The 243,185-nt window shown below is 47.5% G+C and overlaps 2 protein-coding genes across 3 annotated transcripts; both read left to right on the top strand.

Annotated features, from left to right (window-relative positions):
- The first annotated feature begins 43,322 nt into the window (after nt 1-43,322).
- LOC144102437 (uncharacterized) lies at nt 43,323-85,419 on the top strand. Of its 2 annotated transcripts, XR_013308208.1 has the most exons (6): nt 43,323-43,599; nt 46,078-46,186; nt 59,689-59,829; nt 62,150-62,258; nt 82,889-83,029; nt 85,344-85,419. XR_013308208.1 is itself a non-coding variant. In XM_077635712.1 (3 exons), exons 1-3 carry the CDS (start codon nt 43,444-43,446, stop codon nt 46,970-46,972), a joined length of 276 nt encoding a protein of 91 aa, XP_077491838.1. In that variant the 5' UTR covers nt 43,323-43,443; the 3' UTR covers nt 46,973-47,214. The 2 variants fall into 2 exon arrangements, 1 of the variants encoding a protein (XP_077491838.1); XM_077635712.1 differs by lacking the exons at nt 59,689-59,829; nt 62,150-62,258; nt 82,889-83,029; nt 85,344-85,419 and adding an exon at nt 46,962-47,214.
- LOC144123944 (uncharacterized) lies at nt 70,716-200,043 on the top strand. The gene is made up of 6 exons (XM_077656653.1): nt 70,716-70,775; nt 82,889-83,029; nt 112,040-112,180; nt 114,504-114,612; nt 163,724-163,866; nt 199,771-200,043. Exons 1-6 carry the CDS (start codon nt 70,716-70,718, stop codon nt 199,903-199,905), a joined length of 729 nt encoding a protein of 242 aa, XP_077512779.1. The 3' UTR covers nt 199,906-200,043.
- Nucleotides 200,044-243,185: the final 43,142 nt, after the last annotated feature.

The following is a 243,185-nucleotide window of genomic DNA, read 5'->3' as shown; positions in this document are numbered from 1 at the left end:
GCGGTTGGTCTCTCTAGATCGAGCTCGGTAGAACGGAGTCTTCTCCAGGCGTCAGTGTTGGGGCTTATATAGCCCCCAGAAACGGTCGTCACTCAAACGGACCAATAAAAAGCCAGCACTTGACAGCCGTCCGTGAGGTCCAAGCAGCAACCACGCTGGCCACCCGCTTCAAGTCTGCCACGCGCGGTGACTCCCAGGGGGAAAGGGGAACCGGCGCCTGGCTGTCTAGCAATTCGCTGCACGTTTGAACATGTCACTCACCGATGCTTCTTCATAGTGCGCCGCTGCCAGGCGGCGCAGCATCTGAGCTTGTCAAGGGAGCGTTAGGGCGCGGTTACCTCGCGGCGCAGCACCGGGCTTGTCCAAGGGCGTTCACCGGAGAAATTTTGCATCCTGTAGATTTGGAATCCGGACTGGTTGTCCGAGCACAACAGCATCCCCACCATCAGATAAGGCGCTGGGAAGACCAGCTGCTTCCACGTGGCTCGGATGCCAGGCGCGCACGTTCGTCAGTCTCCTCCAAGTTCACGTCCAGTGTCCGAACGCCAGGTAGCTTCACGTGCCCAGGTCCCACTCGCCAGGCCAGGATCGCTGCTCACCGCGTTGTCGCCAAGGCACCCGACCAGATTCGCTCAGGTCGTTCCGATGCCCTTGCTTCTCGCCACTGGTCATGGTTGGTCGTTCTGCAACTTGCAAAAACCGACTGGCAGAAGGCAACACCCAACACGAGCAAGTGCCTTCTGTCTCCCGACAAACACCAGACAAGGCCATAATCCAAATCAACCTAACTAAATTGCTATCCCCGTTTTTGCTCCCGCTGCAACAAGAGGCAGGTTGGCGATCTGGTACACAAGGTTCAAACAACCATTTTTCAAATTAACAATGCGCCAAAATATCAGGAACCATTGCAAGCAGCAATAATAACGAAAATAGAATTGTCCCCTTGAGATTACTTGGACCGAAAACACACTACTGAGGAAGCAAATGAGGTCATTCATATTTGCCCCAAGGTACTTCCTTTTCGCAACTAGCACAGCTGGCCATGTGTTCTTCTTTTTTGTTCTGCGTGGCAGCAGATACTACTACAGCGGTTGTAATGAGCCAATCTTGCACCACAAAACAGTGCCGAGGCAGGAGCATACTCCAAAACTTAATGCAGGTAAAAAGGTAGCATCTCTAGGAACTTACGCCAGCTACCTAAGCTACAATGCCCAACAGAGGTTTCGCCCACGTTTCAATGTCTGCGGATAGTAGCACCTAACAAATACGGCAAGTAAGTTCACTTGCAGAAACACACGTAACAAAGCTCACATAAATAACCCAAAGTATACACGAGGCTTCCATGCAAGTGACTACGCCACAATTGCCCATGAGATCCTTAGCTATACTTCCGCGCGTCAGCGCATGCCCTCAAAATGAGCAGCTCAGCTAAACGTATCCACAAGTGCATGCTGGAATACAACTTGCATTGAACCTCAAGATAAGCGATGCGATGAACAGAACAAAACATCAGAAGATAATCGCGTGTGTGAGATAACCGCTCTGAACGAACTGATTTCAGCTACAGTGCTCGTTTGCACTCTGAACTGTGCAGCACTTTAGGTTACATGAGCAGACGTTTTTAGGCTATATCATTAGGGCAAGAAAACACAAAAAGTACAGAACGCGCTCAGGTAAAAGGCTCAAAACCTGGTTAACTTTCGCCTTTCTGCCACTGGGAGAAAAAACGAAAATCAAATGAATACAGGGAGCATTTATTCCTGGAATCCTCCATTCTTTATTCGCGCCCTGCGCGGTTGCAATATGAAGGCCACGCTACCAGCCTACCCTTCGCAAAAGTTGAGAGGCTGACTAGTTCTGCCTCTCCAGGACATGTTCCCGAAGCCAGGGAGCGCTTCTTAAGCTTAAGCCAAAAGGGGCGCTTCCTCCTCTCATGGTTCTCTGCAGGTGTCCCAAAGGGGTGGTTGCGTGTCCCCCTCCTACACGTACGCGTTCTGTGGCGCCCTTTTTGTCCGGTGGCCGCGCGCCCTTCTCTGCAGCCCACTCTGCTCGTCACCTTTCCCAGAACTAGTCCTACGGTGCTGCAACAGTGATGGAAGTGGCTTCCGCACTGCAAAGGGATGCCTTGTCAAATTGGCCTTCATGCGACGCCTCCAAATTTTTGAGTGCCGCGGTAACAGTTTCGGGCAGTTACGTGGTTGGCTGGCCCGTAAACGTACAAGCGTCTTGATCCGCACCCTTTTCTTCTTAGCGCGACTGCCCAAATTAGTTTTCTTTGAGCGCCGTCGCCTTTTCGAAGCAGCCCTAGCGGATTTCTTCCGCGCGCCCGCACCTCCAGTAATCGCGGTGCCGTCAAGTGCGAAGCTGTTGGCGCTAGCCGCAACATCAAAACTTAACCCATTAGTTCGGAAAGGCTTGTTGCGTTCGCGATTTTCCTTGTGTTGCAAATCACCTTGAGCCCTGCTGTTAGTGCCAGGTAGCAGCTGTTCGGAAATTTCGGACACCTCTGCGATATTGTCTGGGCTCGGTTCCTTACTGTTTGGCGATCTGTCGTGGGCCGCTGCGAATCTGCCGTCATCTATCCTCAACTAACAGTTCTCGGGTGTCTCACCAGCTTCGTTCTGATGAGATTTTTCCGCAGCCTTCCTGAAGCACGACATTCCGTTTCAAAGTGGCATGGATCTGGGGGCTTGAAATTGCCCGCTGAAACATTTCTTTATTGCCAGCATGCCCAACCAAACCATCGCTGATCCCCTTGTTACGATTGCCGGGGCCGCAACCTTTTTCCTCTGCTTTTGTATCGCTTTGAGGTCGAGGTTCCTTTAACTCCTCTCCAGTCTTAACTCCTCTCCAGTCTCAGTGAGCGGGACAGCTGTAACTGCAGCGTCGTCCGATGCCGTGGCTACCTTATCCGAAGGTAGAGAGGTTTCCTCCGTTTGCGAATGCGGCCTCTTCATTATATTGCGGGGGGTTTTTTCTCTTGTCAGCTTCTTGTGATGCCACAGGTGTTTGTGGTGATTTGATTAGTCATGTGTTCAAAGTGGTGGAAGTCATATCACTTTATTTATTGACGGTCTCTTTTTCTCTTTGTTTCTATATAGTAATTTAGTGAAGTGACTGTTGATGGTTTCTGTGTATAATGTTTTTTGCTCATCAAGTGAGATGCTTGTAGTGATTTTGTTCTGCAAGAGAGGTACTTAGCTTGGGAATCAGTTTAAGTTCATTTTAGTTGTGAACAACAAGAGCCAACCAGAGAAGCAAAAGCAAGTAAAATATTTTTTGCTTAGACAGCATCTTGCATGGTGAAGAGGGACCAGATTGCAGTAGACATCTTTTTGGAATCGAACGACCTTAAATTTTGCAGGCCTACTAAACTGTTTGAAAGGTGCTTATGAGGCCTGTACAATAGTAGCAGCAAGCCTCTTTTCCTGCTCGCATCTACAGAGAACTCAGTGTCAGGCTGTACTTCAGCACAATGTAAAGGTTCAGGTTGATGTGCTCTTTGTAACTTACTGTGCAATTAGCACGTAACCAGCTTTGACCAATTGTTCAGTGAACTTGCATAAAGATAACCTCTTTGCTCGTGGTAATGCAGTAGAGTGAAGCATTTAAAAACTGCTCTGGAATGTATTTAGCAAAGCAGAATTGTGGGCAAGTTGATGAAACATGGAAGAAACAATTGCACCAAGCAAGGGTTGAAAACAGAATGTTTATTGCAAGCGTCGTTCTCAGAAAATGACTGCACATGCTTACAAGCTGCAATAGCAGTAGGAATGTGATAGAACTGGTACTTGCTAATTGCACAGCACATTTCCTAGTAAAAAACAGAACCTACCAAAGGGTAAAAATAGTCAAAGAAGGCTTGGAAGTAATAGTGTACCCAGCTTGCAAACAAGCAGCATGAAGCAATATACGTTACCAGCTAGAAACATTCTTTTAACATGAGAGCGTTAAATAAATGACATGAGAAACAATTTATCTTAGAGGACAGCTCAGGTGATTTTTTGAGCATTTTGAGGTGGTAGTCGCATCACATTTTATAGTCCCCTCGCTTTGGTACAAAAAGCCACTTTTCAAAATACCAAATAGAAATATTTCAAAAGAACAAAAACCTAGGAAACCTAAATTGTGTTTCAACCACATGACTACCTGACAGACTGTCCTATGACATCATGGATATTGTCACAAAGTCTATTTTGTGCACATTGGTTGTCTAAGCTGGTGGCCGTAAGCGAGAGCTTGGGTTATTGTTTGTCTGATATGACCAGAAACCAGCTAAACTTTCTTCGTTCAGCAGAGCGAATATCGACAGCCGTGCATCCATTGGCATCACACACGCATTATTGCCGTCTGCCTGATATTGCCACGAAGTGGGAAATTTTAAACTTCTTTGCACTGCAACAAAACACTAGCGTGCTGCGAAACTTGGCACAAAGAACCATCTAACTGTGGAGAATGTTTGTGAAAGTTTCAGTATAATCAGACCAGGTAGAAAAGAGCGCCAGCACTGCCCTTAAAAAGTGGATTTTTAACATTGAATTTCCTGGGAAACCAGCCAAATGGTCTTGCTTTCTTCGTCTTATCCGAGAATTCGTCATAACTGAATTTGTATTAGTGGGAGTCTACTGTAGTTACTGCAATGCTGTGCGAAGGGAGCACACTGTATTGCCCAGTTCGAGCCATGGTACACATGCGCCAACATACTGCAAAGCATACTGTTGCTGTCTGCAGGTCTGAAAAGCTAGAGTCCTTGAGATTAACTCTGGGAGCTGTAATTTCGAGAGTCGTGTATTGTGGTGAAGCATTTGCTCCAAGTTTTCCTCCCAATCCTGATTATTTCTTCCAAGTTTGGTAGCCTGTGCGAAAATGCATTCCTTTGCATATCTGTTTTGATTTTGCCGTTTTCATGGCCTCAGTTCCAGTGACTTCTGTGAGCACAATACATTTGCAACATCACAAGCATTAACCGCGCGTTACTACCCACTCGCTACATCAAGAACCAATTTTCAGACTTCTATAAGGTTGTCTTAACGCCGTTTCACATGATGCGATTGTTGCCGCAGCGCAGTGCGATTTCTGCCGCTGTGCGACAGAAATGCGCGTCGTTCTCGCCGCAGGGCCACTGCGACAGACTTTCAACAAGTTGGTCGCACTGTCGCAGCGTCGGTGCGGTCGCAGCGATGGCCACAGTAGTCAGCCAATAGGAGTTCAGCGACATGACAGGAAAATCTCGAAAACGTCTTATTGAACTTAATAATACATCACGGCTCAATATTATTACTCATGATTACGAAATCAACGCCTGCCACGATGTTTGACATTTATTGCAGCCGAAGAATTTTCAAAGTCCACTGAAAGGCCGCACCGACGCTAGGGTGCCGACGGCACCGGCAGAAATCGTTGGCATGTGAAACGGCGGCTGCGATTACCGTTGCAACGGCAGTGTGACCGGGCCATAATTTTTCGTTCCCGTCGCACCATGTGAAACAGGCTTAAGGCATTTTATGAATGGGGTCATTGACAGTCGTAATTTCAGCCATTCAGTGCACATACGAGCGTTTTGTGAATACAGTCGCCGACCGATTTTTCGGACATGAAGGGACCCGAAAAATGGTCAGAATAATCGAACAGTCCGGAAAATTTGTGAACTACAAACGATCACTTTATTGAGATGAAATCGGCTTAAAAATGTAACTGATTTTACCTCGCGGAAAAGTTTCTCTTGCTGGCGACAATTTGCACCTGTATTTGCGCCAAAGTTGTGATTTCACTGTACACGCTTGACAGCAAGGTCACCGCATTTAGTTGGAATACTTCCCACGCTTCTTTGAGGGACCCGGCGGGGCCATGTTGTCCACAACCCAAGTGTACACCACACCGCTCGTCAAACACACGCAGAGATAAGGCACTTTTCGGTCAAAGCGGTGGAACTGTCGGACGCAATCACAAAACGGCGAACGGACGTAAATTCGTGAAGACTGAGCGCCACTCGGTCGATGTGGTCAGAGAAACCCAAGTGACGAAATGGCGAATGGCGAGACTGTATGAGACCCGCCGCGGTGGCTCAGTGGTTAGGGCGCTCGGATACTTATCCGGAGTAGCCAGGTTGGAATCCGACCGCGGCGGCCGTGTTTCGGTGGAGACGAAACGCAAAGGCGCCCGTGTGCTGTGAGATGTCAGTGCACGTTGAAGATGCCCAGGTGGTCGAAATTATTCCGGAGCCCTCCATTACGGCACCTCTTTCTTCCCTTCTTCTCTCAGTCCCTCCTTTATCCTTTCCCGCTGAGATGTGAGATAGCTCGTGCACAATTTCCTTCCCCCACCAACCAATTTTCAACGTATAGGACAAGCGACAACTGCCCGCAACAACGTCGGCGACAAAAGCAAGTTGACGGCGGTGACAATCCGGCTGCCACCTCGAAGTGTCAGAGATCGCAGGGATCTCTACTGGCAGCAATGAGGTACCGAATTTATGTCAAGCCAATCCAACTGCAGCGTAAATCCACCTCAATCCAAGATGGCGCCTTTTGCACCGGCAAAACAAGCGATTGCGGGTCGGTAGGCTGGAAACGCTGATTGGCCCAAAAAAAGTGATGTCACGCCTGTAACGTCATGATCACGTGATTTTTAATGACGTCATGTCCGGATGGGGACAGACACATTTCCCCTAGAGTTTTCTCAGAATTCCCCACGTTTGTGACAGCGTGCGCGTGATAAAGAAGCGCATCTTTACCTCCACCCCACCCAGTTCGACCACTTTGCCGAGTGGGGTGCAGTTGAAGAACCCTTGCCTAAATGCTCCCGCCATTCACGTGTTTATCCCCCCCCCCCCCCCCCCACTACTCTTTCCCGAACTCGGATGTTTTGTCGCCTTTTTTATTTTTATTTTGTGTGTTTGTGTTTGCATGCACAGTGCACGTGTCTCTACTTAAGCTAACTGCGCCTCTGATTCTGCATTGACTATTCCTGCCGAAGAGGCTCCAGGGAAGTGTCCTGCCATGTCTGCGCTTTATTCTGTTTTTTTTTACTCGTTTTGGCCAGGGCCACGCGAGTACACGCATCTCCGCGAATCCGCCACCGTCTGTTTCTGTACTCGCCGCCGCTCTGCCTTGAGGGGCGACCATTCTCCCCTCCCGCTCCTCGTTTTCCTTTTTTTCTTTCTCTTTTTTTTTTTGCACGCTCCCAGCGGCTTTTCGGTGGACAGGGTGTGACAGCGCGTTTTCTTTTTCTATTTATTACTCTTTCTCCCTTTTCTAATATTTTTCTTTTCTGTCCATCTTCTTTCCAGCACCCGATTGCTTGTTGCTTTTTTCATGTGGCGGACATGAGTGCCAATTACAACTCCTCAAGAACGGGAGGAAGATCGCTGTAAGTTCAGTCTTGAGAAAGGACAGGCTCTGTCCGAAACGTCGACTCAAAATAAATCTGTCTAAATGAAGTGTCTCTCAACTTTGCATATATATATTTAGTTACACTTGATGTAGTGTCTCTGTACACAAACATACTGCATGATGATGCCATCCGAGCTCTGGTCGCATCCTATGGAAAACACAAAAACGCTGATGCTCCTAGCCAAAGTATCATCGCTGCACTTACTGATCTGGTCCTCAAGCTCCACTTTTTTTAATTCAACAACTCCTTTTACCTACAAATGAGTGGTACCGCTATGGGAACGAAAATGGCGCCATACTATGCCAACATATATATGCATAGCATTGAATCGGAGTTTATCCGCTCATACCCAACAAAAACGGCTTTTTACAAACGCTTCCTAGACAACATATTCATGGTATGGACGAAAACAAAGGACCAATTCATCCAGTTTATTTCAGCATTTAACAACGTACATCCAAACATCTGTTTCACACACCCTTACTCCACCAGTGAAATTAATTTCTTGGACCTCTCAATTCGAATGGAGAAGGGTACCTTAATCACCAGTGTCTATAGAAAGCCCACGGATAGGCAACAGTACCCTCATTAGAAGAGCTGCCACCCACGCCACTGCAAAACTTCAATTCCATATTCCCAAGCCATCAGATTCAAACGGATCTGCTCACGACCAGAAGACTTCGAAGAAAATTCTAGCCGTATGCGGGAGGTTCTGAGGGACCAATGCTATCCGGCCTCCATTATTGATGATGCCGTTACGAAAACGGAAGCAACAGATCGTAATGAAATGTTTGGGGATCCCCCATCAGCAACCGCAAATGAACACCGCTCTAATCTCGTCTTAACCTTCGCAAACAACCTTCCTAATGTTAACAAAACTCTAAAAAAAAACATTTCAACATAATCGAACAAAACGATCGACTGTCAAAAATTTTTCCAAGAGTTCTACAGGTTACCTACAGACTACCAAAAAACATGCAGAATTATGTAGTCCACTCTACTGTCAATAAGTAAAAGCCTGTGGTTTGCCTACCTTGCAGGAAGAATCGCTGTCAAGTTTGCCAGCACATTTGGACAACAACACTAGCTCAGAGCACACACTCTTTAACTTTAAACACTCCATCCGTGAAAACTTGAACTTTGACAGTAGTAACGTAGTATGCATGCTCGAGTGTGGCGATTGTCAGATGCAATACATTGGCCAAACAGAGAATTCCTTCCGAATTAGATTCAACAACCACCGCGCGCACCATATCTCTTTCTCTCCTCCCCCTGTCGAAACATCTTTCCCAGGAAGGTCACGAGTTTCACAAACTAAATGTTACGCTGCTACAGAGCGGTATCCGAAATACCCGTGAGCGTGAACAACGAGAGTCATACTTTAATATCAGTTTAATACTGTGCAGGCTGGTATAAATGAAAACCCTGGTACTCTCTCCACACTTCAGAGATCATAGTCCTAGCCCTACTGAAATTCACAGCACCCCGACTGCATCGCCTGAGGTCATGCCAATTTGCGTGCTTGCTTCCACATGCCGCCCTTCTCCTCCCCCTGCCATTCTTTCTTGCTCATGACCAGAGAAAACAGTTCTGAGAGCAAAGCATATTGCCTATTCCCCCCCTCAACTTTTTGTATTTTTTATATATTTTATTTATTTCCTTTTTCCTGCTTTGCAGATAATAGAGCGTGATGCTCCATATAGGGCAGTAACCCATTGCAATAACGCACACTTGGTCGATTTCGCGCCTTCGTTCCCCATTTTCTTTCTGTTACTCCCCCCTCTCTCAGTTTTTAGGAAGGAGCCCTCTTTTTGTCTCCGCGACGGAAGGCGGGCGGAGGCACCTTCGACGCATCTTCGCGTTTTGTAACTTCACTTAATTGAGGTCTCCTTCGTTTTAAAATTGCACTCGTGGCGGGAGGCGTTCCGGAACGACGCTGACCTCCGACACCGCGCGAATGCAGAAGCATCTATAGCTTTGTGCCGGGATGCAGGAAACTCAGGCGCCAGACACCTCTAAGTGGTATTGGTTCCATGGTATTGGTGGCTGATCCGGGGTTTTCAGGAATGTACGAGGGGGCGTAAGATCCCGTGAAACTCATAGTAAAGGTTTACCTCGTCGGCATGTTGTTGTATTGTAGATGCAAGATCGAACGACACACCGGAGCGAGCGATGTCATGCTGACACCAAGTTTCCTCCGACCCCCCCCCCTACTTTTCCTGCGTCACGTATACGCGGTGTCAAGCAACATGCATGTGACTGAAACTGAATCTCTGAAGAAGAGAAACTGAATGTAAGAGAATTGAATTTGAAAATAAGAGAAGAGAAACTGAAACTGCCGCACAGTTCATTACCTGATGGACACAACAGTATCACGTATTACTTAACGTCTTCATAAAACCACTGTTTGTTCGTCTATAACATTAGCAGCATTAGCATATGTTTGCTATTAATGACACCCAGGTAATGAACATGATTTACCAACTTAAATAGTGTTGGTTCTGGTGTAACGCACGAATAATTTATAGACATGCCTTTGTGTATACGCCAGAAATTAAATTGTGAAGCAAGCCTCTAAACTGCCTACCTGATGGACACAACAGTATCACGTATTACTTAATGTCTTCATAAAACCGCTGTTTTTCTATAACATTAGTAGCATTAGCATATGTTTGCTATTAATGACACCCAGGTAATGAACATGATTTACCAACTTAAGTAGTGTTGGTTCTGGTGTAACGCACGAATAATTTATAGACATGCCTTTGCGTATACGCCAGAAATTAAATTGTGAAGCATGCCTTGAAACTGCCTGTGCATTTCTCATAAAAAAAGGAAAAAAATTATCTTGCTTTCATAGCATGCGTGTCATCTATATCAGATGTGATTGTAATCTTGAGCTATAACATGAAATGACCCATGCTGGCTGCCATGAAAAATCACTTTTTTAATTGTTCAACAAACCTCATAACTCATTTATGTCACGAAAGGAATGAAATGCTTCACTTATGTCTCATTGCTTTGGTACAGTCATGGTTCATTATGCAATGTAAAATCTGATTTAGGAATGGTTTGTTCCTGAAATTCAGCACATCCGCCAGTGTTGCGTTCCCGCGTGGTTTTCTTTTTTGTTAATTGAGTACAGATGAATAGCCACCGGATTCTTCGCCGATCGCCCAGTGTGGGTATGTGCGATCTTTTGATAGGCTAACAACAACAGCAACATTGGCCAGGCTATCAGCTTCCGCAAGTTAGGTACACGCAAGATCCGCTTCAGGTTGATCTGATCTCCTTGCAACGAGTTGCTGATACGCAGGCTGACCCCGTCTTCTATTACGACCATATTTACCCGTTCCATGCGAAAAATATGCCCGCAAATATCCTAAATGGTCTTATTTCTGAACACCTACACAATTTTCTTCATCTTACTGTTCTCTCCACTGATGCCTCCGGCAGCTGTGAGAAGGTGACGATTGGGATATATTCGCAGGATCTGGCTTGGAGCTATTCCGTTCGTATCCCTGATTATACTTCTAAATTCTTCATAGAGTTTTTGGCTATTGGTTTGGTTCTTCTCAAAATTCCCAGACATGTAGCACGGGTTCTTGCAGACTGCCTTTCAGTTTTAGGCTCTCTCCAAAACTCCGGAAAATCTTTATTGAATCGGCCGCTTAGGTTTTTTTGTTCCGTGCACAGTGCGTGAGATCCGCTTTGTCCGGGTACCTGCAGGCATTCGGGTGTCTATTTTAACGAGGTGGCTCATTTATTGGCAAGGTCAGCTCTAAGCGCTCCTGTAATCTTAATCTATCCCGTCCCTCACCTCATTCTGTTGGAAACTTCACGTTTCCAGTGGTTCCAACATATTTAGGCCAGCTTGAGTGATCCGTTGCTCAATACCGTGGATTTTCACCACTTAAAGTACCCATGGGATGTCCGGTGGTGTAAATCAAGGCGTTTTGAGGTGTCAATGACGCTTCTGCGATGCAGAATCCCTCACTTAAATTTGTACTTACGCAGATACGGGTTCCCTGCGACAAACCTTTGTGTCTCATGTGGGCAAGTTGAAACATTAGACCATTTTCTCCTCTCTTGCCGGCGGTTGTTCAAGGAAATCAGTATTTGGAGGTCCCTCTTCCAGTCTCTTCCAGTTCTTCTTTCGTTCGGTGCGAGCGCCAAGGAATTCCCGTTAAGCAGTGTTTGTGGCTACCTTCATGATTACATAAGTGCAACTGATTGGTTACCTTGTTAGCTGTATACAAAATTCTGTCTCATGTCCGAAATGCTTGGTTCTATTCCTGGTAATTCATATTTCTTAAATTTAATTGAATTTTTCTATCTTTATCTTGATTCAGTCTTCTACGCCGCCGCCTCACGTCTTTTTTCCCGTGCAAATACTTCATTGGCAAATCTCCACTGTACCTTGCCCAATCCCCCCGCGTGGGTATGTGCCATATTTACTGAGGTGAAGAAGAAGAGTGTGGACTACAAACACTATCTGTACTTGTGCTTTATGTGTTTTTTTTGTCTGTTTGCAATGTAAGCCATTACTAGGTGGAAAGGCATGCACGTAATGGACATACCCTGTGCACATGAATGCAGAAAGCTGGCCATGGTTGTCCAAGCATTGCCAACAAAGCAACGGGACCTTCAAGAAACAGGATAGAGTTGTGACCACTCACATGCAATGATTTTCATACAATTTGAAAATGTGGCAATTTACAGCAGTCCCGTGGTTATATTGCTGCAAAACAAGCCAGCTCATTTAGGCGGAAACATTTTTAGAGGCTGCCAAAAAGGAACATGTCAAAAAGTTACACATAGCATCCTGTTTCATTGATGATGTTTATATGTGTGGTAAACGATATGAACAAGCATCTCTTTGCTGGCTAACTGCTCTGCAATCCACGCACTGTCATGCAGTAAATACACAATCACAGTCCAGTGACTGCAGAGCGGTCTGCAACCAGTAACTTGCAACTATACTATGCAGCAAGCTTCTTTGCACGGTATTTGTTATATTTATCGAACGAGGAGATGGAATTGGTATGGCTATTTCTACACAGTGCATTTCCTAAAGACTCCCTTCTGCCATACTGTACTTTTTACCCAAAAAGCTTCCTACAGAGTCATTTAAATTGCTACGTATAAAGATGTTTGTAGCAGGTGTGTGAGCCCGAACAAAAAAAAATTTTTAATTTTCCTTAATTCTTCAGTATTCCTGATTATCACGACATGGGCATCTATATGTTGGTACAACTTTTTTCAGGCATCACAGCTGATGCACCGATGTGTTTGGTACTAATCCATCTTCAGACCTTTCATGTCTGTTGGGTAAAAAAAAAATACGAAATAATAGTTGGCTGCATTAGTTTTCACTGAGATAACTACCATCACACAGCATGCTCTTGAAATTCCTCTAGCTGTCTGTAATTGGCTTCATTGTATAGCTTCATACTTGTTTAATTTAAACTCTGCACACTGCTCTTTTCACCGCACATGGCGACATGGCACGCGGAGCCCCGTGGGATTTTGCGAGGAGGATTCAGAGGTCGGCTGCTACTTCCCTGGAATCCAAACACAGCTATAGGCACCGTGCAGGAGTAATTCCGGCGCGATGCGCGCGCCCCTCGCGGCGGAAAGGGCAAACCGGGTGGGAGAAGCGCGCCGCTCAGATGCAGGAAATCTGCCCGGGAGCGCGTCGTATTCTTCCTTCGCTCGTTGCTTTGGGGATATTCTGTGGTCACAGATCAATTACTGAGCAGCAGTTTACAATAGCACATACTTGAACTCCCCAGGGGCAATGTTTTTCACGCCCCCAAACAAGTTCTACGATCCGAAGCGACGGGAACAGTGAATGGCTCTCGTCCCGACGGGCAGTGAGGCGGCAATCATGTCAGGATTCGCTGCATGACGTCGTTCCCAAAGGGGAAAAAGAATGCACTCACAAACTCCTGCATTTTTCTCACCATCTGAAAAAAAAATCGAGGTATTCGGCAATGTGGCCCTTGTATTTTGTGTTCCCATTTAGCCTACCCGACAGAACGAAAGGGCGTGCCCTAGGAACCACAAAACGTGTGTGGTGGCGCGCGCCGACGCAGGTAGTTTTTACATAACGCTCAATTAACGTGTGGTTTGATCACGATGTCAGCAAGTGTTTGTCAGTGCTTTTGTTCCCTTTTGTTGATTGTAACTATTTTTTCCGGGAAGGGCCCCACAAACACTCGGCTCCGACACAGTCTAAAGAAAATGTGTCCATTTTGTAATAATAATACAGTCTTTAAATAAAACGATACGAAATTTTATAGTTGCAATGACTTCCTCAACCATCATACAGATGCGAAAACAGAACTTTTAAAGAAAGGCATATCTTGAAGGCAAATAAAAAATTTAAATTCGTATATTCCAATCAGAAAATTTGTAACTAAAGGGTCAACCTAGTATACTGGATCAGCCACTTCCTGTGCGCATACAAGTGCAGTGTGGCGAGAATGATCAAAGGGCGTCATATTGAGATTCGCTGCGGAGACCACCGCTACATGCTGTATGTCCTTTAAAAACTATTCTGTCATCAGGAGTGGAATCCGACCCACCGGAGAGATAATTGAAGCCTTCGAAAAAAATTCTGCCAATCTACTACGTCAGTTATCTCAATTATTCTCACAGGCAGGGAGATGTCGCTTTCTATGAGCCCAGCTGGCCGACGTACGCGAATTTACAGGCCTTTCGTCAGCTTCTGGTATTTTTTCTCCGTTTCAGCTCCCCTCCGTTCATTCCTCTTTTCCTTCCGTACCCTTTCCTTCCTTCTCCACCGCCACTTCCTTCGCAGTGTTGTCTTTCTTTTCATTCTCGCAGCTTTTTCCAAAGTGCGTCCTCACCTCTCAACAATCCAACCGTCCCGCTTGATCGACTTGCTCGTGGCTGGCTTTGTGTCGCGTTGTACCACATGTGGGGGGTGCCACAAATCTTATTATGTATTTTTCTACTTCTTTCTTCACCGTATTTTTTATCCCCTCCCTTCAATCCGTTGCTGTGTGTTGCTTCTTGCCCTTGGGCACCCTTCTCCTTGTGTCGTCTGCTCTGTTTCTCGTGCTTTGCTACTTGGAAACACACGCCCAGCATAAAGCCAGGGCTCATCCATGTCTCTCTGTGTGGTGTCTTCATGTCCCCGCACTGTTTATTTATCGCTGTGTCACTCCAACTAGGCCAAATCGCCACCACTTCGCTGCAACAATCTCGAAAACCTGCCGACGGCCGCCACAAACTGGGCGCGCGCCCGACCCAGGCGGCCGCGACTCTCCGAACGCATCTGCTCCGGCGGCCACCGGTGGCGCTGCCTGTTCGCCGAGAGTGCTGCCCCCTGGTTTCCTGCACGGTGCAAGTGACGGTTAATTTCGGAAAGGCAGCTTTCCCCGCTTCCTTTCGTCGTCTTGTCCGTCGTGCGTCGCGTGTCGCGGCGAAACCGACAAAGGGGAGGCCATCAATCCCCCTCCCCCTCCCCTCCTGAAGCAGAGGAAAGATCCCCCAAACAGTTTCCTAGAGAGGTCCTTTTTTTTTCGTGCGGTCAACGAGGGGTCAAACGACAGGCCCAAGCAGTGTGAGGCAACGTTCTCTGTTCATTCTAGAGACGCAAGCTTACACTGCAAAATAAAACCTTGTCTTTCTCTTCCAAATGCAATTTCATTTCATTTTTACAAAATGCAAGTTACATACTACAGAGATGCAAGGGCTAAAAGCTGCTAAAAAGCAGCTTGACTGGGCCCAAGCGCCTCTGAAATGGCAGTACACGACAAACGCACTTCAAGCAAAAAAAAAAATGTTTACATATACGTATAAAAAAGCATTAAAAAATGTTTACATGCTTTTAACGCAGCGCTGTCCACGTTCTTTTATTGATGATGCCATAAGTAGAGCTTCAAATCTGAACTGTAGTCAAATACTCCAGGGGCACCGAAGAGATAACCGAAATGATTACACTACAAACCTTATTCTCACATTTAACAGTAACGCACCGAACATAAACAGAATTCTTAATAAGCACTTTAATATTCTCCAGCAAAGTCAACGACTATCGAAAATATTTACATGCGCACCCCGCGTGATTTACAGGCGTGCCAAAAACATTCAGAACCATCTAGTCCACTCCAAGGAACACAAAACCCCAAAATATGGATGCCAGCCCTGTGGTAAAGGTCGCTGCAAAGTTTGCAAGCACATGAAGACTACGTGTTCCGCAACTAGTACGAGGTCAGTTTTCCAGCATTCAATCAACGGCAAGTTTGACTGCGACTCATCAAACATTATTTACCTTCTTGAATGCACTGTGTGTAACCAGCAATACATAGGAGAGACAAACACTGCATTCCGCATTCGATTTAACAACCACCGAGCACACACCAAGTCTCTCCCCAATCTTCCCCTATCCAAGCATGTAAACTCAGAAGGACACACATTTGACCAACTAAAAGTAACAATTATTCAAGGGGGCTTCAAAAACAGGCGAAAACGTGAACAACGTGAATTCTATTTTATCTACAAGTTTAATACTATTCACGAATGTCTTAACGGAAAGCCTGGTATCCTTTCTTTTATTCACGACCTCCAAACAAAATAATACTGCACCTCTCGTTAATTGGCTAACTCAGATATACCCTTTATAACTCCTAGTGTATATCCCAGGCAATCATACCCCTCCTTACTTACACTATCCTGCCTCGTGCAGTATTGATAAGCTTTGACGTTCTTTCCTTACTTTTTTCCGACAATTTGAAATCTTTGTACACAGCTAGCCCAGCCCTCCTCCACTACAACCATGTATTCCCGACGAAGTCGGTTCAACGACCCGCCCAGGGAGAGGGGTGCACCGTTCAGTGAAACCCAGACCCCCTGAGTAAGTTCTTACACATGTGCTCGTTAACGTAGCCCACTCCTTCCTTAACGTTCTAGCCCTCGGCTCACCGGAAATTAGTGAGACCCCCCAAAAGGCGCCTGGTTTGGCCTGTTCGTCGCTGCCAGTGTCATTTGCGCAGCGGCGCCTCTTTGGCCACGCATCTGCAGCGGCGCCCATCTTTGTGTTTGTGCATTTTGTTTGTGTCTTGTTTGCACGTTTTGCTTTCGTACGCCTGTGGTTGCCGCGCTGCCCATGTCCCCCGCACAGTCTTCCTCTCCCTTTCTCTCGTTTCGCCATCTCCTTTTTTTACCCCCCTCCTTCCTTACTATAATAGTCCCCCCCTTTTTTCTTTTCTTTCTATTTTTTGCTTCCTCCCCCAATCTTGTCCCTGTCTGCTCCCCGCACCCCTATCTTTATTTTTTTACTTTTTGTTCAATTTTTTGAACTGTTGTTGCTATTTGCTTGTTACACTCCTTTTGCCCTCCTCTGCAGCTCACAAACTTAAAACGTCCATTTGACGCGAGACCACTACAGTCCTGAAGAAGACCGCACCGCGGTCGAAACGTTGATAAATAAATGTGTCGCTGTAGAAGTGCCCACTTCTCTTAAATCTCTCTCTCTCTCTCTATATATATATATATATATATATATATATATATATATATATATATGAAGGGAGCCAACAGTCACCGAAACCAAGGTGCATAGGGGAACGTTAATTTTTTTTTTAATGCGTTATGCTTATGAGTAGGGTAATAATTCTTAGACTAATAAATCGCTTAAAGAAAATTACTTATAAAGCAGCAGAAAAAACAACCATGCCGCCGGTGGGATCCGAACCCACGACCTCCGAATATCGCGTCCGGTGCTCTTACCAACTGAGCTACGGCGACGGCTGTCCAATCTGCTGCTCTCGTGGGTATTTATGTTTACTGGGTGTAAGCGAGCCTTGAGAGTGTTCACCAGCGCCACCCTCGACCATAGCGGCGGACGTAGGACGTCCTGTAATACCGCGAGCGTGACGTAGAACGTCATCTAACGGCGAGGGCGGAAACTGTGCGAGAGCCCTCTTATACTACCTTTGGCATTAAGACTGCCAGAACCGAGACCATCGTTAAGCTATCAGCAGACAAGTTAAAGGAAATGAGGGGCCCGTTTGACAAATTTATGAAGGGAGCCAACAGTCACCGAAACCAAGGTGCATAGGGGAACGTTAATTTTTTTTTTTAATGCGTTATGCTTATGAGTAGGGTAATAATTCTTAGACTAATAAATCGCTTAAAGAAAATTACTTATAAAGCAGCAGAAAAAACAACCATGCCGCCGGTGGGATCCGAACCCACGACCTCCGAATATCGCGTCCGGTGCTCTTACCAACTGAGCTACGGCGACGGCTGTCCAATCTGCTGCTCTCGTGGGTATTTATGTTTACTGGGTGTAAGCGAGCCTTGAGAGTGTTCACCAGCGCCACCCTCGACCATAGCGGCGGACGTAGGACGTCCTGTAATACCGCGAGCGTGACGTAGAACGTCATCTAACGGCGAGGGCGGAAACTGTGCGAGAGCCCTCTTATACTACCTTTGGCATTAAGACTGCCAGAACCGAGACCATCGTTAAGCTATCAGCAGACAAGTTAAAGGAAATGAGGGGCCCGTTTGACAAATTTATGAAGGGAGCCAACAGTCACCGAAACCAAGGTTCTGGCAGTCTTAATGCCAAAGGTAGTATAAGAGGGCTCTCGCACAGTTCCCGCCCTCGCCGTTAGATGACGTTCTACGTCACGCTCGCGGTATTACAGGACGTCCTACGTCCGCCGCTATGGTCGAGGGTGGCGCTGGTGAACACTCTCAAGGCTCGCTTACACCCAGTAAGCATAAATACCCACGAGAGCAGCAGATTGGACAGCCGTCGCCGTAGCTCAGTTGGTAAGAGCACCGGACGCGATATTCGGAGGTCGTGGGTTCGGATCCCACCGGCGGCATGGTTGTTTTTTCTGCTGCTTTATAAGTAATTTTCTTTAAGCGATTTATTAGTCTAAGAATTATTACCCTACTCATAAGCATAACGCATTAAAAAAAAATTAACGTTCCCCTATGCACCTTGGTTTCGGTGACTGTTGGCTCCCTTCATAAATTTGTCAAACGGGCCCCTCATTTCCTTTAACTTGTCTGCTGATAGCTTAACGATGGTCTCGGTTCTGGCAGTCTTAATGCCAAAGGTAGTATAAGAGGGCTCTCGCACAGTTTCCGCCCTCGCCGTTAGATGACGTTCTACGTCACGCTCGCGGTATTACAGGACGTCCTACGTCCGCCGCTACGGTCGAGGGTGGCGCTGGTGAACACTCTCAAGGCTCGCTTACACCCAGTAAACATAAATACCCACGAGAGCAGCAGATTGGACAGCCGTCGCCGTAGCTCAGTTGGTAAGAGCACCGGACGCGATATTCGGAGGTCGTGGGTTCGGATCCCACCGGCGGCATGGTTGTTTTTTCTGCTGCTTTATAAGTAATTTTCTTTAAGCGATTTATTAGTCTAAGAATTATTACCCTACTCATAAGCATAACGCATTAAAAAAAAAATTAACGTTCCCCTATGCACCTTGGTTTCGGTGACTGTTGGCTCCCTTCATAAATTTGTCAAACGGGCCCCTCATTTCCTTTAACTTGTCTGCTGATATATATATATATATATATATATATATATATATATATATATATATATATATATATATATATATATATATATTAGAACAAACACAAAAACAACGAAGCAAGTGACATATAGATTAAATGCAATGAAAACAATGAGCATGTATGTTCACTAACAATAGTTTACAGACGCATGAAAACAAATAGAATACCCGAGAAAAATAAAGAGAAAAGAAACACTCAACAGGCATACATGGCACCGGCAGACAACAAAGGAACATTAAATGCAACCTGGCTATATATTAACAAAATAAATTTTTAACTCGCTTGGTTTAACACTAGCCAAAACTTTGTACTTATTAAGAGTGGTCGGTAAATTGTGTTCAAGGGTTTGTAGTTTATAATTCTAAAATATGAAATATACCAGAGATCGGTGTTTCAGGTGTAGAGTCGATTCGAAGCGGTCCTTAAATGTGTAGTACGTATTAAGAAATCTCTATAAGCAGGAGAAGAATGGTAAAAGAACCTCAAAATGCGAAAAACATATGTTCAAAACGAATTGTTATAATTTCTGAAAGCAGTTTGCGTTGGAGAGACAGATAAGGAAGGTTTGCAGTGTATAGCGGATCATTTTCTTCTGCAGAACCTGTATTTTTATCACATTTGTTTTTGTGGTGGTTGCCCAAACAGAGTTACGGAACCGAAAAGAGCATGATAAATTTGAATTTTCACGTGAGTTGGAAGGAGCCATCGACATCGTGTTAGAACAGCTGCTACTCAAGAGAGCTTTTTGCATATATTTTCCACATTTCGATCCCACCTGAGATGTGACGAGAAAGTAACTTCAAGGATTTTGTGGCTGTCAACAATTTGAATTTCTTGACCTGCCTATTTAGGAGCGCGTTGTAGTTCGACTGGATTGTTCCTTGCACGGAAAATTATTACCTTAGTCTTTGTAGGATTTATTTGGAGACAACTGAGAAGAGGACCAGTTCTCTGGTTTCGTAAGGATTACGTTGCATTCTTCAATTAACTTGTTTATGTCGTGACCAGAGATTAGTATACTGCTATCATCGGCGTATATAATAAATTTCGCTTTGTCATAAATATGCACAATGTCATTTATATAGATGTTAAAAAGCATCGGGCCCAGAATGCTGCCTTGAGGCACACCATTTCTTACCGCCAGAAAAGAAGACTGATGGTTGTGGATATAGACAGATTGTTTTCGATTTTGCAGGTATGATTTCGTTCGGTCTAATGGTGTTCCACAAACTCCGTTTTGAGAAAGTTTTTGAGTTGAAATTTGATGGTTTAGGGAATCGAAAGCCTTACTAAAATGAATGAAGAGTCCGATAGTGAGAATACCTGCTTCAATGTTTTGCAGGATACATTCCTTAAGTGATAACAAAGCTGTTTCCGTCGACTTGCCCCTTCGGAAGCCAAATTGAGCCTCAGACAGGATTTGTTTTGCTTTAAAAAAGTTCACTGCACGGGAAAAGATTACTTTTTCCAAGCCCTTTGAAAACATTGGAATCACAGATATTGGTCTATAATTGGACACTACATCTTTATCTCCCCCTTTGAACACAACTGTCACTCTTGCTTTCTTCATTTCTTCCGGGTAAACTCCCGTTTCAATTAACAAATTGAAGATGTATGCAAGCACAGGTGCAATATATGATAGTACATATTTGACTGGTTTTATCTGAATATTGTCAACATCTAAGGCTTTGCTATTATTTAAATTCATAAAGGTTGTACATACTTCTGTCTCACTGGTGGGCTCAAGGAAAAGGCTTTCGAAAGGGCTACAAGATGAAGGAACTTCAGGTCGATGCATCATAGATAAATGGGTAGTTAAAAATTGCTGTTGAAAGGGTCAGCAAGAGCCTGACCGGATAATTGAGAGCCATTATAGATTATTCGTTGAGTTGGCGCATTTTTCGTATTGCGACGTAACAAGTTATTTACAACTTTCCAGACAGTCTGAATATTTCATTCTAACATCAGATAACAGTTTTTGGTGATACACACCCTTAGCACGCCTAAGCTCAGCATTTAGAATATTTCTTGTTTTTTAAAAAAAATAAGAGAGATTCTAGAGAGCGATTATTTAAAAAGGCATGGTACAACTTGTTTTTGCGCTTTATCATTCTTTTGAACTCTGGCGTGATCCATGGTTTTCTTATTCGTTTAGACTGCTTAATGTTCTTGAAGGGAAAGGGCTTAGAGTATATTTCTACAAAAGCCTTGATAAACTCTGAATATGCATTATTTGAGTCTTTTATATCGAATAACTAGGAGTCCTGTCCAAAACCATTTCAGCTTGTTATCTGGGTACCGCCAACATTTTTTTGTTTGCGTGTAACTCCAGCCCTGCTTCACCTTTGCCATTGTGGCCGCTATTGTTTCTCAAGTACCATGCACCATCTTGATACTAGCAGTTCCTAATTTGACCCTTCTGCAGGGTTTGAAGGACCTATTTAATTGGAAATGTGGAGAACACGTGCACAGGGTGCAAAGCGCGTGATCTGCCAGGAAACACTGAGGCGGCCCCGAGAAGGGCCTTTATTAAGGTTGACAGCCGTTTTGTGCCTCTTCACTTGGCAGCGGCGACACAGCGTGTGCGGTCCTTATGGTTTTGCCCTAGCTGTCCAAGCAATCCTCGGACACGACCATGACCTTCGACATCTGATGTTTTTATTTAAAAAACACGGGGACCAAAGTCATGCTGTATGCAGTGCAATCGCCATGTGGTTCCATTGACGGCGAATAATCATACACCTAGCCCGGCTCTTTGGACAGATTCAGGAAACGACTGAAAAGATCAAAAGTAACGAGCAAACAAAGGTGTGCTGCAAACAAGTTTGAACGCAAAGAAACGAAGGCGCGCTGCGCTGGGCTAATGCTGTAGCGAGGTCTAATATGTAAACTTTCACGGCTGGCGTCGATTTCTACAAAGCGCGAGTAGTCGCTACGGAAATAAACAAAGGCGCACTGGAGCTGGGTAAGTCTGTAGCTACAAGCACGAGTTTTTTGTCTCTACCGCCGATTTCCACACCGCGCGATCGTCACAACGTTTCTTGGACTTGCTGTTGACGCTGACAGCGATCATAAAAATTAAGGCCGCCGAATGTAGTGGCAGAGGCTTGCCATTGAAAGGAACAAAGCCATGCACTTTGTCAACCCAGCAACGAGGCCTAGCGCGAGTTTTAGAGCCGACTTGGACAAAGCGCGAGACGGCGCGCGCTTCTAACGCTTGCCAACGCAAAGAAACAAAGGCGCGCTGCGCTGGGATAATGCTGTAGCGAGGTCTAATATGTAAATTTTCATGGCTGCCGTCGATTTCGACAAAGCGCGAGAAGTCTCTAGGCACTCTAGGGACAGGCCGAGAGAGGCGCGGCGACCCCACATCCGGTTGAGAACGAGGGCGAAGCGAAAAAAACGTCACGCAGACACGCATCCCACCGACCAATCGGCGTTTCCAGCCTACCGACCCGCAAACGCTTTTGGAAGAACAAGCCCAAAAGCAAGTCATCGGTCAAGCCCAGGCCGCCGCCGGAAGTCAACTGATTCCGGCCGACGTCTAGGGGGGGGGGGGGGGGGGGAGGGTAGACGGTGAAACGGGGAGGCTGCGTCTCACCCGATGTGTAAACCTCTGACGGGTGCAAATGAAGTGCTCTCTCTCTCTCTCTCTCTCTCTCTCTCTCTCTCTCTCTCTCTCTCTAGCCAGATCACGTCGACGGCGTCACGAAACGCCGGAGGCTTAAATCAGGCTATCCGAGAGTGCCTTTCGGCAGCACAGACCCTCAGTCCATCGGCTGTCACCTCCATGCTTGCGAGGAACGCAGTTGGCTTGCGTCGGGGATCCATGGGAGGTCCACGGCAGCGCGGACCCAACGTCCGACGGCTGCCACCTCCTCGCTTGAAAGACCCGATCTCCGCTGCGCTGTCTTCCTTTACGCCTTTACACACCATTCGCACGCGCACACGCGCAACGCTGGGCTGGCACGCGCAGCTCCCCGCTGTCCGACGCACGACTGTCGACGCACCGCGTTCAAAAATCCCCTGAGGATTAGTTGTGCACCTCGCGATAATACATTTGAAAAGGAAAGCGAAGTGTGCAATGAAAAAACGTACAGCGTCATTTGATTTTACCAATATTCGCCTTGCCCTTTTAGACGCCAGTAAGTCAGCCAAACATTTTTATATTAACACTGGCCTACGTAATTTTATTAAATCAGGTCCTCAAAAATTCAGGAAGTTTCTATCTTAGCCAAAATAAGAAACCTATTCATCGAATTAGGTTATCTTCATGCAAAACAACAGATCCTGAGACTACTGCATTGCATTTAAATCGCATTTCAGCAGTGCCATTTCTACTTCTAAACCAGTCTTAAATGCACCTTGAGATATTTCTGACGCTAACATTATTTCCTATGAGGGCATTGTTATAACGTGCTGTTGAGGTTGGAAGTTAAATCGTCCTGAGGATCGGATAATATTTCGAATGCATTTCTTCGACGCTACGCAGATCAATCAGCAACGTGCATCTTGTGGATCTTTCAATTTTCAATCACATCTTCCTCCTTACCCGGTGACTGGAGATTAGCGAGAGCAGTGCCTGCGTTTAAAAAAGGGAACCCCTGTGTTTATTAAGTTACCGTTCGTTTATTTGATGTCATCGACCTGTAAAATCCTCTCGTGAACACTCACATCACCGACTTCTTAAATCAGCGCAACATCTTATCTCCGTACCAGCATGGCTTCAGGAAGGGGCTGTCGACCACTGCACAATTAACAAGAGTTGTTCACGTTTTCGCATCTTTACAGGATAGAGCTGGACAAATTGGTGCTATATTTTTATTCTACAGCAAACATATATCGATCGTATTCCACATGACAAATTGATCTTGAAATTAAAGCAGCTCGAACTTCCCAGTTTCCTGAGCAGTCACCTTTCCCAATTACGGTCGCACCGATTCGGTATCCGAACTAATGGCAGCTAATGGTATTCACACTCTCCAGAGAAGACGAAAATTCCTGCAACTAAAATTATTATCCCACTTGACCCCTGCCCTTACATGCGCCCTCTTAGTACCAGACAGACTTGCCACTCCCATGCACTCTCCTTGGCTCCTTACTTTGCAAAAAGTAAATTCACAAATTCTTTCTTCCCAACACAATTAAAGGGACACTGAGGAGAACCCTATCAAATTTTTTTTGTTAGCAAAATCTGATAGTTCGGCATTTCATGGCTTTGTTGCCGCCTGTCCGGGAGCGAAAGATGCATTTATTTCAAAGAAATTTGGATTCGAAGTTGAAAAAGTTTTTCCCGCCGCTCCGATTCAAACTCGAGAACTCTTATGTCGACACGGAGAACTCTTATGACGCCACAGAACGGAGTGACGTGAAACGTGACGTAAACGGAGACTCCGTGATTTCTGGCGGCTAGCGATGCGGTCTAGCAGCTGCCGAAATGAAAGGTACCGCCGCCGCACGTTGAAGGCATCTATCGGGGGTCGCTACCGTCGCTTCGTTTACGTTTGCACCGGCGTCTTGCCAGCGTTACGATGGATCCCGTTCCCGAACCCGACGACGTAGTTTCGCAAAGACTACTGCCTGCATTTCAGCGACCTCCGCCCCACAGAGCGTGCGATGGTTTTGAGGGAGCACGGTTAGGTTAGGCGCCGGCGGGTGGTTTCCCCCTTCCTCAGTGAGCAGCCGTTGCAGACTAAATGTCATAACCCCAGTGCGGGGAGTCGCGAGGGGCCAGGACAAGGTTGGCGCCTTGCGCCCATCGGAGGCTGGCCGGGGCTTTGGGGCCAACGGATTGTGATTCCTTGAACGGTGCGGTTGCACGGCGCAGCAGGTGGCGTCGAGGTCTCCCACGGTTGCAAGAGCCAAGTTATTTATTTTTTTTCCACAAAAAACGGATGGGTGCTCAAGGGCGGTCGGGTTTAAAGTTGGCGGCTTGAAACTTAAGCCGGCGCACGACGCTTCAACGGCTTCCGCTAGATCCAACGGGTCCACTGGATCGGGCTCTCTCGCCCACTTGCATGTACCTTCAGATATGTACTGTGAATGGATTAAAATAGCCGAGCTCGAAAAGAACAGCTCCGCCCAACTGCCGCAGCTATTGAATATAACGCGCACCTCGCCGCGGAGCCAAATCAGTCTGGCCGGGCCGGCGGCGGCTGGCGCACTCGGCGCGAAATAGATACATGCTCCAATCTCCCCGCCAGTGCGGTCAGAGTGCGCCGAAGCCGCCGAACGCGTCGGCAGTCAAGCGCAATTGGAGTATAGAGGGTCTCGCTTTAACCGACGTGACTTCGCCGTGCAGCGCGCGCCAGCATAAACGCGCCTTAACATTGCCTGCGCTTAAACGCTGACCAACGTATTCGGCGGCGGCATTTATGGGAGCCACTGAAACCCCCCGCCCACTCACTGAATGAAAAGAACTCCTGTACCGAGGTTCGGAATCGAACCAGGGCCTTCGGCGTTTGAGGCGGAAGCGCTACCGCTTCGCCACGACGGCTCAAGTTACAGTCGTCAATGAAGGCGCATCTAGTGAATGCACTCTTCTGATGCAGAAATCTCCGCGCTTTCGCTAGGTATATTCTGGCCTAACAGAGCTAGGCCATCACCAATTTTTCGGAACTGCCTTGTACCTTGTCTCCCGTCCCTAATAAACGATTTCCGTTAGGTAGTTTGAAGTTGACTGGCACAGCCGGGAATGTTTCGCCGGGCAAGCGTGCGAATACACAAGTGCTGCCTTGTACGATCACCGACCATCGTGCCATCATAGCTTTTCATCGACCGTGGCGATCATCTGACAAGCCTTAACAGGCTCCTTCAAAGGTTAACTAGCACTTGAAGCGGCACTTGGAGTTCCTCTGCTGTTCGGCGCTTGTAAATCGAAGCGCGTCAAAAACAAAACCACGGGGCACGCAAAGCTCAGACGCGAAGCGCCATAAAAAATCGAAACTCTCCTGGCCGCCTGTGGCGCCGCCAAGCATCTGTTTTCTTTGCTTCCAACATTCAGGTTGTCTTTTGCCTACCTTCCTTGTGTGATAAAAGTGCACTTTTGGTTTTAAAACAAAACTTACTTCATTATTGATCTGCGCAACCTACCTTTGTCAGCCTCAGAGATTCGCGCAACATGTAGGAAGGAAATTTCCTCCAAGGTGGCGTCTCTTGTCCTATGGCGTCACCACGCTTGTACTTGCGAGATTGGCCTGTGGCGGCGATACCTGTATTTTGGTTCTTGCTATTTTCTACCTTACAAGAGCTTTGTTTTCAGTAAGAGCGGCGTTTTTGTGATCAGGAGCTGGTATTCTAACGATACAAGCCAATTTCAATTTCTCCTCAGTGTCCCTTTAAAGATTGCCTGCTTGTTCTCTCCTTTCATTTAGAGTTGCTGGAATGGAGCATATAGAAAATAGAACATTAGTATCTCATGTGTGCGCGTGTCTGTTTGGTTTTTGTTTCTTTTTTGTGAGTGCGTTTTTTTTTTTATTCGAGAAGTGTGCCATGAGGCATAAGTTGAAAAAGGAAGGTGGGGGAAGGAATGCACGGGATTGAAAGTTAAGATTGAGTGAAGATCCGTTGCGCTGAGGTAGTCGCACAGGTTGCTAATGAAACGGTTGTCCATAGTCCACTTCACGTAGTCACTTTCGCGGTTCCACCGCAGGCCCACCTCCCTGAGGAGCCGTTTTCTGATAGCAGCCGTCGCTGGGCACGTCCATAACAAGTGCAGCGCATCACAAATGTCCGGTGCAGCGCTACAGTGAGGGCACCTGTCAGGTGCTGGCAGATCTTTGGCACGCCACCGATGACGGACAGATGGTGTCAGAGCCGCCCCTGCCCGAATCCGGCGCACGGATGCCTCCTCCTGCGGCGAAGAGGGTGCGAACACGGAGGAATTAGAGCGCGTGTTCGCTGGCGCAGAACTTCGGAATCGGAAACATGGGACAGGAACGGATCTAGGGGAAGAGGGGAAGGTGGCGGATCGTCTAATGTATGAAGATGAGTCATAGCATCCGCTTGAATGTTATGTAGATCCTGGGCATGGCCGCGAATCCAGTGTATGCGTACAGGACATGGATACTTTGCGCAGAGCATGATGAATTGATTGTGAAATCTGGAACGTTCGTCGAACAGCCTTAAGCTGTTTAAGGGCGGCGCGGGAGTCGGTGTAGATATGAACTGTATTGAATGTTGGAACGAGAGGAAGGGAAGCAATGGCATTATAAATGGCTTGAAGTTCCAATGCCAGGGGAGTGCACGTATCCGCAGTATACGTCGCGCGAGAGTTGAGATGCGGATGAGATGGACTATACACAGCAGTAACTCCCCTCTCTGCAGAATGTGATGCATCCGTGTATAATATGCACCCTTCAGGCAGATACGCTGCTGATACCGACGGGGAAACAGCGGGGCGATTGTCAGTGAGCTGGCAATAGGACCACGGTGGAAGTGTCTTTAAACGATGAAGTTTGAGCGACTGTTTTCGAGCTCTATTTTCCACCCGTTGGTCGATGATTTCACTGAGTGTATTAAGTTGTGCGAACTCCTGTAGCACAGGTATGGGTGCTAAACGAGGCAGATATGTTATGACGCGCATAGCCTCACGATTGATAGCTTCAAGGGAGTCCCACTGTCTGCGGGTGAGACGTTGAAATTGTGCCTGATATACTATCCGTGGCTGAAGGATAGAGCGCACAAGCTGGCGGGCCGTATGAGCACGTGCGCCACCAGAGCGCATAGCTATGCGACGAATCAGACCTAGAGTAGCGTGAGCCGATTTACAGGTGGCTGTCAGCCACGGGGTGCCAGTCCCAGATGTATGGAGGAGAAGACCAAGAATACGAACAGTTTCTACCTGAGGAATCAGAGAATTATATACCGTAAAATTTAAAGGGGGAGCTTTCCGTAAGCCGGCTTTATTTCCAATTCGAATGAACATGATTTAGTAGGAGAGAGTGTTAGACCCAGAGGTGGGAGGCGAGATGTCAATACATCCAGCGCGTGTTGAAGGACCGACTGATGAATAGACGCATCTGGATGACAGCACCACAAGGTTATATCATCGGCATACGCAAGCACGCGGATAGAAGGAATGGACTCTAGGGCTCGAACAAGAGGAATTAAAGCCACATTAAATAATGTGGGGGCGAGAACGGAGCCCTGCGGCACTCCTCTGTTGGAAGTGAAGTTACCAAAGGGCTTTCCGTGGGCACGCACGCTGAAGGTTCGATTTGCTAAAAAGGCGTGAATAGAGAGGAGGAACCGGTGAGGGAGATCAAGAGTTTGAAGGGAGGCAAGAATGGCAGAGTGAAGGATGTTATCATATGCCTTTGTTATGTCTGTAGCGATTACGGTTCGTACATGGTGACTCTGCGGAGAGTGGTCAAGCACGTCAGCAGCCAAAGTAGCAAGGCCGTCCTCCGTTCCAATTTGTGGGCGGAAACAAATTTGGGAATCTGGGTAACAATCATGGGATTCCAGCCACCACGACAAGCGTGCGGCTAGAATGTTTTCATAAACCTTGCAGATGGTAGGCGTAAGGGAAATTGGACGAAGGGCCGAGAGAGATACTGGAGGCTGACCTGACTTGGGTATTGTAACCACAATAGAATGCTTCCAGTCTCCCGGCATGACGCCAGAAAGCCACACTTCGTTAAAAAGTATCAAGTAGGGTTTGCAAAGCCCTCCCTTCCATGTTACGGAATAAGGAGTTAGGTATGCCGTCGTGCCCGGGAGTAGTAGTAGTTTTTAAACGTTCAATGGAGGCCAGCAGCTCTGCCATGGTGAGGTCAGAAATAATCCCATCGGAGGGCTCTGTAACCGATAAGTCAGGTGGAGACGTAGCGGTGCAGTCATAGTTTGGAAAAAATTGACGGGCCGCTTGTTGTGCAAATGTGTCCTCATCCACATTTAGCGCGAGGCGAATGCTCTCTGTGTAATCTGCAACCTGAGAAGGGCGCTCCATGGCGTGAAACACTCTCCAAAGATGTCGATTGCCCTGCGTAGAGGACAGGCGGGCACACCATGTAGCCCAGCGTTGCCTGCCTAGCCGCTTTGCATAGCGCCTCGCCCGTGCGGTAGCGCGGTGAAGAGTAGGAAGAGCCGATGGGTCATCGGGGGGACGAGTAGCGTAAAGATCCGCCTGGCGACGAAGAGCCCACAGATTCAAGAGATGTATGTCCGGGTTTGGGTCGTCCTCATTTACAGTAGTGGTAATAGTGTGAGTAGCGAGAACAGCAGAGAGAGTAGGCAGTGCTGAAGAGGGCTTGAATGTAGATAAATGATTGTCTGCGCGTACAGAGTCCCATGACGTTATTCGTACAGTGCGGCGTATTTTCCGTAGACGCGTGGGCGTGAGGGAGATAAAAATAGGGCTGTGATCGCTACCCCAAGTATCAGAATCAACAGCCCAACGAGGGTTACCGGGGCCTAACCACCAAGTCAAATCAGGTGAATACGGGCCACCTCGTGGGCGGGTAGAAGTATTCGGGTGGTTTAAAAGTGGAAAGGAATGATCCGAAAAGCTCCCTTGGATGTGTGCACCCCTTGAGGAATCCGATGGGTAACCCCACGCAGTGTGTGCGCCGTTGAAGTCACCACCAACTAGAATAGGGATACCCGAGTTGGTAGAACGTATAAAACGAACCCATCCCAGATTGGGAGATGCGGAGCCAGGACGACTATAAAAAGAAACTAGGGCAAGGGGTGTGCGTGCAGGTTTTACGAGAAGGGCGACAACCTCTTGACGTGTGTTGCACCACCGTGAAATGTCGAGTGGTGTGTGCGGAACTGAACTGTGAATATAAATTGCAGATTTACCTGGGCTGAGGGAGGAGGCGGTGCAACGGTGATCAGGGATAGAGGGTGAATGGTAGGCGCAGAAACCTGAAAGGCGTGGGAGTGCACTATGCTCTTGCAGTAGGAACGCCCATGCCCTCAGCTTTCCGTCGCGAAGGCGGATGTTCACTTCAGAGGCCTTATTAGCGAATCCTCGACAGTTCCACTGCACCACCACCGATGATGATGCGCTATCCATGACGAGGTCGAAGAGCTTCCACGATGAGGGATGTCACCTGCTTCATCAGCGCTAATATCTTATCCACTGTCGGGGTAGTCACAGCTAACTTGTGGTCGGCACCTGATTGTGGGCCAGTGCTTACCCTAGGTGATTACTCTGATGATTGCTCCCGAGTTATTAGAATTCTTCGAGAGGATTGAGAACGACGTTGTTCCCGGCGCTGGGTGAGTTCGTCTAGTCGGCGGCGAGCCTCCGCGATTGCATTGTCTAAAGCTGTGTCTTCATCTGTGGTATCCACATGTAATGGATGCACTGGACGTTTTGGCGTACCATTTGATCCGGGAAGGTGAGCCGCTTGTCCATATGTACGCTGCTGAGGAGACGTATGGTGAGCAGGGGGCTCAGATAAAGGAAGTTCAGGGAAGTCGTTGTCACATGCGAGAGCTGCAAAGCGATTACTTGTAGGAACATCCATTTTTGGAGGCGACTTGTGAAACTTCTTCGCTTGCTTCTTATTTGGACAAGCGGGAGAGCGAATGTCATGGTCCGGCGATTTGCACAGGGCACAAAGAACTGTTGGTTCATTCATGTCGGCCACAGCTGCTGGATTAGGGCAGGTATTTTGCATATGTCCTTCTTTGTGGCAGTGATAAAAAATACGACGAGGTCGGAAGGGCTGTGGTTTGACGATCGCACCGTAGTAGGTAAGGTACTTCGGGAGAGTCAACGGGCCTTGCAGGATGAGCAGGTATGAGCCCCGGCGACCCATAGGCCGTGTTTGCAGTACAACGTGAGTTGAGCAGCGAATATTTGCGCGCACCTCCTCGGGAGGGCTCGTGCTGTCGACATGATAAACCATGCAGCGGAGTGTGTCAGGACCAGATGCAAAATATATTTGCACCGGGACATGCTTGCTGTCATCCAGGGGGATCCGTTTAACTGCGCAATGTTTCTGGGCGTCCATCTAGGATGACAAGTTTACCGTGATGGTGTTCGATGGGCGATGGACGACAAACCCGCAGTAGTTCGAAGAGCCAAGAGCGTGGTCAATTGTGGCTTGAACATTCCGGGCAGGGATGGCAGTCATATCAAGGCGCAATGCAGGCTTGATGGTAACGCGGAACGAGTTCGCAGCAGGCGGAAGAGAGCCTTGACTCACGGAAGGCATCTGTGGAGGAGGCTCAGACGCTGGTGACGGCCCTTGGTGGGAATACTGAACTGGCACGACGGGCACAGTTTCTTGAGGGAGTGCCACGGGCACGGAGGCGGTGGAGCAGTCCATGTCACAGGCCAAAGTCGTAGCATCGGAAGACGGTGCAGGCTGGAGGCCCAGAGGCGCTGACGATTGCGTGGACGTGGAGGCTGCGTCAGGTGGCAACACAGCGGGCATCCGCGTAGCTGTCGTCGACAACGCGGAATCCATGCAGACGCGTAGCGCGGCCTCGCTCGGCAGCGCCGAGCTAAGCCTAGCTTGCCCCTGAGGGTTCCGGTTGGGTTTTCTCACTTGAGAATGCGCCCACCTTGCCGGTAATTTCTCCGCAGGGGCGTCGTTAGCATTCGGTCTCACGGAGGGCACTGTCCGACCCACGCCACACGCGAGAAGACAGCGAAAAGCGAAAACACAGACCTAGAAGCAGACACGTAGCCACCCACTAGGCCTTCGTCTGCTTCCGAGTGCGTTTATTGAGTGATGGTTTCATTCATTCGCGTGTCACTGAGATGTGACAAGTTTACTTCTGCTGTTGCATATGGGTAGGCGTGTTTTGTACCCTTGTATTTTTCATGCTTAGTGTACCACACACACACGCACACGCACACGCGCGCACGCACGCACGCGCACGCGCACCCGCGCGCACACGCACCCGCGCACGCACGCGCGCGCACACGCGCACACGCAGGTTGAGGCGGGGTTGAGGTTGAGGCGGGGAAATTTTTGAGTCTTCACGATAAAAACGCGCAATACTGTATAGTCTTCCTCCGTGGGCCGCAGTTAGGCCTCGAATAAAATATATTAGCAGTTTCCTTCTATATTAGAGCACTTATAATTGTCTCCTAGCTATTAATTCCCAACGTTTGCCTTGAAAATCGAGATCTGCAGTGTTGAAAAACAAGTTTGCTGTTTTGTTGAAGCAATGCCTCCTGAAGAACATGCCTGAAGCAATGGGCCCCGAGATTGCCTCGGTGTTGCGCAGACTGGCCGCGAGGAACCGCTAAAAGATGACCCTCAATTTTGGTTTCAATGGCCGGGAGACTGTGACGTACGGCTGCCGATCATGCTGTTTCATCCTTTTTTCGGGCTTTGAGCAACAACTTTTAGTTTTTAATGACAAAAAACATGTTCTTGGATGTCTGAGTGCAGCAAATGCTTAAAAAATCTAAGCTGACTTCAACATAATATTCAAAGCGGATCATCAGTTTCGATTTCGAAATCCAAAAGCGTGCTGTGCACGCCATTCTACAATGCTGTTAAGACCTTTTGTCTGCTGCATAACCAGTAACTGTTGGACGGTTTACAACAAAATGAACATGTTCGAAACATCCATATTGCAACGAGGGCTTGAAGTGGCTAGAAATGCCGCAAAATAAGTATTTACACTGCATGATGCATGGTTGTATATTGTACTGCGGCCGACGGCAAGAAATCAACTACTTCGATCGGACACGCAAAAAGAGAAAATAATCCATGAGATGGAATAAGGACAGGAGGAAGTCCGGAATTACCCGAGCGCTCAACTGTAGCCAGGTGACCCGTGGCAAAGGAGGACTGCACGGCGCTCAATGGATGGAAGCCGGAGACGTCGCGGTAACCTTCATGGGGAGTCGTTCGCCCGCAGGGGACACATCCCTCATATCTAATGTTCTTAGAACTTTGCGAAGCGCGCCTGTTACAATCTTGCTGCGGAGCATTACGAGTGATGTTTCGATCAGGTGAAGCAGATCTTGCAAGGCCCAGCCTGCGCTGTTTCTGGTCATCTTTCCGACGAGCTTTCGCCGAACGGTACCTCCCTGAATAACGTTGACAAATTTCAAATAAACCCATGCCCCTCTTCTCTATTCTTTTCGCAAGAAGCACAGCTCACTATACGTTCCCTGTGTGATGCACACGTAAACAGTGACTTTGGGAGTAACACAGCAGGCCTGACTGACCGGATTTCTCCAAATGACCAGCAAGTGCGTTGATGAAATGACAACTAGAACAAGGGGATCGAGCATCAGACATGGCGAGCGACGTGTGAATGTTTAAAAAAACTGTGCTGGAAGGCATAGGCACGTGCGCACTTACAAGAAAAAATGGCATGCGTCGGTGTGATGTAGGCGGCGGAAGTCGTTTCTTACTGCAGTTTCAAGAATTTTCTGGAAAGAGGTTTCTTGTTGTACATCTTCGCAACTGCGTTAATTCTTAATTGAATGTCTGTTATGTCAAGTGCATGGTTTCCTAGCAGCGGTTTGATGAACTTCTTGCATATAATATGCAGTAGTGCTTCCCTGTGGCCGCTATCCTTGTGCTCACAGGTCAGGGCAGGCAAACCCGCGATTTTATTCATACAAGGTGTTGAGCAAGCATGCATGTCCAGTGGCCTTTGAAGTTGCGTTCGGTCTTTGAGCATGATATCGACGAACTGCTTGAGGCCCTGTAACACTCTTAGGAGTGCTGACGTCGGGTAAGAGAGTTTACCCCAGTCTTGATGGGCAGTCCAACTGTCGACAGTAGCATATCCTTGGCTGGAAATGCAAGCTACAAAGTGCAGAATAAATTGATGTTGTGTTTGGCTGCCAGTTTTTTTTTTTTTCAAATTACCTTGAGCCGTCTTTCCCGGAGTTGTAAGTCGGCAGGAATTTCATGGAACGAAACGCTGGGTTTCTTGTTTCGCTGACTGAACATGCAAAACGGAACGCAACAACAATGCATTTTCGCTCGCTACTCCCTCCAGCAACTGCAGTCATCGATGCGTCACGTGTCAAACGGTAACACTAAATAGACCACACAAATAATATACGATGCAGCGCACCAGAAGGCATACTTTTTGCTGCAACGGCAGTCACAAGAAAATTCTGTGCTGCCTGCGTGTCGTCTGCTAGAGGGTCATCTGACAGCCTAGAATATACTGGCTAGTGTGCCGACCGTGGCCTTCCTGGTGGCACCGCGAGCGATGAATGCCGACGGCCGCCGCATGGAGCGCTGCAAGTCGGGAGGGTGCCGCCGAGCCGCAACGCTCTCGCAACATCGGCAAGAGGACTAGTGCATTTTTGCTTTCGTTCAGCTGTAATCGAGCAAAGCTGTCATTGAGGCAGCTGACTATAGGTTTCAGGGTTTGTTTTGAGTCTCTGTCGAGGAGCTGCACATTTAGCACTTGTCGCTTGCGCGAAAGCTGCTGTGAAATTCAGCACAACTTCGTGTTTCGAAACACGAAACTTGTGCTGTACATAGATATCTTTTATATATATATATATATATATATATATATATATATATATATATATATATATATATATATATATATATATATATATATATATATATATATATATATATATATATATAGGAAGTACTTTTTCGGTAACATTTTCTCTAATAAAGTAGGCGAAACGCTTCGGTTAATTTTATTGGATTATATTTAGGTGTTCTCGCTGTGTACGTACTACATTTGCGAACGAGTAAACACATGCAATGTGAATAACGCAGGAAACACAGTCGTGCAACACTCGTTTTTATTCGCGTGCAATATAAATCGCGGACATGTTACAGAAGTACAGCAAGCAGGGCCCATATGTGCACATGAGAAGCATTTATTGGCAGCGACGCAGTTTTAGAAACTTATGCCGCTGCCTTTGCGCTTCCCTCTCTTTGTTGAGGCCCTTGACAAAAAAACGAAACCTTAAGAGAACATAAAACTTTACAACGGTAGATAAAACTGCGCAGCCAAGTTGAGGAAAAGACAGTGTCTGTAGCTGACTCGAAAATTCAACTAAACTCATTTCATGGAGCTTGTTTTTACTAAAAACACAGTAAAGGCATCTTCCATGGCCTTTACAGCAGTTGACAAGCTCTGGCTGGGGTACACTAGGCCCCCATTGTCAAAATGGCTAGTAAAGTACGAAGCGGCGTCGGCACTTGCTTCAGCTTTGCTTACACATGGGCAGCCAGCACACTGTGAACAACAGTTCTTAGCAATGATCTTTCTTGCCACGTAGCCTGTAGTGTAGTAAATCAAAGCACTGTGGCTCTTCTTCTCTATGCACGATGCATGGTCACTGCTAGACACGACAGCTTGAACTACATCTTCAGCTTCACTGACGTTTCTGTGGTCAAGAAGGTCATCTATTTTGTCTGAAAGGAACTTACTCGTAGTTTCACACACCTCCTTTGGGCTCAGCAGTGCTTTGATTTCGTCTGGGGTGCAGTTCACTCCTCTAGGTGGCTTTGCCAGGTTGTAGAATGCGAGTAAATTCAGTCATCAGAAACTGTGACACTGTCGTATGGTCGTTACAGCCAGACGACTGTCTAATTGTACCAAAAAAGGTTTTCAAGCTTATCCTGGTTTAATCTGGATGTTAAAATATACTTGAAACCCAGAGTCGACGTCAGGTAGGACAACAAGCCAAGTGTACTCTTGATGGTAACCCTTAGCCCAGCAGACGTGCTTTCTGTAAGAAAACCACCACCAGCTGGTTTTGCAGTTTGCTCCCATTCCTGCAGATACTCTAGGAAGCCTTTCAGAAATTGCACATTTGGACTGTCAGGCTTGAGTGCCTTCTCGCTTGTTCGCGATGTCATAACACGAATCAGGCGATTCATTTCTTTTACGAAATCTACTGTCGGCTGCACAGTCCTATGTGAGGCTTCAATGTGTTCTCTATAAATGAAAAGTCCTTTGATGACCTGGTCGCTGAAGAGCTGAAATGCGATGTCCACTTTCATTTTTTCAAAGCAGTTTGGCTTAAGGTGTGCATTTGTCAGGCTTGGCATAACTTTCAGTGTAACATTTTCTCGATCCGTTTCGAAGGCTGCTAGTACAATACGAATGTGAACATGCCCAGCTGGTGTCAGGTATCCTTTTCCAACAAATCCATTTCTCACATTCTTCAAAAGGTGTGGAAAATCTGACAAAAAATAGAGCTGCCTTTTAGGATCCACTGGGTGTTTGGTGCTGCTCCGAACGTGGCTTGGAGAACCTTTGAAAAAAACAAAACAACTTGCGATCAGTTTCTTCATCACAATATTTAAACATTAGAAACATGAAATCTGCACTAGCACCCTGCACACTCTAAGCAATCTTGCATTTTGCGTGAAATTACAGCCTTACCCTGTATTACAAACAGCCGCCACATGCTCCTATTCCAGCTGGCGCCGTCGCATGTTATGCAATCCACGAACAGACCAGCCTTTTCCGCAAGGACTGTGGTTTCCAAAATGATTTTCGCCACTGTTGGGGCCTTCACATTGCCCTTTGAGGCAAAAACACCGAGGATTTGCGTCCATTTTCCTGCGGAAAGGTAATCTCTCACAAATGTACGTGCGTTTTACGTATAAAGTTGCGAACTGTAACCAAGAGAAAAAAAAAGTTTACCAGTAAATGGCTGAAACAGCACAATCATCCCATGGTCTGCCAGCACATTCTTCTGGTCAGCAGGTGTACGACCTCCAAGGTCAACAAAGCCTTCAATATCACCTGAATTGTAAAAAAAAAAGCACAGGGAAAACACCTTGTTTTATGCGCAGACATCTCTCAACACAGATCAGAATATGGCAAAGGTGCTAAACCAGCATAAAAAGAAACACGCGCTAAAATACTTGACGATCGAATATTACCAGAGCACTGCACGGCTCGAGCAATATTGTAGTGCTTAGCAGAACATCGTATTTTTCTCATACTGTAAAAGCTCGCTGATTCGTGCTTCAATGGACCGGGAAAAATGTTCGCATAGTCTGAAATTAAGTTCGAACTATCGAATGACCGCGAAAAAAAAAACTGACAAGAACCGCTTGCATCGCGGTAAATTTATTTGGTGAAAGACTTGGCAGTAGTTGCTTGTTATTTTAGATGAGAACGGCGCAACAATCACTATTTTTAGCGGTGGAGATCTGCCGCTAGTGCATTGCATGCCGCAAGCGCGGAAGATTCACGGGCGATGAATACGGCATTACTCAGCAGCTCCGAAGCGGCAAGAAAAAAATGTGGATAGGGAAGATTAGCGAAACAGCCAACCAACGCTATAAACGGCGCGTAGCTGGGTTTGGCTGGCTGGCTAGTGCGGTTGGGCGTACGTTTCAGAAAAGCAAAATCGAAACTATCAGTGTGCCCGCTCTTGTAGATGAGGCCGTCCGTCCGCCATCACGACTGCCGTTCAGCGCAAGTCAGAGGTGCGCGAGTTATTCTGCAGCACAGAATTCAGCTTTGAGGGGGGCTATTTGGACGACCGCTTGCCGAACCGATACCTGTATGTACACAATCTCCTTTGGGAGCCCGTTCGAATTAACCGGTGCGAGACCCGTAGCTTCCGAAACAGCGAGCGTGCAACGCCATAGACTTGCATAGCGTTGGCCGGGACCGCGCCGGCAGTTCGAATTATGCGGATTTTCGCATTGCGGGGTTTGAATCAGAGCTTTTACCGTATACACAGAACGGTCCAAGAATTCATTGCAGCTATACTCACCAGCTGATTTAACATTTAGGTGCTCCGAAAGCTCTATTTCGTCAATGACGAGGCCACCGTGACGACTCTAAGCATCCATGGTCTTTGTTTTTTCATTTAGGGCATCGAAGACCTTTGTACTGAGGCCAAAGCCACCTTTGAAGCGCTGTAGGTACTTTTTCAGGCAAGTTCGCCCTGGCAGAACCATAATAGACTGTCTGCGGAGATATTCATACAACTTCGGGCTTCGCATCCTCATCAGCATACATTCTAAAATCCACTCATCATCGTATCGCATTCCCTTGTGTGATTTTCGCCTTGCAGCAAGGAAACAACCCTTTACAACCAGCTGCTGCTTTGAGGGAAGAGATTTAATTTTGCTGTTAAATGTCTCTTCACTAAGAGCCTCATTTCGCTCTTTCATGTGAGCCACCTGTATCCTTGCATTTGCCAATAGTTTCTTGGTTCTTGACAGGCTTCGAGAAATGTTCCTGCACTGTTTCTTTTCATCAGATTTTCTGGCAATTTCACTTGTGCTTTGCTTTTTTCTGCACGCTTGGTTTTGAGCCAGAATCCTTTGGTACTTGCAGAAAGCGCAGGATTCACCTTCAGACCTCACAGATAATGAACACTTCTCAGAAAAAATCATGCCTTTGTAGGAGGTGTGCTTTCCTGAGGCCGGCTTTATGCTGCATCCATCACAAAGATTTGTCAAGGCAACTTCCTTGATCAAAGTTTCGGCCTCTTCGCAAGTTGTGACGATGTGTTTTGACTTTTCCCTTCCCCTGAGGTAAACCGTGGCTACCACTGATTGTCCATCAAGTAAGGGCTTTGCAAATGCTACCATCTTTTCAATGAAGAGGTTAGCGAAGTTATTTTTTTTTTCAGCCTCACAATAGGCGTACGCTAATGAATCGACTGTCACGAATGGCACTTTCATCCATGTCACTGGAATAGCGACGTTGGAGAATGGATGGAGACGATCGTTGGTTGTTCGTGGTCGTTCGTCACCAGCATTTTGCGCTTCGCCAGCGCTTCCTTCTGCAGAAACACAGCGTAGGGTGGAGCACTTTTCAGTTACTGCAGCTCCGCTGTTGGTGTCAGATGCTTCCATGCTCACCGATTCAGCATTATCAATGCCTGAGCACAACTCGGAGGCTTCCGACGCAGCACGCCTGTGACGCTTTGCTGGAGGCTCTTGCTGGCACAGATTTCTAGTTTTTCTTTTAGCTGACACTTTAGGCAGAATGTGTTCTGGGTAATGCGTGAATATCGAAGGCACGGCGTCGGGTTTCAGGCGCGGTTTATCGCGGGGAAGCTCGCTGGTAACACCATTTACGCTGACACTGAATGTGCGCTCGATACAACTGCTCTCAAAATGTTTCTCGCAAACCACAGCAGCTGGCGTCAGCCTTCTGTCCTCTCTTTTGATGTTTCTTCCCCATTCTGCACGCCGCATAGCATCAGATGGTGCAGTAAACATGGAAACACGTTCCTTGTTCGAGCGGTAACCGGTTTTACACATTGGCACAAAGCAAGTCTTCTCTTTGCACTGTCGCTTTGGCTTTGACATCTTTTTTGTGCAGTCACATGTAGCTCGTTTAGTGGTGGACACGGGAAAAAAAACAATCGAGAGCTCAGTGCATGATTTGACTACACGGTGAAAGCACGCAGAACGGATACACGCACGCACAGAACGCGCGCACAAAACCGACGAAATCACCACAGAACTGCTCGGAGGAGCGGATGCGTCGACTTTCATGTGCAAGGAGCCACAAAGGACAACATACACTGCACCTCAGTCAACAAAATTTTGTGCACAAGCAGGTTAATCGCGCGCGCACAAGGCCAGGTCGCTGCCTTCCGAAGCGAAAAAACCGCGTCGTCTGCTGCGGCAGCACCCTCCCGACAAGCAGCGCCCTCTGCCGCCATCGGTGGGCTTTCATTGCAAACGGTGCCACCTGCTCCCATTGCGCAACGCTGGCGCTCGGCACACTAGCCAGTATATTCTAGGCACTATAGCCTTGGCAACCGAAACGGCGCTAGTTTCTTTCCAGGCCGCCAGGCGCCGCCAGCATGATAGTGGCGCCGCGGGCTTGTGACCTATTCTGGTCGCCGCAGACAGCGGGGTTTATACTCCTAGTATTGTGCGTTTTTATCGTGAAGACTTTCAAAAGCTTCCCCGCCTGAACCGCTGGCACATTTGCGATTAAACTGCACACAGAGCTTGCGTATTATGATAACTTTTGTATTGTAGCAAGTTTGACAACAGTACTTACTGAGTTGAGCCGTGCATGATGCGAAAACGTAATCGTCTACGTAGAGATCGGCGAACCAAAACCCAAAGACGGCTTTTTTTTTTGCTGAATACTGGCAGTAGCGCCATCTGTTTTCGGCAGTGGAAAGCGTCCCGACAAGGCCGCCGAGGCGAGCGTTGCAAGAAGCGCGGGCCCTTTGAATATGCTGTTCCGGCCGTTTCGTCTGCTTCAACTGAAGCGCTTTCAACATTTTCGGCTAATTGAGCGGGAAAAATATCAGAACAACTTATTTAACGAGGCTTTACCTTTCAAAGAATATTGTTTGCAACGCTCGTATCGGCTGTTGTGACGCTTTCCACTGCCAAAAACAGATGGCGTCACTGCCGCCCTTCAGCGAAAAAAAACGTCGTCTGTGGGTTTTGGTTCGCCGATCTCTACGCAGACTATTACGTTTTCGCATCATGCACGGCTCAACTCAGTAAATACTGTTGTCAAACTTGTTACAATACAAAAGTTACCATAATACGCAAGCTCTGTGTGCAGTTTCATAGCAAATGAGCCCGCGGTTGAGGCAGGGAAATTTTTGAGTCCAAGATAAAAACGCACAATACTGTATAGTCTTCCTCCGTGGACTGCAGTTAGGCCTCGAATAAAATACATTAGCAGTATCCTTCTATATTAGAGCGCTTATAATTGTCTGCTACCTATTAATTCCCAACGTTCACCTTGAAAATCGTGATCTGCAGTATTGAAAAACAAGTTTGCTGTTTTGTTGAAGCAATGCCTCCTGAAGAACATGCCTGAAGCGTCTCCTCGATTTCAATGGGCCCCCAGATTGCCACTGTGTTGCGCAGACTGGTCGCGAGGAGCCGCTGAAAGATGACGCTCAATTTTGATTTCAATGGCTGGGAGACTGAGATGCGCGGCTCCCGATAATGCTGTTTCCATGACCTACGGAACTAGAGACCTGCACACTTCGCACTGCTCCAGCGCGCACCTTCTAGTTCATGCCTTTTGCCGCTAGGGGAGGGCAACTACGGGTGGCGTGGCGCTACAATTAACCTATTGAGGAAGGTGGCGCCGATTATATTACTTCAAGGACGTAATAGTTTTGTCATTTGTCTACATTTTGAGTATGCATCATTAATCCATTGTCTTAGCAAAGATGTGAGAAAGTATCACGCATGCATGCGCGCAAACAGAATATTCACCGCTAGGATTTAAAGAAATATCATATTTGCATCGTTCATTACTACGTTTCAAAATTATAAGACAGGACAAAGTCACAGGGAGACAGTGAGAGGAGAGAAATCATTTGTAAAAAAGCAGACGATGATGATGACAAACAAAGAGTTAACTGAGCGTCCTCAACGGCCAAAAAGTTAACGAAAGTTGGCGCACGCAGTCCCATAGGACCCCGCCAAATGTGCAGGTCTCTAGTTCAGTAGGTCACGGCTGCTTCATCCTTTGTTCGGGTTTCGGGCTTTGAGCAACAACTTTTATTTTGTTAATGACAAAAAACATGTTCTTGGATGTCTGAGAGTGCAGCAAATGCTTAAAAAATCTAAGCTGACTGCCACATAATATTGAAAGCGGATCATCAGTTTCGATTTCAAAATCTAAAAGCGTGCTGTGCACACCTTTCTATCATGCTGTTAAGACCTTTTGTCTGCTGCATAAGCAGTAACTTTTGGACGGTTTACAACAAAATGAACATGCTCGAAACATACATATTGCAACAAGTGCTTGAAGTTGCTAGAAATGCCGCAAAATTAGTATTTACACTGCATGATGCATGGTTGTATATTGTACTGCTGCCAATGGCAAGAAATCAACTACTTCGATCGGACACGCAAAAAGAGAAAATAATCCATGAGATAGAATAAGGACAGGAGGAAGTCCGGAATTACCCGAGTTCTCAACTGTAGCCAGGTGACCCGTGGCAAAGGAGGACTGCACGGCGCTCAATGGATGGAAGCCGGAGACGTCGCGGTAACCTTCATGGGGAGTCGTTGGCCCGCAGGGGGCACATCCCTCATATCTAATGTTCTTAGAACTTTGCGAAGCGCGCCTGTTACAATCTTGCTGCGGAGCATTGCGAGAAATGTTTCAATCAGGTGAAGCAGATCTTGCAACGCCCAGCCTGCGCTGTTTCTGGTCATCTTTCCGACGAGCTTTCGCCGAACGGTACCTCCCTGAATAACGTTGACAAATTTCAAATAAACCCATGCCCCTCTTCTCTATTCTTTTCGCAAGAAGCACAGCTCACTATAGGTTCCCTGTGTGATGCACACGTAAACAGTGACTTTGGGAGTAACACAGCAGGCCTGACTGACCGGATTTCTCCAAATGACCAGCAAGTGCGTTGATGAAATCACAACTGGAACAAGGGTATCGAGCATCAGACATGGCGAGCGACGTGTGAATATTTAGAAAAACTGTGCTGGAAGGCACAGACACGTGCGCACTTACAAGGAAAAATGGCATGCGTCGGTGCGATGTAGGCGGCGGAAATCGTTTCTTACTGCAGTTTCAAGAATTTTCGGGAAAGAGGTTTCTTGTTGTACATCTTCGCAACTGCGTTAATTCTTAATTGCGTGTCTGTTATGTAGAGTGCATGGTTTGTTAGCAGCGTTTTGATGAACTACTTGCATATAATATGCAGTAGTGCTTCCCTGTGGCCGCTATCCTTGTTCTCACAGGTCGGGACAGGCAAACCCGCGATTTTATTCACACTAGGTGTTGAGCAAGCATGCGTCCAGTGGCCTTTGAAGATGCGTGTGGTCTTTGAGCATGATATCGACGAACTTCTTGAGGTCCTGTAACACTCTTAGGAGCGTTGACTTCGGGTAAAAGAGGCCACCCCAGTCTTGATGGGCAGTCAAACTGTCGACAGTAGCATTTCCTTGGCTGGAAATGCAAGCTAGAAACTGCACAATAAATTGATGTTGTGTTTGGCTGCCCGTTTTTTTTTTCAAATTACCTTGAGCCGTTTTTCCCGGAGTTGTAAGTCGGCAGAAATTTCATGGAACGAAACGCTGGGTTTCTTGTTTCGCTGGCTGAACATGCAAAACGGAACGCAACAGCAATGCATTTTCGCGCGCTACTCCCTCCAGCAACTGCAGTCATCGATGCGTCACCTGTCAAACGGTAACACTAAACAGACCCCACAAATAACATAAGAAACAGCACACCAGAAAGCATACTTTTTGCTGCAACGGCAGTCACAAGAAATTTCTGTGCTGCCTGCGTGTCGTCTGCTAGATGGACAACTGACAGCACCGCCATACGGCGGACGCGCGCTCTACGGCGGGCAGAAAAACCCCTGACGCTTCAGGCATGTTCTTCAGGGTGCATTGGTTGAAGCCGATGCTACGACCCTCCATGGCTACTACGCTCCGACTTTCAGCCAATCAGGCCTGGCTTCTATCTTTTATTTCTTGTGGATGGTTGTCGACTTTTGCGGCGGGTATTTGCCGTTGCATGTTCAGCTCTCCAGCTGTTGTGGCGTTTGGCGTGTTCGAAGGAGACATTCACGTTGTAAAGTTGACTAACGTTTTTGCAAGCTGACTCCATGGAGCGAAAGAGGCACTTGGGCACACGAACGCAGCCGCAGCGTGCAGCGCCGATGCAAGCTATCGCTGCTACCGCCTCGTCTGCGCGCAGTGACCCGGAAGCTGGTTCGCCTGAAGGAACCTTGGGCGCCTTGGGCCAACCCTGCAATTGCTCGGTGAGAGTCTTCTGTCGCTGAGGGACACGCCGAAGGAGTCGTGCTTCGGAGATCGTTCGGGACTCGCAAAATCGAGCATCAACCGCATACGGAGGGATGGTTTCGTTTTCCCGTGTCCCAGTGCGTATTCCCAAAAAGGAAATGGCACCGCAAAGACTTGTTTGCTTTAGGCGCGCGCAAAAGTTCGAGTGGAGAACGCGTGTGATGTATTCGGCGATCACTTCGACATGGGCCTGTTTCGCTGGCGTTGGCTGGTTTTCCTGACTGCGCGCGCAGCATATTTGCGAGCTGATTCCTCCAGGGTGTCACTGGGAGACTTTGGCGTCATTGCTCTGGACCACTTGATTTGCAGAGCTAAGCAGTGTGTTCGTCACTGGTTTATTATTTGACAGCGAATTAAGCAAGTTTATTTAGAGCGGCCCTGTAACAAAATAATCCAGCTGGAAAGCTATAGTATATTGCCTGCGAGTTTGCTGACTGGACGAGCGTTCAGTTTGCCCTAGCTCTTGGGTTCGATCCCTGCCGCGGCTGTTGCTTTTCTTCACATTGCAGTGCAGAAACGCCGCGGATTGAGATTTCGGGGAAAGAACACCGGGTGTAAGGGATCAGTCACCCTGCAGTTGAGCTAGAGTAGGATACACTGACCAAAAGAAAACGACAGCTGGTAACAGCGGGCGTCCTCTATTTCTCCACTGGCCAATCACAGCAGTGAGCAATATCAGCTTTTCAATGGTTAACTATCAAATAAGTCAGAGGCAACCATTATTGAGCTTTTAATTTTGTCTAGTGATTAATTTCCTGTTTAGGTCCCAAGAATCATGGAGGACTTTTGTTCAGCGGTCCCGAATGTGGGCGGAGCATCATGCAGAGCTGTATCCGACCATAGTAGATTTTCACTAAAAGTCGTGTTGTTTAGCGCATGCTGACGCTTGCCAAGAGGACGATTAATTAAATCTGTAAACGATATAGTTGAGATCCGGAATTAATTTAGGGATCAACAACTTATCTCCTAGCTGCAATTGTTCGAGCGAAATAAAGTTTAATTCCATCAACTGGTCTCCATCTGGCCCTGTGGGAAGTTTGAGTACATCTTATTTCCCTTCCTTTTTTTGAAAATGTGAAGGGCACCCAGAGTGCAGATTGCCCTTCTGGAGTGTGCAAGGCTAGGAATCTTAAATTAGGCGCCGGCCAGTAAACCTCAGTGCGTGCTGCATTTATGATTTAAATGGTGTATCAAAGCAAAAATGCATACACTTGCAGTCTTGTTAAGTGTGATTATAAATATTGATAGGGCTATTGCCCGTGAGCATGGTCGGGAAGGCTGAAAATACGGCAGCATGTGGCCATTCTGCGACTGCTGCTTTTTGACCAAAATGGCTATGTAACCTCTGCCACTCGCATTTTCACACCTTTGAGCCGCGGGAGCTGCTCAACCGTTTATGTTGAGAAGCAAAAGTCTCCACGGCAGTTGCATTTTGCCCAATTTTCCATCCTTCTGACCCCGGTTTGCTGTGAGCCACTGAACGAATGAGTGTGCTTATTAAAAGGGAATATCCTGTTTCGATAACAGACCAATGTTGACTTCACACATGGTTTCAGTCTTCCTTTTAGGCGTTTTGGCAAGGTATTTACCGCAGATGGATGACATTTCTAAATTACTGCACCCTTGTACTCTCCGTATGTTTAACTTGGGGTGACTGCTGCTACCAATTGCACGGAATATGATGCAGAGGGCACTGGAAAATTGAGACAAAGACACACAGCAAATATCAGCGAAAGCTTCAATTCTCTGGTTTAGCACACGGGGTTTTGTGCACGGCTGTGGTTTCGGAGTGCCGGAGACACTGCGATGTGCCTTATTCGTTGTATCTTGGCACTGGTCGTGTCGTCCACTGCTCAACAGCAAAGCCTAACGTAGCAAGCTACTGAAGCCTTCAAAATCAGTAGCTACAAGCAACAGTCAGGTACACATCTCGGAGGTCACGCAGCCAGTTGCCGCTGCCATGCTGCCGCTAACATGAGCTAGAGCCTCCTTCCTCTCCGGTCCGGTCATCCTGCCGTTTTTACCCTCTCCACATAACCTCCTTAGAGGCAGTGGAGCCTCCCGTTTGCACAGGCTGCCTAGGCATGGTGGCACATAGTTCGAGCCCGCCACCGAGCCCGCCACGTGGTTTACATAGACTCTAATAGTGTGTGGGCAGACCATGTCGCACTTTTCGAATGGTATAGAAGTTCAGATTAATGAAATCTGAATTCACGTGCTTTCACTGTACATATATGATGAAAGGTGCTGGTGAAGTGCCTAACATGTTTTCAGCATCTTAGCGGAGACACTAGTGATGGATATGTGTGAATGTTGCTTGGATAAAAAGTCACTTTGCAAACCGGATGGGCTGGCTGGTCATTTAGTTGGCCTGTTGCCACGTGCAGTGCTTCTAGTAGTAATAATGTGTGGCTCCCACACTGGTTTCTCTGCAGGAGATAGCGGCAACGTCATGTACGTCTCCATGCGCTGATCCAATGGCCTGGGCCCAGGCCACTTTCCTGGCCCACAACGCGGCCATGGCGGCACATACAGCAGGACCAGGTGATGCTCATTTGCAGTAGCCATGGTGGTTGGGTGCACTGCAGGTTTAATGTATGCGTGCGCTGTCTGTTTGCTTTACATGTGGTCTCCGCATGTGGTTGATATAGACTCAGTGACACAAAATCGCGTAGTCAGTTTCACTTGCAGCGAGTGCTTCCCTCACCAAAAACGGTTCCTTTGGGGCTTGTGTTTCATGGTGGGGTGCCACGGAATGTGTTGAATGCAGAAAACAATACTGTGTAGAAAAACAGATTGGAGGTTGTGCAGTTCTAGCTCAATTGATATGATCTGCACACCGATTTCATACACACATGTGTTGCCGTTTCAATCCGATGGTCGAAGTAACCAGAAAGCCTGGCTGCTAACTGTTTCCCTGTCTCACCATCCTGAGCTCGAGCCCTCCGAAATTTGCCATTGTAACCCTGAGCAGTGAATCTAAATCGCTGCTGGAGCGCATTCTTTATTTTTTGATAATCTGCCGACTCAGTGGCAGTCATTCGACCGATCACAGTTCACGGCTCGCCTGTGAGGCACATGCTTACGGCCAAAGCCCATTTATCTTGAGGCCAGTCCTGTCCCATTGCTGCAGGCTCAAAACGCTGAACGTATGCATGCAAATCATCGTGCCGCTGACCGAACAACTGTAACAGTTTTTGTGGGTTGAGAGAAATGTCATGATTTGATGCTGGAAAGGTTTCGACATGATCATTCTCATTACTGCAAGTTTCTTCTTGGAATCTGAGTTTCAATTCCAGAATCTCTTTCTCTCTCGCAGTGGCTGCCTGACTTTCCTCTCTTTCTGCAGCCTGCTCTGCCCTCTGCGCTACACGTTCATTGTCTACCCACTCCCTCAGCTCAGCACCCGAGAAATCCAGTTGCGCGCCCTACGTGGCTAAATGCTCTAGGTCCATCGTCGCTCAAGCTTAGCGCTTTGCGTGAATATGGGGCTGTTACTCGGCCCTCTCGCTGACGAATCCTGGCAGGCTCACCATATTGTGATGTAGTTAAGGGTCCAGGTCCGTTCAGGAGCTCTGGGCAATAAACAGGTCGCATTCAGCATAGAAGCACTGTTTTTCTTCAGCAACGAGGACAAAATTTGGCATATCTAGCCCACTAGCACGCTAACACACACACACACACCTACACTACGAGGCACTTAAAGCAGCCTTGCGGGGTTCGACAAGAGGAACACCAATGTCCTACTGTGGGTTCCGGTGCGTGCTGCTCCGTTGTGCTGCCACCATGTGCTGCAGGTGGATGACTGTCGACATTGGTTGTTGGCGACGACTGATCACCGGGGAAGGTATCCACAGGCAATCTGCTCGCGGTAACGTCCTGGATACCAGGAGGCCGGTATCAGCAGTTAGCCAGGTGGCAGAAACAGCCTGGCCAACGGCAGACCTGCATCAGCAGGGAGGAGTGCGTCTGTGGGCCGCCTGGCTGCCGGTAAGCTGGCATCAGCAGGCAGGTGCTTGTTGGTAGGCTGCCTGGCCATGGAAAAGCAGGCATGAGTCTGCAGCAGGGTACTGTGGTGCTGTGCGGGCAGCCAGACCCTGAACCTCGGTACCCGACCGGTGCAGGCTAGCTGGCCTTGGGGAGAATGCCGAGCTCCAAAAAGAACATCCTGCCACTCAGCGACATGCTGCCACGACTATCTCGAAGACTAGATCTGACATTCGATCCTGCGTGTACACCGGCTTGCAGCGCACGCGGCCACCCTTTTTTTTGTCCTCCTGGAACCACACAGTGGCATAATCCACATCATCACAGTGATGTCACGTGATATGTGATGTCTCGCTTGTTCAGTCATTGCAAGTCATTTCACGTCTCAGGTATGCTTGCCATGACAGACGTAACATGAGATGGCGACACCTCCAGACGACCCGACGAGCTCCTCATTCTCTCATGGAAAAGAGAAAAACAAGCTGCATCCACGGGGTGAGGTGTGCACTTGGCTGGCGGTGCTTGCACACCGGAGCATGCCCCACATCACTTTATTGCAGTGATTGCATACTTGATTATACTGCTCAGACACAGTTAGGTTATCGTTGCCACGAGTATGGTCAGTTGTGACTGAACATTCTAATAGAGCAGAAATTCGAGCCTGTTGGTAGGTCATCATGATGTGTTGGTAGTGCGAAGGCACAAGGACACAGCAGAGAAGTGTATGGGACGAGTGCAAACTTTCGAAACATTTATTGAAGTACGCAGTACCGTACAGGAGCCGTCACGCATGCGCAAAGCCTCATTCGTAAGAATGGTCAAAATAAACTTAAAGGGCAAGAGTTGTGGGAAGGGTGGAGACAATGAATAGATAACAGATTGTTAAGAAATCAGAAAACGCTGCTCTTTCTGGGTCGCAAGTACTGAGGGCGTGCTGAGAGATCTGCCACTCTGAGCGATTTTTACCACTTGAAACAGCTCACGTTCGAGCCTTCCTTCGTGCCGACCGATTATCGAAGTGTTTGTCAGCAGAGGGTGGCATTTGCAGTCCTTACAATGAGGCGATAGATTCGAGCCGTAACCGTTACCTAGGGAATCATCATGCTCCCTTAATCGGTCGTTTAGACAGCGGCCCGTCTGACCGATGTAGACTTGACCACAGCTCAGAGGGATACTATAAACAACACCTTCTTCCTTTTTTTTTTCTCTTTAATTTAACCTCTCCCGCAATGCTTACCGTCAGTATTTATCTCCCACATTCTCATCGCCACGCAGAGTAGCATGCCAGCGAGGCTAAATTCTATGCCTTCCAATAAAGAGCTCCCTCTCTCTCTCACCTTCGTTGCACAGAACAAAACTTTCTGCATGATTTTTACAGCACCCATATTTCTTCTGGCCCTTGCCTGTCACCATGCGACAAAGCATCGATATTCTGCACGGCGCGTTAATAACGACATCGACTTCGAATTTTGCTCCAATTCTCTTGAGACCATGGGACACATGAGGCATGTACGGCGTGACAATGACGCTTCTTTTCTTTTCCTCTTCTGTGCGCCTTTGCGAAAGTCTTTTTTTCTTTTTTGTCAACGTTTCTGCCACGGCGACAATCACGTCAAGAGGGTATCCAGAATTTTCTAGACGCTTGACTTGGGTGCTGAAGCTTTCGTTTGTCTTGTGATGACACGATTTCAAGAGTGCTGCATGAAGGCGTGACATGGCTATCCCTCTTTTTACTAGCTTTGAATGGGCTGAGACAAAAGGAAGCAAAGACATCTTGGTACGCAGCGCATACGTCCAGCATACATGCCCAGGGTCATTGAAATAAAAACGAATATCTAAAAACTGCAGTGACCCAAGCTGAGGTAGTTCAAGGGTAAAATTAAAGCTCGCAGAACAACAATTAAAAACATCTAAAATCGAGGTTGCCAGGACGTGTAAACAGTATCCCGGGCCCCTCAGGGGGGTGTCTGCAGCTTGCAGGCATTGGTGAGTGGTGACACCACGGGTTCCCGAGCATCCGCAAGCAAGGACATCCCAGCAGGGGGATGATGGTGAACAGTGCATCACCACGGAGCCGAGCACCCGCGCTTCGCCGTGCGTGGCATTGCAGTGTTCGGGGAAAAGGGGATCTTGGTGGTTGAGCCGATGCCGAGCGTTTGGACCTTTAAGGCCCCTCGGCGGAGGCAACGCACCACTTTGGCCCCAGCTTCCTGTAGACGGCACCTCCGGCCTGACCCGACCGGGGGAAATCGGCAGTTGCCTTTTCCTATCCTCCCCTCTATCTTTCACTTTCCTACCCCTTTCTCACAAGTCTCCTGGCTCCTACTCACTTCTAGTTTCTTCCTTTTTTTCTGGCGGCGAGGGATAACCTTGTGTGGCCAACCACCCTGAGTTGCGTCATATTGGGTTATAGTTGGGGTGTACAGCTGGCGTGGGCAGGACTTGCTTGCAAGTTCCTGTCCCGTCCCCAATTTGGGCTCCATGGTGGGTGGCTGGCACCGTATCCAAAAAACACATTTATTCTATGGCTAACGTTCTCTCAGCAACTGATCGCCCTAACAAGAGAGGGAGTACCGATGTAACTCAGAATTTCATTAAAAAAAAGAAACAAAGTTTCCCTAAGTTTGAGGTGATTCATAGTGAGGAAACTGATAAATCTCCTAGAATAATCCCCCTATTCATTGTAGAAAAATGTTTGACGGGTGCCTTGGGCTTTGGCTATAAGTTTACAAAAATGGCTAGTGGAGACCTCTTACTGGAACTCCAAGAAAGCGTCCAACAGTCAAAACTTTCCAACATTGTGTCTATAGGTGACATCCCTGTATCGATATCTGCCCACCGATCCCTCAGTACGGTCCGTGGTGTAATTTCAGAGAATGATTTTCTCCACCTCACTGAAGAAGAAATCAAAGAAGGGCTTGCTGAACAAAACGTCGTTGATGTCCACGGGATAAGAATAAGAAAAGAGGGCAAAGAAATCTCAGCAAAGCACATAGTCTTGACATTTGCACATAGTATTCTCCCAGACTCAAATGAAGTGGGTTATCTAAAAATAAATGTGAGAACCTGCATTCCTAACCCTCGACGATGCTTTAACTGCCAAAGGTTCGGCCACGGTTCAGTGAGTTCCCACGGTCGTAAAAGTTATGCAAAATGTGCTTCAAAAGATCGCTCTTCTGATGACTGCGTCGGTGCCCGACGCTGTGCAAAACTGTAGGGGAGACCATGCTGCATACTCCAGGGCGTGTCCGTACTGGAAGAAAGAAAAAGCAATAATCACACTCAAAACTACTGAAACATTTCGTTCAAAGAAGCAAGAAGGTGATGCACACAAACAAGCTCATACTCCTTCACAGCAAAAACAAACTTCGGCGATGTGGTGCGTGGGCGCGGCGCACCACAACTGGCTTCGGCACCTGCCCAGGCCACTCGCAGTGAACCTGTAGCGAGGCCATCTGGGCCCCCAGGTGGAGTAGGTAACACTACCCCGCCAAGCCAAAAAGAGGCCTCGCAGACCCCCGTGTCCGTGGCCCCCAAGACCTCCTCCCACAGGTCAAAGCCCAACTCTAATGTCCACGTGCCCTCTGCACGGTCGTCGAGCGCCTCTGCAGAGGCAATGGACACGACCCACGGTAGGCCCCGTGCCATCCACGTCGGGTGGTCGGCGGAGCTGTCTGGATCGGTCAAAAACAGACAGGCCGCGAATCAAGGGGCCATAAATAACTTGATCTAGTTTTAACTACATAGGAAAACAAAATTAAGATGGCTTTCATGATGCAATGGAACTATAGAGGACTTATGAATAACTACAGTGACATAAAAGATATCCTAGGAGCACACGCTCCTGTTGCGTTATGTCTACAAGAGCCAAATTTAGGGCCTCAAAACTAATTTTCTTAAGAATTATACTGTTTTCTGCCGCCACCGAGAGCAGGCGAGCAGGATGTCAGGAGGTGGGGCAATTATAGTGAAAAATGATGTCCTGGCTAGTGAGCTTAAACTATAAACAAGACTTGAGGCTGTAGCAGCCACTCTGCTTGCACATAAAACCATTACGGTGTGCTCTGTATATATCGAGCCACAGCTGAAAATAACACTGCTTGGCTTAGAGGGTCTTTGAAAGCAGCTACCAGAGCCATACCTGGTAGTTGGCGACTTTAATGCACATTCTCGTTTTTGGGGAAGCGAGAAAACTGACGCTAGAGGGCAGCTCATCGAGGATTTTTTTCTATCCACTAATGTCTGTTTGCTGAACTTGTGTAAACCCACATACTGTTCCCCATCCTCGGGGAGAATGAGCGTATTAGATTTGTCTTTTAGTTTACCGCCTGTTTTTAGCGATTTGAACTGGAGTGTTTTAGACAATCCATATGGAAGCGATCATCTTCCTGTTATAATAGTTCTGTCATCCTCGCCAACAGTTATTTCTACAAAACCGCGACGTTAGAAACTACATTTAGCTGATTGGGCATTGTTTTAAAAAAAAGGCCAGTTTACAGGATATAATTTTAGAAAACCACAGCATAGATGAGATAAATGAAATGTTCACAACATGCATTCTTTCTGCTGCACATGTATCAATTGCAAAATCCACAGGAGTGGTGTGCCAGAACCACAAAATTTGGTACACACGGGATTGTAAGGAGGCAAAAAAACTGCAGAATAATGCTTGGGGAGTGTTTCTCAGATACCCAACTCATGAGAACCTTATTTTTTTCAAAAAGGCAAGAGCACATGCGAGGGGTATCTGGTGCAAGGCAGAGAAAACATCATGGCAAATTTGTGTCTCTTCTATAAACAGCTCAACCACATCAAAAAAAAATGTGGGAGCAAGTTCGAAAATTAAATGGCCGCTACTCACCTTTCACAATTCCTCTTTTCACTACACCTGGTACACAAACGAGTTTAGGGGACCAGGCAGACATATCGGGGGAGCACTTCGCTGTAGTTTCCGGTTCATCACACTACAGTCGAACGTCGTTTTAACGAAGTAGCATCGGGACCGTAAATGAGTTTGTTATACTCGATATTCGTTTTAACAGTGTGCGTAAATATCGGCTCTGACAAATCCGCAATTTGGCTCTCGCAAATACTCTAAATACTAAAATGCATTATTCCGGGCTTCGAACCCACTATAAACTAGGTAATGCTTACCTGTCTCCTTATGGTTTGTGGCATTTAAAACAAAATAGAGCGTAGTATGGGAAAGTCAAATTACAAAAGAACAAGGTTCGACAAAACAGGTCTGCATTCGTTTATTTGAAGAAGGATGTGATATTCGTCTGGTGGCTTTTCACAGCACTGAACAGAGTAAAGTTTTCCACAGTGTCCATGCACACGAGGGCCTTTTCTACCTCAGCAGTTTGGTCGTCGGCAGTTTTTCTAAATAGCCTTTCAGCCTCCTGGCCATGTCTGCGGCGTCCGCACTGCTTATTGGTGGTTCATTACGTTCGCTGTCACCTTGCGCTATCGCTGCTGCTGTTATCCTCGGGGACCTCGACGCGATCCACAATTTCTTGATCCATCATCTCAGGCGCCACGGCCAAGTTCTCATCGGCTGAAACGAAATCATCAATTGCGATGCCTGGGAGTGCCAGTCGATCTCAAGTATTGTCCAGCTCTACCAGGCTTTCATCAGGCTGAACTTCGTCTTCGACGGCAGGCAAAACAAAACCGCATTCTGCAATACAGTTCCTTATTGTTGACTGCCTCACCTCATTCCAAGATCCATACAACATTTCAAGCGTCGTCTTGATGTTGATGGTTGTTGATCTGCGTCGATCGATATCGAAACCCAGTTGCATCACCAAATGCTTCCGGTAATTGCACTTGAGCAATGCAAGAGGATAATGCCCTTGTCCAATGGTTGCAAAGCAGAAGTTGCGTTTGGTGGCAGAAACACCAAACAAACTGCCTTCAGCACGATCGAGACTTTGTGCGCCGAATAGTTGTCCAAGAGCAACAGGGCCTTCCTGTGCTGCCTCTCCATGTCCTGGTCGAAATCTTTGAGCCAGTCTTCGAAAAGCTTGGACGTCATCCAGGCCTTTTTGTTAGACAAGTACGCAACCTGCAAATTACGGACTCCTATCAGGCACCTGGGACGTGCAGACTTGCCGATTACGGTGAGTCGTCTTTTGTGTGAGCCATCCATGTTCACGGCAACGACAACCGTCACCCGGTCTTTGTTCTTTTTTCCTCCATGGCAGGTTTCATTCTTTACTGCCAGTTACTGCTCTGGCAACAACTTGAAAAACACGCCGGTTTCGTCAACGTTGTGCACGTTGCGCTCGTCGTATTCCTGGAGCAGAGGCCGAAAGTTCTCTAGCCACTTTTCACATGTCTCCACGTCGACAGCAGCCCCTTCGCCAGACAATGTGTGGCACGCGATCTCGTGTCTGTCTTGAAAACGTGGCAGCCAACCGCTGCTCGCACGGAAATCTTCATGCCCTAGTGCACAGGCCAGGCTGATGGCCTTCGTTTGAAGAAGTGCTCCCGATACTGGCAAGTTTCGTGCCCTCACCTCGTTAAACCATGAAAGCGAACCCGCTTCCACGTCCGGGTGATGGCAAAGCCTAACTCGCTTACGGTCAGCTTTTATAGCGTCCTCGGTGTTGCCCTCAATCTTCTTTCTTGCGGCTAAAATGGTGGATAATGTACTTGGGGGAACGCTGAACTCCGCTGGAACATCTTTTTCTTGCGGCCACTGTCCACAGCTCTCAATATCTGCAGTTTTGTCTCGAGCGAGACCGCCTTCCGCTTCGTTGCCATGTCGACCTGGCGCTGCACTGAGGTGATGTCGAGGGTGCCGCAAAGCAGGCTCTCTACGCAATGCCGGCTCGCCACCGCCGCCTCGCTGTTGCCAGTGTTGCCGCGCTTGTCTTCACCGCTGGACAAGTGGTGCCGCCCTTCGGATCTTTGTCGTCATATGAGCTTTCAGAGTTTTTGCACTCTGTTCGTAGGTGGCGCGACCAGTCAAACGCGCAATTGATGTGCCTGGCCGCGGAACTTTCTGCAACCTTTTCAAACGATAAAAAAAAAGTGTGCTTGTGAATTGGCTTCCAATATTTATTTTGCTCTTTTTATGCTACCTTTAGCGTTTTGAGCCTCGTGTAAACCTAATATTTCTTCATTACTGCCGATATCGGGGTGGATCTCGCATTTTCGGTTTCGTTATAAAAGAATAAATGTCGTAAAACTGAAGCATGACCAACCAAAGTTCGAATTTAGTTCGCTATAACCGATAATTCGCTATGTCAGTGTTCGTTATAACGAGGTTCAACTGTATATGCAGTCATTTCTAAAATACAGAAGTATAGCCGAAAAACAAAGGCTCCCAACAAGTGGAGGTGCTAATGAAAAATATGATGGTCTTATTGCACTCCAGGAAATCAACACTGTACTGTCTGCTGGTAAGAAAACTGCTCCAGAACCCGACCAAATACACCATGAAATGCTTGCCCATCTTTCCAAGCCTGCTGTAGAGGCACTTTTAAGATTTTTTTACAAAGTATGGGTTTCGGGGAAAATACCTCAAGCCTGGAAAAAAGCTCTTATTGTACCGTTCCTTAAACCTGAAAAACCCCCAACCTCTCCTAGCAGTTACAAACCCATCGCCCTGACTAGTTGCCTCGCAAAATCCTTTGAAAGTGCCCTTAATATAAGATTAACGTTTGTCTTTCGATCCTCTGAACTTCTTGATGCCCATGAGTGTGGTTTTAAAAAGATTTTAAACAGATCACCTAGTCTGTCTTGATAATACTGTTTGAGAAGCTTTCGTTCATAAGCAACACTGTTTCGCTGTATTTTTCGATTTAGAAAGGGCATACGATACGGCCTGGCGGTTCGGAATTCTTCAAGACCTTGCCGAGCTTGGCATCCGAGGAAGAATGTTGAACTGCCTAAAAGACTTCTTATCTAACCGTTATTCATTTCATGTCCGCCTGGGTACAATCCTTTCGAGGAGTTTCATTCAGGAAAACGGAGTACCTCAGGGGTGTATTTTAGGCACAACTCTCTTTGTTGGAAAAATGAACTCTCTTACGAAAATAATCCCAAGCTCCGTTATGTACTCAGTCTATGTGGACGACCTTCAAATAGCTTCTACTTCCTCCAATGTATCAACGTGTGAAATACAAATACAAATAACAATATATAAACTGGCAACATGGGCGGAGAGAAATGGTTTCCGGTTTTGCCCACAGAAATCGGTGGCAATTCTGTTCTCACTCAGACGAGGCATACATACAGATCCCACACTACGCCTGAACGAATTAGAGTTACCAGTGAAAAATGAGCATAAATTTCTTGGTATAACATTTGACAGAAAGGTCACTTTCTTACCTCACATAAATGCATTGTAAAAGAAGGCTTCTCGATCCCTAAACTTACTCAAAGTGCTGTCGAGAAAACACTGTTGAGCAGATAGGACATGCCTCTTACAAATTTATCGCTCTGTAGTCCGCTCCACACTGGATTACGGATGTATAGTGTATGGGTCAGCGAGGCCATCGTACCTTAAACGGCCAGATCCAGTACATAATTTAGGCTTGCGTCTTTCCACTGGCGCATACAGGACGTCGCCCATAGACAGTCTGTATGTAGAAACGAACGAACCATCACTTACAGACAGAGTAACGATGCTCACGTGTTCCTACATTCTAAAAATCCATTCGCTACCCAAACACATCTGTCACCAAATAGTCACAAAGTGCCCATCCAGAATACTGTTTAACAACAAACCGCTCTTGCGTTTTGAAGAGATGTGCCAAAATCTCGGCGTACTGGACACATTGCCTGGCATTGCTGGAAGACTAGATTCACTGCCGCTATGGTACAATTTCCCGGAAATCTATGATCTCACTCTTGCACATTTCAGCAAAAAACAAGCTCCACCACAGCATATAATACAAGAATTTTTTGCACTCCAGGAAAAATACAGTACTTGCACAGCTTTTTATACAGATGGCTCAAAAACCGATCTTTACGTTGGAAGTGCAGTCGCACAAGGTAATTGCAATCATACAGTGAGGCTACCACAGTGTGCATCAATCTTCACTGCCGAATGTTACGCCGTGTCTGTAGCCATTGAAAAAATAGTAAAAGAGAACCTCTCAAACAGCATTATTTACACAGACTCCCTATGTTTACTTACAGCTGTCCACTCTAGAAATGCAATCATTGCTATGCTTGGTGATATCATACACAACATAGTAATAGCCGCAGCGAAAGGACAAAGCCTAAAACTCTGCTGGGTACCGAGTCATATCGGATTTAGAGGCAACGAGAGAGAAGACTTTTGTGCTGCTCAAGCACGTGACAAGCAAATCAGGAAAGTAAATATTTCATTAAAAGATTGCATGAATTTAATACATCGTAGCATAAGACAGTCAGAACGGTGGTAAATTATTGCATAGGAAAAAAATCAGGGATCCAGTGTCCTGTGTTGTGAACACTCTACAAGTGAGTGAAACAGTAAAAGGCACTTGCGGACTCGTCGTTTAAGCGCTATCCTATTTCGTTTGGAAGATATTCCACCTGACCTTCTTGAAAAAAAAAAAGTAATGAAACAAAACCCCGGAAAAATCAAGATTGGCAGTTGCCTTTTTTCAAATAGAAGAAATTTGCAGCCAAAAGTTGTAGGTTATGGTTTTACCATTCCAAAGGCTGCCCTGGATATCGTACGGGGATGGCGTACGTCGAAGGGGGAGTTAATTTTCGGGCATTGTTCCTCTTCAAGACAAAATAAAAAGAACAAATTGCGGCATGAGACAGTGATATATTGGTTTCACATAACACAACGCAAAGATTAAGCTGCTTAGGTGCTTGTGAGCAAACAAAATCAATTCTTCCAGTGACAGAAAGGAGCGCCAGGAAAATTGTCGAGGTAGCGGCCGCCATCCCTCGCCTCCCGTTGGTGCCGTCACTGAAACACAGCCACTGATTTCTCTTTGAAAGGTTAAATGTAATTGTCCATTGGTTTCTTGCATCTTCATTGGCAGCCAAGCGGTGTTGCATTAAAAAACTGTCTGCGACTGTCCTGTCGGCCCCTCTTAGCCGCGCAGCGTGCGTACTGACGATGCGCTGTTGCTGCTCCAGGAGCCTACGCCAGCGCCGCGGCGCGGCAACCTCTTCTAAAGCCTCACGGGGAGAGTGCTGGTTTTGCCGCTACACAACCTTCTAGAACACTGTACCACCACCCTTACTCCACTTTCTCACCCCTCTTCCACCCTCCCGAATTGCCGTCCACCACCCACCCACCCATCTCCGTCGGCCCCACCCTTCAGAAAAAATCTGTTACACGTGTGAAGCCTCATCTTTGTGCAAAGCATTCATTAGCCCTTTCAGACTTGCATTATGTTCTGCTATCGAAGAAAATCTGAAAATTTGTTTGTATGCAGGCAAACCTTGATATCACGAACATGGATATTACGATTTATTGGCTATATCAAACTCTTCGTGATTATTCTCAATAGACACATGTAATTTTCACTTGATATATCAAACACGGTTGGCCCTAAAACGGATATATCTAACCCCCCAGCAATAAGCGGCACCCACTCGGACGGCAGGTGGCACACTTCGCCACTCTACACAAGTGACTGGAGGTGGTGCGGCTGGAGTTCGTGTCAAGGTTCACGCTGCTTTGATCTCATGCTAGTGTTGAAATCTTGCACTCGCCAGCTGCGCCAGAGAAGATAGAGCGGTATGGAAGGTTGGTAGCTAGGAGGTCAGCACGTGTTGAACCTCTCGCGTTTGTCGACACTACCCCGGAAGCAGTGGAGTAGACAGCTGCGCCATTGCAGTAACTGTCCTGCACTCATCTCGGCCGTCACAGGAGTGATGAAAATTCCTTTAGCTTTTGCTTTGACGCACCATTTTTCATGCAACACAGTTGTGAAGCGGGGAAGCCACTATTGCTGGCTCTTGACCAGCAGCTGGTAGAGCTGTTTGGGGATACCACTCTAGCTGGTTTTTGACCAACTGGCATTGTTATGGGGGGAAGACATCCTAACTGGCGCTCAGTTCTTTTTTGCTTGTGGAATCGCCATGAATGCCTTCAGAAACTCCACTAAAACTTGCGAAAATGTCTCCCAGTTTCTTTAGCAAGATCACCTGTGTTGTGATGCCTTGACCAACTGAACTGCTCTGCTGTTGTGCGTGTTTTTGACGAAATTTCATATTATGAACTTTGGCTATATCAAACTATAGCAGTTTTTTTTGTGTTTGCTATAATGAGATAACAGAAGCGCCTCAAAAATTTTTTAAATTCATGTACACCACGCACGTCCATGTTCATGCGATTCCAGGCCTATCCTAAAGAAAAAACATTTATGCCCAGTTAATTTTTTTTTATCAGCAGCTACAGCAACAAAAAATCAACTACAATGTTTTTAACAAAGTAAAACATTCCACTGCGCAAGAGAAGAAAAAAGTTACAGCACCAGACGGCACTTGCTAGGCGCACCATAGAACTTTGTGATGTCAGTCTTTATTTCTTGTTGTTGAAAAGTGATTCTTTTTTTCTAGGCACGAAATGGCCCTACCATTCTGTCGAGCAGGGATTCCAAATGTTTCTGACATCGTGAAAATAGCTCTAGATGCTTCGAATAAAGTTCCAAAAGTGGGGTGCACAATCGTAGATGCTGAGTCACAGAGAGGGTGGGTAAAACCGTCAAAGTAATCAGTGGGGATAAATTCAGCTGCTTTGCAGAATTGTCACTTCAGATGTATGATCTTCCCATAATTTTTTTTTGTACTGCCTGTTTCCTGGCACTGTTTTCTTTCGATTTTTATTGCATTCATACCATTTTGATATGACTCAGTGGGTATGCTTAAAGGTTGGTCAGAGAACGCACATAAATGCATGAAACAAAATGCACTTGAAAGCTGAGAGCCATCCTTGTGTGTTTGTCTTTTCCTGATCCCAACCTTTTTGTACTGCCAGGATGGCAAGTCACCAATCAATCAGCCCAGGGGAAAGGTTTATCTTCGATACAGTGGAACTGACACAGCATGCCTGCAGTATTCAGAGGCCCCTCGTGAGCAATCTTTGCATGCAGGTGGGTGCCCTGGTGTGGGACCGGCTGGGCTCTGCACGCCGCTGGCTAGCTGTGGTTGTCACGGCATCCATTTGTGGCCAGAGACCAGCTGCACCTGGCCGCCTGTGGGTCTGCTGGCTGGCTGAGTACAGAATCTCCCAGGTGGGTGTCTTGGGGCCACTGGTTTCGTGGGACTGCTCTCTGCCTGAATATATGCTTGGTAAGCAGTGTGATAGTTGCTGGCAGAGTTCCTGAGTGCCAATATAATGTGTGTTGCAAAAGACTGCAGGTAGGGCACGCTACGAAATCTGCCTTAATTTTGCATTCGCAGCTGTGCATCTTGTTATTTGCTTTTGCGTAATACTGCATGCAGTCAGGTGCAGTTATGTGCTGCGAGAATCCAAAGCACCATGGTGTGCCTCAGCATTGACAGGCTGTGTAATGGCACCGTGTGTTTTTTTGTTAATGTTAAAAGGCATTAACGGATACACAGTATTTGTCTTCTTTGATAGTAAGTTTAAACTGGGGTTGGTTGTCATTGATTATGGACAGTGCGATTTGTATCGTTTATGCAGAGTTTTAACATTGGGATGTGTGGCTATTGTGTGATCTGACTGGGGATGTGCTGCATAAAGCAAATTCCTAAAAGCAGTGCATTGAGTAGGAAGCCTCATTGTGTGGAAGAGAAGAAAAAGGAGCCCCAGCACGGTATCCTGGGGGCATGAAGTGTAGCGACGAGCGAAAAGTAGCTGGAAGAAACGTGGAGATGAGTTCAAGAAGTGTGAGTTTCCTTGAAGACAAATTGTGGTAAGCTGAGGCATTAAAGCTCAAGTAATGTGAAGGACATTTTAAGGTTGAGAAATGAGGATATCAATGGTAATTTCAATGTCAAGGCTTGTAAGTCCTGAAGAATTGCAGACGTTGATGAGCTTTACTAAATTGGCAGTTTGAATATTTGTACAGGTTAGTTTGAAAGAAGGTAAAACTGATTAATTCGTTATGCACGCAGTTTGAATAATTCAAAGTCTGAACAAATGAAAGCGAACAAAAGATATGGTTAACTGCCATCGGGAAGCAGCCAGGTAGTGAGATTTTCCCTTTTTATTGTTCTAAAAATTTCCACGATTGCCTTTCTTTATTTTTTTCCCCGGAAGGTAACGGCCAACACTTTCTGTTCTAAAGCTGGAGCTGAGCAGAAGGCCTCCTCTTCAACTAGAAAACTGAAGAAGAGACAGGCGGCTTTCAACGCATCCGATTTTTGTAGTGGAGGGCTGTGTCGGAGTCGCGAAGGAAGGGCTATTGCCCGTGAGCATGGTCGGGAAGGCTGAAAAATACGGCAGCATGTGGCCATTCTGCGACTGCTGGTTTTTGACCAAAATGGCTATGTAACCTCTGCCACTCGCATTTTCACACCTTTGAGCCGCGGGAGCTGCTCAACCGTTTATGTTGAGAAGCAAAAGTCTCCACGACAGTTGCATTTTGCCCAATTTTCCAGCCTTCTGACCCCGGGTTGCTGCAAGCCACTGAACGAATGAGTGTGCTTTTTAAAAAGGAATATCCTGTTTCGATAACAGACCAATGCTGACTTCACACATGGTTTCAGTCTTCCTTTTAGGCGTTTTGCCAAGGTATTTACCGCAGATGGATGACATTTCTAAATTACTGCACCCTTGTACTCTGGGTATGTTTAACTTGGGGTGACTGCTGCTACCAATTGCACGGAATATGATGCAGAGGGCACTGGAAAATTGAGACAAAGGCACACAGCAAATATCAGCGAAAGCTTCAATTCTCTGGTTTAGCACACGGGGTTTTGTGCACGGCTGTGGTTTCGGAGTGCCGAAGACACTGCGATGTGCCTTATTCGTTGTATCTTGGCACTGGTCGTGTCGTCTTCTGCTCAACAGCAAAGCCTAACGTAGCAAGCTACTGAAACCTTCAAAATCAGTAGCTACAAGCAACAGTCAGGTACACATCTCGGAGGTCACGCAGCCAGTTGCCGCTGCCATGCTGCCGTTAACATGAATGAGCTAGAGCCTCCCCCCCTCTCCGGTCCGGTCATCCTGCCGTTTTTACCCTCTCCACATATCCTCCTTAGAGGCAGTTGAGCCTCCCGTTTGCACAGGCTGCCTAGTCGTGGTGGCACATAGATATAGCCCGCAACAGAGCCCGCCGCATGTTTTACATAGACTCTGATAGTGTGTGGGCGGACCATGTCGCACTTTTCGAATGATATAGAAGTTAAGATTAATGAAATCTGAATTCACGTGCTTTCACTGTATATGATGAAAGGTGCTGGTGAAGTGCCTAACATGTTTCAGCATCTTAGCGGAGACACTAGTGATGGATATGTGTGAATGTTGCTTGGATAAAAAGTCAGTTTGCAAACCGGATGGGCTGGCTGGTCATTTAGTTGGCCTGTTGCCACGTGCAGTGCTTCTAGTAGTAATAATGTGTGGCTCCCACACTGGTTTCTCTGCAGGAGATAGCGGCAAGGTCATGTACGTCTCCATGCGCTGATCCAATGGCCTGGGCCCAGGCCACTTTCCTGGCCCACAACGCGGCCGTGGCGGCACATACAGCAGGACCAGGTGATGCTTATTTGCAGTAGCCATGGTGGTTGGGTGCACTGCAGGTTTAGTGTATGCGCTGGCGCTGTCTGTTTGCTTTGCATGTGGTCTCCGCATGTGGTTGATATAGACTCAGTGACACAAAATCGCGTAGTCAGTTTCACTTGCAGCGAGTGCTTCCCTCACCAAAAACGGTTCCTTTGGGGCTTGCGTTTCATAATGGGGTGCCGTGCCACGGAATGTGTTGAATGCAGAAAACAATACTGTGTAGAAAGACAGATTGGAGGTTGTGCAGTTCTAGCTCAATTGATTTGATCTGCACACCGATTACATACACACATGTGCATCACATTCCACAGCCTGTGAGCCACACAGCAGTCCACATGCGAGGCATTTATAGACATAGACCAGGTACATGGTCACATCATTGCATGAGGGAAACTTATGGGCTGTCGTAGGAAACAATAAGCGCATCACTTGTTCATATTGTCACGACTCGGTAAAACCCCGAGGATAAAAACGGTTTACTGGTCAACCAGACAGAGTCCCTGCGCATTTGCAGCTTCTTCCTCTTTTAGCATTGCGCTCGTAGATCCAGTCGTCATCTTTTGCGTCTTCTTGCATGCGGCACTTGCCCCCCTCCTCAGGAAGCATCGTCTCGGTGATAAGAAAAGGAAGTAGGAGGTCAAGATCGGTCCGAGTAGTATGGCTTCATACATACAACATGGACGGCGTCGACTTGTTGCTGGCGTTGTTTGGATGTCGATAACCTGTCTGGCACCACCTCATACTTTACGTCGGCGAAATGTCTCAGCACAACATAGGGCCCGAAGTATCGCCGTAATAGTTTTTCGGAGAGCCCACGGCAGCGAATAGGCGTCCAGACCCACCCCTTGTCGCCAGGTTCACATATGACGCGTTTGTGGCGAAGAGTGTAGCGTCGTGCATCATACTCCGCTGAGTTCTGATGCGCACACGCGCTAGTCGGCGAGCTTCCTCTGCGCGCTGTGCGAGTTCTTGCGTGCGGCAATATGATGCCTTCCTTTTCGATGAAATGTGCTTCTAGCAATTTGTGTGGGATACTTAAAACCCCCAATATTTTTAATGTTTATTCATGCAGTTTAGCATTTTTTGCAAAATTGTGTGTTAGTGGTAACATTTTATTTTTTGATTATATTGTGTTTGTGGACACAGCATAAGTAATGGAATGATGGAAATTTGATGAATTTAATTGTCTGAGTTCTCTTGAAAGGCAGAACCTGGTAACGAATGAAGTTCTGTCTATGTCTTGACATGCTTGCGCCCCCATCTGCTCAAGCCAGCTAGTGCTTCAAATGCCGTGGCTCTGGTGGTAACATGCCCACACGCTTGTTTGGGAAGAGTCACGACATTGGCGCCTGTCAAAACAGTGTTGCCATATTCATACATTATAACACCAGTTGTTTCCTTAAAGGAGCCATGACAGCCTATTTTCACGCATACCCTGTTTATCGCATTTAATTCTCAAATTGTTAAATTAAAATTCCCCCATGTTTCAGTTGATTCTGTGCGGTAAACGTTTTTAAAACGAATTTTTTCCATTTCTTCTGCGAACTGCTTGCTGGTCTGGCAACCTCTGATCACTGACGTCAGAGGGACATACCCGCCCCGCGTCGTTTGCTGCGCGCTGTTGAGGTGGTTGCATGCACACCGTAGACGGCGGTAGCTCGAAAAGTTATCCTTTTTTAGCTTATCGAAATAAAATGCATTTTCCGTGTTTTCTTTCTCAGAAGCCTTCAGCGTAGTACGCGAGCTGAGTGATCCTTAAGAAAGCGGACTTGCTCGTGGCGCCCGTTTTGTGATTGTTGAGGAAAGAGAAATCGCTGCACCCCTTTTTTATTATTTACGCTGTGAAACATGTTAGTTTTATGTTATGAGTATGGTCTCTTTTGCGCAATCAAGTGCTCCCGTATGTGAAAAGCGGCACGTGCCGTGCATGCCTTTGCCGTTGTGCGCCGTTAAAGCCGCGGCGCTTTGTAGCTGGCTACCAATTTCTTGTCCGCTATTCATTGGTTCGATAATAAACAAGTTATCACAAGGTGGCACTAGAATAACCTTGACGCACGAAAGGAGCAGAGAAAAGTGCCGAATGAGACGACTTCCCCGTTGTATGTGTGCATTTGTAAGTTGAACATACATCCCCTTTGGCTCGTAGAACCGTTTTGCAGGAAGCAAGCCGCTTGCAAAACCCTACACGACTCGAATGCTTTCACTGCCCGCACCGATGAATAGTCGCCGTCGTCTAAATGAGTGCTTGAAAATAATAGTACATCATTTAGCGTTTACTGTGCGTGCACATTGTGACCTAGGAATGCGACGATCACGATAACTGTAGCCCCGCGCTGGGGTTGTAGGTAGAGCGATGTAGGTAGAGTTCGCTTTGAGGGCACTCTGGCCAAGACTACTCTCTACAGCTATTTTCTGGCTTTTGAATTCGCTGTCCGCAATCGCCGAAATCGCACTCGCTAGGCCTCGTCACGAATGGGGCCAGCGGTCCGCCATCCGAGCTGAAATTCAAGCATCTGGCAAGAGTTCCCCGCTGATTAGTAAGACAGTGTGAAGATATGAAGTGCGGCCGCTTGTTTCGCTTTTTTTGGTAAGGGTAAGGTACACAAGCACAGTTTTTCGGGCCGTCTATTCACCGGGAGTGCAGCTTTCGCTCGGCTGCGCAAGCCCAGGCGACGGCGACGAGGAGCATCGTCGTGCGGCGTTTTCTGCCCGTGTCGCTCAATTGCCTCGCTGATAGGTTCTATGCGCAGGCACCTGGTGGACGCACATCGCGTATGTAGCCGTGGTTAGCATCAAGTTGAATAAGTTTTAAAATTCTTAAGTTTATACAGTTAAAACTCGATTTAACGAAGTTGAGGGGAGCCGTGAATTATTTCGTTAAATCGAGAACTTCGTTAAATTGAATGAGGCATTTCTTGGGCACATAATTCAGTACATTCGATTACAGTAAAACCTCATTAAAACGTACCCGCTTAAACAGTACTTTCGTTTTAAAAGTAGTAAAGTCAAGTCCCCGACTGAGCACCCATTGAACATAATGCATTTTGCATCCGCATAAACCGTACCAGCTTATCGCGGTCGTATCGGTTAGCACGTACCATTTTCACTTTTCGTCGCACTCGCGCGTGACGAATTCGCGCCGGTAGCACCGACCCAAAGGACGGTTCGGCTAGCGGCGCAACAATCTTCCCTAAATACCGCCGACGGGACGGCAAGCCACACAGCTAATGACAAATTGGCGCCAAAGTTGGTAATCATACAACTAGCGCAATCTTTGGGGGTCCGTATGGTCATCGTCATGACCCCCCGCGCTACTTTCGAGTGGGTAGCGCCAACACCACGACCGGCGCCGCTAGCGCGTATGAAAAGAAACAACAAAAATTCTTACTCGACAAGAAAGGCCCGAGGGGACTACAAATTTATTTTCCGCCAAAGAATTCGGTGATCTTTGCCTGCGTGCGCTTTGTGAGCAACGGCCGCACCGATTTCTCGTAGGTCTGAAGTGCATCCAGCGCGTCTTCCGTCCCCTCGTGTGCGCCGGCAAAATGTCGCAGCAGATCGAGAGCATCCATCACCTGACCTGGTGTCGGCACGGGAGCTTCGGCAGCGTCTTCAGCCGTCACTATCTCCACGCTTCCTACAAGCCGCAACATATCGGCATCAGTCAAAACTTCCGTTGTGACTGTGTTTGCGTCGGCGTTCACGTAGCCTGAGAAACTTATGCCTGTGGGCACTTCATCCACTGAGCCAAGGTGTTCCCAGGCATCTTCATCCTCGTGCACGGCGCTCGCGCAGTCCGAACCAGCTTCGGCAGTTTCAGGGCCTAGTGTACCGAAACCGGCAGTCCTGAAGCAGTTGACAATTATCGACGGCCTCAATGCTCTCCAAGCCGCCGCCACCATCTCAACCGCCATAAAAATATCTATTTTCGTCTCGCGCTTCAGCTCCAGGTTGAGGAGAACTCTGTCGACGACTCGACGCTTGTATGCGTACTTCACGCTATTAATTATCCCTTGATCCAAGGGCTGAACCACGGACGTTGCGTTTGGGGGGAAGTAGCGGAGCTACACGCTGGTCAGCTCGACCTCTGCAACGTAGTGGGCCGTGCAGTTATCCAGCAACAGGCACACTTTCCTTTTCTGGCAACACATGTCGCTGTCAAATTCCTTCAGCCATGTAGCGAAAATGGCACGCGACATCCACGCCTTTGAATTGGCAACATACTTCACAGGAAGCTTTCTGGTGCCTTTAAAACAGCGCGGCCTCGCACTCTTTCCGATGACAAGCGGGTCTCGTTTGTCGGAGCCGTCCATGTTGACGCACAGCAAAAGAGTCAGCCTTTGTTTGCTGTGTTTGCCGCCGTGGCACGCCTGCCCCTTCAGGGCGAGTGTTTTTTTAGGCAGCATTTGGTAGAATAGACCGCTCTCGTCGGCGTTGTAGACGTCGCTGGGGGCATATTTTCCCAGAATGTCGGGCACGTTTTCAGACTGCCAGTCGCCGACTACAGCCATGCTTACGCTGCTCGCTTCACCGCTAAGCACTTTCCCGACGATGCCGTGTCGTTGTTTGAAGCGCGACAGCCAGCCGGGACTTGCCTTGAACTCGTTGTCGCCCAGCAAGCACGCGAAAGTGCGAGCTTTTTGTTGGAGCAGGTCTCCACTCACGGGAATACTATTCTTCGCCCGCAAATCCATAAACCAGCCGAAGAGGGCCTCTTCCATTTTGCTTTGAGGAGTGGTCTTCAGCGTTTTTTTGCGCGAGAGATTCCCCGACGAAGTGGCGCGGAGGATGTCATCTTTCCCTTTCAATATTGTGGAGAGAGTACTCGCTGGAATGCCATGTGATGCAGCCACGTCACATTTCTTCTGTCCACTTGTCACAGCACGAATTATGTCCGCTTTGTCGTCCAGGGTAAGCCTTTTTCGTTTCTTGCAGGGCTCCATCTGCTAGTCAGGAGGGTTAGCGGCGCGCTTGCTCGCACACACCACGTCCGCGTTCACGATAGCAAGGCTAGATTGATGGAGGCCTAACAAGCTGAGCTTGACAAAGACGTGCGTTCAAAGGCACGGGGAAATCCGCACAAGAGCGAACACAGAGCACAACACACAAACACACACACAAAAAAAGACGCGAACTGCAACAGCGCCATCTATGAAATGTGGCACGAAACTTTTTTACTGCTGGTGCCATCTCGTGAGCTCGACTCAAAATTAAAACTCGTTTTGCGCCGCGCAGTTTGAAAAAAGCGATGGGATGAAGATGCTCCGCGCTGTTACCGCTGACTCGCAATCAATAAATTTTGGGGTGCTGTCTACAAAATAGACCAAAAATTAACACTTTTTCACCTTTATTTCTCGAAAAAAGGTTCGTTAAATCGGGACAGATCACGGAATCGGTTTCGTTATTTCGGGTTAGTCAAAGCATTGAACCCTATGGGCGTCTGAGGGGGAATTAGGATACCTTCGTTAAATCGAGATTTTCGTTAAATCGGGTTTCGTTAAATCGAGTTTTGACTGTAGAATGTCATACCAACTAGTCCGCTCTTCTGGTCCCCACTAAGTTCACTTTTTACACTACTGCGATACGGGGTCGTTGATCGTTCTGGCGTTGTCGTTGGTCTAGCTTGACAGACCAGTGCGTCAGTGATGGCATTTTTCATACCGACCAGCCAACTGACCGCCGACTGCCGTCCCATCGGCCTAGTGTAACCAGACCCTATACCTATACCGGAGAATAACTGCGTTACTATTATTAACGCTTTTGCGGCGCCAGTCACTCATATATGGGGGAGGACTGCTACTTCGATCGTCCGCTGAATTACGGGGGCAAGACACCTGGCTGCGCACATTGCAGCGACGAGAGCAGATGACGTTGCTCCGTGTATGGCCTGGTGACGTCGCGATAGCATTCAATATGGCGGTCGCTGCCGGTGGGAGGAGTTTCCCGTTCTCAGTTTCGATTGCATTTTTCGGAATATAGAGTGCGTCCAGGGCAGCCAAATTTCAGAAACTGAATCATAAGCTCTTGTATTAGTTACTGAAGCACAAAACTGCAATATGAAGAACGACCATGTCATGGCCCCTTCAAATTGTCTGTTTCAGGAAGCACTTCGCATTATATTTGTAACCAAGCTACAAACGTCGCATGAGCTTTTTTTTCACTGTTCTCTAAGGTGTTGTACAGCTCGGTAATTCGGACTCGATTAATTTGAACTGACGGTTAATTCGAACTGATGCTGGGGTCCCAGCACAGCCTTGTGCATTTCAGTGGGGCAAAACCTCCGTAATTCGAAGATGTCGGTATTCACAACAGTTACCGTAAAAACCCGCGTATAATACGAACCCGAATATAATACGAGGTGAAATTTTAGAGACGCGAAATAGAAAAAAAAATTTATCCGCGTATAATACGAGTGAGGTAAACCAGGTAAGCACGAAGAAAGGCATTTATTGCAATCGGACACCGCACTTCAATCGCTCTCATCCTCAACAGCGTTTTCTTCGGAGATTTCTTTGTCCGACAAATCTTCCCACAGGCACTCATCTTCTGTGCCATCGAGGGCGTTTGATATGCCACACTTTTTGAAAGACCGACGCACAAGGTCCGCAGGAATGCTCGCCCACGCGTCCGCAATCCACTTGCACAGCATGGCTGGCGATGCCCACTTCAGCCGTCCAGTCGGCGTCACTGCAGGCTCACCTGAGTGCATCCACTCAGCGTAGCACCGCTTGACCGCGTCCTTGAAAGGCTTGTTTACGCAAACGTCAAGTGGCTGCAGCTGGGAAGTCATTCCGCCTGGGATGACGACAAGTTCAGTGCCGCAATCGCGTAACTCTCTTGACCGAGTCGGCCAAATGGCAGCGAAACGCGTCCAGCACGAGGATCGACGGGAAGGACAATAGTGCACCGGGCCGCCTACACCACACGGACTTCACCCAGTCAAGGACAAGACCCTCGTTCATCCAACCTTTCTTGTGGCATCTCACGATAACATTCTTTGGCAGCTCCTCACCTTTAAGCATTGTTTTGCGTTTGAACACGACATAGGGTGGGAGCTGTGCACGATAGCATGACCGTAACCCGCGTCTTCTCGTTGCCGGTAGACCGGACGCAAACTTGTTTGGAACCCTTCTCGTGCACTGTGAGGGGTGATGGCATGTCCAGATAAACTCGCGTTTGGTCAGCGTTGCCTGTTTGCCCTAGCTGAAAGTTCTTGGACTTCCGTAAAGAAATAATGTGGCGCTGAAAAGCCACCAGCAGCTCTTCAAACGATTCGGGCAGTTTTTGGGAAATCGACGTTTGCCGCCGTAACGAAAAGCCAGCACGGCACATGTAGCGGTATATCCAGTGCTTGCTCGCTTTGAACGCGGTGCTTGGAATACCTTTTTCTCTAGCAAGCTCCCTAGCTTTTACCTGCATGAGCTCCATGCTCACAGGTAGATGTGCGGCTCGCTGTTCTCTTATGAACTCCGTCAGGGCCAGTTCAATTTCTGGGTATTACCCATTCTTCGAGCCGCGAAAGCTTCTTCGCGTTCCGCTGCATGCGAAAAGTGCTTCCTTTTGTCGTCGCCATCCGCGGATGCTTCCCTCGGTGACGCCGAACTGCCTCCCGGCTGCACTGTTGCCGATGTTCTCGGCAACTAAAATAGCCTTTCTCTTGAAAGCAGCCGAATACTGTTTTCGTGGCCCTGACATCGTGCTCCTCCACGGCAGAAAAAAAGAACCTTCCCTTCGCGAAGCGTGGTTTATGCGTCGGCGCGTACGCTGTCAGGAAGGCCACGCTAGCCCTAGCCACGCCGTCACGGGTAACGAAGCCAAGCCGTAGCAACAAATCAATAACAAAGCCAAGCCGTAGCCACGTGGCAATAACAAAACCAAAACTTCGAGCAAAACTGAAATTTTTGTTCGGATCCGCAAATAATACGAGGCGGAAATTTGAGGTGCTAATTATAGGAAAAAAACCTCGTACTCTACGCGGGTTTTTACGGTAATTCGAATTAGTAGCCCCTGGCTGGTTGGTTTCGGATGCGGCCGATACTTGCTGCATCACCAAAGGCTTGTGCTCTTTGTACTCCTTAAGCATATTTATGTGAAAAACTTTGCTCTTTTGCCCCAGCTCCACAAGGTAATCCACGTCGTTTTTGCATTTAGGGACATCGTATGGACCTTTCCACTGCATGAACAGCTTGTTGGAGCCTGTGGGCAGAAAAATCAGAACCTTGTGCCCGGACTTAACCTTTTGGGGTGACTCTCCCCGTCATAGTATGTTTTCTGCTTCTGGCTTGCTTTCTGCAGTTTCTCATGAGCAAGTTTCCATGTGTCTTCCAGGCGGTTTCTGAGGTCGATGAGATAGGTGTACGTTGAGCAACTTTCTCCATCGATAATCTGATTTGTCCTGAGCTCCTTGAGTACTGTCAGTGGCCCTCGCACATGGCATCTATAGATCAATTGGAACGGGGAAAACCCAAGACTAACCTGTGGAACTTCACGGTAAGTGAAGAGCAACAGTGCCAAATACCTATCCCATGACCGAGGCTTTTCTTGGCACATTCTCTTAAGCATTGTCTTCAAAGTTCCATTAAATTTCTCCACGAGGCCATTCGCCATCACGTGATAAGGTGACTTCTTGAGCAGGTTGATGGAGAGAAGTCAGCTGACTTCCTTCATGAGGTCGGAGGTAAACATGGCCCCCTGCTCAGTCACAATTTCCTTTTGGATACCAATGCGGGAAAACATTTCGGCTAGCGCTTCCGCAACGTGCACTTGGCAGGAAGCGCGATGGCGTCAGGATAACGTGTAAAAAAATCCATCAGCGTGAGCATATATCAGTTGCCTTTATCCGACTTCGGTGAGAAAGGCCCGATGAGGTCGATGGCAACATGCTCGAAATGAGTAGTGATCAGTGGAATGTTGCCGAGTGGTGCAATGCCAACCTTGCCCTTTGGTGTTGTTCTTTGGCATTTATCACACGACTTAACGAATCGGGCGACATCTCCGTGTAGGTGGGGCCAATAAAAATCCTCTGGTACACGATCGGTCGTTCGTCGTATTTTTTGGTGCCCGGCCATAATGCTTTCATGGGCTCTGTGTAGAATTGGCGACCTGAACGCAAGGGGTACTACAACCTGTTCGAAATTCCTGCCAGTCGACATGGAGTAATGCCGATAAAGAATATTTCCTTCTTCCCGGAAGAAGTATTTATGACCCTTACTGGATATAAACTCCTTACTGATTTTAGGGAAGAGCCGTTTGAGTGTAGCATCCTTCCACTGCTCTTCAGCTAACTGGTATTTTCAGCTAACAGCACTGGATTCGTGGCACGTGCAACGGGGATAACGTGTCCTCTTGTGTCTTGGCCACGGCGTTAACACAACGCTCCGATTTTCCCGGCATTAGGTGTTCCTGGGGAACTGGTGCCGCGTCATGCTAACACGTGCGTTCATCCAGCCTGGGTTAGGGTCGTGTGGTTCCCTGACACCTGGGATGTTTCCGAGCACGAGGTCGTACAAGGGGCATTTCATGGAAAGTGCTGTCACCTCGCCAGAGTTGTATTGCGTATGCTATGCACTTGCACTCTTGCCTCAGCTAATTGGGTGACGGTACCGTCAAGGAGATTTTGTGTCCCTGTGCGTCCTGTCACGCAATTCTTTGGAACCAAACTCCGGTGGATAACGACAGCATTACTGCCCTTGTCTTGAAAAACGCGAACGATTTTTTTCGTCGCTAATCATTCCACACCTCGCATCCTACCCGTTGTAGGCTGAAGCACGTTCCCCATGTTTTGGTCATGACCACTAGGAACGGAGCTTTTTTGTTTTACATGTTTTGGCTGTTTAGTGCTGGCAGGCGGGGCAGGTGGGAGAGCACGAGTAAGACGGGAAGCGGCACTCTGCTCTTTCTTCGGGTGCCGACTTCTGCAATTCTCCGTCCGGTGCCCGATCTTGCCGCAAGAATTACACCTGGGTACCTCTTTAGTGGAGCTGTCACAGTCGGAAGCCCAATGCCCCGGACGATTGCTTAGCATGCACACCTTAATTGTGCCTTCTTCAGCGGGCCGACAGATACCTTACTGGGTTCTTTCGCTACATCAGGGACTTTGCTGGGATTAGAAAAGTTGTGCGCTTCCTGGAAGCAATCAGCTGCGTCGGCCATCCCATCAAGTGTCTTGCACTCTCACTCCTTCAAGAAGATAACGAGCTTCGGATGGCAACATCGGAGGAACTGCTCAGCAATCATATGGTTGCGCAGGTCTTCGAATGTCTTGGTAACATTTGCCGTTTCAATCCGATGGTCGAAGTAACCAGAAAGCCTGGCTGCTAACTGTTTCCCTGTCTCACCATCCTGAGCTCAAACCCTCCGAAATTTGCCATTGTAACCCTGAGCAGGGAATCTAAATTGCTGCTGGAGCGCATTCTTTATTTTTTGATAATCTGCCGACTCAGTGGCAGTCATTCGACCGATCACAGTTAACACCTCGCCTGTGAGGCACATGCTTACGACCAAAGCCCATTTATCTTGAGTCCAGTCCTGTCCCATTGCTGCAGGCTCAAAACGCTGAACGTATGCATGCAAATCATCGTGCCGCTGACCGAACAACTGTAACAGTTTTTGTGGGTTGAGAGAAATGTCATGGTTTGATGCTGGAAGGGTTTCGACATGATCAGTCTCATTACTGCAAGTTTCTTCTTGGAATCTGAGTTTCAATTCCAGAATCTCTTTCTCTCTCGCAGTGGCTGCCTGACTTTCCTCTCTTTCTGCAGCCTGCTCTGCCCTCTGCGCTGCACGTTCATTGTCTATCCACTCCCTCAGCTCAGCACCCGAGAAACCCAGTTGCGCGCCCAACGTGGCTAAATGCTCTAGGTCCATCGTCGCTCAAGCTTAGCGCTTTGCGTGAATATGGGGCTGTTACTTGGCCCTCTCACTGACGAATCCTGGCAGGCTCACCATATTGTGATGTAGTTAAGGGTCCAGGTCCGTTCAGGAGCTCTGGGCAATAAAGAGGTCGCATTCAGCATCGAAGCACTGTTTTTCTTCGGCAACGAGGACAAAATTCGGCATATCTAGCCCACTAGCACGCTAACACACACACACATACATTACGGGGCACTTAAAGCAGCCTAGAGGGGTTCGACAAGAGGAACACCAATGTCCTACTGTGGGTTACGGTGCGTGCTGCTCCGTTGTGCTGCCACCATGTGCTGCAGGTAGATGACTGTCGACGTTGGTTGTCGGCGACGAGTGGTCACTGGGGAAGGTATCCACAGGCAATCGGCTCGCGGTAACGTCCTGGATACCAGGAGGCCGGTATCAGCAGGTAGCCAGGTGGCAGAAAGAGCCTGGCCAACGGCAGACCTGCATCAGCAGGCAGGAGTGCGTCTGTGGGCCGCCTGGCTGCCGGTAAGCTGGCATCAGCAGGCAGGTGCTTGTTGGTAGGCTGCCTGGCCATGGAAAAGCAGGCATGAGTCTGCAGCAGGGTACTGTGGTGCTGTGCGGGCAGCCAGACTCTGAACCTCGGTACCCGACCGGTGCAGGCTAGCTGGCCTTGGGGAGAACGCCGAGCTCCAAAAAGAACATCCTGCCACTCAGCGACACACTGCCACGACTATCTCAAAGCCTAGCTCTGACATTCGATCCTGCATGTACACCGGCTCGCAGCGCACGCGGCCACACTTTTTCGTTGTCAGCCTGGAACCACACAGTGGCATAATCCACATCATCACAGTGATGTCACGTGATGTGTGATGTCTCGCTTGTTCAGTCATTGCAAGTCATGTCATGCCTCAGGTATGCTTGCCACGACAGACGTGACATGAGATGGCGACACCTCCAGACGACCCGACGAGCTCCTCATTCTCTCATGGAAAAGAGAAAAACAAGCTGCATCCACGGGGTGAGGTGTGCACTTGGCTGGCGGTGCTTGCACACCGGAGCATGCCCCACATCACTTTATTGCAGTGATTGCATACTTGATTACACTGCTCAGGCACAGTTAGGTTATCGTTGCCACGAATATGGTCAGTTGTGACTGAACATTCTAATAGAGCAGAAATTCGAGCCTGTTGGTAGGTCATGATGATGTGTTGGTAGCGCGAAGACACAAGGACACAGCAGAGAAGTGTATGGGACGAGTGCAAACTTTCAAAACATTTACTGAAGTACGCAGTACCTCACAGGAGCCGTCACGCATGCGCAATTCCTCATTCGTAAGAATGGTGAAAATAAACTTAAAGGGCAAGAGTAGTGGGATGGGTGGAGACAATGAATAGATAACAGATTGTTAAGAAATCAGAAAACGCTGCTCTTTCTGAGTCACAAGTACTGAGGGTGTGCCGAGACATCTGCCACTCTGAGCGATTTTTACCACTTGAAACAGCTCACGTTCGAGCTTTCTTTCGTGCCGACCTATTATAGAAGTGTTTGTCAGCAGAGGGTGGCATTTGCAGTCCTTAAAAGGAGGCGATAGATTCGAGCCGTAACCGTTACCTAGGGAATCGTCATGCTCCCTTAATTGGTCGTTTAGACAGCGGCCCGTCCGACCGATGTAGACTTGACCACAGCTCAGTGGGATAGTATAAACAACACCTTCTTCCTCTTTTTTTTTTCTCTTTAATTTAACCTCTCCCGCAATGCTTTCCGTCAGTATTTATCTCCCACATTCTCATCGCCACGCAGAGTTGCATGCCAGCGAGGCTAAATTCTATGCCTTCCAATAAAGAGCTCTCTCTCTCTCACCTTCGTTGCACAGAACAAAACGTTCTGCATGATTTTTACAGCGCCCATATTTCTTTTGGCCCTTGCCTGTCACCATGCGACAAAGCATCGATATTCTGCACGGCGCGTTAAAAACGACATCGACTTCGAATTTTGCTCCAATTCTCTTGAGATTACGGGACACATGATGCATGTACGGCGTGACAATGACGCTTCTTTTCTTTTCCTCTTCTGTACGCCTTTGCGAAAGTCTTTTTATCTTTTTTGTCTACGTTTCCGCCACGGCGATAATCACGTCAAGAGGGTATCCAGGATTTTCGAGACGCTTGACTTGGGTGCTGAAGCTTTCGTTTGTTTTGTGATGACACGATTTCAAGAGTGCTGCATGAAGGCATGACATGGCTATCCCTCTTTTTACTAGCTTTGAATGGGCTGAGACAAAAGGAAGCAAAGACATCTTAGTACACAGCGCATACGTCCAGCATACATGCCCAGGGTCATTGAAATAAAAAAGAATATCTAAAAACTGGAGTGACTCAAGTTGAGGTAGTTCAAGGGTAAAATTAAGGGTCGCAGAACAACAATAAAAACGTCTAAAATCGAGGTTGCCAGGACGTGTAAACAGTATCCCGGGCCCCTCAGGGGGGTGTCTGCAGCTTGCAGGCGTTGGTGAGTGGTGACACCACGGGTTTCCGAGCATCCGCAAGCTAGGACATCCCCGCAGGGGGATGATGGTGAACAGTGCATCACCACGGAGCCGAGCACCCGCGCTTCGCCGTGCGTGGCATTGCTGTGTTCGGGGAAAAGGGGATCTTGGCGGTTGAGCCGATGCCGAGCGTTTGGACCTTTAAGGCCCCTCGGCGGAGGCAACGCACCACTTTGGCCCAGCTTCCTGTAGACGGCACCTCCGGCCTGACCCGGCCGGGAGAAATCGGCAGTCGCCTTTTCCTATCCTCCCCTCTATCTTTCACTTTCCTACCCCTTTCTCACAAGTCTCCTGTCTCCTACTCACTTCTAGTTTCTTCCTTTTTTCCTGGCGGCGAGGGATAACCTTGTGTGGCCAACCACCCTGAGTTGCGTCATATTGGGTTATAGTTGGGGTGTACAGCTGGCGTGGGCAGGACTTGCTTGCAAGTTCCTGTCCCGTCCCCAAGTTGGGCTCCATGGTGGGTGGCTGGCACCGTATCCAAAAAACACATTGATTCTATGGCTAACGTTCTGTCAGCAACTGATCGCTCTAACAAGAGAGGGAGGACCGATGTAACTTAGAATTTCATGAAAAAAAGAAACAAAGTTTCCCTAAGTTTGAAGTGATTCATAGTGAGCAAACTGATAAATCTGCTAGAATAATCCCCCTATTCATTGTAGAAAAATGTTTGACGGGCGCCTTGGGCTTTGGCTATAAGTTTACGAAAATGGCTAGTGGAGACCTCTTACTGGAACTCCAAGAAAGCGTCCAACAGTCAAAACTTTCCAACATTGTGTCTATAGGTGACATCCCTATATCGATATCTGCCCACCGATCCCTCAGTACAGTCCGTGGTGTAATTTCAGAGAATGATTTTCTCTACCTCACTGAAGAAGAAATCAAAGAAGGGCTTGCTGAACAAAACGTCGTTGATGTCCACGGGATAAAAATAAGATAAGAGGGCAAAGAAATCCCAACAAAGCACCTAGTCTTGACATTTGCACATAGTACTCTCCCAGACTCAAATGAAGTGGGTTATCTAAAAATAAATGTGAGAACCTGCATTCCTAACCCTCGACGATGCTTTAACTGCCAAAGGTTCGGCCACGGTTCAGTGAGTTCCCACGGTCGTAAAAGTTATGCAAAATGTGCTTCAAAAGATCGCTCTTCTGATGACTGCGACGGTGCCCGACGCTGTGCAAAACTGTAGGGGAGACCATGCTGCATACTCCAGGGCGTGTCCGTACTGGAAGAAAGAAAAAGCAATAATCACACTCAAAACTACTGAAACATTTCGTTCAAAGAAGCAAGAAGGTGATGCACACAAACAAGCTCATACTCCTTCACAGCAAAAACAAACTTCGGCGATGTGGTGCGTGGGCGTGCACCACAACTGGCTTCGGCACCTGCCCAGGCCACTCGCAGTGAACCTGTAGCGAGGCCATCTGGGCCCCCAGGTGGAGTAGGTAACACTACCCCGCCAAGCCAAAAAGAGGCCTCGCAGACCCCCGTGTCCGTGGCCCCCAAGACCTCCTCCCACAGGTCAAAGCCCAACTCTAATGTCCACGTGCCCTCTGCACGGTCGTCGAGCGCCTCTGCAGAGGCAATGGACACGACCCACGGTAGCCCCGTGCCATCCACGTCGGGTGGTTGGCGGAGCTGTCTGGATCGGTCAAAAACAGACAGGCCGCGAATCAAGGGGCCATAAATAACTTGATCTAGTTTTAACTACATAGGAAAATAAAATTAAGATGGCTTTCATGATGCAATGGAACTATAGAGGACTTATGAATAACTACAGTGACATAAAAGATATCCTAGGAGCACACGCTCCTGTTGCGTTATGTCTACAAGAGCCAAATTTAGGGCCTCAAAACTAATTTTCTTAAGAATTATACTGTTTTCTGCCGCCACCGAGAGCGCTGCACTGAGATGATGCCGAGGGTGCCGCAAAGCAGGCTCTCTACGCAATGCCGGCTCGCCACCGCCGCCTCGCTGTTGCCAGTGTTGCCGCGCTTGTCTTCACCGCTGGACAAGTGGTGCCGCCCTTCGGATCTTTGTCGTCATATGAGCTTTCAGAGTTTTTGCACTCTGTTCGTAGGTGTTGCGACCAGTCAAACGCGCAATTGATGTGCCTGGCTGCGGAACTTTCTGCAACCTTTTCAAACGATAAAAAAAAAGTGTGCTTGTGAATTGGCTTCCAATATTTATTTTGCTCTTTTTATGCTACCTTTAGCGTTTTGAGCCTCGCGTAAACCTAATATTTCTTCATTACTGCCGATATCGCGGTGGATCTCGCATTTTCGGTTTCGTTATAAAAGAATAAATGTCGTAAAACTGAAGCATGACCAACCAAAGTTCGAATTTAGTTTGCTATAACCGATAATTTGCTATGTCAGTGTTCCTTATAACGAGGTTCAACTGTATATGCAGTCATTTCTAAAATACAGAAGTAATAGCCGAAAAACAAAGGCTCCCAACAAGTGGAGGTGCTAATGAAAAATATGATGGTCTTATTCCACTCCAGGAAATCAACACTGTACTGTCTGCTGGTAAGAAAACTGCTCCAGGACCCGACCAAATACACCGTGAAATGCTTGCCCATCTTTCCAAGCCTGCTGTAGAGGCACTTTTAAGATTTTTTTACAAAGTATGGGTTTCGGGAAAAATACCTCAATCCTGGAAAAAAGCTCTTATTGTACCGTTCCTTAAACCTGAAAAACCCCCAACCTCTCCTAGCAGTTACAAACCCATCGCCCTGACTAGTTGCCTCGCAAAGTTCTTTCAAAGTGCCCTTAATATAAGATTAACGTTTGTCTTTCGATCCTCTGAACTTCTTGATGCCCATGAGTGTGGTTTTAAAAAAGATTTTAAACAGATCACCTAGTCTGTCTTGAAAATACTGTTTGAGAAGCTTTCGTTCATAAGCAACACTGTTTCGCTGTATTTTTCGATTTAGAAAGGGCATACGATACGGCCTGGTGGTTCGGAATTCTTCAAGACCTTGCCGAGCTTGGCATCCGAGGAAGAATGTTGAACTGCCTAAAAGACTTCTTATCTAACCGTTATTCATTTCATGTCCGCCTGGGTATAATCCTTTCGAGGAGTTTCATTCAGGAAAATGGAGTACCTCAGGGGTGTATTTTAGGCACAACTCTCTTTGTTGGAAAAATGAACTCTCTTACGAAAATAATCCCAAGCTCCGTTATGTACTCAGTCTATGTGGACGACCTTCAAATAGCTTCTACTTCCTCCAATGTATCAACGTGTGAAATACAAATACAAATAACAATATATAAACTGGCAACATGGGCGGAGAGAAATGGTTTCCGGTTTTGCCCACAGAAATCGGTGGCAATTCTGTTCTCACTCAGACGAGGCATACATACAGATCCCACACTACGCCTGAACGAATTAGAGTTACCAGTGAAAAATGAGCATAAATTTCTTGGTATAACATTTGACAGAAAGGTCACTTTCTTACCTCACATAAATGCATTGAAAAAGAAGGCTTCTCGATCCCTAAACTTACTCAAAGTGCTGTCGAGAAAACACTGTTGAGCCGATAGGACATGCCTCTTACAAATTTATCGCTCTGTAGTCCGCTTCACACTGGATTACGGATGTATAGTGTATGGGTCAGCGAGGCCATCGTACCTTAAACGGCCAGATCCAGTACATAATTTAGGCTTGCGTCTTTCCACTGGCGCATACAGGACGTCGCCCATAGACAGTCTGTATGTAGAAACGAACGAACCATCACTTACAGACAGAGTAACGATGCTCACGTGTTCCTACATTCTAAAAATCCATTCGCTACCCAAACACATCTGTCACCAAATAGTCACAAAGTGCCCATCCAGAATACTGTTTAACAACAAACCGCTCTTGCGTTTTGAAGAGATGTGCCAAAATCTCGGCGTACTGGACACATTGCCTGGCATTGCTGGAAGACTAGATTCACTGCCGCTATGGTACAATTTCCCGGAAATCTATGATCTCACTCTTGCACATTTCAGCAAAAAACAAGCTCCACCACAGCATATAATACAAGAATTTTTTGCACTCCAGGAAAAATACAGTACTTGCACAGCTTTTTATACAGATGGCTCAAAAACCGATCTTTACGTTGGAAGTGCAGTCGCACAAGGTAATTGCAATCATACAGTGAGGCTACCACAGTGTGCATCAATCTTCACTGCCGAATGTTACGCCATGTCTGTAGCCATTGAAAAAATAGTAAAAGAGAACCTCTCAAACAGCATTATTTACACAGACTCCCTATGTTTACTTACAGCTGTCCACTCTAGAAATGCAGTCATTGCTATGCTTGGTGATATCATACACAACATAGTAATAGCCGCAGCGAAAGGACAAAGCCTAAAACTCTGCTGGGTACCGAGTCATATCGGATTTAGAGGCAACAAGAGAGAATACTTTTGTGCTGCTCAAGCACGTGACAAGCAAATCAGGAAAGTAAATATTCCATTAAAAGATTGCATGAATTTAATACATCGTAGCATAAGACAGTCAGAACGGTGGTAAATTATTGCATAGGAAAAAAATCAGGGATCCAGTGTCCTGTGTTGTGAACACTCAACAAGTGAGTGAAACAGTAAAAGGCACTTGCGGACTCGTCGTTCAAGCGCTATCCTATTTCGTTTGGAAGATATTCCACCTGACCTTCTTGAAAAAAAAAAGTAATGAAACAAAACCCCTGAAAAATCAAGATTGGCAGTTGCCTTTTTTCAAATAGAAGAAATTTGCAGCCAAAAGTTGTAGGTTATGGTTTTTACCATTCCAAAGGCTGCCCTGGATATCGTACGGGGATGGCGTACGTCGAAGGGGGAGTTAATTTTCGGGCATTGTTCCTCTTCAAGACAAAATAAAAAGAACAAATTGCGGCATGAGACAGTGATATATTGGTTTCACGTAACACAACGCAAAGATTAAGCTGCTTAGGTGCTTGTGAGCAAACAAAATCAATTCTTCCAGTGACAGAAAGGAGCGCCAGGAAAATTGTCGAGGTAGCGGCCGCCATCCCTCGCCTCCCGTTGGTGCCGTCACTGAAACACAGCCACTGATTTCTCTTTGAAAGGTTAAATGTAATTGTCCATTGGTTTCTTGCATCTTCATTGGCAGCCAAGCGGTGTTGCATTAAAAAACTGTCTGCGACTGTCCTGTCGGCCCCTCTTAGCCGCGCAGCGTGCGTACTGACGATGCGCTGTTGCTGCTCCAGGAGCCTACGCCAGCGCCGCGGCGCGGCAACCTCTTCTAAAGCCTCACGGGGAGAGTGCTGGTTTTGCCGCTACACAACCTTCTAGAACACTGTACCACCACCCTTACTCCACTTTCTCACCCCTCTTCCACCCTCCCGAATTGCCGTCCACCACCCAACCACCCATCTCCGTCGGCCCCACCCTTCAGAAAAATTGTGTTACACGTGTGAAGCCTCATCTTTGAGCAAAGCATTCATTAGCCCTTTCAGACTTGCATTATGTTCTGCTATCGAAGAAAATCTGAAAATTTGTTTGTATGCAGGCAAACCTTGATATCACGAACATGGATATTACGATTTATTGGCTATATCAAACTCTTCGTGAATATTCTCAATAGACACATGTAATTTTCTCTTGATATATCAAACACGGTTGGCCCCTAAACGGATATATCTAACCCCCCAGCAATAAGCGGCACCCACTCGGACGGCAGGTGGCACACTTCGCCACTCTACACAAGTGACTGGAGGTGGTGCGGCTGGAGTTCGTGTCAAGGTTCACGCTGCTTTGATCTCATGCTAGTGTTGAAATCTCGCATTCGCCAGCTGCGCCAGAGAAGATAGAGCGGTACGGAAGGTTGGTAGCTAGGAGGTCAGCACGTGTTGAACCTCTCGCGTTTGTCGACACTACCCCGGAAGCAGTGGAGTAGACAGCTGCCCTTTGCAGTAACTGTCCTGCACTCATCTCGGCCGTCACAGGAGTGATGAAAATGACGATAGCTTTTGCTTTGACGCACCATTTTTCATGCAACACAGTTGTGAAGCGGGGAAGCCACTATTGCTGGCTCTTGACCAGCAGCTGGTAGAGCTGTTTGGGGATACCGCTCTAGCTGGGTTTTGACCAACTGGCATTGTTATGTGGGGAAGACAACCTAACTGGCGCTCAGTTCTTTTTTGCTTGTGGAATCGCCATGAATGCCTTCAGAAACTCCACTAAAACTTGCGAAAATGTCTCCCAGTTTCTTTAGCAACATTACCTGGGTTGTGATGCCTTGACTAACTGAACTGCTCTTCTGTTGTGCGTGTTTTTGACGAAATTTTATATTATGAACCTTGGCTATATCAAACTATTGCAGTTTTTTTTGTGTTTGCTATAATGAGATAACAGAAGTGCCTCAAAAATTTTTTAAATTCATGTACACCACGCACGTCCATACTCATGCGATTCCAGGCCTATCCTAAAGAAAAAAACATTTATGCCCAGTAATTTTTTTTTTATCAGCAGCTACAGCAACAAAAAATCAACTACAATGTTTTTAACAAAGTAAAACATTCCACTGCGCAAGAGAAGAAAAAAGTTACAGCACCAGACGGCACTTCCTAGGCGCACCATAGAACTTTGTGATGTCAGTCCTTATTTCTTGTTTTTGAAAAGTGATTCTTTTTTTCTAGGCACGAAATGGCCCTACCATTCTGTCGAGCAGGGATTCCAAATGTTTCTGACATCGTGAAAACAGCTCTAGATGCTTCGAATAAAGTTCCTGAAGTGGCGTGCACAATCGTAGATGCTGAGTCACAGAGAGGGTGGGTAAAACCGTCAAGGTAATCATTGGGGATAAATTCAGCAGTTTTGCAGAATTGTCACTTCAGATGTATGATCTTCCCGTAATTTTTTTTTGTACTGCCTGTTTCCTGGCACTGTTTTCTTTCGATTTTTATTGCATTCATACCATTTTGATATGACTCAGTGGGCATGCTTAAAGGTTGGTCAGAGAACGTACATAAATGCATGAAACAAAATGCACTTGAAAGCTGAGTGCCATCCTTGTGTGTTTGTCTTTGCCTGATCCCAACCTCTTTGTACTGCCAGGATGGCAAAGTCACCAATCAATCAGCCCAGGGGAAAGGTTTATCTTCGATACAGTGGAACTGACACAGCACCCCTGCAGTATTCAGAGGCCCCTCGTGAGCAATCTTTGCATGCAGGTGGGTGCCCTGGTGTGGGCCCGGCTGGGCTCTGCACGCCGCTGGCCAGCTGTGGTGGTGATGGCATCCATGTGTGGCCAGAGACCAGCTGCACCTGGCTGCCTGTGGGTCTGCTGGCTGGCTGAGTACAGAATCTCCCAGGTGGGTGTCTTGGGGCCACTGGTTTCGTGGGACTGCTCTCTGCCTGAATATATGCTTGGTAAGCAGTGTGATAGTTGCTGGCAGAGTTCCTGAGTGCCAATTTAATGTGTTGCAAAAGACTGCAGGTAGGGCACGCTACGAAATCGGCCTTAATTTTGCATTCGCAGCTGTGCATCTTGTTATTTGCTTTTGCGTAAAACTGCATGCAGTCAGGTGCAGTTATGTGCTGCGAGAATCCAAAGCACCATGGTGTGCCTCAGCTTTGAGAGGCTGTGTTTTTGGCATTGTGTGTTTTTTTGTTAATGTTAAAAGGCATTAACGGATACACAGTATTTGTCTTCTTTGATAGGAAGTTTAAACTGGGGTTGGTTGTCATTGATTATGGACAGTGCGATTTGTATCGTTTATGCAGAGTTTTAACATTGGGATGTGTGGCTATTGTGTGATATGACTGGGGATATGCTGCATAAAGCAGATTCCTAAAAGCAGTGCATTGAGTAGGAAGCCTCATTGTGTGGAAGAGAAGAAAAAGGAGCCCCAGCACGGTATCCTGGGGGCATGAAGTGTAGCGACGAGCGAAAAGTAGCTGGAAGAAACGTGGAGATGAGTTCAAGAAGTGTGAGTTTCCTTGAAGACAAATTGTGGTAAGCTGAGGCATTAAAGCTCAAGTAATGTGAAGGACTTTTAAAGGTTGAGAAATGAGGATATCACAGGTATTTTCAAGGTCAAGGCTTGTAAGTCCTGAAGAATTGCAGATGTTGATGAGCTTTACTAAATTGGCAGTTTGAATATTTGTACAGGTTAGTGTGAAAGAAGGTAAAACTGATTAATTCGTAATGCACGCAGTTTGAATAATTCAAAGTCTGAACAAATGAAAGCGAACAAAAGATATGGTTAACTGCCATCGGGAAGCAGCCAGGTAGTGAGATTTTCCCTTTTTATTGTTCTAAAAATTTCCACGATTGTCTTTCTTTTTTTTTCTTCCCCGGAAGGTAACGGCCAACACTTTCTGTTCTAAAGCTGGAGCTGAGCAGAAGGCCTCCTCTTCAACTAGAAAACTGAAGAAGAGACAGGCGACTTTCAACGCATCCGATTTTTGTAGTTGAGGGCTGTGTCGGTGTCGTGAAGGAAGGGCTATTGCCTGTGAGCATGGTCGGGAAGGCTGAAAAATACGGCAGCATGTGGCCATTCTGCGACTGCTGGTTTTTGACCAAAATGGCTATGTAACCTCTGCCACTCGCATTTTCACACTTTTGAGCCGCGGGAGCTGCTCAACCGTTTATGTTGAGAAGCAAAAGTCTCCACGACAGTTGCATTTTGCCCAATTTTCCAGCCTTCTGACCCCTGGTTGCTGTGAGCCACTGAACGAATGAGTGTGCTTATTAAAAGGGAATATCCTGTTTCGATAACAGACCAATGTTGACTTCACACATGGTTTCAGTCTTCCTTTTAGGCGTTTTGGCAAGGTATTTACCGCAGATGGATGACATTTCTAAATTACTGCACCCTTATACTGCGTATGTTTAACTTGGGGTGACTGCTGCTACCAATTGCACGGAATATGATGCAGAGGGCACTGGAAAATTGAGACAAAGACACACAGCAAATATCAGCAAAAGCTTCAATTCTCTGGTTTAGCACACGGGGTTTTGTGCACGGCTGTGGTTTCGGAGTGCCGGAGACACTGCGATGTGCCTTATTCGTTGTATCTTGGAACTGGTCGTGTCGTCCACTGCTCAACAGCAAAGCCTAACGTAGCAAGCTACTGAAGCCTTCAAAATCAGTAGCTACAAGCAACAGTCAGGTACACATCTCGGAGGTCACGCAGCCAGTTGCCGCTGCCATGCTGCCGCTAACATGAGCTAGAGCCTCCCCCCCTCTCCGGTCCGGTCATCCTGCCGTTTTTACCCTCTCCACATATCCTCCTTAGAGGCAGTTGAGCCTCCCATTTGCACAGGCTGCCTAGTCGTGGTGGCACATAGATATAGCCCGCAACAGAGCCCGCCGCATGGTTTACATAGACTCTGATAGTGTGTGGGCGGATCATGTCGCACTTTTCGAATGATATAGAAGTTCAGATTAATGAAATCTGAATTCACGTGCTTTCACTGTATATGATGAAAGGTGCTGGTGAAGTGCCTAACATGTTTCAGCATCTTAGCGGAGACACTAGTGATGGATATGTGTGAATGTTGCTTGCATAAAAAGTCACTTTGCAAACGGGATGGGCTGGTTGGTCATTTAGTTGGCCTGTTGCCACGTGCAGTGCTTCTAGTAGTAATAATGTGTGGCTCCCACACTGGTTTCTCTGCAGGAGATAGCGGCAAGGTCATGTACGTCTCCATGCGCTGATCCAATGGCCTGGGCCCAGGCCACTTTCCTGGCCCACAACGCGGCTGTGGCGGCACATACAGCAGGACCAGGTGATGCTCATTTGCAGTAGCCATGGTGGTTGGGTGCACTGCAGGTTTAATGTATGCGCTGGCGCTGTCTGTTTGCTTTGCATGTGGCCTCCGCATGTGGTTGATAGTATAGACTCAGTGACGCAAAATCGCGTAGTCAGTTTCACTTGCAGCGAGTGCTTCCCTCACCAAAAACGGTTCCTTTGGGGCTTGCGTTTCATAATGGGGTGCCACGGAGTGTGTTGAATGCAGAAAACAATACTGTGTAGAAAAACAGATTGGAGGTTGTGCAGTTCTAGCTCAATTGATATGATCTGCACACTGATTTCATACACAAATGTGCGTCACATTCCACAGCCTGTGAGCCACACAGCAGTCCACATGCGAGGCATTTATAGACATAGACCAGGTGCATGGTCACATCATTGCGTGAGGGAAACTTATGGGCTGTCGTAGGAAACAATAAGCGCATCACTTGTTCATAGTGTCACGACTCGGTAAAACCCCGAGGATAAAAACGGTTTACTGGTCAACCAGACAGAGTCCCTGCGCATTTGCAGCTTCTTCCTCTTTTAGCATTGCGCTCGTAGATCCAGTCGTCATCTTTTGAGTCTTCTTGCATGCGGCACTTGCCCCCCTCCTCAGGAAGCATCGTCTCAGTGATAAGAAAAGGAAGTAGGAGGTCAAGATCGGTCCGAGTAGTATGGCTTCATACGTACAAGATGGACGGCGTCGACTTGTTGCTGGCGTCGTTTGGATGTCGATAACCCATCTGGCACCACCTCATACGTTACGTCGGTTAAACGTCTCAGCACAACATAGGGCCCGAAGTATCGCCGTAATCGTTTTTCGGAGAGCCCACGGCGGCGAATAGGCGTCCAGACCCACCCCTTGTCGCCAGGTTCATATATGACACGTCTGTGGCGAAGATTGTAGCGTCGTGCATCATACTCCGCTGAGGTCTGATGCGCACACGCGCTAGTTGGCGAGCTTCCTCTGCGCGCTGTGCGAGCTCTTGCGTGCGGCAATATGATGCCTTCCTTTTCGATGAAATGTGGTTCTAGCAATTTGTGTGGGATACTTAAAACCCCCTATATTTTTAGTGTTTCTTCCAAAATTCATGCATTTTACATTTTTTGCAAAATTGTGTGTTAGTGGTAACATTTATTTTTTGATTGTATTGTGTTTGTGGACATCAGCAGAAGTAATGGAGTGATAGAAATTTGATGAATTTAATTGTCTGAGTTCTCTTGAAAGGCAGAACCTGGTAACGAATGAAGTTCTGTCTATGTCTTGACATGCTTGCTCCCCCATCTGCTCAAGCCAGCTAGTGCTTCAAATGCCGTGGCTCTGGTGGTAACATGCCCACACGCTTGTATGGGAAGATGGTTTGGTTTAGTTTATGGGGGTTTAACGTCCCAAAGCGACTCAGGCTATGAGAGACGCCGTAGTGAAGGGCTCCGGAAATTTCTACCACCTGGGGTTCTTTAACGTGCACTGACATCGCACAGCACACGGGCCTCTAGAATTTCGCCTTCATCGAAATTCGACCGCCGCGGCCGGCATCGAACCCGCGTCTTTTGGGCCAGCAGCCGAGCGCCATAACCACTCAGCCACCGCGGCGGCTTGTATGGGAAGATTCACGACATTGGCGCCTGTCAAAACAGTGTTGCCATATTCATACATTATAACACCAAATGTTTCCTTAAAGGAGCCATGACAGCCTATTTTCGCGCATACCCTGTTTATCGCATTTAATTCTCAAATTGTTAGATTAAAATTCCCCCAAGTTTCAGTTGATTCTGTGCGGTAAACGTTTTTAAAACGAATTTTCTCCGTTTCTTCTGCGAACTGCTGGCTGGTCTGGCAACCTCTGATTACTGACGTCAGAGGGGCATACCCGCCCCGCGTTGTTTGCTGCGCGCTGTTGAGGTGCTTGCATGCATACCGTAGACGGCGGTCACTCGAAAAGTTATCCTTTTTTAGCTTATCGAAATAAAATGTATTTTCCGTGTTTTCTTTTCGGAAGCCTTCAGCGTAGTACGCGAGCTGAGTGATCCTTAAGAAAGCGGACTTGCTCGTGGCGCCAGTTTTGTGATTGTTGAGGAAACAGAAATCGATGCACCCCTGCTTTATTATTTACGCTGTGAAACATGTTAGTTTTATGTTATGAGTATGGTCTCTTTTGCGCAATCAAGTGCTCCCGTATGTGAAAAGCGGCACGTGCTGTGCATGCCTTTGCCGATGTGCGCCGTGAAAGCCGCGGCGCTTTGTAGCTGGCTACCATTTTCTTGTCTGCTATTCATCGGTTCGATAATTAAACAAGTTATCACAAGGTGGCACTAGAATAACCTTGAGGCACGAAAGGAGCAGAGAAAAGTGCCGAATGAGACGACTTCCCCGTGGTATGTGTGCATTTGTAAGTTGAACATACATCCCCTTCGGCTCGTAGAACAGTTTTGCAGGAACCAAGCCGCTTGCAAAACCCTACGCGACTCGAATGCTAAATGAGTGCTTGAAAAAAATAGTACATCATTTAGCGTTTACTGTGCGTGCACATTGTGACCTAGGAATGCGACGATCACGACAACTGCAGCCCCGCGCAGGGGTTGTTTACATAGCTATGCGCCAACAGTACTGCTCGTTTGCTTGGGATAAAACGTCAGGTGGGCTCTCCTTATCTTAAATATTACGTAGTATTGCTCACAAATTGTAGTTTTATTCATTTACACACTATGATATCACTGCAAGAACTGCCGCTGATGCTATATCACCTGCACGAGAAACGCTTCGCGTATCTGGCGCTTCCCGCTAAATGTACAGTCGAACGTCGTTATAACGAAGTAGCATTGGGACCGTAAATTAGTTCGTTATACTCGATATTCGTTTTAACAGTATGCATAAATATCGGCTCTGACAAATCCGCAATTTGGCTCGCGCAAATACTCTAAATACTAAAATGCATTATTCCGGGCTTCGAACCCACTATAAACGAGGTAATCCTTACCTGTCTCCTTATGGTTTGTGGCATTTAAAACAAAATAGAGCGTAGTATGGGAAAGTCAAATTACAAAAGAACAAGGTTTGACAAAACAGGTCTGCGTTCGTTTATTTGAAGAAGGATGTGATATTCGTCTGGTGGCTTTTCACAGCACTGAACAGAGTAAAGTTTTCCACAGTGTCCATGCACACGAGGGCCTTTTCTACCTCAGCAGTTTGGTCGTCGGCAGTTTTTCCAAATAGCCTTTCAGCCTCCTGGCCATGTCTGTGGCGTCCGCACTGCTTATTGGTGGTTCATCACGTTCGCTGTCACCTTGCGCTATCGCTGCTGCTGTTATCCTCGGGGACCACGACGCGATCCACAGTTTCTTGATCCATCATCTCAGGCGCCACGGCCAAGTTCTCATCGGCTGAAACGGAATCATCAATTGCGATGCCTGGGAGTGCCAGTCGATCCCAAGTATTGTCCAGCTCTACCAGGCTTTGATCAGGCTGAACTTCGTCTTCGACGGCAGGCAAAACAAAACCGCATTCTGCAATACAGTTCCTTATTGTTGACTGCCTCACCTCATTCCAAGATCCATACAACATTTCAAGCGTCGTCTTGATGTTGATGGTTGTTGATCTGCGTCGATCGATTTCGAAAACCAGTTGCATCACCAAATGCTTCCGGTAATTGCACTTGAGCGAACGGATAATGCCCTTGTCCAACGGTTGCAAAGCAGAAGTTGCGTTTGGTGGCAGAAACACCAAACAAACTGCCTTCAGCACGATCGAGACTTTGTGCGCCGAATAGTTGTCCAAGAGCAACAGGGCCTTCCTGTGCTGCCTCTCCATGTCCTGGTCGAAATCTTTGAGCCAGTCTTCGAAAAGCTTGGACGTCATCCAGGCCTTTTTGTTAGATAAGTACGCAACCTGCAAATTACGGACTCCTATCAGGCACCTGGGACGTGCAGACTTGCCGATTACGGTGAGTCGTGTTTTGTGTGAGCCATCCATGTTCACGGCACTGACAACCGTCACCCGGTCTTTGTTCTTTTTTCCTTCATGGCAGGTTTCATTCTTTACTGCCAGTGACCGCTCTGGCAACAACTTGAAAAACACGCCGGTTTCGTCAACGTTGTACACGTTGCGCTCGTCGTATTCCTGGAGCAGAGGCCGAAAGTTCTCTAGCCACTTTTCACATGTCTCCACGTCGACAGCAGCCCCTTCGCCATACAATGTGTGGCACGCGATCTCGTGTCTGTCTTGAAAACGTGGCAGCCAACCGCTGCTCGCACGGAAATCTTCATGCCCTAGTGCACAGGCCAGGCTGATGGCCTTCGTTTGAAGAAGTGCTCCTGATACTGGCAAGTTTCGTGCCCTCACCTCGTTAAACCATGAAAGCGAACCCGCTTCCACGTCCGGGTGATGGCAAGGCCTAACTCGCTTACGGTCAGCTTTTATAGCGTCCTCGGTGTTGCCCTCAATCTTCTTTATTGCGTCTAAAATGATGGATGAGGTACTTGGGGGAACGCTGAACTCCGCTGGAACATCCTTTTTCTTGCGGCCACTGTCCACAGCTCTCAATATCTGCAGTTTTGTCTCGAGCGAGACTGCCTTCCGCTTCGTTGCCATGTCGACCTGGCGCTGCACTGAGATGATGCCGAGGGTGCCGCAAAGCAGGCTCTCTACGCAATGCCGGCTCGCCACCGCCGCCTCGCTGTTGCCAGTGTTGCTGCGCTTGTCTTCACCGCTGGACAAGTGGCACCGCCATTTGGATCTGTGTCGTCTATGAGCTTTCAGAGTTTCTGCACTCTGTTCATAGGTGGCGTGACCAGTCAAACACGCAATTTATGTGCCTGGCCGCGGAACTTTCTGCAACCTTCCAATATTTATTTTGCTCTTTTTATGCTACCTTTAGCGTTTTGAGCCTCGTGTAAACCTAATATTTTTATTATTACAGCCGATATCGCGGTGGATCTCGCATTTCCGGTTTCGTTATAAAAGAATAAATGTCGTAAAACTGAAGCATGACCAACCAAAGTTCGAATTTAGTTTGCTATAACCGATAATTCGCTATGTCAGTGTTCGTTATAACGAGGTTCAACTGTATCTGCTTCCTCTTATGTCATCAGTATTTGATATTGAAGCGCTCTAGCTAAAGATACGTTCGGGAATTACTTGAATTAATGAAAACAACGAGATTTGTTGTCCACAGTTGACGCTGATGGCTGCTCCCGGCTGCCTTCAGCACATGCTGTGCAGACCGGGTCACGTATCTGCGCTTTCCCCTTATTGTACTCGTGCCCTGCGATGTAGGTAGAGTTCGCTTTGAGGGCACTCTGGCCAAAACTACTCTCTACAGCTATTTTCAGGCTCTAAAACTTGCGAATTCGCTGTCCGCAATCGCCGAAATCGCACACACGAATCGCACTCGCTAGGCCTCGTCACGACAGGGGCCAGTGGTCCGCCATCCGAGCTGAAATTCAAGCATCTGGCAAGAGTTCCCCGCTGATTAGTTAGACAGTGTGAAGATATGAAGTGCGGCCGCTCGTTTCGCTTTTTTCGATAACGGTAAGGTACACAAGCGCAGTTTTTCTGGCCGTCTATTCACCGGGAGTGCAGCTTTCGCTCGGCTGAGCAAGCCCAGGCGACGGCGACGAGGGGCACCGTTGTGCGGCGTTTTCTGCCCGCGTCGCTCAATTGCCTCGCCGATAGGTTCTATGCGCAGGCACCGAATGAAAGCACCTCTTCGCTGGTGCACGCACATCGCGTATGTAGCCGTGGCTAGCATCAGGTTGAATAAGTTTTAAAATTCTTAAGTTTTTAGAATGTCATACCAACTAGTCCGCTCTTCTGGTTCCCACTAAGTTCACTTTTTACAGTACTGCGATACGGGGTCGTTGATCGTTCTGGTGTTGTCGTTGGTCTAGCTTGACAGACCAGTGCGTCAGTGATGGCATTTTTCATACCGACCAGCCAACTGACCGCCGATTGCCGTCCCATCGGCCTAGTGTAACCGGAACCTATACCTATACCGGAGAATAACTGCGTTACTATTATTAACGCTTTTGCGGCGCCAGTCACTCATATGTGGGGGAGAATTGCTACTTCGATCACCCGCGGAATTACGGGGGCAAGACACCTGGCTGCGCACATTGCAGCGACGAGAGCAGACGACGTTGCTCCGTGTATGGCCTGGTGACGTCGCGATAGCATTCAATATGGCGTTCGCTGCCGGTGGGAGGAGTTTCCCGTTCTCAGTTTCGATTGCATTTTTCGGAATATAGAGTGCTTCCAGGGCAGCCAAATATCGGAAACTGAATCATAAGCTCTTGTATTAGTTACTGAAGCACAAAACTGCAATATGAAGAACGACCATGTCATGGCCCCTTCAAATTGTCTGTTTCAGGAAGCACTTCGCATTATATTTGTAACCAAGCTACAAATGTCGCATGAGCTTTTTTTTTCACTGTTCTCTGAGGTGTAGTACAGCTCGGTAATTCGGACTCGATTAATTTGAACTGACGGTTAATTCGAACTGATGCTGGGGTTCCTGCACAGCCTTGTGCATTTCAGTGGGGCAAAACCTCCGTAATTCGAAGATGTCGGTATTCACAACAGTTATTTCGAATTAGTAGCCCCTGGCTGGTCGGTTTCGGATGCGGTCGATACTTGCTGCATCACCAAAGGATTGTGCTCTTTGTACTCCTTAAGCATATTTATGTGAAAAACTTTGCTCTTTTGCCCCAGCTCCAGTTGACGCTGATGGCTGCTCCCGGCTGCCTTCAGCACATGCTGTGCAGACCGGGTCACGTATCTGCGCTTTCCCCTTATTGTACTCGTGCCCTGCGATGTAGGTAGAGTTCGCTTTGAGGGCACTCTGGCCAAAACTACTCTCTACAGCTATTTTCAGGCTCTAAAACTTGCGAATTCGCTGTCCGCAATCGCCGAAATCGCTTACACGAATCGCACTCGCTAGGCCTCGTCACAACAGGGGCCAGTGGTCCGCCATCCGAGCTGAAATTCAAGCATCTGGCAAGAGTTCCCCGCTGATTAGTTAGACAGTGTGAAGATATGAAGTGCGGCCGCTCGTTTCGCTTTTTTCGATAACGGTAAGGTACACAAGCGCAGTTTTTCTGGCCGTCTATTCACCGGGAGTGCAGCTTTCGCTCGGCTGAGCAAGCCCAGGCGACGGCGACGAGGGGCACCGTTGTGCGGCGTTTTCTGCCCGCGTCGCTCAATTGCCTCGCCGATAGGTTCTATGCGCAGGCACCGAATGAAAGCACCTCTTCGCTGGTGCACGCACATCGCGTATGTAGCCGTGGCTAGCATCAGGTTGAATAAGTTTTAAAATTCTTAAGTTTTTAGAATGTCATACCAACTAGTCCGCTCTTCTGGTTCCCACTAAGTTCACTTTTTACAGTACTGCGATACGGGGTCGTTGATCGTTCTGGTGTTGTCGTTGGTCTAGCTTGACAGACCAGTGCGTCAGTGATGGCATTTTTCATACCGACCAGCCAACTGACCGCCGATTGCCGTCCCATCGGCCTAGTGTAACCGGAACCTATACCTATACCGGAGAATAACTGCGTTACTATTATTAACGCTTTTGCGGCGCCAGTCACTCATATGTGGGGGAGAATTGCTACTTCGATCACCCGCGGAATTACGGGGGCAAGACACCTGGCTGCGCACATTGCAGCGACGAGAGCAGACGACGTTGCTCCGTGTATGGCCTGGTGACGTCGCGATAGCATTCAATATGGCGTTCGCTGCCGGTGGGAGGAGTTTCCCGTTCTCAGTTTCGATTGCATTTTTCGGAATATAGAGTGCTTCCAGGGCAGCCAAATATCGGAAACTGAATCATAAGCTCTTGTATTAGTTACTGAAGCACAAAACTGCAATATGAAGAACGACCATGTCATGGCCCCTTCAAATTGTCTGTTTCAGGAAGCACTTCGCATTATATTTGTAACCAAGCTACAAATGTCGCATGAGCTTTTTTTTTCACTGTTCTCTGAGGTGTAGTACAGCTCGGTAATTCGGACTCGATTAATTTGAACTGACGGTTAATTCGAACTGATGCTGGGGTTCCTGCACAGCCTTGTGCATTTCAGTGGGGCAAAACCTCCGTAATTCGAAGATGTCGGTATTCACAACAGTTATTTCGAATTAGTAGCCCCTGGCTGGTCGGTTTCGGATGCGGTCGATACTTGCTGCATCACCAAAGGATTGTGCTCTTTGTACTCCTTAAGCATATTTATGTGAAAAACTTTGCTCTTTTGCCCCAGCTCCACAAGGTAATCCACGTCGTTTTTGCGTTTAGGGGCATCGTATGGACCTTTCCACTGCATGAACAGCTTGTTGGAGTCTGTGGGCAGAAAAATCAGAACATTGTGCCCGGGCTTAACCTTTTGGGGTGACTCTCCCCGTCATAGTATGTTTTCTGCTTCTGGCTTGCTTTCTGCAGTTTCTCATGAGCAAGTTTCCATGTGTCTTCCAGGCGGTTTCTGAGGTTGATGAGATAGGTGTACGTTGAGCAACTTTCTCCATCGATAATCTGATTTGTCCAGAGCTCCTTGAGTACTGTCAGTGGCCCTCGCACATGGCATCTATAGATCAATTGGAACGGGGAAAACCCAAGACTAACCTGTGGAACTTCACGGTAAGTGAAGAGCAACAGTGCCAAATACCTATCCCATGACCGAGGCTTTTCTTGGCACATTCTCTTAAGCATTGTCTTCAAAGTTCCATTAAATTTCTCCACGAGGCCATTCGCCATCACGTGATAAGGTGACTTCTTGAGCAGGTTGATGGAGAGAAGTCAGCTGACTTCCTTCATGAGGTCGGAGGTAAACATGGCCCCCTGCTCAGTCACAATTTCCTTTTGGATACCAATGCGGGAAAACATTTCGGCTAGCGCTTCCGCAACGTGCACTTGGCAGGAAGCGCGATGGCGTCAGGATAACGTTTAAAAAAATCCATCAGCGTGAGCATATATCAGTTGCCTTTATCCGACTTCGGTGAGAAAGGCCCGATGAGGTCGATGGCAACATGCTCGAAATGAGTAGTGATCAGTGGAATGTTGCCGAGTGGTGCAATGCCAACCTTGCCCTTTGGTGTTGTTCTTTGGCATTTATCACACGACTTAACGAATCGGGCGACATCTCCGTGTAGGTGGGGCCAATAAAAATCCTCTGGTACACGATCGGTCGTTCGTCGTATTTTTTGGTGCCCGGCCATAATGCTTTCATGGGCTCTGTGTAGAATTGGCGACCTGAACGCAAGGGGTACAACAACCTGTTCGAAATTCCTGCCAGTCGACATGGAGTAATGCCGGTAAAGAATATTTCCTTCTTCACGGAAGAAGTATTTATGACTCTTACTGGATATAAACTCCTTACTGATTTTAGGAAAGAGCCATTTGAGTGTTGCATCCTTCCGCTGCTCTTCAGCTAAGTGGTATTTTCAGCTAACAGCACTGGATTCGTGGCACGTGCAACGGGGATAACGTGTCCTCTTGTGTCTTGGGCACGGCGTTAACACAACGCTCCGATTTTCCTGGCATTAGGTGTTCCTGAGGAACTGGTGCCGCGTCATGCTAATACGTGGGTTCATCCAGCCTGGGTTCGGGTCGTGTGGTTCCCTGACACCTGGGATGTTTCCGAGCACGAGGTCGTACAAGGGGCATTTCATGGAAAGTGCTGTCACCTCTCCAGAGTAGTATTGCGTATGCACTTGCACTCTTGCCTCGGCTAATTGGGTGACGGTACCGTCAAGGAGATATTGTGTCCCTCTGCGTCCTGTCACGTAGTTCTTTGGAACCAAACTCCGGCGGATAACGACAGCATTACTGCCCTTGTCTTGAAGAACGCGAACGAGTTTTTTCGTCGCTAATCATTCCGCACCTCGCATCCTACCCGTTGTAGGCTGAAGCACGTTCCCCATGTTTTGGTCATGACCACTAGGAACGGAGCTTTTTTGTTTTACATGTTTTGGCTGTTTAGTGCTGGCAGGCGGGGCAGGTGGGAGAGCACGAGTAAGACGGGAAGCGGCACTCTGCTCTTTCTTCGGGTGCCGACTTCTGCAATTCTCCGTCCGGTGCCCGATCTTGCCGCAAGAATTGCACCTGGGTACCTCTTTAGTGGAGCTGTCACAGTCGGAAGCCCGATGCCCCGGACGATTGCTTAGCATGCACACCTTAATTGTGCCTTCTTCAGTGGGTCGACAGAGGCCTTACTGGGTTCTTTCGCTACATCAGGGACTTTGCTGGGATTAGAAAAGTTGTGCGCTTCCTGGAAGCAATCAGCTGTGTCGGCCAGCCCATCAAGTGTCTTGCACTCTCGCTCCTTCAAGAAGATAACGAGCTTCGGATGGCAACATCGGAGGAACTGCTCAGAAATCATATGGTTGCGCAGGTCTTCGAATGTCTTGGTAACATTTGCCGTTTCAATCCGGTGGTCGAAGTAACCAGAAAGCCTGGCTGCTAACTGTTTCCCTGTCTCACCATCCTGAGCTCGAGCCCTCCGAAATTTGCCATTTTAACCCTGAGCAGTGAATCTAAATCGCTGCTGGAACGCTTTCTTTATTTTTTGATAATCTGCCGACTCAGTGGCAGTCATTCGACCGATCACAGTTCGCGCCTCGCCTGTGAGGCACATGCTTACGGCCAAAGCCCATTTATCTTGAGTCCAGTCCTGTCCCATTGCTGCAGGCTCAAAACGCTGAACGTATGTATGCAAATCATCGCGCCGCTGATCGAACAACTGTAACAGTTTTTGTGGGTTGAGAGAAATGTCATGATTTGATGCTGGAAAGGTTTCGACATGATCAGTCTCATTACTGCAAGTTTCTTTCTTGGAATCTGAGTTTCAATTCCAGAATCTCTTTCTCTCTCGCAGTGGCTGCCTGACTTTCCTCTCTTTCTGCAGCCTGCTCTGCCCTCTGCGCTACACGTTCATTGTCTACCCACTCCCTCAGCTCAGCACCCGAGAAACCCAGTTGCGCGCCCTACGTGGCTAAATGCTCTAGGTCCATCGTCGCTCAAGCTTAGTGCTTTGCGTGAATATGGGGCTGTTACTCGGCCCTCTCGCTGACGAATCCTGGCAGGCTCACCATATTGTGATGTAGTTAAGGGTCCAGGTCCGTTCAGGAGCTCTGGGCAATAAACAGGTCGCATTCAGCATCGAAGCACTGTTTTTCTTCAGCAGCGGGGACAAAATTTGGCATATCTAGCCCACTAGCACGCTAACACACACACACATACGCTACGGGGCACTTAAAGCAGCCTAGAGGGGTTCGACAAGAGGAACACCAATGTCCTACTGTAGGTTCCGGTGCGTGCTGCTCCGTTGTGCTGCCACCATGTGCTGCAGGTAGATGACTGTCGACGTTGGTTGTCGGCGACAACTGGTCACCGGGGAAGGTATCCACAGGCAATCAGCTCGTGGTAACGTCCTGCATACCAGGAGGCCGGTATCAGCAGGTAGGCAGGTGGCAGAAACAGCCTGGCCAACGGCAGACCTGCATCAGCAGGGAGGAGTGCGTCTGTGGGCCGCCTGGCTGCTGGTAAGCTGGCATCAGCAGGCAGGTGCTTGTTGGTAGGCTGCCTGGCCATGGAAAAGCAGGCATGAGTCTGCAGCAGGGTACTGTGGTGCTGTGCGGGCAGCCAGACCCTGAACCTCGGTACCCGACCGGTGCAGGCTAGCTGGCCTTGGGGAGAATGCCGAGCTCCAAAAAGAACATCCTGCCACTCAGCGACATGCTGCCACGACTATCTCGAAGCCTAGCTCTGACATTCGATCCTGCGTGTACACCGGCTCGCAGCGCACGCGGCCACCCTTTTTTTTGTCCTCCTGGAACCACACAGTGGCATAATCCACATCATCACAGTGATGTCACGTGATATGTGATGTCTCGCTTGTTCAGTCATTGCAAGTCATGTCACGCCTCAGGTATGCTTGCCATGACAGACGTGACATGAGATGGCGACACCTCCAGACGACCCGACGAGCTCCTCATTCTCTCATGGAAAAGAGAAAAACAAGCTGCATCCACGGGGTGAGGTGTGCACTTGGCTGGCGGTGCTTGCACACCGGAGCATGCCCCACATCACTTTATTGCAGTGATTGCATACTTGATTACACTGCTCAGACACTGTTAGGTTATCGTTGCCACGAATATGGTCAGTTGTGACTGAACATTCTAATAGAGCAGAAATTCGAGCCTGTTGATAGGTCATCATGATGTGTTGGTAGCGCGAAGACACAAGGACACAGCAGAGAAGTGTATGGGACGAGTGCAAACTTTCGAAACATTTATTGAAGTACGCAGTACCGTACAGGAGCCGTTACGCATGCGCAAAGCCTCATTTGTAAGAATGGTGAAAATAAACTTAAAGGGCAAGAGTTGTGGGAAGGGTGGAGACAATGAATACATAACAGATTGTTAAGAAATCAGAAAACGCTGCTCTTTCTGGGTCGCAAGTACTGAGGGCGTGCGGAGACATCTGCCACTCTGAGCGATTTATACCACTTGAAACAGCTCACGTTCGAGCCTTTCTTCGTGGCGACCGATTATCGAAGTGTTTGTCAGCAGAGGGTGGTATTTGCAGTCCTTACAATGAGGCGATAGATTCGAGCCGTAACCGTTACCTAGGGAATCATCATGCTCCCTTAATCGGTCGTTTAGACAGCGGCCCGTCTGACCGATGTAGACTTGACCACAGCTCAGAGGGATACTATAAACAACACCTTCTTCCTTTTTTTTTTCTCTTTAATTTAACCTCTCCCGCAATGCTTACCGTCAGTATTTATCTCCCACATTCTCATCGCCACGCAGAGTAGCATGCCAGCGAGGCTAAATTCTATGCCTTCCAATAAAGAGCTCTCTCTCTCTCTCACCTTCGTTGCACAGAACAAAACTTTCTGCATGATTTTTACAGCACCCATATTTCTTCTGGCCCTTGCCTGTCACCATGCGACAAAGCATCGATATTCTGCACGGCGCGTTAATAACGACATCGACTTCGAATTTTGCTCCAATTCTCTTGAGATTACGGGACACATGATTCATGTACCGCGTGACAATGACGCTTCTTTTCTTTTCCTCTTCTGTGCGCCTTTGCGAAAGTCTTTTTTTCTCTTTTGTCAACGTTTCTGCCACGGCGACAATCACGTCAAGAGGGTATCCAGAATTTTCTAGACGCTTGACTTGGGTGCTGAAGCTTTCTTTTCGTCTTGTGATGACACGATTTCAAGAGTGCTGCATGAAGGCGTGACATGGCTATCCCTCTTTTTACTAGCTTTGAATGGGCTGAGACAAAAGGAAGCAAAGACATCTTGGTACGCAGCGCATACGTCCAGCATACATGCCCAGGGTCATTGAAATAAAAACGAATATCTAAAAACTGCAGTGACTCAAGCTGAGGTAGTTCAAGAGTAAAATTAAGGCTCGCAGAACAACAATTAAAAACATCTAAAATCGAGGTTGCCAGGACGTGTAAACAGTATCCCGGGCCCCTCAGGGGGGTGTCTGCAGCTTGCAGGCATTGGTGAGTGGTGACACCACGGGTTCCCGAGCATCCGCAAGCAAGGACATTCCCGCAGGGGATGATGGTGAACAGTGCATCAGCACGGAGCCGAGCACCCGCGCTTCGCCGTGCGTGGCATTGCAGTGTTCGGGGAAAAGGGGATCTTGGTGGTTGAGCCGATGCCGAGCGTTTGGACCTTTAAGGCCCCTCGGCGGAGGCAACGCACCACTTTGGCCCCAGCTTCCTGTAGACGGCACCTCCGGCCTGACCCGACCGGGGGAAATCGGCAGTCGTCTTTTGCTATCCTTCCCTCTATCTTTCACTTTCCTACCCCTTTCTCACAAGTCTCCTGTCTCCTACTCACTTCTAGTTTCTTCCTTTTTTCCTGGCGGCGAGGGATAACCTTGTGTGGCCAACCACCCTGAGTTGCGTCATATTGGGTTATAGTTGGGGTGTACAGCTGGCGTGGGCAGGACTTGCTTGCAAGTTCCTGTCCCGTCCCCAAGTTGGGCTCCATGGTGGGTGGCTGGCATCGTGTCCAAAAAACACATTTATTCTATGGCTAACGTTCTCTCAGCAACTGATCGCTCTAACAAGAGAGGGAGGACCGATGTAACTTAGAATTTCATGAAAAAAAGAAACAAAGTTTCCCTAAGTTTGAAGTGATTCATAGTGAGCAAACTGATAAATCTCCTAGAATAATCCCCCTATTCATTGTAGAAAAATGTTTGACGGGTGCCTTGGGCTTTGGCTATAAGTTTACAAAAATGGCTAGTGGAGACCTCGTACTGGAACTCCAAGAAAGCGTCCAACAGTCAAAACTTTCCAACATTGTGTCTATAGGTGACATCCCTGTATCCATATCTGCCCACCGATCCCTCAGTACAGTCCGTGGTGTAATTTCAGAGAATGATTTTCTCTACCTCACTGAAGAAGAAATCAAAGAAGGGCTTGCTGAACAAAACGTCGTTGATGTCCACGGGATAAGAATAAGAAAAGAGGGCAAAGAAATCTCAGCAAAGCACATAGTCTTGACATTTGCACATAGTATTCTCCCAGACTCAAATGAAGTGGGTTATCTAAAAATAAATGTGAGACCCTGCATTCCTAACCCTCGACGATGCTTTAACTGCCAAAGGTTCGGCCGCGGTTCAGTGAGTTGCCACGATGGTAAAAGTTATGCAAAATGTGCTTCAAAAGATCGTTCTTCTGATGACTGCGACGGCGCCCGACGCTGTGCAAAACTGTGAGGGAGACCATGCTGCATACTCCAGGGCGTGTCCGTACTGGAAGAAAGAAAAAGCAATAATCACACTCAAAACTACTGAAACATTTCGTTCAGAGAAGCAAGAATGTGATGCACACAAACAAGCTCATACTCCTTCACAGCAAAAACAAACTTCGGCGATGTGGTGCGTGGGCGCGGCGCACCACAACTGGCTTCGGCACATGCCCAGGCCACTCGCAGTGAACCTGTAGCGAGGCCATCCGGGCCCCCAGGTGGAGTAGGTAACACTACCCCGCCAAGCCAAAAAGAGGCCTCGCAGACCCCCGTGTCCGTGGCCCCCAAGACCTCCTCCCACAGGTCGAGGTCCAACTCTAACGTCCACGTGCTCTCTGCACGGTTGTCCAGCGCCTCTGCAGAGGCAATGGACACGACCCACGGTAGCCCCGTGCCATCCACGTCAGGTGGTCGGCGGAGCTGTCTGGATCGGTCAAAAACAGACAGGCCCCGAATCAAGGGGCCGTAAATAACTTGATCTAGTTTTAACTACATAGGAAAATAAAATTAAGATGGCTTTCATGATGCAATGGAACTATAGAGGACTTATGAATAACTACAGTGACATAAAAGATATCCTAGGAGCACACGCTCCTGTTGCGTTATGTCTACAAGAGCCAGGTTTAGGGCTTCACGACAATAATTTTCTTAAGAATTATACGGTTTTCCGCCGCGACCGAGAGCAGGCGAGCAGGCTGTCAGGAGGTGTGGCAATTATAGTGAAAAATGATGTCCTGGCTAGTGAGCCTAAACTATAAACAAGACTTGAGGCTGTAGCAGCCACTCTGCTTGCACATAAAACCATTACGGTGTGCTCTGTATATATCGAGCCACAGCTGAAAATAACACTGCTTGACTTGGAGGGTCTTTGAAAGCAGCTACCAGAGCCATACCTGGTAGTTGGCGACTTTAATGCACATTCTCGTTTTTGGGGAAGCGAGAAAACTGACGCTAGAGGGCAGCTCATCGAGGATTTTTTTCTATCCACTAATGTCTGTTTGCTGAACTTGTGTAAACCCACATACTGTTACCCATCATCGGGGAGAATGAGTGTTGCAGATTTGTCTTTTAGTTTACCGCCTGGTTTTAGCGATTTGAAGTGGAGTGTTTTAGACAATCCATATGGAAGCGATCATCTTCCTGTTATAATAGTTCTGTCATCCTCGGCAACAGTTATTTCAACGAAACCGCGGCGCTAGAAACTACATTTAGCTGATTTGGCATTGTTTTAAAAAAAAAGTCCAGTTTACAGGATATAATTTTAGAAAACCACAGCATAGATCAGATAAATGAAATGTTCACAACATGCATTCTTTCTGCTGCACATGTATCAATTTCAAAATCCACAGGTGTGGTGTGCCAGAACCACAAAATTTGGTACACACGGGATTGTAAGGAGGCAAAAAAACTGCAGAATAATGCTTGGGGAGTGTTTCGCAGATACCCAACTCATGAGAACCTAATTTTTTTCATGAAGGCAAGAGCACATGCGAGGGGTATCTGGTGCAAGGCAGAGAAAATATCATGGCAAATTTGTGTCTCTTCTATAAACAGCTCAACCACATCAAAAAAAAATGTGGGAGCAAGTTTGAAAATTAAATGGCCGCTACTCACCTTTCACAATTCTTCTTTTCACTACACCTGGTACACAAACGAGTGTAGGGGAACAGGCAGACATATCGGGGGAGCACTTCGCTGTAGTTTCCGGTTCATCACACTACAGTCGAACGTCGTTTTAACGAAGTAGCATCGGGACCGTAAATGAGTTTGTTATACTCGATATTCGTTTTAACAGTGTGCGTAAATATCGGCTCTGACAAATCCGCAATTTGGCTCTCGCAAATACTCTAAATACTAAAATGCATTATTCCGGGCTTCGAACCCACTATAAACTAGGTAATGCTTACCTGTCTTCTTATGGTTTGTGGCATTTAAAACAAAATAGAGCGTAGTATGCGAAAATCAAATTACAAAAGAACAATGTTCGACAAAACAGGTCTGCATTCGTTTATTTGAAGAAGGATGTGATATTCGTCTGGTGGCTTTTCACAGCACTGAACAGAGTAAAGTTTTCCACAGTGTCCATGCACACGAGGGCCTTTTCTACCTCAGCAGTTTGGTCGTTGTCAGTTTTTCTAAATAGCCTTTCAGCCTCCTGGCCATGTCTACGGCGTCCGCACTGCTTATTGGTGGTTCATCACTTTCGCTGTCACCTTCGCTATCGCTGCTGCTGTTATCCTCGGGGACCACGACGCGATCCACAATTTCTTGATCCGTCGTCTCAGGCGCCACGGCCAAGTTCTCATCGGCCGAAACGAAATCATCAATTGCGATGCCTGGGAGTGCCAGTCGATCCCAAGTATTGTCCAGCTCTACCAGGCTTTCATCAGGCTGAACTTCGTCTTCGACGGCAGGCAAAACAAAACCGCATTCTGCAATACAGTTCCTTATTGTTGACTGCCTCACCTCATTCCAAGATCCATACAACATTTCAAGCGTCGTCTTGATGTTGATGGTTGTTGATCTGCGTCGATCGATTTCGAAAACCAGTTGCATCACCAAATGCTTCCGGTAATTGCACTTGAGCAATGCAAGAGGATAATGCCCTTGTCCAATGGTTGCAAAGCAGAAGTTGCGTTTGGTGGCAGAAACACCAAACAAACTGCCTTCAGCACGATCGAGACTTTGTGCGCCGAATAGTTGTCCAAGAGCAACAGGGCCTTCCTGTGCTGCCTCTCCATGTCCTGGTCGAAATCTTTGAGCCAGTCTTCGAAAAGCTTGGACGTCATCCAGGCCTTTTTGTTAGACAAGTACGCAACCTGCAAGTTACGGACTCCTATCAGGCACCTGGGACGGGCAGACTTGCCGATTACGGTGAGTCGTCTTTTGTGTGAGCCATCCATGTTCACGGCAACGACAACCGTCACCCGGTCTTTGTTCTTTTTTCCTCCATGGCAGGTTTCATTCTTTACTGCCAGTTACTGCTCTGGCAACAACTTGAAAAACACGCCGGTTTCGTCAACGTTGTGCACGTTGCGCTCGTCGTATTCCTGGAGCAGAGGCCGAAAGTTCTCTAGCCACTTTTCATATGTCTCCACGTCGACAGCAGCCCCTTCGCCAGACAATATGTGGCACGCGATCTCATGTCTGTCTTGAAAACGTGGCAGCCAACCGCTGCTCGCACGGAAATCTTCATGCCCTAGTGCACAGGCCAGGCTGATGGCCTTCGTTTGAAGAAGTGCTCCCGATACTGGCAAGTTTCGTGCCCTCACCTCGTTAAACCATGAAAGCTAACCCGCTTCCACGTCCGGGTGATGGCAAGGCCTAACTCGCTTACGGTCAACATTTATAGCGTCCTCGGTGTTGCCCTCAATCTTCTTTCTTGCGGCTAAAATGGTGGATAAGGTACTTGGGAGAACGCTGAACTCCGCTGGAACATCCTTTTTCTTGCGGCCACTGTCCACAGCTCTCAATATCTGCAGTTTTGTCTCGAGCGAGACCGCCTTCCGCTTCGTTGCCATGTCGACCTGGCGCTGCAGTGAGATGATGTCGAGGGTGCCGCAACGCAGGCTCTCTACGCAATGCCGGCTCGCCACCGCCGCCTCGCTGTTGCCAGTGTTGCCGCGCTTGTCTTCACCGCTGGACAAGTGGTGCCGCCCTTCGGATCTTTGTCGTCATATGAGCTTTCAGAGTTTTTGCACTCTGTTCGTAGGTGGCGCGACCAGTCAAACGCGCAATTGATGTGCCTGTCCGCGGAACTTTCTGCAACCTTTTCAAACGATAAAAAAAAAGTGTGCTTGTGAATTGGCTTCCAATATTTATTTTGCTCTTTTTATGCTACCTTTAGCGTTTTGAGCCTCGCGTAAACCTAATATTTCTTCATTACAGCCGATATCGCGGTGGATCTCGCATTTTCGGTTTCGTTATAAAAGAATAAATGTCGTAAAACTGAAGCATGACCAACCAAAGTTCGAATTTAGTTCGCTATAACCGATAATTCGCTATGTCAGTGTTCGTTATAACGATGTTCAACTGTATATGCAGTCATTTCTAAAATACAGAAGTAATAGCCGAAAAACAAAGGCTCCCAACAAGTGGAGGTGCTAATGAAAAATATGATGGTCTTATTGCACTCCAGGAAATCAACACTGTACTGTCTGCTGGTAAGAAAACTGCTCCAGGACCCGACCAAATGCACCATGAAATGCTTGCCCATCTTTCCAAGCCTGCTGTAGAGGCACTTTTAAGATTTTTTTACAAAGTATGGGTTTCGGGGAAAATACCTCAAGCCTGGAAAAAAGCTCTTATTGTACCGTTCCTTAAACCTGAAAAACCCCCAACCTCTCCTAGCAGTTACAAACCCATCGCCCTGACTAGTTGCCTCGCAAAATCCTTTGAAAGTGTCCTTAATATAAGATTAACGTTTGTCTTTCGATCCTCTGAACTTCTTGATGCCCATGAGTGTGGTTTTAAAAAGATTTTAAACAGATCACCTAGTCTGTCTTGAAAATACTGTTTGAGAAGGTTTCGTTCATAAGCAACACTGTTTCGCTGTATTTTTCGATTTAGAAAGGGCATACGATACGGCCTGGCGGTTCGGAATTCTTCAAGACCTTGCCGAGCTTGGCATCCGAGGAAGAATGTTGAACTGCCTAAAAGACTTCTTATCTAACCGTTATTCATTTCATGTCCGCCTGGGTACAATCCTTTCGAGGAGTTTCATTCAGGAAAACGGAGTACCTCAGGGGTGTATTTTAGGCACAACTCTCTTTGTTGGAAAAATGAACTCTCTTACGAAAATAATCCCAAGCTCCGTTATGTACTCAGTCTATGTGGACGACCTTCAAATAGCTTCTACTTCCTCCAATTCATCATCATCATCATCATCATCATCATCAGCCCTACTACACCCACTGCAGGGCAAAGGCCTCTCCCATGTCTCTCCAATTAACCCTATCCTTTGCCAGCTGCATCCACCCTTTGCCTGCAAACTTCTTAATCTCATCCCCCCATCTAACCTTCTGCCGCCCCCTGCTACGCTTACTTTCTCTTGGAACCCACTCCGTTACCCTTAAAGACCAGCGGTTATCTTGCCTTCGCATTACATGCCCTGCCCAAGCCCATTTCTTTCTCTTGACTTCGACTAGGATGTCATTAACCCGTGTTTGTTCCCTCACCCACTCTGCCCGCTTCCGATCTCTTAACGTTACACCTATCATTTTTCTTTCCATGGCTCGCTGCGTTGTCCTTAACTTAAGCTGAACTCTTTTCGTTAGCCTCCACGTTTCTGCCCCGTAGGTGAGTACCGGTAAGATTATGCTGTTGTACACTTTCCTCTTGAGGGAAATTGGTAAACTGCCACTCATGATCTGCGAGAATTTGCCATATGCGCTCCACCCCATTCTTATCCTTCTAGTTATCTCCCTCTCATGATCCGGATCAGCTGTCACTACCTGCCCTAAGTAGACGTATTCCGGCACAATTTCTAGGCTCTCGCTGCCAATTGTGAACTGTTGTTCCCTTGCTAGGCTGTTGAACATTACCTTGGTTTTCTGCATGTTAATTTTTAGACCCATCGATCTGCTCTGCCTGTCTAACTCGTTGATCATGATTTGCAGTTCACCTCCTGAGTGACTCAGCAAGGCAATGTCATCAGCAAATCTCAGATTATTTAGGTATTCTCCATTTATTCTTATTCCCAACTGTTCCCAATTCAGGCCTCGAAATACCTCCTGCAAACATGCGGTGAACAGCATTGGCGAGATCGTGTCTCCTTGCCTGACGCCCTTCCTTATTGGAATTTTATTGCTGACTTTATGGAGGACTATAGTAGCTGTGCAGTTGCTATATATATCTTCCAGTATTTTGACATAAGGCTCTTCTACCCCCTGATTACGCAATGCCTGTATGACTGCTGAGGTTTCCACTGAGTCGAATGCTTTCTCGTAATCAATGAAAGCTATATATAGAGGTTGGTTATATTCTGCGCATTTCTCTATCACCTGATTGATGGTGTGAATATGATCTATTGTAGAATATCCTTTACGAAAGCCTGCCTGATCATTTGGTTGATTAAAGTCTAACGTTGCCCTGACTCTATTAGCGATTACCTTAGTAAATACTTTGTAGGCAACGGATAGTAAGCTGATCGGCCTGTAATTTTTCAAGTCCTTGGCGTCTCCCTTCTTATGAATTAAGATAATGTTTGCATTCTTCCAAGCTTCTGGTACAGTCGAGGTCATAAGGCATTGTGTATACAGGGTGGCTAGTTTTTCTAGCACGATGTCCCCTCCATCCTTCAACAGATCTGCTGTTACCTGATCCTCCCCAGCTGCTTTTCCCCTTTTCATTGCTTCTAAGGCTTTCTTTACTTCATCTTTCGTTACTGACGGGATGACGCATTGCTGTGCACTGCTGTCTTTCTCATTAGCGTTCTGATTACATTGGCTACTGTACAGGTCTGTGTAGAACTCTTCGGCTACGTTAACTGTCTTATCCATATTGCTAATGACATTGCCCTGCTTGTCTCTTAATGCATACAACTGGTTTTTACCTATGCCTAGTTTCCTCTTCACTGTTTTTAGGCTACCTCCGTTCTTTAGAGCATGCTCGATTCTCTCCATATTAAACTTCCTTATGTCGGCTACCTTGCGCTTATTTATTAACTTTGATAGCTCCGTTAGTTCTATTCTATCGGTAGTGTTAGATGCCTTCATGTTTTGGCGCTTCTTAATCAGATCTTTCGTCACCTGAGATAGCTTCCCGGTATCTTTTCGAACTGTCCTGCCGCCTACTTCTACTGCGCACTCCGTAATTATTGATGTCAGGTTATCGTGCATTGAATGAACATCAAGATCATCTTCCTCAGTTAAAGCCGAGTATCTGTTTTGCAGCGCTATCCTAAACTCCTGTGCTTTCCCTCTTACGGCTAACTCGTTAATGGTCTTCTTCTTCGCTAGCTTCTTCCGTTCCCTCTTCAAGTCTAGGCTAATTCTAGACCTTACCATTCTATGGTCGCTGCAACGCACCCTTCCGAGGACGGCCACATCCTGAATGATGCCAGGTTTAGCGCATAGTATGAAGTCTATTTCATTTTTAATCTCACCATTGGGGCTCTTCCAGGTCCACTTCCTGTTTTCTCGTTTGCGGAAGAAGGTATTCATGATCCGTAAATTATTTCTATCCGCGAATTCGACTAATAACTCTCCCCTGCTATTTCTAGAGCCTATCCCATAGTCACCTACCGCGTGGTCGTCAGCCTGCTTCTTGCCCACCTTCGCATTGAAGTCGCCCATCAGTACAGTGTACTGCGATTTTACTCTATTCATTGCTGATTCTACGTCCTCATAGAAGCTTTCAACGGTCTGATCATCATGGCTGGATGTGGGTGCGTAGGCCTGCACCACTTTCAGCTTGTACCTCCTATTCAGCCTAATTACTATAGCTGCTACCCTCTCGTTAATACTGTAGAACTCCTCTACGTTGCCAGCTATATCCTTATTAATGAGGAAACCCACACCTAGTTCTCGTCTACCCTCTAACCCGCGATAGCACAGTATGTGTCCGTCCTTTAGTGCTGTATACGCCTCACCTGTCCTCCCAACATCGCTAAGCCCTATCACATCCCATTTAATTCCCGCTAGTTCCTCAAACAGCACTGCTAGGCTAGCCTCACTAGCTAAAGTTCTAGCGTTAAACATTGCCAGGTTCAGATTCCAATGGCGGCCTGCCCGGAGCCAGAGATTCTTAGCACCCTCCGCTGCGTCACAGGTCTGACCGCCGCCGTGGTCAGTTGCTCTGCAGCCGCTGGGGACTGAGGGCCGAGGGTTAATTGGTTTGATCATAGAAGGTTGTGGCCAAGTACTACACCAGGGTGGCCAAATCCTGCTCTGGTGAGAGAGTGCGTTGTCGGTTCTGGTCACCGAGATAAGGCCGCACTCCAGGCCTGGTTATGCAATTCCATCGACACGCGGATTTTTTTTTTTTTTTAAACCCGGTGGAGAATTGCGCGGCACCAGGATTTGAACCCCGGTCCTCTTGCACGCGAGGCGGATGTTCTACCTCTACGCCATCGCTGCAGCATTTTGGGTACAAGTCAGCCCAATAAACAGTTCTTTTAGAAGACCCTTTCGTCCGTCTTCATCGCTGCTTCGACTGCCGTCACCACTACATGACAATATTACGGCGTTAATTATTGGGCGGCACACTTGCAACCACAGCTCTCGTAGACATACATTATGCGCGATAGTGTAAGTAAATATTATGCTTTTTTTTCACTTTCTCTCTCTTTCTCTTTATTATTGTTGGTGCCGTCAAGTCTGTAAATATAGCATCGAAAAGAATGGTGGTCGTCGCAATCAAAAATTTAAGAATTCGAATAAGCGGTCTTTGTCAAGTGCATCGAAGTGAACAGCACAGAACACGCATGTTGTCTATTTCTAGTCGTTTTCCGGTTATGAGTTGTTCAGTGTGTAAGTTTTCACCTTTATGATGCAGGCGGGTTTAAAGTTTGTGTCTGAGGTTTTTTGTGGTTTTTATTTTCCCTTTCTCTAGATGTATAAGGCTTGACGCCATGTTCCCTCCAATGTATCAACGTGTGAAATACAAATACAAATAACAATATATAAACTGGCAACATGGGCGGAGAGAAATGGTTTCCGGTTTTGCCCACAGAAATCGGTGGCAATTCTGTTCTCACTCAGACGAGGCATACATACAGATCCCACACTACGCCTGAACGAATTAGAGTTACCAGTGAAAAATGAGCATAAATTTCTTGGTATAACATTTGACAGAAAGGTCACTTTCTTACCTCACATAAATGCATTGAAAAAGAAGGCTTCTCGATCCCTAAACTTACTCAAAGTGCTGTCGAGAAAACACTGTTGAGCCGATAGGACATGCCTCTTACAAATTTATCGCTCTGTAGTCCGCTGCACACTGGATTACGGATGTATAGTGTATGGGTCAGCGAGGCCATTGTACCTTAAACGGCCAGATCCAGTACATAATTTAGGCTTGCGTCTTTCCACTGGTGCATACAGGACGTCGCCCATAGACAGTCTGTATGTAGAAACGAACGAACCATCACTTACAGACAGAGTAACGATGCTCACGTGTTCCTACATTCTAAAAATCCATTCGCTACCCAAACACATCTGTCACCAAATAGTCACAAAGTGCCCATCCAGAATACTGTTTAACAACAAACCGCTCTTGCGTTTTGAAGAGATGTGCCAAAATCTCGGCGTACTGGACACATTGCCTGGCATTGCTGGAAGACTAGATTCACTGCCGCTATGGTACAATTTCCCGGAAATCTATGGTCTCACTCTTGCACATTTCAGCAAAAAACAAGCTCCACCACAGCATATAATACAAGAATTTTTTGCACTCCAGGAAAAATACAGTACTTGCACAGCTTTTTATACAGATGGCTTAAAAACCGATCTTTACGTTGGAAGTGCAGTCGCACAAGGTAATTGCAATCATACAGTGAGGCTACCACAGTGTGCATCAATCTTCACTGCCGAATGTTACGCTGTGTCTGTAGCTATTGAAAAAATAGTAAAAGAGAACCTCGCAGACAGCATTATTTACACAGACTCCCTATGTTTACTTACAGCTCTCCACTCTAGAAATGCAGTCATTGCTATGCTTGGTGATATCATACACAACATAGTAATAGCCGCAGCGAAAGGACAAAGCCTAAAACTCTGCTGGGTACCGAGTCATATCGGATTTAGAAGCAACGAGAGAGAAGACTTTTGTGCTGCTCAAGCACGTCGGCCCCTCTTAGCCGCGCACCATGCGTACTGACGATGCGCTGTTGCTGCTCCAGGAGTCTACGCCAGCGCCGCGGCGCGGCGACCGCTTCTAAAGCCTCACGGGGAGAGTGCTGGTTTTGCCCCTACACAACCTTCTAGAACACTGTACCACCACCCTTACTCCACTTTCTCACCCCTCTTCCACCCTCCCGAATTGCCGTCCACCACCCACCCACTCATCTCCGTCGGCCCCACCCTTCAGAAAAATTTTGTTGCATGTGTGAAGCCTCATCTTTGAGCAAAGCATTCATTAGCCCTTTCAGACTTGCATTATGTTCTGCTATCGAAGAAAATCTGAAAATTTGTTTGTATGCAGGCAAACCTTGATATCACGAACATGGATATTACGATTTATTGGCTATATCAAACTCTTCATGAATATTCTCAATAGACACATGTAATTTTAACTTGATATATCAAACACGGTTGGCCCTAAAACGGATATATCTAACCTCCCAGCAATAAGCGGCACCCACTCGGACGGCAGGAGGCACACTTCGCCACTCTACACAAGTGACTGGAGGTGGTGCGGCTGGAGTTCGTGTCAAGGTTCACGCTGCTTTGATCTCATGCTAGTGTTGAAATCTCGCATTCGCCAGCTGCGCCAGAGAAGATAGAGCGGTACGGAAGGTTGGTAGCTAGGAGGTCAGCACGTGTTGAACCTCTCGCGTTTGTCGACACTACCCCGGAAGCAGTGGAGTAGACAGCTGCGCCATTGCAGTAACTGTCCTGCACTCATCTCGGCCGTCACAGGAGTGATGAAAATGACGATAGCTTTTGCTTTGACGCACCATTTTTCATGCAACACAGTTGTGAAGCGGGGAAGCCACTATTGCTGGCTCTTGACCAGCAGCTGGTAGAGCTGTTTGGGGATACCGCTCTAGATGGGTTTTGACCAACTGGCATTGTTATGTGGGGAAGACAACCTAACTGGCGCTCAGTTCTTTTTTGCTTGTGGAATCGCCATGAATGCCTTCAGAAACTCCACTAAAACTTGCGAAAATGTCTCCCAGTTTCTTTAGCAACATCACCTGGGTTGTGATGCCTTGACTAACTGAACTGCTCTGCTGTTGTGCGTGTTTTTGACGAAATTTTATATTATGAACCTTGGCTATATCAAACTATTGCAGTTTTTTTTGTGTTTGCTATAATGAGATAACAGAAGTGCCTCAAAAATTTTTTAAATTCATGTACACCACGCACTTCCATACTCATGCGATTCCAGGCCTATCCTAAAGAAAAAAACATTTATGCCCAGTTAATTTTTTTTTTTATCAGCAGCTACAGCAACAAAAAATCAACTACAATGTTTTTAACAAAGTAAAACATTCCACTGCGCAAGAGAAGAAAAAAGTTACAGCACCAGACGGCACTTGCTAGGCGCACCATAGAACTTTGTGATGTCAGTCCTTATTTCTTGTTTTTGAAAAGTGATTCTTTTTTTCTAGGCACGAAATGGCCCTACCATTCTGTCGAGCAGGGATTCCAAATGTTTCTGACTTTGTGAAAACAGCTCTAGATGCTTCGAATAAAGTTCCAAAAGTGGCGTGCACAATCGTAGATGCTGAGTCACAGAGAGGGTGGGTAAAACCGTCAAAGTAATCATTGGGGATAAATTCAGCTGCTTTGCAGAATTGTCACTTCAGATGTATGATCTTCCCGTAATTTTTTTCTGTACTGCCTGTTTCCTGGCACTGTTTTCTTTCGATTATTTTTTGCATTCATACCATTTTGATATGACTCAGTGGGCATGCTTAAAGGTTGGTCAGAGAACGCACATAAATGCATGAAACAAAATGCACTTGAAAGCTGAGTGCCATCCTTGTGTGTTTGTCTTTGCCTGATCACAACCTTTTTGTACTGCCAGGATGGCAAAGTCACCAATCAATCAGCCCAGGGGAAAGGTTTATCTTCGATACAGTGGAACTGACACAGCATGCCTGCAGTATTCAGAGGCCCCTCGTGAGCAATCTTTGCATGCAGGTGGGTGCCCTGGTGTGGGCCCGGCTGGGCTCTGCACGCCGCTGGCCAGCTGTGGTGGTGATGGCATCCATGTGTGGCCAGAGACCAGCTGCACCTGGCTGCCTGTGGGTCTGCTGGCTGGCTGAGTACAGAATCTCCCAGGTGGGTGTCTTGGGGCCACTGGTTTCGTGGGACTGCTCTCTGCCTGAATATATGCTTGGTAAGCAGTGTGATAGTTGCTGGCAGAGTTCCTGAGTGCCAATTTAATGTGTTGCAAAAGACTGCAGGTAGGGCACGCTACGAAATCGGCCTTAATTTTGCATTCGCAGCTGTGCATCTTGTTATTTGCTTTTGCGTAATACTGCATGCAGTCAGGTGCAGTTATGTGCTGCGAGAATCCAAAGCACCATGGTGTGCCTCAGCATCGACAGGCTATGTATTGGCACCGTGTGTTTTTTTGTTAATGTTAAAAGGCATTAACGGATACACAGTATTTGTCTTCTTTGATAGTAAGTTTAAACTGGGGTTGGTTGTCATTGATTATGGACAGTGCGATTTGTATCGTTTATGCAGAGTTTTAACATTGGGATGTGTGGCTATTGTGTGATCTGACTGGGGATGTGCTGCATAAAGCAGATTCCTAAAAGCAGTGCATTGAGTAGGAAGCCTCATTGTGTGGAAGAGAAGAAAAAGGAGCCCCAGCACGGTATCGTGGGGGCATGAAGTGTAGCGACGAGCGGTAAGTAGCTGGAAGAAACGTGGAGATGAGTTCAAGAATGGTGAGTTTCCTTGAAGACAAATTGTGGTAAGCTGAGACATTAAAGCTCAAGTAATGTGAAGGACATTTTAAGGTTGAGAAATGAGGATATCAATGGTAATTTCAAGGTCAAGGCTTGTAACTCCTGAAGAATTGCAGACGTTGATGAGCTTTACTAAATTGGCAGTTTGAATATTTGTACAGGTTAGTTTGAAAGAAGGTAAAACTGATTAATTCGTTATGCACGCAGTTTGAAGAATTCAAAATCTGAACAAATGAAAGCGAACAAAAGATATGGTTAACTGTCATCAGGAAGCAGCCAGGTAGTGAGATTTTCCCTTTTTATTGTTCTAAAAATTTCCACGATTGCCTTTCTTTTTTTTTTCTTCCCCGGAAGGTAACGGCCAACACTTTCTGTTCTAAAGCTGGACCTGAGCAGAAGGCCTCCTCTTCAACTAGAAAACTGAAGAAGAGACAGGCGGCTTTCAACGCATCCGATTTTTGTAGTGGAGGGCTGTGTCGGAGTCGCGAAGGAAGGGCTGTTGCCCGTGAGCATGGTCAGGAAGGCTGAAAAATACGGCAGCATGTGGCCATTCTGCGACTGCTGGTTTTTGACCAAAATGGCTATGTAACCTCTGCCACTCGCATTTTCACACCTTTGAGCCGCGGGAGCTGCTCAACCGTTTATGTTGAGAAGCAAAAGTCTCCACGACAGTTGCATTTTGCCCAATTTTCCAGCCTTCTGACCCCTGGTTGCTGTGAGCCACTGAACGAATGAGTGTGCTTATTAAAAGGGAATATCCTGTTTCGATAACAGACCAATGTTGACTTCACACATGGTTTCAGTCTTCCTTTTAGGCGTTTTGGCAAGGTATTTACCGCAGATGGATGACATTTCTAAATTACTGCACCCTTGTACTCTGCGTATGTTTATCTTGGGGTGACTGCTGCTACCAATTGCACGGAATATGATGCAGAGGGCACTGGAAAATTGAGACAAAGGCACACAGCAAATATCAGCGAAAGCTTCAATTCTCTGGTTTAGCACACGGGGTTTTGTGCACGGCTGTGGTTTCGGAGTGCCGAAGACACTGCGATGTGCCTTATTCGTTGTATCTTGGCACTGGTCGTGTCGTCCACTGCTCAACAGCAAAGCCTAACATAGCAAGCTACTGAAACCTTCAAAATCAGTAGCTACAAGCAACAGTCAGGTACACATCTCGGAGGTCACGCAGCCAGTTGCCACTGCCATGCTGCCGCTAACATGAATGAGCTAGAGCCTCCCCCGCTCTCCGGTCCGGTCATCCTGCCGTTTTTACCCTCTCCACATATCCTCCTTAGAGGCAGTTGAGCCTCCCGTTTGCACAGGCTGCCTAGTTGTGGTGGCACATAGATATAGCCCGCAACAGAGCCCGCCGCATGGTTTACATAGACTCTGATAGTGTGTGGGCGGACCATGTCGCACTTTCCGAATGATATAGAAGTTCAGATTAATAAAATCTGAATTCACGTGCTTTCACTGTACATATATGATGAAAGGTGCTGGTGAAGTGCCTAACATGTTTCAGCATTTAGCAGAGACACTAGTGATGGATATGTGTGAATGTTGCTTGGATAAAAAGTCACTTTGCAAACCGGATGGGCTGGCTGGTCATTTAGTTGGCCTGTTGCCACGTGCAGTGCTTCTAGTAGTAATAATGTGTGGCTCCCACACTGGTTTCTCTGCAGGAGATAGCGGCAAGGTCATGTACGTCTCCATGCGCTGATCCAATGGCCTGGGCCCAGGCCACTTTCCTGGCCCACAACGCGGCCGTGGCGGCACATACAGCAGGACCAGGTGATGCTCATTTGCAGTAGCCATGGTGGTTGGGTGCACTGCAGGTTTAGTGTATGCGCTGGCGCTGTCTGTTTGCTTTGCATGTGGTCTCCGGATGTGGTTGATATAGACTCAGTGACACAAAATCGCGTAGTCAGTTTCACTTGCAGCGAGTGCTTCCCTCACCAAAAACGGTTCCTTTGGGGCTTGCGTTTCATGGTGGGGTGTCACGGAATGTGTTGAATGCAGAAAACAATACTGTGTAGAAAAACAGATTGGAGGTTGTGCAGTTCTAGCTCAATTGATTTGATCTGCGCACCGATTACAGACACACATGTGCATCACATTCCACAGCCTGTGAGCCACACAGCAGTCCACATGCGAGGCATTTATAGACATAGACCAGGTACATGGTCACATCATTGCATGAGGGAAACTTATGGGCTGTCGTAGGAAACAATAAGCGCATCACTTGTTCATATTGTCACCACTCGGTAAAACCCCGAGGATAAAAACGGTTTACTGGTCAACCAGACAGAGTCCCTGCGCATTTGCAGCTTCTTCCTCTTTTAGCATTGCGCTCGTAGATCCAGTCGTCATCTTTTGCGTCTTCTTGCATGCGGCACTTGCCCCCCTCCTCAGGAAGCATCGTCTCGGTGATAAGAAAAGGAAGTAGGAGGTCAAGATCGGTCCGAGTAGTATGGCTTCATACATACAACATGGACGGCGTCGACTTGTTGCTGGCGTTGTTTGGATGTCGATAACCCGTCTGGCACCACCTCATACTTTACGTCGGCGAAACGTCTCAGCACAACATAGGGCCCGAAGTATCGCCGTAATAATTTTTCGGAGAGCCCACGGCGGCGAATAGGCGTCCAGACCCACCCCTTGTCGCCAGGTTCATATATGACGCGTCTGTGGCGAAGATTGTAGCGTCGTGCATCATACTCCGCTGAGTTCTGATGTGCACACGCGCTAGTCGGCGAGCTTCCTCTGCGCGCTGTGCGAGTTCTTGCATGCGGCAATATGATGCCTTCCTTTTCGATGAAATGTGCTTCTAGCAATTTGTGTGGGATACTTAAAACCCCCTATATTTTTAATGTTTCTTCCAAAATTCATGCATTTTAGCATTTTTTGTAAAATTGTGTGTTAGTGGTATCATTTTATTTTTTGATTATATTGTGTTTGTGGACACAGCATAAGTAATGGAATGATGGAAATTTGATGAATTTAATTGTCTGAGTTCTCTTGAAAGCCAGAACCTGGTAACGAATGAAGTTCTGTCTATGTCTTGACATGCTTGCGCCCCCATCTGCTCAAGCCAGCTAGTGCTTCAAATGCCGTGGCTCTGGTGGTAACATGCCCACAAGCTTGTTTGGGAAGAGTCACGACATTGGCACCTGTCAAAACAGTGTTGCCATATTCATACATTATAACACCAGTTGTTTCCTTAAAGGAGCCATGACAACCTATTTTCACGCATACCCTGTTTATCGCATTTAATTCTCAAATTGTTAAATTAAAATTCCCCCAAGTTTCAGTTGATTCTGTGCGGTAAACGTTTTTAAAACGAATTTTTTCCATTTCTTCTGCGAACTGCTTGCTGGTCTGGCAACCTCTGATCACTGACGTCAGAGGGACATACCCGCCCCGCGTCGTTTGCTGCGCGCTGTTGAGGTGGTTGCATGCACACCGTAGACGGCGGCAGCTCGAAAAGTTATCCTTTTTTAGCTTATCGAAATAAAATGCATTTTCCGTGTTTTCTTTCTCAGAAGCCTTCAGCGTAGTACGCGAGCTGAGTGATCCTTAAGAAAGCGGACTTGCTCGTGGCGCCCGTTTTGTGATTGTTGAGGAAAGAGAAATCGATGCACCCCTTTTTTATTATTTACGCTGTGAAACATGTTAGTTTTATGTTATGAGTATGGTCTCTTTTGCGCAATCAAGTGCTCCCGTATGTGAAAAGCGGCACGTGCCGTGCATGCCTTTGCCGTTGTGCGCCGTGAAAGCCGCGGCGCTTTGTCGCTGGCTACCAATTTCTTGTCCGCTATTCATTGGTTCGATAATTAAACAAGTTATCACAAGGTGGCACTAGAATAACCTTGACGCACGAAAGGAGCAGAGAAAAGTGCCGAATGAGACGACTTCCCCGTTGTATGTGTGCATTTGTAAGTTGAACATACATCCCCTTTGGCTCGTAGAACCGTTTTGCAGGAAGCAAGCCGCTTGCAAAACCCTACGCGACTCGAATGCTTTCACTGCCCGCACCGATGAATAGTCGCCGTCGTCTAAATGAGTGCTTGAAAATAATAGTACATCATTTAGCGTTTACTGTGCGTGCACATTGTGACCTAGGAATGCGACGATCACGACAACTGTAGCCCCGCACTGGGGTTGTAGGTAGAGCGATGTAGGTAGAGTTCGCTTTGAGGGCACTCTGGCCAAGACTACTCTCTACAGCTATTTTCAGGCTCTAACACTTGAGAATTCGCTGTCCGCAATAGCCGAAATCGCACACGCGAATCGCACTCGCTAGGCCTCGTCACGAATGGGGCCAGCGGTCCGCCATCCGAGCTGAAATTCAAGCATCTGGGAAGAGTTCCCCGCTGATTAGTAAGACAGTGTGAAGATATGAAGTGCGGCCGCTTGTTTCGCTTTTTTTGATAAGGGTAAGGTACACAAGCGCAGTTTTTCGGGCCGTCTATTCACCGGGAGTGCAGCTTTCGCTCGGCTGCGCAAGCCCAGGCGACGGCGACGAGGGGCACCGTCGTGCGGCGTTTTCTGCCCGTGTCGCTCAATTGCCTCGCCGATAGGTTCTATGCGCAGGCACCGAATGAAAGCACCTCTTCGCTGGTGGACGCACATCGCGTATGTAGCCGTGGTTAGCATCAGGTTGAATAAGTTTTAAAATTCTTAAGTTTATACAGTTAAAACTCGATTTAACGAAGTTGAGGGGAGCCGTGAATTATTTCGTTATATCGAGAACTTCGTTAAATTGAATGAGGCATTTCTTGGGCACATAATTCAGTACATTCGATTACAGTAAAACCTCGTTAAAACGTACCCGCTTAAACAGTACTTTCGTTTTAAAAGTAGTAAAGTCAAGTCCCCGACTGAGCACCCATTGAACATAATGCATTTTGCATCCGCATAAACCGTACCAGCTTATCGCGGTCGTATCGGTTAGCACGTACCATTTTCACTTTTCGTCGCACTCGCGCGTGACGAATTCACGCCGGTAGCACCGACCCAAAGGACGGTTCGGCTAGCGGCGCAACAATCTTCCCTAAATACCGCCGACGGGATGGCAAGCCACACAGCTAATGACAAATTGGCGCCAAAGTTGGTAATCATACAACTAGCGCAATCTTTGGGGGTCCGTATGGTCATCGTCATGACCCCCCGCGCTACTTTGGAGTGGGTAGCGCCAACACCACGACCGGCGCCGCTAGCGCGTATGAAGAGAAACAACAAAAATTCTTACTCGACAAGAAAGGCCCGAGGGGACTACAAATTTATTTTCCGCCAAAGAAGTCGGTGATCTTTGCCTGCGTGTGCTTTGTGAGCAACGGCCACACCGATTTCTCGTAGGTCTGAATTGCGTCCAGCGCGTCTTCCGTCCCCTTGTGTGCGCCGGCAATATGTCGCAGCAGATCGAGAGCATCCATCACCTGACCTGGTGTCGGCACGGGAGCTTCGGTAGCGTCTTCAGCCGTCACTCCCTCCACGCTTCCTACAAGCCGCAACATATCGGCATCAGTCAAAACTTCCGTTGTGACTGCGTTTGCGCCGGCGTTCACGTAGTCTGAGAAACTTACGCCTGTGGGCACTTCATCCACTGAGCGAAGGTGTTCCCAGGCATCTTCATCCTCGTGCACGGCGCTCGCGCAGTCCGGACCAGCTTCGGCAGTTTCAGAGCCTAGTGTACCGAAACCGGCAGTCCTGAAGCAGTTGACAATTATCGACGGCCTCAATGCTCTCCAAGCCGCCGCCACCATCTCAACCGCCATAAAAATATCTATTTTCGTCTCGCGCTTCAGCTCCAGGTTGAGGAGAACTCTGTCGACGACTCGACGCTTGTATGCGCACTTCACGCTATTAATTATCCCTTGATCCAAGGGCTGAACCACGGACGTTGCGTTTGGGGGGAAGTAGCGGAGCTCCACGCTGGTCAGCTTGACCTCTGCAACGTAGTGGGCCGTGCAGTTATCCAGCAACAGGCACACTTTCCTTTTCTGGCGACACATGTCGCTGTCAAATTCCTTCAGCCATGTAGCGAAAATGGCACGCGAAATCCACGCCTTTGAATTGGCAACATACTTCACAGGAAGCTTTCTGGTGCCTTTAAAACAGCGCGGCCTCGCACTCTTTCCGATGACAAGCGGGTCTCGTTTGTCGGAGCCGTCCATGTTGACGCACAGCAAAAGAGTCAGCCTTTGTTTGCTGTGTTTGCCGCCGTGGCACGCCTGCCCCTTCAGGGCGAGTGTTTTTTTAGGCAGCATTTGGTAGAATAGACCGCTCTTGTCGGCGTTGTAGACGTCGCTGGGGGCATATTTTCCCAGAATGTCGGGCACGTTTTCAGACTGCCAGTCGCCGACTACAGCCATGCTTACGCTGCTCGCTTTACCGCTAAGCACTTTCCCGACGATGCCGTGTCGTTGTTTGAAGCGCGACAGGCAGCCGGGACTTGCCTTGAACTCGTTGTCGCCCAGCAAGCACGCGAAAGAGCGAGCTTTTTGTTGGAGCAGGTCTCCACTCACGGGAATACTATTCTTCGCCCGCAAATCCATAAACCAGGCGAAGAGGGCCTCTTCCATTTTGCTTTGAGGAGTGGTCTTCAGCGTTTTTTTGCGCGAGAGATTCCCCGACGAAGTGGCGCGGAGGATGTCATCTTTCCCTTTCAATATTGTGGAGAGAGTACTCGCTGGAATGCCATGTGATGCAGCCACGTCACATTTCTTCTGTCCACTTGTCACAGCACGAATTATGTCCGCTTTCTCGTCCAGGGTAAGCCTTTTTCGTTTCTTGCAGGGCTCCATCTGCTAGTCAGGAGGGTTAGCAGCGCGCTTGCTCGCACACACCACGTCCGCGTTCACGATATAGCAAGGCTAGACTGATGGAGGCCTAACAAGCTGAGCTTGACAAAGACGTGCGTTCAAAGGCACAGGGAAATCCGCACAAGAGCGAACACAGAGCACAACACACAAACACACACAAAAAAAAACACGCGAACTGCAACAGCGCCATCTATGAAATGTGGCACGAAACTTTTTTACTGCTGGCGCCATCTCGTGAGCTCGACTCAAAATTAAAACTCGGTTTGCGCCGCGCAGTTTGAAAAAAAGCGACGGGATGAAGATGCTCCGCGCTGTTACCGCTGACTCGCAATCAATAAATTTTGGGGTGCTGTCTACAAAATAGACCAAAAATTAACACTTTTTCACCTTTATTTCTCGAAAAAAGGTTCGTTAAATCGGGACAGATCACGGAATCGGTTTCGTTATTTCGGGTTAGTCAAAGCATTGAACCCTATGGGCGTCTGAGGGGGAATTAGGATACCTTCGTTAAATCGAGATTTTCGTTAAATCGGGTTTCGTTAAATCGAGTTTTGACTGTAGAATGTCATACCAACTAGTCCGCTCTTCTGGTCCCCACTAAGTTCACTTTTTACACTACTGCGATACGGGGTCGTTGATCGTTCTGGCGTTGTCGTTGGTCTAGCTTGACAGACCAGTGCGTCAGTGATGGCATTTTTCATACCGACCAGCCAACTGACCGCCGACTGCCGTCCCATCGGCCTAGTGTAACCAGACCCTATACCTATACCGGAGAATAACTGCGTTACTATTATTAACGCTTTTGCGGCGCCAGTCACTCATATATGGGGGAGGACTGCTACTTCGATCATCTGCTGAATTACGGGGGCAAGACACCTGGCTGCGCACATTGCAGCGACGAGAGCAGACGACGTTGCTCCGTGTATGGCCTGGTGACGTCGCGATAGCATTCAATATGGCGGTCGCTGCCAGTGGGAGGAGTTTCCCGTTCTCAGTTTCGATTGCATTTTTCGGAATATAGAGTGCGTCCAGGGCAGCCAAATTTCAGAAACTGAATCATAAGCTCTTGTATTAGTTACTGAAGCACAAAACTGCAATATGAAGAACGACCATGTCATGGCCCCTTCAAATTGTCTGTTTCAGGAAGCACTTCGCATTATATTTGTAACCAAGCTACAAATGTCGCATGAGCTTTTTTGTCACTGTTCTCTAAGGTGTTGTACAGCTCGGTAATTCGGACTCGATTAATTTGAACTGACGGTTAATTCGAACTGATGCTGGGGTCCCAGCACAGCCTTGTGCATTTCAGTGGGGCAAAACCTCCGTAATTCGAAGATGTCGGTATTCACAACAGTTACCGTAAAAACCCGCGTATAATACGAACCCGAATATAATACGAGGTGAAATTTTAGAGACGCGAAATAGAAAAAAAAATTTATCCGCGTATAATACGAGTGAGGTAAACCAGGTAAGCACGAAGAAAGGCATTTATTACAATTGGACACCGCACTTCAATCGCTCTCATCCTCGACAGCGCTTTCTTCGGAGATTTCCTTGTCCGACAAATCTTCCCACAGGCACTCATCTTCTGTGCCATCGAGGGCGTTTGATATGCCACACTTTTTGAAAGACCGACGCACAAGGTCCGCAGGAATGCTTGCCCACGCGTCCGCAATCCACTTGCACAGCATGGCTGGCGATGCCCACTTCAGCCGTCCAGTCGGCGTCACTGCAGGCTCACCTGAGCGCATCCACTCAGCGTAGCACCGCTTGACCGCGTCCTTGAAAGGCTTGTTTACGCAAACGTCAAGTGGCTGCAGCTGGGAAGTCATTCCGCCTGGGATGACGACAAGTTCAGTGCCGCAATCGCGTAACTCTCTTGACCGAGTCGGCCAAATGGCAGCGAAACGCGTCCAGCACGAGGATCGACGGGAAGGACAATAGTGTACCGGGCCGCCTACACCACACGGACTTCACCCAGTCAAGGACAAGACCCTCGTTCATCCAACCTTTCTTGTGGCATCTCACGATAACATTCTTTGGCAGCTCCTCACCTTTGGGCATTGTTTTGCATTTGAACACGACATAGGGTGGGAGCTGTGCACGATAGCATGACCGTAACCCGCGTCTTCTCGTTGCCGGTAGACCGGACGCAAACTTGTTTGGAACCCTTCTCGTGCACTGTGAGGGGTGATGGCATGTCCAGATAAACTCGCGTTTGGTCAGCGTTGCCTGTTTGCCCTAGCTGAAAGTTCTTGGACTTCCGTAAAGAAATAATGTGGCGCTGAAAAGCCACCAGCAGCTCTTCAAACGATTCGGGCAGTTTTTGGGAAATCGACGTTTGCCGCCGTAACGAAAAGCCAGCACGGCACATGTAGCGGTATATCCAGTGCTTGCTCGCTTTGAACGCGGTGCTTGGAATACCTTTTTCTCTAGCAAGCTCCCTAGCTTTTACCTGCATGAGCTCGACGCTCACAGGTAGATGTGCGGCTCGCTGTTCTCTTATGAACTCCGTCAGGGCCAGTTCAATTTCTGGGTATGACCCATTCTTCGAGCCGCGAAAGCTTCTTCACGTTCCGCTGCATGCAAAAAGTGCTTCCTTCTGTCGTCGCCATCCGCGGATGCTTCCCTCGGTGACGCCGAACTGCCTCCCGGCTGCACTGTTGCCGATGTTCTCGGCAACTAAAATAGCCTTTCTCTTGAAAGCAGCCGAATACTGTTTTCGTGGCCCTGACATCGTGCTCCTCCACGGCAGAAAAAAAGAACCTTCCCTTCGCGAAGCGTGGTTTATGCGTCGGCGCGTACGCTGTCAGGAAGGCCACGCTAGCCCTAGCCACGCCGTCACGGGTAACGAAGCCAAGCCGTAGCAACAAATCAATAACAAAGCCAAGCCGTAGCCACGTGGCAATAACAAAACCAAAACTTCGAGCAAAACTGAAATTTTTGTTCGGATCCGCAAATAATACGAGGCGGAAATTTGAGGTGCTAATTATTGGAAAAAAACCTCGTACTCTACGCGGGTTTTTACGGTAATTCGAATTAGTAGCCCCTGGCTGGTCTGTTTCGGATGCGCTCGATACTTGCTGCATCGCCAAAGGATTGTGCTCTTTGTACTCCTTAAGCATATTTATGTGAAAAACTTTGCTCTTTTGCCCCAGCTCCACAAGGTAATCCACGTCGTTTTTGCGTTTAGGGACATTGTATGGACCTTTCCACTGCATGAAAAGCTTGTTGGAGTCTGTGGGCAGAAAAATCAGAACCTTGTACCCGGACTTAACCTTTTGGGGTGACTCTCCCCGTCATAGTATGTTTTCTGCTTCTGGCTTGCTTTCTGCAGTTTCTCATGAGCAAGTTTCCATGTGTCTTCCAGGCGGTTTCTGAGGTCGATGAGATAGGTGTACGTTGAGCAACTTTCTCCATCGATATTCTGATTTGTCCTGAGCTCCTTGAGTACTGTCAGTGGCCCTCAAACATGGCATCTATAGATCAATTGGAACGGGGAAAACCCAAGACTAACCTGTGGAACTTCACGGTAAGTGAAGAGCAACAGTGCCAAATACCTATCCCATGACCGAGGCTTTTCTTGGCACATTCTCTTAAGCATTGTCTTCAAAGTTCCATTAAATTTCTCCACGAGGCCATTCGCCATCACGTGATAAGGTGACTTCTTGAGCAGCTTGATGGAGAGAAGTCAGCTGACTTCCTTCATGAGGTCGGAGGTAAACATGGCCCCATGCTCAGTCACAATTTCCTTTTGGATACCAATGCGGGAAAACATTTCGGCTAGCGCTTCCGCAACGTGCACATGGCAGGAAGCGCGACGGCGTCAGGATAACGTGTAAAAAAATCCATCAGCGTGAGCATATATCAGTTGCCTTTATCGGACTTGGGTGAGAAAGGCCCGATGAGGTCGATGGCAACATGCTCGAAATGAGTAGTGATCAGTGGCATGTTGCCGAGTGGTGCAATGCCAACCTTGCCCTTTGGTGTTGTTCTTTGGCATTTATCACACGACTTAACGAATCGGGCGACATCTTCGTGTAGGTGAGGCCAATAAAAATCCTCTGGTACACGATCGGTCGTTCGTTGTATTTTTTGGTGCCCGGCCATAATGCTTTCATGGGCTCTGTGTAGAATTGGCGACCTGAACGCAAGGGGTACAACAACCTGTTCGAAATTCCTGCCAGTCGACATGGAGTAATGCCGGTAAAGAATATTTCCTTCTTCACGGAAGAAGTATTTATGACTCTTACTGGATATAAACTCCTTACTGATTTTAGGAAAGAGCCATTTGAGTGTTGCATCCTTCCGCTGCTCTTCAGCTAACTGGTATTTTCAGCTAACAGCACTGGATTCGTGGCACGTGCAACGGGGATAACATGTCCTCTTGTGTCTTGGCCATGGCGTTAACACAACGCTCCGATTTTACCGGCATTAGGTGTTCCTGGGGAACTGGTGCCGCGTCATGCTAACACGTGCGTTCATCCAGCCTGGGTTCGGGTCGTGTGGTTCCCTGACACCTGGGATGTTTCCGAGCACGAGGTCGTACAAGGGGCATTTCATGGAAAGTGCTGTCACCTCGCCAGAGTAGTATTGCGTATGCACTTGCACTTGCACTCTTGCCTCAGCTAATTGGGTGACGGTACCGTCAAGGAGATATTGTGTCCCTGTGCGTCCTGTCACGCAGTTCTTTGGAACCAAACTCCGGCCGATAACGACAGCATTACTGCCCTTGTCTTGAAGAACGCGAACGAGTTTTGTCGTCGCTAATCATTCCGCACCTCGCATCCTACCCGTTGTAGGCTGAAGCACGTTCCCCATGTTTTGGTCATGACCACTAGGAACGGAGCTTTTTTGTTTTACATGTTTTGGCTGTTTAGTGCTGGCAGGCGGGGCAGGTGGGAGAGCACGAGTAAGACGGGAAGCAGCACTCTGCTCTTTCTTCGGGTGCCGACTTCTGCAATTCTCCGTCCGGTGCCCGATCTTGCCGCAAGAATTGCATATGGGTACCTCTTTAGTGGAGCTGTGACAGTCGGAAGCCCGATGCCCTGGACGATTGCTTAGCATGCACACCTGAATTGTGCCTTCTTCAGCGGGTCGACAGAGAGCTTACTGGGTTCTTTCGCTACATCAGGGACTTTGCTGGGATTAGAAAAGTTGTGCGCTTCCTGGAAGCAATCAGCTGTGTCGGCCAGCCCATCAAGTGTCTTGCACTCTCGCTCCTTCAAGAAGATAACGAGCTTCGGATGGCAACATCGGAGGAACTGCTCAGCAATCATATGGTTGCGCAGGTCTTCGAATGTCTTGGTAACATTTGCCGTTTCAATCCGATGGTCGAAGTAACCAGAAAGCCTGGCTGCTAACTGTTTCCCTGTCTCACCATCCTGAGCTCAAACCCTCCGAAATTTGCCATTGTAACCCTGAGCAGGGAATCTAAATTGCTGCTGGAGCGCATTCTTTATTTTTTGATAATCTGCCGACTCAGTGGCAGTCATTCGACCGATCACAGTTAACGCCTCGCCTGTGAGGCACATGCTTACGGCCAAAGCCCATTTATCTTGAGTCCAGTCCTGTCCCATTGCTACAGGCTCAAAACGCTGAACGTATGCATGCAAATCATCGTGCCGCTGACCGTACAACTGTAACAGTTTTTGTGGGTTGAGAGAAATGTCATGGTTTGATGCTGGAAGGGTTTCGACATGATCAGTCTCATTACTGCAAGTTTATTCTTGGAATCTGAGTTTCAATTCCAGAATCTCGTTCTCTCTCGCAGTGGCTGCCTGACTTTCCTCTCTTTCTGCAGCCTGCTCTGCCCTCTGCGCTGCACGTTCATTGTCTACCCACTCCCTCAGCTCAGCACCCTAGAAACCCAGTTGCGCGCCCAACGTGGCTAAATGCTCTAGGTCCATCGTCGCTCAAGCTTAGCGCTTTGCGTGAATATGGGGCTGTTACTTGGCCCTCTCACTGAAGAATCCTGGCAGGCTCACCATATTCTGATGTAGTTAAGGGTCCAGGTCCGTTCAGGAGCTCTGGGCAATAAAGAGGTCGCATTCAGCATCGAAGCACTGTTTTTCTTCGGCAAGGAGGACAAAATTCGGCATATCTAGCCCACTAGCACGCTAACACACACACACATACACTACGGGGCACTTAAAGCAGCCTAGAGGGGTTCGACAAGAGGAACACCAATGTCCTACTGTGGGTTCCGGTGCGTGCTGCTCCGTTGTGCTGCCACCATGTGCTGCAGGTAGATGACTGTCGACGTTGGTTGTCGGCGACGAGTGGTCACTGGGGAAGGTATCCACAGGCAATCGGCTCGCGGTAACGTCCTGGATACCAGGAGGCCGGTATCAGCAGGTAGCCAGGTGGCAGAAAGAGCCTGGCCAACGGCAGACCTGCATCAGCAGGCAGGAGTGCATCTGTGGGCCGCCTGGCTGCCGGTAAGCTGGCATCAGCAGGCAGGTGCTTGTTGGTAGGCTGCCTGGCCATGGAAAAGCAGGCATGAGTCTGCAGCAGGGTACTGTGGTGCTGTGCGGGCAGCCAGACTCTGAACCTCGGTACCCGACCGGTGCAGGCTAGCTGGCCTTGGGGAGAACGCCGAGCTCCAAAAAGAACTTCCTGCCACTCAGCGACACACTGCCACGACTATCTCAAAGCCTAGCTCTGACATTCGATCCTGCATGTACACTGGCTCGCAGCGCACGCGGCCACACTTTCTCATTGTCAGCCTGGAACCACACAGTGGCATAATCCACATCATCACAGTGATGTCACGTGATGTGTGATGTCTCGCTTGTTCAGTCATTGCAAGTCATGTCACGCCTCAGGTATGCTTGCCATGACAGACGTGACATGAGATGGCGACACCTCCAGACGACCCGACGAGCTCCTCATTCTCTCATGGAAAAGAGAAAAACAAGCTGCATCCACGGGGTGAGGTGTGCACTTGGCTGGCGGTGCTTGCACACCGGAGCATGCCCCACATCACTTTATTGCAGTGATTGCATACTTGATTACACTGCTCAGACACAGTTAGGTTATCGTTGCCACGAATATTGTCAGTTGTGACTGAACATTCTAATAGAGCAGAAATTCGAGCCTGTTGGTAGGTCATGATGATGTGTTGGTAGCGCGAAGACACAAGGACACAGCAGAGAAGTGTATGGGACGAGTGCAAACTTTCAAAACATTTATTGAAGTACGCAGTACCTCACAGGAGCCGTCACGCATGCGCAATTCCTCATTCGTAAGAATGGTGAAAATAAACTTAAAGGGCAAGAGTAGTGGGATGGGTGGAGACAATGAATAGATAACAGATTGTTAAGAAATCAGAAAACGCTGCTCTTTCTGAGTCACAAGTACTGAGGGTGTGCCGAGACATCTGCCACTCTGAGCGATTTTTACCACTTGAAACAGCTCACGTTCGAGCTTTCTTTCGTGCCGACCTATTATAGAAGTGTTTGTCAGCAGAGGGTGGCATTTGCAGTCCTTACAAGGAGGCGATAGATTGGAGCCGTAACCGTTACCTAGGGAATCGTCATGCTCCCTTAATTGGTCGTTTAGACAGCGGCCCGTCCGACCGATGTAGACTTGACCACAGCTCAGTGGGATAGTATAAACAACACCTTCTTCCTCTTTTTTTTCTCTCTTTAATTTAACCTCTCCCGCAATGCTTACCGTCAGTATTTATCTCCCACATTCTCATCGCCACGCAGAGTAGCATGCCAGCGAGGCTAAATTCTATGCCTTCCAATAAAGAGCTCTCTCTCTCTCTCACCTTCGTTGCACAGAACAAAACTTTCTGCATGATTTTTACAGCGCCCATATTTCTTTTGGCCCTTGCCTGTCACCATGCGACAAAGCATCGATATTCTGCACGGCGCGTTAAAAACGACATCGACTTCGAATTTTGCTCCAATTCTCTTGAGATTACGGGACACATGATGCATGTACGTCGTGACAATGACGCTTCTTTTCTTTTCCTCTTCTGTACGCCTTTGCGAAAGTCTTTTTATCTTTTTTGTCGACGTTTCCGCCACGGCGATAATCACGTCAAGAGGGTATCCAGAATTTTCTAGGCGCTTGACTTGGGTGCTGAAACTTTCGTTTGTCTTGTGATGACACGATTTCAAGAGTGCGGCATGAAGGCATGACATGGCTATCCCTCTTTTTACTAGCTTTGAATGGGCTGAGACAAAAGGAAGCAAAGACATCTTAGTACGCAGCGCATACGTCCAGCATACATGCCCAGGGTCATTGAAATAAAAACGAATATCTAAAAACTGCAGTGACTCAAGTTGAGGTAGTTCAAGGGTAAAATTAAGGCTCGCAGAACAACAATTAAAAACATGTAAAATTGAGGTTGCCAGGACGTGTAAACAGTATCCCGGGCCCCTCAGGGGGGTGTCTGCAGCTTGCAGGCGTTGGTGAGTGGTGACACCACGGGTTCCCGAGCATCCGCAAGCTAGGACATCCCCGCAGGGCGATGATGGTGAACAGTGCATCACCACGGAGCCGAGCACCCGCGCTTCGCCGTGCGTGGCATTGCTGTGTTCGGGGAAAAGGGGATCTTGGCGGTTGAGCCGATGCCGAGCGTTTGGACCTTTAAGGCCCCTCGGCGGAGGCAACGCACCACTTTGGCCCAGCTTCCTGTAGACGGCACCTCCGGCCTGACCCGAACGGGGGAAATCGGCAGTCGCCTTTTCCTATCCTCCCCTCTATCTTTCACTTTCCTACCCCTTTCTCACAAGTCTCCTGTCTCCTACTCACTTCTAGTTTCTTCCTTTTTTCCTGGCGGCGAGGGATAACCTTGTGTGGCCAACCACCCTGAGTTGCGTCATATTGGGTTATAGTTGAGGTGTACAGCTGGCGTGGGCAGGACTTGCTTGCAAGTTCCTGTCCCGTTCCCAAGTTGGGCTCCATGGTGGGTGGCTGGCACCGTATCCAAAAAACACATTTATTCTATGGCTAACGTTCTCTCAGCAACTGATCGCCCTAACAAGAGAGGGAGTACCGATGTAACTCAGAATTTCATTAAAAAAAGAAACAAAGTTTCCCTAAGTTTGAAGTGATTCATAGTGAGCAAACTGATAAATCTGCTAGAATAATCCCCCTTTTCATTGTAGAAAAATGATTGACGGGCGCCTTGGGCTTTGGCTATAAGTTTACGAAAATGGCTAGTGGAGACCTCTTACTGGAACTCCAAGAAAGCGTCCAACAGTCAAAACTTTCCAACATTGTGTCTATAGGTGACATCCCTGTATCGATATCTGCCCACCGATCCCTCAGTACAGTCCGTGGTGTAATTTCAGAGAATGATTTTCTCTACCTCACTGAAGAAGAAATCAAAGAAGTTCTTGCTGAACAAAACGTCGTTGATGTCCACGGGATAAAAATAAGATAAGAGGGCAAAGAAATCCCAACAAAGCACCTAGTCTTGACATTTGCACATAGTACTCTCCCAGACTCAAATGAAGTGGGTTATCTAAAAGTAAATGTGAGACCCTGCATTCCTAACCCTCGACGATGCTTTAACTGCCAAAGGTTCGGCCACGGTTCAGTGAGTTCCCACGGTCGTAAAAGTTATGCAAAATGTGCTTCAAAAGATCGCTCTTCTGATGACTGCGACGGTGCCCGACGCTGTGCAAAACTGTAGGGGAGACCATGCTGCATACTCCAGGGCGTGTCCGTACTGGAAGAAAGAAAAACCAATAATCACACTCAAAACTACTGAAACATTTCGTTCAAAGAAGCAAGAAGGTGATGCACACAAACAAGCTCATACTCCTTCACAGCAAAAACAAACTTCGGCGATGTGGTGCGTGGGCGCGGCGCACCACAACTGGCTTCGGCACCTGCCCAGGCCACTCGCAGTGAACCTGTAGCGAGGCCATCCGGGCCCCCAGGTGGAGTAGGTAACACTACCCCGCCAAGCCAAAAAGAGGCCTCGCAGACCCCCATGTCCGTGGCCCCCAAGACCTCCCCCCACAGGTCAAAGCCCAACTCTAATGTCCACGTGCCCTCTGCACGGTCGTCGAGCGCCTCTGCAGAGGCAATGGTCACGACCCACCGTAGCCCCGTGCCATCCACGTCGGGTGGTCGGCGGAGCTGTCTGGATCGGTCAAAAACAGGCCGCGAATCAAGGGGCCATAAATAATTTGATCTAGTTTTAACTACATAGGAAAACAAAATTAAGATGGCTTTCATGATGCAATGGAACTTTAGAGGACTTATGAATAACTACAGTGACATAAAAGATATCCTAGGAGCACACGCTCCTGTTGCGTTATGTCTACAAGAGCCAAATTTAGGGCCTCAAAACAATAATTTTCTTAAGAATTATACTGTTTTCTGCCGCCACCGAGAGCAGGCGAGCAGGCTGTCAGGAGGTGTGGCAATTATAGTGAAAAATGATGTCCTGGCTAGTGAGCTTAAACTATAAACAAGACTTGAGGCTGTAGCAGCCACTCTGCTTGCACATAAAACCATTACGGTGTGCTCTGTATATATCGAGCCACAGCTGAAAATAACACTGCTTGACTTGGAGGGTCTTTGAAAGCAGCTACCAGAGCCATACCTGGTAGTTGGCGACTTTAATGCACATTCTCGTTTTTGGGGAAGCGAGAAAACTGACGCTAGAGGGCAGCTCATCGAGGATTTTTTTCTATCCACTAATGTCTGTTTGCTGAACTTGTGTAAACCCACATACTGTTACCCATCATCGGGGAGAATGAGTGTTGCAGATTTGTCTTTTAGTTTACCGCCTGGTTTTAGCGATTTGAAGTGGAGTGTTTTAGACAATCCATATGGAAGCGATCATCTTCCTGTTATAATAGTTCTGTCATCCTCGCCAACAGTTATTTCAACGAAACCGCGGCGCTAGAAACTACATTTAGCTGATTTGGCATTGTTTTAAAAAAAAAGTCCAGTTTACAGGATATAATTTTAGAAAACCACAGCATAGATGAGATAAATGAAATGTTCACAACATGCATTCTTTCTGCTGCACATGTATCAATTCCAAAATCCACATGAGTGGTGTGCCAGAACCACAAAATTTGGTACACACGGGATTGTAAGGAGGCAAAAAAACTGCAGAATAATGCTTGGGGAGTGTTTCGCAGATACCCAACTCATGAGAACCTAATTTTTTTCAAAAAGGCAAGAGCACATGCGAGGGGTATGTGGTGCATGGCTGAGAAAACATCATGGCAAATTTGTGTCTCTTCTATAAACAGCTCAACCACATCAAAAAAAATGTGGGAGCAAGTTCGAAAATTAAATGGCCGCTACTCACCTTTCACAATTCTTCTTTTCACTACACCTGGTACACAAACGAGTGTAGGGGAACAGGCAGACATATCGGGGGAGCACTTCGCTGTTGTTTCCGGTTCATCACACTACAGTCGAACGTCGTTATAACGAAGTAGCATCGGGACCGTAAATTAGTTCGTTATACTCGATATTCGTTTTAACAGTATGCATAAATATCGGCTCTGACAAATCTGCAATTTGGCTCGCGCAAATACTCTAAATAGTAAAATGCATTATTCCGGGCTTCGAACCCACTATAAACGAGGTAATCCTTACCTGTCTCCTTATGGTTTGTGGCATTTAAAACAAAATAGAGCGTAGTATGGGAAAGTCAAATTACAAAAGAACAAGGTTTGACAAAACAGGTCTGCGTTCGTTTATTTGAAGAAGGATGTGATATTCGTCTGGTGGCCTTTCACAGCACTGAACAGAGTAAAGTTTTCCACAGTGTCCATGCACACGAGGGCCTTTTCTACCTCAGCAGTTTGGTCGTCGGCAGTTTTTCCAAATAGCCTTTCAGCCTCCTGGCCATGTCTACGGCGTCCGCACTGCTTATTGGTGGTTCATCACGTTCGCTGTCACCTTCGCTATCGCTGCTGCTGTTATCCTCGGGGACCACGACGCGATCCACAATTTCTTGATCCGTCATCTCATGCGCCACGGCCAAGTTCTCATCGGCCGAAACGAAATCATCAATTGCGATGCCTGGGAGTGCCAGTCGATCCCAAGTATTGTCCAGCTCTACCAGGCTTTCATCAGGCTGAACATCGTCTTCGACGGCAGGCAAAACAAAACCGCATTCCGCGAAACAGTTCCTTATTGTTGACTGCCTCACCTCATTCCAAGATCCATACAAGATTTCAAGCGTCGTCTTGATGTTGATGGTTGTTGATCTGCGTCGATCGATTTCGAAAACCAGTTGCATCACCAAATGCTTCCGGTAATTGTACTTGAGCAATGCAAGAGGATAATGCCGTTGTCCAATGGTTGCAAAGCAGAAGTTGCATTTGGTGGCAGAAACACCAAACAAACTGCCTTCAGCACGATCGAGACTTTGTGCGCTGAATAGTTGTCCAAGAGCAACAGGACCTTCCTGTGCTGCCTCTCCATGTCCTGGTCGAAATCTTTGAGCCAGTCTTCGAAAGCTTGGACGTCATCCAGGCCTTTTTGTTAGATAAGTACGCAACCTGCAAATTATGGACTCCTATCAGGCACCTGGGACGTGCAGACTTGCCGATTACGGTGAGTCGTGTTTTGTGTGAGCCATCCATGTTCACGGCACTGACAACCGTCTCCCGGTCTTTGTTCTTTTTTCCTCCATGGCAATGGCAGGTTTCATTCTTTACTGCCAGTGACCGCTCTGGCAACAACTTGAAAAACACGCCGGTTTCGTCAACGTTGTGCACGTTGCGCTCGTCGTATTCCTGGAGCAGAGGCCGAAAGTTCTCTAGCGACTTTTCACATGTCTCCACGTCGACAGCAGCCCCTTCGCCAGACAATTTGGGGCACGCGATCTCATGTCTGTCTTGAAAACGTGGCAGCCAACCGCTGCTCGCACGGAAATCTTCATGCCCTAGTGCACAGGCCAGGCTGATGGCCTTCGTTTGAAGAAGTGCTCCCGATACTGGCAAGTTTCATGCCCTCACCTCGTTAAACCATGAAAGCGAACCCGCTTCCAGGCCTAACTCGCTTACGGTCAGCTTTTATAGCGCCCTCGGTGTTGCCCTCAATCTTCTTTCTTGCGGCTAAAATGGTGGATAAGGTACTTGGGGGTACGCTGAACTCCGCTGGAACATCCTTTTTCTTGCGGCCACTGTCCACAGCTCTCAATATCTGCAGTTTTGTCTCGAGCGAGACCGCCTTCCGCTTCGTTGCCATGTCAACCTGGCGCTGCACTGAGATGATGCCGAGGGTGCCGCAAAGCAGGCTCTCTACGCAATGCCGGCTCGCCACCGCTGCCTCGCTGTTGCCAGTGTTGCTGCGCTTGTCTTCACCGCTGGACAAGTGGCACCGCCATTTGGATCTGTGTCGTCTATGAGCTTTCAGAGTTTTTGCACTCTGTTCATAGGTGGCGTGACCAGTCAAACAAGCGATTTATGTGCCTGGCCGCGGAACTTTCTGCAACCTTTTGAAACGATAAAGAAAAAAGTGTGCTTGTGAATTGGCTTCCAATATTTATTTTGCTCTTTTTATGCTGCCTTTAGCGTTTTGAGCCTCGCGTAAACCTAATATTTCTTCATTACTGCCGATATCGCGGTGGATCTCGCATTTTCGGTTTCGTTATAAAAGAATAAATGTCGTAAAACTGAAGCATGACCAACAAAAGTTCGAATTTAGTTCGCTATAACCGATAATTCGCTATGTCAGTGTTTGTTATAACGAGGTTCAACTGTATATACAGTCATTTCTAAAATGCAGAAGTATAGCCGAAAAACAAAGGCTCCCAACAAGTGGAGGTGCTAATGAAAAATATGATGGTCTTATTGCACTCCAGGAAATCAACACTGTACTGTCTGCTGGTAAGAAAACTGCTCCAGAACCCGACCAAATACACCATGAAATGCTTGCCCATCTTTCCAAGCCTGCTGTAGAGGCACTTTTAAGATTTTTTTTACAAAGTATGGGTTTCGGGAAAAATACCTCAAGCCTGGAAAAAAGCTCTTATTGTACCGTTCCTTAAACCTGAAAAACCCCCAACCTCTCCTAGCAGTTACAAACCCATCGCCCTGACTAGTTGCCTCGCAAAATCCTTTGAAAGTGTCCTTAATATAAGATTAACGTTTGTCTTTCGATCCTCTGAACTTCTTGATGCCCATCAGTGTGGTTTTAAAAAGATTTCTGCGCAACAGATCACCTAGTCTGTCTTGAAAATACTGTTCGAGAAGCTTTCGTTCATAAGCAACACTGTTTCGCTGTATTTTTCGATTTAGAAAGGGCATACGATACGGCCTGGCGGTTCGGAATTCTTCAAGGCCTTGCCGAGCTTGGCATCCGAGAAAGAATGTTGAACTGCCTAAAAGACTTCTTATCTAACCGTTATTCATTTCATGTCCGCCTGGGTACAATCCTTTCGAGGAATTTCATTCAGGAAAACGGAGTACCTCAGCAGGGGTGTATTTTAGGCACAACTCTCTTTGTTGGAAAAATGAACTCTCTTACGAAAATAATCCCAAGCTCCGTTATGTACTCAGTCTATGTGGACGACCTTCAAATAGCTTGTACTTCTTCCAATGTATCAACGTGTGAAATACAAATACAAATAACAATATATTTCATTTCTCATTTCATTTCATTTTATTACCTTAAAGACCCCTCGCGGGGTATTACATAAGGGGTGGGATTAGCAGAAAAGGCACAAAACAATGCCATTAGTGATCATGAACAAAAAATGTTGTTTAGATTGCTTGCAAATGATGAAGGACAGGTGATGTCGACGATATGCTGGGGAAGGCCGTTCCAATCTTTAGCTGCACGTGGGAAGAAGGAGGCTGAAAAAGTAACTGTTCGGGCACGTGGGCACAGATTCTACGAACTCGTTAGCGATTTTGTATTGGAAGGCATGAGTCTTTTTGCGACGGGTGATGGAAAGAAGCTTGCATTTGCTAGGGTTGAGGGTCATAAGCCAATCTGCGCACCACTGTTCAATTTGGTTAAGGTCCTGCTGGAGGGCTTCATGATCAGTTATGTTTGTTACTTGGCGGTAAATTACGCAGTCGTCAGCGAACATTCGAATTTGGCAGGATACGTATTGAGGGAGATCATTAATATATATTAAAAACAATAGGGATGCAAGAACAGAGCCTTGTGGGACGCCGGATGTTACAGGGAGAGGGTTGGAAGACTGGTTATTTATAATGACTGACTGAAAGCGATTTCTTAAGAAGGCCTTGATCCAGTTTAGCACGTTAGGATGAATGTTTAGAATAGAAAGTTTTTGTATTAAACGTTGATGTGGAACTTTATCAAATGCTTTAGCGTAATCCAGAAAGATGGCGTCAACTTGAAGGTTAGCGTCCAGGTTAGTATGTAAGTCGTTGAGGAACATGGCTAGTTGTGTTTCGCATGAATACCCCTTGCGGAAACCGTGCTGGGATGGATGGAAGAAATTGTTAGCGTCTAAGAAGTCCATTACCTGAGAGTATATGACATGTTCCATGATCTTGCAGGGGACGCTAGTTAAAGAAATAGGACGGTAGTTCAGAGGGGAATTTTTGTCACCTGATTTGTAGAGTGGAACGACCTTCCCAACTTTCCAGTTTTCCGGAATGAGACCTGTAGAGAGTGATTGCGAAAACAACAATTCAAGATACACTGCACTGATACATTTTGTGTTTTTTAGTAGTTTAGTGTTTATCTCGTCGATGCCGGCTGACGAGGAAAGTTTCATTTTCTCGATTAAAGACGAGATGCCAGTTGAAGAAAAAGTTATTGCGTCCATCGGTGAGGTGGCATTAGTAGGAGGTATTCTTGGAGGCGGGTTGCGCACCTGGGTGAAAATTGACGAGAACGCCGTATTGAAGATGTTAGCGCATTCTGTGTCGGAGGCTTGAATACCGGATGCATGAGTGAGAGTGACTGAGTGTGATGGTGCGGGATTGATAACGCGCCAAAATTTTTTGGGGTTATCGCATAGCATGCGCGGTAGGTCGCTGTTAAAAAATGAGTGTTTAGCGTTGGTGACGGATGTCAAGTATTCTTTTTCGGCTGAAAAGTATTTCTCCCACGCTTCGGAATTGCTTTTAAATTTGGCAGCGCGAAAAAGCTGCTTCTTTTTATTCTCCAGTCTTTTTAGTGTCTTAGAAAACCAGGGTTTAGAGCGATTTTCACGAAAAGTTATTCTAGGGATAAATTTTTGCGTTAGTTCATGAAGTTTATTTTTAAATATTAGCCAATTCTCGTTAACAGATCTCTGGTTATAACCGGCTTTGAAGAGTGGGAAAAAAATGCTCAGTTCATGATTAATGGCATTGTAGTTACCCTTGTCATACAGGGTGATTGTTTTCTTTTGTGTTTCATGGCGCTCGGTGCGGAAGGAAAAATCGGCTTGAATGACTTTATGGTCGCTAATGGGCTCTAAGTATGTAATGGATGACAAACTGTCAGGATGAGAGCTTAGTATTAAGTCTAAAATGTTGCTCGAATCGCCTGCGGTGCGTGTTGGGCTGGTTACTAGTTGGTAAAGATTAAAGTTCAAACAAACATCTAGAAAATCCCTTGATTCTGCACTGATTGGCTGTGAATGAGAACGGTTGAGCCAGTTTATTCCTGGATAATTAAAATCACCAAACAGAAGAATAAACTGCAACATGGGCAGAGAGAAATGGCTTCCGGTTTTGCCCACAGAAATCGGTGGCTATTCTGTTCTCACTCAGACGAGGCATGCATACAGATCCCACCCTACTGCCTGAACGAAATAGAGTTACCAGTGAAAAATGAGCATAAATTTCTTGGTATAACATTTGACAGAAAGGTCACTTTCTTACCTCACATAAATGCATTGTAAAAGAAGGCTTCTCGATCCCTAAACTTACTCAAAGTGCTGTTGAGAAAACACTGTTGAGCCGATAGGACATGCCTCTTACAAATTTATCGCTCTGTAGTCCGCTCCACCCTGGATTACGGATGTATAGTGTATGGGTCAACGAGGCCATCGTACCTTAAACGGCCAGATCCAGTACATAATTTAGGCTTGCGTCTTTCCACTGGTGCATACAGGACGTCGCCCATAGACAGTCTGTATGTAGAAACGAACGAACCATCACTTACAGACAGAGTAACGATGCTCACGTGTTCCTACATTCTAAAAATCCATTCGCTACCCAAACACATCTGTCACCAAATAGTCACAAAGTGCCCATCCAGAATACTGTTTAACAACAAACCGCTCTTGCGTTTTGAAGAGATGTGCCAAAATCTCGGCGTACTGGACACATTGCCTGGCATTGCTGGAAGACTAGATTCACTGCCGCTATGGTACAATTTCCCGGAAATCTATGGTCTCACTCTTGCACATTTCAGCAAAAAACAAGCTCCACCACAGCATATAATACAAGAATTTTTTGCACTCCAGGAAAAATACAGTACTTGCACAGCTTTTTATACAGATGGCTTAAAAACCGATCTTTACGTTGGAAGTGCAGTCGCACAAGGTAATTGCAATCATACAGTGAGGCTACCACAGTGTGCATCAATCTTCACTGCCGAATGTTACGCCGTGTCTGTAGCCATTGAAAAAATAGTAAAAGAGAACCTCGCAAACAGCATTATTTACACAGACTTCCTATGTTTACTTACAGCTGTCCACTCTAGAAATGCAGTCATTGCTATGCTTGGTGATATCATACACAACATAGTAATAGCCGCAGCTAAAGGACAAAGCCTAAATCTCTGCTGGGTACCGAGTCATATCGGATTTAGAAGCAACGAGAGAGAAGACTTTTGTGCTGCTCAAGCACGTCGGCCCCTCTTAGCCGCGCACCATGCGTACTGACGATGCGCTGTTGCTGCTCCAGGAGTCTACGCCAGCGCCGCGGCGCGGCGACCGCTTCTAAAGCCTCACGGGGAGAGTGCTGGTTTTGCCCCTACACAACCTTCTAGAACACTGTACCACCACCCTTACTCCACTTTCTCACCCCTCTTCCACCCTCCCGAATTGCCGTCCACCACCCACCCACTCATCTCCGTCGGCCCCACCCTTCAGAAAAATTTTGTTGCATGTGTGAAGCCTCATCTTTGAGCAAAGCATTCATTAGCCCTTTCAGACTTGCATTATGTTCTGCTATCGAAGAAAATCTGAAAATTTGTTTGTATGCAGGCAAACCTTGATATCACGAACATGGATATTACGATTTATTGGCTATATCAAACTCTTCGTGAATATTCTCAATAGACACATGTAATTTTAACTTGATATATCAAACACAGTTGGCCCTAAAACGGATATATCTAACCTCCCAGCAATAAGCGGCACCCACTCGGACGGCAGGAGGCACACTTCGCCACTCTACACAAGTGACTGGAGGTGGTGCGGCTGGAGTTCGTGTCAAGGTTCACGCTGCTTTGATCTCATGCTAGTGTTGAAATCTCGCATTCGCCAGCTGTGCCAGAGAAGATAGAGCGGTATGGAAGGTTGGTAGCTAGGAGGTCAGCACGTGTTGAACCTCTCGCGTTTGTCGACACTACCCCGGAAGCAGTGGAGTAGACAGCTGCCCTTTGCAGTAACTGTCCTGCACTCATCTCGGCCGTCACAGGAGTGATGAAAATGACGATAGCTTTTGCTTTGACGCACCATTTTTCATGCAACACAGTTGTGAAGCGGGGAAGCCACTATTGCTGGCACTTGACCAGCAGCTGGTAGAGCTGTTTGGGGATACCGCTCTAGCTGGGTTTTGACCAACTGGCATTGTTATGTGGGGAAGACAACCTAACTGGCGCTCAGTTCTTTTTTGCTTGTGGAATCGCCATGAATGCCTTCAGAAACTCCACTAAAACTTGCGAAAATGTCTCCCAGTTTCTTTAGCAACATCACCTGGGTTGTGATGCCTTGACTAACTGAACTGCTCTGCTGTTGTGCGTGTTTTTGACGAAATTTTATATTATGAACCTTGGCTATATCAAACTATTGCAGTTTTTTTTGTGTTTGCTATAATGAGATAACAGAAGTGCCTCAAAAATTTTTTAAATTCATGTACACCACGCACGTCCATACTCATGCGATTCCAGGCCTATCCTAAAGAAAAAAACATTTATGCCCAGTTAATTTTTTTTTTATCAGCAGCTACAGCAACAAAAAATCAACTACAATGTTTTTAACAAAGTAAAACATTCCAATGCGCAAGAGAAGAAAAAAGTTACAGCACCAGAGGGCACTTGCTAGGCGCACCATAGAACTTTGTGATGTCACAGCTGGCATCCTTGAAGTTTTTTTTTCAATGTCTCCGTTGTAAACTTTTATTGGAAACTGCTCGTGAAATGAGCTGGCAGTTGTCTTCGACACCGGCCGTCCTATGACATCTAAGTCGGGAAGATCTAGGACTTTTTGCAGCCGCAGTTTGCTCTCGGACTCATAAATCTGCCGAACCGAGACATGATATTGGGAACCGCTCAGCTGGCGATATTTTCCGAACCTCTCTTCTAGAGAGTCTGTCTGAAACTTTCCAAGTAGGACATATTTAAACCCAAGCTCCTCTAAACAGTAAAGTGAAATTTCATGCAGAGCGTGGCTTGTGTGTCCGAGAGCCATGTGTGTTTCTGGTGTGAAACGCCCTGCATCATGCTTTAGGCTAGCCCAGTAGTCAAGCCACTCTGTTATCTTCTTCAAAAATTCCAACTGAGGGCATGACGTGGAACTCACAGGATACTGCATCTCATCCCGCAGGCGCTGACCTTTCCTTGGCGTCTTTACATTGACTATCCGCCACCAAGTCAGAATTGTAGCAATAAAACCAGCAGTTTCTTTTGCATGCTGTATGTTGGTAGATTTCAGTGCAGCCACTGTGGAGTCATTGAAAATGTGAAGTGCAAGATTCACGTTTTGCCGCTCCATATTCGATGGGTCTAGTGCCTTTAATGAATGATAGGGTTGGTGCTATTTTTAATAGCTCATTTTTCTCTGCATCGTGGAGCTCCCGCAAAGTTTTAAATCATGCTGTCAGAATCGGTGGATTTGGTTCAGCGCTGTTCAGATCTGGAAAATACATGCATTTGCCAATGTTACGCTGGTTCAACCAGTTATTTCGCACCGACTTTAACACATGAACTGGGTCTAAAATGAAAAACAGTGGCCGAGAAGAATCAGCTGGATGCTGATAGACAATGCTGGCCTTTGGCGGACTTGCGAAAAATTTCATAGCCTTTCGATTTATTGAGTTATTGTCTGAGACAACTGCTATAATTTTCAGTCCAAGTGATTCAAGATTCCCTATTAGTTTGTGTAAGAATTTATGAAGAGTTTCTGCATCAATCTGAGCTACGGGCAGAATGTGAACAACATCTTTGTGGTTTCAAAGAAGGCTTTGTATCATAAAAACATGAGCTGTTTTGGCTGGACTTGAGCTGCTTACTGCAGCGCCTGTGATAAAGCCACCTTTATAATCAAAGTAGCTTTGGAGATGAATCTCGTCCATCATCAGAGTAACAGTCCGCTCATGCTCTTTCATCACGCTCAACACTGTCTTCGTATAGCTCAGGAAGGAAGAGTCGTGCTGCTCTAGGGCAGGGTTTACCAGATATGAAGAGCAGAGGCGCCTTATGGTTACAGGGTGGGGCCACTTCACTTTCATAGAACTTCGGATAAACTTATATGCATGCGGTGATATTGTGTACAGCAGTCCCGCAAAAACAAGCATGTCTGAAGAGTAACGTAAAGCATTTTTTCAAAACAAGCTCTACTTGACTGCTTACAAATTTGAGAACTTCCAAGTGCCATCCCTGATTTTCTTGTTGCTGGTACTCCTCGCACACATCATGAAGCAGTAGCAACGCAGTTTCCAGAAGATGGTGAGCCTTTCGGTTTCCATCCGCAGAGCATCCACTTTGTAGCTGCTCAACAGACTGCAATACCTCATTTAGCTGCCTGAGGTCTTGCAAGTGTGAAGGCACATTCACAGTGGAAAGGTTCTTGATGCACGATTCTCCAATAAACACCTCAACGCACAGTTCTGCTGACACTGTCACCGAACTACGCACAGCGGGAGCACGATCAAATGACAGATCCAAGAATAGGACCTTTGACTCTTTGACAATCACAGTCCAGAAGTCGGAAATCGAGGAGTTTGAAATTGCATCGCAAAACTCCCTGAAACTGCCTACTTTGTTCTTCCGGTTTTCTTCTGCTTGTGCGGCAACAGAAAGCTCAATAGCTTTTCGCAGCGACGCAGCTTCTAATCGAGCTTTCTTTTCTTCTGGTGCCTCCCGGCCGGACGCTGTCGGGCGAGATAGATACTTCGGGCAGTCGGCGAACACACTGGGCACTGCTGTTTGCTTTAGGCGAACGCGTTCCAGCGGCACTTCAATCACCTTGCCGGTCTGCGCATCTGTGTATGTTGCAGTTCTAACGAAGTCTGCTTCGACAAAATGTTTCTCGCACAGCTGAAAAAAAAAGAGTAATGTGTAGTTCTATGCACGCTTACGGGAAACGGATCGAAGCGAGCATGAACACAGACTTAACAAATACCTACAGGCGAGAGAGCTAGTGTGCCGCAATAAGCACAACAAACGTAAGGAAAACCGCTTGTTTTATGTTACGTATACATAGAGCATAACCAAAAAAAAAAAACGATGCTTACCACAGTATGCTTTGTTGGCGTGAAATTTTCACGAGAAATCGCCTTTGTCCACGCCGCTCTCTGCTGCAGGTCGCTCGGAAACCTGTAGACGCGGACACTTGAGACTTTCAGATCGTAGTTAGACTTGCAATTTGGGGCACAGCATGAGCCAGGCATTCTGATCTGTGCCTGCGCACGGCTCCTATTTCCAACAGCACCTTTTCGTCACCATTGACAACCAACACGAGAGAATTCGACGACAATTTTGCACCAGCACAGCCACCGAAGGAATGCCGTCGCCTCGCCACTCGGCCGACCCGGTAGAAGTTCTGTGTGGTGACAGCCAAACCGGCTCAACCGGTAGTAACTCAACGGCTCAACTCGTCAGCGTGAGCAGCTTCATCCCCTGACTATTCCCGGCTCCATCCCGCGGTCGTGACGTAGGCGGCTGTGAGAGGAGGTGGCGCGCCGGCCTTGCAAGTTCTCGGTGGTGGTGGTACAGCCTGGTCACCGGGGAAGGTATCCACAGGCAATCGGCTCGCTGTAAGGTCCTGGATACCAGGAGGCCGGTACCAACAGAATACCGGGTTGCAGAGACAGCCTGGCTAACGGGAGACCGGCATCAGCAGACAGGAGTGCGTCTGTAGGCTGCCTGTCTGCCGTGAGGCTGCCATCAGCACGCAGGTGCTTGTCGGTAGGCTGCCTGGCTACAGGGAGGCTGGCATCAGCAGGCAGGTGCTTGTTGTCAGGCCGCCTGACTTCTGGGTGGCTGGCATCAGCAGGCAAGTGCTTGTCAGTAGTCCGCCTGGCCACGGAAAGGCAGGCATGAATCTGCAGCAGGGTAGCGTGGTGCTGCACGGGCAGCCATACCTTGGACCTCGGTGTCCGACCAGTGCAGGCTAGCTGGCCTGGGTGAAAACTCTGAGCTCCGAAAAAGGACGCCCTTCCACTCAATCACACACTGCCACGACTGTCTCGAAGCTGAGCTCTGACGTTCGATCCTGCACGTGCACCGGCTCGCCCGGCACACGGCCACTTTTCCGTTGTCCGCCCGGAACCACACAGTGGCACAATCCACATCATCAAAATCTCCCCCAGTTTCAAGGCAGTGGTTTGCAGCTGTTCTGGAACCACAGGGAGGAGGAGTAGAAGAAATAGAACAGGATAGTCCCACGTGAGGAAATGTTCACAATGGATGTTTGGTCACAGACTTGCGTTCATAGGTACACACAAATGCGAGTCCACGTGATACAGTTGTCAGCATGCACAAGGAGGAGACAGGGAACCAACACTGTTATCTGATCAGGCATGACAACGAAACTCTTGAGGCACCAGGAATTCCTATTTGACACGATAATGTGGGTCAATCAAACGCGGCTAAGAATATCAGCATCCACGTTGTCTGTTCATTTATGTAGTCAATGGTGTAAGTGTACTCTTGCAAGAATAAACTCATCGAATTCATAGAATAAGCCCTGTACTTCTTCAATCTGTGCCTCTGAAGGACTTGAAGCCAACATGACGTCTGCTGAGCACTGTGTTTGACGCAGACTCACAGAAGACAGTTCTATCGAGCACTCACCATCGGGTGCTTCAAGGTCCTATGGGAGTTGGTCGATTTCGGATGTGGCCGATACTTGCTGCATCACCACAGGCTTGTTTGTGCTCTGTGTACTCCTTAAGCATATTTATGTGAAAAACTTTGCTCTTGTGCCCTAGCTCCACAAGGTAACCCATGTCGTTTTTGCGTTTAGGGACATCGTATGGACCTTTCCACTGCATGAACAGCTTGTTGGAGTCTGTGGGCAGAAAAATCAGAACCTTGTCGCCCGGACTTAACTTTTTGGTGTGACGCTTCCAGTCATAGTATGTTTTCTGCTTTTGGCTTGCTTTCTGCAGTTGCTCGTGAGCAAGTTTGCATGTGTCTTCCATGCGGTTTTGGAGGTCGATGAGATAAGGGTATGTTGAGCAAGTTTCTCCATCGATAATCTTATTGATCCAGAGCTCCTTGAGTACTGTCAGTGGCCCTCGCACATGGCATCCATAGATCAATTGGAACTTCACGGTAAGTGAACTGTGGAACTTCACGGTAAGTGAAGAGCAACAGTGCCAAATACCTATCCCATGATCGAGGCTTTTCTTGGCACATTCTCTTAAGCACTGTCTTCAAAGTTCCATTAAATTTCTCCACCAGGCCATTCGACATCACGTGATAAGGTGACTTCTTGAGCAGCTTGATGGAGAGAAGTCTGCTTACTTCCTTCATGAGGTCGGAGGTAAACATGGCCCCCTGCTCAGTCACAATTTCCTTTGGGATACCAATGCGGGAAAACATTTTGACTAGCGCTTCTACAACGTGCACAGCGTCAATGGCAGGAAGCGCGACGGCATCAGGATAACGTGTCAAAAAATCCATCAGCATGAGCATATATCAGTTGCCTTTATCGGACTTGGGTGAGAAAGGCCCGATGAGGTCGATGGCAACACGTTTGAAAGCAGTAGTGATCAGTGGCATGTTGCCGAGTGGTGCAATGCCAACCTTGTCCTTTGGTGTTGTTCTTTGGCATTTATGACACGACTTAACAAATCGGGCGACATCTCCGTGTAGGTCAGGCCAATAAAAATCCCCTGCAGGGGGGCGCCTGCAAGCTTGCAGGCGTCGCGACGGTGAGTGGCGACACCGCAGGGACATCTCCGCAAGGGGATGATGGTGAACTGTGCATCACCACGGACCCGAGCACCCGCGCCTCACCGTGCGTGGCATCGCCGTGTCCGGGGAAAAGGGGATCCTGGTGGTTGAGCCGATGCCGAGCGTTTGGACCCTTAAGGCCCCTTGGCGGAGGCAACACACCACTTTGGCCCCAGCTTCCTGCAGATGGCACCTCCGGCCTGACCCGACCGGGGGGAATCGGCAGTCGCCTTTTCCTATCCTCCTCTCCATCTTTCACTTTCCTATCTCTGTCTCACAACTCTCCTATATCCTACTCACTCTTTGGTTTTTCCTGTTTTCCTGGCGGCGAGGGTTAACCTTGTGTGACCAACTACCCTGAGTTGAGTCATATTTGGTTATAGTTGAGGTGTACAGCTGGCGTGGGCAGGACTTGCTTTCAAGTTCCTGTCCCGTCCCCTTGTTGGACTCCGTGGTGGGTGGCTGGCACCATGACCGAATAACTAAATTTTCTTTATGGCTCCCCCCCTTTCAAAACCTGATCGCTCTCTGAAAAGAGGGCGGAACGAAGCAACAGACTTTTTCCCGAAAAAGAAAACAACCTTCCCAAAGTTCTATGTCATACATAGTACAGTAGAAGGAAAGCAGGCAAGAATACTATCCCCCTTTCTTGTGTCAAAGTGCCTAACAGATGCATATAAGCTATCGAAAATGGCCAGTGGCGACTTATTACTAGAAATCCGTGACCATACCCAAAACTCCAAGATCTCAGACATTCTCTCTATTGGAGACATCCCAGTCTCCATAACAGCCCACAGATCCCTCAATACCGTCCGTGGTGTCATCTCAGAAAACGACTTCATTCATCTAACAGAAAAAGAAATGCTAGAAGGTCTCAGCGACCAAAATGTCACAGATGTTTATCGAATTAAAATCCGCAAAGACAACAAAGAAATAGATACTAAACACCTGGTACTCACATTCAGCACAAGCACATTACCTGAAACCATCGAAGTCGGATACCTTAAAGTTAATGTCAGGCACTACATTCCTAACCCACGCAGATGCTTCAACTGTCAGAGATTCGGGCACGGCTCTCAGAGTTGCCGCGGCCGCAAAACCTGTGCGAAATGCGCTTCTAAGGACCACAATTCAGAGGAATGTGACGCAGCACTGCGCTGCGCGTAGCACCACACAGCACTCCGGCACCTGCCGAGGCCACTTCCACCGAGCCTATGGCAGGGCCATCCACGCCCCAGGCAGGGTCAGCGAAAGCTGCCCTGCCATTGTCACAGCAGGGAGTGCCGGTCCATGGGTCGGCATCCCGCAGGACTTCCCCCCATCAGGGGAGGCCTGAAACTAACACAACCGCGGCTGCGCGGTCCTCCAGCACCTCTGGCGAGGTGATGGATACAACTCCCAGTCCGCCCGCTTTGCAGCGGCGGAACAGCTCTCTTGAGCGAAAAAAAGACAGACCCCTCATAACAGGCCCTGAGCATAAGTAAACGCCTTAGCGTTCTCACCCCAAAAATAAACATGGCTTTCTTAATTCAGTGGAATTGTAGAGGAATTATGCGGAACTACAGCGACGTAACACATATTTTAGGGTCAATGTTACCCACAGTTTTATGTCTTCAGGAGACCAATCTTGGTCCACAACATGTGCATATCCTTAAACATTATAACATTTTTAGACGCGATCGCGAGCAGGCAAATCGACTCTCGGGAGGCGTCGCGATTGTCCTTCAAAGCGGCGTCCCTGCTCAAGAAATCAAACTTTACACAAAACTTGAGGCAGTTGCAGTTAGCGTCGTTACCTACAAAACAATAACAATTTGCTCTTTATATCTCCCCCAAACACATCACATTAACAATACAAGATTTAGAAGGCCTGATCAATGAATTGCCGGAGCCATATCTGGTAGTTGGCGATTTTAACGCTCACTCCCCGTTTTGGGGAAGCGAACGCTGTGACTCTAGGGGCAAAATAATCGAAGATTTTCTACTCTCGAATTATGTCTGTCTTTTAAACACAGGAAAGGCCACATATTGTTGCCCAAGCTCAGCAAAAATGAGCTTCCTTGATTTAGCTTTCACATCACTGTCTCTTTTTACCGATTTTAAATGGGATGTTTTAAATGATCCTCTGGGAAGTGATCACCTACCCACTGTCATCAGGCTCTCGTCTTCCACTCCAGTCATCCCCACAAGACCACGGCGCTGGAAATTTCACCTCGCCGACTGGTCACTTTTTACAGAAAGTGCCACTCTATAGACCTCAGCATAGATGAAATTAATGACAGGTTTACTACATGCATAATATCTGCTGCAACACTCGCTGTACCACAAACAACAGGACTCGTACAGAAGAAACACAAAGTATTGTGGACAGAAGAATGTACATTTGCAAAAAAACAGCAAAATAAAGCATGGGGCACCCTGCGTCGGTACCCCACTGCAGAGAACTTACTCACTTTTAAGAGGGCCAAGGCGAGAGCGCGGTACGTGCGCAGGAATGCTGAGAAAACCTCCTGGCAGAAATATGTGTCCTCTATAAATAGTTCAATACCATCAAAGAAAATGTGGGACAAAGTCCGTAAATTCACTGGTGACCGTACTTCCTTCACACTTCCGCTTTTGACAACACCCGGTACACAAACATCGTTGGAAGAACAGGCCAATTTATTGGGCGAGCACTTTGCTGAAGTCTCAAGGTCATCCCACTACACAAACACATTCCAGAAGCACAAAGCAATAGTAGAAAAACAAAAACTTCTATTCGGAACAGGCATGCAGGAAGACTACAACCAGCCCATTACACTCCAGGAATTAAATAGGGTATTATCTTCCGGTAAAAAGACAGCACCAGGCCCAGACAATGTGCATTACAATATGCTTGCCCATCTCTCTGATACAGCCGTACAGGCACTGTTAAAATTCTTCAATAAAATATGGATGACTGGCAGAATACCTGAGGAGTGGAAGAAAGCAGTAATAGTACCTTTTCTGAAACCCAGAAAACCACCAACAAGTCCTGACAATTACAGACCAATAGCCCTCACCAGCTGCATTGCTAAATCTTTTGAAAGTGTAATAAATATTAGACTCACCTTTGTACTCGAATCTCGGCAACTATTAGATGTACATCAATGTGGATTCAGAAAAGCATGCTCAACCACCGATCACCTTGTCCGCCTAGAGAACACCATACGGGAGGCGTTCATCCACAAGCAGCAGTGTATCGGGGTCTTCTTCGACATGGAGAAGGCATACGATACCACGTGGAAGTTCGGCATCCTCCGCGACCTAGCAGAGCTAGGTATCCGAGGCAGGATGCTGAACTGCTTGAACGACTTCCTGGCTAACCGCACATTTAGGGTCCGCCTAGGAACAACTCTCTCCATGACTTTCACCCAAGAGAATGGCGTACCCCAAGGTTGCATTCTAAGCACGACACTCTTCGTAGTAAAAATGAATTCGTTAGCCAAAGTAATACCCAAGTCCATAATGTATTCGGTTTATGTAGATGACCTACAGATAGCATGCACTTCCTCCAGCATATCGTCCTGCGAGAGACAAATACAAATCACACTAAATAAACTAGCTGCTTGGGCAGAGATAAATGGGTTCAAGTTCTCTCCTCAAAAAACAGTAGCTGTTCTGTTCTCATTGCGACGAGGCCTACAATTCAATCCCAACCTATACTTGAATCAAGCCACACTACCAATTAAACCAGAACATAAATATTTAGGACTCACTTTTGACAAGAAACTCACATTTCTACCACACATTAACAACCTTAAAAAGAAAGCATCCCAAGCCCTCAATGTATTAAAGGTGCTCTCGCGAAAACGGTGGGGGTCCGATAGAACATGCCTATTACACATCTATCGGTCTCTGGTACGCTCCAAGCTGGACTATGGGTGCATAGTATACGGTTCAGCAAGAGCATCCTACTTGAAAAGACTGGACCCTGTTCATAATCTTGGTCTGCGACTATCAACTGGAGCATATAGAACATCCCCGGTAAACAGTCTTTACGTTGAAGTTAATGAGCCTGCACTAGAGGATAGAAGAGTCACACTGACATGCGCATACGTCCTAAAAACCCGTTCTCTTCCTAAACATCTCTGCTATCCCATTGTTACCAAGTGCCCACCCAAAAGATTATTCAACAATAAACCACAATCCATCCGGCCACTAATAATGTGCTTTGAAGATAAATGTGAAGAGTTAGGAGTACTGGATGCCCTGCCGAATATTGCACAAAAATATGAAAATTTACCACCATGGTACAGCCTGCCTTCAGTGTGCGACTTCACACTGACACACTTACATAAAAAGGGAATGCCACATCAGCTCATACTACAAGAATTCTTTGAACTACAAGAAAAATGTGACACCTTCACTGAATTTTACACTGATTTGTCAAAAACAGAAAGTTACGTTGGAAGTGCAGTAATTCAAGAAAAAAATGAAAAAATGATACGACTGCCACAGTATGCATCGGTTTTTACTGCCGAGAGTTATGCAGTCTTTGTAGCCGTAGACCAAATAGTAAAAGAAAACATTAAAAATAGCGTCATTTACACCGATTCACTGAGTATGCTCAAAGCGCTGCACTGTAGAAACGCTGCTGAACCCATTATAGGAAACATAATACATAACATAATTAAAATAAAAAAACAAAAACATAACATTATATTCTGCTGGGTGCCCAGCCATGTTGGAATTGTCGGTAATGAGAGAGCAGATGCATGCGCAGAGCACAAGCTCGAATTGATCAAATAAAAAAAGATAACATACCACACAGGGATTTTTTGAAATTAGTGCACAGTAAACTCAGAATTAAGTGGCAGGCTGCATGGGAAGAAAAGGCAAACAACAAACTGCATTATATAAAACCCGTTTTAGGAGAATGGAAATCATGTAGACATCAAGAACGTTTCACTGAAGTCATTTTATGTCGGCTACGCATTGGGCACACTCACCTTACACACAACTTCTTACTGACAAAACAAGACAAACCTCTCTGCGAAATGTGCGGCGAAGTACTCACTGTAAACCACATTTTAATTTCATGTACAAAACTGGAACAACTGAGAAAAAAATATTTTACAACACTCTACAATGAATACATCCCATTGCACCCCAAGTTGCTTTTAGGTGATCAAGCACTGGTTGATCTTTCAAGTATTTTTAAGTTTCTTAATGAAGCCAATGTTTTAAACAAACTCTAGGTATAAAAAACGTAACATTTAACAAAAACCTAACCTTGTGTTTGGCACATCATAGCCATAGTTGCTTTTGCGCCATTAAAATCAATATAACTAACTAACCAATAAAAATCCTTTGGTACATGATCGGTCGTTCGTCGTATTCTTTGGCGCCGGCCATAATGCTTTCATGGGCACTGTGTAGAATTTGCGACCTGAACGCAAGGGGTACAACAACGTGTTCGAAATTCCTGCCAGTCGACATGGAGTAATGCTGGTAAAGAATATTTCCTTCTTCACGGAAGAAGTATTTATGACCCTTACCGGATATAAACTCCTTACTGATTTTAGGGAAGAGCCATATGAGTGTTGCATCCTTCCGCTGCTCTTTAGCTAACTGGTCTTTTCAGCTAACAGCACTGGATTCGTGGCACGTGCAATGGGGATATCTTGTCTGCTTGTGTCTTGGCCACGGCGTTAACACAACGTTCCGATTTTCCCGGCAGGAGGTGTTCCTGGGGAACTGGTGCCGTGTCATGGACGCTAACACATGCGTTCATCCAGTCTGGGTTCGGGTCGTGTGGTTCCCTGACACCTGGGATGTTTCCGAGCACGAGGTCGTACAAGGGGCGTTTCATGCAAAGTGCTGTCACCTCGCCAGAGTAGTATGGCGTATGCACTTGCACTCTTGCCTCGGCTAATTGGGTGACGGAACCGTCAAGGAGATATTGTGTCCCTGTGCATCCTGCCAAGCAGTTCATTGGAACCAAACTCCGGCGGATAACGACAGCATTACTGCCCTTGTGTTGAAAAAAGTGAACGAGTTTTCTCGTCGCTAATCATTCCGCATCTCGCATCCTTCCCGTTGTAGGCTGAAGCGCGTTCCCCATGTTCTGGTCATGACCACTAGGAACGGAGCCTTTTTGTTTTACATGTTTTGGCTGTTTAGTGCTGGCAGACGGGGCAGGTGGGAGAGCACGAGTAAGAGGGGAAGCGGCACTCTGCTCTTTCTTCGGGTGCCGACTTCTGCAATTCTCCGTCCTGTGCCCGATCTTGCCGCAAGAATTGCATCTGGGTGCCTCTTTTGTGGAGCTGTGACAATCGGAAGCCCGATGCCCCGGACGATTGCATAGCATGCACACCTTAATTGTGCCTTCTTCAGCGAGTCGACAGAGATCTTACTGGGTTTGCGCTACATCAGGGACTTTGCTGGGATTAGAAAAGTTGTGCGCTTCCTGGAAGCCATCAGCTGTGTCGGCCATCCCATCAAGTGTCTTGCACTCTCGCTCTTTCAAGAAGATAACGAGCTTTGGATGGCAACATCGGAGGAACTGCTCAGCAATCATATGGTTGCGCAGGCCTTCGAATGTCTTGGTAACATTCGCCTTTTCAATCCGATGGTCGAAGTAACCAGAAAGCCATGCTGCTAACTGTTTTCCTGTCTCGCCATCCTCAGCTCAAGCCCTCCGAAATTTGCCATTGTAACCTTGAGCAGTGAATCTAAATCGCTGCTGGAGCGCATTCTTTGTTTTTTGATAATCTGCCGACTCAGTGGCAGTCATTCGACCGATCACAGTTCACGCCTCGCCTGTGAGGCACATGCTTACGGCCAAAGCCCATTTATCTTGAGGCCAGTCCTGTCCCATTGCTGCATGCTCAAAACGCGGCACGTATGCATGCAAATCATCGTGCTACTGATCGAACAACTGTAACAGTTTTTGTGGGTTGAGAGAAATGTCATGGTTTGATGCTGGAAGGGTTTCGACATGATCAGTCTCATTACTCCAAGTTTCTTCTTGGAATCTGAGTTTCAATTCCAGAATCTCTTTCTCGCAGTGGCTGCCCGACTTTCCTCTCTTTCCGCAGCCCGTTCTGCCGTCTGCACTGCACGTTCATTGTCTATCCACTCCCTCAGCTCAACACCCGAGAAACCCAGTTGCGTGCCCAACGTGGCTAAATGCTCTAGGTCCATCGTCGCTCAAGCTTAGCGCTCTGCGTGAATATGGGTCTGTTACTCGGCCCTCTCGCTGACGAATCCTGGCAGGCTCGCCATATTGTGATGTAGTTAAGGGCCCAGGTCCGTTCAGGAACTCTGGGCAATAAACAGGTCTGTCACAGATCTCCCCGGAGAACACTCGGACCGAAAGAATGGACTACGCGACAGTTGTACTCACACAAACGCACATTTAATACCCCCTACATGGCACACACACACTAGAACACAAAACTAACACAAAACACAGACTATAAATACACACGACCCGGGCACACTGCTACCAGCATCAACTACTAGCATTCTACTATTAGTGGTCGACATTCGTGCTCACGGTTGGTTCGATGCGGCGGCGGCGTTGTATGGATCCAGTAGCCGGCGTCGAGGTGGCGCTCAACGCGCTTGGGCTGGCGTCGCTGGCGGCGTCGCTGGCTGCGTAGTACAAGCTCCCGGTCCAAGCGCCCGTGGAGGTGATGCCAGTGTTGTTGGCGTCGGGGGCACCACCCGGATGGGTGCCAACAGCGCTGGAGACACCCCTGGCTGAAGCAGGTGATAGCGTCCTCTGTTGACTCCCCGGAACGGGCTCAGGCATGGCAGGAAGTCCGCGATGCGAAGCCGTAGAACGCGAGCTCACCGGAGCAGTAGCCGGCGTCGCTGTCTTCCAGCCGATGCGTCCCTGACCCGCCGGAGCCTCTGCTTCTCTGGTGTTCCCCCCGTGCCTCGCTCTCCTTCGCCCTTTTATAGCCTTGGCCTTAGTACTCGTCCTCTTCTTCTGCTTCTCTTCTCCACCAATCATCTCTCTCCACCCCACCGAATGCTTTGCCACCAATCATCTCTCTCCACCTCACCGAATGCTTCTCCCCCAATCATCTCTTTCCACCTCACCGAATGCTTCTTCACCTTCTTTATTTTTCGGTGTAACCCAAGTCGTCTTCTTCACACCTTTCCTTTAAAATTTAATTTAGGCTCCTTAATATATGCGACAAGGTCGCATTCAGCATCACAGCATTGTTTTTCTTCAGCAACGAGGACAAAATTCCGCATACCTAGCTCACTAGCACGCCAACACACACACACATACACTACGGGGCACTTAAAGCAACCTAGAGGGGTTCGACAAGAGGAACACCAATGTCCTACTGTGGGTTCCGGTGCGTGCTGCTCCATTGTGCTGCCACCATGTGCTGCAGGTAGATGACTTTCGAAGTCGTTGTCGGCGACGAAACACACGCCAGGGCAGGTACAGCCTGGTCACCGGGGAAGGTATCCACAGGCAATCGGCTCGCGGTAACGTCCTGGATACCAGGAGGCCGGTATCAGCAGGCAGCCAGGTGGCAGAAACAGCCTGGCCAACGGCAGACCTGCATCAGCAGGCAGGTGCTTGTTGGTAGGCTGCCTGGCCATGGAAAAGCAGGCGTGAGTCTGCAGCAGGGTACTGTGGTGCTGTGCAAAAAGAACATCCCGCCACTCAGTTACACACTGCCACGACTATCTCGAAGCCGAGCTCTGACATTCGATTCTGCATGTACACCGGCTCGCAGCGCACGTGACCACACTCTTTCGTTGTCCGCCTGGAACCACACAGTGGCATAATCCACATCATCACAGTGATGTCACGTGGTATGTGTCGCTTGTTCAGTCATGACAAGTCATGTCACGCCACAGGCATGCTTGCCATGACACGTGACATGAGATGGTGACACCTCCAGACGACCCGACGAGCTCCTTATTCTCTCATGGTAAAGAGAAAAACAAGCTGCTTCCACGACGCGAGATGTGCACTTGGCTGGCGGTGCTTGCACACTGGAGCATGCCCCACATCACTTTATTGCAGTGATCGCATACTTGATTACACTGCTCAGACAAAGTTAGGTTATCGTTGCCAACGAATATGGTCAGTTGTGACTGAACATTTTTATAGAGCATCAATTTGGGCCTGTTGGTAGGTCATGATGATGTGTTGGTAGCACGAAGACGCAAGGACACAGCAGAGAAGTGGGTGGGACGAGCGTAAACTTTCAAGAGATTTATTGAAGTACGCAGTACCTCACAGGAGCCGTCACGCATGCGCAAAGCCTCATTCGTAAGAATGGTGAAAATAAACTTAAAGGGCAAGAGTAATGGGAAGGGTGGAGACAATGAATAGATAACAGATTGTTAAGAAGTCAGAAAACGCTGCTCTTTCTGGGTCACAAGTACTGAGGGCGTGCTGAGACATCTGCCGCTCTGAGCGATCTTTGCCACTTGAAACGGCTCACGTTCGAGCCTTCCTTCGTGCCGGCCGATTATCGAAGTGTTTGTCAGCAGAGGGTGGCATTTGCAGTCCTTACAATGGGGCGATAGATTAGAGCCGTTACCATTACCTAGGGAATTGTCATGCTCCCTTAATCGGTCGTTTAGACAACGGCCCGTCTGACCGATGTAGACTTGACCACAGCTCAGAGGGATACTATAAACAACACCTTCTTTCTGTTTTTTTCTCTTTAGTTTAGCCTCTCCTGCAATGCTCTTCGTCAGTATTTATCTCCCACATTCTCATCGCCATGCAGAGTAGCATGCCAGCGAGGCTAAATCCTATGCCTTCCAATAAAGAGCTCTCTCTCCCTCTGACCTTCGTTGCACAGAACAAAATATTCTGCATGACTCTTACAGCACCCAGATTTCTTTTGGCCCTCGCCTGTCACCATGCGACAAAGCATCGATAGTCTGCACGGCGCATTAAAAACGACATCGACTTCAAATTTTGCTGCAATTCTCTTGAGATTATGGGACACATGATGCATGTACGGCGTGACAATGAAACTTCTTTTCTTTTCCTCTTCTGTGCGCCTTTGCAAGGGTCTTTTTATCTTTTTTATCAGCGTTTCCGCCACGGTGACAATCACGTCAAGAGGGTATCCAGAATTTTCTAGACGCTTGACTTGGGTGCTGCATGAAGGCATGACATGGCTATCCCTCTTTTTACTAGCTTTGAATGGGCTGAGACAAAAGGAAGCAAAGACGTCTTAGTACGCAGCGCATACGTCCAGCATACATGCCCATGGTCATTGAAATAAAAACGAATATCTAAAAACTGCAGTGACTCAAGTTGAGGTAGTTCAAGGGTAAAATTAAGGCTTGCAGAACAACAATTAAAAACATCTAAAATCGAGGTTGCCAGGAGGCGTAAACAGTCTCCCGGGCCCCTCAGGGGGGCGTCTGCAGCTTGCAGGCGTTGATTAGTGGTGACACCACGGGTTCCCGAGCATCCGCAAGGACATCCCCACAGGGGGATGATGGTGAACAGTGCATCATCACGGACCCGAGCACCCGCGCTTTGCTGTGCATGGCATTGCCGTGTCTGGGAAAAAGGGGATCCTTGGGGTTGAGCCGATGCCGAGCGTTTGGACCTTTAAGGCCCCTCGGCGGAGGCAACGCACCACTTTAGCCCCAGTTTCCTGTAGACGGCACCTCTGGCCTGACCCGACTGGAAGAAATCGGCAGTCGCCTTTTCCTATCCTCCCCTCAATCTTTCACTTTCCTACCCCTTTCTCACAAGTCTCCTGGCTCCTACTCACTTCTAGTTTCTTCCTTTTTTCATGGCGGCGAGGGATAACCTTGTGTGGCCAACCACCCTGAGTTGCGTCATATTGGGTTATAGTTGGGGTGTACAGCTGGCGTGGGCAGGACTTGCTTGCAAGTTCCTGTCCCGTCCCCAAGTTGGGCTCCATGGTGGGTGGCTGGCATCGTATCCAAAAAACACATTTATTCTATGGCTAACGTTCTCTCAGCAACTGATCGCCCTAACAAGAGAGGGAGTACCGATGTAACTCAGAATTTCATTAAAAAAAGAAACAAAGTTTCCCTAAGTTTGAGGTGATTCATAGTGAGGAAACTGATAAATCTCCTAGAATAATCCCCCTATTCATTGTAGAAAAATGTTTGACGGGTGTCTTGGGCTTTGGCTATAAGTTTACAAAAATGGCTAGTGGAGACCTCTTACTGGAACTCCAAGAAAGCGTCCAACAGTCAAAACTTTCCAACATTGTGTCTATAGGTGACATCCCTGTATCGATATCTGCCCACCGATCCCTCAGTACAGTCCGTGGTGTAAATTCAGAGAATGATTTTCTCCACCTCACTGAAGAAGAAATCAAAGAAGGGCTTGCTGAACAAAACGTCGTTGATGTCCACGGGATAAGAATAAGAAAAGAGGGCAAAGAAATCCCAACAAAGCACATAGTCTTGACATTTGCACATAGTACTCTCCCAGACTCAAATGAAGTGGGTCATCTAAAAATAAATGTGAGACCCTGCATTCCTAACCCTCGACGATGCTTTAACTGCCAAAGGTTCGGCCCAAGTTCAGTGAGCTGCCGCCGTCGTAAAACTTGCGCAAAATGTGCTTTAAAAGATCACTCTTCTGATGACTGCGACGGCGCACGACGCTGTGCAAACTGTGAGGGAGACCATGCTGCATACTCCAGGGCGTGTCCGTCCTGGAAGAAAGAAAAAGCAAGAATCACACTCAAAACTACTGAAACATTTCGTTCAAAGAAGCAAGAAGGCGATGCACACAAACAAGCACATTCTCCTTCACAGCAAAAACAAACTTCGGCGATGTGGTGCGTGGGCGCGGCGCACCACAACAGGCTTCGGCACCTGCCCAGGCCACTCGCAGTGAACCTGTAGCGAGGCCATCATCCGCGCCCCCAGGTGGAGTAGGTAACACTACCCCGCCAAGCCAAGAAGAGGCCTCGCAGACCCCCGTGTCCGTGGCTCCCAAGACCTCCTCCCACAGGTCGAGGTCCAACTCTAACGTCCACGTGCCCTCTGCACGGTCGTCCAGCGCCTCTGCAGAGGCAATGGACACGACCCACGGTAGCCCCGTGCCATCCACGTCGGGTGGTCGGCGGAGCTGTCTGGATTGGTCAAAAACAGACAGGCCCCGAATCAAGGGGCCATAAATAACTTGATCTAGTTTTAACTACATAGGAAAACAAAATTAAGATGGCTTTCATAATGCAATGGAACTATAGAGGACTTATGAATAACTACAGTGACATAAAAGATATCCTAGGAGCACACGCTCCTGTTGCGTTATGTCTACAAGAGCCAAGTTTAGGGCCTCAAGACAATAATTTTCTTAAGAATTATACGGTTTTCCGCTGCGACCGAGAACAGGCGAGCAGGCTGTCAGGAGGTGTGGCAATTATAGTGAAAAATGGTGTCCTGGCTTAAACTATAATTTTAAACTATAAACAAGACTTGAGGCTGTAGCAACCACTCTGTTTGCACATAAAACTATTACGATGTGCTCTGTATATATTGAGCCACAGCTGAAAATAACACTGCTTGACTTAGAGGGTCTTTGAAAGCAGCTACCAGAGCCATACCTGGTGGTTGGCGACTTTAATGCACATTCTTGTTTTTTGGAAGCGAGAAAACTGACGCCAGAGGGCAGCTCATCGAGGATTTTTTTCTATCCACTAATGTCTGTTTGTTGAATTTGTGTAAACCCACATACTGTTCCCCATCCTCGGGGAGAATGAGTGTTTTAGATTTGTCTTTTAGTTTACCGCCTGTTTTTAGCGATCTGAACTGGAGTGTTTTAGACAATCCATATGGAAGCGATCATCTTTCTGTTATAATAGTTCTGTCATCCTCGGCAACAGTTATTTCAACGAAACCGCGGCGTTAGAAACTACATTTAGCTGATTTGGCATTGTTTTAAAAAAAAAGTCCAGTTTACAGGATATAATTTTAGAAAACCACAGCATAGATGAGATAAATGAAATGTTCACAACATGCATTCTTTCTGCTGCACATGTATCAATTTCAAAATCCACAGGAGTGGTGTGCCAGAACCACAAAATTTGGTACACACGGGATTGTAAGGAGGCAAAAAAACTGCAGAATAATGCTTGGGGAGTGTTTCGCAGATACCCAACTCATGAGAACCTTATTTTTTTTCAAAAAGGCAAGAGCACATGCGAGAGGTATCTGGTGCAAGGCAGAGAAAACATCATGGCAAATTTGTGTCTCTTCTATAAACAGCTCAACCACATCAAAAAAAATGTTGAAGCAAGTTCGAAAATTAAATGGCCGCTACTCACCTTTCACAAATCTTCTTTTCACTGCACCTGGTACACAAACGAGTTTAGGGGAACAGGCAGACATATCGGGGGAGCACTTCGCTGTAGTTTCCAGTTCATCCCACTACAGTCGAACGTCGTTATGACGAAGTACCATCGGGACCGTAAATTAGTTTGTTATACTCGATATTCGTTGTAACAGTATGCATAAATATCGGCTCTGACAAATCCACAATTTGGCTCGCGCAAATATTCTAAATACTAAAATGCATTATTCAGGGCTTCGAACCCACTATAGACGAGGTAATCCTTACCTGTCTCCGTATGGTTTGTGGCATTTAAAACAAAATAGAGCGTAGTATAGGAAAGTCGAATTACAAAAGAACAAGGTTCGACAAAACAGGTCTGCATTCGTTTATTTCAAGAAGGATGTGATATTTGTGTGGTGGCTTTTCACAACACTGAGCAGAATAAGGTTTTCCACAGTGTCCATGCACAAGAGGGTCTTTTCTACCTCAGCAGTTTGGTCGTCGGCAGTTTTTCTAAGTAGCCTTTCAGCCTCCTGGCCATGTCCGCGGCATCCGTACTGCTTATTGGTGGTTCATCACGTTCGCTGTCACCTTCGCTATCACTGCTGCTGTTATCCTCGGGGACCACGACGCGATCCAAAATTTCTTGATCCGTCATCTCAGGCGCCACGGCCAAGTTCTCATCGGCCGAAACGAAATTGTCAAATGCGATGCCTGGGAGTGCCAGTCGATCCCAAGTTTGTGCAGCTCTACCAGGCTTTCATCAGGCTGAACTTCGTCTTCGACGGCAGGCAAAACAAAACCGGCATCCGCGAAACAGTTCCTTATTGTTGACTGCCTCACCTCATTCCAAGATCCATACAACATTTCAAGCGTCGTCTTGATGTTGATGGTTGTTGATCTGCGTCGATCGATATCGAAACCCAGTTGCATCATCAAACGCTTCCGGTAATTGCACTTGAGCGAACGGATAATGCCCTTGTCCAACGGTTGCAAAGCAGAAGTTGCATTTGGTGGCAGAAACACCAAACAAACTGCCTTCAGCACGATCGAGACTTTGTGCGCCGAACAGTTGTCCAAGAGCAACAGGACCTTCCTGTGCTGCCTCTCCATGTCCTGGTCGAAATCTTTGAGCCAGTCTTCGAAAAGCTTGGACGTCATCCAGGCCTTTTTGTTAGACAAGTAACAACCTGCAAATTACGGACTCCTTTCAGGCACCTGGGACGTGCAGACTTGCCGATTACGGTGAGTCGTCTTTTGTCTGAGCCATCCATGTTCACGGCAACGACAACCATCACCCGGTCTTTGTTCTTTTTTCCTCCATGGCAGGTTTCATTCTTTACTGCCAGTGACCGCTCTGGCAACAACTTGAAAAACACTCCGGTTTCGTCAACGTTGTACACGTTGCGCTGGTCGTATTCCTGGAGCAGAGGCCGAAAGTCCTCTAGCCACTTTTCACATGTCTCCACGTCGACAGCAGCCCCTTCGCCAGACAATATGTGGCACGCGATCTCGTGTCTGTCTTGAAAACGTGGCAGCCAACCGCTGCTCGCACGAAAATCTTCATGCCTTAGTGCGCAGGCCAGGCTGACGGCCTTCGTTTGAAGAAGTGCTCCCGATACTGGCAAGTTTCGTGCCCTCACGTCGTTAAACCATGAAAGCGAAGCCGCTTCCACGTCCGGATGATGTCCGCTATGTCAGTGTTTGTTATAACGAGGTTCAACTGTATATGCAGTCATTTCTAAAATACAGAAGTATAGGCGAAAAACAAAGGCTCCCAACAAGTGGAGGTGCTAATGAAAAATATTATGGTCTTATTACACTCCAAGAAATCAACACTGTACTGTCTGCTGGTAAGAAAACTGCTCCAGGACCTGACGAAATACACCATGAAATGCTTGCCCATCTTTCCAAGCCTGCTGTAGAGGCACTTTTAAGATTTTTTAACAAAGTATGGGTTTCGGGGAAAATACCTCAAGCCTGGAAAAAAGCTATTATTGTACCGTCCCTTAAACTTGAAAAACCCCCAACCTCTCCCAGCAGTTATAGACCCATCGCCCTGACTAGTTGCCTCGCAAAATCCTTTGAAAGTGTCCTTAATATAAGATTAACGTTAGTCTTTCAATCCTCTGAACTTCTTGATGCCCATCAGTGTGGTTTTAAAAAGATTGCTGCGCAACAGATCACCTAGTCCGTCTTGAAAATACTGTTTGAGAAGCTTTCGTTCATAAGCAACACTGTCTCGCTGTATTTTTTGATTTAGAAAGGGCATACGATACGGCCTGGCGGTTCGGAATTCTTCAAGACCTTGCCGAGCTTGGCATCCGAGAAAGAATGTTGAACTGCCTAAAAGACTTCTTATCTAACCGTTATTCATTTCATGTCCGCCTGGGTACAACCCTTTCGAGGAATTTCATTCAGGAAAATGGAGGACCTCAGGGGTGTATTTTAAGCACAACTCTCTTTGTTGGAAAAATAATACCAAGCTCCGTTATGTACTCAGTCTATGTGGACGACCTTCAAATAGCTTGTACATCCTCCAATGTATCAACATGTGAAAGACAAATACAAATAACAATAAATAAACTGGCAGCATGGGCGGAGAGAAATGGCTTCCGGTTTTGCCCACAGAAATCGGTGGCAATTCTGTTCTCACTCAGACGAGGCATACATACAGATCCCACCCTACTGCCTGAACGAAATAGAGTTACCAGTGAAAAATGAGCATAAATTTCTTGGTATAACATTTGACAAAAAGGTCACTTTCCTACCTCACATAAATGCATTGAAAAAGAAGGCTTCTCGATCCCTAAACATACTCAAAGTGCTGTCGAGAATATACTGTTGAGCAGATAGGACATGCCTCTTACAAATTTATCGCTCTGTAGTCCGCTCCACACTGGATTACGGATGTATAGTGTATGGGTCAGCGAGGCCATCGTACCTTAAACGGCCAGATCCAGTACATAATTTAGGCTTGCGTCTTTCCATTGATGGATACAGGACGTCACCCATAGACAGTCTGTATGCAGAAACGAACGAATCATCATTTACAGACAGAGGAACGATGCTCACGTGTTCCTACATTCTAAAAATCCGTTCGGTACCCAAACACATCTGTCACCAAATAGTCACAAAGTGCCCATCCAGAATACTGTTTAACAACAAACCGCTCTTGCGTTTTGAAGAGATGTGCCAAAATCTCGGCGTACTGGACACATTGCCTGGCATTGCTGGAAGAGTAGATTCACTGCCGCTATGGTACAATTTCCCGGAAATCTATGATCTCACTCTTGCACATTTCAGCAAAAAACAAACTCTACCACAGCATATAATACAAGAATTTTTTGCACTTCAGGATAAATACAGTACTTTCACAGCTTTTTATACAAATGACTCAAAAACAGATCTTTACATTGGAAGTGCAGTCGTACAAGGTAATTGCAATCATACAGTGAGGCTACCATAGTGTGCATCAATCTTCACCGCCGAATGTTACGCCGTGTCTGTAGCGATTGAAAAAATAGTAAGAGAACCTCGCAAACAGCATTATTTACACAGACTCCCTATGTTTACTTACAGCTCTCCACTCTAGAAATGCAGTCATTGCTATGCTTGGTGATATCATACACAACATAGTAATAGCCACAGCTAAAGGACAAGACCTAAAACTCTGCTGGGTACTGAGTCATATCGGAATTAGAGGCAACGAGAGAGCAGACTTCTGTGCTGCTCAAGGACGTGACAAGCAAATAAAGAAAGTAAATATTCCATTAAAAGATAGCATGAACTTAATACATCGTAGCATAAGACATTCAGAATGGTGGTAAATTATTGCATAGGAAAAAAATCAAGGATCCAGTGTCCTGTGTTGTGAACCTCAACAAGTGAGCGAAACAGTAAAAGGCACTTGCGGACTGGTCGTTCAAGCACTATCCTATTTCGTGCGGAAGATATTCCACCTGACCTTCTTGAAAAAAAAAGTAATGAAACAATTCCCCGTAAAAATCAAGATTGGGAGTTGCCTTTTTTCAAATAGAACAAACCTGCAGCCAAAAGTTGTAGGTTATGGTTTTACCATTCCAAGGGCTGCCCAGGATATCATACGGGAGTGACATACGTTAAAGGGGGAGGTAATTTTTGGGCATTGTTCCTCTCCAAGACAAAATAAAAAGAACAAATTGCAGCATTGAGACAGCGATATATTGGTTTCACATAACGTAACACAAAGATTAAATTGCTTAGGTGCTTGTGAGCGAACAAAATCAATTCCTCCAGTGACAAAAAGGAGCGCCGGGCAAATTTTCGAGGTAGCGGCCGCCATCCCTTGCCTTCCGTTGGGGCTGTCACTGAAACAGTGCCACTGATTTCCCTTTGAAAGGTTAAAAATAATTTTCCATTCATTTTTTGCATCTTCATTGGCAGCCAAGTGGTGATGCATTAAAAAAATGGGATAGCTATGTGATAACACCATAAAAAAACAGCGTGACTGTCCTGTTGGCCCCTCTTAGCACTGCAGCATGCGTACTGACGACGCGCTGTTGCTGCTCCAGGAGTCTACGGCAGCGCCGCGGCGCGGCAACCGCTTCTAAAGCCTCATGGGGAGAGCGCTGGTTTTGCCCCTACACAACCTTCTAGAACACTGTACCACCACCCTTACTCCACTTTCTCACCCCACTTCCACCCTCCCGAATTGCCGTCCACCACCCACCCACTCATCTCCGTCGGCCCCAGCCTTCAGAAAAATTCTGTTGCATGTGTGAAGCCTCATCTTTGAGAAAAGCATTCATGAGCCCTTTCAGACTTGCATTATGTTCTGCTATCCAGGAAAATCTGAAAATTTGTTTGTATGCAGGCAAACCTTGATATCACGAAGATGGATATTACAATTTATTGGCTATATCAAACTCTTTGTGAATTCTCAATAGACACATGTAATTTTCACTTGATATATCAAACACGGTTGGCCCTAAAACGAATATATCTAACCCCCCAGTAATAAGCGGCACCCACTCACAAAGGCAGGTGGCACACTTCGCCACTCTACACAGCTGACCGGAGGTGGTGCGGCTAGAGTTTATGTCAAGGTTCACGCTTTGATCTCATGCTAGTGTTGAAATCTCGCACTCGCCAGCTGCGCCAGGGAAGATAGAGCGGTATGGAAGGTTGGTAGGTCAGCATGTGTTGAACCTCTCGCGTTTGTCGACACTACCCCGGAAAGAGTGGTGTAGACAGCTGCGCTATTGCAGTAACTGTCCTGTACTCTTATCGGCCGTCACAGGAGTGAGTGATGAAAATGCCGATAGCTTTCGCTTTGACGTACCATTTTTCATGCAACACAGTTGTGAAGCGGGAAAGCCACCATAGCTGGCTCTTGACCAGCTGGTAGAGCTGTGTGGGGATGCCACTCTAGCTGGTTTTTGACCAACTGGCATTTTTATGTGGGGAAGACAACCTAACTGGCGCTCAGTTCATTTTCGGCTTGTGGAATCACCAAGAATGCCTTCAGAAACTCCACTAAAACTTGCGAAAATGTCTCCCTGTTTCTTTAGTAACATCGTCTGTGTTGTGATGCCTTGACTAACTGAACTGCTCTGCTGTTGTGCGTGTTTTTGATGAAATGTTATGTTATGAACTGTGGCTATATCAGACTATTGCAGTTCTTTATGTGTTTGCTATAATGAGATAACAGAAATGCCTCAAAAATTTTTTAAATTCATGCACACCACGCACTTCCATGCTCATGCGATTCCAGGCCTATCCTAAAGAAAACATTTATGCCCAGTTAATTATTTTTTTTTCAGTAGCTACAGCGACAAAAAATCAACTACAGTGTTTTTGAAAAAATAAAACATTCCACTGCACGAGAGAAGAAAAAAGTTACAGCACCAGACAGCACTTGCTAGGCGCACCATAGAACTTCTTCATGTCAGTCTTTATTTCTTGTTTTTGTAAAGTGATTCTTTTTTTCTAGGCACGAAATGGCCCTACCAATCTGTCGAGCAGGTCTTCCAAATGTTTCAGCATCCTGATCACTGACATCGTGAAAACAGCTCTAGACGCTTCGAAAAAAGTTCCAACAGTTGCGTGCAGAATCGTAGATGCTGAGTCACAGAGTGTGGGTAAAACCATCAAAGTAATCATTGGGGATAAATTCAGCTGCTTTGCAGAATTGTCCCTTCAGATGTATGGCCTTCCCATAATTTTTTTTCGTACTGTCTGTTTCCTGGCACTGTTTTCTTTTGATTTTTATTGCAGTTATACCATTTTGATATGACTCAGTGGGCATGCTTAAAGGTTGGTCAGAGAACGCACATAAATGCATGAAACAAAATGCACTTGAAAGCTGAGTGCCATCCTTGTGTGTATGTCTTTGCCTGATCCCAACCTTTTTGTACTGCCAGGATGGCAAAGTCACCAATCAATCAGCCCAGGGGAAAGGTTTATCTTCGATACAGTGGAACTGACACAGCATGCCTGCAGTATTCAGAGGCCCCTCGTGAGCAATCTTTGCATGCAGGTGGGTGCCCTGGTGTGCGCCCGGCTGGGCTCTGCACGCCGCTGGCCAGCTGTGGTGGTCACGGAGTTTCCATTTGTGGCCAGAGACCAGCTGCACCTGGCCGCCTGTGGGTCTGCTGGCTGGCTGAGTACAGAATCTCCCAGGTGGGTGTCTCGGGGCCACTGGTTTCGTGGGACTGCTCTCTGCCTGAATATATGCTTGGGACGCAGTGTGATACTTACTGGCAGAGTTCCTGAGTGCCAATTTAATGTGTGTTGCAAAAGACTGCAGGTAGGGCACGCTATGAAATCGGCCTTAATTTTGCATTCGCAGCTGTGCGTCTTGTTGTTTGCTTTTGCATAATACTTCATGCAGTCAGTTGCAGTTATGTGCTGTGAGAATCCAAAGCACCATGGTGTGCCTTAGCATTGAGAGGTTGTGTATATGGCACCGTGTGGCGCAGGCAGCCATGGCTGCAGTGGGTTGAAATCGTCTCCTGCATAACAAAAAATGACGCAGATAGGCATGTCCTTTCTCGGTGATCTCAACAGCATTACAGGAAGTTCTACTATAAAATAGAGATTCGTGCTAAGTAGCCCACAGCCGGGCAACGCATGATTGAGGTGTATAAGTGAGCACTGCTGTAAGGTCAGACCTTTACCATTATACTGATATAAATGATGTGCTATGATTGCCTGCACGACACAAGGGCCGTCAGGTGCATTTTGTCTTGGTTTCTAAGACATGTATATCAACAATGTTATGTGTGTCCTGTGTTTCTGCTGCAATTATAAACAAAAGTGGGATGATACACTGTATCATACTGTAACGTGATTGCATAGGTGTAACTAGCCAGACTGATTCTTGTAGCGTTAGCAGATCCGGGTAAATGCATAGTGCTGGAGCTCAATATATGTGACGGAGGTGGCCCGAAGGTTGACACTTCTTTTTTTCCATTACCCAGAAAAAACTCACCGTCGTCTATCCGGCCTCCCTCTGCCTTGGAGTGCTGCCAGACGAACGCGTCATGGAAGGATCCGGGTCAGCGCGTGTCCGCGGCCAGAATGCGCATGTTTACGCCACAGATCTGATAAAAAACACGCACAGCATGAACTTTCTCCCGTTTTCGAGGCCTGCACTTGTAGCCAAACTCATGCGGTCAAAAACAGTGGCTATGGTCTACTCACTGTCATGTTCGCAGCATAGAACCCCTTGCGGCTTGTACGTAGCACTGCCTCGTGGCTCCCTGACTGCGATGAGTGTGCAATCGACACACCCGACGATGCCGGGGATGTTGCCACGGCGAAAGTTTAGGCAAAGGAAGCTCTCCTTCGCCTCCGCCTTCTGTTCGGGTCTCCCAGAAAGCAAACACACCCCTTCTGTGATGCAGCATTGACATTGGTCTCCGCCTTCCGCTGCAAACACTTGTTTACAGTTGGTTCGGCTGCACCGATGTTTTCTTCATTTCGTACAGTGCCTTAACACCCATCAGTGGTAAAGAAGCGCAGCGCGCACAGCACCTGCCACTCCACTGACAGCACACTCATCCACACACCTCCCAGTTCAACAGCGAGTTCGTCGCATAGCCACTCTGCAGTCTCCTTCCTAAGTCGAAGCGTCAAAATAATTCGTCCCATGCGTCAAAATCGTCTTCATGCACCCCCCTACACCGTTGCTCGCTGGGCCACCCGCGTATTAGATGCTGTAAACAGCCGCCATTTTCGCTCACAAAGATTGTGAACAGTTTAGGAGCTACCTTTTTCACTTTTAATTTTAAGTCTGCATAATTAGGCGCGCAACATCATCACTTCAGCAGTGTTCACTACGTAAATAGAAGCCGCTGGTGACGCAAAAATCGTCGGCCAAGGCCGACCAATAGGAGCGGGCAATATGGCAGCATTATGAGCGTTTTAGTAGTGTTTTATGATTGACAGCGGTACAGAATACAGCCCCTGTGCAGCATGTCATCCTTAGGAGGACGTCATGCATTCTTTAAGCACCAAGGTTTCTCCACTTTTCTGATAATCGGCAGTGGGTGTTTCTGACTGCCGGACATATTTGTGCCAAACAGAACGGTTACTCTGTCCTTAGGTTGTTTTTTTCCCGTGACTATAGCATCCTTTGGGGCAAGTGTCTTTGTTGCAGCATTTTATAAAATGATGCGGCCTCATCCAAGTTGTAAACATCGTCCTCCGCGTACTGCTGAAGCAATGGAGCCAATGTCGACAACATTGGTGTCGACGCTTCAACTTTCGCCGCACACTGTCACGAACGTGAGGTTATTGTGGTCTTTAAATCTTGACAGCCAGGCATTGCTGCATGTGAATTCTTCATGGCGCAGCCGCAGTGCAAGCTCGTTGGTTTTTTCGCGCAGCAGCGTGCCATTCACAGGCAGGCGTGCTGCATTTGCATGCTGAAGCCACTTTATCAAGGCGTCTTCAACATCCAGATACTTTGGAAAACGAATCCTTGTCTGCTTCGTTGAATGCGTCTTCCCATAGGCCTCGAGGATCTTTGTCTTATTCTTCAATATCATCAAAAGGGTCGATAGAGGCGCCTTGTGCTTTTCTGCCAGCTGTGTTTTGGAGCTCGTTTTTTTTCAGCCTCATCATTTAGGCGCACTTTCTGGTAGGGAGTCAGAGTTTTGTACTTCGTCATTTTCTTCACACCAATACCGCACCTGTGGTCAAGAATAACTAGCAGAGCACAGAACACGTCTGGGTGCAGAACCTAACAATCAAAACACCATGAGCACTGCCTGCCACAAGCTAGACAAAGAAACAACAAAAACGTAACTAGAAAAATTGTGACCTAGTGTCACCTGGTTGTCGCTCTATCAACTAAAGCTAGCCTTCAAGACTGGTATGATCTGAATGCGGGGTCATTGAGGCACAACAAAGCACCAGAAACAGAAAGTTGATTTAGACTGCCACCTAGCTACTGCTCCTGCAACTGAACTGGCCTTCGAGACTGGCAATGCTTGGTGCTGATCACTGAGGCATCAAAAAATCTCGGAGGTCACGATCAAAACAGAAGAATTATCCAGGTAGGGGCGTGCTGGCTGTTCCAATTGTCCGGCAAAATTCGCATGGAAAATGTTGGAACCACCGCAAACCTTCGAATTACGCGGGATTTTGAATAAATTAACGAGGGTTTACTGTATGTCTTCCAGAACGCTCAGGGCCTCATAAAGCCTTTCAGAGCCATCACCACCATCAATCTGACTATGCCCACTGCACGGCAACGGCCTCTCCCATGTCTCTCCAATTAACCCTATTCTTTGCCAGCTGCACATAGTTCCCAAGATCACACGCGTTGGCATCTTCGGAACTCTGCTGTTCACTCCCTAAAGCTTCTTCAACGATTTCGCTGTCGGTGAGATGGTCGGCAACAGCAACGTTACTGTCAATTGCGGCATAATCGCACAGCTGAACATTCGGTGGCAGAATGCTTTTATAGTCTCTTCTTTGTAGTTGGCGTCTGGTTCATCCACATAGGTGGTGCCAGTGCCCTCAGTGAAACCACTGTGTTTGAATTACTGCAGGTGGTGTATTGCGCCACACATGCACTAATATATGCATTGCACTAAAAAGAGTGATGTCATACTTTTGACCAGCTTCCAGACATAACAACATGTGTTCAAGCACCTGCTTGCTGTACAGGGTTTTAGGTACTGAATTATTCGCTTATCCATGGGTTGGAGGGAAGCAGTGGTGTTAGGAGGCAGAAAGAGAAGCTCGGTATTCTCCAGCCCTGACACGTTGTGTGCACTGCAGCTGTCAAGGACAAGCAGTGCCTTGTGTTCTTTCGCACAAAAGTTGCGGTCTAGTTGGCATAGCCAGGCTTGAAATATTTCGGATGTCATCCAAGCATTTTTGTTGGATCGGTAGTCTGTGGGTAGCTGTTTTATATTCTTGAAGCACTGCGGTTTCTGCGATTTTCCAATAACCAGCCGCGGGCAGCCGCTCTGTGCCTGCCACATTCGCAGCAAACAAAACTGTCACCCTGTTCTTACTTTGCTTGCCGCTGATGTAAGGGTCTTCTTTAAAAGCGAGTGTGTTCTGTGGCAGGGCCTTGTAGAAAAGTGCCATCTCATCGGCATTAAATACGTTGCAGGACTCATAAGCAGCAAGGTGCCTTGGCAGCTCAGTCCTCCAATTGTTTTCCACACTTGCATCCACAGCACCTTTCTCGCCACAGACACTGCGGAAGACCAAGTTATGCCTCTTCTTGAAGCGGTCAGACCACCCTTCTGATGCACTGAAACCTTTGATGTCCATCATTAGGGCATAGTTTTCTGCTTGTGCGCAGATGAGAGTTCCGCTCAAGGGCAGCTGTGAATTTCGCGCATTCACAATCTATCGAAGCAGTGCTTCTTCCAGCTTCGATTGCACTGCCGTTCGGTGTCCCTTCCGCTTGTCGGAGAACTGTTGCCCATCGTAAGCTTGCAAAATTTGAGCTTCATTTTTCATGTATGAGCTCAGCATGCTCCGTTAAATCTTGTCATGATGGCCTGTCGTGGAATTCCTTCCTTGATAGCCTTCAATATTTCGACCTTCCCTGCAAAGTCCTTCGCCACATACTTCGGCCCCTTTGCTGGTGACCATCGCAGGAGCCGAAGAACGCAGGTAATGGGATTGTTGCAGAGAAGAACACTGTTCACACACCACCTCCAGCACCTGCACATCTTGCTCCACGGCGCATACAGGAAAAAAAAAATTGTCGAGGCGCAGCGGCGCAGCCCAACAAAAAACAAAAAATAACCCATCCTCTGTCTTCTTGGCTGATGTTTACAGCGATGCGGATGGCGCCTTTACATTTCGGTTTAAGACCAGCGCTGCTCCCAGTATCATCATCAGCAGCTCACCTCCACTGCACTCATGGCATGCCTGTACACATGCAAGCTCTGCCACATGTCCGAATTGACCGAAGGACGGCCAAATTTGTCCAGATTAACGGGAGGTGTACGTAAATAGAATAGTATATGTGGTTGGTGGGACTGGATAGGCTGTCTGAAGAGGTTTTACTGTACGAACCTCCTTAAATTTATTCTTTGAACCTCACACCAGGTTATAGGAAAACATCTTAATATGGCAAACGTAAGCAATCGTGTACAGTCAAACCCGGATATACCAAACTTGAAGGTGATCATGAATTAGTTCGATGTATTCATAATTCGATACATATAAAAATGGCTATAGATATGCTTATCTGTAAGCTAGGAGCAAGAATGCGCTGCGTTGCACCCATGCTAGTGACGCGCTTTTTACAGCGGCCTGCAGTCTTCTGGTGTGCGGGCAGCACATAGCGCTCAGTAAGCGTTGCTAGGCCTAACCTGCTTAGCATCGAAGCTGCAGCAGACTGTCCTTTGGGGCTAGCCATTGCCTATCATGAGATGACGGTCCTGTTACCAGTGCAGTACAAATAGCATAATTGCTCATTAAAATTAAGCCACAGTTGGTTCCCGCAACACCTTCGGCAACGAAGCATGCCAGGTGAAGTCTGCCGCTAGGCTTCTGTCAAATATGTTGGCTTTGTTACAGGACAGCGATGTGTTGTGAAAAATGAGTACCATAGAATGAAGGCCACCCTCCAGCACAGTGCCCTTTTCACCTCGTTAACATGGGCAGGTGCCTAATGCCGTGCAGCCGACCTGTCTCTGTGTGCAAAAAGTGATCGAAGAATCCTGTTAGGAAAAGTGCCATTTCCAGGGGGATGGCACGAAGTTTGATATATCTAACGACCGTCGAAATTGGAGTTCAATGTACTACACAACTTTCCAGCACTTTTATGCAGTATTTTGAAGGGGATAATTTGTACGACACATATTTTCAGGGGGTTAATTTCTGTGTTTGATAGAGCCAATAATTCTAAATATCGTGGATCGATATATCCAGGCTTGACTGTACTAAGTGTTCTGAAGCAACAAGAGGCTATCATTTGATTTGTTTTTAAGATAGTCCACCTGAAAATGGCCATGCATTCAATAACGTGTCAAAGGCAGAGAATCCAACAAATCGTGAAATATGTTTGGCCGAAGGCAAACTGATGGCATGAAATCAGACACCACAAGCTAAACGAAAGTTTTTAAGCAATTAAACTTACCATATCTTGATGCGTATTATACAATATTGGTGTGAAGGCAGAGGACGGCCACAAATTATTACTGTTGAAGCCCAAAACATTTTAAATCTTGACTTCTTTTGAAGCGCTGATCCTCTCTCGGATGGTGTCGAGGTGGCCGTCATGGGGCCTTCCTAAAAATTTGCGTATGGTCAAATGAATAAATGTATTTGGTGGTTGGCGCTAGTCCTTATCATTAGTGTTTTGTGTGTTTAAGGGGGCTCACCAGCAACAAGACAAATCTGATTTCAACTTTTTGTGTCGATAGGTGGCAGCACTTAAGTATCACAAAAAGGAAGCAACTTCTATTTCCCCTATAGGCATGTAAATTTCACCGTGACACGAAAGTATTAGTTTTTCTGCCCACAAAAAGCAGAGCTGAGAACTTTGTAGATATGTAGCCAAAGCTGGGGACTGAAGCACCTAAGAATTAACCCCTCTCAAGCCATTAAGAAAAGAAAAAAAAGTGGTTGGGGTCAGAGAATGGACCATTTTCCAGTCGCCACCATTCTGTCTGCCTATAGAGGAAATACATTTTCCAATTTGGGTCCCCTAAGCTCCCTCGCATCTTTTCTGTGAAAATTCATTTACAGTGGTAGGGTGGGGCATACAGGCTGCAGCTAAGAGCAATGCTGGTTTCACCTAGCCAGAGCAGGTAAGTGTGGGTCATCTTTTGACACACCTTGGACACACCTCTCCTTCTGCACTTCATATGTTTATTCCGTGACGAACCTGACTGCGTTTTCTTCGATGACCGCCGAGCACATTTCTTGCTATCGCCGCCGCCGATTTCTTCAGTTTATTTATGGGTGCTGGTGAGCCCAATAACAAGTTTGTTTCAGTTCTCTGCTCATCTGTTTATTCACTGGATTGTCACCACCTCGTGACAACATTTAACTGAATTACAGCAGAAATACTTTCTTTCATGTCTCCTTCAGTGCTTATAATTTCATAACGAAAGAAATCAAAGTTGGGTAAAAGGGGGAGAGGTGTGGTTTTTAAAAGCACTGAGATCATCCTGTTGCTACTCATGGTGATTTTGGACGCAAGTTTCGCCCTTGCACAAGCGAGTTCCTACTGTTTTCGACGAGGTTGCTATTAATGGTTAAGAATAATAATAATTGCAATCTGCATAGAAGAAAAGATGGGAAATCACACCACAAGGTCGAGCAAAAAAAGGAAGGCAGAAATGCTTTAGAAATACAGCCCAAGCAAGAAGAAAAGGAAAGAAGTCAAGTTCGTCGAAATTCTGAGAAACACCTGTGCACACGAACACACGGACAAGCATGATGTTGGTGATAGTGTAGTAGCGACAAAATAGGCTGATAACATATGGAGCCACATCGCACCAGTTAAATTTGCTGCGAATTTCAAATCCCCGCAGAAAATACATAACTTTTAGAGCCTGTAAAATGCAAACACTAGGTTCGATATGGATGAAAATTCCGGCTAAATAGTCACGAAAGAAAAAGAAGAAATGTTGCGGGTGAAATCTTGATATTTAGCTTATTTTTTTACGAGATGACATGAAAGACTAACATATGTAAAAGCACAATTTTTCTGGATATTTACTTCTGGTTTGTAAAAAAAGAAACTGAAAAAATAAAATCTGTCCATATCATTTCCTCTATTCACTAAAGAAGAAAACGATGCTACAAGCCTCATGAAAATTGAACTATATTCAGACACGTTATAGCTTCTGAAAGTTCTCATGTATTTGCTATGGACACTGTCACTGGTGAACCCTCTTAATGCTGCACAGTCAGCACATGCATGGATGAGCTTTCAAAGCAAGGCCTTGACCTTTTGAAGGGTGCCTTTGTTCCAAGGCCAATATAGAATAACTCTTCTGAGATGAGAGTTCAGTTACACTGTTAGTAATGCATTTCTCTTCTTTTAAGGGCTCATTCACACTTGAGAGTTGCAGAGGTCGCAATCGGTCGTGTTGGTCGAAAAGCGACAGTCGCAATCGGTCGTGTTGGTCGAAAAGCGACAGTCGCGGACCAGTCGCTCGCTGCTCGATTTTGCAGCCCAGCGACTGCGAGTCGCAAACCGCTGAACCAATCAGCGAGCAAGCTGAGCTTTCAGCAACGATGCCGCTCGCGGGTGCGCCGAGCGACGAGCTCCGCTATCCGCTCCTTGGCTGCTGTAGTCATCGCTAAGCCAAGCCGGTTTCACATCGATGCCACAGCTGAGGGTGTTTCGGAAATGACCAGCGCTGTAATCAAGATGCTACTTTTGTCACGGCTTTATTGCGAACACCGTCTCATGATTATATAAAAATATGCTCGATTTCCGCAACGCCTTCTGCAGCGGATAAAGCAGACGCCAGGCGATCGAGCCGCTTTGGGCAATAGCAGCAAAGCTGCTATGAGAAGAAATTTGCTTGTATCCAACAGCTCGGTATTGGCCAACGACCCCCAAAACTGATTCATTTTTGAATTTCTACTTTCCAGAGCATCGTATGAACACGAGCAAACCACATTGTAGCGAACTTTTCTCACGCTAGCGGCTGGCGTCCAGGCTGGCTGGCAGGCCGCTTGTACATACGGCCGCAGTGCACGTTGCCGCTATATCTCCCTCTTCGCTCAGGTGGTCGCAGCACATTGCTAATACCGAGGGACCAGAGCACTTTCGAGGGCCAAGCACAAGCACAGGAGACGCGGCCAAAGCAGACGAAACTCTCGAAAGCGTGCGAACGGCATCATTCCCAAGAGTTCTCATTTCAAACGAGAATCGAACGAGAAGGCGACCCGCAGGTCGCCCTTGGAAGTGTGAACATCGGTGTTGTCAAACTGCGGTGTAGTCGCAGGTGACTGTTGGCATCCGACTCTCAAGTGTGAATCAGCTCTGAAAAGAGGGCCATTGTGAGGTTTGACACCTGGTTACCCAAGAGTGCATCCTTTGAAGTTGTGGCGAGACAAGTGCTGCAGATGGACTACTTTGACTGCACAGAAGTGCGAGTGCTTGCAAATGTTGTTGTTGGTCAGTGGCCACCTCTGACTGTGGTTGCAGCTTGGTCTTGAGAGCACTTGTGGTGCGCTTGTGTAATGTGACCAACGTGCGCCTGAGACTTGAGCTAGCAAGGCTTTGTTGGCACCTCACTGGCAGCAAAATCAAACACCAGAGAGAAGTGTCCTGCCTGGCATTTAGAAACTGTGTAAACAGGAGTCAACGCACCTGGCAGTTCGCAGGCAGAGGGACCAGTTTGAGTGCACACAGTGCAACAAGCAGAATGATTCACATTTAACTGTGCAATGAAGGTGTTTAATTTCCTGCATATTAAACCTCTCTGCTCAGAGCAAAGCAGCTGGACTAATCTTTCCTCTATGTACAGTAAAAGCTTGTACAGTCAAACCCCTGCTACAACGAACGCTACGACAGCGAAATTTCTGCCACAACCAAGTATTTTCGAATCCCCGTCAGCAAACCATACAAGGAAACGCAATTATTTCCCCAGACAATGAACAATTTTTAGAGTGAGGTTCCGCATCAAGAAAATTTTTGAGTAAGTGGCTGATTTTTTGTTCTTTTTTGCATCCACGTATGCCTATGTATCTTGTTGGGTTTCACCAAAAACGGCTGTTAAAGACAGTTTCTATAGTGCAGCTGACATTCCGTGTGGAATCAGAATTAATGGGCACGTATGAGCTGTGGGGTTTTTATAAGGGAGGATAAATATGTTCTCCCCGCTTAACCATGACTGACACAGTTCAGTAGTGCCAGACCCCACCCCATGATCGCGTACGCTACCGAGTGCATGATGGCCACGGCGGCCCTTGCTTTGAGGGAGGCAAAAGAACAACACTCTGGCTGACACAAACAGGCATTTATTGCTACAACAGCACTAGCTATCAACAAAATACGCTACGGAATCGAGTTCGTCCGACTGACCAGCACGGTTACGAGCGAACGTTCGCCCATGTTAGGGCAAGAGAGAAACTCCGAGGCTGGACGGGACAAGCTGGCAGGGAAATGTTCCCACCACAGGGCCTCGCACCGCTGGTGGAGAATGGAGAGCCGCGCCAAACAGTCCGTGCACGCAGTGTTCCTGAGCCGGAGAGAGTCCTCTCCCATGTGTGCATGCAGCAGTCACGCCGTCCGTGATGTTCTTGTCACTGTGACGCCGGCGCCCTCTCTTGTTTGAAGTCTGTTTTACCACAAAGCAAAATGATACATGAGATGTGGTAGGGGAGGTGAGAAAAAGCTACATACAAGTAGCTTGACTAGCCCCACCTCCCAATAACTGACAGCGGATGCTTTGACAGAGATGAGTAGCACAGATTCACACTACAAATATCACAACTGCGATGTTAGTTTGTAAACAATTGACATAAAATGCAAGCAACCCTGTTACCTCGCAAATTGGAGTAAACAGCAAAATATTAGCAAGCATTATACAAAAAGCGAATACAAGTCAAGCTTAGAAAGCGCACGCAATTTGTCTATTGTGAAGTGGTATTTATTTAAAGCCTGTGGAGTGCTATACTGAACCATCTGAAATCCATAATTTGTGCAAGATCTTGGAACATGCCAGAGTTCATTGTGCCTCATTGAGCATAAAGATGTGCTACTTTTTAGATTCGCTAATGTTTTCAAAGTATCCGTGTCTTTACGTATATCAGTTTTAAGTGTTGACAGTTGCTTAGTCATACAACTTCTGTAATTTCACAATTTTGAGTTTAGTGAACAATGGAGATGTGTGGTCATTATAAGGCTGCTTTGAAACCACTTGTAGTGCTTTTTTTTGCATTATTTTTAGATTAACATTGCCTTCTTGGTGCCGTTTCCCCTAGATGGCAGTATCGCTAATGTGATTCAAACAGGGCTACTTATATTAACGGTTTTGGTGGACAGGTAGAGAAAACATGCACTTCCTTAACATACCTAAGGCCTTCGAGAGTTTAGTGCGCTGGTAGTCAGTATAAAACAAAACTGACCACCAAATAACACCTCTGTGCGAAATTTCATCCTGACGAAGCGAGCGATTAAGGCAAGAGGATTTTTTTTTTCTATGCTCTTTGAGCAACGCTACACTCAGTACTACTGAGTTCTCAAACCATGTGCTGGGAACTTGCGTCAAGCTTGTTTTTAGGAGGCTGGCCCCATAGAGTTTCTTACTATTAACTAGAGGGACAGCTGGCGGCGATGCACTTCAGCCACCATGGACACTCAAAGCATCGTGGGCCGGTGAGCTACCTAATGCGGGACAGTTGGATTTTTTCGGAAACGCACAGTGGCGTTACTGAGATGTGTCATTCCGTCCATGGCGTGCCCCGCACGCAGGCAACTTTGGCGCGAACGTAGTGTGCAAAGGCCATAGTAGCGAAAACGCAACAGCACATGACGCCAATAAAAATTTGTTTTCAGAAGACCCTTTAAAAAAACGTCTTGACATGTTTAAGTAACAACATTATGTTCCTGTTAAGCCCGAAATATTGTTTTTTGTGGTGTGCAGTACTTGGTCAATAGGAGAGCAAGCCATCTTTTATTTTGGGAAAACTTTGCATTTACATGGTTTTGTGGCCATTTGTTGCAATTTGACAGGATATTGAATGTTAGAAGAACATTTATTTTTGCATTATTTTTTGGCCAAAAGTTGTGGTTCCGCACAATAAACGTTTGTTCGGCAGTCGGTAGCTCTCCGTCCCATGATGCTTAGAGCGCCCATGGTGGCTGAAGAGGTCTCGAGGAAGCTCCATGCGAATTCCCATAGACGGGGCACCAGCTTTCCTTCTAAGTAATAGTAAGACAGTCTAAGCTAGCCCAACAGAAGCGCACTCAGTGTTTCCAGTTTTCTCAAGTCTCGGTATCTTAATATGGCAAAATCCTGTCGCTTTCCAACCCCACCCGTCATCGACGGCAACCGAGCTGACGTTCATAGTCGATTTGAGTGTTCACTACGGCATAGGCTTGCTGAGCCAAACAAATAATTCCAAAAATTTGAAGTAATATGTGAATTCTGTAATAAGCACTCACGCTGGCCATTTGGGAACACTGTGCTCAATGGGCAGTCACTGCGTGCATCTGGTGACCTCGGCCCAACGCTAGGAGCGCACTTTAGGTAGAGGCGCTGATACTGCATAATGCTGATTTATTTTGTGTATTTCGTAAAGTGAGAGACATATGATTATTGCGTTGGTCATGTGCCATGATAATTTACGCGGAACAAGGGTGCATACTTTGAAGTCCAAGGCATTTTTGGTTATGCTTGCATATGGGATAGTGCATAGAAAGTGATGGCTTCCAACAGTGAGCTGCTTCCATAATGAGAACTTACTATGCGTCTAAAAGTGACGCTGACGAACCCAGGTCCAAAATTTATTCTGCGATGATTTCAAAAGCTCCTGTCATAATTCGTTCTTTAAATTCCGTTGTGTGCAGAATGAACATTCAGTTGTTCATGCCATATGTTAATTCATCCTCGCTCCCTGTGTCCAGCTTCTAAGTGGAATGAAAAGGAGTCGTCCATCAGCTCCTCACACTACCCCACACTCACACCTGCCCGCTGGCCGGCGTGGCTGGCACTGGCAGTGCACGCACAGTCATGCACAGCCCTGTCCGTCAACGACAGCGCTCGAACTCCATGCAGTCTGCTCTCCTCTGTGGTCAGAGCGACGTCTAGTGGCGCGCCTGGTTCGAGATAGGGCGTGTTTGATGCTCAGACGATATTGAGAAAGATGCGCTATCTTGAACCAGGCACTGCCGCTAGACGTCGCTCTCCACGCAGTCGAGTGCAGACGGCACAGAATTCGAGCGCTGTCGTTGACAGACAGGTGTGTGGACGACTGTGCGTGCCAGTTCGGCCTTGTCTGCATGGCGGAAGCGCACATATCGGGCCGGGATTTAACCTGTAATTCTTTCTCTGTCCCTAAGCTTTACTTCTTTTCGTCATCATCCAATAAATTGCTCCCGTTAAGCACAGGAACCGCACGTTGTTGGGCAAGCAAGGAAGGCCTGCCTGTTGGTTGATGCTTGTAGGGCACGTATACGGTCCTTTAAAGGGGCTCTGAAATGCCTTCCGAGGAGAACACATTAACTCACTTAATCACTGCACTGTGTTGCCATGAAAACCAGAGCCAAATAATACTCTTCTACATGCAGGAGATGACCCACAATCATGCGTCAAAGTTTACGAGCCCTTCCCGGCGACATTTTTATGCTCGCACCCTCGTCCGTCCCCCGCATCTGCGTAAACAAGGTGAGAGGTGGCGATTGGTTAGATTCTTTCAGACGTCAGGCAGCTACGAAGCCCGCGGCCAATAAGCCGCTTAGCTCCGGTGGGTCGGGAAGCTCCGCTCCCAGAGGGGGGTCGGTGCACCTACCTTCCAGCATGCAAAAGGTGACGAGAGGAGAGGGAAAGGCGCGAAGGCGCTGAAATCAAATTTTAACTACAGATAACTTAGCCTCTACAAAGCGCATTTAAAAAATCCTTGCTGGACACTATTCACGAAGCGGTGTGCTTCAATATCCCAGGCATGCCGCAACTTTATTAGAGCCCCCTTCACAGCCCCTTTAAGCTTCACTGCGTAGGGTGCTTCAAGTTAAGGTGCTTCAAGTTAAAACCAATATTTCAAGGGCATAACCTGTGCTGTTTGGATGCACTGATCTTAACCCCGCTGGAGGGCACCGGCAGCTTGCAGGCGTCAGTGAGTGGCGACACCGCGGGTTCTCGAGCATCCGCAGGGACATCCCCACAAGGGGATGATGGTGAACCGTGCATCACCATGGACCCGAGCACCCGCACCTAGCCGTGCGTGGCATCACCGTGTCCGGGGAAAAGGGGATCCTGGTGGTTGAGCCGATGCTGAGCATTTGGACCTTTAAGGCCCCTCGGCGGAGGCAACACACCACTTTGGCCCCAGCTTCCTGTAGACGGCACCTCCGGCCTGACCCGACCGGGGGGAATGGGTAGTCGCCTTTTCCTGTCCTCCCCTCCATCTTTCACGTTCCTATGTCTTTCTCACAACTCTGCTATCTCCTACTCGCTTCTTGGTTTTTCCTTTTTTCCTGGCGGCGAGGGTTAACCTTGTGTGACCAACTACCCTGAGTTGCGTCATATTTGGTTATAGTTGAGCTGTACAGCTGGCGTGGGCAGGACTTGCTATCAAGTTCCTGTCCCGTCCCCTTGTTGGACTCCGTGGTGGGTGGCTGGCACCATGACCGAAAAACAAAATTTTTTTATGGCTCCCCAACTTTCAAAACCTGATCGCTCTCTCAAAAGAGGGTGGAACGAGGCAGACAACTTCTTTCAAAAAAGAAAAGTAACTTTCCCCAAATATCATGTGATCCACAGTGAACAACAAGATAAACAGGCAAGAATAATATCCCCCTTCCTTGTGGCAAAGTGCTTGACTGAAACCTTAGGCATTGGCTATAAGCTGTCAAAAATGGCCAGCGGCGACTTATTTCTCGAACTGTGTGACAATGTCCAGCACTCTAAGCTCTCCAACCTAACGTCCATAGGGGAAATCCCGGTCTCCATGACTCCTCATTGCTCACTTAACACTGTCCGAGGCGTAATATCGGAAAATGATTTTCTTCACATAACTGAAAAAGAAATGCTCGAAGGGCTCATCGACCAAGACGTCACAGATGTCCACTGAATCAAAATCCGGAAGGACAACAAGGAAATAGACACAAAACACATGATCCTGGCGTTCAACACCAGCACCCTGCCCGACACAATCGACGTGGGATATCTGAAAATCAATGTAAGACCATACATACCAAACCCTCGCAGATGTTTCAACTGCCAAAGGTTCGCTCATGGCTCACAGAGCTGCCGCGGTCGCAAAACTTGCGCAAAATGTGCCTCGAATGATCACCAGTCTGATGTATGTGACGCAGCCTTGCGCTGTGCAAACTGTGAAGGAGAACATGCTGCATACTCCAGGGCGTGTCCGTCCTGGAAGAAAGAAAAAGAGATAATCACCATAAAGACAAAAGAAAACATTTCATTTAAAGAAGCGAGAAGGCGTTTTGCACTTACAAACACATTTTCCTTCACAGCAAAACAAAACTTCGCTGATGTGGTGTGCAGGGGCGTAGCACCACACAGCACTCCGGCACCTGCCAAGGCCGGTGCTACCGAGCCTATGGCAAGGCCATCCACGCCCCAGGCAGGGTCAGCGAAAGCTGCCCTGTCATTGCCAAAGCAGGGACTGCCGTTCCATGGGTCGGCATCCCGCAGGACATCCCCCCGTTGGGAGAAGCCTGAAACTAACCGCGGCTGCGCGGTCCTCCAGCACCTCTGTTGAGGTGATGAATACAACACCCACTCCGCCTCCATTACAACGGCGGAACAGCTCTCTTGAGCGAAAAAAAGACAGGCCCCTCATAACGGGCCCACCACATAAGTAAATCCCCTTTCATTTTCTTTCAGAAACACATATTTTAGGGTCAATGTTACCCATAGTTTTATCTTTAGTAAAACAGCGCGAACAACGGAGGACAAGATGAAGGAGGACACAGGACGGGCACTGACTCTCAACTAAAGTTTATTAGGCAACACCTGGTGTGTATAAAGAAAAAATCACATAGACAAAGTACATGACATGTCACACTAAAAGCGATAAAACAAGAGGCAGAGATGCATACGACGCTCAAATGCCACCAAGAAAGGCTATCTCTTTGTCACAAAGAATGACTGACGGTTTGCTGACACAACTGGCCTCTTGACTGATATAAAAGGCTTCCATTAATTCCCGCGTGGTCTGTTCACTGTGCGTATAAAGCACCTTCGTGCTACGCCAGATGGCCGTGCATTTTTTCTTTTTCTTTTTCATTACCTCACACTTTTTGCAGTGGCTGACCAAGTAAGAAAGATCCTTGTCATTTTCCAGATTATTTTTGTGCTCCTGTAACCTTTTATTTAAGCATCGTCCTGTCTGCCCAATGTACTGGGCTCCGCAGGAGAGTGGAATTTTGTACACAACTCCTTTGCGACAAGCTTGTTCCTGTGCTCGGTGCCACAACCTTTCCTTTTTCTCGACCGTTCCTTCTCCCTTTGGATCGCCGGACACAACTGTTTTAGTTTGTTGGGAGCTGATATTGCTACATTAACCTTATATCTATTTGCCACATTTTTTAGCCCATGGGTGATACGATGTAGATAAGGAAGAATAGCAACTTTTTTCTTTTTTTCCTGTTGGTTGTTACGTGTATGCTGAGTGTCCTGCTGTTTCACCCACTTGAGCAAACGAGAGCAGGCGTCGCTTACCGTAAAACTTGGGTACCCGGCAAGCCTAATTCTGGATAGCTGAGACTGGAAACTGTCGCTGAGAGAATGGTGACAGGATTTTGTCAAGGAATTACGGAGGCAGGAACTAATAATACCATTTTTTACAATTTTGGAATGACCTGAGTGGGAACTAAGGAGCGGTTTAGTAGATCCGGGGTTATACTTCCAGCAGACATGATCGGGACTGAATCGCAGGCGCAAATCTAAGAACTGCAACTCTTTCTCGGAAGGTGCCTCGAAGGTGAATTCCAGCCCTGCTCCCCATTTTCTGAAAACCTTCAAAATGTCAGCCATGCGCGTTGTTAAGCGATCGCGTTCAGTAAACACCAGGTAGTCGTCCACATACCTAACGGTCTTTAGGTGCATTCCCGATAGTTCCCTCTCGACCGGGGCGACGCTTGACCCGATACATACTCCTGCCTTCTGTGAATACAGTTTGCCCTGCCAACCTACGACGGTCGAACATAGGTAAAAACGGAGTAGCTCTAGGAAGCTTTCAACTGTCAGACCACACTTCATGACGAATTTATAGCTCATCATTATCTTCTGTAATGCACATTTTTACACGTTTCAACAGTTTGTCATGCGGGAGGCTGTAATATAAGTCTATGACATCAATACTGAAGGCGACACGGCTTCCTGGGTTGTGATCCTTCAGGAAAGAAACAAGCGTAGCGGAATTTGGAATCCTTAATGGATCATTCAGGCACAGGGACGAAAGGTGTCGTTGCAGAAAAAGTGGCACATGTTGTTGCCACGTGTTCTTCTCCGAGACGATTGCCCGAAACGGGACGTCGACCTTATGCGTTTTCGCATTGAAAAATAACTCTAGGTGGAGTTTTTTGCACTTGCCAACCTGTGTGCACAGCCGTTCAAGGCCAAGGTTGTTAAGCGTCACGGCTTGCTTCTTGGTCTCCGCTTCCTTCAATGGTGATACCTCGAAGTTCTTGACCACTGCTGCTAACGCTTTTTCTTGGAATTGCTGTTCAGAAAAAACAGCAAAGCCGCCTTCTTTATCCAATTGAACCGCCCTTAAGTCATTCGAACACATCCACTTGGCAATGGCATGTACCGGACTAGGCTTCTTCTTTTCCTCCTTCATGCGGTCAAGGACTTGCACACACTCTGTGATACATCGATGTCTTTCATTATCCTCCACCTGTCTTGCAATTGATCTTGACATTGAAAGTTTTTCCGCCTTGTCTAGTCTAGGCTCGAAGGCATGCTTGGGGCCGAGCTTCAGAACGTCAGTTAAGTCCGGCGGGACTTGTTCATCGCAAAAGATGAAAACCTTGCCTTCTTGGGGGTAGTTCCTTTTCTTCTTGGGCGGCGGTCGGGGACGCACTGTACTCCAAAGGAACTCGGTGAGCCGGTCCGACGTTGCGCACCATCCACGGAACGATCTCCCTGCTCTTTGTCTGTCCGTAAGTCCGCAGGCTACCAGCAAGCAATCCTTGAAATGTCGAGCCTGTTTTACCAGTACTCCGAGGCCAAGATACGGCACAACCTTCTGCTGTGCCCGACGGATGGTTGCAAAAACCCGCATGCGGCAAGGGCTTCTGGGGGAGCCACTCCTAGCTTCCCATACCAAGATGCTTTCCTGGCTTGGCAGACACAAACGGCGATGAGCGGCGCGATCACTGCCGGGTTGTAGAAAGGTAAGTTCCCACAAATAACAGAGCCCGTTGCACAAGAAATATGGCTAAGTAGAACGTTCATTTGGGCGAGTTGGTATAGATGCATCTTTAGTAAAACAGCGCGAACAACATAGGACAAGATGAAGGAGGACACAGGACGGGCGCTGACTCTCAACTAAAGTTTATTAAGCAACACCTGGTGTTTATAAAGAAAAAATCACATAGACAAAGTACATGACATGTCACACTAAAAGCGATAAAACAAGAGGCAGAGATGCATACGACGCTCAAATGCCACCAAGAAAGGCTATCTCTTTGTCACAAAGAATGACTGACGGTTTGCTGACACAGTTGAGAGTCAGCGCCCGTCCTGTGTCCTCCCTGTGTGGTCTGACAGTTGAAAGCTTCCTAGAGCTACTCCGTTTTTACCTGTGTTCGACCGTCGTAGGTTGGCAGGGCAAACTGTATTCACAGAAGGCAGGAGTATGTATCGGGTCAAGCGTCGCCCCGGTCCTTAGCGAAATATTTTTGATGTACGTGGATAGGGACCTCGAGAGGGAACTATCGGGAATGCACCTAAAGACCGTTAGGTATGTGGACGACTACCTGGTGTTTACTGAACGCGATCGCTTAACAACGCGCATGGCTGACATTTTGAAGGTTTTCAGAAAATGGGGAGCAGGGCTGGAATTCACCTTCGAGGCACCTTCCGAGGAAGAGTTGCAGTTCTTAGATTTGCGCCTGCGATTCAGTCACGATCATGTCTGCTGGAAGTATAACCCAGGATCTACTAAACCGCTCCTTAGTTCCCACTCAGGTCATTCCAAACTTGTAAAAAATGGTATTATTAGTTCCTGCCTCCGTAATTCCTTGACAAAATCCTGTCACCATTCTCTCAGCGACAGTTTCCAATCTCAGCTATCCAGAATTAGGCTTGCCGGGTACCCAAGTTTTACGGTAAGCGACGCCTGCTCTCGTTTGCTCAAGTGGGTGAAACAGCAGGACACTCAGCATACACGTAACAACCAACAGGAAAAAAAGAAAAAAGTTGCTATTCTTCCTTATTTACATCGTATCACCCATGGGCTAAAAAATGTGGCAAATAGATATAAGGTTAATGTAGCAATATCAGCTCCCAACAAACTAAAACAGTTGTGTCCGGCGATCCAAAGGGAGAAGGAACGGTCGAGAAAAAGGAAAGGTTGTGGCACCGAGCACAGGAACAAGCTTGTCGCAAAGGAGTTGTGTACAAAATTCCACTCTCCTGCGGAGCCCAGTACATTGGGCAGACAGGACGATGCTTAAATAAAAGGTTACAGGAGCACAAAAATAATCTGGAAAATGACAAGGATCTTTCTTACTTGGTCAGCCACTGCAAAAAGTGTGAGGTAATGAAAAAGAAAAAGAAAAAATGCACGGCCATCTGGCGTAGCACGAAGGTGCTTTATACGCACAGTGAACAGACCACGCGGGAATTAATGGAAGCCTTTTATATCAGTCAAGAGGCCAGTTGTGTCAGCAAACCGTCAGTCATTCTTTGTGACAAAGAGATAGCCTTTCTTGGTGGCATTTGAGCGTCGTATGCATCTCTGCCTCTTGTTTTATCGCTTTTAGTGTGACATGTCATGTACTTTGTCTATGTGATTTTTTCTTTATAAACACCAGGTGTTGCCTAATAAACTTTAGTTGAGAGTCAGCGCCCGTCCTGTGTCCTCCTTCATCTTGTCCTACGTTGTTCGCGCTGTTTTACTAAAGATGCATCTATACCAACTTGCCCAAATGAACGTTCTACTTAGCCATAGTTTTATGTCTTCAGGAGACCAATCTTGGTCCACAACATGTGCATATCCTGAAACATTATAAAACTTTTAGACGCAATCGCGAGCAGGCAAATCGACTCTCGGGAGGCGTCGCAATTGTTGTCCAAAGCGGCGTCCCTGCTCGAGAAATCGAGCTCGATACAAAACTTGAGGCGGTTGCAGTCAGCATTGTCAGCTATAAAACACTAACAATCTGTTCCGTATACATTCCTCCATATTTTACATTAACAGTCCATGATCTAGAAGAATTGATAGATGAACTTCCAGAACCATATCTGGTAGTTGGGGATTTTAACGCTCACTCCACTTTTTGGGGAAGCGAGCGCTGCGACTCTAGGGGGCAAACAATCGAAGATTTTATCCTCTCAAATAACATCTGTCTTTTAAATACAGGAAAAGCCACTTATTGTTGCCCAAGCTCGGCAAAAATGAGCTTCCTCATTTAGCTTTCGCATCACCATCGCTTTTTAACGATTTTAAATGGGATATTTTAAATGACCCTCTGGGAAGTGTTCACTTACCTATTATCATCAGCCTCTCATCGTCTACTCCATTCACACCCACAAGACCATGGCGCTGGAAACTTCACCTCGCTGACTGGTCACTTTTTACAGCTAATGCCACACTAGAAAAGAAATTTTGTGAAGACCTCACCGTAGACGAAATTAACGAAAGGTTTACTACATGCATAATATCAGCCGCTACACTAGCCATACCACAAACAACAGGACTCGTACACAAAAAACATAAAGTATGGTGGACACAAGAATGCACATTAGCAAAAAAACAACAAAATAAAGCTTGGGGCTCTCTGCGTCGGTATCCAACAGCGGAGAACTTGATTGCCTTTAAGAGGGCCAAGGCCAGAGCGTGATTCATTCGAAGAAATGCCGAGAAATCCTCTTGGCAGAAATATGTGTCCTCAATAAACAGCTCAATAACCTCAAAAAAGATGTGGGAAAAAGTTCGTAGATTCAGTAGTGACCATACCCCTTTCACATTTGCTCTATTGACTACACCCGGGACACAAACATCATTAGAGAAACAGGCCAACATATTGGGTGAGCATTTTGCTGAAGTTTCCAGTTCGTCCAATTACACAAACACGTTCCAGAAGCACAAAGCAATAGCAGAAAAACAAAAACTTCCATTGGCAGCAGGTATGCACGAGGACTAAAATCAACCCATCACACTCCAGGAATTGAATAGGGTATTATCTTCGGGTAAAAAGACAGCACCAGGCCCAGACAGTGTGCATTACACTATGCTCGCCCATCTCTCTGAGGCTGCCGTGCAGGCATTGTTGAAATTCTTTAACAAAATATGGACAACTGGGTGTATACCTGAGGAGTGGAAGTAAGCAATAATAGTACCTTTTCTGAAACCCGGAAAACCACCAACAAGTCCTAACAATTACAGACCGATAGCCCTCACCAGCTGCATTGCTAAATCTTTCGAAAGCATAATAAGCATTAGACTGACCTTCACACTTGAATCTCGTCGACTCTTAGATGTACATCAATTTGGATTTGAGAAAGCATGCTCGACCACTGATCACATTGTCCACCTAGGAAACACCATCCGAGAGGCGTTCATCCACAAACAGCACTGTGTCGGGGTCTTCTTCGATTTGGAGAAGGCCTATGATACCACGTGGAAGTTCGGCATCCTCCATGACCTAACAGAGCTAGGGATCCGCGGCAGGATGCTGAACTGCTTGAACAACTTCCTGACCAACCGCACATTTAGAGTCCGTCTGGGAGCAACTCTGTCAATGACATTCACCCAAGAGAATGGCGTACGCCAGGGATGCATTTTAATTTGACACTCTTCACAGTAAAAATGAATTCTTTGGCCAAAGTAATACCCAAGTCCGTAATGTATTCAGTTTATGTAGATGACCTACAGATAGCATACACTTCTTCCAGCATACTGTCCTGCGAGAGACAAATACAAATCACTAAATAAACTGGCTGCTTGGGCAGAGAAAAATGGATTCAGGTTCTCCCCTCAAAAAACAGTAGCTGTCCTGTTCTCATTATGACGAGGTCTACAGGTTGATCCCAATCTGTGCTTGAATCAAACCACACTGCCAGTCAAACAGGAACATAAATTTTTAGGCGTCACTTATGACAAGAAACTTACATTTCTACCACACATTAACAACCTTAAAAAGAAAGCATCCCAAGCCCTCAATGTATTAAAGGTACTCTTGCGAAAACGGTGGGGGTCCGATAGAGCATGCCTATTGCAAATATATCGCTCCTTGGTGCGCTCCAAGCTGGACTATGGGTGTGTGGTATATGGTTCGGCAAGAGCATCCTACTTGAAACGACTGGACCCTGTTCATAATCTTGGTTTGCGCCTATCAAATGGAGCATGTAGAACATCCCCGGTAAATAGTATTTATGTTGAAGCTAATGAGCCCACACTAGAGGATAGAAGAGTCACACTTACATGCAAGTACATCCTTAAAACCCGTTCTCTTCCTAAACATCTCTGCTATCCCATTGTTACCAAGTGCCCATTGAGAAGATTATTCAATAATAAACCACATTTCATCAGGCCACTAATAATGCGCTTTGAAGATAAATATGAAGAGTTAGCAGTGCTGGACGCCATACCGAATATTGCACAAGGACATGAATATCTGCCACCATGGTACAGCCTTCCTACGGTGTGTGACTTCACACTAACACACGTAAACAAAGAGCAAATGCCACATGAGCACATACTGCAAGAGTTCTTTGCCTTACAAGAAAAATATGACACCTACACTGAATTTTTGCACTGATGGCTCAAAAACAGAGTCATGTCGGAAGTGCAGTAATTCAAAGAAAAAACGAAAAAATGATACGATTACCACAGTATGCATCGGTATTTACTGCGAAGTGTTATGCCATACTCGTAGCCGTAGAACAAATAGTATAACAAAATATAAAAAATAGCATCATTTACACCGATTCACTGAGTATGCCCAAAGCGCTGCACTCTACAAATGCTGCTGAACCCATAATAGGAAAAATCATACATAACATAGTTAAAATCACGAAGCAAAAACATAACATTATATTCTGCTGGGTCCCTAGCCATGTTAAAATTTTAGGTAATGAGAGAGCAGATACTTGCGTAGCACAAGCTCGAATTGGTCATATGAAACAAGTTAGCATACCACAGAGGGATTTTTCTAAATTACTGCACAGTAAACTCAGAAATAAGTGCCAGGTTGCATGCGACGAACAGACAAACAACAAACTACATTCTATAAAACTTGTTTTGGGAGAATGGAGATCATGTAAACATCAGGAGCGTTTTACAGATGTTATTTTGTGTCGACTACGCATTGGACACACACACCTTACACACAACTTCTTACTGACAAAAAAAGACAAACCTCTCTGCGAAATGTGTGGTGATGAACTCACGGTAAACCTCATTTTAATTGTATGCACAAAACTGGAGCAACTGAGGAAAAAATATTTCACAACATTCTACAATGAATACATCACACTACACCCCATGTTACTTTTAGGAGATAAAGCACTGGTTGATTTTTCAAGCATTTTTAAGTTTCTCAGAGAAGCTAATGTTTTAAACAAACTTTAGATATAAAAAGCGTAACCTTTAAGAAGAGCTCTAACCGTGTGTTTGGCGCATCATAGCCTCAGTTGCTTTTGCGCCATTAAAATCAATATAACTAACTAACTCAACCTTCTCGAGCTGAGCAGTGTATTGAGGATCGACAACCAACTGGGGCCACGTGCAGATCAACTGAACAAGATCCTCGCAGAATACAGGGACGTCTTTGATGATAGCATTGGAAAACTCAAGCACATCAAACTGAAACTGCGTCTTCAAAGTGGTGTGCAACCGAAGTTCTACAGGCCACGACAAGTGCCCTATGCCTTGAAGGAGAAAGTGAACACTGAGTTTGAACGGTTGGAAGCAGTCAGCATCCTGGCAAAAGTGAATCACAGTGATTGGGCCACGCCCATAGTGCCTGTAGTGAAAGCAAATGGAACTGTTCGCATATGTGGAGACTTCAAAACCACAATCAACCCTCACTTGGTGGTGGACCAGTATCCCTTACCCTGCATTGAGGACATCTTTGCAAAGTTAGCAGGAGGACAGAAGTTTTCAAAGATAGATCTGAGACAAGCCTACCTACAAATGGAAGTAGATGAGTCCAAGCCGCTCTTGACCATCAACACAGAAAAAGGGCTGTATCAGTACAACAGAATGATTTTTGGCTCTCTCGTGCACCAGCTGTGTGGCAGAGAACAATAGATCAAATCCTGCAGGGAATCCCAATGTGCCATGCTACTCAAGATGACATTCTTGTCACTGGTGAGTCAGAAGATTCTCATCTCAAAAACCTAGAGCTAGTGCTCAGAAGACTGCAAGAGTATGGGCTCAGAGCTAACCTCCAGAAATGTTCGTTCTTTGAAGACTCTGTAACATACTGTGGTTACAAGCTCGATGGAACCGGGTTACACAAGTCAGGACAAGATCAAAGCAGTGATACGTGCCCCTACACCCAAGTCCACGTCTGAGTTGAGGTCATTCCTTGGCCTTGTGAACTATTACGGGAATTTTATTCCAGATAGTGCTAATCTTCTCAGACCACTGCATGCGCTTCTGGAGAAATAATCACCATGGAAGTGGACAAAAGAATGTGAGGTGGCATTTCAGCGAGCAAAGAAGATTATAGCCTCAGAAACTGTCCTTGTGCACTACAACCCAAACCTGGAAGTACGTCTAGCATGTGATGCTGGCCCCCACGGACTCTGAGCAGTCCTTTCGCACAAAATGCCTAATGGGAGTGAAAGACCCATCGCATTTGCATCTCGAACCTTGAAGGCTTCGGAAAAGCAGTACTCTCAGATAGATAAAGAAGCACTAGCCATTGTCTGGGGTATACAAAAGTTCTATGCATACCTGTATGGAAGACACTTCAAGCTGATCACAGATCATCAGCCTCTGACACATATCTTTGGCCCAACCAGCAGTGTTCGTGCGATGCAAACAGCACGCATTCAACGTTATGCCTTGTTTCTAGCTGGGCTCGACTACAAGATACAGTACCGCAAGTCATCGGATAATGCCAATGCAGATACATTGTCACGCGTTCCTCTTCTAGACAGTCCTGAAGACAAACCAGATGAAGCTTAACTTTTCTACCTGAACCAAATGGAGCAACTACCTGTGACAGCTCATCAAGTCAGACAAGCCACAGAGCTTGACCGTCTGCTATTGAGAGTCCGCTACCATGTTGTGAACGGGTGGGACCCGTGCAAACAAGACAACGAAATCCTTCCATTCTACAGGCGTAGAGATGAACCCTCTTTACACCACGGCATCATTGTTTGGGGCATAAGAACTGTCATTCCAGCTGTATTGCGAGAAGCAGTCCTCAGCGACCTGCACTCTGGACATCAAGGCACTGTAAAAATGAAAGCGCTTGCACGTTCGTTTGTGTGGTAGCCATCTGTTGACACCGATATCGAAGCCATCACTAAGAAATGTGCAGGGTGCTCCAGCGAGAGCAACATGCCACCAAAGGTCTCTCTGCACCCGTGGGAAGTGCCGAGTGGACCATGGCGCCGAGTTCATTTAGACTTTGCAGGGCCATTCCTGGGCAAAATGTTTCTTATTGCTGTTGACTCATCCTCAAAATGGCCTGAAATACATGTGATGAGTTCAACTACGGCAGAGCACACCGTGGATGCACTGCGCGTTATGTTTGCATCTCACGGCATTCCAGAACGCATTGTCACGGACAATGGTCCTCAATTCACATCGGAAGAGCTTCGGACCTTTCTCATGCAGAATGGTGTACGACACACATTTAGCGCGCCATATCATCCGGCGACGAACGGTCTTGCAGAAAGGTTCGTGCAGTCCTTCAAGCACAGTATGAAGGCCATGAAAGGAGAGGGATCCATCATCAAGAAGTTGACAAACTTCCTTTTGGCATACCGTATGACACCCCACTGTGCTACTGGTGAGACACCAGCAAACCTTTATCTCGGGCGCGAGCTACGCACTCGACTAGCACTATTACGCCCACAACTCAGTGGACGTACGTGTGAGAAACAAGGGTCATCTCAACCAAGTAAGCCTCAGCGCTCCTTTTCTGAGGGGGAAGAAGTTTCTGTGCACTCCTATAGGGGTACGAGTAAATGGGTGCCCGGAACAATCACAACCAGAACAGGGCCTCTATCATATGAAGTGGAAGTTGGAGGAACAACCTGGAAATGTCACACTGATCAACTGCGCAAGGGTTACACGGACGACAAACGCCATCTGGATCCGGAACCTGAATTCCTACCCAGTATGCAAACCTCCCCGGACAACGAGACATCACCTGCTTGTGTTTCCAGATGAAAACAAATCTGCATCACCTCAACGTGATCCATGTGTGAGTGCACCAGAAGACAAACTTAATACTCCTCGGGTAGCAGTTCCCGTGAGCCTCCCTGATCCTATCACAGGTCGCCCAGTGAGGGTACGTCGACCACCATCGAAACTGGACTTGTAAAAAATTTACAAGGGAGGAAGTGTTGTGTGCCAAAAGCAGCGGCGTACCGTGCGTGTGTTGGCAACTGTGGACACAAGCTGCATGCGTGCGTATTGACGCTGTGTGTGTGTGTTGTGCCGGCGGCATGGCTTCCATGTTGTGTGTCAGTATTGTACCATGTTCTTAGTTGTGCAATAAATGAAGTGCAGACACAACAACGCCCTTCCTTGTTGGAATTTCATTGCTGACTTTATGGAGGAGCTGTACAGTTCCTATACCTATATATCTTTCAGTATTTTGACATAAGGCTCATCTAAACCCTGATTCCGCAATGCCTGTATGACTGCTGAGGTTTCCATTGAGTCAAATGCTTTCTCATAATCAATGAAGGCTATATACAGGGGTTGGTTATATTCTGCGCATTTCTCTTATCATCTGATTGATAGTGTGAATATCATCTATTGTGGAATATCCTTTATGAAAGCCTGCCTGATCATTTGCTTGATTAAAGTCTAATGTTACCTTAGTAAATATTAGCGATTACCTTAGTAAATATCTTGTAGGCAACGGACAGTAAGCATATCGGTTTGTAATTTTTCAAGTCCTTGGTGTCTCCTTTCTTATGAATTAAGATTATATTTCGTTCTTCCAACCTTCTTGTACGGTTGAGGTCATAAGGCTTTGCGTATACATGGCGGCTAGTTTTTCTAGCAGAATCTCCCCTCCGTCTTTCAACACATCTACTGTTACCTGATCCTCACCAGCTGGTTTTCCCCTTTGTATTGCCACTAAGGCTTTCTTTATCTCCTCTTTCATTACTGGCGGGATGACGCATTGCTGTGCGCTACTATCTCTATCATTAACGTTCTGATTACATTGGTTACTGTATAGATTTGTGTAGAACTCTTTGACTACTTTAACCGTCTTATTCATATTGCTAATGGCATTGCCCTCCTTGCGTCTTAACGCATACATCTGGTTTTTCTCTATGCGTAGTTTCCTCTTCACCGTATTCAGGCTACCTCCGTTCTTTAGAGCATGCTCGATTCTCTCCATATTAAACTTTCTTATGTCAAATATCTTGCGCTTATTTATTTGCGCCTTTATTCCCGGTTAAACATTAAGCCATTGTGGGGGAAGAGGAAGCCGTTCTGAACGGCCTGTGTGTTGAAATTCTTCTAGCTGGAAACAGCGTATCGGCCATAGGCCGAGGTCTCCTGACACCTGAAGTTGCCACGGACTTGTACAAATTTGTCCTCCCTCGACTACCTACCAGTAATGTTGTCCTCAACACCTTCCTTCTGTATGCTGACCTCAAGGGTCGCCCATACCATGCTCCCGACTTCCGAGACACGCTTGTGCAGATTGTGGACCTCCGTGAAATTCTGTGTATTGGCCAGTACCAAATGAGCCACGTTTGGATGTTTACCTGCGAGAGCAGTTCCTCAAAACAGAAGCTTATTGACAAAGCATAGTTAAACGTCAAAGGTGTAAAATGTATCGTGTTTGACCCGGACGCCACAAAGGTGAAGTTTAAGCTTCTTTGGCTCCCGTGCTAAATGGAGCACCGGAGGATTGTGGAAGCTTTGGAGCCTTTTGGAACTGTACAATATGGCGGCGCCCTGGAGCGAACCATGAAATCTCGCTCACGCTCCAGGACGGAGTGTCAGCGAGTTCAATTCCTCACACGCTCAACTTTTTCGGGGTACAAGCTTTCGTTGTGATCCCAGGCAGGCCTCCGCTGTGTCTTCGTTGTAATTGTGTGGGCCATGTACGGCGTCAGTGTCGTGTGCCTCGATGCACCCAGTGCCGACACTTTGGGCACGCAGTAGACAATTGTGTTATGTGTTATGCTGACAGGTTACGCCAAGGCATCTGGGCACATGAGGATAAAGTGGTGTCAGAGCACATTATGGATGTGTCGGATGTTGTGGAAGCGTCGGGTGAACTGACTCATGAGCTCCAAACAGAAGATGAACCAAAGGCTTCTGCACCGAATAATGGCAAGGGCCCGCCTGCGAGTACGGACAAACAGGAATCCCCGTCTCCGGACCCAAAGCCACCGGACCCGTGTCTACCCGGGTCTGCTACTTGGTGAGTCCTGTGCTTGCTGCTCAGGAGCCACCTGTCACCCAACCATCACGAGAGCAGAACACGCCTGCTGTAGAGTCAGTGGAGGCGCTTCAGCCAGTGAATGTGCGACATGCCTTCTGCACTGGCGATGCCCCTTCGTCACCAGAGTGCAGCAGTGTGTTGCCTGAACTGTCAGCTTCTAGTATGTTCGGTGCCCCGTCGGCTGTCAGCGTGGTTGCAAGGGACGTGGTCCACTCGGCTTCATAGGCCGAAGCCTTGGCTGTCTCAGAAGAGGCGATGGACAACAGTGCACCTTTGAAGCGTCCTGCAGATGATGAGGTCGCGATGTGCAAAAGGCTCCTGGTGTGGTGGCATTGGGAAAGGTCACGTCAAAACGAAGGGTGACGTCTGCCCTACAAGCCGCCGATTTGCAGGCCAGCCACCGCAGTACAGGGGATGGCCTTCAATAAGAAAAGCACCAAAACTGGCGGGCGTCACAGCATTTCAGGTCACTGCCCTTAACGGGGCCCCGAAACACATTTTCAGTGCATTGTTTTGCCTGTTGGTTGCATAGAATGAGTTATAGTGATGCTATTAGCATTGTTTGTACCATGTATACTGCGGTTTTAATATTTTAATTAGCTTGCAAAAACAAATTCGTGGCGCTGACGGTGTCAGCATACAGTGGCGGTTTTTAGCAGCGGATATGACATCACTTAGTGGGAGCTTGATGATTGGACAAAGATTAAATATACCACAAATTGTGTTAATAACTAGAGATACGTTTTGTCAAGTTTTGTGTTTTATATTACATTAACAAAACCAACTTGTTTGTCTTAGATAAAATCACTGTTAAGCCAGTAAAACAAAAATACACCACCAGAGGCTCTGGCTACTTTTTGCATCAAAGGACTTTGCGCCTCTGTAAACATCCTACGACCTAGCACTCAACACTTATGGAACTCTATATATTTGGGAGCGGCTTTGCAGAATCGATCGGATCAAGCCATTGCGCTCTATAAGTGTTCGTTTCGGTCCCAAGGAAGGATGCGTTCATTTCACATTTAGCAGACAGTGCGCATCGTCAGCTTGTTGAGGATCACCGGGCGGCGGCGCCAGATGGCGCCACGTTCCAGTCAACAGCGCGCGCTCCTTGCTCGCCGTGACCAACCAGTGCGCTAGGAGTGACGAGCGATGGTAGGCGGTAAGCAGTAGCTGTACACGATATGCTAAATGTGGCTGATATCTTGCACAGGCTGTCACACCGTTGCAGTATCTCGCGCTCGTGTTCAATTCCATAAGGGAACGTCACTGATAGTGTTCCCTTCTGCTCCGTCGATGTGACGATGAAGCAGCGCTGTGCCAGCCGGGCTTTCACACGGTTCTTGTAACCATGCAAACGGCGCTGCCAGCCTTGGCATGAGCGAGTTACAGAGAACAGGCAACCATGGAGTGCAGACTTCCGCCACGTGCTCAGATAGGATGTCTTGATTGGTCGCACTAAGTGTCGTCATTGGGAGAGTGAAATGGGAAGCTGTGCGAAAATCGAGTTGAGGGCAGCATTTTGTTTGCTTGTATTTTTAAATTTCTTTGAATAACTCATGTTCCTATGCATCGATTCTCGTAATTCTTTTTGAGTCAGCATCTGTGTGACATAAAGAATTCATTTGTAGTGTATCCGGCATCCGTTCAAGCAGTGTTTCGCAGCCCCTTTAACATTAGGGGTTTGCGTAGTCGTCGAAGGCAACATCAGTTACGGCATCTTTTAAAGAAATGGGGTGTGACAATGGCAGCCATCCAGGTAACCAAGCTGTCCTCTGAAACCAAGCTGTCACTGAAGCTGCTGTCGAGCCTTTCATGTCAAAATTCAATGTTATCATTAGTCACTCGAGAGGCTTATCAGGTGGGTGCATGCTATTCCTGGCTGACACTTTGGGGATTACTGCAATATAGCAATTACTGCGTATAGCAAAGGTGATGACGGGTGACCTATCTGCTGTGACTTCGAAGTTTCTGGTGTACAGTGACGAATTGTTTGTGTATATGCCCCTCTAATGCAGAGTGATAGAAGGCTATTTTTCTTGTCATTAGTCGACCATTTGTCCGCGTATCGTAAAATTATGCTGTTGGGTGATTTCAATTGTGTTTGTAGGGATGAAGACCGAGCAGTGTTAAGTAAGCGATATGACCCTAGTGCTGCTTTACTCACTGATTTGGCATGCGAATACAACCTGCCGGATGTTGGGCAAGATAAGGGACATAACATCCATTTCACTCACTTTCAGTGCTCCTCTAGTGCTCGGCTTGACAGGATTTACGTTTCAGCAGACATGTTATCCAGCGTTTTTGGTTACTGGATGCCACCAATATTCTTCAGTGATCACTGCATGGTGTCTCTTCAGATAGGGAGGTACAGTCGGTGCATACTCCATCCTCGATGGGAGCTGTGGAAGCTGAATAGCTGCCTACTCTCAGATGAAACCTTCAACGTGCTGTATCTAATTGCTTGAAGAACACGTGGTCACGCGTTCATCTCTCAGTTTTGCAAAAATGTGACTTATTTAAACAAGAAACAAAAAACATTGCTATTGAAGCCTCAGCAAGAATCGTGTTTTTGAATAGACATCACCTTCGAGAGCTCAGCCATACTTTGGTTGAGCTACATGAGTTAGAGAGGATTAGCCCAGGTGCCTATGTAGAAGATGTCACTGCCATAAAAGCAGAGCTTCAGCAGTTTGAAACCAAAAGATACAAAGGGGCCTTGATAAGATCTAGGACCCATAGATTTCTGGATGAGCAACCATCTCGTCGGGCCCTGAGTGATGAAAGGCAGACTGCTCTAGCTAAAGAAATATTGGAAATTCAGTATGGTGGTTGCACATACAGCGGTAGTCCTGGTATTATTGAGGCTTTCTTTGACTATTATTGGAAGCTGTTTGGTGGTTGTGCGGGGACAAATGCAACATCAGATTACAGTCACTTATTCGAAGCCTTGCCCCGACTTGACGATGAGCAGCGTGCTGTAGTGGAGGGGCCTATCACTTCGGACAAAATTAAAGCTGCCATTTCTTACCTGATGGCTCAGAAATCTCCTGGGCCAGATGGCATAGCTAGCGAGTTCTATAAAACATTTTCCACTTGCCTAGCGCCTGTCTTGATGGAGGTTTTCCAGGCTTCTTACAATGTTGGTTTTTTGCCCCCCACTTTCTATTCTGGGCATACTATAATGATTCCAAAAAGCACAGATTCAAATTGGTAGAAAACAGTTGAGGGATATCGTCCGATTTCCCTCTGTAGTGTAGATTACAAACTTTTTTCAAAGGTTCTTTGCAATCGTCTGCAGCTAGTTGTCGCTCACTTAATAGGCACGCATCAGGTCTGCGGTATCAGAGGCCACCGCATCCAAACCCTTATTCATACTGCACGTTCAGTAGTGGAGACAGTATCAGATGAGATCGGACAAGTAGCTCTAATTCAGATTGACCTTGCCAAGGCCTTTGATAAAGTCCGTCACGATTTCTTGTTTGCGGTCTTAGAGCATGCAAATATTGGAGATGTTTTGCTTCGGGGCATAAGACTGTGTTTTAAGGAGTCTCATACAATGCTATTTGTTAACCAAGGGCTAACAAAACCTATTCTATTGAAATTATCTGTTCGCCAAGGCTGTCCCTTATCGCTTTTGTTGTTTGCCTTGAATCCCTTTGCCTCAGTATTATTAACTGCATATCTATCCGTGGTTTCTCCCTGGCGCAGTGTGAAATTAAGATTTTAGCCTATGCCGATGATGTCGCCCTCTTTTGTTCTGACAGAAAGAGCGTGCTTGAGGCATTGCATTTGACTGAACAGATTTGCAAGGTTTCAGGTGCGGCTCTTAATCTAGATAAATCCAAGGGGTTTTGGTTGGGTCATTGGGGTACAATGACAAGTCATTATGGTAGCATAAGCTGGGACTGCAGGCCCCTTCACTACCTGGGAGTTCCCCTTCATCAAATTTGCAACAGTGGCACCTACTGGGATTCACAGATAGTCTCCATGAGGTGACGAACCCTGGCTTGGATGGGTAGGGAACTATGAGTGTTTGCTTGGGCTTAAGTCTGATACAGTTTTTATTTGCAAAATTTGCCTGTGTGTTGCAGGTTCTCCACTGTGCGAAGAAGAAAGTGCAGGTGATGCACAGAATATTTGCTACATTCGTATGGCGTTCCCAATCGGAACTCTTGTTGCGATAACCTATTTTTTTTCTAGAATCTGGTGGAATCGGCCTTGTTCACTTAATCGTGCGTCAGCTTGTTTCGTGTTTTTTCTTTTTCAAATCGTCAAACCACCCTTTTTTAGTAGCTGTGCTTATTAGGCGTCTCAGTGCTCATTTGCCTTTCCTATACACACCGATGGGACACACTCTTGAGGGGCCTTTATGGGGACTCCTTAAGGAAGTTGCTGACACCTTCAATTTCCTCACTGTCCACTTTTTTTTAGACTACCTGTGTAGCCTCTCCAGACGGCAGATGACTCAGGCACTTACAGAGTATTTGTTCCCTGTACCGTTGTATCAGAAACCTTTTCTGGAGTTCCTTGACGCTGGTATTTTAAAACTTGTTAGGCGAATGTGCATTTCTTCTGCTGTGAAAACATTCTTTTTTAAGCTGCACGCGTCAACGCTGCCTGTGAAGGCATGGCTTCATGCTAAGGAGATGCTTGCGCCATGGATGGTGAATTTCTGCCTCTGCAATACACCAGAGACAATTGACCATTTTTTTATTCTGTGCATTGATGCTATCTTCTTCTGGGACATTTCACAACGAACAATTAAGAAGGACATTGACATCACACCCTACAGTATTCGTTTTTTGCCTGTGGAGAAAAACAGTGTTGTGCGGTATGATCTATTTATGTTGCTGGGACTATTTATTCTCTGGAAGAGCCGCATGAAGGACCACCACGCCGAATCACCACTGTCGTCAAAATCTTTGTTTCATGAACATTGCACTTTGACACGAGGAGTGTATGCTACCCTGCAAGAGCTGCCTAGCTGGCTCCCCTATCTGGATGCATGTTTGTGCCTCCCAGACTTTTGATGTTTTAGAAGGAGGGGTCCTGCAGGGGTAAGGTGGCCTGGTGTTTTGTGGCGTAAGCATGATTATACTTTCTTTTTCGGCACTATTTCCATGCAATAAAGAAAAAAGAGCAGCGTCTCCACCTCAAATGCCAAAGGCCCTGATTCGATTTCCAGCCTCGACACAGGGTTTTTTTTATTCAGTGAGTGTGCGGTGGGAGTTGATGACGTGGTTGGCCACGTAGTTGGTCACATGGTGTGGAGCAGCTGCCGCCGGCGCGGCGCCGTGGCTGGTCACGTGATTTGTCACATGGTTGGTCACGTAACCAGTCACATGGTTGGCCACATGGTGCAGTTTCCAGAGGATGCGCAGACCGGCCAGGCGCGCGCGGTGGCGGCTCCGACACGCCAGCTGTGCACTTTGTGACGTCACTGCTCCTCGCACAAGCGCAGCATGGCTCTCCAGGAGCCACGCGAAACTGGTCAGCCTCGGCCAGTGTAGCTTACGCTACAAAAAACTTTTCTGGCACAAAAATGATCAAGTATTCATGCGCCGCTGTCCTCGGCCCTGAGTTATTAGAGTTGTCACCATGGATGACTTCGACAAAATATGATAGAGGGACTCAACAGTTTTAGTTATTTGCTTACTCATCTCTTAAATTAAGTCCTTTGTCAAGGATGCAAGTACTACGGTCAGCATTCTTTTAGAGAGAGCAGAGCCTTGTGTCACAATAACCAGTTCTTCTTGTTCTAATTGAATGCACAAAGTTTAAAAAGTAGCACAATTCTGTTTGCATGCTCCTAGGTGAATTAGATCCTGAATTTGACATTTTAGCTTCCTCTGAGACTTTGTTTCGAGATAATTACTATGCTGTGCACTTCTCGGGGTATAGGTGCTCTTCACTGTCCGCAAAAAATAAAAAAGAAGGTGGTGTAGCCTTTTAGGGTCAAATGCAACTTGTGCTTTGATGTCATTCCTGATGTCTCTGTTATACATGAAGACTACGAATCTCTGATTATCGAATGTGCCAATGTTATGCTTGTAGTTATTTAAAGGCCACCTTCAGGCATAATAGATGTTATGTTTCATTGAACGCAGGTTATTTTTCACAGCTTGGTAAACCTCTCATTGTTACAGGTGACTTACACGTAGCTGAAGGCAGCTAGGAAGTGCTGGCTTGCTGATTATATTTAAAACGGAGTCTCTGCATTGAGACAAGTCTAAAGATTAAAAGTGAGGAATTGTTCTTCTTAGTTTGCATCGTCTCTGCGCCATTTCCTCGTTTCAAATATAAATCCGTTTAAAGTAATAAAACCCGAAAAGGCCGCAAATCAAATTTGAGAACAAGTACCGATCCTCCGATCTCGCACAATAACTGAAAGCAAACCAAACCGCTGATTTCTTCATGAACCGAAATATTGTAATTATTCTCGTTGCATTTATATCACCACATTCTTGTTTCACTCAGTCTCTAATGGATTCTGAAGACTGCACAAAAGGGGACAAGAAGGCAGATAGAAACGACGGGACTGGTGCCTTCGAGCCTTCTCTGTTCCACTCTCTCTTATGTACACCGCCTTCACAATCCGTTAAAAATATGAACCAGCTAGCCAGAACCAAAGTATGACTTGATCACTTTGTTACTGTCTTAACTCAGTGTCTCCACAGGGAAGCAAATTTTTGCCTAGACAAGCAAATATGCTCCTTATCTATTTGTGGAATGGCGTCTATGATTGTGCACATGATTTATAATTTTTTTTCTAAGCGTCTAGCGCTGTTTTCTCGAAGTAATTGATGCCGGCTACATTTGAAATCCATACTGGACAGAACAGCAGGGCCATTTCGGGTCTGCAAAAAAGGATTGCTTTTGCAAACATGGAATACAGATAGACGTCGCAAAGTTCTACGGAGTGCCGAGGACGTGCTGTCTGTTGCTCTCACTTATTGCTTCTCTTACGCGGTTAAATGTTTTACTAAAGGACACTGAAGCTGAGTTTTAGTTCCGGAACCAGCTTTGGATAATAAGGAAAATAATTTTGGGGCATTATTGTGTTCCATAGAAGAATAAGTTTGGCATTCCGTGAGCGTGCAAGTGTGCGGCGTCCGTGAATTCTTAAAGTTCTTGAGCCATTCATGTTCGTTTTTTGAAACATAAGGTTCTAAACATGCGCGTAAATTTTCAGGTGTTTGTCAATAATAGGAAATAATGTCTGTCTGAAAGGGTTAGAATGAACACTGCCAAGTGGTTTCTTCAAAGAACATTTTTATAAAGGGCCACCTGTCTCTTTGGACAGTTTACGCTTCACAAAAATGCTGTTTGACATTTAGTAGAGTATTTCATATTGATGTGTGGGGTTTAACGCCCCGAACCTACACATGGGGCCTATAACAGACTGCGTGTTCTATGGTTGCTGGTCAATTTCGACCGCCTGAGGTTTGACTGACATCGCGAAGTGCACAGGCGTCCTTGCATTTTGCCTACAGCGAAATGAGCCCGACCAAGAGGAGTGTTAATACTCTCTTTAGACACACTGTTCAGAAAGTTGAGAAACGTTTCACGAAAGTTTGGCCGACCCCCATTGGATCTTTCTGATGCAGCTCGACTTGAAGTCCAGTTCCTGGCTGTCCAGGAGGCGCTGCAGAAGGACGCGGCGGGACCACCAGCTGCGGCTGCCGTTCAGCTGTGGCCGCAGGTGCCCTGCCACCCCACTTCAGCTCCCGGCATGCTGGTAGTGGCCAGTTTGCCCTCACTTCTGCCGCCTGCATTCTCGACGCCCCTGCCTCAAGCGTTGTCCGTCTCTGTCGGGGCGCGGTCTAGCGTGGCCATCAGCCACGCCTCCGCCCTTGTCGGGGCCGTTTCCTCGGCCGAAAGACGCGCACTGAAGCACGGGGTTCGTAGTCCCTGCTGCAGTGGTGGCGGCTCTTCGGACGAAGACCTATTGCTGGACGTGGAATGCGAGCGGGACCGGTTTTCTGGGCCTAGTGGCTCACCCAACGCATCACAAGAACGGAGCAGGCTGTGTGCCTTGCACAGATCGAAGCTTGATCCAGTCCGTCCTCAGGTGATGGCCCCATTGTGTGAAGAATGTGTATTCCTCGACGCAGCATTGTAAGATATGGTGTGTGAATCAGTGCACTCCACCGGCTCGTCCCAACGACGGTGGCAGAACCCGTGGAGGGCAACACGCTGAAAATGCCTCAGTGGTGTAACCTATGCATGCTTACATTTCGTTTCCCTGAACCGTCTTAACTGCCTTCTCACAAGGAGTGATTGTGCAAGGCACTACACAACAGCTGCCTCAGACTAGGGAGTAGTTTCGACGTCGATCGCCACCACCATGCATGCATGCGTAACTATGCTTGTTGAGTTGAAACCTTCGAGGCGATCATCTCGAAATGCACGTGTATGAGGAGAATCCCAGCAAATTTGTATGGCAAATGCTGTGTTATTCCATGTTATTCCAATCTACCTTGGCTATTGCAGCAGGCGAGAGCAGGCCCGGGGCGGCGGCGGTCGCAACACCTTGGTTACTTTCGGCAAAGGCGGTATACATTAATTTGTAGCATTTGTGATTTTTTCTTTCTTTCAAAATCGCCGATCGGACATATGAGCGCTGGGAGGCAACCCTTCATAACCACAGTCCCCTCGACCAGAAATCATTGGTTGAGAGGGGCCGGATTATGACGGTGACAAATGGGCTCTCCTACTGAACCCACCCAGTATTTATACCCTTAATAAATGATTTTCCTCCTCCTCTTCACGCATGGGCAATGATGAAACAAAAAAAGAGTGCACGCCACGTGGAGGTGACTGGGATTGAAGCCGAGTCCTTTCACGTGCAAAGCGAACGCTCTACTGCTGAATTACACCCTCTTATTTTTATTGCCTACACAGGAAACAAACAATCAAAACAATGTTCAAATCGCAACAGTCAGCCGATTACGGGTAACTTAGTGTTATTAGAGCTGCTCGAAATTTGTAATTTTCTCACGCACATTTTATGTAAGGTTTATGTAACGAAATCTCCTCACTTTTAGTTTGTGCACGGATTCGCTAAAATCACGTCACCATCACCACGCCGAATAGCCATTTGGCGTTCCCACGTGTTAGGTAACACTATTGGCATTAACATATTGTTAGAAGCAGGGGTTCATTGAGTCCATAACCGGTGACTGAAATCAGCTGGGCCCAGTTTAGCGCGAGACGCCTCAACCTGATTCTCCTTATCTTCTGTGTGGTCAGCATCACCTCTTTATTGGCGTTACAAAATCATATGGAGCACTGCGCGCCACCTTGCACAGGTAAAAATCCAATTCTCTAAGGATTTAGAGAGAAATCATTGTAAAGCACAGTGTAATAACGCTTCAAAGGAACACCCTGTCCCAACAATCTAAAAGCACATGTTCAATATCATTTGGCTTTCAGCATAGAATATGATTGGCACCTCACGATACAAAGGTGTCCGTTTCTGCAATCCATATTTTTACTATGTCTGGAAGTTCCATAAAAGCCGCTCGTGGTGACTGCATGCATGTATATAGCACGCGTAACCTGATCGGAGGCTGCAGATCCGGCCTCATTCATTCATTCATAAATCTTCATGTGGGCCTTGTGGGGCCCATGTGTTGGGCGCAACACGTGCGCGGATTCGGAAGCGTTCGGGGGCAGGCATGTGTGCTCAGGTGCGACACCACTGGGCATGTATGGAAAGTTCTTCACCAGGAGCGAGGTGAATGCACGTGTGACCGCAGCAGTGGCTGCATAACGGTGAAGAGATCGGCCCACCAGTGGTGTTCAGAGCAGGAGCGCTGGCCATGCACACCGTGATTGTGATTGAGGCGGCGCGGCCAACCGCCGAGGCGTTGCAGGACCGTGTTTGGTGAGTGGCGTCCAGTACCAGCGGACCTTCTTACTGAGATTCCCTCAGTATAAAGGGGGGAAATCAGTTTCCCTGACGTTCTACTACACCGAAGGCACATATATGAGGCCTGCCCAGTACAGTATCAGAAAGCTTGGATCCCCAAGATGTTGCGAGTGTGAGCGACGTTACCAGTTGAGACACACTTCTTTAGTGTGGGACAGACTCAGGAGTTTCCCCAGGAATTGAGATTAGGAAGGATGTCTAAATTTCTACATGGGACGGTGTGTTGAGGGTAGAGCAGAAGCGGTAGTCATTTTTAATTTTTTGTGTCATGAATGCGTCGCGTAGGACTAGCAATGTTTATGACTGGAGCACTCCTGACAAAGAGGACAAAAATTCCCCGTCTTGTGTAAAAAAAAATCATTACGAATTAAGGGGGCGCCTTCACAAAAACAAGGAGGCCTGTACACCCCGCAGTTGTGTAGGGAAATCAGTGGATCATCAGGGTACCGCCCCTTCTCCCACTCCACTGACTGAACGGTACCGTATATATGGTTCCCAGGCTTCGTCTGTTCTGCGATGCTCTACAAGATGCTGTCAGTGCAGCTGCAGTGGTCAGACAGTGCATTTCAGACAACCGCGCTTGTCAGCAACTTTTTGCTTGGAAAAGCTGTTCTCACAGGTGACTAAAGTAAGCAGCTCTTGTTGATTTCAGGCATAAAGTCTACCGTGCATATCTTGATAGGAGGCTGAAAAGCACTGTCATAAAGTGTTTGAAGACCTAACCAACCTGCTTAGTAAAGCTCTAATGTGTCATGCAAATTCTGTACTCTTCGAGGATAAGAGTGTGCAATAGTTACAGGGAGTTTTTTCCATGTTAGAGCTTCGATGTTGGGAAGGGAAGCCAGGTTTATTGAGCCATACTGTAAACGGATTTGTTTTTTGTCGCGATGTCACTGACACTATATTGCATGGTTTTCCGAGTAAGGCCTTCCGCAATTTTGCAGTCACCATTACAAACACTGCAGAAGGACTTTCTCTTTTCTTGTTTGTTTCTTTGAAGAGGTAAGCAGCGTCCGGTTTTTGTGTGCGAGTTTTTTGGAGCAAAATTTAAATTCTAGGTGTTAGAAGGAAAAAGGGGTTTTCCTTTGCACATAACTGTACAGCAGAGCCCCAGGTCAGAACATATTAAAGCGAATCGTAAACTGCTAGTTCCCCCAGGGGTGTAAACTGCTTTTTCTTGCGGAAAATTATCACTGAAAACATTCTTTGTGGAAACGGGCTTGTTTGTACCATGGAGGCTCTTTTTTTAAACTTAGAAACAACCAGAGACAATAGAACACGTTTTTAGAAAATTTTTGGAGGACTAACTGAAAAAAAGCAATTGTCAATGAAAAGTGGATAGATCTTCGCGCAGTTAGGTTGTTGGACTCCCACTATGGCTGCGTTTCACTTACTACGACACGCACCACATTCTTTTACCCTCACATGCAGGCTTTGGGTGCGCTCCTACTCTTTGACACCAACTGCCATCTGTCGGTGCGCGCGGCCCGGTGGACTGCGGGTTGCACCGGTGCCACGCATAGAATACATGCTTACGTCTTCTTTACTTCCGTCGTTGATGCGCTCCGTCACCTAACCTATGTTTGTGCTGTGCATCATTACTCACATTTTCCCTCCACCAAACTGTTCTGTGCTTATATGATGTGCATTTTTACTCGTTAAGGCGACATCCGAGGGTAGTCGACCAGGTAGGTTGTGGACTGGAAACCAATGCTTACAAGCAGATTTCTGAACTGGCGTGTCGTTTGTTGCTGTATTTTACGTGCACTGCCGTCTGCGATAATTTTATGCATCAGCATGTATATTTATTGGTTTGACTCGGTGGTGTAGCGATGTGCAAGCAGTAACCAGATCGGCCAGCTGCAGACTGAAGGTTGTCCTGGCGAAGTGCATGTTTTCGATCACCGTATGTCTCTGGCATCCATGCGCAGAGCTTGCCATTGTTCCCATTAAGCACATTTCATGTAGGTGAATATAAGCACGACCGCTGCCTATTTAAGTTGCTATTTCCGTGTTCGTGTCAGGGGGATTGACGGAGCAAAGGACTGCCTGTAGTATCTTTCTGCAGTTCGTATCTGCTGGAATCACAGTAAAATACGCACGATTTTCTTACAATCTGACAATTAGCGAAACGGATACGTGACGCTGTCACACGCACCGAGAGCTTCCGAATAAAATAAATGCGGCTTCAGGCTGCAGAATTCATGAAACCTGGTTTCTCTGCGAATATTGATTCAAGCTTGATAAATTAAGCGAAAATACGTTTTTTATCCGCCAGATAGCATAAACTGTCAAAATTTGTTGCCTGATGATAACCCTGCAACTCAGTTGAGCTATGGTGGCTGGAAGCTTCTAGCCACCATAGTTGAGCTCACAACGATAATTTGTTGATGTAACTGGCTCACCACTACGAAGGTGACAACAAAGCCCTATTTGTGGGGGATGGGTTTATGGCCCGCGCAAAGGATAAGAGTGCATTAAAATTGAAACTGCAGGCTAGTCATGCACCTAATGCTTGATACTGACCAAAAGAGCTTTCTCTGCGATTGAGCACCAAGGCGCTTAGCACGAGCACATGCTAAGTGCCGGCACAATAAACGTAAATGTCAAACTGAATGTCCTGATTAACGCATCAGTTTCATCCTTTTGATAACACAAAGACTTCTGCAATACAACTGCGCTGTGGAAGTATGCTCGGCAATGTTTCTTTAGCGCCCTAAGGGCAGTAAATCGTCGCGGAGCCGCCGCAGTCCCGCGATCCTCAAAGAAACGCCCGCACCACGGCGCGCCAGTCGGCGGAAAATTGTAGCGGGAAGTTAATGCTAGACTTCTGTGAGCAATACAACTTAGTTATTATAAATAGAGAAACTAAGTGTGAGGGACAAATCACGTGGGAATCTCGTAACAGGCAGACGACCATTGACTACTGCCTAATGTCGCAGAAGATCTAGCAAGCTCGCAATAATGGCAATAGACGAGAGGGGAAGCACAGCTTGGGAAGTGATTGTAAGCGTATTAGTCTAAAATTGGGAGCCCTGATCAAAAGACAAATGCATAGAAGTCAAAAAGAGAACGCAAAATTAAATGATGAACAAATAGCGTTAATGGCGGCCGGCGTAGAGGAAGCAATCGAGAAACGCCCCATGGAAAAGTGGGATTATAATCAGTTAGAACTACTCATTAGTACAAAAATAAAACGAGTAAAAGAAGTAAACCGTTGGAGTGGAAACAGGAAGCCACGAAGTTGGTGTAATAAGAAAATTAGGGAGGCCATCGAACAACAACGGTTGGCTTCAAGGGAACACAGAGAGGCAAGGAGGGTTGAGTTATATGAAGAGGAAATAGGCCAAAAATGGGAATCTTATCGACAAAAGAAACAGCAAGTGCAGGTCCTCGTCCAGGCTAAAATAAAGCACTCCTCTGATCACTGGCTGGCTGAAGTTCGCGATGCAACTAAAGGGGGGGGGTCAAGAAAGTTCTGGAACCATATAAGCTGGCTGGGTAAAACAAATCAAAGAAACCAGGAACAGATTCAAGATGTTGAGGGAAAATGTTTAGAGGGAGACGATGCTGTGAAGTAAATTGCACAGTTATATATAGCTGAGTCATTTAGGAGCGATGAAAGGGTAATCTCCCCAAACGAGGGAGCAACACAGGACTGCACAATTGAAAACAGTTTAGAACTGACCAGTCTTAACTGGAAAAAGGCAGAAGCAAATATTCCAAAATGCACATCCGCAGGAATAGACAAATTCCAATCAAGCTCATTAATGAATTTCGCCCAAGAGGCAAGAAAACGCTGATAAAAGCATTGGAGGCAGTCATAAGAAATAAGCAAATCCCGCACAGCTGGAAACAGAGTAAAATGAATTTCATTTATAAAGGGAAAGGCGATAAGATGAACATAAAATCCTTCCGACCAATTACGATAACAGTTATGAACCACCTGGCGATGCAGGCGGTGAAATTGAAAAAGCAGTCATGGGTATAATGTAATAGAATACTCGGAGAACTTCAGGACGGGTTCAGAAGTAGGCGCTTAAATGATAGCTTGTTCGTGCTTACCCAATGCATAGAAATAGCTAAGTTGGAAAACAGACGTCTGTATTTAGCCTTCCTGGACATAAGCGGTGCATACGACAACGTTAACAGGGAACTCCTGGGGAACATATTGAAAGATGAAGGTATCGGTCACGAGGTAATTGATTTTCTACGGGAAATATATCGCGAAAATAAAGTTGAAATAACGCGGGAAGGGATTAAGAGTACAAGTGTCGAGGTGTAGTGAAGCTTTTTGCTTCAAAAGCGTTCGAAGATGTACTTTAAATTTGCTTTTGGGCAACTTTTGCTCCCGCGGGGATGCGCTGACGGCGGTAAAACGTCAAGCCGCTTTGCACGAATTATATGATTGGTTTTTGGGGAAAGGAAATGGCGCAGTATGTCTCATATAGCGTTGGACACCTGAAGGGTGCCGTAAGGGATGGTGCCGTAGTGGAGGGCTCTGGAATAATTTCGACCACCTGGGGATCATTAACCTGCACTGACATCGCACAGCACACGAAAACAAGAAAGCAACCGATTCCACGCCCTGTTATTGTTTTTTACGCGGCGTCTGAAATCAATTAAGCTACTGCTCAGTTGACCTAAGTGTGCAGAAAAATTTGAACGATTGCAGTGAAGGCTACGTGCCTACCGAGCGAACTTGCAAGAAGCACTTGGTGCGAAGTCGAGGAAGACAACTTGTTGAAGTCTGCGTTTTTCGGCTCTTTCGATCGATGACAAAAATGCCAAAAGTTGAGATGTTGCAGTATGTGATGCGTGGTCGTCTGTTTCTTTTCCCTCGGGAAACAGAAGACGACCACGAAGTGCGATTTCCTGGGACAAATAAAGTGCTTTGCCAGCATAAGCGTGCTTTATTTATTCATCTGTGGCACAGAGGTGACCGCGGGAGCCCACCCCTTGTGCGTGCTAACTTTGCACATTGCCCCCAACACCTGCCGCACGCATTTGCTTACCATCGGTTGTGCGATGCCGACGTGCGCCTCGTAACTAACGGCAGCTTGAAAGCCGCCCGTAGCAAAGAACCGCTGTGTGCACCGCAGTGCACACAGCACCTGCCGCCGCACCGACAGCGCACTCGCACGCAAATCTCCCAGTTCATCGGCGACTTCGTCGCATAGCCACTCCACCGTCTGCTTCTCCAGTCGAAAAAGGCGTCGAAACAGCTCCAAGGGTGTGACATTCCCGTAGAGCCAATGGGGACGATTTTGAAATGCGACGGTGGCGGTGCCTGGGAGTTGGCGGCGCGGCCAGCGCGGCTGATTAGCAGCTGCTTAGGGCGCTCGCTCGAGTACCAAAAACGTAAATAGTTTTCTCCAAAGAACAGTTTATTAAAGGAAACATCAGTAGTGACAATCGATGTACAAAAGTGATTTTAGGCATCTTGGGCATTGCAATATCAGTGACAATCGTTCTAAAAATCAAAATTAATAAATTCCATTATGGAAACCTAGAACACATGAGCCGCCAGATACCAGGATCGCTGCAATCGTTCCGACCGTGGCGACACTTACGGCGCGGACGCGCAACTTGCAACATGCCACAGCACTGACAGCTCGTCCGGCAAGTCAAACGCGTCTTCGTGCGCCCTCCTCCGCCGTTGCTCGCGCCGACGCACCGCCTCAGTCGTATGGCCGCGTACACCGCCCCCATTTTCTGTAAGAAACGCAACGGTGAAATTGACCGCCTCGAGACTGTCAAAAAACTGTCAGCGCTTGCACAATTAGTTGTGCAACGTCACCACTTCTGCCACATCCGTGACGTAATCTGCAGCCACTCATGGCGCAAAAATGCAAAATGGCCGCCGGCCACGACCGACCAATAGGAGCGAGGCTTATTGGCACCTTTTTGAGTTTTCGTAATCGACAGTTGCGTAATATGGCCTCCTGTCTTGCATATTTCGGTGGACACCCGAGCCGCGTTTAGTGAGATTTTGCGGGCGGACTAGGTTCACGTCTTGCGAGTCCTCGGAGCCTTTATCCTCGCACGCGTGTGTCCGTCGACCAGTGCTCGAACCCACGGCCGTTCAGGATCGATTGTTTGGAGAGTGATCTAGTCTTCTGAGCGCCCGTGTAATACAAACGCGCACGAGCAAGATGGAGACGTCAACCATCGTCGCCCACTTGGAGGGAGACGTCAAGCACCATAGCCGACTCACTTTTGCCATGCAAGAAGAAGTGTCGGAAGCGTTGAAGCCGGGCCCGCCGCAACAGGTGCTGGTCGAGGCCTTCTCTATTGCTGTCCGTCGGCGTGACGTAGCCACGCTAAGGGAAGGACAGTGGCTTAATGACACTGTCGTGAACTTTTACCTGGCCTTGATCGCGGAACGCTCAGAGAAGCGAGGGGGTCCGCGCGTGTACGCGTTCAGTACACATTTCTTCACCAAGTTGTACCGCTGTGGATATGAGGGCGTGAAACGCTGGACGCGAGGCGTCGACCTCTTCGCTTACGAAATTCTGCTGGTGCCCGTGAACTTTGCGGACGCCTCCCACTGGTGTCTCGCCGTGGTGGACTTCCGGACGCACGAAATGGTCATCTACGACAGTCTGGGCCCAAGCGAGAAGCATGCCGAAAGCATTGATGCATTGGCGCAATACCTGCAAGAGGAGAGCCACTTGCGTGGCCGTGACCTGGACTGGGGCGGCTGGCGTTTTTACCCTCGCACAGTGCCGCTCCAGAAGAACGCCAGCGACTGTGGTGTCTTTATATGTCGGTACGCCGAGTGCCTGACCCGGGACGCACCCATTTTGTTCAAGCAGAGGCACATACCGTACTTGCGCAGGCGTATTGTGTACGAGATTTTACACCGCAGGCTCCTTCGATGTTGAAGTCTACGTGTAACAAAATGCCTCGGTTCAAGCGTTCGTGCATCCAGTTTGTTTGCATGTTGGTAGTGCGCATGTAGCTTCAGTGTGTTTGTTTCTTTGATGTGATTTGCTGTATTTTTTCTTATTGGGGTTCGCGCCATTGTGGATTTTTCATATGTACTGTCCCTGGTTGCTCCTTTTGTATATTTCACAGCGTCTGTTTCAATGATGTGATTTGCTGTAATTTGTTTGTTTGAAGCTTGTTGGTTTTGCATGTTGATAGTGTGCAATTATTTTGACCACTGCGGATTGTTGAATATGCATTAGGTGGTGGCAGAAACTTTGGCAGTAACAGAAATGGTGGGGCCGAAGACGTCGTAGCCGAGATTGTGCGCAAATTCTTGGTCTCTCCGCGGAGCTTTCGTCTATTCGAATGTAGTCAATCCACAGCCGTCGTTGAGCTCCGGTCGCTTGCCGATACTTGCCTGCTAAATAAAACCCGCTGCACTTCGAGTTCCATGTGCTTTTTCTGTGATATAAGGAGGTGCACTTTAGCACTCCTATATGTATAAGTTCCAATGGGTAATAATAGTTCATTTTGTAGGTTATTCATTTGTTATTCTGTTTTATAATTTAGTGTCTATAAATTTTTTGCACATCCGAGTTTGTGGGCTAAAAATGAGCTCTCCAGCTGTTTTTGCAAGTTCTTTCTCTATGGACCGATGTAAAGGGGTTAGTGCTCTTTTAACGTGTTTAAGCCCTACGGGCATTTGTGGCATTAATGCGTTGCATTTATTGCTGATAAGAATCAAGGGAGGGACATATTTTGCATATAGTCGGTCTATCGATTAGAGGCGACCGTTTGTTATTTTCGTAGCCTTCTTCCCTATCGCTATAGTGTGTAAGAGGCGATGGAGTAGGGTGAGTTACGGTAATTGTATCGCTCTAAGTGTTCACCTGAGCTGAAAGGGACTCGCCTAAACAGTGAAGCAAGGTAAGTTCGCACAGCCCGGGTGGTGACAATTAAGGAGCATTCGCCAAAAGTCGCACTTTGAACAGCTTTTTTTCCAGCTTCAACTTTTTCCTCGTCTACAATTGGTAGCCGCGACTTGTGAAGTCATGACGTGAGAGCTTCAGCCTAGCAAGCAATCCTGTTCGCTAAGCAGGACTGACAGATGGTAAAGGCGTATCCAGACGGCGGGCCACGGACGAGACCGAGGACCGGTCGCGTGAGGTCTACCGCGCGTGTCCTGGCCGTCGACAGCATCCACACGACGGACCAAAAGAGCAGGCGACAAGGCGTGGTATACTCCCGACGTCAAAGGTCTGTTATCCGCTTGCAGTAGCGCTCTTCTCATGGCGCGTTCACGCTTCGGCATTTCGCGGCTAAAGCAAGCGGAATCCCAGCGGAAGCTCGATCGCTCCGGGACCGATTTCTGCCGCGGCAAGCAGGAATCAACAAACATGGCGACGCGATTCGAAGCAGGACCCCTCGCTTCGGACTCAATTCGTCGTTTGTTACTGCCTTTTAACGCGACAACGTTAAGGGCCCCGTGTCGCAGAAAAGCCGGTGTCGTAGGCGTTGGACTTGAGCGAAGAATGGCGCAGTATATGTCGCATCTCGGTGGACTCCTGAACCGCGCCGAAAGGGAAGAGATTTTCCTTCCCTTACGGCGCGGTACAGGTGTCCAGCGAGAATTGAGACAGGCGTCATTTCCTTTCCTTAAAACCAATTTTCAGATCATTTTCCTTCCTTTACGGCCCGGTTCGGTTTCCACTAAGATATGTGAGACAGGCGTGCTTTCCTTAAATTGTGCAACGGGCCACGCGTCGCAATGAACGGGCGGTGCCATTCCGTGGACATTTTGGCAACGCTGCAACACGCTGTCCCGCCTCACTAAAGACAGCTTAAGCGTCCTCAAAATTTTTTTTTGTAGCGTTCACTGGTCATAAATGGGGCACAGATCTTTCGCTTGGTCTCATCTCGCCTATAAGAAAACGTATGAGTGATAAATTTCGTTTATTTTTATTTAGAGACGATTTTGCCGCTCCTTGGCTTAGAAGACTGTATAATTGTTGACAGAAATCGTTCACGTCCTAACAACCAGATGGCGCCATTAGGCTGGTGTTTTTAATATTTGCGCCTGTGTTTACATACGCTTTCTACCCATATCCTCTCTTCCTGTCCTCTCACCTCTTTCATTTCATTTCTCCATTCCGCAAGCTATCCTTTGTATCCGCTGCCCCAGCTCAGGTGCTTCAGTAGTATCGATGGCAGATGCCGGCGCAAGCGAAAATCTTTTCCTTCCTTTTTATTATTCTTTTAATAAACAACCACTTACTACTTCTTACATGCACTAAACTAAATGTGGAAAATGTGAGAAATGGTGTAACCTCCCTCAAAATACCTGCGTTTAGCACACATCAGCATGCATACACTTATTGTACTCAGCCAGAATCAATTTACGTTCTTTTCGAGCCATACCTGTGTACACCGCGAGCGGCGAAGTGGCGGCGGCAGCGTGTCGTTCGCCTTAGCTACAGTGAATTAGAATTTTGGGTAGTGTGCTCACTGCGCCGCGTCTCCGTAGGCCGAGGTGAAGCCGCCGGTGTCGACAATTTTAGTTCCCGCTTGCGCGCTAGGTAACGGCGCCGTTCCGAACACTGTAGTCGCCGCGGCACAAGTAGGTGCGGTCATGCGCTTGGGAGTCGTTTTTTTTTTTGTCGTTGTTGTTTATTGTGCTCATTTCTCGTGCTTGCTTTGGAGGATTCATTGCCGTGCTTAGAGCGAGTGAGTGAATAAACTTTATTGCTCTAATAAAGGAGTCTTGCTGCTTGCCCGAAGATTGCCGATGTCTTCCAGGCTGAGCATGGTTGGCGCCCCTAGTCCAAGGCACCACTGTCCCTGGCCATCCAACATGCGTGGCTCACTAGGTCCCTTTGGACCTTGAGCTGGCTGCTGGTTAGCCGGTCCTCCCACTGCTCCGCATTTGGCTCTTTGTTATCTCGGAAAGCTACGTTGTGTATGCATTCCCATGTGATATGATACAGCGTGGGGGTTGCCCCGCACCACGGACATGTATCCCTATACTGCTCCGGATACATCTTATGTAGAATGTGAAGGTTGTGGAAGGCTCCTGTTTGGAGTCTTCTCCAACATGTCGCTTCATATTGTGTTAGCAGAGGATGTGGCTGGGGATATTTGCGCCTTCTGCCTTTGATGAAGATGATAGCTGCGTACGTGAGCTCTACCGTTATCTCCGGGCCGTTCGAGGCGTTTGACGCACCAGCTCGGATAGTAAGCTCGCGAGTTAGCTTGTCCGCCTTTAGATTGCCTTCGACTCCGGCGTGTCCCGGTACCCAGTAGATCCTATGTTGGATCATTTCGTTGGTTCGCTGCGTTTTGCAGAATACTGATAGAGCTGCGCCACTAGAGTAAACCGCCCATGTCAAAGGTCTGCCGAAGCCATGCCCGTCCAAGGCGCCCAGGAACGTCAAGGCGAGAAGTCTCCAGTGCACTCGAAAGGCGATTGTTAGAAATGAGGCTTAAGATTAAATTAATGTTGCAAATACGCGCTGAAGAAATAAAACGATTAAACATTCATGTGAAGGAAATACAAAAGGATATATTTACAAAAACTTATGTACACGCCAAAATACATAGTCGCAAATTCGCACACCGCTCGCGTACTCGCACCGTCGAGCATCGCACACACACTGTCGTCTCTTCTCGTCCGTCACTTGGCTGAGTCGCCTCCCAGCGCCGCAGAGTATACCGTGCCGTACTTACAGCATTCTTTCGTCTGCCACGAACCTGGAATGCAAGGTTTGTTATGGTTCATGGGGGTTTAACGTCTCAAAGCGACTCAAGCTATGAGGCACGGCGTAGTGTAGGGCTCGGGAAATTTCGACCACCTGGGCTTATTTAACATGCACTGACATCGCACAGTACACAAGGCGGACTACCTTGCCCAGGCGCAGCCACCTCCCCCTCTCCAACGCTCTCGCAACAGCAGCGCCAGCCGGATAGCAGCGGCCACTCCCCGCGAGCGTCGTCTGCTAGCGAAGGCGCGCCCGCCGCACCGTTCGCCGCCGTAGCCGCCCGCTTCGCTGCACGGTTTCGGCAGACAGCAGTCTCCCGTGGCTCTGAGACAGTGCTATATAGACCCATCGGCAGCAGGGGGAACTTCCTTTCCTCAACAAAGGAGGCAATAGCTGCCGAGCTGTCCAAGCTGCCGGGAGTACAGGCCGTGCGCGTCAACCACCGCCGCAATGTAGTGGCGGTGGATGCCAACAACGCAACGGACCTGCAGCCCCTCCTGGCTGTTGACACGGTGTGCGGCGTGCGGGCTCGCACGAACACATGCGCGGGAGTGCTATACGGCGTTGACCCCACCATCTCGGAGGACGATCTGGCGGCCAACATACAGAGCAGAGTGCCAGTCGTCGGATGCACAAGGAGAGGCCGAAACCTTGTCCTGCGCTTTGTGCCCCCCCCCCCCCCCCCCCCCCCGAGGAAGTGGCACTCTATAAACTCCGACGCCCTGTGCGCGCCTGTCTCCCGCGCCCGGTGCAGTGCCGACAGTGTGGGATTCTTGGACACGCGACGGCGGCGTGCACATCTCCTGCGCGCTGTCTCCGATGCGGCAGCGGTCACCAGACTAATGACTGCAGTGCCGAATCTCCAAGGTGCGTGAACTGCAACGGCGCCCACGCATCAAGTGAGCCGCGCTGCCCACGATAACAGGAGGAGCGCAAGGTTGCGTCACTCCTCGCCACCGCGAGTGATTCCATGACACGCCGCGAAGCCCTACGAGCGGTGAGGGCAAAACATCCGGCACCTCCCGCCACAATCACCACCACCGGGCAGCCATCGTCCAACGGAACAGACGGCGCGACAAGACCCCCTCAACTGCAGCAGATGGGGCCAAGTTACAGCGACGCCCTGCGAGGACGGACCGGTGCGACGACGAAGGTGCGCAGCCAAACGACGGAACAACGCAAGGACGCAGTCATCGCCGCCCTCTCGGCAGCCGTCAGGGCACTGGCAGACTTCCTGCCAGTCGACTCACCAGCGCGTCAGCTATGCGACGCAGCCCTGGCGGCCCACCAAGCCCTGAACCGAGATGGCCAGTGAGAGAAACGTGCCCAGGCCGCGCATAAGGCAGTGGAACTGTCGTTCATTGCGCCGCCGCCACGCTGATCTGGTCCAACTCCTCCCGCGTATCGACTGCGACGTGTTTGCTCTGCAAGAAACGCACGTGCGCGCGGAGGAGATTAAAATACCAGGAGACATTGGCTACAGCGGACCAACCAGTTGCGCCACTACGTCCTGCAGCGCTGTGCCATGCTACGACGCCGCTCACCGAACTGGGGCCCCTCGCACGGCAATCTATGTGAGAACGTCCCTACCACATGTGGTTGTGTTCGTGGGTGACCTGGTCGTCGAGTGCTGTGCGGTGATCGTCCGGGTGCGTAACACAGACACAGCTGTGGCAAGTGTGTATGTGCGTCCCGGCGTGAGTTGGAATGCGGCCTTCGTGGAAAAGCTAAGCGACCGCCTGGGCAAGGACGCCGTCATCTGCGGGGACTTTAACGCCCACAACACACACTGGGGGTGCCAGGGAACCAACCGACGGGGAAGGGAGCTTCTGGCCGCGACTCAGGCGGCGCGCCTGAACATCATCAATGATGGCAGCCCCACGCATATACAGCGCGTGGGGCAACACAGCGCCATCGACCTCTCCCTCGTCACTGGCGCCTACCTGTGGGAGCGCGAAGCTGACACGCAGGGGTCGGATCATTACCCGATGACCCTCATCCCCTCCTACCGTGATCGAGCAGCAACGCGCTGCTACAGTGTGGTGAGGTGGGTTCCGCGAACTATCCAGTGCCCCGGTTCCCGTCGGGAAGGACTATTTCGCTCACGCAGCGCAATCTGCGCGCACGGCGACAGCCCGGTGCACGGTACCGATCGGCGCCCCGGTTCCTGACGTCAAGCTACTCAACCTTCGGGCTGCAAGGCGAGCCGCGCAGCGCGATCCGGACGCGCAAACCGGAGCACTGGACGCTCTGCAACCGGTTGGACGCGGCCTGTCGTCGCCACGCAGTGCCTCAAGCAGAGCTGGAAGCGCCTCTGCGCTGCCCTGGGAGACACTCGCCGCCCTGACCGAGCGTGGCGAATTCTCCACGCCATGCTGCACCCCCGTGTGACGCGCTGCCCTGCACTGGCCATCGCCCACGGCTACGACACCGCGACGCTCGTGGAGACGCTGGCAGACAGCTTCGCTGCACCGAACTGCGGGGCGCAAAACATCGCTCCCCCCAACCTCCCTCTGCCACCTGTCAACAGCCGGCTGGGCGTCACCATCGCGAGGCTGTGCAGGGCAGACTTGGCTGCCCACGAACTGGAGCGTGCGCTCGAATCACGCCGCAGTGCCCCCGGTGCCGATGGCATCACATACAAGATGCTGCTAAACATCGACAGGGGGCAGCGGCCAGCTCTGCTCGCGGCGTACAACGAGATCTGGCGCAGTGGAGACATTCCGGCCGAGTGGAGGAGCGCGATCGTGGTCCCCATCCACAAGAAGGGCAAGCCACAGGGTGTTGTCACTTCCTCGTACCGGCCGCTTACCTCAGCGGGGGGCAAGATCCTGGAGGCGGTGGCGCTCCACAGACTGGAATGGATAGCCGCCGTTCGCGAGGCCCTGTCTCCCGAGCAAAGCGGTTTCCGCGCCGGACGCTGCACAGCGGACTGCATCGCCCGAGTGGTGTGTATGCTGGAACAGGCAAAGGCAGAGCGCCAGGAGGCATATCTGGTGCTTCTCGATGTGCGCAGCGCTTTCGACATGCTGCCGCACGAGGCCATCATGGACGCACTCCGCTGGCTGGGCGTTTCCGCGCGGCTACTCCGCTACGTGGAGGCCTTTTTGACTGGCCGCACATTCCAAGTGCGAGTGGGCAGCACCTGCAGCACCGAGCGAGCGGTCACCAAGGGAGTCCCGCAGGGCAGCGTCATCAGCCCATTTCTGTTCAACTTGGCGCTCGCACGGCTGCCGCTCTCTCTGCCGAGCTCCAAGCATTCCATCCGGGTGGCCATCTACGCCGACGACATCGCCATCGTCGCTACGGCCCCTACCCTGCATGGACCCGAGCTTCGGAGAGAGGTGCAGGCGTCGCTGGATGCCATCTCACGGTATCTGACGGGAATCGGCCTATCAGCCTCCCCGGAAAAGACTGTGGCGATGCTGTTCAGCCCGAGGCGACTGGCAACCAACACCACACCGCCCCTGCAGCTACAAGGCACTCCCCTCCCATGGCAGCACAGAGGAAAGTACCTGGGCCTGAGCATCGACTCCAAGCTCAGCTACAAGGCTGCGGTAGGTGAGCTGAGATTGATCAACAAGCGCGTCGCCGCTTTCGCGTCCCGTCTGCTCGCGCGCGGAGAGGGAGCCACGCCCACCCTTCCCCTTCGCCTGTACGAGGGTACCGCATCGGCGCGCGTACTATACGCGCTGCCGCTCCTGCAGCTTCGCCCCGCGCAGTGGGAACAACTGGACCGCGACCAGCGCACAGCAGTGCGGAGATTCGCGGGCCTCCCGAAGGGATTCAACATCGGTCCAACTCACGCGGAACTCTGTGTCTGGCCGGTCTCGCTTCGCGCGGAGCGCACGGCGCTCAATCATATCGAGCGCCTGCATCGAGCAACTGGCACGGCAGAAATCATCGCCGACCTGAGAGCGTCGCCGCGCTCACGCATGGGACAGGCGCGACGAGATTTGGACTTTGTTGTTCGCGCGAAGCCAGCCCCAGCACCACCTCGCCAGCCGCCCCATCGAGCACCGGCGCTCCGAATCGAGACAACCATCCCGGGAGTGCAGAGCAAGCAACGCACGCCGCACTGCGCAATCCGGCAGGAGACCGCTCAGCGAGTGGAATTGGACTACGCCTCCCGTGTCCATCTCTACACGGACGGGTCCGTCTCACAGGATGGCAACTCGGCCACAGCTGCCTGCACCGCGCCCGCGATCGGCATCACCAAGCAGTGCCGCGTGCGCTTCTTTGCGTCGTCAACAACGGCGGAAATCTCTGCGCTACATCTGGCAGCTGATGTGATCGCCGAGACGCCAGACCTGAAGCACGTCGCTATACTCAGCGACAGCTCTCGTGCAGCTGCAGCGTCCCTACCGCGCCGCGATGTGTGTGCAGTGGCTGTTCCATAAGCTGTGTTCGCTAAGTGCGCGAGGCTGCGACATCGTGCTGCAGTGGGTGCCAGCACACGTGGGGCCCCCTGGCAACGAGGCAGCCGACCGACTAGCGAAGGCTGCGCACGGTGTCCCGGCTGTGCCATATTGCGCAAATATCACAGCCTTCGATGTGGCACGCCACATCATCCGCTACAAGATAAACATGTGCCACCCGGACCCACGAGTGGCATCGGGAAGAGCTCCCATTCCTCGCCCTCGGCAACCGCGCTGTCTCTGCTCTCCTGCGGCTGAGAATCGGCTGCGTTTGGACAGCAGAACGCCGACACCGCCTCACCCAGGAGGGCGACCCACTCTGCGCGGACTGCGGTGCAACAGAAACTGTGGAGCACCTGCTGTGTTCGTGCCCCATCCACGCGAGTGCGCGAGCAGAAATGACCGCGACATTCAAAGAACTAGGACTCCCTTCGGACAACGTAGGGGCTCTGACCTTCCCCCAAGCGCCGCACCAAAAGGCGAAAAGTGCACTTTGCGCGCTGGCTCGCCACATTGACAAGGCGGGTCTCCTCAGACGCTTTTGACAGCAGTCCACTTCCTCATATTGTGCCCGCCAGCGCTGACACAAAGCCCGTGCGCCCCCTCTTCGGATGCCAGCAGACCCGCTGCCCCCCTCGCACCGCCGTGCGTTGACCCCGGGCTGTTTGTGCCCTCTCCCTTCGTCAGTTTCCCCCGACCAGACCCGTTTTCTACTCTGTCTCTTTTCTCCCCCTTTCCCCCCTCCCCATGTGCCGCGCAGCGAAGGTGATCTCTGAATTGAGAGAGACAGTTGCACGCGCTGCACAGAACTATTTCCAACAAGAATAGAATCACAGAAGAAGAAGAAGGAAACTCCGGCCAGGGCTAAATGCCTATCGAGGACTAAAACAAAAAGGAAAAACGGAGATGACGAGGGAGAACAGCTGGCAATGTTGCAAACCTATCCGTCACTAATCAACGACAGCGAATCGCTTCATGGGACCGCCGCACATGTTGGTCACATTGATCTGCAATAAAGTCATGAGAACATACTCGGCCACTGATATCCACTGCCAGCTGACTTTTATTTATTCATTTGCTTTTTGCATGGGCAATACATGGTACTGCCCTTGGGGAGGACAAAAGGAGGTAATTAGTCTCCTAACGAGGCCCTGGCCCCACTGGGTGCAACAGCAGCGGTTCCAAAATATATGTAGACAGTGCATATACAATTGGACATAACAATCATCACCGTACAAAAATGCACATGAAGCATGTGGCAAGTTAAAAAAAAAGAGAAACACATGTTATTGTTAACACTTTGTACGCAAATATAGAAATCAGAACACAATAACTATGCAGTCTGAGATCATTATTCGTAAGCGTTTGGCCTTCTATTTGAAGTGAACAGAAGTCGCATTCTGCGTTTGAAAGTTCTGAGACTTCTACATGTTTTTGCGATCTCGAGAATGTCTGGATAATTATTACATAATTTCATAATTTGTTGATCAATTGTCTGTTTAGCATAATTTGTCGTTGGCTTTTCTATAACAATGAAAGTCCTACGCAAATTGTGACCAGTATCTCTATTTAGATAATGACTAACAAATCGACTGTAATTGCTTGATACTTCAGAAAATATGCACGCATATAATTTCTTCATGTATATATCGTGAAAAGGTCGAATATTTTGGGTTCTCATTAAGGTTACACGGTGTACATTATCTTTATATAGTGTTCGAATTGCCCTTCGCTGCAGTCTATCATTATCAGTCTTAATTCCGGTTCCCCATACTAAGGCGCAGTAATTAAAGTGTGAGTGTACAAGTGAAAAATAAAGCTGCTTTTTGAGCCTGAGAGGGACAAGATTACGAAGGCGGCATAACATTCCAATACATCTCGCTACTTTCATTCGTATATTTTCTGCATGTAGGATCACGTTAGGTTCGACTGAAAAGTAACACCTAAAAATGAATTACGATCTACGCGCTCAAGCAATGCATCATTAAAGTTCAGGTTTCTATTAAAGACATTGGGCTTATTTTTTGAAAAAAAATATGTATTTTGTTTTCTTTGCATTTATTTGAAGCTTGTTTGTTGATACCCATAAACTGAGCTCATGCAGCCAGCCGTTTGACGTGGCCTCAAGTTCCTCGAGGCTCCCTCCGGAAAGAAAGTACACTTGCATCATCAGCATACAGCCCCACTTCTCCCGCTGTCGAAGTGTTAACGAGGTAATTTGTGTACAGAGCGAATAACAGGCCTAGGATAGAGCCCTGAGGAACGTCGTATTTGATGTCACCTTTCGCCGATGCAATGCCGTGTATGGATGGATGTGAACTGGGACCTCGCATGTAGATAACTTCGTATAAGACTTTGTGTGATGCCTCTAAAGCCATATGTTTCGATCGTGTTGAACAAAAATATGGTGCTGTATAGAATCGAATGCCTTCCGAAAATCTGAGTAAATTCCAAATGTAAAAAACTTACCTTCCATATCAGAAATGATATTGTCTTTAATGCGCAGTAGGGCCGTTTCAGTTGACTTTCCTTTTTGAAATCCGTACTGCTGTTCGACGATAACTTTCTTTGACAATAAAAAAGTACTAAATCGTTTATATAGGATACGCTATGCAACTTTGGAGAACAGTGATAAGACTGAGGTTGGTCTGGAATTGTTTAACTCACAGTATTTAACACCTTTGCGCATTAATGTAACACGAGCAATTTTTAATCTTTGTGGAAAAACACCAAGGGATAGCTTATGATTGTAAATATGGGTTAGGGGCTTTGAAATAACACTGGCAACTACTTTAATTGGTAAGGTTTAGTATCATCTTCGCCAGCTGCGGATTTGTTGTCAAGGGAGCTCAACAGAGAAACAACTTCATCTTCAGATGTAGGACAAGAAATACACTGTCATTTACGACATCATTAATATAATGTAAAGGGCTGCACACTGGTTGGTTATCGTGCACGGCCTCTGGAGTTCAGACATTTATGAAATAATTATTAAACAGACAGGCTAACGATTCGCGAGAATATATTTTTCCATTTATTTGTAGTTCAGACGGTAAGTCTGCTGTCGGGGCGTTGGTCAACTCACGAAAAACTTTCCACGTTCTGCTGCTATTTCGCGCTAAGTTCTCAAGCTTATGTTGAAAAAGCACGAATTTGGCTATTTTTAAATCTGGTTTTAACCTGTTCCTGAAGCGTTTAAATTCGTGCGGTGTTTCAACGTCACAGGTTTTTAGAAGCACAAAAAAATTTTTCCTTTTGTTTGATGCACTTATAAAGATCCTCAGTTATCCATGGTTTCCGGGCTTTTTTGTACCGAGGCACAGTTGATAAAGGAAAGGCAACATTATAGTAATGTTGTAGTGTGGAAATGAATGCATCGTATGACTCAGAGGGACCACATTCAGAGTACACATTTACCCATTGTGAGCTAGCAACTAAAGACGCGAACAAACTGACATATGGTGATTAATATGTCTTCTAGTGTATTTTATACTTTGAGAATTTCCATCTTAGGAAGTGCTGCAAATATGGATAGGTGTCGCTAATATCAGAACACAGGACACCGGACAAAGTTGTATCCTTTGGAATGTTCGTGAAACGCAAATCAATCGAAGTGTTTCAATAGCAGTTACTCTAGTGCCATCGGTAATTAGGTTTTCACAACTATTTGCGAGCGTAGCCTCTAGAAGTTGGCGTTTCGGTTGTTCAGCTGAAAACAGGTCAACATTGAAGTCGCCGACAACTAGCTGCATGCCATTTTTTGACATTTGCAAGAACCAGCAGTCCTTCAACAAGACTAATAAAATTATCAAGGATGCCGTGGGGATGGCGGTGAACTGCAACAACGAGTACATTACGACACACAGTTTCAACTGTTTCAAACTCGTTGTTCACGCATGTGAAATCTGGCAAACATTCAAACCGATGATGCTCCCGAACATGAATGGAAACACCCTATTAGGAATGGCCGCCAGCTGGTATTAGGATTGGCGCCAACATGTCTCGAGGATTGCCACCAAGACAGAATCTCTCGCCATGTGTCTGCAGTATGCATTTGCCGCGCTCACCCGGTCGTTGTCTCGAGGATTGCCACCAAGACAGAATATCTCGTCAGATGTCTGCGGGGTGAATTTACCGCGCTCGCCCGGTCGTTGCTGCGTGGGACAAGCGGGGAGCAAGGTTCTGCGAAAATCCCTTTAAGGAGTCGCTGTCGCCGGCCGCGAAGTGGTGCCGGCTGTCTTCCGATTTTCCCCGACGTCTCCACCGACCCGGCTACCCCTGGCCTCACGGGCAGAGCACCAGCGTGGGAACGGATCGCCAGAGTGGCTTGTCTGCAGGCTTCGCCGGCCATCGCTAATGGCCGAACAACTGGGGTGCGTTCCAATACTCCCAAGTAGACGGCTACTTAGAAGTCTAACCGGACAGCCGCCATCTTGGGCATGGCCAGGATTCTGGTTCATCCGCTCCTAGTTCACAACGCCGCCACCACGGGCCGCATGAAGTTGAGCTCCTCCTCCTTCTCTTACATTCTTCCTCCCGGTTTGAGAGAGAGACGCTAGTAAGCTTCGCCCATTTTCCGCTTTGTGTGTCCTCCCCTCAAGCCAAGCTCCTCGGGAGGGGGGCACCCTTCGCGTTTCTGTTTTTTTTTCCACCCAGCGTGTTCGAAACGGGCTGACTGTGCGGCTCCCCTAGTCTGTTCCTTTACTGCGGTGCAAGAAAAGAAAGAAGACGGGTTGGGGTCGAAGCGGTGTACACGCCCCGTCTTTGTCCGACTTTGAGGGGCCATTTGTCAAAAACTACTGGCGGTATATATGCACATCACACAAGATATGGCTAAACGTTCCAGAATTGTGCCAAGGCCCAGCTATCACTCAGTGAGTCCAGAGCATAATGCGTGGAATAGAATTTTTTTAGCGCTGCACCCAACTTCTCCCCGTGGGACGGTCTGTGTCTTCATGGTAAATGGTGTTTTGCTGTACAGAAAATCTGATGACTGGTGACAGAACAGAACTAGCGGCCGTATAAGCATCAGTAAGAACCTTGTGTTGCACATTTGTTTACACGTCAGTGTTTTTATTTTTTCGAAAGAGGTTGCAGTTATAACCTGACTCACCATAATTGTCAAGTTTTTTCGCAACGGGGAAAAAAATTACGGACAACAATTAAGTCTACTGACGAGCTGTGAAGGAGAAAGCTTGCAGCGTGGTGTTCGGCTGCGGCGATGGCGTGCTGCTCTAATGCAATGGCCAGCGAAGCTGATCAGTTCACGCCGCCCGAATGGAAGTTGATAAAGGCGACGATACCCAAACCCAGCTCGAGCCCCTGTGCTTCCTTTTTTCGAGTTGAGTTGAGTTGTCGACAGAAGGACGAAAGGAAAAGCACGGGCTTGCTTACTGGCTCAATGCGGAGCCACGCCCAGCTGCCTGCGTGCTGATAGTAGGAGGTGAAAGATGGGAGTAAAGAGACAGAAGAAAAGCGCGCGCAATAGCCCGTAGGCCACGGGCCAATCCCGGAGGCAGTGCAATACCGGGCTGACCTGTGCCAGAGTGCGTTACGCCAAGCACTCCGCCATACTTTCAAAAAATGCGTAACACCCAAGCCTCAAGGGTCCATATGAGATATTAAGCCAGGTATGTGAATGGCATCCCCCTTCGAAAGCGGACCGGGGATTGAGCCACACCCGAATACTCGATCCTGTGCTTCCTTGCTATCGCTCCCCTTTATATTTCTCCTCGATATCATTTCCCTTTCTCCTCCGCCGGCTGCAGCTCGGGTGGTTACGATATCTTTTGATGCGAAAGCTTCACTATGCTACCTCGTAACGATTTCGCGGTGCTTACGGTTTTGACCTTCAAGTGGGCCAGAGGTCAGTCCTCTCACGGCGTGGTTCGAGCGTCCACCGATATATGAGAGACAGTTACTGCGCCATTTCCTTTCCTCAAAACCAATTTTAGAAACTAACCTTGAAAGTAAAAATTGAAAATTGTTTTTTTGAGAAAGGAAATGGCGCAGTATCTGTCTTTCATATCCACTGACACCTGAACCGCGCCGTAAAGGGAAAATGGAGGGAGTGAAAAAAAAAGAAGAAAAAGGTGCCGTAGTGGAGGGTTCTGGAATAATTTAGGCCACCTGGGGATGTTTAGCGTGCACTGACATCGCGATCTATCCACTGAGCCAATGCAGCGGGTTCCCTTCGTGGGTGCGGAACCCACTTCGGAAAGTATTTTATTTACGAAACTTAATTTTTCTTTTTCTGATTAGGTCACGTGGTTTTTCCAAACCTCTGGGGAGGACAACGCCTGATTTTCCTCCTTATGAGCTGCTATGCTTTCGCAAAAATGAAAATATGCTGCCTTCTACTTACGAACGGCGCTGATCATTTTACCTAGGCTGCTTGCACACAACATGTGTTTCCTGCATTTATACACAAGTATGGTGACAGGTTGCTCAGCGTACAAATTATTGAATAATACCATTTAAACGTGTAACCATTTTCGGGATGCGCTTGTATAGGAATTGTACCTGCATGCACGTGACTTTCTGGCGCCCTAGTTCACTGCCTTTTTCTGCATGTGTGTGTGTGTGTGTGTGTTGGGCTGAGTGTGTGGGTGTGCGCGCGCGCGCCACGGTAGAGTCCATTGCATGCAGTGGCGCAAAAACGCGGAGCTCTCACTTGGCTTGTCGCAAGTTTGGCTTGGTTAGGAGGGCGAGGGCCGGCTCAGGATGTGAAGCTTTTAAGTTCCATGGCTGATCACCGGCCTGTCTTATGACGTAGGGATAATGTAAACAGGAAATTCGAGAATGTAACATGCAACCAGATCCCTCAGATTTTTTTTTTCATCACATTACTCCGCATGAACATGTCCAGATATCGAGAACCACACGCTCGAGACAACACAGGCTTTTTGCGCGCGTGGTTTTCTTCCACCGGCCTTGAGGAAACGCGCGCGCCCATTTTCATACGACAGTAATTGGTCCCCATAAAAAAAAGACATGCTATGCTTGATGAATCGTTTATATTCAAGACAGTCACGTTTCCATGCCCGCCCCCCAAGTCGTCACGTGCTCGTCGGCCATGGCGGCCTCGTCGACGGCGACGTGCGCAAGCAGTCATATCGGAAAATAGCGGGCTTTCTGCGCACCTATTCGCTCGCGTCAGCCGCCGCCTCATCAACCGTCGTCGGACGATGTGCGAAAATTATCTGGTAGGTCCACATTGGTGGCGGCGCTCACCATCGGGTGAAAATCGCCGGCCTCACGCCGTAAAAACGCCTCATGCATCCCGGCATTAAACGCTGTGGCTGAGCGGGGTTAAGATACTAGATTACGATACCTGGTGACATGACCAAGCGCCGTCACATGTCCGAGATGGGAGGTGCACTAGCGGGTGGCTGTTGGCTGGTTATACGGTCGAGTGCTCATTGCTCGCCGGGCTAAATGTTACGTCATGAGACCATGCGAAATAGCCTGAAATTTCGAATACAAAATATGCAGAGGACACCAAGCCGCAGAAAAGACCTGTTAATGCTATAGCATCATACCAACAAGGCGGAGCTAAGTGTTCCCCAAATTTCTTAATTTCAGCGCGATTTCTTTTCTTTGTTCAAAAGTACTGCTCATAGTGCTGCCGCAATGAGGAGTTGTGTAGTCAAGTCATCAATGTTGTACTTTGCGATCGTTATGGAGCGCTTGGATTTTGATGTAGGCGAAATGCTAGTGGTCCGTGTACTGTTCGATTTCAGTGCATGTTAAAGAACCTCAGCTGGTCGAAATTTCCAGAGTCTTTCACTACGGCGTTCCTCATAGCCTGAGTCGCTCTGGGACGATAAACCATAAACCAAAACGCATGGAAATATTATACGGCTTATGGAAAAGCGTGATGAAGGAGATTCCACAATTATTTTTGGGTGTGACATAACTATGAGGGATCGGAAAGCAAGCATTGCTTTTTCACGTTGTAAGAACTCGCTCAGCGGCAGCTGGAGCTGTGATGCGCCAAACATACCTTTTCACGTATTTGAAAGCACTGCCTGACAAATGTTTTAAAGACGATTAGAGATCATATAACGGCAGCAATGCGTCCCACCCGGTCCTCTTCGTTCCTTCTGTTGTTTTTCGTAACTGATCTAAATTGGGATCCAAGTGGAGACACATCACTTATGTTAAAGCTGAAATTTACTAACGTACCCTGACGCCCGGATCTACATGACGTTACTCACCAGCATGGTGACGTGACTCGATTACGACCGACGCTGAATACCCCCGGGAATTTGGTCCCCTCGCCGTCAACTGTGAATGCTGAGGCGGCCGCAGATAGAACATGCCATCGCAAATGAGAATCTCCAAAAGGAGGCCATATTAGGTTCAGGAGTGAAGTTGAAAATAGCGAAAATTAAATGTAGCAATGCATACATTCAGTTTAACTTCTTCAGCCTACCGAATTTCCTAACCTGTTGAGTGTTTTGCTCAATTCTTTGTTCCTGTCCTTTTGTGCAAGTTGCAAAAAAAAATAATAACGGTGGTTAAGCTTTGGTTAAACCTGGAGTGACGCGATAGCTACAGCTGCCCGAGTGGAACTTGGTCACGTGACCAAACACTTGAACAACAACGTGATCAGCCGCACCACGTGACCAACCACGTGACAGGGTGGCGGCGCATCTACAGGGTGTCAACGCAGCCACAGGGTGGCGGTGCCGCCACCACCACGGCGCCGCCACGTTGAAGGCTCGAAATGCTGCCGTAATAATCGCTACAAAAACTCGTACAAAAAATCAAAGCGGCAGTTTACTTGACATGACAGAATACATTTATTATCGCATCACATCATGGCGCAGAAAAAGTCTAAAACATTTCGACAGTTTGCTAGAAATACACAATGCACTTATGCACAGAACCAGCTTGAGAAAGTGTCGGTAGTAAATATTAAGTATGGCAAAACTTTACACTTTCTACATAGACGTGTACCACTTGCAACCGCCACACATCACTAGGCTGGTTGTGAGGAAAGGAGAGGTGCAACATTCGCGCTACAATGAGGTCAGCCACATGAACCGCGCCGTTTCGCAGGGAACATAGGCAGCCAGAGGTGCACTGCGAAGGCATTTCAAGCGTGCACTGCAGTAATTATAAAACACAATTGGCCTAATCTTGATGAAACCCAAAAAACACAAAACAACACAGCGTGGCGCGATACAAAAAATATAAACATATCATACATGAATACAGATACAGCGTGTAAATATTGCACATCAAGGAAGATTATCACAAATATGGCGAAGAACGAAGAACATTTACTGCACATATAAGTCGCCACAAGCACAAACAAAGCATTTCACTCTCGTTTAGTCGTACCAGCGAGAATGCGAGTTTTAGCATTGAGTGAAGAGACATAGTAAACCGTTCAAGCTGCAAGTGTGCACATACTGCACTACAGAAATTTTTGATGAATATTTCATTAAAAAAGTAAGAAATGATAAAAACCGAGGCATACAGACTTGTGGGACATCGCGAGCAGGCAATTGCTAATTGCAGGCAATTTTTGCTAATAGAAGTCAAGTCGACTGCTGAAAACATCGTTTTTCTCTTTCTTTGCGAAGCATTTCACGTAGTTTGGGAACTGATTTTACTTTCGTTGAAATGCCAGCAGCTTTCAATTCGGTCCGCAGTTCAACCGCGTCCATATCCTCGATGCAAGCGGGAGGTGTATCCTCGCGCTCCATTTCAGGAGCGCTTCGAGCCCTATTTGTGCGACTCTCTTCAATCATACCCTCAACCCAGTATGAACGATCGTGTTTTTTGTACGCTCGACTTGTTACGTGCGCGCTATTCTCAAGGCGTTTTGCCAGCTTCAGCGCATCGGCGGGCGCATTCCATTTATTGGATCTTGCATGACGCAAATGCTTCAGAATATCATTCTTTTTCTCAATGCCTTCGCTCGAAAACCACCCCAAACACTTGAATTCTTTATGCTTATTTGAGGCATGACAGACAAGAATATGCATATATGGCGTCATTCTTTCAGCCCCGTAACCCTTATGCCCTCGTTCTCCAAGTTCTAAGTACGTTTTATGGAATTTGGCTATTTCTTGCTCGATGCTTTCGCCGGTCGTGTTATGTTCAAAATGATCAAAAATGCGACTAAGCATTCTCCAAAGTGAGATGATTTTTTTTTCTGTTTCCGGGCTGAGTTTTCCAGTGAGCCTCTCTGGCAGCATTTCGAGCAGGCGCTCGCAGGAGTCTCCTTGAATACAGGTGAAATTTTTTCCTTTTCTTTCGTCCTGCCACAGTTCAAATTTTACACCACAGCTATTAATTGCCTGCACAATTGCTTCCACGTGAGTGCTCTTGGTGTTTAAGTTCGTAACTTTATCGCGGTTGTCTTTGTCCATTGCTTCGACAATCATCAACCAGGCGATTAACGACTCTAATGCGCATGTGTAAAATGTCTGGAACCACAAATGCAGGTTCAATGTTGAATAGGGGAACGACTTTCATTCCGAATTCTTCAACAATGCCGTCCTCCCTCATGTTTTTTAGAGTGCGCAGAAGAGGCGGCTTATTACACTCCTCGGTGTTTGCCCCAGCTCTGCTTCGTTCCTTTAAATTAATACGACAGAAAGGACATGGGTGCCTAGAAGACGCTGACTGCAATCCTTGAACCATGAGCAAGAATTTTAGATCTGAGCCCAGACAGACTATGACGGGAACTTCCTGTCCTTCCAAGCTGACATTGCCCCTTTTCACAACACTGTTAACTTCGTCTATCAAATCCTTCAAACTTTCTCTAATCTGAAAATAGTTTTCAGAGACTTCGACGACTGCGAGCAGGCGATGTAAGGTATGGCTCTGCAGCCTCCGGCTGCTGTCAATCAGGAGAAAAGATAGAGTTGTCCAGCTTGTTCGTGTGCTGACTACACAGCCATCTCCTTCTATTTTGACCAAAATTGGCTGCGACCTGAGCTGTTCTCCTGTCATACCTCTATTCACTGCGTACTCCGCAACGGCAGTTTCAAGTTCGTGCACAAAAGACACCTGAGCGCCAGCTGCTTCTCCTAGGGTTTTAAACACAGCAGTGCTTTCGTCTAGTTTTTGCCTGTATGAATTGATGACACGGAGCGAGGGTAAATTAGGGACAGCTGAAGACATTTTTTCCCCAAAAACATTGCTTACAAAGTGGTTGTCTATGAGCGCGGTGATTGCACGGACGCTTTTCTTCTCGGGGGAAGAAAGATCCTGATAGTCAGTTTTACCATTACTGCGGTATTCTTTTTTGATTCCCCGCTCCACGGAGATTCCGTCAATGTCAGAAAAAGTAATTTTGTGCAGTAGCCCTCGAAGGTCTTCTACAACCAACTGGCATAAGTCCAAGCCATAGCTTTCCAAAATTTCTTCTAGCCCTTGAACTATCACGCTGCCTACAGAATGCAGCTTTCTTCTATCGGTGCTTTTCGAACCTTCCCCGACCCTTTTTCCGCAGTTGTTGAGCAAGCGGCAGTTTTTTGCCTGTGATGACAGGCTTTTGTTTTCTTTTTGCAGCTGAAGGCATTTTGCCTCAAAATCCTGAATGGACTTACGCAGTTCAGAAAGAGACCGTTCTGATACACCCTCCATTCGCTTCACTTCTTCTTGTAAAGCTTGAATAATGATGTCCTTGATACTGTTATTTGAATTTTGAACAGAACTTTCCTTATCGAAGGGAATTTTTACATGGCGCTCTTTTTTAAGGAACCACTCTTTTGCTCGGCCATTAATTTTTCTGTACTGAGTATCTACCGAGGAGCAGAGGCTTCTAAATCTTGTCTCTACTGCAACCTTTAAACTCTCTGGGATGGACATGCCAAGTGGAATAAAAGATGTTATTGTCTCAAAATAAGATTTCTCCAAAACCGTTTTGTTGCTAAAGATTTCCAGAACTGTCTTATTTGTCAATGTAAATGAAATTGCACATTCAGAAATTTCTAAGCGCAAAGCTCCCGAACTCATTTTTAAGAAATTCTAAACAACACAAATTGAAATGCAAGAATCAATACTATATCGAAAAAAAAAAAAGTTCCAAAACGTTTGCTGGCAACATATATGTGAAAGGCGGAAGGCTCACTATTTCTGTGGGTTAGGTTCTGCATGCAACAACCTTCGACACAAGGAACATTTGCAGACTTTCCACATGATAGCCGTTTGGAAAGAGCTTGCAAGCTTTCTGTCGTGTCACAGCAGCCTTCACACGCACTGGGAACTCAATTGCCACTACACTGCCAAGTTTCGTTTCTCGAGTATGCCACCCAAAGGGAAGATTCAGCTTTGAAAAGTCTGACTCATTGCAAACAATCCAACCCCTTTCGAGCGGCCTTCCTTCCCTACTGAAAACCCATCTAAAGATGTCCAGGTCTATGTTCACCTTGACAAGCCCGCTGGATCGACGGCTGTTGGAAAGTTTCTTTTGCACAGCGTAAATTAATTCCTCAGCAGCAGCTTCCAGTCGTTGTGGCGATGGCTTGCTTGGGTGCTTAAATTCCAGGAGACAGGCGCCGTTCAGATTTTTTCTTGGTTCAACGGAGCAATGCCACTTGGAATATCCTTTCCATTTTATAAGGTATCCCTTGCTCTGTAAAAAAAAGATGGCATGGTGAAACATTTAGCGAAAGAAAACTCACACACGCCGAGGAACGACAAAACGAAGCACAAGTGAACCAAAAAAAAGACAAAGGAAAGATATGTCACTACGAAATGAAGAGCCAATGAACTTGAATGGTAATTTATGCAAATGTTAACATATCCATTTGTGACGAAATGAGTGCCTTAGAGGACTTAAGTTACTGGGGATTGAAGGGTTTGCTCAAAATCTTGACCGCGTTATCTACCTTACTGGACTCAGGCTGCCCGCTTAGCGCGAAAAAATATATTTATGAAAAATGCTTTGTCTCTGGCATCATCACTAAGTTTGGAAGTCGAGTGTTCAAAACTGGCGGTAGTAGTAGTAGTAGTAGAAAACATTTATTCATAGAAAGGTAGGATAAAGAGGCGGGAAAAAACAGATTTTGGGTGGAGTCCTTATTTCAGGACCCCAATGTCCACCGCAGTTGCTCTTGCTTGGGATATCAGGCTACGCTGGGTCACCAAATCGGAGCTGAGCAGGGCAGACTCCCAGTGTTCCTCGGATTGATGTTTGTCTAGTTCGGGGGGCTTGCTACCGGAGCAGCCCCATGTTACATGGTATGTTGTTGGAATTCCGCCACACCAGGGGCAGATTCCGTCGTATCTATCGGGAAACATGATATATGGTATTTGTGTACGTTTGGGAAGGTGTTCGTCTGTAGTTGTCGCCAGCCCCTCGCCTCTGCCTCCGTTAGCTTCGAGTGTGGTGGGGGATAGACTTGCCTTTGCGTTCGGAGAAGGAGGAGGCGTTCGCCGTACATAGAGGGAAGAGGGGTGACGTCGGGGAGGTTAGTCGCTCGGTTGGTGTATCTCGAGCTAGACTGTCCGCGGCCTCGTTTCCCTCGAGCCCGTCGTGCCCAGGAGCCCAAGTGATTTGGTGCTTGCATGTGGAATTTTTAACATGTGGGGTAGTCAGAATGGGAGCGATGGAGTGTGGAAGTCTGCCAGTGAGGAAGAGCCGACACGCCGACTGGGAGTCTGTAACAATTTTTAGTCCGTTTCGCGTGGTATCGCCGTGCTGGATGGCGAGACCGATTGCGGCCGTTTCTGCTACTGTGGGAGAGCAGTTGCGTAGAGAGGCGCTGGCGATTTCCTTGAAGTTGGTGTCCAAAACTACCGCCACCGCGTTCGTGGAATTGGGGTACATGGCTGCGTCGACGTATACAGCATATCGTGCCTGTCGGTGTGTGCGGCGCAGGTAGTCCACTCGCGCCTTTCGTCGTCCCTTTTGTGAGTCCGAGTGAAAACTGGCGGTATACCAATTGCGGAGACATTTTGTTATAGGAAGTCTCCCTGACTGCCGCGCTTTGGGGCCTCCTACTGCGCAATTTTACCAATTTCTCTAACACATTTTAGTCAATGAAAACCTAAAAACCTAAAGAAAACGTGATCAAGACACCTCTTAAGTTTATATTCCTCGCAGCTTATTTATATGCAAGCTAACAACATTTTTTCAAACATCAATAAACAAATGCAAAAGAAAAAGGTTTGAATTTTTCTGGGCTCTCTTATACAGATAACAGCAGTAACACATACCAGGTGTTACAGAGAAGACTAAGTCATCATCAAAATTAAGCTTTCTCGGATTAGCTCGGCTAACAAAGCGAAAGTCGTCGGCGTTCATTGTGTTCGTTGGTGTTGGCGTTGACAACTTTCTTGGTGATTTTGTGGAAAGGAAGGGCGCATATAACTGGCCACCTGTGTAAGTGGGCGCCTCAATAGCGCTTTGAGGTACGTGATGGTGGTGAGAGAAAGATGTGGGCTGCATGCATTAGCGCTGACAACGTTGTGGCAGACACGCGCCACTGCAGCAATAGGCCGCAGCCTGACCAACCTCTCGCGATCAGCCATTAATTCAAATGCCACCTGCCAGGGTGGCAGGTTGGGCGCACTGCTCATCCAGTGTGCGGAACGCACTCAACGCTACAGACGCTAAGCCGCGTCTGCTTGCACGATACATCACAGCTCTCGCTCTCTAACAAGGTTCAGCAGTTTATTTATTTATTTATTTATTTTTTTCAGATACTGCAGACCATACATATACATGGCCCAGGCAGGAGGGGCATCCGCGGCAAAAACATGAGTACACATATAACAAGCATACAGCTGTTCAGAAACAAATTTCACACAAAAATTTCATAACGAGCGAACTACAATTAACAGCGCAAAAATTGACGTTCCAATTCTTTAACAAAGTCACAGGCTGCGAAAGTGTGCGAAGGCAGGGAATTCCATTCACTGGTAGTCCTGGGAAAAAAACTATGCTTATAGGTATTGGTTCGTGCAAAAATTGGGGCCAAGGAGTGAGGGTGTGTGTGTCGAGTTTTCCTGGTGCAATGTGGCTTAACACAGTCTGGCATGTTTAACCTCAGCGTACCTGAGACGCAGTTATGCAAAAAAGCGAGCCGACTAATTTTTCGACGGGATTCCAATGTTCCTATACTATGTTGCCGCATCAATAAGGAAGGAGAATCGTGCCTTTTATATTTGCTAAAAATAAACCGGACAGCCTTTCTTTGGACTCGCTCGAGCTGCAATATGTCCTTCTTATTGTGCGGATCCCATACAATGGAGGCATATTCGAGCTTGGCTCTAATGCAGGCATTATAAGCTAATAGCTTAACTTCGACAGGTGCACCTTTAAGTTTCCTCTTTAGGGACCACAGCTTACTAATAGCGGAAGAACAAATGGCGGATATGTGCGGAGACCAAGTTAGTTTATTTGTTAGCGTCACACCAAGATATTTATGCGTGTCTACTTCTGTTATAATATTGTTGTTAAGCAAGTAAGAATAGGTGCTGATATTTTTCTTCCTTGTAACTCGCAACAGAACTGTTTTTTGTGCATTTAGTTGCATTCCCCATCGTATGCACCACTCATGAATAGCCTCTAGGTTTGCTTGTAATATTGTATGGTCATTTGGTGCTGTGATGTTCTTAAAAAGCACACAATCATCCGCGAACAATCGGATAGCAACGCCACCATGAGCGACATCAGACAAATCATTGATGTATATCAAAAACAATAGCGGCCCCAAGACGCTGCCTTGGGGGACACCAGAAGTCACAGAAAGCGTTTTTGACGAGAAATTCATAATTTCAACGAACTGCTGCCTATCTCTAAGGTACGCCCTTATCCACTGCAAAACGCAGGAAGGAAGACCAATGCATTCCAATTTGTACAGCAACTTTCCATGCGGCACTTTATCGAAGGCCTTCGAAAAGTCTAAAAACAGCGCATCCAGCTGGCCATTCATGTCAAGAGCTTGTGCGAAATCATGAACAGTACAAACAAGTTGGGTAACAGTTGACATGTGCTTCCTAAAACCGTGCTGATACTGTGATAGAAAGTTGCGGCTTTCTAGGAAATCTCTGATGTAGGTGGCAATGACGTGTTCAAAGAGCTTACAGCACGTACTCGTTATTGAAATGGGGCGGTAATTTGACACAGATAAACGATCACCATTTTTGTAAATGGGAACCACACGTGCTTTCCTCCAGTCATGTGGTATTTCCCCTGTGGCAAGTGATAAGTTGTTGATTAGTTGTTGAGCAACAGCTAATATTTTTTTATCCAGCTGATACTCGGCTAGATAACGTGGTCAGGCAGCAGCCGCTGCACGGCTGTGGAGCCCCTGCGCAGAGACGGCGAAGACTAGGCTTGGCGGCGCGGCGAAGTCACTTGCTGGGTTGCTATGGCAGCGGCGCAGCAAGGACGTTCAAGATCAAACGTGAGGTGACGGCGAAATCGCTCCGACGAAAGCAGGAAAAGCTTTCGCTTTTAAAATATGGATTTTGCGGCATAGTATACCAGTGCCCGCAAACTGTAGCTAACCGGTAGTTACCCAGTAGTTAACAGGCAGTAAACCGGGAGGAAGCTGGTTTACTAATTCTGATATTAACTTTTAACTATTAGTTAGGCGCCTAGTTGCAGTTAGAGGTAGGTTACTAATATCCGTATCAGTTTTTAGAATTTCGAAAACGCGATTACCCTCATCGCAGTGGCTCGACAAAATTTGGCTACATCATGCGATGGCTCAGTGGTTAAGGTGCTCATCTGCTGAGCCGGAGTACCCGGGTTGGCACTCAACCGCAGCGGCTGCGCTTCTATGGAGGCGAAACGCAAAAGGCACCCATGCGCTGTGCAATATCACTGCACTTTGAAGATCCCTAGTTGGTCGAAATTATTCTGGAGCCCTCCACAACGGCACCTATTTGTTCCTTTCTTCTTTAACTCCCTCCTTCATCTCTTCCCTTACGGTGCAATTCGGGTGCCCGCCGAGATAGGCGGGACAGTTACTGTGTCATTTCCTCTCCTCAAAAGCCAATTTTCAAGAACCAGTTAGCGCCAAAATACATGCGCTTTCGAAAGCATGCAAGCAAAGAAACCTTTCCAGTGCGCGTAACTAGTCGAAACAGCCAAATTTTGTCGATCCATATGGCCAAAGGTAACCATGTTTTGGAAATTCTAAAAACTTATATGGCTATTACTAACTACCGGCTACAAATCTAAAATTACGACTAAGCGCCTAACTGCAATTGTTAAAAGTTAATTACTAAAATCTAGTTAACCAGCTGAATAGTTAAAACGATTCACCGGAAACAATTCACACTGGTAATACTGTGCCGTAAAAGCCATATTTTAAAGCCAAAACGCATATTTTTGAAACGTCTTCCAGGTAACACCTGGTATTCAGAGTCGCTCAGCTAATGCTAAGGAAAGCTTGAAGAAACAAATGCGCGCGCTGCAAATATTCTGCACTTGCAAGGTTTAGGTTGTCATCTGTTCTATCCAAACATATTGTTGTGCGCTTATTTTTATTCCTCGAGATGGGAAAGCGAACCAGCTGCAGGTTTTTTTTTTTTTTATGTGCCAAATCTTGCCGCTTCACTCCTCTGTCAGTAGGTATGCTATACCGTTTTACATCGCCCACGAGCGATTCCTCTTTAATTCGCTCGCCTTGCATGCTTTGCATCATGTCTACTTGTGAATGACAACGTATCCGGTAACACTGGCATGCGTACATTAGTAAATAAAGTCCTCACTTGGTCTACATTTATGTTGAAAATGTTGAGCTAAAGTTATGAATAACAAGAGAGATAGCGCTACTTGTTAATTACGTACTTCAGAAATATTATGTCCAGCAGAAGGCGCCTGCTGTATTTCTGCATTATTCGGACCTTTGCATGTTATCTCTTTAAGCTTCGCCAAATTATCTGCAGTGCCTTGCATATCCTTTGGAATAATAATACATTTGCTCCGACGTCTCCCTGTACTGCTTTTTTCTGGCCAAATGTTGTAATTTTACCTAATAAAATATGAGAGCACTACGTAAACCGCAATTAGCACCATGTAAGCAAGGGCCTTAAGCTGTTTGCATGCTATAAACATGAACGACCGGTCGTTGTGTACATTTTTTATGGTCGTTGTTTTATGAGGGTTTAACGCCCCAAACCGACTCAGGCTATGAGAGACGCCGTAGTGAAGGGCTTGGGAAATTTCGACCAGCTGGGGTTCTTTAACATGCATCGACAACGCATAGTACACGGGGCTCTCGAATTTCACCTGCATCGAAATTCGACCGCCGAGGCCGGGATCGAACCCGCATCTTTCGGGCCAGCAGCCGAGCGCCATAACCACTCAGCCACCGCGGCGGCGTGTCACGTGTCGCATGTGCAATGTTGAATGCTAACTGTGATGGGTGGCAATTCTATGTAGTAGTAGTAGCGGTGATTTTATCCAAATAATAAAAAGAAAAGAAGGGAAAGATTTTTCCTGCTGCGAGCACCTGAGCTGGGGCAGCGCAAATAAAGGGATATCAGGCAGATTAGAGAAATGAAATAACTATAGCCATAAACTATAGGAGGGAGAGTGGTCAGGAACTATGTACAAGTATTATCTTTACAAATTCGCAGTTATATGTCAGAAAAAAAAACGAAGAAATTTTGAGGACACTGAAGACTGCTTGTGAAATCATGGAATGCGAAAGAAATAATGTTTAATCGTGGCCCTCGTGGATAGCTCCAAACGAAGACGCGTCCTTTGTTTGTTCTTGTTCCCAGATCATTACCCGCCGCGGTGGCTCAGTGGTTAGGGCGCTCGACTACTGAGTCGGAGTTCCCGGGTTCGAACCCGACCGCGGCGGCTGCGTTTTTATGGAGGAAAAACGCTAAGGCGCCCGTGTGCTGTGCGATGTCAGCGCATGTTAAAGATCCCCAGGTGGTCGAAATTATTCCGGAGCCCTCCACTACGGCACCTCTTTCTTCCTTTCTTCTTTCACTCCCCCCTTTGTCCCTTCCCTTACGGCGCGGTTCAGGTGTCCGCCGATATGCGAGACAGATACTGCGCCATTTCCTTTCCCCAAAACACCAAAGCGTGCTTGTGGCCTCGAGCGCGTTAGGTTCGCAACCTAGTGGTTGTGTCGAATTCTGCCTAAGCCTCTTATCTTCTTTAATCGAAACGATGACCACACACTGAATTTCCGTGACAATCCTTCCACACAAACCAATCCACAGTGATTGCACACGCATGTAAGCTCTACGCTTGTCATGCTGTAGGAATTAAAAAAAAGTTACCAACAAGCTCTACGGACCGCCCTGAATTGTGTAATCAGGACATGCAAACAAACACAAAACGTAACATGGACCGAGGTGCTTAAAGAAATGGCTTGGGAAGGTTGTTACCGTTTTGGCAATGACTCTCTCGACCAGGTGGTACATCAAAACTTCAACAGAAGAAAGTGAATGGACGCAGGGAACAGGCTAACCAGATGCAGCTGATGACAGACAGTAGCGAGACAGCCAGGTCCTGAGGAGCTTAAAGGATGCGGGAGACGAGGGCAAGGTGTATGGGGGGCGATGGCGGTTACATGGAACTGGCTAAGGGAAAATCTTCCTTCATTGGCACCGCCGAAGATGCAAGGGATCTAAATCTAGCTCAGAACGATCTCCCATGGCTCCGGACCCTGGTTTTAAAGACCTAGAAACCCGGCCCACCTCTTGCATCGCCCAATCAACAGCAAACTAACCCATCATTGGTTTACAAACTTCATGGCACGCCCTCCAATTTCGGAAAGGTTCAAACCCTCTCCCTGAAATACACAGCACATCTAAATTGCTATAAGAAAATGTAATTCCGGGAATGAACCCTCGAAATGCTTGGGCCAACAGGTTTACGTGCCACGCCCCATTCTTCCACAGTATTACTCAAACTCTCTCCCTTAAAAAAGTAAAAAGAGAAACATATGAAAGTACATCAAAACATTCCCCTGCGGCTCCCAGCTTTACGCCAATTACCGATATTCAAGCGATCGCTACCGCTGCGAGTAGTAGACTACTCGTCTTCGGGACGACTGTTGACAGGCGTCCCCGCAAAATCTGGAAAGAGGCGCCAGCCTGTCGTTGCTGCCTCTGAACACGCTTCAGCGTTTCGTTAAGCAGGCCCGCTTCTCGGGACCCGTTTGTATGCCCCATCCTCTGACTTCGACGCCGTCGCGGCTTAGACGCGGCGTCTGCTTGCCGCGTCCGCGCTGACCATGCGCTATGCTACGCTATCACTGCGGTGGTTTCCTTAGACGGGCGAAGGGGGGCGGGAGGTTTCGGGAAAACGTCTTGGCTCCTTTCCTCTGGCTCGGTCTTTGCCTTCGCCGGTCTACGCCCGCTTGCCTCGCCATGCACGCTTCCTGCTGACGGGGATTAACAGGGAAATCGCCGCATCTCGGCGCCGGGCTGTCGACAAACCCTCGGATGGTTCGAGCCTCGGCTTTTTAAGCCCTCGTGTTGAAGACATCCGGGTCAGTGGCTGCAAACCATGGATGTAAGAAGCGGGAAGTGTCCCCAGGGAGCGATTAACATTCTTCCCTGTCTGTTGGATGTGCCACGACTCAAGTAGAAGCCTCCTGTGCGGGTTAGCTTCGGTTTCCAGTACATTAGTGCCGTCAACGTCCATTCGGTGGCCGCATGCCTCGCAGTGTTCGGCCGCAGCGCTGCGGTCACGGTTCATTTGTCGGACGTCCGCTTTGTGTTGCCTCATTATTTCGGCGAAGTTCTTCGTTTCCCCTATGTACGATTCCGGGAAGACCGAGCAGGACATTTGGTATACAACCTCTTGGGCCCTTTCTTTTGGGTGACGGCCGTTTGGGGGGAAGAAGGCGTCCGATGGTGGTAGTCGTAAAGCCACTCAATAGACTGTGCGTTGTTAGCACCCTTCTTTACCGAGAATGCGTGCCAGCGTCTCGCTCACGCCTTTCACGTATGGAATGCAAAACGTTTCCACTTCTGGCGTGTGTTTCTTCCATGCACATGCACATGTGTTCGCCCCGGCTAAACCATTCTTATTTTCTGAGAATTGAAAATTGTCCACCCACCCCTTCCACCAATGCAGACACCTTTGCTGCGCCTTCGCAGCTGATTTCCCGGACTTGGCCGAATCACCTTTGACTAGGGAACAGTAGCACCGTTAGTGCGTGCCTTTCAGTGTCACTTTGTACAGCGCCCAGAAAAAAGCCTAACTAAGCCTGTCCTAGCACAGAAATCCTTCAGTGGTTTTGAAAGCCGCAGTCGTGATAACGTTTGCCGTAAATGAGAGGTTTTTTTTTAGTTTTAAATGTCTTTCATTGTGCAGCAGCCAAATTTGCGTTGGTTTTTGTCTTTTGCTAACCGATAGTATGTCTGTGTATTTTCAAACAACTATATTGACGGGATCATAGCATGCAGCGTGCCCTTGCCATCCGCACTTTCGTACGCGCTGTTTTTGTGAAGATGTTTAGGATCACCAAATAATTCTACACATGCTGGAAATATATCTTCCAGTCCTACAGCATCGCCATCGTGGAGAGACATGCTGCAGCGAAGACTACACCACACCCATGCAGCACCAACTTCCTTTTATTACAAGAGTGCCGTATAGACATTAGGCTTTTCCATAAAAATCATTGGAGTCATGGACGATTAACAGAAAATCAACAGCTCAGCAGATACAAATCAACATAAAGACAAACTTTCTGTTAAAGTTATGCACACATGAGAAGACCCGTAACCGTCACAGCTAAGTACACTTAGCCTGTGAATATGCAGCATTAAGAAGACAAAAAGAAATAGTTACGAACAATAAACGACTCAAACAAAGCATGCTCCTAGCAAACGCCCGGGAAGATGCCCGGCGCGCCAAAGAAAAGCGCGGTGATAAAGTAGAAGCTTCAAGGCACAGCCGTGCCATAAAACTAAGAGAAACGCGCAATAACAAATACCAAGCCCAAATAATGCATAAAATAGAACCGAAGCGGAAAACGTAAGAACCAAAAAACGTTACTGGTTACATGTCGCATTTTTCATTGCAGCACTGAGGCTTCAATTTTGGATTTCGACGTGGCCTCTTTGTATGTCTGAAATTTACTTGACCTGAAATAAAATAATCGAAAATGTTTTACGGCTGCGAGTGAGTTTCGAACCCGAGGCGCCGAGAACGCATACGTTTTGCTGGTTACTGCGTTAAGCGTGGCCCGCATGGAGCGTTTTTCCGGGCGATTCGCCGGCGTCGGCGGCAGCGGAGCGCTTTTTTGCCGCCGTCGACTGCCACACCGCCGCAGCCGAACATTCTGCGTCATAAAATACCAGTCTCTTGCGCTGTATTTTGGATATCGTCGTCTTCATCAGCTGCATCTATGCGCAACGGAACCGAACACTGAAACAGCACTGAAAACCGAAGTGCTAGCACTCCTAGTTGCAACTGGCGTAACCACGCTAACTCGTCCGAAATTGATTTTGGTGGCACTGTCTACCTGTGCCATGCGCTGTGCTTTTAACAAGGCTGGTGGAATTCCTTAGTTTGGCGGAAGGCAGTAAAGAATCTTGTGCAGAAATTCTGATGTCTTTTTTGGGAGATTTTTGTCTGCGTGTGGAGAAACCCTTTGCCAGGACTGACACATTAGCGGTTGTAATTTTTTTTGTGACAGTTTGGAGGCAAGAGTGCGTCCATGACCTTTCCGGGCCGTTTTCGCGGAGGCGCCGACTATGTCGTGCAGCTCGTGCTTCGCACCATAGGGAACAGAAACATAGCGCATCCAAAAAGCAACCATGGACTGCGCTCCACGATTCGAGGAAAAGTAAAAGGAGAAAAAACAAGAAAGGCAGGCAAAGGCACAGCAGGAGACCCCTCCCCACTGTCCTTTTCTTCCTCCCTCTTACCACCCTGCTACCGGCTGCCCGTGTAGCTCTTGAAAAAGAATTTCTCCGTACCTATGCACCTGCTCAAATCATCCTTGGCCCTTTCCGTTACCGCCTCTCCACGTTCTTCATCCGTTTGATGCTGCGTGTTGTGCGTCTTGTTCCCGTAGCCTTTTTGGGAGGAACAGTGCTGAAAATTGTGCCCTAAGGGTAGGGTGGAATTCAAGCAAGTTTTGGTTAAGACGATTCCCAATTCTTGCATATTTGTTTTAAAATCAGCGACAACAGCAATGACACATCGCTTTGAGCATGCGGCTCGAGGACGGTGTGTGATTCGTTCCGCAGTGTCGCCGTGTACCCACTGATTTCCAATGGGTAGAAGTTTTCTCGAAGCCTGGCGCTTGGTTTCTTTGAGTTGAAGTGCTCGGAAAATGGTCTTCCACCTAACATTGTGTTGAAGAAAACACTTCAACCCATTGCGCTTGGTGCGAGGTTGCCAGTGCGCCATTAAAACTCATCATCAGCAAAAGAAAACATTTCTAGGCAATGGATACCCAAGATTCTTCACTCGATGTATCATCTAAAACTGAAAAGGATGCAACGAAAACAACTCGATATGCTTATGCTAAGGACACGCTGGTGGCAAAAACGCGTATGCAGTTAGTACGTAAAGGGTGTCTGCGAAACCTTGGCCAGTGTTCTCAGAAAGGAAGGGATGCAAACTACACACAAGCCGGACATCATTATCGTAGGCCTCCTGTGCCACTTCAAAGACAGTCATCCCACCCCAAAAAAGGCCTAGAGGCGCCAACTCGAATGGCCCTTCCTGGGCGTACGCGCTCAGCGTCCGCGCTCTTAGCGTAAGCCGAAACCGGTCTGCGCATGCGCACTGCAGGAGACGCCAGCAAGCCTAGGTGAGGCGTCCGTGCTATAGATGTCGGCATCAGCGCGCGGGCGCTCGCGTACGCGTTGGAAGGGGGGTCCGGTTTATAACAATGGAAGGATCGCCGGGCTCTCGGTGGCTCTTTTCTTCATGGCTTGAAGCTATTTCAGGTTCCCCGAACTTTTCTTCGCGGTTTAAGTTGTTCTTTCATCGCCCCCCAACACCTTCTCTCCACGGCTTGAAATTCTCTCCGTCCGCTCGACAGGGGAAGGGAGCCAGCACCAGGAACATGGAGATGCATGGCACATTTAAAAGTCGCTGGATCGTTCCGTGGAAACGGCTCCCTCTTCTGACTCCCGCGGTTTGTGCGCTTAAAAAGCCGCGCTAGCTCCCCGGGAGTCACACATCCAAGAAGTAGTAGTTTGCCAACAGCTTCAAAGGCAACAACAACTGACGAGAATACAAAAAGGAAGCTAAAAATGTTGCCGGCCCAGCGATTGCTATCTAATCCCTCAAGCACTGGAAATGCAACCGGTGGAATTAAAAGCAAAGAGAGAGGATAGCGAAAAGTAGATAGGAGAGCGGCAGAAAAAAAAAAACGAGGGTAGGTTGGAACTTATGCAAAAAAAAAATATGTTCGCGCCACTCGTGCGAAAGTGCTTATGGGTATTGTTGCACATATTCGCAACACGGTAAATTCACTGCATATTCAGGGTCGCGAGCATGTAGCGTCCTGTCGCTAATGAATCGCGCTAGCGGCGCATTGCACAAACGGGTTGGGTGGAGCGCCGAGTCACCGTACTGGAGAAAACCAGTAATCTTTTAAACATCGTGTTATCCGACAATAACTTCTGTTCATTTCTTAGCAGATTTAAATTATAATCAAGAACATTTAACTAGAGTTTGACTCTTGATTGCTGCTCTGGGTAACGGCGTAGTTACTGGCTTGCCGAACTGATGGCACACTCTTCAGAATAGTCCCCAGCATGCCACTCTATGAAGTCTTCGTTAGCGGTTCATCCTTCACGTACATCTTTGATAGAATTGCCGAAACTAGCATCGATTACAGCAATGGTAAACCCCTTCTCGACGGCGAACGATCGAATCGTGAGAAGCACTTTACCAACCTAGACAAAAATGTGAACTACCACACTACTAATTGTTACATTGGACAAATAACCTACTGGCATAAAACGCAGCATCAGGTTTGCCGCGTCTTATGTGCAACACATGCAACATTCACTTCAACGCATCCTTGCTGCACTTGCACCACATCGACAGAAGATTGAAAGAGCTTTCTGCTATTGAGGCTAATAACATGAGTGTTGAAATGTAGACATTAAGACACGATTTTACAATTTTGAATGCACAGTGCAAGAACCATATACAAGTATCGGTGAGTGAGCTCTAAGTATGAGCGTCCGGGAATTACAAATTTCACTGCTTGAACGAAAGTACCTAGAAGCTTCATTGCTTTGCACTGTTATTGCGTACGCAATTCCACTATCACCTATGCCGGTGTGGTCACTGTACGCGCTTAATGAAAAATGTACCTGTCAAGCAAGAGTCTTCTTATAAATTCCTCTATATACCTCATAGAAGGCACACGCTTTCTTGTAGCATTTTATGTAGCAGCCCATGGCCATAGCCTCCCTCCGATGGGGGCACTTTTGATAAAACTGCGCATTCGTACGGCAGGCTCAACCTCCCAAAGCAATCTACCAAAGCAGGGACACTGTAGCAGGGCACGGCCGGAATCGAGCCGCCTCCGCTACTCGAGCCCGGCCGCGAGTAGGGACGTGTGCCTTTCCAACGCACCGAGAGAGGGCGCCACACGTTTCATGAAAAAGCTGATGATGCATGATAAATAGTGAAATAGCGCAGGAAGACTTTTACGCCATTGAAATGTAAAATACCTTATACTTCCTTAAAGGTAGGACATTACCCTACGTGAACCTGCTAGAGCTTGTCGATATATTTTAAAATAGGGCTGTAGTGAGCGATAAATTGAAGTCAAGTGGGGTATTTTTCAGGACCTCGCCATAGGCTCCATGCTGTCATAGATCATTGCTCATGGCAAACGCAATATGTAAGCTACATCGATGAAACTCGACTAAATGAAACTTTAAGATACATTTAACATCTAGGCGAGAGAGCTAATTTCTAACTGTTATGCGCGACGAAATATCAATTTTTATTTTTCGTCGCCATTGAGTTACGCGCCGCCGCGCCGCCGGCTGTCGCGAGATGGCGCGACCGGTTTTTCGAGGCGCATGGTCCAGAA

Source organism: Amblyomma americanum, chromosome 1 (assembly GCF_052857255.1).
Source record: "Amblyomma americanum isolate KBUSLIRL-KWMA chromosome 1, ASM5285725v1, whole genome shotgun sequence".
NCBI lineage: Eukaryota > Metazoa > Arthropoda > Arachnida > Ixodida > Ixodidae > Amblyomma > Amblyomma americanum.
This window is presented reverse-complemented; position numbering and strand designations above follow the sequence as displayed.

What these genes read in the sequence shown, in the direction of transcription:
- LOC144102437 (XM_077635712.1), top strand. Translation starts at nt 43,444, where the DNA reads ATGGAGCGAAAGAGGCACTTGGGCACACGAACGCAGCCGCAGCGTGCA. An exon ending in GCCAACCCTGCAATTGCTCG is followed by an intron (nt 43,600 to 46,077) that starts GTGAGAGTCTTC and finishes GTTTCTCTGCAG; the next exon opens with GAGATAGCGGCAACGTCATG.
- LOC144123944 (XM_077656653.1), top strand. Translation starts at nt 70,716, where the DNA reads ATGGCATCTATAGATCAATTGGAACGGGGAAAACCCAAGACTAACCTG. An exon ending in CTAACCTGTGGAACTTCACG is followed by an intron (nt 70,776 to 82,888) that starts GTAAGTGAAGAG and finishes CTTTGCATGCAG; the next exon opens with GTGGGTGCCCTGGTGTGGGC. An exon ending in CTGAGTACAGAATCTCCCAG is followed by an intron (nt 83,030 to 112,039) that starts GTGGGTGTCTTG and finishes CTTTGCATGCAG; the next exon opens with GTGGGTGCCCTGGTGTGGGC.